The sequence below is a fragment of the Acanthaster planci genome, linkage group LG12, assembly GCF_054643075.1.
Source record: "Acanthaster planci isolate LZ-2023a linkage group LG12, COTS_SCS, whole genome shotgun sequence".
NCBI classification, from domain to species: Eukaryota; Metazoa; Echinodermata; class Asteroidea; order Valvatida; family Acanthasteridae; genus Acanthaster; species Acanthaster planci.
Window position 1 is genome coordinate 272,125 of NC_141788.1, and position 286,916 is coordinate 559,040.

A 286,916-nucleotide genomic window follows, 5' to 3' on the forward strand; every position below is an offset into this window, starting at 1 on the left:
GTATCTTGGAACAGCGATCAATAACAAACGCTCGCTTGACTACTTTTTGTGATTTATTTTCTATCAGAAGGAAACAGACGGTAATGCACGGAGGTTCTATGGACTTGTCAAAGAAAATTTTGCCGTAAATCAGGGTTGTTTTCGAGCTTCAAACAGTGACGCAGGAGCACAGGGCAAGTCCCTCCCCATGGCCCCGTATTTGAAATTGCGAAATAGGACGCAAATATGGACTAGCTATATTTTATTTGATTGTAATTCCTCCTTGAAAAATTTTTGCTCTTCACAAATTCAGGCTCCCTGGTTACGCTACTGGCTATCTTCTGCGAATACGATTATACTAGGCCTATAAAACATCATGATTATGCTCATGTGAAGCTAGCACTCAGATTTCACGTGGCGTTAATGACTGCTAATGGCATATCAGGAATCGCGTGCATTTTCGAATCTGGCCATTTACAATTTCATGTACACCAGAATACTGAGAGACTTAGAACGCTGGCCGTCAAAATTACGTGACTAAAAATCCCCTATGTAATGTTCAACAAGGATTTTACGGTTTGCAGTAGCATCATTTATGTGAAATCTCCGACAGAAAAACGTATGGGGTTCTGAAAAGAACCATACATAGGCCTGGTCATTTCTAAAATAAATTTCACGAGCAGGCTTCGTCACCCAAATGCAAAATACTGGTCTGCCTAGCATGAATAAATACATTTCAAAATACAAAATAGGCACGTGGAATTTTTGTTGGTTTAGAAACAAACAAAACACAACCAGTACTTTTACAGTGATTCCTTTATTTACCGATCAAGGAAAAAAGACATATCACAGAGGGCGCTCCGACATTACAGCATCGAACGCACAGATGCATGTACATGTGTGTGTAATTGCAAGCGCAAACATGAAATGCAACCGTCCAGATTGGAGTTCATCCAAATGATCATAATTATCATCCATTAGGAAGGGACAAAAATGCGTCTCGTCTGCCAAAATTTGCAAACAGTGCGTATTCCCGGCCCGAAATGCGCGATTTTGGGGGGTGCCCATATGCTATTAATTGCAAAGAAATATTTGAAAAATAAAACCTAAAAAAAGAAAAAAGTGAACAGTGAGAACACTTATTCATATGGAGAAGCACGTTCCTAACTAAAGCAGTAGCAACAATATTTAAATAAACAAAATAAAATGAAAGGTTTTATTAATGACGTATTTATTTCAATTATAAAAATGACATCTTGATATTTCATTCTTTAGCTTTGCATGTTGCATTAATAGCAACATATAAACAGAAAACAAATTACAAAAAGTCAGAGCAATTTATGAACCGAAGTCCTGCACAATCACAGCTTGAGTCAGGTTATCTCAGGAAATGGAATTCTCAAAACTAGGAGCACACACAAGTTCTGTAGGATATCATACATCTACACGATCATAACATGGACATCATGCTGCTCTTGTTAAGAGAATATCACTTGAGACACAGAATCCCTCAAATTCCTGGAAAATCAGTGTTGTCCAGGGAAAAGGCGCATTTTGTTAGATGATGGCTAGACTGTGGCACTGGGGACAGCAAGAGTCTTAAAGGGAAACTCACAAAGGCTTTGTGACAGTTTGGATTTTAGATGTGACAAGGACTTCACAGACTTGTAATTACTTGACCTGTCTGCTAATAACCCAAGACAGTACAGAGTGAAATCTTCAGTTCTGGTATTAGATTTGACCAATCCAATAAGAAAATGTGTAACTTGTACACAAAGACTTGAGACTTGGCCACAGGGCTTCTCAAAAAATCTCAGACCTCAGAACACTTGCATGAAAACAGTTAAGCAAGATTTCTTGACCTAGTCTTTCCTTACACTGCTGAGATTTCCTTACTATGATAACAGAGCATGCTGGGTCATCAGTATAATGAATTGGTGGACTGTCTGATTTAACACAGTTCTATAAGATCTCAACATCTGAGTATGATATAGTCAAATACCTAATTAGCTGCAACATTATGGCAAGATTTATCTCCAAGCAATTGCTCTCAATAAGGTGATTTGTATGTAATTTCAGGATGTTGCTACTTATATGCTAAGACAAATAACGACTTTTTCCAGCAGTTGCAATGAAAGAATAAAACACACATCAAATTGATAACCAAATTAAACCCCAATTTTACAAACTCAGCTTCTCAAACCCAACATAAAGTTCACATTATTCAAATTTACAAAACAAAAATTACACATTAAAAATGTATGGTTAAGTGACTGAAACGAAAAAAAAGTCATCCCCTTTCCTGTATGACCCCCCTCGTTTTATTCCAATACCACGTGTTCCATGGTTGCTATACATTTGCATGATTTGTTCTTCAAGTTCACTCCCAACTTCTTACTACATAAAGCCCAAGAATAATTGACTAAAAAAAAAGATATTGAAACAACTTAGGACCTGTGCATTAAAAAAAGCTAAAGTAGCAAAACAGTCCATTTAAATTTTGACTTTTGCAATTTGGCACATTATAGACAAATAATTTGTGTACAAACAACTTTGCATATAATTTTATTCCTGTTTCCCTTACAATGTTTCTCAAATTGTACAAAATTTAAACTTTTGTATCAAAAGTCACCTGTACAAAAAGGGTAATAATAGAAAACAGCTGTAAGTCAAAACAAACTATGTATAGAATTTCATTCTGAAAGTGTTTACATGCAACAGTGAACGGTATCAATTGTAAAAATCTATGATTGGCTTAGGAAACTCTCCAATTGTAAAAGAGAAGTCTGAGCACCTGCTTCAGGTCAACGATGGGAAAGCATTTCACTTAAGGCTTGAGTTCACTTAAACTGAGTACAGAGAACTAGATATACAAAAATTAACCAACAGTAATAATCTCTTCAAACATTTAAAAACTCAACAGAAAGTGAAATGTAAAGTCAGCATTCCTTTCTTCCTCTTTCCATGACCTTTTGCAAGTGATCTACATCTTTCATAAGGTTAACATGATTAATGTCTTCTATAGTGACTTGTTCAAGTGCATGAAGGTTGTTCATTTGATAACAGATACTGTTACTGTATCACGTGATTCAAGGCAAGCTTATGTCTATTACACCAAAGACACACAGTACCAAGACATTACAGTTATTCAACCCGGCTGACAATGGCACATAGACACAAAATGATTCCAAGCCAAAACTTGTTTGCATAAAGAAAGTTACTAATTGTCAATGAAGCTCAAAATTAGGATATTCAAACCGCACGCAAGAAAACCCAGACATTATTCAAACTGTATGGCCTATTTGCTTAATTTTTCCATCACTTTATAGACGAGTCATTTACAAGTACAAAGTTATGTCCAGATCAACTGGCTATGGCTAGGAGTAAGACACACATCTGTGGAAAGCGGCTGTAGCCGCCACCAACTGGCTTTCATAGGCATACATGTTATTTCATATAATGCATTATCTCAGTCAGAATCCATCCAAGTCTAGTTCCCGAAGTACAAATATCCATTATGTCATAAAAAACATACATATAGCAAGAAATAAATACACCTACATGTATACACTATATATATCTGGTAATAAACGCACCTTTATATCATAAAATAATTACATTGACTTGAACAAAATTTGAAGTAAGTAGTTCCTGCTGACATCTACGTTCATGAGTCAATCTGATTAGCTGGCTGTCTATGAAAGAATGACTATGATTGGTAGGTTTAATCAAAGGCTTCATAGATCTCCTGTTGCTCCTCATTCTCTGAACCGCTCTCATCTGTACCAGGAAAGAAAAATCATGACGTCACGAACTACTCTTCTATAATTCTACTAGGCTTTGCAGAGGAGGGTTTCTATGAGCAGTTTGAAACCTGTGGATTCGGCTTAGACTTCAGTTTCACTGGTTCCAGTCAGAGCTTGAACATGTGGTTTCGAACGCTGCTTCAAAATGGCTGGAATCAACGAAACCAAAGGCTAAGCCAAATCCACTCATTTCGAAAATGCTCCAAGAGACAATAATAATGCACCAGCCACATATCTGGGGAAGGGAGGGGAGATATCTGGGAGGGGGATGCCGCCCTCTGGAGACATGTTGCATGCTGCAACATTTTTTCTAAACAAATTGAAAGCATTAACATTTTCATCATGGCACTAGCACTATGGGGGGGGGAGTAAGGGTTCTTTTATGGATGAAATTTCAAGAAGATTTTAAGAAAAAAATCCAACTGTAAACCTCACCAAAAACGTGGATACACCACTGTAATAAACTGTGCACATTCGAGCTTAGGATAGGAAACCAAACAGTAAGCACCCAAGAAAAACAGGGGCAGGAAAAAATCTATAGTGAAGCGTCTTCCTGGGTGGAAATTAGAAATTAATATTTGTCATTGTTGGCAGCTATACAAAGGGGCCAAGATGGAAAAATCGTCTTACCACAAGGAATGACATCATCATAGGTTTCTTGACAATCATTCTCGATAGCTACAAAATCTGCTTCAACAAAGCCATCTGGTCACGAAAAACCACAAGAAAATGTTAATAACGACTTTATATCATGTTACGCATTCACACTCTGTCTTCACAAAGATTTCTAAATCACAACAGATCATTTGTGGGACAGCTTATCAACAACATATATCTGCATTGCCAAGAACAGCAAAAATCCAACACTACAAGTTTTGCATTGACATTAACAAGTCAATCACTGTTGCTTCAATACATGGTTGCAACTTTGACAGGCAGTTATTTTCACATTACAATCTTCTTTTGTTTACGAACACTGACAACCATGTTTGTAGGCAGAAGTTTGTGGAAAGTTTATATTTGGCTGGAAACAAATGTTGCCTCAATGTGCACATTTTGTTTAATCATTGTTAAATTGGAGGCATTTTCATTGAATATTTTTGGGAGTATATAGCATTTAGTGATTTAATATTTGCATGGCAAAAACTGCACTTGTGACAAAGCACACGAGGCTGCAGCTTTCGTTTTGGCTGCAATAGGCAATGACATGAACATGTCTGGTAGTTTTCTCATAACGTGTGCTTTATTGCCAGCTCTAGCCAATACTTTTAGACGTAGCCTTAGTTCACAATCACAAGATAATTCATGACCAAACTACATGTAGAATGGCTCTTAACCAAGCTCCTAACTTGCTTGTTTCTAATGATGATCATGAAGCTCAGTCAGTACAAATTTGATCATCTATACTCAAACACTTACATTTTCCTTGTGTATCCCTTGCCAACCACTTCCCTGGTGGGTTCCCTTCTCTCCTCAGGATTTCTAGTTTGTCTCCTCGTTTACAAATGAGATCTGTCTTCTCATAGTCAGACCCACAGTCCTGAATGGCTGTTCCTGTGTCCAAAACATGGATGTCTCCTTTGATCTGAAGACAAGTAAAAAAGATACATTCAGTTAAGTCCAATAAGTCCAATATTAGCTGCTGTATTAATAATGTACCATGGGGGAAGCTTCAATTTGCAACAGTCAACCAAAGTCAGAGTACTTGGGTAAACATCATGCCATGTACACTGTTTTCATCAATGGGTTAGAAGTCAATACTGTAGGTGCATTGTATTAACAAGGCCAACTCTCAACATGATGAACTCATAAGATAGTGTCAAGTTGATTTCAGTGTTTTCACAGACTACATGTGGTCTGTGCTTGCTTGTTAAGTTCAGCCAATCAGAACACAGATGATGAAAGTGTATCAAGGCACATTGTGACCATTTAAATTGCAGCAATTTCCACTTCCACGGTCCGTGACTGACTATGTGTACATCGCCCATAAAGCACTACTGTGTACCACATTATGATATAGATATAGTTTGTAAAAACTTGCAATCATGTCAAATTAATACCAATAATGCAAGCTTTAGGTAGCATTACAGTCAGGTCCATCACAAGTCCTTTTACAAGCACAGTCAAAGTGCAGTCACCAGACCAGTCCCAGGTAGCAGGTGGCACAATGACAAAGGAATGCTTTTGTCATAGTTCATTTGAATAGCTTATGACTTGGCTTAAGACTGGATGACCTGTGATGACCTCGACTCCATCCCATCATTCCCCATGCTGAGCAGATATGAGTCTCTAAAGATAGAATAGGGTTTTCACAACAGCATACCCTTTCCAAATGATTTGAATGCACAACAATCTTAGAGACATGAATGCAAATGCGTAGCCAAATAAGTCTTCTACTAACATTGAATTTCTTCTTCATCTCCTTCTCTTCTTTCTCTTTTCTTTTTTTCTCTTCCTTTTCTCGTTTCTTTCTCATTTCTTCCTCTTTCTTCCGTTTCTGCTGTTCCAGTTTCTCCTGTTCTTTCCGTTGTTTCTCTTCCTGTTTACTCCTAGTGGTCATTGTCTTCTTTGGAGACAGCAGAGATGATGGAGCTGTTGTCTGCTTAGCGGCAGTATCAGCCGATTCAGTGGATTCGAGGGAATGTCTGAAATCAAAGGAAAAGGTAACAAAGATGACTGGAAAATGTCTGGATTCAGAATACCACAAGAGCCACTCAAATTGTTGACTTTGTTAATATTCCAATGATACACAGAACTCCATACAAAACTCACTGGGTAATCACAGAATGTCAGCAAGTACTTAATGTATACTCCTAGAGCTCAATGGGTGCCCACAGAACTCATGGATGACTCACAGAACTTAGTGGATAAAACCCAGATTTTTATGCTGGCAATGAGGATGACTATCAGATCTATATGGTTATCTGGTACCATTATCTACTCGTACTTTTTCTGACTGATTTTAAAAAATTTCTTCATTAGGGCATCACAGGCCTATACGACACACATGCTCAGATGGAGTGAAAACACCAAGTGAAACTATAAACAGTGAGGTGGAATTTGAAATTTAAAAGTGTCTGTATGGAAGAGGGTTTGGGGAAATACATGTATATGGACATGGTATACGCAAAACCTGACATGGCAACAGCTTACGGGTAAATACTGCCTCTGACATGGGCTTAGCTTTGTGCAGCATAATCTTTGCTAAGTGACTGGCACATTGGCAATGACTTGCAACTTAGCCAAAGAATGATGGCCCAGTTGAATTTGGGCTTGATAGAAATGCCATGAAGAAGTCACACACACGTAGCTTTGGAAGAGTCGACCAGAGCAGAGGGTACATTTCTTGACAAATACAATGTAGGCAGTGAACATAACATGGCATCATGTACTGTGAAGATGTTGATGATTTCTGCAGTAATAATTAGTGGTCAACATAATTGGCAGCTTTTCAAAGTTACAAATTAAGCCGGACCCAGCAGGAAGGATTGTCTTATGTGAACCAAATTTTCAATCTTGCTGACACAAATTTTTCAACCAACAGTTACATGTATGTATTACGAGTTACCTGTCGCTAAATAACGTTAAAAGCTCAGTGATTAAAATGATTCTACCAGTAAGCAGGTCATGGGTTCGAGTCCCACAGATACAAGTTGGTGAATATTTCTACACACAAGCTTTCAAAGAACACAGACTAAACAGAGCTCAACAACTTTGGCTCACGAAAAGTAAGTCAAAAAATTCAAAGTGAACCACATTACACAAATCTTGGGTATACTTGGCATCTCTGGATAGGAAAAACGCTCTTCTCAATTTTATTCTAAAAAATTTCTTTAACTTCAAGACTTTCTTATAGTTTAAATCAGACTTTAGACACAAGGCTTGGTTTTGAACACAATTCTCTGTTGAGAAATGAAGCGAGAAGCAATTCTGAAAGCCTGAACTGGATGATAAGATGATGTGAACAAGTTCCTTTGTATACTGTGTCTTAACTTCTTTCATCATCATCTTCAGGTGAAACAAACCACTTGCTTGTTGGTCTGTTCGCTTTACTCCCCACTGAACTGTCACGCCATTTTGAAGAGGCTTTAGGCTTGTCTGTATCATGCTTCCTGGAGAGTGATTGTCAAATAATGTACATGTAGCTATGATCAAGATATGTGTTCTTGAGCCATAATAAAAATCCAATGCGCTGAGTCCTGCTCACAATTAAGGACAATCCACTCGCATGAAGATTTACATTCTTCTGAAAACAGACCTACCGGTATGAAAATACTTTTAAACGGCCATATAAGCAATGTCCACAAAGGGCACTGCTGTCATTGAAACGTTGCAAAGATTATCGCTAGCCACAAACAGACACGAAATGTTAATTGGAGGGTTAGCTTCACAAAAGCTACGGTACAAGAACAATCAATAGTTGTCTAATGTTTTAACCTAACAGATCCCTCTAATTGTTATCAGGTTAACTCATACCTTTTCTGTGATTGTGTGTCTTCGGTACTCACATCCAATGCCTCATACAGCTCCTCACATTCCTGTTAAGATCAGACCAATCAATAAGCATGTATTAATAATAATCTTTTAATAGGGATATTAGCAAAGAGTAACCTATCAGGACATTTGTACAATTTCCTCAAGTGATATCAAAGTCAATGCAGCATATTACTAAGGTAGTTGCACTGTGCTGTATGTCTTATATTGCTCGCTCAAGAGACAATACATTCTGACACATCAGTTACCATAGCAACCACACATTCAATCAGTGAGTATAGTGCAATTAGATCAGCTGATGGTCTTCAAGGGTAGAACAATGACCAAATTTTCAAGGGGTTGCAAAATTGTTTTTAGGGAGCCCAAAATTTTAGAACTTTTATGTACATAGGTTACATGTAACCTTTCATGGCCTCTCTGAGGGTGGAGGCTACACGTGTAGTTTCAGGCTTTTCTCACACTTTTGGAAAAAAGGGGGAAAGAAACAGACACCCTTAAAACTTCTTTTCCCAAATTAAGAAATAAACCAGAACTTTTTTCAATATCTTGCTTCTTTTTTTTTTGGGGGGGGGGAGACTATCCCTCCTAACTGCCCTTGATGGTCCAGCAAAAGTGAGGCTGTTGATACTGCTAACACTGACTGACCAGTTGCCTCTTCTCCACATCTCACAGATTCTCCATGGATAACACAAGTTTCCTCTCTTCGACTTACCCCTTCTAAGGAAACATCATCATAGATCTCCTGGGGCCCATCATCAGACCCACTGGTTTGAGGAACGGCAGGGATGGATTGGACTGATGGTAATGGTGGTAATGATGGAAACGATGGTGCTAGCATTATAGAAAATAAACAAAAAATTTATTTTCATATTTTCTTTCCAGTAAACCTAAGAATTTCTCAAAAGTGCCAATGGCATCAGCTCACAAGCCTAAAGGATTGGAAGGTGGAGGTAAGAGTAAGTGTTTGCAAATAACAATGATTCCAGTACCAAACTGTTGAATCCTGGGAAATATAAACTTATACAATATCAGTCCTCCCCTCACCAGAAGAAAAAGGGATGTGCATGTACACTGAAATATAAAATAGAATACCATCATGACACATGAGACAAGACTTTGAATGACGACAGACTTCAACCAGAGATAATGACGAAATAACATAATATGCATACAATGTATGTATACATACACAAATCAACTTCCAGTATGAGTCAATAAAAGTATCAATTGGTATAATTCTTAGGCAACTCATGTCTGCTTTTTGTCTTTTCAAAGTTTGATATTTTTCTTTAAAAAAACTGCCATTTCCATGTCTGATTTTGCATACTCTTTTTTCAGTTTCATTAGAATTATATGAAGCCAGTAACTTCCAAGCCTTATTAGTTTTACAATTTGATTTCCCAGGCTTGTTCTTCTGTAAAAGTTAGTGTATGATACAGATAGGTTTTCATAAGAAACACACTCCTTTTTTTTTCAAGTCAGTGACAATCTTATTTTGTTTTAAATTGACCCCCCCTCCCGCCCGGAGAAAACTGACAACTGAAAAATTTAAAAAATTACAGTTCTTACGTTGTGATACACATTATTCCAGTTGAGACCTCTCCCTGATAAGCTGTAGTCAGAATGAAACCTATTGTTGACTTTTTTTGTCACTTTCTGAGATAGTATGGACATTAACATGAAATAAAACAAGGAAGCAAAGAAGGAAGAGAAAAATTGGACACATGCACAGTTCCAAGTCAGAAGTGACCTTTCTATTCACGAGAATTCCTGTCATTGTACATGTACCATTCTCATGTAGTTCTGTGTGTGTCCTTGATGAAATTGCGGAAGAGAAACTGACAGTTGATGTAAAAAGTATGCAGTAAGTCAAATGACAGGATTTTTTTACTATTGCCCAGATGTTTTATAACAAAATGTCAGATAATATATGTACATGTACCTTCTAAAAGTTGTTTAATCTCTTCCTGTCAGCAAGAGTCATGTGTATTCAATACATCCCATGCACATACATGAATTAGAAATCAAGTGAGATGAGAATTAATAAAGAATGTGTGATGACACTTCTATAAGAAAGCTAGGACTTTGTTTCCCTGTAAATGTAGCACTGTGTGAATGTTTACCCTTTTGTAAAAAAGAAATATATCATTTCTTCCTTTATTCTACAGAAACATTGCACACAAATTACAGGGATCACTAATGAATAGTTTAAGAAATAGCAAAGACATTTGTGTCCATGCAAAGCCAAATTTCATCAGAATGTGTACAAAAGCACACAGCAGTAATGTACTTGAGTATCTGTCACTGTTGCACAAGTATTTCTGAAATGAAGTCCATACATGTACATGTCATACAGAACAAGGTAGTGGTATGATCACATGATTTAGAATTTTCGCAACGAGGGGCCAATATTTAAATGTATTTGGGACATTTGCCAATAACTGATAATTAAAAACTAATTTCAAGGCTGAAAACTAATAGGCCACTTGGAGACCGTATTAGTAGGAAAATGTAATCTGGATCCCTACAGATAAAGGGAGACAGAGAGGAGAGAGAGGTGTTGCCCTTATACCGATATATATATTCATGTACATGTACAAATGTACATGAAGATCAAACTAAAGTGAAGGCAAACCTCCTCATTAATCAACCCACCCCTACCATCCACCTGCCTATCCCCATTCAACCACCCAGAAACTACACATTCAAATCAGATACTGTGTAGATCTACCTGTAATGTTGGTCTTGGATTATTTAAACTCAGACAAGTGATGTTTGAACAGATACTTATATCAGCCAGGACATGCCAGGGCCATGAATACAAATAAGGAAGGAAGTGCTGGACTAACAAGCCATGAGAGTTCCTTGTTAACGATTAACCAATATGTTTGATTTACAACACAGGGATTTCCAGATTCAACCTCACTCCCACTCAATTTCCTCGTCCATTTCCCCGGTGATTTCATGTGGGTTTCATGTTCTTCCAGGGGAGTGCGTAGTCCAGTATTTTTTTGGAAACACAAATGTTTTCCTGAATCTACTGATGTCGAACAAGCACAGCACAAACCTACAGACACAACATGTTCCCCACTCTCCAAACTTAGGGAAATGATCAACTCAAGGGTTTGAAGCAGTGGCGTAGCTAGGATTTTACAAATGGGGGCACAAAGGGGGCACCAGCTTTCAGTGGTGAGATTTTTCAGGGCAAGTTTTTGTTAGCTTTGTTCAATATCCACTCATCCGATTTTTTTTGGGGGGGGGTCACCTAGGGAACCAGGAATTTGTGTGGGGGCAAAGGGCCCCAGCCCACCCACCCCCACCACTGGTTTGAAGTAAAAATGCCCGAGGTTACAGTTCTGAAGCAAAAAAAATCACTAAAAACAAGCACTGGAATTTCACAAATTTCCATATGATAACTGTAAACTTCAACCAAATAAGTCTGTTATTTCTTTAAAACATCACACTTATTTTCAAAATGTTAAATAAAACAGTAATCAATGGTTCTGACCTAAATGTACGGGGGATGTTCAGACTTATGCATCTGTGGGAGCTATCTACCGTCGTGCATGTACTTAACCTCAGGACAAATTTAAGCACTTTCTAAGGAAATGGTTCAATTAATTAAAGTATCGGCTTACATGAAGAAGTCTGGTACATTTCAAGTTGTCAGGTGCCATTAAACGTGGCCCTTTCCCCTTCTAAGTACTACACATGACTATGTACACAACCCAGTTTCAGTTGTACTATACTGGCACACAGCTACTGTACTTCAACTTTGACCCACCTTACACAATGTGCATGAATACACACACCTCACTAAACTGTGGTCGGGCTGGAAACTACCAATAGAAACTTGTGTAAAAAGAGATAAAAGAGGATGAAAATGACAAATTTGCTTGAAAACCATGAAACGTTCCCCTTCCAGAGTTAATGGTCTATCAGTTCATTGTTCTGAAGCTTCTCCCTCCCCCCCGGAAACTTGTCTCCGATTTTCTGAGATACCATTAGCTCCTTCTCTTTAATCATAATATTTGTGTCATCTTTTTTTTTCCTTTTTAAGTTTTATACATGTACGTTCTTTCGTAATACACCTTTCATTTAATGGCCCCCAACAGATGTATGTTACAACAGAAATAAATGTTGAGATGAAATGAAAAAACAAAATTCCCCACAACACAGTGCCTGCCAGATCATTACACATTACAAACATGTATGCACAAAGGGGCCCTGGGTTAAAATAATAAAATGTAGAAAGGAAATGCATGTATGCCTGTTCTCTGTGTCCTATTGACAGAACCAACAGCTGTGTGGATTCAGTACTATTTGGTCAAGAGGACAATCTTCAAGAGCACTTACACTGTTACATGTTCTATTCTTCTTCAAAACAGTGTGGCCTAACTGTTGACTTTTCTCGGTTCCATTGTGCCCTCTATTGGTAACAACCACAAAATGCACAAACCCACTATCCTACATGTATAATACCTGAGGTTTCTTGTAAAGGTTTTATGTCATCTAGGACTGGGATTGATTGTGGTTTGGGATTCGGTGCCCCCAATCACTACACTACATTTGAGTATATTTGCATAGTGTGTTTGGTACCTACAGTGTAGTTATATACCCTATGCTCTACTGACCATACCTACACACAAGCACCATGATACAGGTGATACATAAATTTATTGTGAGGTTCCTGTATGCATTCCAGGCTGGTTTTTAAGGCATGCAAAAGCACAGATGATTCAGGAAATAGAAACTAGCCTGTAGATACACCATCCAGCAAGGTACATGTAACTGGTATACTACAAGAGGTGAATATCATACAATCCAGGGTCAATTGGGCTACAGATTGAGCAATAGATTGTCATGTCAAAGGAAGGACAATGATCAAAAAGGTCAAGCCACAACCTCTTTCCAAGCAAATTAAATAAAGTAAAGACAAGTCTTCGATATAATCACACACACTTTTAATTTAAGTGTGATGAGTTTAATATGTGCATAAGTGGTGCTATACAAATATGACCAAAACAATGCCAGTAAACTTTATTGTCATTCAGCATGAATGGGACACTCTATACCACAAGGAAATTGATGACCAATTAATCTATGGACTTATTTCTGGTCAGTGAAACATGCAGGCAGCCAATGAAAACAATAAGGACAAAATATTGCCACTTATACCAAGTGTGTAATATACACGTATCTACACCAAACCATGAGTGCTATGTTACAAGCAGGTACGTATACATGTACATATACAAAGATGATCTCCAATTTGAATTTTCCTTTCTACTAAAAACATTCTTCAAGGAAAGATTTGTGTAAGCGAATTCAGGAGAACAACATCCTTTCTATTGAATGTTCAGGCTTAGGGTTATTCCACTGAAAAAGACCTGAAGATGAAAATAAAGATGAGAGAAAACCAAGTCCATGCTGAACAAAGACCGCACATTTGCAGGTCATGCCAAGTACTAAAATATGGTTCAAAACCAATTTTTAACTGATAAATAATTCAAAATCACATGTGATCTACATGTGATGCACAAACCGACTCTCCTTTCTGGTGTCAGATTTTCCCACAACATCCTGCAACTCAAACCTTGTTTACTACAGATGACACATACCGGTAGGTTGGAAATGTACAATGTACACGGTATACATACCTTGTGTGTCATCATAGAGCAAATCCTCTGCAGACTCCTCATCCGAATCCATGGTAGGGCTGTAAGAGATCCAACGTATCTTACGTCATAATTTTCCTCCATACATTCACTGCATTAGGACTAAACTACAGATCTTCCATCACATTCTTCCTGTCTGCAATGCTTCAGTGATTCCAATACTGTACAAGCATGATATGGTGATGGCTTGATTCTAAATTCTTTGATAAGATTCCTTGCCAACTGAAAAGCATAAAAATGGAAACAGATGTCCATAATTTATACTTTTCCAGTGCTTGAAGCAAACTGCAGAGGATACATTCTCAAATAAACGCATAACTTTTTGAAAATATGCTCAAACAACTTTACATAAAGTGAAGCCTGTATATTTTGAACAGGAGTTTTCCTTCTTCATAATTTTGAGTTGTTTTACCAGTTTATTGGTCAGAAGCTACATGGTAACTTACAGTTCTTTGTTGATTTAGAGTTTGTTGTCATGGCAAAGGAAGATGACGTACTGCATGCATTACTTCAGACTAACATGTTGTTTCTTAAAGCAGTGGATTCAACCTGTTCCTAGAATTTTTCTCTGATTAACTAAAAAGTCACCATCCATCTTTTAAGTGTAAATTACCATTACAAAGTTGAGCTGATGCTATCCTACAGAAGACCGGACATATTTGATTTCAGAAAACTGTTCTGAAATCATTTTGCCAATGACAGAGATTATGCCAGGATGAAAAATTAAGCACTCTAGGTACCGGTACTATGACACACGACTTTAGTTACTATGACTTGACAAGAAAATATTGTGGCTAAGATTACCTCAGGACATACAGGTACGTTACTTGATGAATTGACCTCTACTGACCATTAATGCTTTTATACACACAACAGGTAATATCCTACATATCAAGGGTATGGCTCATGAGCTTGAGTCAGTGGACAGTATGGGTGTTGTTGAGGGGAGAGGGGGGTAGTGGTACTTCAGAAAATAAGAAAATGAAAAAGGGGAAAGGACAAAACAAAACAGGATAAATAATATTAATTTGCTTAGAAATACGGAACTGATCACCTTCCTTTGTTCACGGCGCGTTAGGTTGCCGCTAATGAGTACTTTAAACCCCCCCCCCGAAAGATGTCCATCTCATTTTTCTGGTTGCATCCATGTAAATATTAGATTCACTTTGAGACTAAAATTAGCAATCATTTTTATAACATATAAATCCTGGTAAGCTCTTTAAATCTCTACTTCCTGGCCTTTGGGATGTACATAAACTAGAAGTTTATCAACACACAATAAGTGTAAGTGCACACCTACACGTACATCTGGTACATACACACACACAAACCTACTCATGCCATATTGTTTACACACAGTAGTGTCCCACTTCAGTTGTACATGTGAGTTGCGAGTCCAGATTTTATTATACACATCCATGGCATAGGGTAGGTTTGTCTGTGCTGTGAATTGAAAAGTTGAGTAAACAATGTCAAAAGCTGGTATATGGGGCTGAGACTGGCCAAAGTAGGGGATTTCCCTTCAAATCATACAACACACAATGACCCATGGGCCATTTCCGCAGTGTAAGTGCTCTATGGTCTGAGAAATCCTTCATTCAACAGATCATGATGTCTCACAAACCAGTATTGTACATGTACATGTATGTATATCCGCAGATTTGCAGGGCAGGAATTTTATTCTTAAGCCAAAGCAATTTCTCCTTTCAAAAGGGAATTTGCATAAGAAAATCAACTAGTCTATAGGAACATTTCAATGGGCGTAAAGGAAGCGACAAGTTGTATATTTAAGGTAATTGCCTTAGATGCCTCCATTAAATTCCTATCCTGGATTCAACCTGCATAAAATGTGTTTCAAATAGAGAATAATCTGGACTTTTCTTTCAGTTTCAATAACTAGATGAAATTTCATCCATTTCTGGGATAAAATCCTAAATGGCCAAATTTACAATTCCTGTTTCCTATCACACAAGAAAATATGTTTTGATATTAGCAAATTCACTTTTGAGTTTGAATGATACCAGTTAGCTGGGCCTGGCATGTTAACCTACTCCTATGAAAAATCCTTCTCAAAAGAAAAAAGGAAACGTACTTAAATTTATTCTTATACAGTAACTTCCAACCTTACTTCGAAACAACACAATGCCTTAAACATTCCCCTCGGTACAAATTTACTGTTTTATTTTAACAGGGTAACCTCGTTAGCCATCAACCAACTGCTATCCCTAAGGGCCCTGTGTTGTTACAGGTATAAATAAGCTACAAACTATACAGCTATAAAATTAATAAAGGGATTATAACGGATTGGTAAAGAAATTAGCTTCTCCCATCCCGATAAAAGTTACACAATGTACTTACATGAGTGAGATTCTTTTATCAACATGCACATGTACCTCCACATCATCATAAAGTTCTCCTGAATCTGCTCCATCATTATCTTGCTCAGTATGGGTAGATTTGGTCAATGAAGGGCGCTGATTAATTGACGGCAGCGGCTCTGCAGTAACAGGAAAAATAAATTAACCAGGTTCATTAGATGGTGATTTTATAGACAAAAAATTATTGTCCCATCTAAATTCATTCCTACTGAACGTACATTTATGTACCTAATACACTGTTGCAGACAGTACATTTAGTAATGATTTCAAATAAAAAATCTCATGTTTCCCCCAACAGTCTTTCAAAACCAAAAATGTTTGTACATATTTCACCCCAAATTTCCCTTTCTTTTGTAACATGTCTTTGCAAGTTCAAGTACTTTTTGAAACTTTCTGTCCTAAACTGCTCCTGCAATGATATGTACACTTCTCTCCTTTTTTGAGAATACAAGCTTACTGTTTCCAAGGCAACCATTTCAACCATACTGAATTAATCAACTTAAAGCACCAGCTCTTGAATCTGAGATTGCAATAAATTATAAAGCTTCCAGGCACAGTCTTCTTGGCCCCAAATCCGCATTAAACCCATATTCCCCAAACTATATATCTCAATTAAATTCCTGAGAATGAACTCACCTGTTGGTTTGGGTAGCTTCACATTAGTTGGTTTTGCTGGTTTCTTAGGAGGTGGTCCTATAGTCTCCAATGGAGGCAGGATCTCCAAGACCGGTTTATCTCCAGTTGTCTTCTGACTTGTGGATGAGCCTCTTCTTGGGATGGAAGATTCACTGGTGAACGAAGACAATGAAGTCGAATCTTCCTCTGATTTAGAGGTGGATATATTCTCTTTGGTAACAGTGTCTGCCTCATCACGTCCTGAAATGGGTGGGGTTACTTTCTGGCTAAGGGATGGTGTTGTTCTAGTTGGAGGAGCTACTGGTGGCTTTTTGATTGACCTCTTCAGTTCCATTTTAAAGGGGTCAGATGGAGATGTGGTTGGTGCTGGCACTGGGACCGGTGCTTTCTTCAGATTTTCCCTCATGTTCTTGATTTCTGCCATGTTTGTTCCCAACATTAATGGTCCACCCATTGGAAGTTTTCCAGGTGTTGGCACATTTTTGGGTGCAACCTTATTGGGCGACTTGACCACACCATTGGATGGTTTCTCCAAATGGGGTGAGCGGATGTTAGGAGCAATGATTTTGATTTTGTCGTCAAGGTCCAATTTTCCAGGTTTAGCTGCAACACTAGGTTTAGCTGCAACACCTGGCTTGGCAGCAACCTGGGGTCGACCCATGCCTGGACCTTGACTAGGCTGGTTAAACATGGAAGCGATATTCTTCACAGAGTTCTCCTACAAACAAGAAATATCACAACATGATTTGAATCATGTGCTTCTTAGAGAAAGGCTTTTTCTTCCTCTATAGAAAATTTTGTACTTTCTGCCCAGCTAAACGTAATACCTACCATGCCTACAGTAAACAACAACTTCAGCTTTGATAAACAACAAAAGATATGAATTATGTACATGGGTTGCAAAGGTTCTTTGTAAATTATCCATATCACATTCGGCAAATAAAATGAATTGAATGAAAGAAAAGAAAAACACAACAATTGTTAGTCTGTTCTTCTGGTTCATCAATTGGCATTTCCTTACATGAAAGACTAATGGAAATAAATATTAGTACATTATATGTACATGTATGTAATTAAAAGTAAGGATTCAGTTACTGATTTTTTTTACATGTACTTGTCTACTGAATGAGATCTTTCCCAAGTACATGTACCGGTATATGTGTATTAACCATATCTATTGATTGTAAGAAACTTGACCAAATAAACTGAAATCCAAGAGTATGCAGTAACAAGATGGTACATTCCTACTTAAAAAAGAATTCACAACAGTCCATCAGAATACTGCACAACCTAAGAAAAGGAGATGGAATCAGGATGGCTAAGATGAACAACTGAAACATCTAACTTTGCATGGAATTCTTCATTTATATACATGTACATGTGCATGTAGTACATGCACGTACATGTAGGAACACGACCTGTTATCATCATCTTGATAGATTTTGACAGGGCATGGTCAAAATGAAATCAGTTTTCCAATCACCATTCCTTTATCTGACCGATTGATACTCTTTAACTGTGGAACACGTAGTTTGTCTTCTGCACATCCATGTGAACAGAAGATATTTCATTTTAATCTTCAAAGTGTCTAGCTTTTAAACAAAAGTTAGTGTCATGCTTACCATCCTCTTGCTTGCTAAGCGTTTCTGCTTACAGCATATTGAGCATCAGAATAATTTCCTGCTTAGTCACTGCAGATTTCTGTTATCTAAGCTACAAATATATCAAATAAAATAACAGAAAATGGCTTCGGATATGACCCACAGCATTGGCGAAGAAGCAAAAGACACTATTAATATTAGTCTTGAAACCAACAACAAACAAACAGACCAGCTACAAATGTATGCATACATGTATATGTGCATTGCAATATCTTCTGCCCTCTACAGCAACAAGCAAACCAAAAATCTTGATAAATCCAGACAATTCATATTTCAGGTGGGTGTCTGCATATATGCAACTTGTTTATCAAGACTTCAGTCCATCACTTTTCATTATGCATGCAGGGGTAAACGCGCTGGAAAAATTACTGTCATAGCTGCTACAAGGTCTAGTTCCCTGATACCAACCTTAATGCAGCAGATCTCCCGCATGTGTTGCATTAACTACAAGTATAGCCAGCAGAAAAAAGGATAAAAAATTCACAGAATGCACATTTGATCTACATGTATGCACAATAGTTATGTACACAACCTCAGATTTCACATCGAATTTTGTAGGTAAACTCTCCTCAATTTCAGACTATTCAGGCCAGCTGCCATTTCAACAGCTAATGAAAAAACAATTCTAACTTTTCATTTCACTTTGCCAACAACTGTCAGAAAAGATGAGATAATAGTAATGCTGATTATGAAGAATTTGGGGCCAAAACTCATTGAATGGATTTAGAACGCCTATCATAAATATTCACATTTCACATGAACTGCAGTAGTGGTAACAAAGGGTGCATTTGCGCAGTTACTCAGGAGTACATGTAAGATGTGTGTACATTACACTCGGGTGCAGGAGTGTACCCTCTCCCTTCAGCGAGATTACTCTCACTGACCCGCAGGTCGTACTCCAGCAGTTCGAGCGCTCAGAAGTATACTCATGTTAACATGAATACCTCACTCAAACGCACCCATGGAATCTTGTAAACTTGAACAAATGAACTGCATTTATCCCAACACAAAACGCTGACAGACATGTTGAGAAACACATAAAGCAAAGCTGAAGCTATGTACATTGGGCACAACTTACATGATGTATGTGTGGGACTTAGACTTTGATTTCTTTTGGGGCTGGTAGATACGAATACATACAGGTACTAGAACATGTACCTTGCAAAATGCACTAGATCGATATCAAAGCTAACAGTATCTACATGTCAGCTATGAAATGACAACACACACAATGAGAAGATGTACCCAATTTACAATGTCATGTTAAAGCAAGTATGAAATGTTTAAACGTGTATTCATAAATACCCTAGACAGTTTGCCTATTCAACAATGTGCAACATGACCCACTGCAATTTGATAAAATGCCTGCGGCATAAAAGCACATGAATGTAAGACAGTTTAATCCACTCCTTTCAGTCAAGAGTCTGCATGCGCCATTGCATGCTGAACTCACCACACACAAGCCAAGTCCATATAAGGAGACTTCTAGACTACTTGCACAAGGAATATACCATAAAATGGACAGGGATGTTCAGGAAAATGATAGTAAATTCTTGAAATTTATTGTAGTGAGTTCTTTTGCCTCTCTGACTAAAAGTAAAATGGTATTTATAAATGGGAATACATGTAAATGTGCTTGGTTGTCTTTATGTTTAAGATCAAGAGCATAAGAGAATGTTTAAGATCGGCTGAGGAGATTGAATGCTGATAATGTCCTCACCTGCGGCTCAGACATTGGTTGTGTCCAATCTCCTGAGCCAGTCTTATATTATTCCCCTAATAATACATACATGTGGTGATTCAGAGTTGTACTCAAGTCCTCACATTATAATTTGATGTGACAGCCATGTATACAACTCCAAAACAATGATCAGCCAACTCCAGCCAACTGTCTTCATCATCAGCAAGATGAGAGAAATCATCTGCTGATGAAAGACTGAAATTCTAGGGCTGAATAACCTCAGATATGAGACTGAAACTGTATTCAGGTCATAGCATGAGCCAAACTAATCCACATTACAAAACAAGATGAACAATCAGCTTGCACGACAGTTATGATGACTATAGTGTAATGTACTTCCAGAACTATCCGTATGTATGGCTTAACAGTAACACCGAGTTATGTACATGAACTTACCAAACACAAATTTTTGGCAACTCACAAACATGAATTAAGATTACAGCTCCTTAAAACAAAGAATGATTTTCCACGAAGAGATCAACACAGACATATACACGCAAATATCATGTAGAAAACTACGGAACAAGCCCACGGTGATATAAGACCAGGACAAACATCAGTGACTTTGACTGGGTTGACCAGCCTCAATAATGTGATAGTGCACACTGTGTTAAGTGCCCATTGGGTCGCGTCGACGCGGAAGTTAAAAGGAAAAAAAAGCATCCCTTACGAACAGGAAATCCGCAATAAATGGCTCGTAATCAACCTTTGCAATAACTGGGCCGTATAACGACAACTTAAAACATATCTTACTGACGAAAATATGGCGATTTTACCTCATTGGAACCGGAGGAATCTTTGGCCAATTCTTCCACCTGTTCGCACGACATGTTGATCAGTTGATGATCGAGTGGAGTCTAGTCGAGTATTGACTTCATACGACCGTTTTTTGTGGTAGCGACTTTGAATGCAGAATGCATACAACAGTCGTATGAAACTTCTGAATAAAAGAGGGCGGTAATGTAAGTTGCAAGCACCTCGATGTACGTCGGCTTCATTCAGGCTTCAACCGTGTTTTTTTTTACTACCTGACCCAAGTTGTGAGCGTAATAGTAAGTCTGATACTAGTGCCACAAAACATCAATAAAAATGCAAAAAGCCAAACATTACAGTATTTCAATTTAATTTAAATACTTCAGGCCCACAAACGGGGATTGGTTTCGTAGATGGAGCCTGATGAGACGGAGACGAATCTATCAAAACTAGAGCACTGACTTCTCATTCTCCGCGCGGAGAAACTTTGACGCAATCCTGAGCGCAGACATTCTGAATCTAATTGAGTGCTTGTTGAACATTTGAAATCAGATACAATCACAGAGCTCTATGGATTATCAATGTATGTATTCTAAATGCAATGTATAAGTATAACACACGCGACATTCTGACATTCTTCCAATTGAAAGAGAAAAGCCAAAAAAACAATAATACTGACGGAGGGTCAAAGTATCGATGCAAGTTTATATTGTAATGGAGATTGGGGTGCGCTTTATGATATCCAAAAGCAACAAACAAATAAAAAAATTCAGCGCATTTTAGACACTTTTAGCCATTTTGACATTGACACATGGGAACTAAGCAACAAATATCCAGGGACAACATGTAGGATTTGTCCCTCAAATTTTACTAAAACCTTTCCTCAGGCCATACATTATTGATTACCTGGGTGAACATTGTCGATGATTAGAAACTCACCAGCAACGCAAAATTCAAAACGTCCTTTACTGCGATAGTGGAGTTTCCGCGATAAAATAGGAACCGATCATTGCTGAGCCTCTGTTGATCACAGTATTGTAATTTATTTTTCAGTGATTATTATCGAAAAATCATTTTACGACAATTTATTTCAAATCAGTAGTTATTGTATTAAATTTTAGATAAATGAACAATTTATGGTGAAGTTATTTTCGGTAGCGAAGAAGAAAAGGCAGAATATGTTATCAGCTCCTGCTTGACGTATGCAATTTAAGTAATGAGATGAATGTCACAGTTGTTGCTGCATCATAAGATCGACAAACCGCTTCCAAGATCGCGCGATCGTGGACATCATGGTAGAGGATGACATAGGACGCCACCAACGATGAGACTAACTTAGTTTGCTTGAGAATTGATTTGCGTTGAGTTTGTTTATAAAAAAAAAAAAATACCGGAAGGCAAAAGGATCAAAAACAGCCAAAAGAATACAAGTCATTTTACATAAAATAAAGTAATATACGATGGAACCAAATTTGTTTAAGAACTTTTCTAATGATTTGCGTTTAGCTTCTTGCTAAAAAGTGAATTGAGCTGTTGGCAACCTTTGGTTTCGACAATTTGTGTTTTTTAAATCAGTTATTTCGTATTTTGATTCACTGTTGTCATTTAAGAACTTTTTGGGGCATATTGTTTTCAAATGTTGGGTATTTATTTTTACATAATTCCTGTTATGAATGTTTTGGTGTTTGTTTTGTGTTTTACTATTTACATTTTTATAATAAAATGTTGTTCGCCCGTAATTTCTTATTTTTGGTGCAATTAATTTTAGTAGTTTAAGTGTTATTTAATTTTTTAATAACTTGTTTCGTAAATGGTTTTTGGTGTTAGTTTCGTGTTTTATCATTTAAATTTTTGATAATAAAATGCTCTTTGCTCGTAATTGTTAACTTTTGTTAAAATCAATTTTGGGCCTTTTGGCCGTCCATAAGGTGGAAACACTCGTGTTGGAATTTTACCTTTGTCTTCCTCAAGTAATATTTTGGAAAAGTCACCTGGAGATGGGTAAAAACGAATTTTATTAATGACCTTTCACGTCCGGTGATATCGTACCTAGGTCTCCTTGTTCATGGACGTTTGTTTTCACTCGCCGTGCTTTCTTGAATTGTACAGCCTTGCAGAGATTTACCAACCTGCAGTCGATGGGTTACTACAGATTCCGTTGAGTTGCCATCACGCAGTTGTTGTCAACAAAGGTTAGATAAAATAGTAGAATCTTTCGTAAAAGTAGAATATTGCTTTATGTTTATTCCCTTATAAACCATTAAACGTTTACAATATTTTGATCTGTTTTCAATTTGGTTTTTACCCAGAGACTACGATAAAGTTTCAAACAGTAAATATTCATCTGCGTACGAGACTGCCATATTGCATCGCTCTTCCTCTATTTTGGATTTTCGGAAGTGATGGGTCAATTTTTGGCGGATATTTTTCTTTAAGGTCAGGTAATATTTCAGTTTCTATAAACTCATATACTGTCAAATATTTTTCAAAGCCCCTTTTCCAAGTTGGAGTTTTTAAGAAGACACTGAACGAAAAAATATTACAAATTCTAAACTCTTTGCACGTTATTTTTTCCTATTCACGGGTTCCGGAAGTGCGCCGTCAACTTTCATGCTCTATTATTACCGAAAAATATGGAAGGGCTGCCTAGCACCGTGATCAGAATATCGACAAAAATATAAGATTATGACTGCCTAGCACCGTGATCAGAATATCGACAAAAATCTACCCGTCAGCGGTTCGCTTTAGTGGGCGTGGTTTAACTGAATGACGTCATACTTACAAACCGGACTCGACGGGACCAGTTCAACTAACTGCCCACCGCGTCACGTCCGAAGGTCAGAGGGTCATGCATGCCCTACGAACTACTAGGCTTGCTTCTCAAGCCGAAAGGTGCGTACAAGGCGCCGACTTTGGCGAATCATGGTACAGTCCAAAAACCGTGACATAGCAAAAGATTTCTTGGAACTAAGACTAAGTAACAACGTAGCTGCGAAGCACAGCTGCAAAACACATGTAACCTGCATATATAGCGGTGTATGTAATGTGCACGATTTAACAATGGCAAACTATTCAATTGTGATCTGACACGCAATCCAGCGAAACACTCGTCAGTTTTAGTGATCAACTTTTTATTTGTAATCGTAGAACTGAGTCGAGCTCAATGTTCAACACTTACTTGTACTTTGGGGAAAACTTCATTAGTTTGGTTCAGTTTCGTCCGTCTTCCTTCCTCATGGCCGCGCCGGTCCGGTAACAATGGGTAAGGCCCTACCTTAGAACCGTGGGGTTCGACCCGTACGTCCACAAAAGTGGCGGACGTCGAACCCCACGGTTGAACTATGCGCAAACCGTCACATGAGCGTGACAACATAAAATGTACCCAGACATAAACCGGTGTGAAGTTAGTTACTTATTCCTCATTTGACGTTGACATTCAGTGTTGATCAAGTTCTGTTTGATATTCAGGATGTACATCCCTAAGAGAGATGGAGTGCAAAAGGCACCAAAAACAAACTGTGCCAAGTATCATGACTATATCCTCACAGTTTTCACGCAGAGACAATTTAATCATTGGATTGCAAAACATAAGTTTTGAGAAAATCGCTAAAATTTGTGTGGCTTTTTGTCTCTTCGTGCACACACAATACCTAATTACACGCTTTTGCCATAGCGTGTGCCAGGTGCAATATTGTTCCATTTGTTTACATTTCTGGAGTAAAATTGTCTCTTCGTGAAAACTACAAAACCAGTTTTGCCTGCGGTTTTGATTTTTTTGCCAACGTTATATCAGTGGAAGACAAAATTGTCTTTTCGTAAAAACCGAAAATGCAGTTTAGTTGGATATTACCCCACAGAGATCAGTGTGCGGTCCGTGATTTGGGGTATTTCAGTAATTTGGTAAAAAATGATTACATCAAGCATTACATAGCCTAGTTGATTTTACCAAAAAACAGAAACTTGAAAAAAAATCATGATTTGGGGTCAAACTGTCTCTTCATGAAAACTGTGACAATATTTAAGGGCCATCTGCCATTGAGTGTTGTTTGTCGTCCGTCGCCTCTTGCTTTTTGTTATGTCCTAATTCTGCCATTTTCCAGTTTTACGTATGACATTTTCCGTTGCCTGTCGTGCGTCGTCTGTCGTGTTGTTTTTCTGAGAATCCAACCAAGTGTTTTTTAGGAAAAAATATTTCCGCAAAAATTTAAGGCAAACTTATCCACAGTGCAATTCACTCTTGCCTACTGTAAAAATGTGCTAACTTGTTTTCATGAAATTCTAGAAAGAAATCTTCTAGCCGATGCAGATATCCCAGTTTTCCTCTCAATTTCACCTTGAAATCCACAAATACTAAACAGTAAATTGTTTTTGTCATTTGTGCTGTGGATAAGTAGCTGTTTATTGAATGTAAGGGGGCAATTATCACTTGGTTTAATTTTCAAAAAATACGACATGTTGGTTTTTGTGGGTGAGTATGCCATGGTGGATAGGCCATTGAGCACAGAGAGTCCAGCATATCAGCAATATTTATTGGGCTAACAAAGTGACATTACTGTTTAAAATACTTCTGTGTGCCTACATGTACATGCAACTCAAGTCATATGTAATTTGGAGTATGCAGCAGATTTCATCGTAGATATACCCGCTCTCAAAACAATGTTGAATGGGTTCGTCCTTGAGGATAAAATTAAAGGAATCAGACATTATAAGTACATGTCATTTATTAAATACATTCAGTTCAAAGTTACTCTTGTATTTCCGGGGGTATGACCTGTTGGGATATTGTGAAAGGACAGACAGGCAAAGGACAGGCAGGCATGGCAGTTCGATTGAACTAGTACCAGTATGTGAAAAGATCAAGGGTCAAAGTGAAATATAGCACTGCACAAGTGTGATAAATCTCCCTTCCCCCCCCCCAAAGAAAGTGACAGATGACGCACAATGGGTGACGCACGACGGATGATGGCAGATACATGTATGGAATTCCATACCATGCCCCGGGTTGCAAGGAGTCGTCGGGTTGCAAGGAGTGGTCGCTTATTGAGGAGAACAGTGACATCCGATTCAATGTAATCTCCAGGCATGACAACCGCCATGGGCATGGGGTTTGGGTGTGTTATTTGGATTTGAGAAAAGTGTGGTGTGATGCATTAACTTTCCCACTCTGATAAATTGCAAGTAATGAACTCCTCCGACAAGACTTTCATCAAAGCTGTTTTGACTGTGAAAAACTGCCTTTGCCCTGGTTGAAATGGAGGCAATGGGGTTGCTAGGGTGTACAGAAGCACTTTGAAAAAAGACGTTTAGAGCCAGAGCATGGGATAGATGTATATTATTTCAATTGACTGAAATACTTTTAATGAAACGGCAAGTGTACAAAAACTAACCTTTATTTTTTGTCCTCTGATAATTAAATTGCTGTAAAAAACGTAACCTACTTTTTAGGTCTTTGACCCTGACAAACCTCATGCCCAGGAAAAGGCATATACCATGTAAATAAGTAACATGTGAATGGATGTGCATTGTGGCACAGTTTTTTTTGTCCCCTTTGCACTCCATCATTTCTAGGAGTGTGCACCCCGAATGTCAAATGGTTACTTATAGTTGTACAACGTTGGAATATCAAACCGTTACTTTTTCGACATTGACTGTCGAACGAGGAACTACATGTAACTTCACATCAGTCAGACGTGGTCTTCTGATTCCTTCATGCTTGTGCACGTATGTTAAACCACTAGGCCCAGTTGCGTATCCATCTTTGAATTAGTTTTTCGCGGTACCTGCTGGTACATCTGATCTGAACCAGCCAGCTGACACCGGCAAGCTCAGTGGTTGACTTGGTTAAGACTTCTGTATTAGTAAGCAGGAGATCATGGGTTTGAGTCCCACCTGAGTGTGCTTGTGTTTTTTTTCACAAGCCTCCGGGGGCATATATTGAGTATACAGTGTTAAAATGGATGTTGGGCAGGGCAAAAATCAATCCAAAATTAATTTAACTCCCCTGCGCAAATCCATCATTGAAATGTAGTTGTTCATGATACCCGCTGCTATATCTGATTCAAAGCAGCCAGCTGACACTGGCAAACTTACTAGTACAGACGTCTGTACTAAATGTAGTAAGGAGGAAGTCATGGGTTTGCGTCCCACCTAAGTATGGTTGTGGTTTTTTCACAAACCTTCGGGGCATACACTGAACATACAGTGTTAAATTACACGTGGGGCAGAGCAAAAATCCAAAATTAATTCACTACATTATTCTGTGTTTGCTCGCAGTTGTGTGATAACTAATAATACCTAACTTTTCTCAATCTTTTTTTATATGTGCAGATATATTGTCTTGTTATTTATGCCTATTAGGTATCCACAGTGTGTGTTATAACCCTGTAAGAACTAACCAAAATGAAATTTACTGTGATTGTCATAAATTATGGACCCATCTTAAATGTACCAACCTTGATCTTATTGATTAAATAATAGTGATGGTGTTTGGTTCAGCCCATTGCGCCTTCATATGTTTCCTTTTAATTCCTTGGATTCTGAAGAATTTGCAACTGACAATTCAGACTTGGACCCACATATTCAACAATTTACTAACCTAAAAAACTGAATTAATCTAAACTCCCTCCAACTGCCCCTTGTCTGTGATCCTGATAATCCTTATCAAGGTGTAAATCATTTTACATGTTCTTTGCTATCCATATGATAAATTTGTGAATTTTTTAAATCATGTTCCCACAGAAAATTTTGCACTTCTTTCTTAAAACATACAAAGTTTATACACAAACATAGACCACTTAACAATTCTTTTACATTCACTCAATTATAATTTCTCAGACCTGGCTGAATGAAAATCCCCATATTTTATATAAATACACTGTAGTCTAAGCATACCTGGATATACTCTTCTGACTAAAAGCAGAGTACATGTAGGTGGACGGGTTGAATGCATTTTCATTGAAATTGCCACACCACAAAATTTCAAGAATCTTATAACTAGGACATCACACGTGTATAAAGCCCCTGATGGTGACTTAGATTATTTTATTACTTATTCCAAAAACCTTTTCCAATTAATCACAAATGAAAATACATGTAAGCCTTGCTTAATTTCAAGTGATTTTGATTCAAACCTGATTACTTCTGATAACAATCGCCAGTCTCAGGAATATTTAGATTTAACTTACTCGTCCTCTCAACCACTTCTTGCCAAACCAACTAGGGTAACTACCAGTGCCACATCTGCAACTTCAATTGATAATTATATTTTGTAATACATGTACAGTATCTTGACAAAAATGCCCATTCAACACTAATATGACTAAGAAATGCTTGGAAAATTCTCATTTTAATGCTTTTGTTACGATATGCTGACAACTTTTTTGTCAGCATTTTTTCCCCCAGGATTAAAATGTGCTTTTAGAAGTACATGTATACGTGTATGCACATGTGGTTGTTTACTGGATGGAGTTGGTGGTGCTATAAATAGTCTGTGTTCACTTAATATGGCTACCCTTGCCACTGTGAAGTTTTAGGAATGAGATTTGCCAGATTCTTTAAATTATTTCCCAGAGAAGTGAGCTTTAAAATATGATTTAATATTGTGGAAAGTTTTCTAACTCTTAACTGCAAATTAGCATTATTGATGTAGAAGGTTTTGCCACCAGTAATCCACACTTTATTGCAAATCGCCTTAACCAATATTTTACAAACTTTGGTAAGCATCTTTGTAACCAAATCCCTCCTGATGATCTCAATTATACTGAGTACAATGTATCTCTTGAACCCTCACCCTAATTCTGTTTTTCTAAGTCCTGTCGTTGAGACAGAAATAATTCATATTTTTCAGCAAAAAGAGCTCTGGCTTTGATTTAATTAGTGACTCACTAGATAAAGAAGTGATGTGAACAATCTTTAAACCATTAACCTTTACTGTGAATGTATCTACATGTATATCTACAGGTGTAGTACCAAATGACAGTGCCCAGTTCTCTATTTGTACATTTTCTCATGGAGTTCCGTAAGGATCCATTCTGGGACCACTTCTGTTTTCAATCTAGATCAATGATTTTGTTACATGTAAATCTTTGGACTTGTTTACTTTTATTTTATTTCCGGATGACAGTTACCTACATGTATTCTCTACTCGTCAAGATCTCAGTGCCCTTTGTGAAAATGTTAATCTTGAGCTTATCAAAGTTCCAAATTAGATTAAAGCAAACAGGTTGTTTCTTAATATAAAAAAGGCTAACTATGCTGCTTAGTATTAAGAAGCAATATCATGAAGTACCTGAAATCATTACGGATGACTTGCAAATTGTTAGAACTGATTGTGTTAAATTCTTAGGTCTGTATATTGAATAGAATCTCTCATGGAAAAAACAAATCAATAATATCTGCACGATTACTGGTATTTCTAAAAAGATAGAAGTTATATGTAAATTAAAGCCTTTTTTCCCCTCACGATATACTTTAAAATACTTTAATTGTACCGTATTTAACATATGGGATATTAGCCTTGGGTAATTGCGGGGTTGGTTTAATTATCATAATACTAAAACTACAAAAAAAGTTTTAAGAATATTCCACTTTGCTACTTATCTCGAATATAGTGTCCATGTACATGTATAAAACTCTCAAAGCAATACTTGTATTCTCTTCAGCTTGGGATCCTGATGCAACAATTTAACAATAAAAAATTGCCTAAATCCATTTGTTCTATCTTTATCAAGAATGAAGAAATGCACTGGTCACAAGTTCACCCCACAGCACAAGAAACTTCATCATTCTTTTCGCACACCACTCTTAACCAAAACCAGTCAAGCATGAGGGTCCCAAGCTATGGCATTTTCTAGACATCTCTATAAAGAATGTACGGAATATACAAACATTCATTTGAATGTACCCTTAATTATAAGGCAAATTTTTAACTGGGTATTTAAAGTCTGTTTAATTTTATTTAGTTTCTATGTCTTACAGGCTTACAAGACTTACTGTTTCTTGTCCAGTTTAATGTTATAGTAAATGTGCTATTCGCAATAATGTGTATTATTCCTAATTGAGGTCCCTACTCAAGAAGCACTGCTTCTAAGGGACCCTATCCACACTTATTTTTCACGTTATGTCTTTACTACGTACATACAGTCATGTGAAAACTAAAGAATGAATGAACTGGAACTTGAAGAAAGTATTTAATAAAGTACAGTACAGTGAAAGAGTTCCACATATGGACATCACTTGACACCCTGTGCACAAACCCTATGAACCTAAGGTAGATGATTCAATATTACTGCTAAATTTGACTTTCTGGGCATGTTATCACTTTCTGCTGGCTTTTTAAACATCTGCAAGGGAAAGTATACCGGTATGTACATGTAAATGATGCCTGTACTGGTGCATGTGTATGGAACTCTTACTGACACAGCTCATAGTTGGGCTCCAGCTGGTTACACATTTCTCCTATTTTTCTGTAGTCAGCAATGGCAGTTAAACTTGAGGATGATATCAAACTAAATTTTGAAGTACATGTACAAGCACATATACATGTACAAGTAGATGGGGGTGTCATGTACCCCTAGAACTGTGGGTTTGTTATCCACCATGGCACCATGCTCCCCACGGCTCTTGTGAGCACGGCAGATGACCAACCCCACTGTTCTGGGGCAGGGTGTCATGTTATGACAAGCATACATACATGTACATGGGCAATGCCTATGACCTTGGGCAATTGGGCAATGACCTTGGAGAAATTTCTAGAATATTTATGCAAACTGTTATTTCCAGAAAATCCTCACTGTACTTCAATAACCAATTTTGATCCAAATGTTTGTTTTGCTTGCAGATACATGTACATGTAGATCTGTTCTGAGCAACTAAGTTGATGAAGTCAGCCATGTCGTCAAGGATAGCCACAATACCCTCTCCTCTCAGATCTGATGTTAGTGCCTTACAGCGGCAAGATTCTTCAGCTAATCATATTCACCACACATCACACCCAGCCACCCTTCTAGAACAGATGAATGCACTACGCAAGGACAAAATGTTAACAGATATTTGCCTGGAGAGTGATGATGGCCAGCAGTTTCATTGTCATCGCATTATCTTGGCAGCTACATGCCCTTACTTCAGTGCCATGTTCAGTAGTCACATGGGAGAAACCAGCTCTGATAAGGTCACCCTCCATGACATAGCAGGATCAATCCTTGGCCAGTTGATTGACTATTGCTACACGGGTTCGTTGCTCCTTACTGATGATATTGTGAATGATGTTGCAGAGGCTGCCAACTTTCTCCAATTCTCAGCTGTCGAGGAGGAATGCGTACGAGTTCTGCAGAATCGTTTGAATGCCATGAATAGCCTGGAGACAGAACAGGTTGCTAACCGACTCTTCAACAGGCAACTCAGTGCTCAAGCTCATGGGTACTCGGTCAAAAATTTCTCTGATGTAGCCTTCACACAGGATTTTCTGGACTTTACTCAAGAGCAAATAGAAGATTTCATCTCTAAGGATGTGGGCGTGGATTCAGAGGAGGAGGTGTACGAAGCTGTCATGCGATGGGTATATCACGACAAAGACAAGAGGAAGACTGCCATCCCTTCTCTCTTTGAAAAGTTATTGTTTGAAATGATGCCAGAAGCGTATGTGTTGAAAATTGCAGGTTGGTTTAATCTTGTTGACAGACCTAAAAGATCATTGCACAGTGTACATGTACATGATAATGAGATGGTAATGATGAAACAATGTGAATTGAGTGAATACACTGAGGTGTAGTGTCTGAGTTTTAATAGGGCAACTTTCAGAATTTGTTATTTCTGTCATGCGATTAAAAATGAAGGTCATTATGGCAGCTTGAAATGATGAGTTTTCTTTTATCTTGCAGCTTCGGAACCCTTGTTACAGGAATTTGATGACTGCATGAAAATTGTCAAGAAGGCACACTCCTTTCATGGAGCTAAGAGCAGGTCCAGTGAAAGAAGCATCAGTAGTTCCACTGAGCTCCTATCAAGAGCTAACTCCATGCGCGCTTACTCTGAAGTCATGATCTTGATTGGGGATCTGGAATTTTGCTATCGCATGGAAGGCTGTGATAAAAAAGCTATCAACATGTTGATGTATGACCCCAAACATCAGAAGTGGGAGTGTCTTCCAGAGTCTCCTTTTGGATTGGGCAGCTCAGAATTTGCCACTTGTGCCACTGTCATCAACAATGACATCATCACTGTGACCAACTGGCACCGAGCATGGTTATATAGCACCAGTCAAAGCAAATGGTCACTGTTGACCAATCGCATGCAAGGTCGTAATGGTGGATGCTTGGTGACCCTCAACAATGATGTCTTCATCTTGGGTGGTCTGAAGCCTGTGATTACAAGTCGCATGACCAGTGTTCAGTGTTTCAACCAAGCCACCAAGCAGTGGGTAGACGTGGCTCCTATGACTGAAGCACTTCTTCATACAACATCTGCAGCATGTCTTGGTAAAATCTATGTGGTTGGAGGTTCATCTGGTTCTCGTTATGTGTCAGAGATGTTATGCTACAGTCCTGACTATAACAAGTGGATCAGCTGTGAACCTCTACCATCACGGCTTATGCGTCCCCAGATGGTCGTTCTGACTGGTAGCCTGTATGTCCTCGGTCTCGAGAATGATTTTGCAATGGCCATGTATCGGTTTGATGTCAGAAATCAGCAGTGGACTGTGATGGATGCACCCATGATTTCACGGCATGGGGCAACCCTGTCTGTCTGTAACAATAAGCTGTTTCTTGTGGGTGGCAAAATCTGCAGCAGTGATTACAGGGAAACAAATGAGTTTACTGTGGAGTATTTTGACCCAGACAGTGAGATCTGGAGCATCCACGGAGAGTCACAGTGGGTGCTGAATGGCCATCAGGCTGTTACAGTCTTACACCCTGCATTTTCTCCATCACGATACCTTGGCCCAAAACAGCACTGAAGACCATGACAGAAACATCCCTTTCATAAGGCGAGCATTTTTTACTCATAAGTTGTTGCTCAGATTTCTGTAGACAAATTTTAGAGGAGGACAGACAGAAAAGACAACCAAACAAAAAAAAAGAAAAGATTTTCTGTGGTCTCAAGAATACAAATAAGGGTCTTGAAGTCGGAGGGCAGAGTACTCAAAAAAAAAGAAAAAGAGAGGTATCCCCCCCACCACTAGCACAAGCCGCCAAGGACCAAAGCTTACAAACTTAAAATCGGGGACTTTGCTGTCGGTCGGACAGTGGAGAAAATTTTTTTTTTTTTTACATTTACATATATCGGTAAATTCTTGGTTGGCGAATCCAACACTTCTCAAAACAAACAATTTTATTGTGTTTTCCAGTTCTGAATCCAGAAGGTTGGCGGATCTGAGCACCAACTTAAAAAAACACTCACCTTATAAAAGTTCAAAGGCAAAAGAAACATGACAAGCTTACATGTACATGGACATGTAGCTACCCGGTACCACTTACAGCTAAAGATATGTATGAGTGGCTTCTACTAAGTCAGTGTCTTCAGCTTGAAACACATACCACATGCACACTCGAGGAGACTGGATGCCATAGACCACATTACATATGTTCTATACATGTACATGTATGGAACAGAAGTTGTATGTCACTTTTTACTCTTTGTCTAGTAAAAATACATGTAAGCAGAACTCTGAAAAGCTTGGCTTAAAAGTTAAGAGTTAATAACCTGATTTAAATTGATTTTTTCAAGTTGGTACGAGGAGCTGAACAATCGTAGGCATTCATCTACACATGTGCATACCAATATTCAATGCAGATAGTTCTGCTTGAACAAATACTACATTTAATGTACAATTAATGTACATGTGTCTACATAAGAGAATCTTTTTGGGTAATAATGGCACCATGCTTATTATCTCAGTTGTTCAGAAAGAATCATCCACATTGTAAATATGGATTTTAGTATTGCAAGTACGGTACATGTGTACAATGTATGTACATGTAGCTGTGTGCCACGAGCTTAAGTGTATCACTGAAAAGATACAGTGTACTTCTACTGTATGTAGAATTGATGCATGTGTAAGTACCCTTGGGCTTATTTTCTTGCAATGTGTTGGGCATTATATTGGAAGAACTATTTTAGGTGATGAAAGATGGTACAACATGTACAGTAAGCGGATTGTTTTCTAAAGATAGTTCACATTGTGAACTACCATGACCAAGCTCATCATGCACACCAAGCAATACATATGTACATGTCTATGGCTGAAAACTAGGGCCATTTCTCAAACATGGAGCTCAGACATCAGTGCATTATCAGGCTCCTTTCCTTGGATACTCTGTGGCTAAATACGTCAGGAAAATCCAATCCATTTGAGTGAAGTTAGAGGTCGAAAACGCCCATTTGGTTTGAAAATTACAATGTTCACAAAATGGGCCAAGTTTGGACGGATACATGTACATGTAGTTTTGAACAACCGCTTGTTAGTTGTGCTGGTACTTGGAATATTTGTGCCTAGGTTACCAGACAAAATTGGCTAGTGGTTGACAAATACAGTACATTGCAATTGAAAGTTAACCTCAAAAGGTGGAAAACTTTCCACACTTTGGCACATCCAGGAAAATGAAAAATAACTATTCATTTCACAAATTGTGGAAAATTTTCCCCTCAGTCAGTGGGAAAATTTTTCTCACTTTCTTCCACTTTGTGAAAAACAAATTCACAGGTGGAAATTTTTTCACCCCTTTTTTTTCACCATTGGGAGAAATGTTCACACCTTTTTACACAAGTGGGGAAAATTTTCACCAGGTGGAAATTTTTTTACAAGTGGGAACATTTTTCACAGCTTTTTTCATGAATAAGAAATTTGCCTTTAATGTGAATTCTTTTCACAGTTTTTCCTGGTCATTTTCACGGGTTAAGTTTCACTTGCAGTGTACTCTAGTTGCTCTTTGGACTTGGCTAAAGTGTAAGAGCTGAAGCCAAGACTCAGAAACGGGCAGGAAAGTGCAGTGAACCATCATAACTTCACACTGAGATATTTGGAAGCAAACAGGGAGGTGTTTGACAACACACGTCTTGTTACAATGTACCTGATTACCATACTTAGTGAGGGAGATACAGAATGTATAAAGTAGGGTTTCAATGTGGTAAGGTCATAATTTTAATTTTTAGTGTTTCAAAACACATTTTATGAAATCCTTTTAAATTTGTAAACATGCTTAACGCACAATAAATTTGATCAGTAACGTTTCCTTTTTTGGTTTAGAACATGCCAGCGAGCTGTATTGCAAATTAGCACAGCTGTGGCCCGTCAAGAGGAATACAGGTGTAAAAGTTGTCAGGATTTTTCGTCATTTTAGGATTTTCCTTATGATTTTCCTGATTTCAGATTGTTCAATGTCTTTTGACAATTTGGAAATCCTGACTTTACCATAAAGGTGTTTTTACATATACAGGATATAGAAGACAAGAAATGGGTATTTTAAGGGGTATTTTATCAAATAAAATGGGTATTTTATCACGCAAACACAGATACATATCTACCATATATAGACCCTATGCTACGGCCAGGCCTTCAAAACCTCTGAGGATCCATATTATTCTCCAATCTTGCCACTAGGAATCGGATATTAAATTGATTTCATTAGAAATACAGCTGTATAAATTTTTTGTTTGTAACTCTCAGTATGTTTCTCCCTCTTTCGTGTACATGTATTACACTTTACATTTTGTTGATTCATCTTTGTATTATTGAGTTACTGCTACGTATGTTTCATCCATTTTACTAATTTAACGCAATATCGCACCTACCACTCAGGGCTTCAGGGCTGGGTAAAGGAGGGAGGTGATCATAGGTTCATTGGCATGTGGAACCTCCAAGAGCATTCCAACCACAATCCCAACAACTACTCCAAAAAGGTCAAAGGTAATTACATGGAGATTATAGACTGCTCTCATCTTGTCTACAACTTGTATGTGTGGCCTAAGTTACAGAAATATCACCTTTTGGTTTGTTTTTTGTTTTACCTCAAATTTGTTCAATATGGACATTTTGTCACATTCTTTAGTATTTAGTAGTGCGTATATTATTTTCTGGTGTTCAGATACCTGCATTGGATTTTTTACACTTTTTACTTTTATATCAACTGCCAACTATTCATGTACTTTTAGCAGCCACTTGTAGGAAAAACCAACCACAGACTGTGAGGTCAAAAGAGCAGACTCTCTGCAGGTACCGTGCACGGATCAGCACTTGGCACTGAACATGTTTACACTGGGATGACATCTGGTGTTTTTTTCTGAAATATGTTGACCATTTGAAATAACTAACTGGGTTGTTGAAAAAGTGTTTAAGTTGAGAAATGTACATCAACATGACTTGCCAATTCATATATGAAAACTAACACTGCCATGAAGCTGAAAAATAAGTATTTGGCATGGTGAAAGAGGAATTCAAATGGAATATACCGGTACATTCTTTTAAGTATAAAGTCGTCAGAAATGTGAAAATCCAGAAGACAATCAGAATGAAGGACAGCAGTCACTAAACGACAGATTAGCTCATAAAATATTGGCAGCCCTGCAAAAGAAATCATTGGCCCACCAGACTGTCAACCTATTGACTAATTTCTCAGAAAAAGGACAAGCAGGATACATGTACTTTGATGATGATGTTTTTACCTTCTGATGGAATGTCATTGTCAACGGTTGGTTTCCTTTCAGTCAGTCTAAGTTCGATAACCTGCTTAATAAATTGTTAGAAGGGCAAACCAAACACTGTACATGTACAGGGAGTGGGCGTGTGTGTGGGGGGGGGGAACGTGCCCAACTGGATCCGCCTCTGGCCCTAAAATGCGGAATATCTTATGGTTCTGTTTAAAAAAAAACTCTTCTAAAGGCTCCTTTAGGGCTTAAAGATGATTTTCCAACCAAGAACTCTCTCCGATTGGGGACCTGTTGCCCTCTACAATTTAATGTCCACGACTTCTTACAGAAATAAACTCGCCCATGATAATTACGTGTACATGAATATGTAGGCATGATTGCTAATAGTCGGAAAGCAAACAGGCATTTATGCATGTTACAGTCCCCACAGAAAGTGCTTAATGTCTTGTATTTTGAAAAACTTGGGTATGCCCCAAGCCTTACAGGCAATATCTATCCTAAGACTGGGAGCACTAAAGCTGCGTATATTTCATCAGTTAAAGTGACTTTCTCTTGAAAGCGAAATTATAAGTTTCACATCATTTATTTTGATAATGAAATTCATTGTGTATAATATGACACAGATACTTAAATTGAAATACATCAATACATTATTGTATTGAAATTAAAATTGCATATGTTGATCCCTCCTGATTGTAATAAACTGTACACAAGGTTTTGACTGTTGTACATATACCAATTTCATGTTTTAGTGCATTTGATGTCTGTATTATGTAATACTCATAAATACCTCAGACAGTCTTCCTAATCAACAACATGCAAATTGACTGTGTACTTAACATTTGATAATGTCCGCAGAGAAGTGACAATGCCTGCTGTGTAAGTCACGGGAGGGCACCTGGGTACAAGACAGTTTAGTCGATTCAGATTGGTCAAAAGTCTGCATGCATGTGGCTCGCCACGTGCATGTCAATTGGACAATTTGCAGACGGAATATTCCATAAAATGGACAGGGGTGTTGGGAAAATAAAAGTAAAATTCTAGAACAAAATCGCTTGAAATACATCAGATATCGACTTCTTTTTGACTGTCTGATTAAAATGGTATTTATGAATTGGAATAAATATGTGCTTGGCGGTCTTAAACACAAGACCAGCTCTGATCTGAATGCCGATAACGCCCTTGCCTGTGGCTCGAACATTAGTGGCATCCATTCTCCTGAGCCGGCCTTAAACGCATGTTTAACACTGGCCAAGCACATATTTATTTCCTTATCTAACAATTGCTGCTTGCAGTCTAGGGGTCCATGGTGTTTTGTACACCCGAGGGGGCAAATGGCAATCCAGGTGAAGCCGAGGCTGCCATTTGCCCCAAAGGTATACCCTTGTCACTGCAAGCAACAATTATTTTGTTATACCATAGTCACAGATTTCATTGTTACACCACGGTTCTTAGATTGTTGTACCACGCTCATAGATAGTGAAATTTTATTGGCGACATAATATACTACAAGCGCTTATGTATCATTCACGCATCGTTGCACTAGCGATGTTGCTGGGCCACAAAAAATGATGGATAACGTTGATCTTTCCACAGTTGATGGGTCATGTCTACTGCCTTGTAACTGTGGAATCTTGGGTACGAGGGTGGATAGCCGCAGTGGTTCAACCGGTATGTACCAATTATTGACACGACACATCAACTGTGGGAAAGATCACAGTTATCCATCATTTTTGTGCCCCTGCAACATCACCAGTGTGCTCAACGCGGAAATGATGCATGCGCACATAGCATAAATATACATGTATCACGTGATCGGTTTGAAACCAATAAAACTTCACTACACCGTATTTGTGACCGTGGTATAACAAAAAATATTATTCTTGAATATTTTAATAATCATGATGTTGAAATAAATGGTGTGTGTCAAGGGACATGTCATCTAGTAGCTTATCTCTGTACATGCTAGAGAGACAAATCCCTTTTCTTTTTCCTACTCGGGCCTGTCTTTTTCTTTCTGTCCATGATCATGAGTTTTTCATTTCTAATTTCATAGCACTTAAGAGTTATCCTGCCTGATGTTTCAATTAGAGTCCTGCATACATTCTTTTTCAAGTGCAAGGGCCGTAGGTCACTGGATTTGCGAATGTCTTATAGTTTTGTTAAAAATCCTTTTTCTATTTCTAGGCAGCAAACTGAAGACAGAACTCATAATCTTGAAGCAATCTCTCATGAACAAGAAGCCAATTTCATAATGTCAAAAGGAGCATAAATTGTTTTGCTGAAGTAGCCATTGTTAATTTCACAGGTAGCTGGTGCGAACACTTGAAACTTCAAAAATGGGATTTGCTTGAAACATTATGTAACAATAGAAATATTTGTTATAATTCTGTGAAGGTTATGAAATATGCCAAACGGTAGCACGTTTCCCCTGCTACTGATGTCTATCCTAGACTGTGCCCTTTTGGGCTATAAAATGCATTCACTGCAAAATGATAATACATGTGTTTGTAAAGACCACTTAAAAGTAAAACATACAGTTCACAAAACCATTCCCTTGAAATGTTGGAGGGAATTTTGAGAGTAAAAATAAATCGACTCAAAATCAAGTGGGGGGTGGCTTGTGCATTGTGATTGCAGTCAGGTCTCCTTCAAATACATTTGCACAAATGGGCATGGTAGTCACTTTGATGTTTTCACTGAACGAATGGGCTGGAAACCCATCCATTTTTTTTATTAAATAATAAGTGTTTAGGCAGTCCTCCATGGCGTTTACAAGCGGGCAATTGGTAACTTGCCAACCAAGCTGTAACTTATGCCTCCAGTCTTGAAGTGCACTGCACAGTGCCTTTGGGTGACAGGGTCAATTCAATTAGCTTGCTAACTGACCTCGGATCCAGAACTATCACAAGGTTCTCTACTGATCTAGTGTACAGTATCCATGCATTCATGGTGCAAATGAGAAGTGCTTCTGGAAGATGTGCATCACGTAAGCCAAAGCAACTACTACTACTCAAAAACAAAGACAAAAAAATGTATCAATCATCACCAATCATAAGTTAAAAAGAAATCACTGGCTGAAAAAATTAGGGGGAGGGAAAATGCGAAGAGGATGGCCAAACCAAATGTAACTCTGTCCAAGACATTGGCAAGCCTGGACAACCATGCTGACATAGTGTGATAGCTTGAATTCACACCTGGAAACATACATTCCTCCATGATAAACCTAAGCTCTACAGATGGCTGCTGTGTCAGATGTAAAATAACAATACATATTTTTCCTATTTTAATTAACAAATTTGAGTCGGAGCTCTCCAACTCCAAAGGAAAACATTCATTCTGAAATGACAGCTTTCCTTAACGGACGCATTTTTATTACCCCATTGTGGTGATCAACTAGTGGTCGCACGCTTTTGACCTCTACAACAGACCTAAGAGTGTATGACTGATTTTGTCAAGGTCATCAGTGGGCCAGTACCAAGCCAATAGATTGACCACCTGTAGGAGGGATGTCTGGATTGTTACGTTTTAGAAGGTGTTTAGTGATTGGACTGATACTTCAATCCCCACAGGAGACATGCTCCCTTAATCTTTTCTTCAAAACGGACGTGGGTTGAGGGAGATTTGGGGAGAAATTTGTAATTGCCCGTTTTTTATCCTTTCCCAGTAGCCATAAGACATTTGGTATTTTCCTCTCAGATCTTTAAAATATGCAAAGAGAAGGTCTAAAACATTGAAGTTTTGTAAATTCAAGGCCTATGTGCATTTTCGCTCCCTGAAGGTTTCAATCTTTGTTGCTATCTCATAACTGAAGTCTTTATCATTCCAAGAGTTAAAGGTTGATAATCTTGTGTCATCTTTTCTTTCCAGACTTGGCTGCCAACTCCAATCCTTGGATATATCGTCTTGGAATGCTATAGTGATCTGAAATATGAATCCGAAAGAATCCAAAAGCTTTAAGGCCTAGTTCATCCCATATATTTGCCTTGAGCTATACATTACACAGTCAATGCTTACCACATTGTACACATATTCTGTACGCAAAAGTATGCCTTTCAAATTTCGCCCTACCACCATCACAATACAGCCTCTACCTAACTAAACTGTATGACTTCATGTCATCACAGTTCTGCTGTAAGGCTTTTACCGGTACAGCTCGTATCAATATGAAAACCCTCAAAGATTGAAACCCCCCAGGACATGCCTGCTCAAGTCTTAATGAAAAGCTGTTCCTAACTGAATCACCTGAAATGCATTACTCAAAAAAAAAAAAAATCAGACATTTGTATTTGAAAGTTTCAGCTAGGTGTGTACCTCATTGATTTTACTTACAGTACATTAAACAGCATCATGCCTGAACATAACCACAATAAACGACACTCATACATGTTGTTTTGTAAAAAAGATTTTTAAAGATTAATCACCAAGTATGATCCTTTAATTTTTAAGAAGTGTATAATATGTGTCACTTTGCCCACCTCACTCACCTGTCAACAGTGTCTCAACAAATCGTACTTGCTTGCCCTGTATGATGACCTGTGACCCTGACCCTTGACCTGGCATTTGATTGATAGTGCTACTGGCTGCAACACCCACCTGTAAACGGTGAGCAAAATCTTTGGGTTCTATGCCATAAGGTTCTATGTTCTGGATGACTGTCACCTGTACACACAAAGGAACAAACATGCTCGAGAAATACTTGTTCAACAATCTTAAAACTTCATGAAATCTACGTGTCAAAAAAGCCTGTTCCATGTTTTCATGTATTTGGAAATGCCAGTATGTCAAAAGTGGACTTAAACTTACATTCTTGTTGCCAGACTTTTTCTCCAGTTTGATTTGAATTGGTTGAAGTTTCCCTTTCCTGATCTGACCCACTGACCTTTGACCTGGAAGAATGATTTCATGTCCTGCAGTCATTCTTCCATTACACCTGTCAAAAAGAATTCCATCAAAAATTACCAAAAGTCTTAAGTCCATCTTTGACTGAAAGAACCTTCAAGAAAATTCTTTTAGATAAACTAGACCTAAAGAAACAACCTGGCAAGAAAACAAACTGAATTGTCCTTAAAATGTTGGTACGTAGGGAGCACTGAAATTGACTTGAGAAGCTAAACCTACATGTACCTGGTACCACTGATGCGACATCAGCCGAGGCTTTAAAATGACATGAGTCACCAGATATAGCAGGTGAAACCACTCTGCTTATTATCTAAGATTACTTTTGCTCTCTTTGCCCATTTTGGAGTGCCTGTCGCCTCATCAGCAAAACTTTACCAAATATTTTAGATCTATGATACCAAGTGGGTACAATCACAAGCACTAATGAATAAAACAAAGAGTCATACTGACCTACTGAAGACCTGATCCCAACGAAGTTTCTCCACATAACCCTCTGACCTGTTAATGAGGGCTTCATGTAATGGACCATCTAGGTTCACCATTCTGAAAAAAAAAAAAGTAGAAATGGGAAGAGTTGTGAGGACTGAAACCTACGGCACATGAAGTGACAGAAATCATGTTGCTTAATGTGTCTTTGACAGGAAGCTTAGCAGTGTACCTGATAGTAGGTGATTATAGTAATCAGTACCAGTGCTGATTGAACTTTGAACAAGAAAGCTTTTAAGGATGACTTCACCTTGGATTTTCCTCATCAGTCAGGTCATTGCCTTTGATGTACTTTGTCACGGCTTCTCTCAAAGCTTCATGAGTCAACCAGTCACCTTTGCTAAAATGAATTAAGGATTGATATATTCCTTTTGAAATAAAGAACAAAGGCATGCTGCAAAGAAATTTTCTTGAAGACATTATATAAATTTTAGGAAGAAATGGGAGATTTCATCAAGTGCAAATTCCCTGGCTTTGAACAATAAGTCATCATGTTCACATGGTCTCAAACTGTAATGAAACTATATTATTTCTGCAATGAAAGTGCATCAATGGGGCTTTTTACTGTTTTTCATCACAAGTTTGAAGAAACATTAAGATGAGAATATAATGGGGAGAAAGATGAAGCTCTTACCCATAACCAGAAACTTTCAAAATAGGCAACATATCGGCAGACACTCCATTCATTAGTCTCACTTCAAGCTGACTATGAGTGGCTGATGCTTCATTACTAACTCCAGATGCAGAAAATCCACCAGTTGGTGCTGGTACAATAAAGGAACGAAGACTGGCAATGGAAAAAGGAAAGAAATACATCAGACAGATACATGCCAATAGATGAATGCAAAGAACTACTGGCAGTAGAGAAATTGGCAATCCACTCCATGCGGAACAAGAGATATCATGATTTACACAGAAATGACGTTTTGTTTGGAAATGTACAATGTGCTTAATTCCTCCATCCTCATCAGCCTGTCTCTTCTTTGCCAGTAAGAGTGGATGCAGGAGAAACAAAGACTCAGAATCTATAGACATTAACTTACTCTGGATGATCTTTATGAACAGCTGTGATGAAGTCCACTCCCTTCTTTTCTTCCCTGACCTCCAGGAATCCCTCCGAGTGCAACTTTTGAAGGAACTTAGACAGCTTCTTGTAACTAGTTTTCTTTATGTCTAAGGTTTGGCCCTCTGGGCTACAGAAATCAAACAGGTAGTGCTTTGAGAAACCTGAGGAAAATCTAACTTTAACTACGCAAAGATAATATACATATTGTTGCAACCAAACCCTGCACAGTTGAATAATACTAGGCAGTTGTCTATGTAAGCCAGATTTTTTGCATAGTTCTTTATATATGTATAAAGCTTTGAGTTATAATGGTTCAAAAAGGAACTTCCCCAATGACTACTTTAAGTTACTGACAAACACAGCATTTGAAGCTGTTTCATTTAAAACTTCTGGATACAGTTGGCAGCTAAGCGTGTAACTCACCAACAAGATACAACATAGGATCTGTAGAAATTACTTGTTAGCAGTGGTAGGTCTGATGGCTTGACCATGGACTTTAGACTGTGCAAGGTGCATTGGTACAACAGGGCATCCATCTCATCTGAGAAAATTAATTTCAAGTGAAGTTGATTACTGAATATGTTCTTGAAGTGAAGTTGTTACCGGTAGTTGGTGTCTGCTTTATCTATAAAATACAATCATATGCCTCACCTGTTGGAGAAAGAGATTCATTTTTAGTAACTTCATCTGCTCTCTCACCACCTCCATCGCACGGATAATCTTCAAGACATATCTCATCAATGTGAGGTTCTGTTTCATCTTGATGTACAGTTGGTGACAGGCCACCTACATCAGTGAGAGTGATATTCTGTTCTGTGGATAATGTGACTTCTTCAGAGTTTTCTTCACAAAGATTTCCACCTGGCTCTGGAAGAGGGATTTCAGGCAAGAGGCTTTTGTCTCCTTGTGCCCTGAGAAATAAATAGCAGTTTCTTGCATAAAACTGTCTCCAATTCAAGCTTCCAAAGTAATCTATATTTCCTGTACAGAACACTTGTGATCTAGTTACTTCTGTAACCCACCTCTTGTTGGTTCTTTATACTGGTTAGCTAAAATAGGGTCACAAAGGGTAACAAATATATTAATGTATGAAATTTGCATCAGCATGACTCAGGTTTGCACCAAGATATCATACGTGCCTAAATGAACCTTTCATGAGTTAAATTTGAATAACATCTGGTAACACTGAGTTCTTTAAATTCATGTACACATACCAATTTAAATTCTGGGATACTAAAGGCACTGTTGCCATACCTCATCATTCAGGGCAAGCTTTGCTTAGTTACATAAGAGATGCCTCACACCAATACAGTGTTTTTATTGGATAAGAAGGGCACAAAGGAGCCAGTCCATACCAGAGAGAGTGGTCGCTATATAAAAAGCTTGCCCTGAATCAGGAGGTATGTATGAATCACAAGTGAACAGCAACTAAATCGAGGGAAAAAATAAATCTAGGGAACCTACAAGCATTTCTTTAATTGTTGAAATGCTTATGACTTTTAATGGTTGTTTATTATAGCGGTTAAGTTAGAAAACCCTACAAAGATTTTCTTATTTTGCATTTTGGACCAAAAGTGTGTTATAAAACACATCTGGGTAGGCATAATCCTGTCACCCCCATGTGTGGCCAGGAGGGTTTGATAGACCCTATAGGACCCTCTTCTGGTCACTCACAGTCCCTCGGGGTGCACTTCGTTGCCAATCCACATGTGTATATTTGATCAAAAGTTGTCAACACACATTTCCTATATAGAATGACAATTCTACATGCTTTTACGTCCCAAAGAAATGGCTACTTTATGATTGTCATTTCAAGAGCTTACCACAGCGAGTCCTTGTAACAGTGCATGACTTGGATTCCTCGACCTTTCATGCCACTGGATTTCATATCATCACTTGACATTATTGCATGGCCTACAGCAACAGGTGCATGGTTGCCTAAGAGACAGATTGCACAAAGCTGATCTTTGTTGAGCTGTGGTAGACCAGATGGTGGAATAACAACTCCTGGTAACATGAGATCTATAAAGCAGTCAAAATGTGCCTTGTTATATCATCAAAGTAAATGAGTTTGACCACATTAATCCTTCAATTTCAAAATGGGCTGGATTGCAAGTATTTTGACTGGGGTGGGGTGCAGATGAGATGGTTTTCTATGAACTCTTAACTTAGGGCAGCACCCATAGCTTTGCTTAAACTACAAAGTACGGATGAATACAACACAGGCAGTGTGCAACAAATAGCAAGCAAGTGCCCCACAGTTAGATAACGAGACAACCAGAAATGGGTAAAATGCCAAATTTGTCAAATATTTGATTGCTAGGACTATATGTATTTACATGTAGTTTTTAGAAAAAAGGGTAATGCTTGACCTTAACAATGTGAAAGTGAAGACAGGCAGACCAACAAACAGAAAACAAACACTATGATCTTTACCTGCTCCTCCTGATAACTTGTCCAAGACTGGCGGCCATGTAGTAAGGCATGGTAGTAGATTAGGGTGCTTCCAAAGCATATATACTAAAGTTAAGAGAAAAAATGGGCTGATTGATATGTAATATTTCTTAAGGGTAATGAACTTAAACCGTTTGTTGTAAATTCAAACTCACAATACATCATTAGTATCCTAAATTTGAGAAAGTCTCACGTAAATGTAGATTAGACTCAGAAACTTGGAAACCAGCTTACATATGGTTGTAATGTAAGCTAATATCAAGATATTATGTGTATTAAGAGCCCTTCCATTTTCTGTTAATTTGAACTGGAATCACAGAGGACTTTGTGACCGCACATGTAAATTACAAATATATTTTACATGTATTCATACAATAACAGCATGTAGTCCTGAGCTGGTGTAAATAAGGGGTGGGGCCTATGTAGAGAAGACGGGACACTTACCAGTAGGGTACAATTGCTTCTCAATTTGGAAGAAAATCGGAGTACCAGTTAGACAGTAGACATGCATAGTGCAATCACTGTGTGTGGTGATCTTCATGACAGTCATGTCATCTTTGTTCGGAGTTAACTCAGCCACTTGGTCAGTGTCTAGACTGGGAAACTGTGCACTGATGCTACTACGCAGTTTACGCCTGCAAATTGAAAGGGATAGGTCAAATTTAACACAGGAATGATTTTCTTTTTTTATTAATGATTTTTCCCTCATTTTTGAGGCGAATAATGGCCAGGCTCCATTTCATTTTGATTAAAACATTTTTAATCACAAAAAGTAATTGTCCCTCCTGTAACCGGCACACTTTGTATTTCAATTTTTTTCCCATTTTTCCTTGGCTTCCCTGGTTGATTCTCTGTACATCTGTAGTTTCAATGGTTTTATTTGTTAAATTATAAAGGTTTTGTGATATGCATGGTCTGCCATAAGAAACCGTTGTATTTAAATTCTTAAGCTTCGAGTTTATAGATTAAGCATACAGTACAAGATCATTTGCTTAATGATTCATCAGGCAATCAGGAAATTGACAGTGTTACCTAGTGTACAAACTAACTTTCTAGTACTGATGTTGGTTCCAAACAGCTGATTGGCATTATTGCTCTAGGTAAATGGATGATCCTCCATGTTCTGTATGAAATCTCAAACTTTACTTTCTTTTTTGAACCATTCATCCAACCTCTGATTTGAAAAAAAATGGCCACTGGCTGGTGATGGAATTATCAATGAACTGTGAATAAAATCATCAAGCAATTAGGGGGGGTGCAGGAGGGTCCTGACCATGTTGATGGTAATCATACACCTAAATTGGAGCCTATTAGTTTCAAACGGATCCAGATTTGATCATTTCACCAGTTGTTGGTTCAAGGACACTACAACCTGCCTTTGGGATGGAGGGAACCAGCCTAGTCATGAGTCTGTTTATTCCCAACAAATTGGGAAAGTAAATCAGTGAGGTACACATGTGTATGGCCGGACACAACTTTCTGGGACATCCGGGTACCCAGAGCAATGGGTTTTGTCATCCGATGCATTCTGGAAATGACCAACCACACAGTTCAGGGAGTAACATCTGGAAGCTTTGTGACCAGTGTAGGCCCTATCTGTTTCTTCACTTCGTTGTGACCTTGGGTTGTGAAACTAAAGTAAAAGACAAACTGTCCATGTCCATAATTAACATCCATCATGTTGGAATATGTTCAAGAAATTAGCCGGTGGTATGGCAGTGGGGTAGGCTAAAATTAGTGTGACACAGCCAGTCAATTAAACATTACTCTTCATAAAGATTTACAGTGAATAAACAAGTACATGTTGCCTATCACCCCCCCCCTTGCAATCCTAGACCCGTAAACAGGTCCGATTGATGTGTTTACGGGTCTCATGCAATCGATCGATGCCTCGCGGGCAGCAGTAGGGCGCCCTCACAAAACTAGCCGGGATTTGATCACCATATCATGGTTTACAACGAAAAGGTACGAACGCTTTCCAAAATTAAGGACAAGGAAAATGATGAGAAAACTTGTACCTGTCAGAACCTCGAATGGCTATGTTAGACTTCGTGTGAAACGCCTTTCGAAACATTGTGGGTGAAGTACAAAGTAGGATAAACAACCCAGATCGCCACACAGCATCCGCTAGCGCAGCCTGCAAACTAGAGCTAAACATAAACTTGATCTAATCTTGTAACCTTAAAGCTACCAACGATCGTTGCTTCAGAATTCAATCAGCTCTACAAAATGACATCTGTTATAAACTGAGAACCCAAAAATGTTTTATAAAATAAACCAACAGAGATAACTCAGAAAACTATTTGAAACAAGCAGACTATAAAGGAACGATAGAAATATAGGGCATTTTTATTGACTGAGTAAAGTTTAAATTTAGCCAAAAGAGGGGGCGGAGCGTCGTGATTTGTAGTTTTTTTGGCTTAAGAAACAAAAATGAAAAATCTTCAAAAGAACCGAACATATCAAATACTAGCTATACTAGCGAATAAAGCTTGTTTGTTAGATGAGCTGAGGTGAATGATAGACTGGTATATTTAATTAAGGGTCATGCGTGGAGTCATTGATGAATTCCCCAGCCTACCTGTGTAAAATTCTGGACAAATTGTTGATGAATCGCTCTTCGTAATATTTTTTTTCTTCTTTTGGTTCACTCCCCAATCTCCTTTGATTTGGTTTTATTCATTCACAGAGCAAGGACACACTGCTCTATGTGTCATTGAAAAATGACACGCTTTTTGAGGGGGGGGCTCTCGCGAGGTCTCGCCTCTGTATCCATATTCAACTCTCATCTACAGCGCTGGGTATACACGTACGCGTACGTACATGTACATGTACTCGATACGACTCGTACATGTACAGTACATGTACACTGCACATGTGCATGTATATGTTCATGTACATGTACGGTACATGTAGATGTTCACGTACTGTACATGCACTGTACAACATGTACGTTCGCTGCCCGTAGCGCGAGCGCACCGTACCAGTGTCAAGAGAAAATTAATGGGGGACGCCATGTTGTATTCATACGCGACGACAAACAGTTTCCTTTGTGAATTTATCTTCTATTTATAAGCCTGTTTTGACATTAAAATACCCTTAATAATTTCAAAATAAGGCTTTTATATCGAGATTAAGTACTAATTATTTCTTTTTTATGTGGAGACGAGTTGTGGTTTCTGATTTACTTTTCTGCGTAGAATTAATGAAAAGGCCAAATTGCATGTTATTTGAGTTGTGATAAAAATTTCTCTTGTTTTGGCGCGACAATGTAGTCACTTTTCAGTGGCCTCAGATTTATTTCTCGGGATATCCTGTTTGGATTTGATGCCTCTCTGGCGTAAGTTTTCATATGGTAATACTTCTGGCCAAAGTGGCTGCTTTATTATCACCATAGAAGGGTAAGGATCTGTGTCATATTTGGTTATTTTGTTCCTTTTGGCATGTTTGGTGATGTGAGGGCAGCGCGCGCTGACCGCTGGGAGGGACCATTTGCAAATTGGCTTGAAGAAAAATTAGCCCATGAATGATTATTTTTGAGTTGCTTGGTGTTATTACTTTGCATGATTTTTCCATGTTAGTCTCGTAGACGAGGCAAAGAGGTAGGATTAAGAATAAGCCTAACTTTAGGCCCTACACTAGGCTACATATATACCTGGCCGGGGGGGGGGCACATGGAAGGACGAACGTGATGAATCATTGATTGTCAACAAAAAATTTAGCCTCCGTCTAACTTGGCTAATGTTAGGCCATGATTATGAGAGTCGTAGGCCTAAGATAGAATTGCTGATTTTCATTTAGGTCTAGGCCTAAGCTTATTATTTTTACTTTGGCCATTTTCTACCATGTTCCTCCATGGTTCCGTGCATGGCCATCACATCAGGTCCAAAAAATAGTGAACTTCCTTTAAGGCCTACATGCTTTAGTGCAGTAGGCCTACTAGGAAAATTTGCTGGGTCTATTCCTGGTTGGTTCGTTCCAAGCCCATGCAAATGGATGGGCCAACTGGCTAGTCATGTCATTCAACATTTCAATACAAAAAGTTTGTCCTACTTTAGAGGACTTGGCCATGTTGGCGTTTGATCTATTACAAAAGTATTAGCAGGTTAGGCAAATGATCTATGATTTATAAATTGTGTCAAGTCACTAAGTGCCCTTGGCATATAGGTCCTACATAATGAAGAAAATGTAAATAATTAAATTTTTCGGCTGCAGCTTTCAGGGCACACTTTCATTCTCAGACATAACCCCACAAGCATGACAAGTAGGTCCAGGAATATGCTTTTTTGGCACACTAGCAGAGTCAAATGTCAGCTGTGTCAACGATGGAGATACTGTCAGCATACAAACCCTGGACTTATTTGTTTGCAAATCATTCATTGGTCACATCAGTCTCTGTCAGACATGCTTGTTCCTGTTTTTACAGTGTTTTAGCAGCATCATCGATCATATTGCCACTTTTTTGCCAGTGTTGTTGGTCGGCACAATCTTGGCTCTTATGCAAATTGACCTCACTCCCTCCTGAGTTGATTATTCAGAAAGAATTCCATACACTGATGCCACTGATTTTTTTCCTAAAGTGTCCTATTAGCCATCTCAAAGTAATAATATGTCCTAAAAAGTCAAATTCAACAAGGAAAATATTGAGGTGTTCACTTCAAAATCCTTGGAATTTTTCAGGTCATATGCTCTCTTCCTCTAGGAATTTTGTTAAGGACATATGTTGCAGCTACAGTAGAGTATTCTTGGTTCTTGCTGCCCAAGTTAATGTTAATTGGTTGAAAAGAGTCATGTTGGTGGGGAGTGTTCATTATGTTGGTAGTGATGTGACTGCAGTGCATGCATTGTATAGTCGTTTGTGAACCAGCGATGTGCAGTTACCACCAAAGCAGCCTCCGTTGCTAGGAAAATTGCACCATCTCTTCATCCAGCCTGGGTCTCATACTATTTTTTATACGAATTCTTTCATGAACCAGAGGAGCACTGAAAAATGACATCATGCATCCTGAAATAGCTCCCTTCCTGTTGCCCTCTAAACACTGTGAGGTAGAGTGAAAGTCATTCACAAGCAAGATGGCACAAAGTGTATAAATTTGAAGTAAGCTAGCTTATTAAGACCCAGCCCCAAATTTTTGCTCAACTAAATGAAGTTCTCTTTCAGTTTTCAAAGCTGATTTTGGAACAAAGATTTCCTAAGAATGTGATAATTCTATATTCCTACTATTTTGTTCTTGTTAGGAGGTTGTTTTGGATTTAAGTCGTCATGAATGGAGAGGTACCAAGTGTCCCCATAACAACTTTGTCTGGAATATCAAGTCTGACTGACTGTAAGTAGCATTTGGGGAGCTCACATGTAAATACTCAAAACCCATCTCTGAAAAAACTACCTTATATGTGAAAACTTCAGTCTAATTGGAAAAGAATGTTCAGAACTCACATGGAGGTTGGATATCGTTTTATGAAGAAATTTAAATGATCTCTCTTCTGAAAATATCTGTTTACACTTCGTAGGCCATTCCAAAATTGAATTACTGCTCGGCCTTTGAGGTCAAAAGTTTTAACACCAAACGTCCAGATTTTGTTTTCTTCAACCTTTTACTTTTGTCACCTCTTTCCCAGTGTTAACGGAGCTTCCGCTTCCCACACCGCTACCATGCACAGTCAACAACAAAGGTTTGTTATATAGCCCTCGTGTGGCCGAAGAAGCAAAGAGGCTTCTTGGAGTGCAAGATGAAAACCTGGTGCCACAGCTTCTACATGCACTCAGCCAGACGAACACAGACAACATGTAGGTTATCAGACCAAATTACTGTTTTTGTCATTTGTATTTTGACTTTGTTTTTTGGATATTTTTCATTAGTTGGTCATATACTAAATGATTTTATTTGGACTATTTAGAGTTATCCACAGGCAGCAAACTGCCTTCTCATAAATTGTCCTGCTGAAAACTGGAAAGCTTGTGCGTAAACATTTTTAAACGGCAGAACAATGGTAGAATTAAATGAAATGTCCGTTGCTGAATAATAAGCATCTGTATTGGTGTAAATACATCATTGGCATGGGTTGGTGAAACTTCGTCTTTCAAGGAACAGAAGTAAACTTTGTGTACAAAGAGTGTTGTACATGTACATGGATGTCATCAGATACTGTGCAAAGAGGTGTTCCTTCGTCTGTAAAGAGATCTTTCTTTCAATGCATGTTGTGTTTACGTTGCTCGATCTCTGACATTTGTTCCTTTCTACCCAGTGAACTGAAAGACAAGTCCAGCAGTAATGAAATTGAAGGTGATATACCCGGCCTTCTGCAAGCAATACTTGCTCGCAATCCCAATGTCTTCAAACATAAGCGAATGGAACAGATGGGAGGTAAGATTCTGATTGTTAATAGGTCTGGTAAGGAAAGGCATGTGATCCCCTCTCCTGTGCAACACCCATTTAGAATTGGTCCTCATTTGGGGCAGGCAGAGGTTCATGTTGTGATATGTTACTGACTTCCCCAAACAGTGACTCCTTGTTCAGATCTTGTTAATGCATTTGGGAATTAGGTTGGTCAGCCTCTGTGGGATTTTGTTGGTTATGCCTCCCACATCACACACTGATGTTTCCTTCTTCCAAACTTTGGATATTATTGTTTTGCATTTGAATTGTTTCTGAAACCACTTAGGCTCACTGCTGAAGGGATTTGAAAGTCTTTCTCTACGCACGAAAATAAATTTAGAAAAGGAAGTTAAAAATGATATGAAATGTCTTTACTGTCATCTTGTCCTCTATCAGGCGTCTCACCCAGAGATATGAAATGTCTTTACTGTCATCTTGTCCTCTATCAGGCGTCTCACCCAGAGATATGAAATGTCTTTACTGTCATCTTGTCCTCTATCAGGCGTCTCACCCAGAGATATGAAATGTCTTTACTGTCATCTTGTCCTCTATCAGGCATCTCACCCAGAGATATGAAATGTCTTTACTGTCATCTTGTCCTCTATCAGGTGTCTCACCCAGAGATATGAAATGTCTTTACTGTCATCTTGTCCTCTATCAGGCGTCTCACCCAGAGATATGAAATGTCTTTACTGTCATCTTGTCCTCTATCAGGCATCTCACCCAGAGATATGAAATGTCTTTACTGTCATCTTGTCCTCTATCAGGCGTCTCACCCAGACAGCCAATGGCACCATCCCCCTACTATCAGCAGTCTCCAGAAGGTGCTATTCAACACAGTCCATACAGCAGGACTCACAACATGGGTATGCAAGGCAATTCCTCGCCGCTCTTTACTCCAAACAGCCCTGCAGCCTACCCACAAGGAAGCTCAGTCAAAGTGCCCCTTGGAAGTCCAACTAGATACCAACATGCGGGACTAACTGGACAAGGTAGTTTGTCCTGAAAACCTAGTTTTTCTAGACTTTGAAACAGTGTTCAGATGTATTAGAAATTCTGAAAGAGCCTTCTCAATTTTTCTTTAGTAAATAATACAGGGTGCGAAATTCCAGGTGATAAATGTGAAGTAAGCTTCCTGGTTCAGTTTTGGAAAAATGCGAGAGCTCTTGACATTCAGTGCTGTAGAAAGAAGAAAACTACCACTCAGAATTCACTTATGAGTCTTCCTGGACAAACAGAAATTTGAAATAATTCAAGCCTCCTGCATGCAACAGGCAAATAGAATTTGTTGACCATTTCCCACAGTGTTCTGCAAAACTGGCCTTTCTCTTACTGATCTAATATTATAAATCGCCGGTATTGAGACACAGGAACTTGCATTTTTCAACCAGGATCACCTGTTCCAACGTCAGTCAATGGTTACACAGGGCATCAATTGTCACCTGCCACAGCTACAAGTCCCAGTCAACCTGTGCCAACTCCACCACCGGTACAGGCAAAATCGAGATCACAGCTAGCACAACCACCAAACGGTGAGGAAAGCAGGGCTTATTAATTAAATACTATCAAGTACTTTGAGGCAAGAGAAACTTGCTGCAGAAGTGGAATGTTTGTCTTTTTGTTGTTGAGTGAGATCCTTATATTGGACAACAATCATGATACTATCTAATTCAGCTTACCTTTGAAGTATTTTTCATGCATGGTCTCTCATATGCTTAGACTTCAGATAGCCTTGAATGAGCACTATTACCAGAATGCCCAGCAATATAATTTTTGATTTACCTGACATTAAACTTGTAATAATGACAGGAGCTGGACCTTCAGGTGATTATGTGCAACAACCAACACCAAGGGGCAGAGGACGACCACGCAAGCGGCCACCAAATCTAGAAGTCAGTCAAAGAGCTGTCTCTGTGAGGGTAATTTCTTCTGTCTAGACAATGTCAAAGTTCACAGTTGTGCCAAATCTAGACATATCGGTGTTGCTGTCACTTGATCCAATATCATGACAAAGTGGAAATAACTTCAGGATGCAAACCACTTGCTCTAGTATTTCAACTAATACTTTCTGTAACATACTCCAGTACAACATGTTATTTTGATTTTGTATCAGGCAAAAATGCTGAAACATAAAGGTTTTCTACAATTCTTCAATACTGGTGATTCACAATAGTGCGCCTCCAGGAGTTTGCAATGTGTTGGCCAATCACGTGAAATCTGTTGACCCTTTCCAAATGTGCATTGCGTCAACAGATTGCAGGCATTGTGATTGGCCTATGTGTTGCAAACTTTTGGAGGTGCACTCTTATGAATCACCCATATTAGAAATAATTAGTTGATATAAACTGACAAAAATTGACTGAAATACTTGCATTTTGGTGAGTTTTTCAGTTCAGTGGAAAAAATGTAAATTCATCTCGCCATTACCAACTCTGTTATTGTAATTCATACTCAATTTTCAGAATATGAAAGTGAAAATAGTTGGTAGTACCATGACCATATATTCTCAGTTTCATTAAGAAAAGACAGTTCATTATATTGAGGTCGTTAACAGTGCGATCAGTTTCTCCTGTAATGTGGAATGGCCTAGTTTAAAAGGGAAGGACTTGGCATTTCACTTCTAGCAGAATAGAACGTCTCAGGAGATATTTGATATACCAAGCTTTACTGACTAAAGCAATATTTCTTTGAAAACAAACAAGTCTGAAACGTAATACCCATCCATCATTGAATTTTTTGTCATCTTTTCAGGAAACTGATGCAGCAGCTTCTGCTGGTGCGTATCAGTCGCCTGCCAGTTATCAAGCAGAGCCACAGACTAGTCAAGAAAGTTCCTCCCTTGATGTCACAGAATCTGATTCATCAGTGAAGGACTCAAGTAGACGTAAAAAACGCAAGTCCCATAAAGAAGATCGAGAGAGAGACAAAGAATTACCACAGTACAATATTGTGAGTTCTCCTGATACCAGTGGCTCAACCAAGATCAAACTGAAGCTAACAAGGTTTCCAGTCAAGTTCAGCGAATCAAAAGAAAAGGAAAAGTTGCCAGAAGCAAAACGGGAAACTGTTGTAAGGCAACCAGAAACAGTGTTGACAGCTCAACCAGAAACAGTGTTGAAAGAGCCAGAACAAGTTGTAAAAGAAGAAGTGAAAAGGGACACAAGAAATGTCGCCCAGGAATCTTTGTACACTTTTCAGGAGGATGCTAAACACAGTGAACGGACAGGTGTATCTGATGTCCAAGATGAACCTCAAACAGAAGTACATCCTCTGAACAAGGAGGTAACTCTACCTAACAAGGAGGTAACTCTACCTAACAAGGATATTGCTGAGCCTGATGAAGTTACAAAGCCTCCAGAGGAACCCAAACCTCAAGATACACCCAAGTCTCTAGGAGTACGCCAGCCTGAAGACATACCACAACAAGAGGATGCCTCAGCCAGTGAAGCTAGGACATCAACACAAGAAAAAGATGGCGATGGAGACAGTATCATAGCAAATAAATCAGAGGATGGTGGTAAGCGGTGCAGTATTAATTTCTGATTTCAGGAAAATTGTGTTGGGCAATTGATGGCTGTTGAAAAAGAGTAAACAACTGGTTTTGGAAGGTGTCATTGATTAATTTAAATCCTTGATGCTGTGCGAGTAACCACCCTAAATGCCACAAGTCACTGGTTTTTCTGTGACCCCTTTGCTTAGTTTTTGCTCAAGTAACCTTGGCCAACGGCTTGGTTCTGCAATTTATAATCTCAGTTTAAGCATCAAGCCCATTTATGCTGGTACTACTCTAAGAAATTTGCTGAGGATAGAAAGTATTGCTTTGAAGAGGCCGGTTGTCTGCCAAAAATTCATATTCATTCTGTCAACTTGTTTCGCAGATACAGTCTCGAAAAGTGCAATCAGTCAACCAAGGATACTACTGACCAAGATCTCCATATCAGAGGATCAAGTGGCCCTGCTGGCTAAACCCATGGGAAGGGGAAAGAAACGACAACGGAAGAATACAGACACTGATGAAGAGTGGGAACCAGCACCACCACCTGCTTCCAGACAAGAAGCTCTCCCATCTCCCGTGTCTCAAGGCCCACCTGCCCAAATTTTCATCGAAAGAGACGAGGAAGATGATGAAGAAGAAGGTATGTGTTGGCTTGAAGCTCTGAAAAGACAAGCAGTATTACCCTTTTCTTCTGGAATTCATAGCCATTGTAATACTTGAGATGCTTTTGTTCACAAACCTTGTGCTGAAGTAGCACCTGACATTTCATCAAATTTTCTGAGATTAACACAAATCACTTAACTGCTGGTGTTACCCCTTTGCCAAAGAAATACTCCTTACATTTTCTTGTCATGACGTCTTCTTTTCCCTTGATTTCTGACCTGTCTATTGCAGCACCTAAGAAGAGGCTAAAGAGGGACAAAACACCAAACAAGAAGGCCACATACCTAGATGATGACGGTAAGTAGGTTGGTTTCTCAATGATATGACAGTCTTCAATCGTTTTGATCTAAGCATACTGTAAACCATTTGACCGTTGTTGTTGTCTACAGAACTTACTGAGTCTGCCACATTTAAGAGGTTCCATGCTGCCATGGAAGCAGTATTTGAAGGATCAGAAGATATGGACATAAGCGTTGAGCAAGGTAGGTATAGCATTGTTTTTGGAAGGAAATCTAATTGTTGTAGACAAACAAAAGCGGGAGATGTGAAACCCCATGGAGGGGAATTTTGGCACAGCTCATATGGTATTTGTCTTTCAAAATGTTGTAAACCAAGGATTAACTTGAGGAGGTCAACGCTAATGTCAATCAAACTTATTTCATTTATTTGAGAAATGTGACCGTTGTACTGAAGCCGGCGTCTTTTTATGTGTCGATATTTGTTTTGATTTTGGAGTAGCTGATGATGATGAAGAGACTGATGAATGTAATCCTGAGCTACTCATCAGTAAACCTGTTCTGAATGATCTGGTCTCGGAATCGGCCAAACTCAAATCCATGGGTGTTATGAACCAGGTAAGGAAAGAACAAAGCTTGAGGAGTCAGTCTCGTTTTGGAAAGTACTTTCAACTGTGTCTACATTTTGAGAAGAGCTTCAACTGCCACTCTTGTTTGATGAGAATAAGGAAACCATTTCTATTGAACAAGGGTGCCATCCTTCTTGACATCTTCATGGCAGGAGACCCCAAAACTCTAGAAAGAAGAGGCAATGTACAAGTTTGACAACAATTTACATATCAGCAAAAATTCATGATCAGAAAACTTGTAAATGGAAACCTTTTAATTACAGATTCCTCATGAGAAACTAGTTCGGTTGTTGAACATCTTGGAGAGAAACATCCGGGATGGCACAAAGGTTAAACCCAACATTAATCATGTAAGTTGACAAATATGAAATATAGTCTTATGACGAAATTTAGATCCAGTTAGCTTAAAATTACCATATTTTGAAAAGATTATATTACCCGAGTGTCACTGTGTTGGTGTACTTCCTTTTCCTATCTGTTTCCTTTTGCCACAAAAGGAGTTGGTCTAATTTTCCAAAGTTTGAAAATTTCTTGTACTTAAAGAGCCTAATGCATACAAAAAATGAGCTTATTTAGTCAATTTTTCATTGTGAAATACAGTACTACAGCAAACAGTTAATTAGTGTGAGTTGGTTACAGCCTTCCACAGGCTTGTAGTACCATAGTTTACATCCGTCTATCATTTTTGGCCATTGCTTAATATGACTTTCTTGATAAATACCATGACCTGACCTATCTTGTGCACAGTGCCTACGCACAATGAGTCACGTTTTGATCCGTGCTTACCAAAAGAGTCCACTCAGTGGTACAACCAAGGAATTGCTAATTATGACCGGCATTTTACCCAACCCATCAGGATGAGGGAGGTCGTGGGGAACGCCTGTGGCGTGAGTTAGCCATGGAGAGGATTACACATTCTGTAGATTCAGCATTGACTGCACTCTATGTCATGACAGCAGACGCTATGCCAAAGGAAGTCTTCATTGAAGATGTCATTGATCGTACTGCCAATTTGGCCAAGTTCCAGTTGCAGAATTCCATCTACCCTGAGTTTGATCCTGTTTATCGAGTTGGCACAGATAAGAGTAAGTATAGTTGTCATCGTGGCCGCCAGGAATGAACAAATAGTTGTGAAGGTTTAGATATAACAGGATTAATCTCGCTGAGCCAGCAGGCTGATTTCTGTGGGCAATTTTTAAAAATTGTGCTTTGTAGCAGATAGACATGCAAGACACATTTCAATGTAATATCAGCCTTAACTTGTGAACACTTTAGAATTTTGGTGTGTGTGTTTTAAGAGGTTGCATTCAAGCATACAGAGGTTAAAACACTAGTCACCTCATATTTCACAGTGAAAAAAATCACCACACAGGCATTGCGTTAACATTTTGAATTTCTGAAAAGTACAAGATATTTGGTCAATGTATTCAAGTTTTGTATTTTATTAATTGTATAATTGAGGAATGTTTAAATTGAAGTCTGATATGAATGTTCTGTAATGTTATGGCTCTTATTTTTCAGATGCAGTGTATACGAATATGAAGATGAAGCGGGCCCGTGCTCATGGATCCTCTGAGAAATCCATCATTGCCTTGTACAACAAACTCTGTGTATTGGTCGCCAACTTAGGCGAGCTCTTGGACATACAGATTTTGACTGATTCCACAGTATTACTGGTACATACAAATTGTTAGCTTATTATCTCATGTGGGATTGTTTTGGTGCCAATGCCTTGGACATGGGCTCAGTCGATTGCAATGAGAATCACTTTTTTTTCTCTCCTCAAAATTAAAGCCTTCAATGCTAATACTGTGAATTGGATGCTTTTGCTTTTGATTTTCTAAAATAAGATCTTGTAGAATGGACGTGACGATAAATGTTGTCTTGGTGTTTATTCTCATTTCAAGGTCTCATCTATTGGTACCGCTCCATTCTTTGTGGAGAATATCAGTGAACTACAGCTGAGTGCAATGAAACTCATCTCAACGGTAAATCTGCTGGCGTTGTATTTAGACACATGAACTTTCACTCTATTAGCTGTTTTAGGCAAGGATATTCTGGGTTCCCTTTGCTGATTTGCAACTTGATCAGAACTAAGTTAATTCATTAGAAATCACATTGTAAAATATTGACTTTCGTCATAACCAGATAACCAGAGCAAAGCAGTTTTTATTCAGTTCCTGTTAATTCATAACCTCTTATAACCAGTAACTTTCTTTTGATGACAGGTGTTTTCTAAATACGAGAAACACCGGCAGTTGATATTGGAAGACATTTTTGCATCACTAGCAAGGTTACCCTCTAGTAAGAAGAATCTCAGAAACTTCAGGTGGGTTGAAACATTTAGTTGAGACTAAAGTTGAGTCCTAGTTCATTGTCATTAGATGAGTGTGAGTCGCCTAACTTGGACTTGAGTCAAGTCACAAATCACTCATTTGTTTTAAATTTTCTGCAGGTTAAACCAAGACACCAATGTTCAGATGGTAACAGCACTAGTCTTGCAGTTGATACAGTGTGTTGTGGTTCTACCTCAACCAAAAGATGATTCTGAAGGGAATCAGGAAGAGTCTGATGATGAGTACAGTTATGATGATGACGACTTGAAAAAGTCAAGAGAGGTATGAATTATGTAATGGCATGTTGTAAGGTCGTGTGTACATGTGCCTTCCACTGGTGTAAAATTTTACGTCAGAAATCCAGCGCTGAGTTAAACATAGTATGGTTAACTTGTATCTTTGACAAGTTGGTAGTGATTGAGTAGTTAGTGACTAGTTGAATGGCTAGTTATTATGGATTGTTGTGTGTGTGACAGTGTGCAGTGAGACGCCAGTCAGTCATTCCAAGACACACCGCCTTAGCTGAGATACTAAACATTTGTTTCCAGTTCGTGTTTGAGTGACTTGTTTTCATTGTATTACAGGTGGACAAGGATGTGTTGATCATCAATACATACGAAACTGCTGTAAGAACCGGCCAAAACTTCTTGTCTGTCTTCTTGAAGAAGTAAGTTAACATTCCTCTTCTTATGATGTATGAATTATTCATGACATGAAGATTTACCATAAAAGGCTTTTTACTCTTCAATTCATTTTGGATGTTCTTTACAAAGTACTTGTAAAATTTCAACTTCAGTTTTTATTTACTAACCATGGTCAGTGCAGTGAACTTACTGGAATAGAATTTGTGGTAGGTAAAATGGTACTGGTTAATGAGCTGTGTTACTTTGATCAGGTGTGTCAGTCGAGATGAAGAAGATTATCGACCTCTGTTTGAGAACTTTGTACAAGATCTCCTGTCTGCTGTCAATAAACCAGAGTGGCCTGCTGCTGAGCTGTTACTGAGTCTGTTGGGGAGATTACTGGTAAGCAGATAAAAGTGAAAAAATAGAGAACATAGTGTGAGAGTGTGAAAAGGGGGTCATTGAGGACTGAACATTTCGTGGGATTCTTGGTCGGCCTTGACTGTAAAAATGCAGGTAGAATTGTGTATGACTTTTTGCACTCAAAACTACCAAATTCAAATTGAGGATGAATCATGACTTAATCACTCAAAGCAATTTACAAAAAAAGGACGCTAACAAGTTCTATCTTATCAAGCAGTCTTACCTTTATTGGTGGTGTAACTCAAGAAGTGGAACTCTGGTCATGTTGGTTATGTCTGCATTTTCTTGAATGTGTAGATGCACCAGTTCAGCAATCGCTCCAATGACATGACGATGCGTGTTTCATCATTAGACTATTTGGGTCAGATAGCGAGTAGGTTGAGAAAGCATGCAGTGTCAAGCTACATGGATCAAGGCACATTGGATACTATTGTTACTCAGGTAAGATCAGTTTATTTGGAAGGAAGAGTTGTTGATGAGAAAGATGTCAGATGTTTTGAAGGTGTAGTGCAAGTATCGTCTGTCTAGGCATTAACCCGAACCCTCCTCAATTCTTCACCTGTTGGAGGACTGAGGACTCAGCCTCCAACAGGTGAATTAAGCATCAGGCTTTGTGTACCAACACGTATGCTTGTGGACACTTGACAAAAAGTAGTGTTTTGAAATTTCTGCAGTCCACAGTCAAGGAACCCCTATCTGCAAGCCACCCTTAGCCAGTTTCTAACAAGGTGAAAGGAAAAACTTCTTCCATTGGGACAGGGTCCAATTCAATGAGGCTGCTTAGTGGTCTGCTGTAGGTGATATTAAATTTGTGCTGACCTCAAGACGTAGGCCCTGTCCAAATCACTTGGCTACGGCTGAAAATTACACACAACTCTATGGGAACTGGCCACGGCCACTACCATAGACTCTAGTGTAATTTCAAGCTGCAGCCAAGTGATTCAGACACGGACTAATTTGTGTTTGCTGATATATTTATTGAGCATTCTACCATCGCTTCTCTCTTAACAGACAAGGTCAGCAGTTGCAGAACAGTCTGGTGATGAAAATGATTCGAAAGATTCAGATCAAACAGACTACATTCAGAATTTACAGCAAGCCATGCTGGACTACTTGTCTTACAACAGTCAGAATGATCCAGCAATATTGGTAAGTAGAGCTGGATATTGGTATCAGGTTGGACTTGATACTTGGGGCTTTATTTCTTTCTAGCTGCTCTAATTCTGCTAAACTTACACCGTAGTTTCTTTTACGAGTCGGAGAAAATATTCATTTAAAACTAGGTTCTGCTGCATTCATATGCCTTATTTGTACGTTGACATAAATTGTAGTGTTGCAAATGTTGCCTTAGACTACAATTGTAACTTAAGAAGGACATCCTGTTTCACCTATTGTCTTGTTTCCAACAGTCAGATATACTTTCTTCAAATGAAGTTTAATATGAAATAAATTTTGGGTCTAAGTTCATGAAGTGATTGTATTTATGCAGTTTGCCAGACACTTCCTGGTGGCTCAGTGGTATCGAGACACCACGGCTGAAGTGGAACAGACAATCAAGGCGCCTCCACCACAGCGAGATGACAGTGACGATGACGAGGACAGTGACCGTGAAAACCGTGCCGTTGATATGACAACAGAGATCCTACAAGAAGCCGAGCGGAGAAAATTGTTCTTGAAATCATTCATCAAGGTTTCGGCTCGCTCCAATCTTTCATTCAAGTAGGTCAAATTTACTATAGAATATAACTTTCACTTGTGAAACAGACCAGAAAATCTTTGTTAGGGGTCAAGTAGCTATGACATCTGAACCTTCTTACTGAAAGTGATGGCTTGGCATTCCGGCATGTTTTTTCTTCTAATTTTTAGGAGATCACGGCACATCTTAACTTACGAAAGTGCTTCGTTGGTAGCAAGATACCTAGCCTCCAAGAGACCATTTTCACAGAGTTTTGACATCTACCTAAGCCAAGTAAGTGTCACTTGGTAATAATAATAAAGAATACTTTGAAAAGTTATAATGCGCCGTTTCCATAAAAATGATCAAAGGTGTGTGCAGTGGTGCAACTTGAATAGATGAAATTAAACAGGATTAGAATTTAAGTCATGTATTGTCACCGCGCTAGTACCCAAACTGCAGTGTGGGGATTCGTCTGTCCTACCAACCGGAAGAATGAATTTTATCTAGACCTAGCCCCGCTGGCAGACACCTCTAACCATACCTATGCTGTATTAAAGTTAACTACCAGACGCGACACTAAAAATTGTAAAAACACAACTGACCTACATTAAAACTTAAATAAGGAACACTGGATAAAACTGGAAAAAAACAGGTAATGAAGTTTACATCAGTACAGACAATTATGGTTAAGTATGTTTGCTTCCATGATCTGTTTGAACATAAAATAAGTTCTGAAAGTTCTGTAGAATCTTGAATGACGAGCAGTTCCTGATGGTCAAGATGTGAACAAGCTGTTACAGTTAAGATTTTAGTCGAGACTAAAAGATTTTGGTTCACGTGAGTTTCAATGTGCTGGCTGTGACAAAGTTTAATGGACTTAAAATGGCAGGATGACTGTCTTGGTGTTGTCCTGGGTAATAAATTGTTCAGTATGCTGCCTTAAATGATTGATTATCCTATTGAATTAGATCCTACGAGTTCTGAGTGAGACAGCAGTGGCAGTCAGAACCAAGGCCATGAAGTGTCTGTCTTCAGTTGTAGCGGCTGACCCTTCAGTATTGGCAAGGGTAAGCAAGCAACTCAGACCTGTTCCTTCTAGACAGTATGTGGATTAAAATTGTTTTTGAGTAAAATGCAATCTAAAAATGATAAATTTGAATAAAATCTCTGTCAAATTTGACATTGTAAAATAATCAGGAAAATGCTTAAAAGGATTATACCATAATTGACCTTTGGGTACTAATGTGAACTGCATATTGTGCCCTCAAGAGTCTAATCGATATGAAGAAGTCTGTGAATAATTTGCTGTAACTGCCTGTCATGTTAAGTTGTTTACCACATGATGCAAACTTTATGAGTTGCATTCAGTGAGCAGTGTTATCGAATGACTTTGATTTGGATTGGATGTAGGCTGATGTCCAACGTTCTGTGCATTGTCGGTTCATGGATCAGTCTACCAGCGTCAGGGAAGCAGCGGTGGAATTAGTGGGCAAGTTTGTCTTGATGAAACCTGAGCTCATCAATCGCTACTTCTCCATGTTGATTGAGAGAATACTGGTAAGGAGGACAATGGTTAGGAATTGCATTAGCAACTGTAAAACGAACAGCCTTAATCTGTGATTAACCATGCGTTAGGCTTAGAAGATTCCCATGTGAATTATTGTAAGGACATCCTACTGACATCTCCTAACCTTAACCCATGGGTTAAAGTCAAAAGATTCTCAAATGAATCATTGTAAGTAGGACGTCCTCCTGACACCTAACCTCAACCGATGGGTTAAAGTCAAAAGATTCTCAAATGAATCATTGTAAGAAGGACGTCCTCCTGACACCTCCTAACCTCAACCCATGGGTTAAAGCAAGAAGATTCTCAAATGAACCATTGTAAGGACGTCCTCCTGACACCTAACCCCAACCTATGGGTTAAAGCAAGAAGATTCTTAAATTAACCATTGTAAGGAGGACATCCTACTGACACCTCCTAACCTCAACCCATGGGTTAAAGTCAGAAGATTCTCAGATGAATTATTGTAAGGAGGACACCTCCTGTCAACTCCTAACCCAGGCTCATAGGTGAAGATGAAGATTTCCACATGAATCATTGTCACCTCTCTATGTCACAATTTACAATCCAGAACTGTTTTGGTTTGCAAAAGCAAGGAACTGTTTTGTATCTAGGTTTGACTTTCATATTTTTCCATAACAACACTTGAGTTCCTTTATTGTCTTGGCATCCATTGAACACTCTTTGAGTCATTTCAGAAATTCCATGTTAAACACGTGCAGCATAAACCTTTAGAAACTTTAACAGTGCAATTTCCAATTTAGGGTGAATTTAACACAGTTTTCAACTACTATTAAGAGCATTTGTGTGTAATAGCGACTTTCAATCAAACATTCCTTATGCATATGCATTTACTTGATATTGTTGCCTGCAGGACACTGGTATCAGTGTTCGTAAACGGGTCATCAAAACCCTACGTGACATCTGTATTGAGCAACCAGACTTTCCCAAGGTGCCTGAGATATGTAACAAGATCATCCGAAGAGTCAATGATGAAGAAGGCATTAAGGTAGGAACCTGAAGGCTTGCTAGGAAATGTTGAGTTCATTAGGAGAAGGTCTGTCTTGAATGCCCTACTTCAAAGTGTCATTGCCCAGCCTGCTGTGAGACGAACCCGAAGGATTACTAGGAAATGTTGAGTTCACTAGGAGAAGGTCTGTCTTGAATGCCCTACTTCAAAGTGTCATTGCCCAGCCTGCTGTGAGACGGACCCGAAGGATTGCAAGGAAATGTTGAGTTCATTAGGAGAAGGTCTGTCTTGAATGCCCTACTTCACAGTGTCATTGCCCAGCCCACTGTGAGACGGACCCGAAGGATTACTAGGAAATGTTGAGTTCATTAGGAGAAGGTCTGTCTTGAATGCCCTACTTCGCAGTGTCATTGCCCAGCCTGCTGTGAGACGAACCCAAAGGATTGCTAGGAAATGTTGAGTTCATTAGGAGAGGGTCTGTCTTGAATGCCCTACTTCACAGTGTCATTGCCCAGCCTGCTGTGAGACGGACCCGAAGGATTGCAAGGAAATGTTGAGTTCATTAGGAGAAGGTCTGTCTTGAATGCCCTACTTCGCAGTGTCATTGCCCAGCCTGCTGTGAGACGGACCCGAAGGATTGCTAGGAAATGTTGAGTTCATTAGGAGAAAGTCTGTCTTGAATGCCCTACTTCACAGTGTCATTGCCCAGCTTGCTGTGAGACGAACCCGAAGGGTTGCTAGGAAATGTTGAGTTCCCTAGGAGAAGGTCTGTCTTGAATGCCCTACTTCAAAGTGTCTTTGCCCAGCCCACTGTGAGGCGGACCCGAAGGATTGCTAGGAAATGTTGAGTTCATTAGGAGAAGGTCTGTCTTGAATGCCCTACTTCACAGTGTCATTGCCCAGCCTGCTGTGAGACGAACCCGAAGGGTTGCTAGGAAATGTTGAGTTCATTAGGAGAAGGTCTGTCTTGAATGCCCTACTTCGCAATGTCATTGCCCAGCCTGCTGTGAGACGAACCCAAAGGATTGCTAGGAAATGTTGAGTTCATTAGGAGAAGGTCTGTCTTGAATGCCCTACTTCACAGTGTCATTGCCCAGCCCGCTGTGAGACGGACCCGAAGGATTGCTAGGAAATGTTGAGTTCATTAGGAGAAGGTCTGTCTTGAATGCCCTACATCAAAGTGTCATTGCCCGGCCTGCTGTGAGACGAACCCGAAGGATTGCTTGGAAATGTTGAGTTCACTAGGAGAAGGTCTGTCTTGAATGCCCTACATCAAAGTGTCATTGCCAAGCCTGCTGTGAGACGAACCCGAAGTATTGCTAGGAAATGTTGAGTTCATTAGGAGAAGGTCTGTCTTGAATGCCCTACTTCACAGTGTCATTGTCCAGCCCGCTGTGAGACGAACCCGAAGGATTACTAGGAAATGTTGAGTTCATTAGGAGAAGGTCTGTCTTGAATGCCCTACTTCACAGTGTCATTGCCCAGCCTGCTGTGAGACGGACCCGAAGGATTGCTAGGAAATGTTGAGTTCATTAGGAGAAGGTCTGTCTTGAATGCCCTACTTCACAGTGTCATTGCCCAGCCTGCTGTGAGACAAACCTGAGGTCTGTCTTGGATCCTTAATTTCCCAGTTTTTATGGCCCAGCCTGCTCTTGTAGGACTTTAAGTTGCCAGTGCAAGGATGTTAATATGTCTTTATTGTTAATCATTACACAGTAGCTATTTACACGTTATTTTAGAATAATACCATTCATTTAAATATGTTGAAGTGGATCCCTTCACTTTGTTATCTTCTTAGAACATTGGCTTGTTTAGGGGTTTGATGTTTTGGCCTACCATACATTGAGGTAGCCTCTGAAAATCTTAGATATAAATTGAACAGGAGCACAGATGTATTTCTATGATATTTGTAATCTTAGAATGGAGTCATAGTTCCTTGCTTTGTTGCTTGGTCATTTCACTACAGAATCCTTCTAGATAACCAAAATCTTTGAATTTGTGTTTCTGTCAGAAACTTGTGAATGAGACATTCCAGCAGATGTGGTTTTCCCCACTCCCAACAACAAACACAGACAAGCTGCTGAAGAGAGCACTCAATGTTATTGAAGTTGTTGCAGCCAGCAAAGAGCATGGGTATGACTGGTTGGAACAGCTACTGACAAATGTAAGTGACAAGTTGTTAGTAACCCAACCCTTCAAGGTCTTGTCAAACACCAGATTGTGGAGGATCATGCAGGCTTGAAGGAGTGAAGGTGGAGACTGGCTCAGTTACTTGTCATGAGACTAGTTCAAAGCCTACATTGAAAAGCTTACGTTACAAAGATTATGCCATAGGTTTACTGCCAAGTGGATTATTATGCAGGCTTCAGGAAAGTTTCTGGGAAGAATGCCCCTTTTTTGTTTGAATGTTTTGTATCTTACTTACCCTTGTTGGAGATTAAAAAAATATTTACTTGACTGGGGGGATGTAATAAGTCCTATTACTGTTCTGTGTAACAACAGTTGTCAATGCGATGTTTGCTCATTGCAGCAGTTTTCCTACAAAATGTTTGATTGAAGAATTAACACTGAGTGTTGGTCATTTGTCTTGTCTTTTAGTTGCTGAAAGCAGAGGAAGATGCCAGACATAAACCCGTCCAGAAAGCTTGCCTACAAATCACTGATTGCTTGGTGGAACATGTACTCCGATTAGAACTCCAGTCAACAGGTGGGTGCAACACCACCGATCTGTGTATAATGATTGGTTGAAATACTAAACTGTTGGACTTCCCAGGAAACTATTTTTGAAAATAATTGGAAGTAATTTGTTAGACGTTAGGATTTGCCTGGTGGTAAGTAAGACTGAAAGTCTGCTATTCAAAGTGCATCTGGCACTGGAGAAACAGTGAACTCAAACAAGTCTGCAGTGTTCTCGTCTCCTGAAGCAGGAACAGAGCACTCTTCAAAATCTTGAGTTACCTGGCTCTTTCAAGAGCGTAACATCATTCACAAAGCGGTGTACAGGTTGGCTTCATAGACTTTATTTCATACTTTGGTAGTTTGTGCCATTTTCAGGCTTTGATAATCTTTTGTAATCCACTTGGTTTTTCTCTCAGAGTCATCTGCAGAAGGCAGAGTTAGCAGTCAACGTTTGGTTAGTTGTCTACAGACTTTATATCTCTTCAGTAAAGTCAAACCAGAGTTGATGGTCACCCATGCCACCACTTTCCAACCCTACCTCAGCACACGATGCAGTGTAAGCAACCAAGTTTTGTCTCTAAATCATTATACAGGCTGTCCATATAAAAAATGGACTGAGATAAAAATTAGTGTAATGGCAAAACTACGTTATATATGGGAAAAAGAAATATATCTCTAGAAAAGGCAGAATGTTCTCTTTGTAATGCTAGACAGCTTGCGATGTAATTGACACAGATGAGTGAACAAATTAAACTGATGTTAAGGGTACTGAAATTGGCATTGTGAAAGGTTTTCATATTTGATTAACAAGGCTCAACCATGCAAATGTGCAGAATACCAATTGTCTTTGCTTTAAGAACACATTCTTGAAAACAAGGAATGTACCTAAATCAATCTCATTTGGTTTGGTTTCGCTTCTTACTTCATAAGTTTAATGTGCTGTGCCCTCCACATGGCCACCATTCCTGTCAATGCACATCTGACAATTTTATGTAATTTTCATCTTGGTATACTTTTTTATGTGGACACCCTGTATTTTGAGCTGTGTAGACATCCTGAATCGTACATTTTGAGTTTTTGTTGATAACGAAAGCTTTAATATTGATATTAATGACTTCAAGAAGAAGCCAACAAAAAATGGCAGGGAGCTCCTGCTGACAACTTCTAGGGAATAGATGGGTTAGAGTTGACAATCAGTTGATATGAAGACACTAGGGACAGAGAACATCCAGTAGATTTTTCTGTCAAGGTTTCTCTTTGTTATGCTGCACTATGACTAAATTACTGTGCTTAGCTACTCAGGAAACTCAAAATATCAAGGCTTTGTGGTAAATACTTTAATTGTTCCTAATTTTACTCTGTTTTCAGACACAAGGTGATTTCCTGGTTGTTCACAACGTTGCCCGTATCTTAGAGTTAGTGGTTCCTCTGATGGATCATCCTAGTGAGATATTCTTAGCTAGTCTTGAAGAGGACATGATGAAACTCATCATCAGACATGGTCAAACGGTGAGTTGATTTACCTGTAGCAGTACTTAAGTTGCATTTAAATCTGCGCTGTGTACCATTTGTCGACGTTGAGCGTGGCAGTAATATGCAGCTTTATGTTGAGGCCTACCTCACTGAGAGTGTGATTTGTGGGTATTATTGAAAGTACCCACCCACGTAAAGACGTCAGTATAACCTGTCAGAAAAACAGTTTAATCAGTGCCCAAATTAGATGAATGCTGAAAGTTAGTTTCTTCGTGGTTGAAATTAGATTTGCATATTTTCTAGATTACTAAATGTGCAACTACATTTTTTTGTTATCCAACATAAATCCAACAGGTACTACAGAGCTGTGTTAGCTGTCTAGGTGCTGTTGTTAACAAAGTCACTCATAACTACAAACTAGTCAGGGATTGCTTCCAGAAGTACTTTGGTAAGTTGCTGTCTCAGTGTTAACGAGCCGCAATTGCTGTCATTGATCTACAGGATCTTAAGCCGTGTCTCATAGACGAGTGTTTAACAAGAAGGTTGTTACACGACAGCATGCCAATTTTGTAAATAAGATATTTGTCAAGTTAATTCATAAAAATCTTTGTCACGTGTGTATTCATATTTTGAAATTTGTCCGTTTAATGTTGGAAAATTTAGTTAAGATATTTCCGAATCTATTACTCTGTGATCCAATTACTTTTAGTGCTAATACTATTAACGTTCACACCTCTAAGCATGGTAAGTAGTGGTGTGCAATTTTTGACAGTTAAATTTTGTTTTAATTCTCTTCAGCGGTGCTGTCCAAGTTGAAGACAGAACATGAAGCCAACCCAGAAAGTGCTACCATGGCAAAGAACAAGAACACACTCTTGAGGGCGCTCTTCACTGTTGGTCTGTTCTGTAAGCACTTTGACTTTGATGCAGGCATCAAGCACTCAAAGGTGAGTTGAAAATTACTGTTCTGACTGGAGGTGATATTTAGAAGATCAGAATGGATCTAAAGATGGCATTTTGTTGTCAACAAGAAGGAGTGAAGAGAGCTATCTGTGATGTCGCTTTGTTTTTTCCACAGCAGTCTGGAGACAGTCCACGGACACCTAAGAATCCTCATGTGGTAAGTCCAGTGTCTAGACATGAGCAGAAAGCTTTGTTAGTTTCACTGAACTCTCGATTCAGCAAATTATCTCATTCAACTTTCCCCCATAGGGACATCATCCCCCAAATTGTGGTCTCACATTCTGCCATGGAAGTTGTTGATCTGAGCAAGTTGACAAAAAACTTGCTGATCTTCCAACTTTGCTTCATGTCCACAGCTTGATAAGGACAAGTAAAAAAAATACATGTTTTCAGGTCAGGTCAGATGTCTCTGTTATGGGCTCTGTGCACAGACAAAAGAGCGTGCTTTGTAGCCAGAGGCTTTCCAAAAATTATGACTGTGGCTTAAATAAGCCTATGGAAGGAAGCCCTTTGGGTGTAGACAGTACCCATTGGTGCGTGTTGCTCCTGTCTACAGCCACTTGGTAGGGATAACAATCTACCTGTCTACAAGTGACAGCTTAATATCTCACTGGTTGGTATGCACCTGTCTAGCTGGAAACCTTAACTCTCCAAGGGCCTTCAAAATTACTTGGAAGTTTCGGAGATTTTCACAAGATATAGTAGGGCAGGGTCCAGGCAGTGTTTTTTTAACATGGGGCTTGCTGTCCCTTTGAAGATAATATATAAAGAAATTTGTGTTGGATTCCTGCACAGTTATGGATTTTCCGTGATTTCAAAAAAGTTAGCAAAACTTTTAAGCCACTTTAAGTTGAGCAATCGTGGCATACCGAAGCCCTGCATTGAAATCGGTCCCCCCTGTCTCTGGCAGTGAAGATGGAAGAAATAGTGCTTGTGTACAGAGCTCATAATCTTTCTCAAATATCTCAAGCCAGTTTTGGATTGTGATGGATTTTGAATATAAAACCTGCTTAAGGACATTAACTATTGAAAGCTGTGCAGGAAACCTGTGTTTATTTTACTTGGCCTTGTGCTGTTCTTGTTGGGTCTCCCGTGTCATTTCAATGTATATTGATCCAATGTGATTTTTGTCCTCAGCCCACAAGTGAAAGCCCACAAACTGTCCCCAATAACGTGGTATGTATTTTCAGATTTGTGCAAAAATCATTTTCCTCGAGACATTCATTAACACTTCTTTTTTTTCTGATCTTTGCGTGAACAAAGATTCGCTCCTGTGACTGTATGGATGTGTTTTGACTGTCAAGATACTTTGTAAAATCATACAAGTTTCTGTACTCTTTCACATTTTCCCATTCATAAATGGAGCCATTAATTGTCAGTTGAACAAAGTGTGTGTTATTGTGACTTCAAACATTCTTCCAGGATGGACATTTTTTGGACAATATTTTAATGGTTTGCCAAAGAGTTTTTTAATTTCAATGGAATCAAACATCTAAATGTTGATCTGTGTAGAAATGTAGAATCTTTGAAACTACACGATTTTGTATATCTATAAAATCTTATAAGAGGTACTGAAACACATCATAATCTAGCTAAATCATGGATTTTGTCTGAGAAAGATCTTTATATTCCTATAGCAAAGAAATCAGTCCTAAAAACCTTTTGTGCAAATAACAAAGAAGGAAGTATATATTGCTCTGTAAGATTGAGAAAAGAGCAAAATATAAACTCAAATAGGAATAAAACTTGTATTGCTTTGACCATAAAAGCTAAATCATGGTTTACATGAATTGTTTTTGGTTTTTTACAACCAGCAGTACACCAGTAAACTGCTACAAATGATCCCAAATTCTGCTCCAAATACGGTTGCTTCACAAAGTGTGACAAATCAGGTGTGATCCATCATACTTGTCTTTCCATGTGTCAAAATCACTTTCCCAGTCTTAGAATTCCTTCACCTTTCCATACATAGCACACAAATCCTCCAAGAAAAGTAATTTTTGTTTAATTTCTTAAACAGTTTCAATAACCTTACGTTCTTTAATACTGCGAAAATTGTTACTTGAGAATCCCATGGTGAACTGATAACCTTGGTGTTGTCTAGTACCCAGCACTCACCTCACATCATTCGAAGTAATTCTGTTTCACATTCATTGTCAAACACTTGATCACATTCCCATGGTTATCTGTTCATTAACATTACCTGAAGTTCGACATGTAAGATGTTGCCTGAGAGAAAAAAAAGAGTGAGAGGTTAAATACAGTCAGTTTCTGACAAAGTGGGGGTACATATCAAAGCCTAACCCTGAGGGGGTGGGTGGATGGGTGGGGTGGGGTGGGGAGGCGAACATATCAAAGCCTAACCCTGAAGAGGTTTGGGGAGGGGTACATATCAAAGCCTAACCCTGAGGGGGTGGGGAGGGGAGGGGTACATATCAAAGCCTAACCCTGAAGAGGGTGTTGTGGTGGTGTTTGTAGTTTAGCCAAGAAAAAGAAACTGTTTAATTTCACAATTAAGTGATCCTGAAAGTGTTGTGGTAATACTTGTGTTCCTTTTGATTGGCTGCCCGTAAGGTTACTAACTTGAGCAACTTGTCTTGACCTGTACACTAAATCTATTGCTGTAATAAGCCACTTGCGAGTTAAATTTGAATAAAATCTGGTACACTGTGCTACCTAATTGCATAGAAACGTAACAATTTGAATTCCCCAGACTAAAGTCACTGTTGCTATACCTCGTGATTTGGGGCAAGCTTTTGCATAGCGACCACCATCTCTGGAATGGACTGGTTCCTTTGTGCCATTCTTATCCATTGAGAGCAGTGTATTGTTGCAAGGCATCTCTTACGTATCTAAGCAAAAGCTTACCCGGAATTACGAGGTATAGCAACAGTGGGTTTAGTATGGAGAATTCAAGTTGTTATGTTCACGTGAATTTAAAGAACTCAGTGTACCAGATTTTATTCAAACTTAACTCGCAAATGGCTCATTAGTTACTGAGGTGATACCACGGTTTTAGTCGTTGTCTTTGTCACTGTGAAGTTTCAGTGACAGATATTTCTATGATACCTTTGTAATGTGCATTCGTATCAGGTACCACAGGTGGAAATTCTCTCATGAAATATTATGGAAACTGCTGTAGTTGTCTCATCTTTACTCCGTTGAAGTGTTCCTTAAGATGCACATTTCTATTGCAGTTACTCTTCACTTAACACAGAAAAAAAAATGTATCCTTTTAAGTATGGACAGGTTGTATTGGCCAATATACGAAAAATATGAGGTCATGCTTTGTTGATCTTGTCCCATCTCACTGCCTTTATAGGAGGGCGTACATGTAAACAAAGCATGACTTCATTTTGCAGTGGGTCTTTTGCATAGTAACAGATGAGGTAAAAATTTCTACCACTTAAAAAGAAGGACAATATTTTGTTAACGATGCAGTGTTTGCTGAAGCCAACCTGTGATGTGAATGGAGGCATACTTCAGGCAGGATACTTGCAAAGATTTCCTTTTTAATGAGAAGTTTTTTGCATTCACCAGGTGCCAATCAGGGAACGTGTCTTTGATGTCCTTTTCTACTTCTGCTATCATGAAGATGAAGAAGTCCGAATGAAAGCCATCACTGGTGCCGGCTTCTTGTGCAATCGTCATGCCGACTTCCTTCTGGGTACAAAAATGAAGACACTCTATTGGGATATCTTGATGGATACCTCAACCTCCACCAAACTTGTCTGTCAGGTGTGTAGCTGTGAAATTTCAAGTTAGCGTTGTTGTCCAGTACTTCCAAATACAGTACCATGTATTCTACAAGTACATGTTTATGAATAATTGAGACAACCCTTAGGATGTGTCCAAGAAAATTTTGATGATCAGAGAAAAGGAGACTTAAATATCAGTACAGGTTTGAATGTTGCTGCTTTGGTTAGGTTTATGAACTGGTCACTGTATATGAGTTAGTACCTTGCCAATCATTAAGAAAAAGTTGTGAGGCACTAATGCAACAGTTGAAGGTGTTTTAAAGCTTGATCAACTTACCCCTGTTTCAAACAGGCATTCTAGAGTTGTGCCGAACCAAATTAGAAGCAAATTTTGAATTAAGCACGACAAAAGTTCAACATCTGAAACAATTAGGAGCGATGAGGCCAGCTAGCAGGCAAAGGATCAACACTTGAAGGTGCTCGGAACGACAGAGGAGCAACTTGGTTTCAGATGTCACTCTTTTCATGGGCCGAACCCAATGGAAATGTGTGAAGTTCATCTGTCTGAAACCAAAAGTTAATGGGGTCAACCCAAGTCGCTCTTAATTCCATTTGGTTCGGCGTGACCCTAGAACGCCTGTCTGAAACAGTTGTTAATCTCCCGGCCTCTTGTTTGTTATTCCATAAATGCCCTGTTGCCTGTGCTTTAGCTTTAGCTCCACAGCAAGGGATCTATCCTTTTCAAAATTTTGTGCCCCATATCTGAGCAAGCTGATTGTGGAGCCTTGATTACACTCTGGAATATTTTTGTTGTAGGTATTGCGAAACCTTCAGTTGTACTTGACAGAGGAAGATGAGAGAATGAGAAGAGCTGATGCTGAATGTAAGTCTTGAGATGTGCAGATCTTGGCCTGAACAAGCTAAAAGAATTTATTTGGTTAAACTCAACTAACAAGTCTTGTCTATACCTTTCAGTTACATGTTCTTTAAGTGTGTACCTCTTAGTTCCAACTTGTGTTCCTGTAATCTACCACACTACCCTTTGGAATGCCTTCGAAAGGAGAGCGTCTTATTATCAGGCCAGCTAGTCATTTGTGTGACTCGATTTTGTTTGGATTATGCAGGGAACAAGATGGGAAACAAGGAGGATTTGAAGGAGATGGGCGATGTTCAATCAGGGTAGGTAGAGGCGCAAAGTTACTTGTTACCATGGATAGGATAGAGATGACCTGAGTGATTGTGATGAATAGGCCTGATGGGTGGAACTGGATGTCCCACCTAGATTATTATGTACCCTCTTCTATTCTCATGCTCAAGGAACTTATTTTACTTATAAACAACTTGGAAAACATATCTTGAAAAAGTGAAATTGATTGGCCTGCTTTGTGTAAATATTTACAAATAATTCAACTTGGTAGCTTTGGAATTTTTTTAGTTTTTTGAATGAACAAGAACTTCACAAGAACTGTATCGACCTTCTATAGTTGACATTTTTGAATTTTTCTTTTTACAAATAGTTTGTTGTTACTCTCAAAGCATTATCCCTAGGACTAAGTCCCCACAGAATAACCCCAAGTGCAGGAACTTATTGGCACAGTCCACAGAATACGTCCAAACTTTTTGATGGCATTCAGAGTAAGGGTTAGACTTATTTCTTGAATCGCCTATACTTTCATTTCCTATCCCAACAGGATGAGCAGTTCGGTGATGCAGCTGTATCTGAAGCAAGTTATGGAAGCCATGATCCATACACTGTCAGTAATACGTCTGTCAGCATTACAGGTTGTCATAGCAACACTAAAACAGGGTCTGGTACACCCTGTTCAGGTAAGAATATTCGTCATCCATGTTTGACCTCTCACTATTTCTAGATTTAAGTTTAACTTGCCCTTTGGAATACTGAATGTAATTTTGTCTATTCAAGTTGAACATTTTTATCATTTCCTAAAGCCTAAACTATTGAGGTTTAGGCTGAAAAAAGCCCAAATAGATTTTTTTTTTCAAAAAATTTCTATAATACTCGCAAACTTCAATGACGAGATAGTTGGTTTCATTTTTCTGATCTACTTTCTTAACCGAGCCGTTGAACAACACATGTTGTAGTAACAGCTCTTTGACTAACGTCTTTTTGTTCTGTTGATAGTGTGTTCCGTATCTCATTGCCATGGGCAGTGATCCAGAGGCCACCATCAGGATAAAAGCTGATCAGCAACTGTCAGACATTGACAGCAGATATCCTGGATTCATTCAGGTTTGTCTCACTTCAAAATTTACATAAATAAGTGATTGCTTCCACGATGTGTGCTTCTAGTGTGCTTACTTTAGGCAGTAATATCAAGAATCCTGCAGGTTGACATCCAAATTGTGTAATCATTTATCTTTTTGTTGAGCCAACCATGTTCTAAAAGGTCTGTCTATACCAGTCAGCAGGATTTCATGGATTTAAATCACAAAAGAGCTCTGTCTTTTTTTCTCAACACTTCACAAGACCAAAACAATGCAGAAAACTGTATTTGACATTCCAACATTTCTCAATTTCAGATGAAGGCTCTTGCTGGTATCAAGATGGCTTTCCGTCTTCAGAAGCTGTTACAAGAGGGTCAGGTAGGACCCTTGAGAGGAATGAGAGAGAAGGATAGTCTGTATAGTTTGACTAACCACACTTACAGCATCATCAGGGGTCATCGCCAACACCGCAGGGCACTTTTACTCTGTCTTCTCAACCTCTTCGATGAACAAGCAGTGAGTACAAATTTACCCACACTTCCGTGCTCCGCCCACAGTTCTGAGCTCCACGCACACTTCTGTTCTATGCCCTTTGCAGAAGTTATGCACTGGACCACAATGGTATTGCATTCCCAGTGGATGTTTAGTGTAGCTCTTGTTAAGGAGGACTGGTTTCATGTCAGAACCTTACCATTTCCTTCAACATTCACATTGTCAAAGCCGACCCTTTACCATATTGATTCTCCATTTGGCGGCATTACAAATCCTGAATATCACCATAAATTTATGAATTTCATTGTTGATATTGCAGAAGACGGAGTTGGACCTTCTCGTGTTTGTAGCCGACAACCTTGCCTACTTTCCTTATGTCACTCAAGATGAACCACTCTTTGTAATGCATCATATTGAGATAACGGTATCTGTCTCAGGAGCCAACCTCCTGCAGTCATTCAAAGACGTAAGTCTGTCCTCAGATTTTTGTCCTGTAATGTTGGGACAGTTTTTCAATATACAAGTGGTAGACTAGAAAGGGATAGGGGTCAAAACTTCTCTTTGACTTTGCCACATCTGAAGTATGGTATTGCAGTTTCTTGTTCCACAGTACAACTGAAAGTGGAATTTACAATAGAATTTCCCGTGAAATAACTTTGTTGGCCATGTAAAGATAGTAAAACCACATGATATGCTTTTGTTTGTCATCTATTTTTCTCCAGAACCTTGTAGGAGAACCATTTCCTCCATGGTGTCAGTCGGTCAGTTTCTATCCTTGTTGACTTACATTTATTCATATATTGCTATCGCTAGTCTTTCCAGAAGAAGCAACCATCCAGGCCAGGATCGAGGTCATCCAGAGAGAGTGTAGACGGCAAGAAAGGTGACGACTTCAGCGATGATGATGATGAAGATGAGGAAGTCCTCATGGGTGAGTGACCTGCTTCCTACACTTCTCTCTTTTTTCGTATGCAGTGCTCATAGTTGGCTCATACTTGCACAACTGAAGATTCACTGTGATGTGCATCATTACCCTATTGAATTTCACTTAACTGGTGTGAAATCTGAAGCTGACTTTGAGGAATATTCTTCAAAACTGGTACAGTCCACAAGCTTTTCCAGTTGGAATGCATTGTTACAAGGTTCCTTTCGTGGGCACCAACATTTGCTGGAAAGCTACACCTGCTGTCAATTTACATCAGTAACTGTTTCTCATTTTGCAGGATTGATACCAGAGGATCCTTGTCAACTACTTGAGTGTTGTGTTGCCTCACAAGCCTGCATCATGCTCTTGGTTCTCAAGCAACATCTTAAAGACATGTATGGCTTTAGAGATTGGTGAGGAAAATTTTGAAAACTGAATTCAGTGTTAGAGAACAGAATACACATGTTTTTGACATGCACTTGACCGTTAAAGTTAATGTCAGATTGAAAGTGAAATCCAGTGACCCTGGATTGGGTTGAAAATGCTGATTTTTTGCCCAATAAAATCTATGAAAATCTGAATTTTCATAGAATTTTCATTTCAGTCATTGTGTGTAAAAAAAACTGATAATAAACAAATTTTTGTCTCATGTCAAGATTGTCAGTTTTGCCTTCTGTTTATTTATGGTGAACTAATCTTTTCTCTTTTTCCACAGCACAATTCATCGCTATTCACCTACAGAGCCTTCCAAAGCATACGACAAGTCATTAAACCGTAAATGTGGTATAACCTTCAATCCAGCCAGAGCTCTAGAACTGCTAACTGTGGGGCAGCCCAAGACACCACTCACTGAAAAAGAGAAGAAAGACATTGTTGCTGAATATCTGGATGTTAGTGACCACACCATTTTTGTCTCTTAGTCATTACATTATCAAAACTGGCTAAGAATTCAGAATGCATAAATTAAAGACTAAAGCCACTCTGTGCTGAAGGAACTAATAACTTCTTGTGAAATAGATATTGACAAAGTGACTATTTCAGCTGCTACATGTAGGCATAATATCTGCAGTGATTCCTATTCCAAATAGGACAGTGAACCCTTAAGCTTCCAATACTAAGAGTAGATGAACTCTTACAAATTGCTCATAGTTTGTGTGGCTCTTTAACCGTATCCTTTAAGGTACTGTTGCAGTGACATGAAACCTTGTTCCAGTCGGCATGATCTGGGATAATACTTGATAAGTTATGGGGGATCATGCAGAGCCAAATGTGGAGATGCTTACTGTAATTACTAAGGAAGAATCAGCTGGGTACCAATTGTAGGCAGTTGATATGGCACACAATTTGAACTGTAACTGGTATTCTTTTACTCCCCTCTCCCAGTTCAAGCAGCTAATGGAGCTGATGGATCCATCAGACGATGAAGATGAGGATGGAGATCGACCTGATTCCAGTAGGTCTAAGACTCCTACTGCAGCTGTCGCCTCCAGCTCCGCCCACAACACCTCAGGGAATACAAACGATGACAGTAGGCCACAATCAGCAGCAGGAGCAGCTAGTCCTAACGCTGTCGTCGTGGTGAAAGATGACGATGATTCAGATGCTGCCCCATCAACACCACCATCAGTAGAGGTTGGAATTAATCTTAAGTCATCAGTTGGATCAAAGTAGAAATGGACCTGAAAATGGGCTATATTCTTGAAATTGAGTTTATCTTAAAATTGTTGAAGTGACTTGAGTTTGATTGATTTCATTGGATTTTGTTTTGTCATTCTTCTTACAGGTACACAAAGTCAAACGACCGAAGCCAAAAGGAAGACGGCCATCCCAGAAAGCTGTTAAGAAAACATCCAAGCCACGAAAGAAACGTCGAAGAATATCCTTTTAAATTTTTGCCATGCAATTATTAAATTATTTTGTGTTATGAATGTATTGAAATGTAATTTAATTTTTTTGTTTTCCAATTTAATTTGTTTCCTTAACACTTTCATCACTTTGTTGATGACAGCGATGAAGAAGAAGATAGTGAAGACAGTGATCCAGACTTCATGGTGTAAATATAGCTCCTTGACCACTTACCCCAGCCAAACCAACTACATGGTGCATGGAACCTACAAATACAATTGTCACCGAGGCCAGTAACTTCTCATCAGGTGCTTTTAAAACATAATAGAAATGCTTTTGTTGTCTAAACAAAACCCAAACAAAAGTGTTCTGTTTTGAACTGTTGTGCAGTTATCAGGAAAACAATAAGAAAGTTTGACATACTTGATTTGCAGAATCTGTTCTTTACGTGATTTTTTTGTTCTACCATGACATGTTTTAGGTAGCTGTCCCTCTTTTTGCCATACTATACACATTGGTCTGTAGTTGGTACCAAAAATCAAAGACAAACTGGAATAAGCATGATGAATTAACAAGAACTAGGGGAGCAGTAGTGTTACTGCAGAGTGCCAGGATCCAAATTATATTGGATCTGCCAGAAACCAAGGGGTTTTGGACTTGCCAAACTTTAAAAAGAACCTAGCTCCACGAATAGGTCATTAAATCCATCCTAAACTTGGGTTTCTAATGTACAGTTTACTCCATTTCTTTCTCCAAATTCTTCTGGAAAGATTCTTATTTGTATTATCTTGTTCACTTGTGTTTTTCTCACGGGGTATCTTGTCACAATTGAATGTGAATAACGGCATACAGGAACTCCTGACAAAGTTGAAATATCAAAGTCAATATTCATATCAGGTTACCCCCCATGTAAGTTTTACAGGCCAAATACTACTTTCATTTTGCGGTTTTGTGGCTTTGAAAAAAGGGTGTGGAAAAGCATTGTTTTGGTTGGTTTATAAGCTGTTCGGAGAGTATTAGCTGTACATCTGCACATCTTTTTTTCTTGGCAAAGCGTTGAGTCGGGGGTTGGAAATGGAGCCCTGTTTGGGACAAATTAATCTTGCCGTTTTGAGCTGCTCCACTGTATGCTTAATCTTCCCATTAGATCAAAATTCATTTGTGGTTTCATTATCCCTTACTGCTTCATAGGACTTAATGCTCCCATTTTGTTTTGGTTCAAAGACGATATCATTGTCTTTAACACTGTAAAGGATTCAACTTTGGAAAGTTCTTTGAGTCTTCAAAGTATTTTAAGCCATTGGCATGCAGTGAAGGATGGATTCGTTGGTGTTCATGTGGATAAAAAGTACTTTTGTGAAGCTAAACAGAAAAAGAAGTTTGAGAAGAATTCCATTGTGTTTCATTCACTGGCAGGAATTTCTTTTCAGAAGCTTGCCTTTATGTTTTTTCAGTTATATTTTATTCAAAATATTTTGAGAAGCATTTAGGGTCAAAATGTATCTAGTTTAGAAACAAACTGAAGGTCTGAAACTATCCCAAAAGTTCCAGTTTCATACAAAAACTGTTAAATGCTGTCTTCCCTTTTGTGTTTTTCCTGATGAGTAGCTTTTGGGTTTCTTTTTGGAAGGGAAGTAGTTATGGACAAAACGGACAGTTTGACCTTTCTGGACTCGATTATTATTTTCAATTTTGATTCAAATGTTAAAATGATGAGATTTCAAAAATATCCCTCTGACAAGTTTGTATTAGTCTCTTTTTAAAACTAATATCATTTGTAAAATATTTTATTGATATTTTAGCTGACTTCAATCATTCTTTATTTGGAATTATCGCTGCAAATTTGTGGTGGCGTATTTGTCATTGGTGTTTATATTCAAGTGACACTTTAAACTGTTGATATTTATTTGCGATATGCCTCTGAAACGCAGACCAAATTCATTCTCAGTGTTCAGAAACAAAATTTCCGAATTTCTCTTTGATTGCAACGAAGAAATCAACCAACAATGAAGAAAACAACCAACTATAAACAGTCATTCTTATCAATTTGTTGAAAAGGTCCATGCACTTGTAGGATGTGACAAAGTGAAGCAGACGTTTTTGTTTACCACATGAAGCCACATGTTAAAGGTTGGGGCCGTCAAGGTTAGACACTTGATACCTGTCATTAGAAAGAAAGTACCTGGTCACAGGGAACATATTCCTTGCTGAGTGGCTTTGTTAGAATTAAGTTTGTGTTGTATGAGTAGCATTGTATTGTAAAAACAAAAACAAAGTTACATCTGAATTTTTTAATTTTCAAGTTCTAGCCGTGTTTATTATTACTAAGGGGTTGTATAAATATTAAGACACCCTGAACTTTTCTTATTCATATTTATTGGATGACATAATAACAGATGTTGTTTTTAATGACCTTGTTATTGAGCGTCTGTCACTCCTGTAAATATAGCTGAATGAAGGGGCCGGACATAACCATATTTTTTGATTCGACTATTAAAAGTTGCGAACCTAAGAAGAAATGGACAGATTTGGGCATTGAAAAGTATATGTCTGATGTGCTTGTATTCTGTTTGTGTTTGTTTTGGATTAATTCTGAAAGATGGGTCTGTCCAAATTCACTCCCAGGATTGTATTGAAGTTATTTTTTAATAACAGACAAAACTGACCTGAGGATTTCTCCCAACAATCAAGGGCCAACGTAACCATTTTTCTCAAAAACTTACTTTGTGACTGTTTCTCCCAACATGTCTTTTGCCAAGAGTTTGTTTGTTTTATCAAAGAGTGATTTTTTCACATTTTCACCAAGTCTCTTCCTAGGAGGAGGATTCTTATTTCCATCAGAAACTGACTTCTTGACCATTTCCCCCGAACACTGTTCAACCTTGCTGATGTCGTCAAAAGTAGACATGTTTGTGTTCAACTTTGCTGATGTCTCAAAAGTGGACAATTTTGACAATTTCCTGATTAAGTATAATGAGGGGTTGACTTGACTGTTTTTTCCAAAACTGAGATTTTCAAGAAAATGGTTTTGCAAGGGGTTAATTGTGCCACATTTGGTAGACGTTGACGTTTGTTACAATTTCCATGAAAATCTGTTGTACCAGCTGTAAGCCTTAGTTTCATAAAAGAATTTTTTTGAAATATTTCTGATTATTTCTTAACTTTCTGAACTGAAAGTACATGTACATATATATTTTTCCGCAATACTTGAAAATTAATTGATAAAAACAATTGGTGTTTATCCCTTCATATTTGTAAAAAAAAACCCAGGAACTACATGTAGATAAAATGGATTATGCATTTCCTAAGTTGAAAAGAATGATTTATTAAGCCTAATGACAAAACAAAATGCAACTGCAGTGAGTAAGCCAGTGATTGTATTTACAGGTTGTTAATCTTCCAGGATTAAACTACCTTTTCTACAGTTCCAAATTAACCAAACTACAAGTTGGATAATGGTTTACACATTGCTGCTAATGTCCATGGGATGCATTCAAGCAGTTGCTACATGAGTACTTATTCAGTGTTAATACCATTTCTTTAATGACCAATTCTTGCATAGCATTTCGTATTAAAATATCAAAACACTTTGAGCAAAACTTCCTGAGCTTTCAGAGAGCCATTCCCTCAGTTAAATTTTTAAATTTCTAAACCTCGACATTTTACAACTTTACAATGGCGGTTGGCCTTAACAGCCGAACAATAGACATTTCTCCCATTTCATCAATGTTAGAAATAAATCCAAACCTCAACTTTAAAAATCCACAATGAGCATGCAAAAGACTACTTAAGCAACTAGAATTAGAGACTATTACAGTGGGGCAATCTCGGACCGTTTCTCTCAGGTGTTGTGACTTCTCAAAATGCAGTCATGTATGTGCTCAAGATAAAACGTGTGTGTAATGACCTCGCAGAAATGGGGTCTCCTCAGATATGCCTGTACTACAAAACAGGCATTTGTTTGACTATCATTTCAACTAAAGTTGCCATTTTGAATTGAGTTTTGCCAGGACAACAAGTTGAACATTTCCACATTTATGGAAGACAAAACTTTGACAGTGTTGACATATCCATTCATGCATTGTTTAAAATATTAAAAAACGTATAACTATGCCATCTACACAACCTCTGCAAAGAAGTTAGATCTTTAAGTCATCCATCATCAGCACGTTCTGTGCCTGATTTGAAATGCTGTTTTTTTCACAGTCCTGTATCACTTGCCAATTCTTCAGATTCATCCATGATAGAATGGAAAGCTGGATTCCTTTTGAATAAATCAAATGAAACAAAAAGTTCAAGGAAAGACAAGCAAGAGACTCACAGATTTCTTCAGTTTATAGAAAGCTGAAACTATTTTATGCCAAAGTCCACACCCCAAGAAAATGCCATACTGCCGCTTAAATTGTAGGCTGGGTCACAGTGGAGTTCCACTTAAATTGTGTGCTGGCTCCGTGAACGGAGGTTAAATGCAATTACATGTATCTTAAACATGCTTATGCCTTATACAGTATTTTGAATACTTGTGCTCTTTCTTATGGAGCCAGTGGGGGACCCATGGTCCACTGAAAACCATAGGAAAGCACACATCAATATTATGCACGGTATCATCAGTACAGACAGAGAAGTGTCAAAACCTCTTTGAAGTTTTTTTTTTCCCTGTGTGATGTAGATCAAGCATTTCTTACCAAGTACCATCTGATCCAAATGATGTTGGTCTGAAACTTCCGTTTTCATCCCCGAGTTGAATCTGGACTTCTGTGAAATTTAAAGAAACAAATTCAGATGCTTAGTACTTTTGATTTCCTACTCTGATTAAATATTAATTGATAACAGTTATATACAAAAGATTCCACAAACCCTTACTTACCTTTTTTCAGACTGCTATGGTCACCACCAATTTTGGAACTGAAAAGAAAAGTAGGGGAAATACAAATATTTGGACTCTGTGTTGGTTCTTCATAATTACTCACGATTTACAAAAAGATACGATTTTGGCAAGTGGAGAGTGACAACCCTGCATAAACAAACTAAAGAAAAGATGAGACACTCTTTGATAAACGTGCAAACTAAAAAGAAAATTCCTTCTGCTGTTAGGGATTGGAGATTCCTTCCAATGACCAAAAATCTGGTTGGATTCTTACCTAAGACACAAGAAAATGGAAAGTAAAGCAGAAAACAAAATCAACCCAGCAGATCAAGGTACGACGAAGAAATGTTACTGGAAACTTACCATCCAAAAATGAAGAGGCCTAACACAATAAGTATCGAGAGTGACCCCACAGCAATGACGGCGATAGCCCAGTCTGGTAGACTTGTAGTTGGTACTGTAGGGACAGGAGTCGTGGGTAATCTCATCTCATACTCAAAGGACTCGCCCATACTGGATTGGAAATACTCTTTCTCAGCAGTCACGGCTTGAATTACCATCTCCGGGTTTAGAGGAACCTTCGGATCGATGGAACTAGCATCATGTACCCAGGTCACAATGTGGAGGTCACTATCAACGTCATAGAAACGAACAAAGACCACATCAGAGGCACTGTAATAAAGGTGAAAGAAAAAAATGTGAGGGTCAGTGACAAATGGCATAGGAACCAAGTACTGCAGTTTTATACAACCACAACGTCTTCTGGCATTTTGTACACAAAACCTTGACATGACACATCACTCTGAAAATTTCCTTGCATCAGTTTAGGAGCATAAAAAGTATATATTGGAGGACCAATTGCAAGGTGTATGCAATAAGACATGATCTTTGAAGCATTAAATGGGGCAAGACCACAAGGGTGCAGCACAGTATCACAGTTGAGTCCACCAAAAGTCTGTGCAAGTCCATCTCTAGTCCAAGTTCTTGAAACATTCTTAGCGGTTGTTCCTAGTGTACGTAACAGCAAAAATATCGGGAGCGCTGTGTGCTTGTTACATAATTATTGACAAAAGAGGGTGTTCTCATCGATGAACAAAGAGGGCGCTGTCACAGTGAATTGCAAAAATGGATCATATGAATGTCACACATTGCACAGATCGCAGCACCACGAAAGGAGTCTAATTGGACCCAAAACTAGTCCATCACAAGTCATTAAGCCAAGTCATAAGCTATTAAAATAAACTGTGACAAAAGTAATCTGTTGTTACTGAGTCTTGAGAAAGAATTCGTGATAGACTCCACTACAACACTGTTGAAGCACGACATAAGTCATTCCCTGCTAGACTTACTCAAAATTTCCCTGAATCTTTTGTTTGATTTCTTGCTGTGTTGGTATTTCATATCGATTCAACACCTCAGCAATGGTGGATGCAAGCTGAACTTGATTCAGAGCATCAAACTGAAAACAAACATCACAAAATTGCTCATCGTTATTGGTGAAACACCAAATATTGATCCTAATAACAGACGCAGCTACAAAACCAGAGGGAACCAAGAAATTATTCATTATCAGAGGTCTCAAACTAACAGAACATTTCAACTAAAGATGAAACTCAAAACAAATCCTAAACAGTTCCGCTCATCAAAATGTGAGGATACGTCACCCCCACAGGATTGATAGTGCACAAGACATACAACATGTATTTGCCATCTTCAAGTTGGATATATAGGCCATGTTTGTTACACATGGATCTGGATCACAATCAGTGATCTGTCGTTGATTTACCGATACCAAAACTCACCTAATGGATGGTGCGAACCAGTGTAAGGATCACTGATCGTGATCCAGAACCGTTTATGCAGCCAATATGTGCTTGGTTGGCAGTATAACCTCACAGATTAAAAATGCAAGACCCACTGTCACTCACCCATGCTACATTTTCATTCTTGACAATAAACAGAAGAGTATCAGCTGTCTCATAGACTGGAGTTGTTGGTGGGCTACCTACAAAGTTACAGAAAACAATCAAATGAATACACATTCATCTCAATCACAAGTCAGTCACTCGTCACTCAGTATCAAATCACAAGCTGTGTGATGTTAACATCATATTTGGGTAATTATTCATCAATCATTCCTGCAGTACTTGTGACCTGATGCCCGATGTGACCAGACCTTTGACCTGACCTTTGACCAAACATGTAACCAGACCTATGACCAGACCTTTGACCTAACATGAGATCAAACTTTTCACTTGACTTGTGACTTGACTTTTGACCTTTTTAGTGATTTACCAATAATTTGAAACATGTTTGACTGTTCCAACATGGCACACTCTACTCGTGTTGACAATCAATCAATCCTTGTACCCCTCCCCCCTCACGATGAAATTTCTTACCCTCCTGGGAAGTACTCTGCCATGAATCACCTGGTACCTTAATTCTCCCCTCCCCCATGATGAATTCTTACCCTCCTGGGAGGTAAACTCTGCCCTGAATCCCCTGCTACCTTGACTCTCATCTGATAAGAAACGTAACCACATCTCATTGGTTGGACTGACGATGCTTGAGATTGGTGGGTCAAGCTTTCCTGTCATCCACTTCAGAATGTTCTCGTTCACAGTCAAGCCCGAACCAATTATCAAGAAATCATGACTGGAAAGAAACAAAAGTCAAAAAGACGTACCATAAGGAATAAAATATATAACGTGGGAAAGATCTTGACCATGCTGAGTTGATGAGACACAGTGCTTCCTCTAGCAATCATCACTATACTGTTTTATTCTGGGAAAAAATTGTTACGATTATTAAAATCTGTCTTACTCTCTTTCCACATCAAAGTTGATAAAGTCCAGTTTCACCAACGCTGTCTGATCTTGTAGTTTTATCTTCCAAACACAGTCAAGATTGTTGGGGTAAGGCGTGCCTTCCAGGTAATTAGGTGAGTTGATGAATCCACTTGCAATATCTGTAAACGATCTGCCACAGTCATCCACTGACAGACAGACCAACAAAAAACAAACACAAAGTTAAGAATGCATGGCTTATCATAAGAATCATAATTACCCAGCATTATTCTTCCATTCTCAAGGCTAAAGAATACTGTTTTCAGCTCCAACCACGCACCCAATGGTTCTCAGCTGTAAAGTGACAATTCGAAACCTTACTAGTTCATGAATAAAAAATCAATGTAGGTTTCTCCATCACTTACACCAGTGGAGCAGCTAATTAGTTAAATGCCGAGAAGGACTGAGGACATATACAGTCAGACGTTACAGAAAAAGTAACTTTGAGAAACTGTTCAAAGGCATTTTTAGGATTGTTTTCCATACCTGTGCCATCATCCACTTTCGCAAATTCAACGGAGAATCCTTGAGCTGTCTTGGTGGAGTCTGTGATGAATCGTAGCCACATCTGATTAAACTGGCTCTCTAGATATCCTACATTCTCCTGGTAGCCAGTGTAACGTCCCAGCTCATTCAGTCCAGACGTCCCTCCAGAGCCAACTGTGAGGTAGTCTCCGTTAGAATCCAGACGGATAGAGAGGATGGTGAGGCGGACACGGCCAGGCTTGGAGACAGTAATGGTCCAAGTGATGTCCTGATGGATGATCGTATGAACAAATAGCTCAGTCTGTGACCAAATTGGCTATGGCGTGGCTTTTGCTAGAGGCTTGCAACAGCTAACTGAAGCCTTAGACAATTGAACAGCATTTGTATATACAAGATATATATAAGACATATATATAGCCTTATCACAGCCCATTTATCACAGACCCTGTGGACAAGTACTTCCATAAGGTGGTCATGGTCAAAATGAGAAATGTCAATCAGTGATACAGGCACTGTACTCCTCTGTGCTCTGTTTCAATCAAACACTTAACACTACATCTTATTATCAGTTTTCCTCTCTTAAACGCTTGACATCCAACCTCTTTTGATTAACCTAAGAACCACATACATGTCACAAACAGCCTGACAAATGCACACTCTCATGTTACAGACAATCTCAATATTCAAAAACAGCATCTTACTCTCTGTGCATACCTTATTGTTTTCATAACTTGTGGGCCAGCCAGGGGATTGTATGTCTCCACTATCACCTGTCACAGAGATATACTCCCGATTATCTGATTCTAGACAGCAGAAAGGAAAAGCACACAAAGAGGTCATGAACAGCACCATCACGATGTCTTTAATACACACTTCAATCTTCCAAGCCAGCCACTGCAAAGGTGATCTATACCACATTTTGATGAGAAGCCTACCAGCACAGGCAGCAGTAATTGAAATTTCAACAATTTTCCAACTTTGCGGCCTCATATCCTTGAATCTATTGACAGTGAACTGTGTTGGACATGGTTTAAGCAAATGCAATGTTTCCACAATTGATGTCCTCGCTTGGAAACACTGGAAGGCGCTTTTTTTTGCCTATGAATGAAATAAACAAATCCACCAATTCTTCATTAAAACTGGTTTAATGAGGCAAAAGAAAGAAAAGGATGTACATATAATTAATCAAGTTTTACATCATCAGACAAGCGTTTTACTAAAAATGTGAAAATGTCATGAAATGACCAGGTTTGAACAAGAAACAAATTCTTACCAGGAGTCAAGGTAACTCGGGCAGGACCAATACGATCCAACACACTCAACCAGTTCAAACCAGCCACATAGACAAGGTAAACTGTGTCCTGCGTTACCGCGGTAACATCAATCTTGGCAGTCCTGATGTCACCACCATACACAGTTGTAAACTCTGAAAGGTAATTGTCAATGTCCGTTGAAACCATCGGCTGTTCAGTATCCTCATCACACACCACAAACTGAACACTCTTGTAGGCTCTGTTAGGACACTCTCCAGTTTACTCATGGGAATCAAATAGGGGAATTTCTTTGATGACACGTATGGAAACTATTTTGTGGATTTTAATTCCAGCATTTGACTGGCAACTGAATGAGCTCCAATCTGATAACACCAGTGCTCCCCTCTTCCTGGAAAAAATCCACCCAAGAAAATTCACCTAGCTATTACCTCACAGAATGGTAGAAATTTGTATAGTACTTTCAGTATGGTTTTTGAACACTGAAATCAGGGATGATGACTGGTGGTTTACTTTTTGTTAGAAAATTTTTGAAGGAGGACTTCAAATGCTACTTCCACGGGGTAATGAACTTACTGTTTACAGGCACAGGTGTTGTTTCTTTTGTGGATTCCAAAGAACAGCTGTTATTGGTTAATTCTTGGTATGCAAAAAACTGAACTATTTGACCTTTCCTCTCACGACTCACCTTCTGATGATGAAGTATTCTCTTTGCTGTAATAGATACTATAGCCAATTACATCACAGCTGGTAGGAGACCCATCCCACTTGACCTCAAAGCTTGCTGGGGTCAAAGGAGAAACTCGTACATTCCTAGCATTTCCATCTTCTGGAATGAAACCTAGTATGACACAAATGGAGGGAATTTTCAATTTTTGAGGGGTAACAATTTCATGCAATATCAATCAGAGAGCAAATTCTCTTGCCACAAAAATGTAATCTGACTGGCCATTTAGCCAGCCAATCATCTGATAAACTAAATCTAGACAGCCCTCAAGCTGACTAAATGAATCTAGTTGAGCCTAGCTCAACCTACTCAAACATAAAGCAGCCTTGTGAACCAAGCCTGTCTACAAATGCTTGCAATTAAATATCTAACCAGCGGCCTGTGACCAAACTTGCTTATGCTTTCTGAATCCAGGAAGCCCAACTTCCTGCAAGCCTGTGAAGAAATGAGTTAGCCAACCCTTACAAAAACCAAAAACCAAGCCTAGGATCCTACCTTTGTCAGTAATCTCACACAGTATATACATCCTGTCATCACAAACCACTGAGCGTATTTCCATAGCACTGCCAACTTTCTGGATGTACCCACAATCATTTACGGAAAACCTAGGTTCATCTGATGGCCAGAGAGATTGTTGCCAATCAGCGGTGGGCTGACAATCAACCCATCTCCAGTCTCCTTCCACGGATATGTCACTATAGCCTAGGTAAAAGTGGATAGCACACAGAAGAAAAACAAATCCAGCTTTGATAAAAACAAACTAAAACTTTCAAGCAGTGACATGGCTAATTTCGAAAACTGCTCCTTACCAAGCCACCACATCTGACCTGGGTTGACCTCCTCCATCCTCTTCTGAATAAATTCTAACTCCTGTGGACTATCAATAATAGCCAAGTCACCATTCTTGACATCTCCGCAGGTTCTTCGAGCAACGTCCCAACTACCATAGTCATTGTAGAAGGCAAAGCATGAACGTTCCCCTGGACCTTCCTCAAAATCCTCCGGGCAACCTAAAGCAAAATCAAGTTGATACTGGTAAGACTTGATCTTGTATCCAAGTCTATTTTTTGGATAGAGATAAGCCAAGTTTAGAAGCTGCAAAAACTGAAATAATCCTTTCAGAGAAAAAAGTCAGAAACAAGAGTTTGGGTATAGGAAGAAAACAGTCAATCACTAAAGAAAGGAGTCCATAGTAACCTAAGTTTTTCATCAAACAAATGGCCAAGTAACATATTGTTCAGCAGAGGAACTTCTGAAGATGCGTGCTGCGACATACCCCATGGTGTGGTGACAATCACCGGTCCAACTTGCTCCAATTCTTCTCGTGTGTTCAAGGCAGCAACACCAATAGAATATTCTGTATCAATCTCTAAGTCTGTCAGCAATGTCATGTTAGCATCCCCTCCATAGATTGTCACTGAATCTGTCAAAAGTCAGGATTCAAGTTATGTCAGTTGTATTCAGACATGAGAGCACCTTCTTACAATGTACCCAAGTTCAAATGCTGAGGAAAAATTGATGTTCTATGGGAGCTACTATATCTAATTAGAGCTCCTTCTGTGGTATAACCAACTTGCTGAACCTAATTGCTTTTAAAAGTTCCACCCCTAACTTACTACAGAGAAATTCAAAAATGAAGCAGATTGCTAAAAAGAGGCAAAACCTAACGTGACCAAATGAACAAGAGTCCACTCTCCTTAATCCATACATTCCTCACCTTTCAGGTCTTTATTTGACGTTTGGAAGTAATGCACTCTGTAACCAATGATATCACAGGAATACACTGACACGACCCAAGTCACTTGAACACTTGTAGGTGTCATGGCAACAGCAACAACTTTGGTTGGTTTGGTCTCCTCTTCAGTGAAATCTTCATGCAATCAAATAGGCCTTTTGCGAGTTAACTTTGACCCAGATCTGGTACACTGAGTTTTTAAATTCACGTCAACATAACAACTTGAATTCTCCTTACTAAAACCACTGTTGCTATACCTCGTGATTTGGGGCAAGCATTTGCTTAGTTACATAAGAGACACCTTGCAACAATACATTGTTCTCAATGGATAAGAAGGGCACAAAGGAACCAGTCCATTCCAGACTGGTCGCTATGCAAAAGCTTGCTCCGAATCACACGATATAGCAACAGTGCCTTTAGTCTGGGGAATTTAAATCGTTTTGTTAATGTGCAATCATATAACTGAGATAACTGCGCCCGAGATTTTATTCAAATTTAACTCGCAAATGGGTCAATGAAGGAGACAACAATAGCAGTCAAATATAAAGTTAATGTGTTGGTTTCTTTGTAGTACGCTTCTGTCTTGCTGCATCCTGAAATGGGATTGTCACAGAATAACAAAGAAATCCAGACACGATTTGGTTCACACTAGTATGGAATAAAAGGAATATTAGTCCATGCCAAATTGCATTAAAGAATAAATAAGTATTTCTAAAAACAAAAACATGCACAAAACTTGAATTTGAACCAATCACAGCATCCCAATTAACGATATATGAATCTAGACTTGCTACAATGGATAAAGAAGCAGAAAAATGAAAAAGGTACTTTGTGTATTCATTTGTAGGAGATAAAAAGTATAAACTAAGTAACTGCTCCATGATTGAGGACTGTTAAGGTCCTCAATCTGACTGAGTTCATTGATATTTGGTCAACAAGAAATCCTCTTACCCTTTCCTTCTATTTGAAGTACCTTGTGATTTCCAATCTCACATTCTTCAAATTTATAACAATACAGCCGTTTCACAAAGTGCGCCGCCATAAGTTTGCAATGCGTTGGCCAATCACAATGTGCGAAATTAATCGACCCAATGCAAGTTTGGAAATGGTTGACAAATTTTGCGCGTTATGATAGGCCAACGCATTGCAAACTCTTGGTGGCACACTATTGTGAATCGCCCGTATTGATGGGGTCAATGGGAGCCTACTTGATTGACACTTTTACAAATTTGCATCTTTTCTGCCTACCTTTTGGCGACACTTCACAAATAAAGTTGAATTTCTCATCGCATACTTCACTACTCAGTTGTCCTGTACCACCTAACAGAATGCCACAATCTTTCCTCTGAGCTGGTTCCCCTGGTACCCATAGAGTTGACTGCCAGTCACTGGTATCGCTGCAATCTACCCAGCGCCAAGTACCCTCCACAGATACATCATAGTAACCTAAAGGCAAGCATTTTCATGCGAAATTGATGTCATGTAATACACACAATAGGTTCAGCCTTTATCAGATATATGCAAATGTATGTTGCTAACCATGAGTGGCTACAAGTGTCGAGACATGAAAGTCCAATTAAGACTGAGTCCCAGACCCACAGTTCCAATGACTGAGACCACTGAATAGAGAGACCAACACCAAGACCAGTGAGTACCTGTCTCAAGATGGGTACTGAAATCAAGACCTTTCAAATTGCTGTCTACAGGACCTTTATGTGAGCTGATCAAACAGGTTACTCATATTATGCTCGTCCACTGCTACCATTTATTCTTTGGAATCACTGCACACTGAGAACACAGACATCTCAAGATTTGGAACTAACTTTGATGGACTTCCAGATCACAAGCAACATCATACATTTGTATAAACCCTCCCATTCATAACAATCCTATTTCCAGAGTCAAATTCCTCAAGCAATTCATCTGCTTGCCCAGAATGGTAATTACATTCAGCATACTCTTAAGTTTTTGACAATATGTCAATCAGGGATGCTTGCTCAAATTGTTGATAATGGTTATTGAAATGCTTACCAATCCACCATGTTTGACCAGGTGCTAGTGTTTCTGTCTGGTTCAAAATGTAATCCAATTCCTCCTGATTGTCAATGATGAGCAAATCGCTGCCTTGGTTACGACAACTGTTCCTTCTGCTATACCACCAGCCTGTGTTGTTAACATTATGATAGAACCAGTAGCAAGACCCATTGGGCCCAGGTAAATGCCATCCTGGGCAGGGACCTATTGGAGGAATATCGTGACAATTAGCATTATGCATGACCAATAGAGGGCAGTATGACCACCTGCCTGTATTGTAGTAATGGTTGCGTCCAGGAAAATGACATCCCAGACAGCAAACTACTGGAGGAATATTGTGACAATAGGCATATATGCATGACCAATAGAGGGTGGTGTATCAGCCTGTGATTGCCACAGAACCAGTCAAAAGACCCACTGGTTGATAAAGATGCCCATCTGGGTTAGACATCTTGCAGGGTCTCATTACCAATCAAAGGCAGGGTAATTACAATCACTCTGTTTTGTTATGAAACACATTGTAGTGATAAGAGGCTGTGGACCATGATAACGGCATTATTGTCAGAAACTGCTTTTAGGTATTTGAATATGTTTAGATGGCCAAATATGCCCAAAATGAAATAATAAATCCAGGAATAAGTGGTAAAATCAACATATTTCAAAAGACTTATATGCACTTCCTGATCTCAATTTTCAAAAGAGGTATCCTTAAAGTCTTGCAATTACCTAGCCATATTTCAGCGGGGCCAACTTTATCCAACTCCTGCTCTATGTTCATTCCAGCAACATAGATTTGCCACCAAACATTTGTTGTTAGAGAGGAAAAAAAAACTTCAGTGGCGTTGCCATCATACACTTGAACAGAACCTGAAAGCCAGAAAAACACAGCTCATAGGTCATTTAGGACTGGTTTTCATTTTGCATTTTTCATTCAGGGCATGAAACAAAACAGAAATACAGTGGAGTTTTGGAGGATCATTAAGAACTCTGATTGGTTGAGGATTGCTTCCTCTTTCTTGGACCTCCAATTGCATAAAAAGAACAAGTTGTTCTCAGTGTGTTTCCAGTTAGCAATATGCTAATGATGTGTATCTATAGTAAAGTTAACTTTTAACCACCATTTCAAACCATCCTGCCGTACATGTAGGTTGTTTGGATATTTTACAATACCTCTCCTTTTTAGATTACGTTGTAAGTTATCCAAGTTTTAAAAACCTTTTCCAACAAAATTATCAGAGGCAATAAAAGTTGTGGCATTTGAATTGTTTGTGTGTACATTGTTTCCATTTTGACAGAAATGGAAAATTAATAATTCTTCAGCCTGATTTTGGAAGGCTAAGTCATAAATTATGATATTTTCGAAAATTAACCATTATTATTAGTGTCTCTGAAAATCTGTATATATATCAACTTTCACTGACATATATTTGCACAAATCAATCTTTATAGCTTTATATTCGCTGAATAATTCTTTCTATAGTTTTTTTACGATCTTTGTTTTGTTACCTGCATTACTTGGTTCCTGATATTGTTGATAGTAGACTCTATACCCAATAATGTCACAATTGTACGGTGACACTTCCCATGTCACCTTTATAGTTGTGTCATTTATTGCGATGGCATCAACATTTCGTGCATTGGTGTCTGCCAGGGTAAACTCTGGAGGCAAATGAAGCACAAAGACTCAGCAGTTGGTTGCAGAACTATGATGAGGGTGGGAAAATCACTGTGCACAGGAGTGAACTTGTTAATTGGCAAGTTACTAGTGTTTGTTCTCATGCAAGACACTTTTGTCATTGATTCTACACTGGTGTATGAGCAATGAAGACAACAGAGATAGATGCAAATGTGTTTAACATACAGTAAAGTCAACATCTCCAAACAGAAAGCATAAAGCTCATTCAAGAAACAGTTTCATGAAGCAATGTTCAGACGGTCTAACTTTCTCTTGCTGTGGAAGTATGCTTGAATCCTGTCAAGTTCCTTTCTGCCTACCTTTTGGTGACACTTCACAAATAAAGTTGAATTTCTCATCGCATACTTCACTACTCAGTTGTCCTGTACCACCTAACAGAATGCCACAATCTTTCCTCTGAGCTGGTTCCCCTGGTACCCATAGAGTTGACTGCCAGTCACTGGTATCGCTGCAATCTACCCAGCGCCAAGTACCCTCCACAGATACATCATAGTAACCTACAGGAAAGCAATTTTGTGTCACAGGATTTTTTTGAAAATCAAATTTCATTAAGGACCAATGTTAATCGTGTGGTCTTTTTGCTTTAGCCTAATTCCTATTGTGTGTTATTTTTGGTTTGACCCAACTCAATTAATGCTTGGCAGGAAAGATTTGTGAATAATTTTAAACTTTTTAGTATTGGATTTTGTCGGTCAAACCAAGCAAGTGGAAAAATACCAAGTCAAATTACAATCATATTCCACAACAAAAAGCAAATCCTTTCAACCTACCAATCCACCATGTTTGACCAGGTGCTAGTGTTTCTGTCTGGTTCAAGATGTAATTCAATTCCTCCTGATTGTTAATGATCAACAAATCGCTGCCTCTATCTTGACAAGCTCCTCGACGGTAAATCCACCAAGATGTATCGTTGACATCATGATAGAACCAGTAACATGAGCCATTGGGTCCTGGTAGATGCCACTCTGGGCATGAACCTGGTAAATGTCAAATAAAGATAACAAAACCATTTAGGAAGTATCCAAACAAATACATGCAAGTCTGTTGAAAGAAAACTTCATGCTAAGATATGGAGCAAAAAAAATTCTGAAATATTAAAAGGAAATAAACAAGAACTTTGGCTTCATTATTTGCCTCAATTTCTATTTTAAAATCAATATCTTTCATTTTCTGACGACTAAGACTAAGTTTGCATTAACTTATTTACACCTGCTTAAATACCCTGCAGAAAACAAACCATTTCAAGATGAATTTGCACTGGTGAACAATAGCAACCTTGTAAAAGGACAAATGTAAGTTTTGCGATTACCTAGCCATATTTCAGCGGGGCCAACTTTATCCAACTCCTGCTCTATGTTCATTCCAGCAACATAGATTTGCCACCAAACATTTGTTGTTAGAGACGAAAAAATAACTTCAGTGGCGTTGCCATCATAGACTTGAACAGAACCTGAAAGCCAGAAAAACACAGTTCATAGGTCATTTAGGACTGGTCTTCAATTTGCATTTTTCATTCAGGGCATGAAACAAAACAGAAATACAGTGGAGTTTTGGAGGATCATTAAGAACTCTGATTGGTTGAGGATTGCTTCCTCTTTCTTGGACCTCCAATTGCATAAAAAGAACAAGTTGTTCTCAGTGTGTTTCCAGTTAGCAACATGCTAATGATGTGTATCTATAGTAAAGTTAACTTTTAACCACTGTTTCAAACCATCCTGCCGTACATGTAGGTTGTTTGGATATTTTACAATACCTCTCCTTTTTAGATTACGTTGTAAGTTATCCAAGTTTTAAAAACCTTTTTCAACAAAATTATCAGAGGCAATAAAAGTTGTGGCATTTGAATTGTTTGTGTGTACATTGTTTCCATTTTGACAGAAATGGAAAACTAATAATTCTTCAGCCTGATTTTGGAAGGCTAAGTCATAAATTATGATATTTTCGAAAATTAACCATTATTATTAGTGTCTCTGAAAATCTGTATATATATCAACTTTCACTGACATATATTTGCACAAATCAATCTTTATAGCTTTATATTCGCTGAATAATTCTTTCTATAGTTTTTTTACGATCTTTGTTTTGTTACCTGCATTACTTGGTTCCTGATATTGTTGATAGTAGACTCTATACCCAATAATGTCACAATTGTACGGTGACACTTCCCATGTCACCTTTATAGTTGTGTCATTTATTGCGATGGCATCAACATTTCGTGCATTGGTGTCTGCCAGGGTAAACTCTGGAGGCAAATGAAGCACAAAGACTCAGCAGTTGGTTGCAGAATGAGGGTGGGAAAATCACTGTGCACAGGAGTGAACTTGTTAATTGGCAAGTTACTAGTGTTTGTTCTCATGCAAGACACTTTTGTCACTGATTCTACACTGGTGTATGAGCAATGAAGAAAACAGAGATAGATGTAAATGTGTTTAACATACAGTAAAGTCAACATCTCCAAACATAAAGCTTAAAGCTCATTCAGGAAAAAATGTTCACAAAACAATGTTCAGACGGTGCAACTTTCTTCTGCTGTGGAATAATGCTTGAATCCTGTCAGTTTCCTTTCTGCCTACCTTTTGGTGACACTTCACAAATAAAGTTGAATTTCTCATCGCATACTTCACTACTCAGTTGTCCTGTACCACCTGACAGAATGCCACAATCTTTCCTCTGAGCTGGTTGCCCTGGTACCCATAGAGTTGACTGCCAGTCACTGGTATCGCTGCAATCTACCCAGCGCCATGTACCTTCCACAGATACATCATAGTAACCTACAGGAAAGCAATTTTGTGTCACAGGATATTTTTAAAATCAAATTTCATTAAGGACTAATGTTAATCGTGTGGTCTTTTTGCTTTAACCTAATTTCTAGTGTGTGTTATTTTTGGTTTGACCCCACTCAATTAATGCTTGGCAGGAAAGATTTGTGAATAATTTTAAACTTTTTAGTATTGGATTTTGTCGGTCAAACCAAGCAAGTGGAAAAATGCCAAGTCAAATTACAATCATATTCCACAACAAAAAGCAAATCCTTTCAACCTACCAATCCACCATGTTTGACCAGGTGCTAGTGTTTCTGTCTGGTTCAAGATGTAATTCAATTCCTCCTGATTGTTAATGATCAACAAATCGCTGCCTCTGTCTTGACAGGCTCCTCGACGGTAAATCCACCAAGATGTATCGTTGACATCATGATAGAACCAGTAACATGAGCCATTGGGTCCTGGTAGATGCCACTCTGGGCATGAACCTGGTAAATGTCAAATAAAAATAACAACACCATTTAGGAAGTATCCAAACAAATACATGCAAGTCTGTTGAAAGAAAACTTCATGCTAAGATATGGAGCAAAAAAAAATCTGAAATATAAAAAGGAAATAAACAAGAACTTTGGCTTCATTATTTGCCTCAATTTCTATTTTAAAATCAATATCTTTCATTCTCTGACGACTAAGACTAAGTTTGCATTAACTTATTTACACCTGCTTAAATACCCTGCAGAAAACAAACCATTTCAAGATGAATTTACACTGGTGAACAATAGCAACCTTGTAAAAGGACAAATGTAAGTTTTGCGATTACCTAGCCATATTTCAGCGGGGCCAACTTTATCCAACTCCTGCTCTATGTTCATTCCAGCAACATAGATTTGCCACCAAACATTTGTTGTTAGAGAGGAAAGAATAACTTCAGTGGCGTTGCCATCATAGACTTGAACAGAACCTGAAAGCCAGAAAAACACAGTTCATTGGTCATTTAGGACTACATCTGAATATTGAGGAATCTCTGTACTCGTCTGAGAAAGTAAAAATAGCAAATGGATTTAGGAACAAGCTTAGAGAAAGAGTTGCTTAGGTAGGAATGTATATGGACACAAAATATTCCCTCAAAGGTTTTTTGAAGGGGAACAAGAAACGGTCTAGACTTTATTTACAATTAGTTGTCAAGAGTTGTCACAAGAGTTACAAGCTAAGCATATTCCAGGTAGACATATTTTGCTTAGTTTTCTTAAAACAGTGTGTGTAGCTAATCTGGACCATTCAAACTACAGTTGTTTCACATTGATAAAATAGATTCATTTGATAGTCATTAAAGCATGCATAAAATTCCATCCTGAATGATCTGTCAAATAATTCCTTCAATGCTCACAGTTATTGTTTGTTACCTGCATTACTTGGTTCCTGATATTGTTGATAGTAGACTCTATACCCAATAATGTCACAATTGTACGGTGACACTTCCCATGTCACCTTTATAGTTGTGTCATTTATTGCGATGGCATCAACATTTCGTGCATTGGTGTCTGCCAGGGTAAACTCTGGAGGCAAATGAAGCACAAAGACTCAGCAGTTGGTTGCAGAATGAGGGTGGGAAAATCACTGTGCACAGGAGTGAACTTGTTAATTGGCAAGTTACTAGTGTTTGTTCTCATGCAAGACACTTTTGTCACTGATTCTACACTGGTATATGAGCAATGACGAAAACAGAGATAGATGTAAATGTGTTTAACATACAGTAAAGTCAACATCTCCAAACAGAAAGCTTAAAGCTCATTCAAGAAAAAATGTTCACAAAACAATGTTCAGACGGTGCAACTTTCTTCTGCTGTGGAATTATGCTTGAATCCTGTCAGTTTCCTTTCTGCCTACCTTTTGGTGACACTTCACAAATAAAGTTGAATTTCTCATCGCATACTTCACTACTCAGTTGTCCTGTACCACCTAACAGAATGCCACAATCTTTCCTCTGAGCTGGTTCCCCTGGTACCCATAGAGTTGACTGCCAGTCACTGGTATCGCTGCAATCTACCCAGCGCCATGTACCTTCCACAGATACATCATAGTAACCTACAGGAAAGCAATTTTGTGTCACAGGATATTTTTAAAATCAAATTTCATTAAGGACCAATGTTAATCGTGTGGTCTTTTTGCTTTAACCTAATTCCTAGTGTGTGTTATTTTTGGTTTGACCCAACTCAATTAATGCTTGGCAGGAAAGATTTGTGAATAATTTTAAACTTTTTAGTATTGGATTTTGTCGGTCAAACCAAGCAAGTGGAAAAATGCCAAGTCAAATTACAATCATATTCCACAACAAAAAGCAAATCCTTTCAACCTACCAATCCACCATGTTTGACCAGGTGCTAGTGTTTCTGTCTGGTTCAAGATGTAATTCAATTCCTCCTGATTGTTAATGATCAACAAATCGCTGCCTCTATCTTGACAGGCTCCTCGACGGTAAATCCACCAAGATGTATCGTTGACATCATGATAGAACCAGTAACATGAGCCATTGGGTCCTGGTAGATGCCACTCTGGGCATGAACCTGGTAAATGTCAAATAAAAATAACAACACCATTTAGGAAGTATCCAAACAAATACATGCAAGTCTGTTGAAAGAAAACTTCATGCTAAGATATGGAGCAAAAAAAATTCTGAAATATAAAAAGGAAATAAACAAGAACTTTGGCTTCATTATTTGCCTCAATTTCTATTTTAAAATCAATATCTTTCATTCTCTGACGACTAAGACTAAGTTTGCATTAACTTATTTACACCTGCTTAAATACCCTGCAGAAAACAAACCATTTCAAGATGAATTTACACTGGTGAACAATAGCAACCTTGTAAAAGGACAAATGTAAGTTTTGAGATTACCTAGCCATATTTCAGCGGGGCCAACTTTATCCAACTCCTGCTCTATGTTCATTCCAGCAACATAGATTTGCCACCAAACATTTGTTGTTAGAGAGGAAAGAATAACTTCAGTGGCGTTGCCATCATAGACTTGAACAGAACCTGAAAGCCAGAAAAACACAGTTCATTGGTCATTTAGGACTACATCTGAATATTGAGGAATCTCTGTACTCGTCTGAGAAAGTAAAAATAGCAAATGGATTTAGGAACAAGCTTAGAGAAAGAGTTGCTTAGGTAGGAATGTATATGGACACAAAATATTCCCTCAAAGGTTTTTTGAAGGGGAACAAGAAACGGTCTAGACTTTATTTACAATTAGTTGTCAAGAGTTGTCACAAGAGTTACAAGCTAAGCATATTCCAGGTAAACATGTTTTGCTTAGTTTTCTTAAAACAGTGTGTGTAGCTAATCTGGACCATTCAAACTACAGTTGTTTCACATTGATAAAATATATTCATTTGATAGTCATTAAAGCATGCATAAAATTCCATCCTGAATGATCTGCCAAATAATTCCTTCAATGCCGGCTCACAGTTATTGTTTGTTACCTGCATTACTTGGTTCCTGATATTGTTGATAGTAGACTCTATACCCAATAATGTCACAATTGTACGGTGACACTTCCCATGTCACCTTTATAGTTGTGTCATTTATTGCGATGGCATCAACATTTCGTGCATTGGTGTCTGCCAGGGTAAACTCTGGAGGCAAATGAAGCACAAAGACTCAGCAGTTGGTTGCAGAATAAGGGTGGGAAAATCACTGTGCCCAGGAGTGAACTTGTTAATTGGCAAGTTACTAGTGTTTGTTCTCATGCAAGACACTTTTGTCATTGATTCTACACTGGTGTATGAGCAATGAAGAAAACAGAGATAGATGCAAATGTGTTTAACATACAGTAAAGTCAACATCTCCAAACAGAAAGCTTAAAGCTCATTCAAGAAACAGTTTCATGAAACAATGTTCAGACGGTGCAACTTTCTTTTGCTGTGGAAGTATGCTTGAATCCTGTCAAGTTCCTTTCTGCCTACCTTTTGGTGACACTTCACAAATAAAGTTGAATTTCTCATCGCATACTTCACTACTCAGTTGTCCTGTACCACCTAACAGAATGCCACAATCTTTCCTCTGAGCTGGTTCCCCTGGTACCCGTAGAGTTGACTGCCAGTCACTGGTATCGCTGCAATCTACCCAGCGCCAAGTACCCTCCACAGATACATCATAGTAACCTAAAGGCAAGCAATTTCGTGTCACAGGATTTTTTTAAAATCAAATTTCATTAAAGATCAATGTTAATCGTGTGGTCTTTTTGCTTTAACCTAATTCCTAGTGTATGTTATTTTTGGTTTGACCCAACTCAATTAATGCTTGGCAGGAAAGATTTGTGAATAATTTTAAACTTTTTAGTATTGGATTTTGTCGGTCAAACCAAGCAAGTGGAAAAATGCCAAGTCATATTACAATCATATTCCACAACAAAAAGCAAATCCTTCCAACCTACCAATCCACCATGTTTGACCAGGTGCTAGTGTTTCTGTCTGGTTCAAGATGTAATTCAATTCCTCCTGATTGTTAATGATCAACAAATCGCTGCCTCTATCTTGACAAGCTCCTCGACGGTAAATCCACCAAGATGTATCGTTGACATCATGATAGAACCAGTAACATGAGCCATTGGGTCCTGGTAGATGCCACTCCGGGCATGAACCTGGTAAATGTCAAATAAAAATAACAACACCATTTAGGAAGTATCCAAACAAATACATGCAAGTCTGTTGAAAGAAAACTTCATGCTAAGATGGAGCAAAACAAATATAAAAATAAAATAAACAAGAACTTTGGCTTCATTATTTGCCTCAATTTCTATTTTAAAATCAATATCTTTCATTTTCTGACGACTAAGACTAAGTTTGCATTAACTTATTTACACCTGCTTAAATACCCTGCAGAAAACAAACCATTTCAAGATGAATTTGCACTGGTGAACAATAGCAACCTTGTAAAAGGACAAATGTAAGTTTTGCAATTACCTAGCCATATTTCAGCAGGGCCAACTTTATCCAACTCCTGCTCTATGTTCATTCCAGCAACATAGATTTGCCACCAAACATTTGTTGTTAGAGAGGAAAGAATAACTTCAGTGGCGTTGCCATCATAGACTTGAACAGAACCTGAAAGCCAGAAAAACACAGTTCATTGGTCATTTAGGACTGGTCTTCATTTTGCATTTTTCATTCAGGGCATGAAACAAAACAGAAATACAGTGGAGTGTTGGAGGATCATTAAGAACTCTGATTGGTTGAGGATTGCTTCCTCTTTCTTGGACCTCCAATTGCATAGAAAGAACAAGTTGTTCTCAGTGTGTTTCCAGTTAGCAATATGCTAATGATGTGTATCTATAGTAAAGTTAACTTTTAACCACCATTTCAAACCATCCTGCGGTACATGTAGGTTGTTTGGATATTTTACAATACCTCTCCTTTTTAGATTATGTTGTAAGTTATCCAAGTTTTTAAAAACCTTTTTCAACAAAATTATCAGAGGCAATAAAAATTGTGGCATTTGAATTGTTTGTGTGTACATTGTTTCCATTTTGACAGAAATGGAAAATTAATAATTCTTCAGCCTGATTTTGGAAGGCTAAGTCATAAATTATAATATTTTCGAAAATTAACCATTATTATTAATGTCTCTGAATATCTGTACAGATATCAACTTTCACTGACATATATTTGCACAAATCAATCTTTATAGCTTTATATTTGCTGAATAATTCTTTCTATAGTTTTTTACAATCTTTGTTTTGTTACCTGCATTACTTGGTTCCTGATACTGTTGATAGTAGACTCTATACCCAATAATGTCACAATTGTACGGTGACACTTCCCATGTCACCTTTATAGTTGTGTCATTTATTGCGATGGCATCAACATTTCGTGCATTGGTGTCTGCCAGGGTAAACTCTGGAGGCAAATGAAGCACAAAGACTCAGCAGTTGGTTGCAGAATGAGGGTGGGAAAATCACTGTGCACAGGAGTGAACTTGTTAATTGGCAAGTTACTAGTGTTTGTTCTCATGCAAGACACTTTTGTCACTGATTCTACACAGGTGTATGAGCAATGAAGACAACAGAGATAGATGCAAATGTGTTTAACATACAGTAAAGTCAACATCTCCAAACAGAAAGCTTAAAGCTCATTCAAGAAACAGTTTCATGAAACAATGTTCAGACGGTGCAACTTTCTTTTGCTGTGGAAGTATGCTTGAATCCTGTCAAGTTCCTTTCTGCCTACCTTTCGGTGACACTTCACAAATAAAGTTGAATTTCTCATCGCATACTTCACTACTCAGTTGTCCTGTACCACCTAACAGAATGCCACAATCTTTCCTCTGAGCTGGTTCCCCTGGTATCCATAGAGTTGACTGCCAGTCACTGGTATCGCTGCAATCTACCCAGCGCCAAGTACCCTCCACAGATACATCATAGTAACCTAAAGGCAAGCAATTTCGTGTCACAGGATTTTTTTAAAATCAAATTTCATTAAAGATCAATGTTAATCGTGTCCTCTTGCCTGTTATATGTGGTTTGATCCAAGTCCATTTACACATGGCAGGAAAGATTAAAGTAATATTTTCAATCTTATAACTGATTTTGATGATTAAACCAAGCAAGTGGTAAATAAGAAATTGAAATCACAGTCATTTTCCACAACAGAAAGCAAATCCTTTCAACCTACCAATCCACCATGTTTGACCAGGTGCTAGTGTTTCTGTCTGGTTCAAGATGTAATTCAATTCCTCCTGACTGTTAATGATCAACAAATCGCTGCCTCTATCTTGACAGGCTCCTCGACGGTAAATCCACCAAGATGTATCGTTGACATCATGATAGAACCAGTAACATGAGCCATTGGGTCCTGGTAGATGCCACTCTGGGCATGAACCTGGTAAATGTCAAATTAGAAACAAGAAAAAAGAGAATGAGACCTTGAGTAAGGGTAATAAGCACCCCCCTTTTAACCCTCCTCCATGTCCAGAGGATCACCTCTTCCTTAACCACTCGCAGATTGATTTGCTAAACTCTTGTCCACGTTTCACTAACTTAGCCACGTTTTTTTGAGGTCTTACTTTCTGACTTCCTTGTTCAACTCTTACTAACCTAACCAAACATTCACAGGTCCAACTCTATCCAGCTCTTGTACAATCTGTAATGCAGCAACATAAATCTCCCATCGGCTGTTGGTTGTTAGCGAGTACAGTGTCACGTTACTGGCACCACCGTTGTAAACTTGAACCCATCCTGCAGAGATAAACACAAAGTCAAGTGGCTAACCGAACAATTTTAAATATTACCATGATCAGAGCACATATGACTGAAATGAGCAATTCATCAAGCATTTAAAACTCCACACAGTGGTGGTCCTGTAGTCACACACCTGTCTGTTATAGGTGTGTCTTTCTACATGGGTCCACACAGTGATGGTCCTGTAACTAGTCACACACCTGTCTGTTATAGTTGTGTCTTTCTACATGGGTCCACACAGTGATGGTCCTGTATCTAGTCACACACCTGTCTGTTATAGGTGTGTCTTTCTACATGGGTCCACACGTACAGTGGTGGTCCTGTATCTAGTCACACACCTGTCTGTTATAGGTGTGTCTTTCTACATGGGTCCACACAGTGATGGTCCTGTATCTAGTCACACACCTGTCTGTTATAGGTGTGTCTTTCTACATGGGTCCACACGTACAGTGGTGGTCCTGTAGTCACACACCCATCTGTGCATGTCTTTCTACATGGGTCCGCACAGTGATGGTCCTGTAGCTAGGTACACACCTATCTGATATTGGCATGTCTTTCTGCTTTAGTGAGGCAAGCATTTTTATGCTGCTCAGATTTTTTATAGACAAATTTTAGAGAATGGAAAAAAAAAACAAAATAAAAGTTTTTCTTTTTTCCCAAGAAAAACAAGTAAGGGTCTTCAAGTCAGAGGGAAGAATACAAGAAAATTATTTTTCCAAAAAACCAGAAGAAGAATAAAAAAAGGGGTATCCCTTGACATTATTGCTAGCAGCTGGGGACCAGGGACTTCACAGTTGGTTGGACACTGAAGTAAAAAACACTATTTTTTAACACTTATATCAGTAAATTGTCGGTTGGGGGACTTGGTTTGAGACTTCTCAAAATAAAAACCAAATTTTTCCAGTTCTGAATCCGGAAGGTCGGCCGATCTGAGCACCAACTTAAAAAACTCTCGCCTAAGGTACAGGATAGATTTCTGATGCAACCATGTATCTCTCTTTTAAAGAGGATCTGGTTTCAATAATTCTCACAACCAGTTCTTTTCAGAACTTCACTTCTCCAAAACAGAGAGAAATAGCTGTACCCAAAAGATATCATCTACCTGAGCAGTTCATCAATTGAATATACAACTTCTTATACAACTACTCTTTGCAAACAGAATGTTATTACCTGCATCATTTGGTTCTTGATAGTGTTGATAGTAGACTCTATATCCAATGATATCACAGTTGTATGGTGACACCTCCCATGTCACTTGAATAGTTGTTTCATTGGTCGCAACAGCTTTAACATTCCGAGCATTGGTGTCAACCACTGTAAAATCTGCAAAACAGACAAACCCAGGTCAAAAACGTAGTAAATTTTCACAAACAATGCACTTGCCATCTTTGACCTGATCCTACTTTGCTGTTGGAATCATTAAGCAGCATGCACTTATGGGTGCAGCTCCTAAAGAGCAGAAAAGAACACAGAAACATTGAGTTAAAGCCCATCAAATCTTCTTAGAATATCTCCTTTCCGCAAATCTTTTTCTCCACCATTCAATATTTCGCATCTCAATTTCTTTATACAAATGTTTTATTGAGTCCAATAAATGAGCTTTACCCTTTGGTGTGACCTCACAAATGAAGAAGAACTTTTCGTCGCAACGGTGACCATTAATGTGGCCCGAATCCCCCTTCAATGTGGCACAATCTTCGACTTCGGCTGGTTCCCCTGGAGCCCACAGAGTTGACTGCCAGTCATCGGTACTACTGCAATCCATCCAACGCCATGTTCCCTCCACAGTCACATCACTGTAACCTAAATGGGAAAACGGAGCAGGCAACAATATTAAGTCGGTCATATAACAAGATAATAGCAAGTAAGATGTAGGGCTTTTTTGCAGGCATAGATATGAGACAGTAATATAGCCAGTACTGATCTGACTAGGGGCAAAATCAGAATAGGAAACCACAAACTGCTGCGTCTGCATTAACTGGCTATGGCTAGGAAGCACATGTTTGACAATGAAAGCCACTGGCTAGTCAGCAAAAACCATTTCCCAGTGACTTTGTATCATAGCTGGTCATAACCACATCAAGACTCTCTATCTGCCATTCCTCGTAAGGGTCACGTCTTTCAAATGTGAGAGAATTAACAATAGACCATGACTTGTAGGAGAGTAGGGAGTTTCCTGTTTTTTTCCAAATGGATGAAGTTCCTTTGAATACTTCCATTTGCCATGACCTAACTAAACGAATAGTTGATATCCCTGTGTTGACCTTATCAAAAAGTATGAGCTTGTAACAAAGCTGTTAAGAACTGTTACCTATCCACCATTCTTGGCCTGGTGCCAAGGATTCCGTTTGATTCAAGATGTAGTCCAGTTCTTCCTGACTGCTGATGATAAGCAATTCACTTCCTCGGTCTAAACATGAAGACCTTTCATAGGAAAACCAGTTTTCTCCATTAGGAGTGTAATAGAACCAGTAACATGTGCCGTTAAAGCCTGGTAGGTGCCACTCCGGACAGGAACCTAATTAAGACAGATGAACAAACCGATGGTATTTATGGTATATTGATTCAGACTTCTAATATGCAGCTAAATGCTACAAATACTAAAATATGACATAGTATTTAGCTAATTTTTTTAATGGAATCTCATTTTCAACACTTCTCGGCAATGAGCAATAATTCGATCCATAACAAGCCATGCACAGTGGCCAAGTTTGACATACACTCCACCTCCACAGAATTCGTGGATTTTGTGTATGTACAAAACAAATGGAGAATCAGAGCATTCAAACATTACCTGGAAGTACAAGTCAAGGCATGGGTAGTGGTTCCCATCAACTATGCCCGTGTGTTAATTTTGGCTAACTCATATTTACATATCCCTATCCCACTTCACAAGAGGGATTAATTCAGACTTTGTGCACAGCTTTCCAAGTCCAACGAAAACCAGTTAGCAGCCCCAATGGTTCAGTTAAACTGATGTTTGAAAACTTTAAAATGGATGTGTACAGAATTGTTATAAATGCTCATTCACCTAGCCAGACTTGTGCAGGTCCAATGAAGTCTAACTCTCCACCTAAGCTATGTATAGCTGCCACAAACACTTTCCACATGACATCTGTGGCAAGGTTAGTCAAGACCACTTTGCTTGCATTGCCCCCAGAGACATGAATTGATCCTGTCAAGAGAATACAAACATTTTCATGTAGCGCTTTGGACTGCACTCCCAATTTCAGAAGTTTAAAAAAAATACACTAACAAGAAATGCACAATACCATGTCTGAAGCAATAATGGCCCTGTACAAAAGGTTGAAATACACATTCTTCACTCTAAAGGATTATAAAAACCACTAATCCATTGTTGAGAGAACTTTTAACTTTTATGATAACAAATGGTGACAAAAGTGCTCTTAAATTAGGTTGTTTCCACCAATACTGTTCTCCCTTTTTCCACATATCAAAAGGGCATTTTTATACCATTAATATTTGTGTCAGAGTATTGCTGGTAGAGGACTGTATATCCAGTGATGTCACAGTTGTAAGGAGAGACCTCCCAATGAACGTGGATTGCTGTTCTGTTGACTGCCACAGCATCAACCTTCTGCACGTTGGTATCATCCACTGTAAATCCTAACGACAAAACACACAAAGAGAAAGTACTTTCCTTCTTGGATGACATCATTACAGAAACTACTCACGACATCATGTTTTGGATATCACTACAGTTTTGAATGTGATAAAAACCAACAGGTCTCATTAAGTTCTTCACATCTATACATGTATGTTTACATGCCTGAGAAATAGATTTATTCTTCACGACACATTTCCAAACAAGTTCTGTGAAAAAGAAGAAAAAAACCCTTATCCAACAATAAAAAGGGTTTTGTCAAGATCTGGGATGATTCTAGCTTCCATGTACCTTTTGGGGATATTTCACAGATATACGCTTGCACAGAGTTGCAATTGTAATCTGCTATTTTTGATGTTGTTCGCTGGTATCCAGCACAATCTTCACTGCCTTGGGTTACCCAAAGTGACTCTTGCCAAGTAGTAGACTTGTTACAGTCCAACCATTTCCAGTTTCCTTCATCAGAAAGATCTGAATAACCTACACAGGTATACAAGCCAGTTAAACAAAGAAAAATCTTACTTTAAATATGGGTAATTCTAGAAATAATGAGTCCCAAAGTGTGACATTTTTGTGTCTCTGTTACATCTATTATTTGTTAGTTGACATGGAAATATCACAAGAATTGATTTCAAACTATTACAATTATCTGGCAAGTAATTTGCATTAATTCATCACTCTTGGAAATTAAAAAATGTGTTCTGAACTTACAAATCATACATCAGATGTGACAGGGACACGAAATAAATGGACCCCTAATTTGCGGAATAATACCGTATACAAAATCCATTAAAATCCACTCTCAGGGACAAGGTGGTGAACTGCCTGTAGGATATAATCTTTACACCAGTAAAGAATCATAACATCATTTATTCAGGACACTCTATATACGTAATGACAATAAAAATAAAGCATATGTTGATATAGAATGTGGATGTTTCCATAGATGGTTTACAACCTGGGTACATAAATTTTACATACATAAAATGTGACGGATGAGCCATCATGCTATCATGTCTGCCTTTACTTCACACTTTGAGAGGAATTTATATGGTGTCAGTCACTATCCAGCTTTACTGTTTGATGTCTCCACTGAAAGACCACAGGTTTGCTGGGAAAGAAGCACTTCTGGATAAAATATTAAGCAAAAAATAGCACAAACACCAACCGCCAGATGAGCACGTACCTATCCACCAAACATCAGATGTTAAGGATGCAATTCTTCCTTTGATGTACTGAAGTTCATCATTATTGTTAATCATCAAAAGATCGGAATTGACATCACCTTGGCGACAAATCTCCCTAGTTACTTGCCAGGATGTATAATTCTCACTTCCTCCTTCTAATATGAAGTAGCATTGTTCATTGTATCCAGTTTCATATCCCACTGGACAAGGCTCTGTCACATGAAAAAAAATCATAGCTTTATTTTTTCCAAGATGTGAAAACAAGCTTCCAACAAAGAGAAAAATTGCTATTTATTTTCATCTTAAACATTTGTATAAAGACAGCATATCAAATTTTAACAAAGGGTACTCAATGGGTTCAATCAGTGGACAATTTGGGCATATTTAGGCCACCTTGTACAGAATTTCAGTTTCTAGACAGCAGTTACTCATTTCAAGGTATCCACACCATTACTCAATTGAAGGTCTGGACACAGTTACTCATTTCAAGGTCTGCACACCATTACTCAATTGAAGGTCTGGACACCGTTACTCATTTCAAGGTCTGCACACGGTTACTCCTTTCAAAGTCTGGACACCGTTACTCATTTCAAGGTCTGGACACCGTTACTAATTTCAAGGTCTGGACACCGTTACTAATTTCAAGGTCTGGACATCATTACTCATTTCAACGTCTGGACACCATTACTCGTTTCAAGGTCTGCACACCGTTACTCATTTCAAGGTCTGCACACCGTTACTCATTTCAAGGTCTGGACACCGTTACTCGTTTCAAGGTCTGCACACTGTTACTCATTTCAAGGTCTGCACACCGTTACTAATTTCAAGGTCTGGACATCGTTACTCATTTCAACGTCTGGACACCATTACTCGTTTCAAGGTCTGCACACCGTTACTCATTTCAAGGTCTGCACACCGTTACTCATTTCAAGGTCTGGACACCGTTACTCGTTTCAAGGTCTGCACACCGTTACTCATTTCAAGGTCTGCACACCGTTACTCATTTCAAGGTCTGGACACCATTACTCGTTTCAAGGTCTGCACACCGTTACTCATTTCAAGGTCTGCACACCGTTACTCATTTCAAGGTCTGCACACCGTTACTCATTTCAAGGTCTGCACACCGTTACTCATTTCAAGGTCTGCACACCGTTACTCATTTCAAGGTCTGGACATCGTTACTCATTTCAACGTCTGGACACCATTACTAATTTCAAGGTCTGGACATCGTTACTCATTTCAACGTCTGGACACCATTACTCGTTTCAAGGTCTGCACACCGTTACTCATTTCAAGGTCTGCACACCGTTACTCATTTCAAGGTCTGGACACCGTTACTCGTTTCAAGGTCTGGACACCGTTACTCATTTCAAGGTCTGGACACCATTACTTGTTTCAAGTCTGGACACTCAGTTTCCAATGGCTGAAGAGATATACCACCTACATGTATCTCCTTCAATACATGATCTGTTGGCCAGACACTAGGCAGAGTCACGCTGCTTTTATGCTTAGACTGTCTAATGCATCCTCCAATGAGAGGTTATGTATTGAAGGTATAAAAAGTAAAATGCATATGGGCAATTCCAGAAATTTGGGCTTCATTTTTTCAGGTGTCCCTGTCAGATCTGACAAATGATTTTGTAAGTTCGGAACACATTTTCTAAATTCTAAGAGTGACAAATTAATGCAAATTACCTGCCAAACATATATTAATAGTCTGAAATCAATTCCTGTGATATTTCCATGTTAACAGGGACACAAAAAGTCACACTTTTGGACCCCTTATTTCTAGAATTACCCATATTGCCTTCAGCAAAAGAAAAAACTCAAATCTCTGGATGTAATGTTCCTTTCAAATATTTTTAAAGATTAGGCCCATGTAAAGACACATTGTACATACCAGGAGTTGTCTGTGCAGCAGCATAAAAGTTGCTTAACACCAAACATGACGAAAGAATCGTCCACCATGCCATTGTTACTGCTTTTGTTACTCCACGCATTGTTAATAATCAGCATCAAACCACACACACACACAATTTCATCATCCCAATTGAAGAGAGAGGTGATTTCTGCTCAAATCTGAGACATCATAGCACAGGTGTTCAATGCAGTACCCTAGTGAAGATATTGAACTTTGAAACTCCAACCAGTAAAATCAATACCGCCCTAAATACTTATCGTAGTGGGCAAATTTGTTCAGCCTAGATTTAAGCAGATAGCACATAAACGTTTTTAAATAGCTTTCCTTTAATATCTGCGTTGTGGTGTGGATCAATTTACCACTTGACCTTTGATCTTTTCTTCCTATCCCGTCGTATATCTCATTGGTCAGCATGGACCAAATATGTTTTGGTCACACTTGTTAACTTCAGAGTCAACTGGATCATTTGTAAGTACAGTAGCAAGACACTAAAATCATATTTGAACTTTGAGATATAGAACCGGTCTCAAAGACCCAGTGGAACGTTGTGTACCCCGGCGGCTGCTGTCACTTCAAACACATCAGGTCAACTCATACTCCCCCCCAATGGTTCAACATAAAATCCAAATTAAGAGTCAAACAAGTCACAAGGCAAAAGCTAACACAATTTGTGACACGATGCAAAGTATTAACACGATGAAATTAATATCTTGCAAAAACATCCTTTTCCCAACCATACTTTCATGACCATCAGTGACAAAGTATGAAAACCCTAACACCGAAGGGGCCTTGGGCAATACTTGGGAAAGAATTCCATATACGAAGTTCACTTTTTAGGAGAAATTTTTGCTCCAGGACAGATTTAAAAAGGGGCGACATTTATTTTTGGGGGATAGAGATGTGAAAGGGGGTTCAGTAACTTAGGGGGACAGGTTTAAAAAGAAGGGGCCCCACGCAATAAAACGGCAAAAAAGTGAGTCCTTTTGCCGTTCTTTTTTTCCCTACTATATCCTCTACCGTTTCCTCTTTCCTTCACTATCCCGTCCTTTTATTTCTCCACAGTTTTCCTGTCATTAGTACAAGGATTATTACAGTTAGTATACACATTTAAGACATTTAATCCAAATTGTGTCGTAAAGGGGAAGCGAACCTGCAATGAAGAGAACTGTTAGGTATAGAAATACAGCAGTCTAACTGACCACGCCACACGAGCGCTTGTTGCCGGAGAAAGTCGATATGTTCCATATAAAGTTACGGTTGAATTAAGGAGAGGTCAAGATGAGGTCAAGATGAATATTTAAAAAAATTAAATATTTATGAAACTGAATATGTAATTATTCACGAATATTTGTATAAATTAGAATATTTAAATATTAATAAATGTGGCTATCCCTTGTTAATATAAGTAGGTTGTGCCAAAGGAAATCAACTAGGTAAGGTACATGTCTGAGCACAATTGACTGTATGACGTGAGTTATCTCCGTACGTCGTATTATGTAAACCAAGAGAGAAAGAACAAGTAGAAATGCAGTCGGCCGTACGAAAGAAGGAATTTCAGTCCAATGCTGTATAAGAACTCAGGCTAGGTGGAGTGTTGCTTCATCCATTAGCAATACATGCACTATGAGCGAGAATTGGAGTCTTACGCGCAATTGGTGACAGAGGTGACTATCCACACCATACAGTGGAAGCGACCAGTTTGGGTTCTACCTGGCCGAATACATGTGGCGCTGCCGACATGCCGGAGTAGACCACTTCAATCAAATCCTTAAGGATGTTCTTCTCCTGTACAAGCCTACCCTCACATTTTAGAGCGCAGATAGCCACACAATAATCTAAAGACAGGTTTCAGCTCCCTTTTCCCCTTCCCTCTCTATAAATATAGAAAAAAACTCCTCCAACTGACAAGCACTCTCTAAAAGACTGAAATTTGGCCCTTTTTTCCTTCTAAACAAATTGTCCAACTTACAAACTGTCTGTAAAAGAAATTGGGCCCATTTTTCCTTCTAACCAAATCCTCCAACTTAAAAATTGTCGCAAAACACGCACTATTTTCCCCCAAGTAAAAATTGTATATGTACATGTACAGTAGGGCACATTGCGCGGCACCTCGTGAACTGTGTAGATCCATCCAGACAGATGACGGCCCTCTGCACTCCTCGTGTTGCGGATTCATGCATAAAATTACCTCAATGCTTGTGGCAGCCCAACCCCTTCCGGATATGATTCGGTTCATGCGCACACGTCGTGCGCATTCGCCATGTTCTTCAGAAGCAAAGATGGCCGCCTGTCGATGTAAACCTGGTCCATGTGTAGCTCCAAAAGTGTGCCCAAAACTCCACATTTCTGTCCTATGATGTTCAGCTCTTCAATGCCTATTGGAATCGTCTTCATTCAGCGATCAAAGTAAGGATACTTTTGTAGTAATTACGCGATATTACAGTGGACTTCGTATATGGAATTCTTCCCTTCCGCATATGGAAGTCACTTGACTTGGCACCAATCCCGGAACAAACTGAACTGAAAATTGTATATGTTTCTAAATAAATATTCAATATTTTCTCTGCTAAATTTGGCACGTATGTCATGCTATCACTTTCTGATGGCTGATGTCACTGCAGAGAAAAAAATCATTACTAGGCTTCTTCCCGGCCCCTGTGCGTACTACGATGATCACCTGGTCATGTGCCATAAAACATAATGGCTCGATATGACCATAAAACATTTTGTTCATTGTTCATTAATTTCCACTGTTTTACATTCATACAATCCCAATTGTCAAAACACTACTGTATGCATTTGTATTTAGGGCCTACGGGGGAAACCCACTAAAATTTTTAAGCAAAGCTTTTAAAAGTTGAGTTATGGTTGTGGGCTCTTGGAGCAATTTATAGTTACCATTAATTAATTACCACTCACAAAATGACTCGACCTCCTCATAACCCTAAAACGTAAGGATTGTCACTAGTTGTGTACATTTGAATAACTCTTCAAATTTCCGTCACCCATGCGTCACTATACCGTCCGACTGGTGGGCACACCGGAATGATAAATAAATAACCAACCAGGAGCAAAACCTCTTGAAAAATTAAAGATTACACACGATAGCTCTCCGTCAAAGAGCTTCTAAGTTTGGTTATTTGCTCATAGTTCTGAATGTCATGAAAGACTGCGTCGGGCAGATGTCACCACCACATTATAGGTCTGCCTTACACACTGTGTGAACTGTGTATATGCGTTGAATTTTTCATCTTATTAAATGTAGGCCTACTGCTTCTAGCTGTCATGGCAACTAGTTTTGGATCAACCAACGTCTTTGGTAGTTACCTGTAATATGCGGTGTAGGCAATAATAGGTCTTTTGTCTGGAATGTTATTCCCCTTTGTTAGTACAAAGCTGTCAAGGAAACTTGTTCAGAGCCAACTAACGTCTTTGTTACCTATGAAATGCATCAGAGTCAGTGCTAGAAAGGTCTATGAGTCTGGAAAATTATTCATTTTGCAAGTGCTAAGGAAAGTGCCAGCAGCTGTAAGATTTGAAATGTCTGAAGCAGGAAAGGCCTTTTTCTCAAACCGCCATTTAATCCCATTTCTGGTGGTCCTGATGTCATGCTATCAGTGCTGTTGGTGTAGGCCTGCCCTTGTGGGTGAGTTTTGTTGGAGGACCAATTTTTATATTGAAATAGATTTGCTTTGGCATGATTAAGATTCGGCCGTGTGTCTTTTAAACTTTTTGTCCTCATCACGTTTAAACTGAAAAATATGAAATTGAATTTTGTGTTTCAAACTACTTGCCAAAAGACTAATTAAACTTACGTTTGAGGGACATTTGTAACCGAAGGTTTGGAAAAATAATGTTTGAATTGGAGCCTTCCTCGTGGGCATATTGTCTCTTCACTCATCTACCACTTTTCAAAGTAAAAATCTTTCTGGGGGTTAATCTAAAGCTCTTTCAGTTATCGGGAAGCCAACATCACAAAGCACAAGAGAAACTTCAGGTTCAGCTGTTGACGGCAGTCTGTCGACTTTCCAACATTCCGGTAAGATAAACAATAACACGACGCCCATCAGATATATAAGAATTAATTATTACTTGCGAAATCAGCGGACAAAGCATATATATCAGAGAAATATGGGAGGGCTGCGTAGCACAGTGATCAGAATATTGTCAAGAATATGATATAAAATCAGTGCTCTGGAATATGTGATTGTCGAGCTTTTGGTAACTGAGTTCCTGAGTGAACAGAATCTGCTTGCCTTGAAGAAGATACTCAGTTACTGAAAGCTCAGCAATCACATATTCCAGAGCACTGATTTTATATTATATTCTCGCCAATAAAGCATACATATCAGCCGTGGAAGCGGTAACCATAATAAGAATATTTTGTTTCTTGCAACAGACCCTTCTAGGGATCCTCATCCATGGTGGAAATTGGACTTGGAGGATGCGCACTGTATAGGAAACATCATTGTGTCGAATCGAATTGGTTGCTGTGGTAATGTATTGGATCTCTAAACAAAATTAATTAAGTTTTATCAGACCCTATTACGCTATGGGAATGCGCCCAATGGTAAAGACCCATCGTACGTGGTGCACCTGCTGAGGAAAAAATGTGCCAGTCCTGAGTGATATAAAATCATTATTACTAAATTGCCACGTTCTGTTGAAAGTGGAATCCTTTTCCTGATCAACTATTCTGTCTTTTGTTCACTTTTGCACATTATACTTTTCCCTTTACGCCCTTGTTTGTTAAAATCGCACAATTTGAATAGTAACCTTCGTAATGTTCTATTTGCCATTGTGGTTGATCTCTTTTAAAACTTGTCATTATAAGACGGTGATCGTTTCATCGGTGCAGTGGTTCGAGCAGGCCTAAGCTCAAACTACGCCGACAATCGACCGTGTGGATTACCGGCCACAACTGCCCAAGCCGTGCCTGGGTCTGTAAATAACTTCCTCTGTGACTCACCCCGGTTTGCTAGATACATCACTGTTGACATCAATTGCTCTCGTCCTGGAGTTACAAATCCAATTCTGCAGATGGCTGAGGTAGAAGTGGAGGAGTACCCCACTGCAGAATGTGGTAAGACGGTGCTCCATACATGCAATAATAAAAGAAAAATAAACCCTATAAGGGTGTCAGTCATTTTTAAATGTGGGTGTCTGCGCGTAGGGGGGGTGTATACACCCAGAACAAAACCAGTGTGAGTGTGAGGCATTAAATAAGTAACAGTTTGGAGTTTGCGACGTCAGGGTCTTGTAAAAATTTGGATTCTAGATGCTCTGTAATGTGATCCGAGGCGGTTTCACAGTGACGGCTTTACCCAATATTTCGAGCATATTGGATATCGTTTCGAAATTTGGAGGCATTTAATAAGCTACCATGAACATCCCCAAAAAAGTGGGTGGGTGGGAGGGGGCAAACGATATGATACCCCCTTTAAAAACAGGAGGGGTTGGCATTTCTCCTGCTCTTATTCTATACCTTTCGGCTCTCATGCTATCATCAATTCAAGCATGGAAAAACATTGGTTTGCGTAACATTTAATCGCAACCTCAAACTCTCTCCTAAGCCTTTGTTATTTGTTGTATTTCATGTATTTAGAATTCGCCCACACTTCAGCGTACTTCAGGGGACTGTACGAGCACAGTTTGATTCTAAGTCCCGCTCCAATATCGAGAGAAACGACCGTAATCCTTACACAGTGTTCTCTGTATTGCATCAACCACGCCCAGTGTCTGTCCTTCGCTTTCTCGCCGAGAAGTAGTCAGTGTCACATGTACAACCTGAACTCATCATCAATAATGCCCACTGCCAACGGTGACTTTATCATATATGTCACTGAGTAGTCAACGTCACCGCCAATTGTCACTAAGTGATTCATACTTATCGGCAAATGAAGAATTTTTTGTCGTCAATATTTTTAAGCATAAATGGCTTTATTATGAGCACATTGGGAAATTTACTTGTCAATTCGCGAAGGAAGACTTTATAGGTATGTTAGCTAGCTAGACATACAATGGATGTACATATGAAAAGCCAAAGTTACAATGGATTGGCAGACATTGATTAGGAAGTGATATGTGTTTAATGAATTGAAAATGATTGCAAGTTCCAAGAAGGAAATACTCAATTTGGAATAGGCTTCGGAAACGTAATGTATGTGGAGCAATTAAATATTGATATTAGATATATAGATATTAAATCTTTGCTATGTTTTTCTCTTGTCCTTAGCTAAGCATGCTCGAAGAAGAAACACCCGTAGAAATAAATTTGTAAATAAAACTTCGATCAGTCACGTGTAGTTTGGAATGACAAAAATTAGGTGGGCGTGTGGTAATTTGGTACACTGATGCTGTGATAACGTGAGTGCTTGGATATTCATAGTGTCAAACAACTGCCTGTGCGAAAAATGCAATCGTCCATCGTGTTCGTCTTTTTCAGCATTTGTAGTTTACTGTTTGTCTGTTGGTCAATATATCTGGCTAGCTGCCTCATTCTGTCTCAATCAAAATTAGTTTTTATGTTGGAATATACACCTTTTTGTGTGTCATGTACACATTTTTTTTAGTTGAATTGTGAATTTTAAGATGCAAATAAATTCCACTGTACTTAACATAATCCGACTGTTTAACATGAACTGTCCTTTTTTGCGTTTGTAGCCGGTGTTTGCCTTCATTTCCACAGTTCTAGGTGTAATATCTGTACAAAGCTTCAGCGTGGCAGGTACCCCCCCCTCAGTAAACTATAACAAAAAACAACGGAGCAAAAAGTAAACGAACGAATAATCGGATCGGCTCGGAAAATATAGAGCTTTTGGAGATTCAAATTATATTCTGTTTCCTTTGGTAATTCTTCACATTACTGATGGTTTATAGACATCCCTGCAAACACTGCATTATGTCATAAAACAGGATGTTGATTCAAAGTCTTTTCATTTCCTTCCGTTTAAGGTTCTTATTTAACAGCTTTCTTTATGGCTGCATGATGCTATAGTTAATTTAGGCCTACTATTAGAACTAAAAGCAGTCACAAGAGGACGCAGTTCTTAGTTATGGGCCTGTACAACGAGCTATAGTAACTCCATGGTCTGTATGAAAATCGATGTAAAAGAATGAACCACGTCGGTTGATTTCTTAGATTTATATGTAAATATCGATCACAAAATGTCCGTTAAATTGCATATACCCTTTGGCTGGTATTCGGACGACAACACCAGCGCCTGTGCAAGCCCAGGCGGTGCAGGATTTGATTCGCCGACTGATACCAGCGAGAGCTAATGCCTATCATGTCGTTGTTGATGCTGGCAAGGGACCACCCAATTTGGATACACTTCAGGTATTTAGCTCGACCACGCCTTCATTAAAGGGACGAAAAGTATAACTTTCAAGGTGAGCAGATTCTTTTACATTGATAGAAATGTATTTTAAAAATTAAGATCGACGGCTGATAACATCACTGGTGTGAATTTTGAATATTAGATTGAGTCTGATGGAATTTCCGTGAACATCACTGGTACGACGGTCGTAGCTGCGGCATGGGGTTTCTATCATTACTTGAATAAATTTTGCTGCAGTCACATTTCATGGGCCGGGAACCAGCGTTATGTTCCTGAACAATTACTCAAGGTACAATCAGCTTTGAAAATCACTGACTGACCATTTGAACATTAACAAGATTCCCTCACAATAGCATAAATAAGACAAGAACTGCAGAGAAAGTTGTACGTGAAAATTGTAGTCTTGTATTGGATCGAAAGACTAGAGCATTTGTTTGTACCATGTGCGTGAGGAAAATGAAGAATGAACGAAATTACCACCGTGACGGTTCCTCATTCACCATTACATTTACATGCTTACACCCATATAATGTTGTTTCAAACCAATTTAAGAAGGTAAGAGATGACAATTACATCAGACTTTTAGGACTTCATCTTAACCTATCTCTTCAGACCTGGAACATATATTATTTTGGTGAATTGGTTTGAACTTCTACACTGGAGGGTGTACACGTTTTTGTCTTTTTTTTCCAGTGATTTTTTGCTAGATCCGGTGGATCCATTGTTCAAAACCATCGGGAAAGCAGTCATAGAGGCCGTAAGATACATGAAATCAATTTTTGTTTTATACTATCTTTATTTAGTAATTGCTTTAAAATGTCTTTTTCTGTTCGCTGTTTGTTTGTTATCCCTTTCTGTTTATAACCTTTTATGCATGTTTAATCGGCATTACATTGACTTCCTTTTGCTCGTTTGAGTCTTAAATATAAAAGAAAAACATTCAATATGAAAACATTTCTATTATATAATCTGTTCATTGTTCAGATGGTGGAAGAATTCAATGGGACAGATCATATCTACAATGGCGATACCTTTAACGAAATGTCTCCAAAGACAGGGTTAGTGTCAATTAAGACCTGAAATCAACTGGCACTTACTCTTTGGAAAAATGTGTATATCAAGTACGTCCTTCGCTGATTTGCACAAGCACTTAATGCAGGAATGAAAACAGGAATGAAGAATATTACATTTATTCATATCACCCCAATTGACCAAGGGTCCTTTCAGTTATCCTCACGAAAATTCCCTTTATACTAAATATATTTAGGAACACCATGAAATCAATGTCTAAACTGCTTTTGGAAGTCCTAGCTACGGCCAACAGGCCACGTTTATATAGGAACAGGTTGTAGCCACAGTCTAAAGGTCCCAGTGGTGCACGTTAATGCCAGCTTCGGGAAGATCTTCGGCTTTAAGCTAAATACGCCAAAATACGTCTCTTGGGGGTTTCTTTTCAAATATTGGTTCTCATGAATATAATTCACATTTTGATGGATATGCACAGACATACAACGTACCTTGCCCGTGCCAGCAAGGCAGTGTATGAAGCTATAGTTACAGCAGATTCCAAGGAACTCTGGCTGATGCAAGGTTGGTTGTTCCTAAGTGGATTTTGGACTCCAGACCGTGCGAAGGCCTACCTTCAAGGTGTTCCTAAGGTTGGGAAATACGTAACAAAATGCTTCCTTCTAATTGGTCTATCTCTTCTTACTAAAAACCCAGATGTATTTTGTGAAAATGGCTTCTCTCTCCAAATACGTGTATAAAGAAAATCATTTTACCACGATTTCATACTTTTCTCATAAATTGTTGAATTGATCCTCCAGGGGAAAATGATTGCTCTTGACTTAGCGAGTGCAGAGAATCCTCAATACAGTCGCTTGCACTCTTTCTACGGGCAGCCTTTTATCTGATGCATGCTGGGAAACTTTGGAGGGAACCACGGTCTGTATGGAAAACTTCACACTGTGAATGAGGTTAGTTTAAAATTCTCGAGTTTGCTTTCTTGTGGATCTGCCTTGAAAATCTCTACAAAGCCATTAATTTTTAATGGAAGTGAAGAAAATTATCTGCAGTGGTGCTTTTCAGAATATTTTCTTGCTTTATTTAGGGATTATTTGCCGTGAGGAAATATCCAGGTACAACCATCGTAGGCATGGGGTTGACGATGGAAGGAATTAATCAGAATGACGTCATATTAAACGTTCATGAACGACTTGGCATGGAGGTCTCAGAAAGTTGGATCTATCCCACAGTGGTGAGTCTAGGGAAATCAAGAAATTAATTCAATTCTATTGAAAAAATGAGTGAAACGGATGCAGGATTGGCTGTAAACAGTCACTGAGGCAGAGAATTAGACAAGCGGAGGCAGGTTGCAAGACCTGGCCGTTTGAGTGGCAGCTTTACACGAATGGACACTCATGGTGCTCGGAGACATTTAAAAAATGATGGACCAGTTTGGTGTATTCTATAAAAGTGTTGCAATAAAATTAATTGTGTGGGGGGGTAGGGGTAGGGAAGGCCCTGCCAATAAAAAATGTCAACCAATAGCTAATGTGGATTAACACTTCCAAGATGTGCTATACAAACATAAATCGTCAACAGAAACAATTTGATGGTGTTAGAATAAAAGTACAATTCGGACCAAACTATCTACTATAAGAACTTAATTAAATATTACTAAATTATGAGACAGACTTCAATTAGAATTTAAAGGTAACAAATCCAATCCCTTTTTTCAAGCAGATACGACCTTGTTGATGTTACTCGTCAAGTTCTACAGGATATATCGTATCACATCTATCTGAATTTCTCAGCCGCTTACACCAAGAAGAACCTGTCAGCAGTCTCGTAAGTTTAATCGATATGTTTTTTATGACAGAATCAGATGGGAGATATTCATACAATTAGACAGACCGACAACAAAGAAGACAAGGCGTGGAAATTTGCATCTATGCTGATCGAATACAAGCAGCGAGTATCACATACATGGCCACCAACGAACCAGCACGTAAAGACTCCCTATAGTGTAATTTGACAACTAAAATTAGAAGCCATTACTGCGGTGGCCCAGCGCTCGTGGACAGGTGGTACGCGCTCGTTACATGCCTCATCGACCGATAGGGTCTCGTGATTTGCCAAATGCACGCGCGCGTCATACTGAATAATGTGCGTGTTAGATCGGCGCCACACAGCTTCTAATCTGACTAGTCTACCACCTTGAGATGATTTAAAACTTCCACACACGCATTTTATAATCACTTAAACACTTGGCCATTTAGACTCGCATGGGGCATCTCCTTCAAATGCCAAGAAGACACGATGCCTTTTTAGGTTGTATCCTAAATATTCGGCTAAGGCCGATTTCTAAAAACATGCATATTATTAGAAACAGATCGAGACAACCTACACAGAGGAAAGTACTTCAGTATCCATTTTTTTCGTAATTGATATCAATACAACTTTGTAAAGCTGATGGATCTGATGTTCAAACTCGACTGTCTGTTGTCTACCGATTCTCGATGCTTGCTAGGCAACTGGTTAGAGGCAGCAAAGGCTTTGGGCACAACCCCTGGAGTAAGACCATATATTATTTCCGAATAAGTGCGAAAGGGGTGGTTTTTTGTGATAGATGAAAACATTGGTGGCAGAACGAGTGGGGGGGGGGCAGCTGTGAAACCATTTGACATCACTAATTAACAGCTAGCCAATCACCTAGTTTCGCCCCATTACAGGGCCTGCAAAAAGTGGGGACCATGGCCCCCAACGAAAAAGTGGAGGGGGAATTGCCCGCTTCTGCCGCCAGGAAATGAAAGACGTTGTTAAACCGTCATCAAAATCTAATCGCCATGTAATCGTAGAGGTTGACAGTTAAGGTCTTTTACATTTTGAATTTCATTTCATCGTTGTCATCATCACCACCGCCATCACACCATCAGGCAAAAATTATGCACCACATATCTAGCTCCAAAATATTTGAATTTGAACACTTGGTGATTTTGCGTTTCACCTTTCCTGGGAAAAGAAGTGGCTTGAGTATAATGCAAGGAATCAGATTACATTATGGGGACCAAAAGGCGAGGTAAGTGTCATGCCTTGAGCAGATGTACCCTTTCATCGGTTGAAAAGAGACATGTTGGTAGGAACTTTTCATTTTGTTTGTGGCGACGCGACCGTGACGCATGCATTTCATAGTTGTATGTGAAGCAGCGAAGCGCAGTCCCCACCGAAGGAATTTCCTTTGCAGGTAAAATTGCGCCCTCTCTTGGTTCAGCTCAGGATTCACCAGTAATCCTTAATCCTTGTTAAAGAAAGTAGCCACAAATAAGATATAATTTTTAACAAATCAAGAATCAAATCTGTGCCAAGTTTTAACATCAACGGTAACGGTATGTTTGAGGCGCCTTATATAATGATTTAAAAATGAAATGAAAGAATTTGATCTTTTCAAATGCTAGATTCGCGATTATGCCAACAAACACTGGTCTGAGTTTTAGTCAGAACGTAAGTATAAAACTAACATACTTTGTGTGATACTATCTTCCCCATTGAACAAGACATATTCAACTGTCATATTAAAATTAAGCCTAAAAGAGCCGTTTTTTTCTTTTTTGGCCCATCTCAAAGCTGGGGGGTCCTACCCCATAAGAACGCAGCTATGCCTCCCTCGATTTTTTTTTAAAACTTGGCATGTGTAGGCCTACTCCTTATTGTTACAAATGCAAATTTGAACTCGATCACACGTTTCAAGGCTGCATGCGAGCACTGCAGTGGAAAAGTCTACATTTTGGCTAACCCGTCATTCATTCTGTTGTTAGAAGTAAGCAGTGCAGTGAAACAAACCTACGGCCCACTGCTCGATATGGTCAGGGTAAAGTTATGTCTTATTGCGCACTTTAACTTTGAATTTACTTTTTTGCGAACATCCAATGTTTAAGTGATCTCACTGTAGCGGAGTCTTTGCCTAATTGTAAATACAGATGTAAAAGTTATATGCAACAGAAATAAACGACCTGTGATAGCAACAGAATCTTGCTATTTTGGGACAGGTTCTACCTGAAGCACTGGCGTCTGTTCTCAGACCTAGTTTTGCAAGCACTCAGGAACCACAAACCATTTGACTAGAATAAATTTAATGAAACCTTCTTAAGCACAGTGGAGTCGCCTTGGACTCATTCCAATGAAAACTTTCCTACCGAACCCCGAGATAGGTTATGACAATTGCCATCATTAAAATCACGATCTCAGGCAACATCCACAACATGTCAATCACCCTGGAATCTTCATTGCTTTCAGTGTATTATTACTTAGAACGAGTCTTAAAGATGTTTAATTGCAGAGAGTTCTTAGTTTATGTTCCTCTTTGCAGAAGATTCCGCCAAGAGATGAACGTGAAGTAAATGTCAGTAACGAAGGGGAACTGAATCCTTCCCACAAAATGTACCAATACAGATCCTGAGGGATCAAGTTTGGAATGTAAATGTTTACATGGATTGTGTTTACATGATATAAATGACAACATAGCAATTATTACGTTAATTCCAGAAAAACTATTTATAGCAACAGTAGTTTCTCAGTCTTCCCTTTCTTTATATACTGACGTCACAGCCCACGTGACTTTATCAACAAACACAAGTCGATATTTACACATTATAAAATGGGCACTATTTAATAGGAATATATTCTCTAAAGACAAGACGCCTTCTTCAAATATCACAATAAAATACTTATATTCCATTAATCATATTTTTTTCAGCTTGACTTTTACAGTTCAATTTAAATCCAGAAATTTCCTCTGTCGTTATCCGGGAAGTACTCAAGTACAAAATACATATTCTTATATGTTCACATAGTGTTTAAATTAAAATATGCTCAATGCGATTATGATTATATCATTAAGAGCAAATCATTTTTACTATCCTATCCATATAATCATTGTTTGATTGATGATTGAATATGTACCTTGTAGCCAGTGTCTTGTGAGCCCATTGATACCTCCTAACATCCATCTACGTGACACTTGTTTCTTGTGTTTAACAGCCAGTATCAGATGCAATTCCAAAATTGAGTGCGGAATGTTAAGACTACATTTTTATCCTTGTGATGCAAAATATTAAAAAAAAATTGAGAGCCTGTGGTATCAAAGACCAAATGGTTTCTATCAGTGTGTACTTGAGGGAGATAGAATGTGTTAGAAGGAATTGGCTACGGCAGGCAGTTACACAAACGTATGTGGGGAGTCGCTGCAGGTGCTAGTCATTGGCTAGCATAAGCATATGTTTATAGTTGTCAGCCGTAGCCACAGTCTTTGGACGCAGCCTTCATTACATCAATCCAAGATGTCTTCACAGTTTGGTATTGAACTCTGTCAATGTTGGTTGATACCCCGTGGCAGGATTGGTTGGGAATGCCATGTTATCATTACCGTGAAGTCGATCTATGGTAGCGAGTCGCTCACGAGACCGGTGATGAACGATACCTGCACCGAGGGAATGGCTAGCTACGTTCACAGTTGTACGGATCCGCTCACTACATTTAAAAACAAAATTTTCTGGTGAAATTATGAACTGAAATTAAGTTTTACAACGTATATTGTTTGCACCATGAAACTGAAAGATGCTAAGTGCTTTATGCTTCAAGCAAACGCCACTTAAAATCCGTGTCTGACTAAATATGGGGACTTTTTCTCGTGGACGTTAAAGGTTTTCATGTATTACAAACTAGGCAAACACACGCACATTCAATTCCTATTTCACATTCTGAAACTGTTTTGTCCACCTTTGCCCACCCGGTGTGACATTTTCTCCATGGTTTCCCTGCAACATCAACTGGCCAACAGTGACAAGATACTCAAATGAGCACTTACAGGAACCAATCAATGATGATGATGAGTGTGACGTCTTCGGCTGGGAGACCAACTGCGTTGAGTACAATAACCAGTGTGACGAGGCCTGCCTGCGGTACACCCGCAGCACCAATACTAGCCAAGGTGGCTGTTACACTGTAACCAGAATAACAATATTATGCAGACTTAGAAACCTTTCGTGATCTTCAAACACCAAAACATGTAATTTGGAATCGAAATACGTATCGAGTATTCTCCACAAGAACGCCACAACTCGCCGTTATGCTGTGAGCCAACATGGACTACCGTACAAGTAATAAAGAGACCTTTTATGTACGCTTGATAAGTGTTCCTTTGGAAATGATAATGGAGAACGTATTTTGTCTGGCTTCCCGCTCACAGCCTATACTCTGCTCCATTTTTAGATTCCCAACGGTTTGGGGAACATTCAAATAAACGGAATTCTACGTTTTGATGTGCCGTTACGCTTCTTGTCCTGAAGTAAATATACTTATCACGTTTTCAATATGGCGACTATTCCAGTCCACAATTTTTAACGATAGATATAGAAATATATCACACCGTAAAAAAGTAGTTATTTTCTGATAGTGTACAAAGTAGTTCATGTTTTGTATCTACTTACACCATTTATCCCAATTTACCTGACGGTTAAAACAGTTGCCACGTCCATTTCTAAATTATTGACTTGAGCAATAAAGATGGCGGCCACTGCTTCGTAGAGGGCGGTACCATCCCTGATTAGTGTCGTACCGACTGGTAGCATAAAACGTGTGACGCGCTTGTCAATGCCATTGCTCTGCTCAAGACAGTCGATGGTCAACGGTAGGGTAGCAGAGCTGGAAAAACATCTTGCCATTAATTAATTGAACCGGAACAGAGGAATCCGACCATATCTATATCAGACATAATACCTTTATAGACCTGATGACACCAAATTTAGACTAAACAAGACTAAACTCAGTCATTCTTGGAGAACTTTTACGTCAGACGCTACAAGTCTTGCAACAAGTTCCCTCAACCATTTTGCATATCAGCAGAAGCAAAACGTAACGTATATTTCTTACTCGCGGAAAAGATGTTCGTGAATGCATACGAAGATAATTTTTCCCACCTTGAAGCAGTGGCGAAGGCAGTCATCAGCGCTGGCGTCACACCCTTGATGAAGACGAAGGGATTCTTACGAGTGAAGATGACAAAGATGAGAGGTAAAATAATGAGTCCGTGGATGAGAAGACTAGAGATGACGGTTGCCGAGTACAGGCCAATCTGACTGAAGACGGTCATCCAATCCTTCATGTCTAGAATCTTGCCAATGATGAGGAAGAAGATTCCAATAGGAGAAATCCTGTCAGAATGATCAATCAGGGAAACATGCATTTTGTCAATATACATATAATTTTGAGGAATGTGATTGACACGGAGAATTCCCCTTTCCCTCTAGGTGAAATGAAAGGTCGGGTTTTAAAGTCCCTATTATGATGCCATAGTTGCACACAGCATATGGGAAGTTTTAACAAGTTGAAAACTCCTCCAGGAATCTCTTCACTGCTTACCATTCTTGCAAGCAAGTTTAGAAGGTTTTAAAGCTCCTGTGCCCAGTGGTCTATAACCTGAAAATACCCTCTTTCTTATAGTGACTATAACATATGGCCCTTCTAATTCATCGAAAGATGTAACTTCAATATCCATACACATTTGATAATAGATGATACTGTCTAAGTTTCAATAGAAATTAGGAGTCTGTTCAATAGACGAGGAATGACTAAAGGATCATGTCAGAATTGACTGGCTGGGACTTGGAAGGACACTTGTCCATGGAAAGTGGTAGTTGGATAGGCAGCTGTATCCACAATCACACATTTCCTAATCAGCCGGATATCGCCATGTAATTAAGAAAGATCTAACTCTCTTGTTAACGGTTGTAATAAGGCAGGCTTGTGTACTTACCAAATAATGTAGCGAACCAGCCACATAATGACCTCCATCATCGAGTTGGCAAAGGCTCTGAGCGGTTCTCCTTCCGGCCCCATACGACCCAGCGTAATACCCAAGGCAAAGGAGAACACTACCAGGCCAAGCAGGTTGCTTCGGTACTGGTACCCGCCTGTGGACACCAGCATGATCTCAGGCTCGGGTGTGGTACCCATAGTAACGCCCTCTTCGGTCGTCATGGTCACACCTATCATCTCCGATTGATTCTGTACCATTATCACTGGCGTCTGCACGGTCTTGTACTGAACACAAACAAAGAACAGTTATCTGTTACTTCATTATTCATTTTGGAATGATTTTTAGCTTGATACTGCTTGTTTCGGAAACTGTTGACACACTTATCCCACTGACGCGAAACTCAAAAATTTAAAGTCAACGAAATGTTACTCGAATGCAGGAAAAAGGATGATACTAATGGGAAAATGTGAATGTTTTTATAACCCTGGAAGGACAAATAAGGGACTAGGAGGGCGATGCTCATGGTGCTTGATTGTCGTCTTAGTCTCTACATTTTATCACAAGTGAGGAGGTAGTGTGCACGAAGCTGACGGGCCCCCAATTCTCAGATAACCTTTGGTATTACTCACTGAACGGAAGCAGGCCTCCACAACATTTGGCGGGAACATGTTTCTGAAAACAAAAGGTGAAAGGAGATAACGTTTAGTCCGTAAAAATCTCTGGCCTTACCTCCTCCCGGTTAAATATTATCACTCTTTGGCTTTTGTAATGATGGCCAGCCGTAGCTTGCCCACTGCTCGTTAGCAGAACCTGAGCATTTTTCTCGCGGTCTGCATGACGTCACTGCGGACTTTAACACGCTGCAAAGGGGCAAATTTACCCTTCGTGCTATTCAATAATGAAATTTCCTAGATGCTCGATCGCGATGATAGACTTAGGAAAAGAAAGTCGTACTAAAGGTATACAATATATTTTGATATTGAATCTCGTTAACAGTGTTGAATGATTTTATGTTCCTGCTCAATGGGGCTTTAGTTTACCTTAGCAGATCCAGTATAGAGTCCACTGTGTTGACATACTCCGTGTTACCAGATCGATCGATGTTCGTCGATTCTTGTCGATTGCCTGGTTGTATCAACATCACCATGACAATGCCAAGGGTTACAGCTATGACTGTTGTACAGACGTAGTACACCAAAGCCTGCAGAATGAAGAATAGTATTCAGTATGTCAAAGATCTTTTCAGAAAAGGTCTGCAATGTTTTGTTCAGTCTGTCTGTCTGTCTGCTGTACCAGTTATTAATAAAAAGAAACTTGTAAATTTATATCTAATAAAGATTTCCATTTGTAATAAACCTAGATTTATTGCCGTATTTGCAGATATTTTATAAAAAAATATAACTTCGTAATCCAAACAATTTTGTCAAAATATTACCTACGAACTGAGTTAAGTAAGTGAAATAACGCATGCGTACATGACTGAATCCCCAGTTCATGTAAATTATTTTGATCACAGCATAACATTTGTCCCTTAGGTCTGGAAAGTCGAGGTTCTTGAACTGCAAACTTTAGGGTTTTAAATTTACCACCACTTAGTGCCATAAAGTGGAGTGAATACGTCAGTTTGGTCGGTGTAAAATTCACTCGGTGTTAATGAAACATTGTTTTATGGAGCAGTCAGGAAACTTACCTTAAGGCCGAGAATTCCAGACAAGCGTTTGTCAAGAGACGCCATGCCTGACACCAGACTTGAAACCACCAAAGGGATGATGACCATCTCCAGCATGTTGAGGAACAGCGTACCAGGGAAGGAAATGTAGGAAATATCCTTGGACGTAAAAGTTAGATCCGTACCCAGCTTGATGAAGAAACCCACTCCAAGGCCGAGAAGAAGAGAAAGCAGAAGAAGAACGACTAGGAGATTACGGCGGAGAAAACCAACACAGCAGGTACGCCAGGAGGTACGACGCCTTTCAGAGGAGGTGTCAGACATTGCTTGGGTGTCTGCCAGGTCTACTATAGTAGCATCGGTATCCTTCATCTCGGACACGTGGTTTTCCATCTGTCGCTGAACTGTTGTCTAATTTCCAAATCAATTAAAAAGTTTATGTATGTCTGTTTAGATCTTCCTTGTTTAACTTAGGTCTATGACCTTGCATCAGCAAAATTATATCTCCTCCATATTATTTGTGTGTCTATTTAATTCTTCAACCGTTGTATGCGTCAACAACTTGGGGAAATTTGGTCCGTGTATAGACCAAAGAAAGTGTAAACTTTTCATTTCAGCAAAGAAACAAGTGAATACATGTTGGTCTTTCACAAACAGTTGATTTTTAAAATCGATTAAATCCTTACGATATGTACATGATTATCAGGCCAGATAAATTAAATCGAAATTTGACGGCATCCGTAAAGACCAGTTTACAATTGGAAAGACCAGTGACTACATTGATTGTACCATCTTTGTATTAAAGTCTTCTTGGGACCAATATTTTTCAGATAACCGTATATGAATTTTGAACGAAAAAAGTTTCGCTAACTTTCTTAGCAGTGAACAGGGTGGGTTGGTACGGGTTAACAGGGACAAGACCTTTGCGCTTAAACACAAAATAAAATAGCAGCATTGTGAGCGATGGCACGACGCAGCGCATGAAGCAACTCCAGAATAATAGAGAACATACGTAAGAGGAAAAAACTGTAGGACGACGCGACAGCCCGTCACCCTCTACAGTTACGTCTCGTATATGAAATAAGAAAATCCAGTGTGTCATTTATAGTGCACCGTAGAAAGTAATCCGTGAACGACTCTGCTTACATCTTGTTTTACTCGAGTAATTCCCAGTATCTCATTCATTTTAGATAAACCATACTATATTATTGTCGGCGATTCGGATTGACAGGACGGGCCAATAATACTGTAAACGTATCCCATGTCGTTGAGCAATTAAAGTGCCAAAAAGGAAAGCTATTGAATTGTATACCTCAATTCTTAGTGCCAACAAAGGCCATGTAAGTAATCCTCCCAACATGGGCTCAGTGAATGGCTACAAGCTTGTGGTAGCTTTTTATCTTAATTGCTTGTTTATTGGTGTCGGGTGGGATTTACACAGAAAACCCACTGTTAATCAAACCATTTTCTTGCGGGGAATAACACCAATGCATAATTTTATTTTTTAGATCGAATCATTGCAGACAGATTTCTATACATGCACATTTTTCGGGAGAAGAAAAACTAATGAACATATCCCCAAAGAAGAGTTAATTCAGTACATCGAATTTTTAATTCCATCAATACGTCTTGTATGGCCTATACTCTTTTCTTATCGAAAGACCACTCGACGAAAGAAAGTGCCACAGGAAAAAAACCAAAATGGCTGGACCCAAATGATTTTTCTGCGCAATCTCACCTAACACTAATACTACAAGCAAATAAAAATACAATTTCAATCTTTCCCTGAACAAAAAATCTGGAAAATGTACTTTTCTTTAAAAAAACATGAAAGCCTTCCTAAAGCAAATTTAGGAAATTGTGTCCTTTTTTCCAAAACAGAAACCCTCCTACAATAGATATCGTACAAAATAAAAAATTCGTAAATGTATACTTCGCATGTAAATGAACTTAGAAAAACTCTTAAAAACGAATTCGAAAAGAATTCAATTATTGAAAATGTATACTTTATTGGAGCGGTGGGATTTCGTAAGTATTCACCTCAACGGATCGAAATAATGCCTGGTACCGCCTCTTCTTAAGATGGATTGATGCAGAGTGCAGACAGATCGACCGTAGAGAGAAATGATTACGTAACGATGTATCGTTGGTCTGATCAATTCATTTCAATACAATCAAAGAGATACTTAGGTCGATACATTGCAATTATAATTTGGATGTTCAGCACGGTGACGAGAATAATTAAGGGCAAAGAACATGCAAGAGTTTGGAGACCAACTTCTTATAAAGCAACTGTTTGTTGGGAGGGCCTTCGATAAAACGGAGTAACTTCATTTTGAAAAAAAATCCGTAGTTTGTATCAAAAGTGAAGTGACTACTTTACGGCTTGCTTAGCCTTCTGACAGAAATACACCACGAAAGTATAGGTGTGCTAATTCCTGACAGTAATTCGTTGTTGAATTCTCTTAAACGAGTGTTAGCTCGAACTGGTAAAGAATTGAGCTGCTTTTACTGCTCAACACTTCAGCATGTACAGTGTGTGAAGATAGATGCATACTGGCCTGAAACTTGGTACAAGTTACCAAGGGAATGGTAACAATTCAAACTACTGTAGTTGGCCTACAAGACAAAGATTTTGAAAATAAACCATCCAAAGAAAGGCCGGATTTCTGTAAAACCTTCATACGAGAGTGGCCAACGTGTGCAGAGTGTGTAAGGTCGTTAATACCGATAGCTAGGTTTTTAAGAGTAAAATTACATTCACCATAACAACTCAATTTTGTCAACGAATACGGCTCAAGATCGTCAACTGTGGCAGCACGTTGAATAATGACATCAATACTCAAACTACTTAAAGTAAGGTGTGCGGGTATAGGGATTGCACGGCTGTAATCTTTAAGGTCAATGGTTTTGCTCTGGGAGTTTTGCTGAAAAGATTTACTCGTGAGCATCCCTTTGTAACAAAAGCAATGACCGGAAAGTAAGCTGCCCTGTAATTAAATGAATAAGTCCAAAATTCAGCAACGAATGACGAACTTGTTTAGACATTAGTGGTAACGCTTGTTCAAACGTGAGGGTCACCAATATGATGGGTGCTGATACGTTGAATTATATTATTACAATTTGAATTTTTTTGCAGCAAACCTCCAAAAAGGATAAGATCTCTGTAGCCAAATTTACCAAAAGGGAATGGGATTTCTGACGTACACATTTCCAATAAATACAAACTAAACAGTGACAGGCGTTCATCTAGAAATAGTAAGATAAACTGGGCAGTATTTTTGTGAAGCGATATATAAATGAGGAATTATTTACAGGGAACAAAGAAAGCAAAGGAACCACCTGGGTTCTTGACAAATGTGAAAATAATGAATAAATGGAACATCACCATAGCTCACCTATTTATGTGTACTACTGCTAAACGTTGTTTACCACAGTGATGACGTAATATAGTCCAAGATATTAATGGCGGAAAATCGTAAGGCAAGGAAATGTCTGCCGATCTTGCTGCCAGTGAAGCCAACACAGATCTGAGGGTTGGTGCATCGAATCAGTGGTCTTTTTTTAAAGAAACGACACGCGTGGCCTTCGATTCGGGCCATTAATCAACGTCTATTCTCCTGAGTCAACTCAAATTCAGCCTCATTCACAGATACCCTTTGCGTCATAAGGTCATAACAAGTGAAAGAAAATACACGTATGAATTTCCAACAATTTTCTCAAACAATACTTAAAAAAAATTCGGTCAAACAGCCCTCCAGCCATGCATGCTACCTTTCAAAAGTAGTTGTGAACAATCTCCTTATACGGGTTTTTGCGCAAGAGTGGAGCGTACTGCTTGAGGTGGCGCAGAACTCAATGAACCAGCCTAGTGTGGATTTTGGATTCTCAAAATGAAGACTCACTGGAAGTACTGCGCAAATGAAGCTTTTAAACTTTCAATAAATATAAGGGAAAGGGGCCAACATTTCATAGGAGTCTACATTTAATAGGTGACCTTTTCTGTGAAAGTAATTCACAAGTCGCCAGACCCTCTTTCGAATTTCGGGCCTTGTAAAGAGTTTTGTAGCTATGAAAATCAGTATCGCTCAATATGTGCACCTACACCAATGTCTATTTTTATTTGAGTACCAAATAAGTGATGCATCAAAAAGCTAATTAGCTTGTTCTTTCTAAAGCAAACATAAACAAAATTTCTGGGGAAAAAATGGTTTTTGACGCAATTTTCACGGAACGGGTCACATATTTCCCCAGTCAGATATAACCATTGTTACACCGTCTCACGTACACGTACGTACGTCATGGGCTCTCGACCGTGTCTAAAACGAGCTTCAAGAGCTGTGGCTACGTCTAACAGTTACTAACGCATTCCTACATATTTCCGATAAGCAAAAACCGAGAACTACCGGTAATTATGAATAACTATGGGGAAGTGTTTGAGATAGTAACAAAACATTGGTGATCGTGCAATACGGATTTCCGGTTTGATGACGTCATATAATTTTGTTGCCTGTCATCAGAAACTCTATTCGATTTCATCTTTTTTCAACATGTGCATTAACGAAGTCAAATGTAATATACGCCAACAAACTGTTGAAAGAACCATTCTGATGATATAGTGCTAGAAAAAGGTTGACTCAAAATAGTATGGGCAAATTTCCTAACGTAAAATAGTGCCGAGCTGGTTAAAAGACCATCAAGCTGGTCCGTTCGTTTAAAAAAACTAAGGCGTCCGGTATGCACCACTCGCAAGAATTAATGCTGCAGGAGGCCTTTGGTAGTCTGCAACATTTGACATGATCACCATTACATCTAACAGCCAATGCTCGTTCAATTTGCGTCCAATCTTGAACAAATCTGAGAACTTAGGAACAACATTCCACCAAACCGCTGGAAAGTAACGATCAAAGATTTGGAATTTAGCGCCTGAATTCCACATGGTAGCAACAATGACGTAAGTTGTATTGGGATAGCAGTATATGCATTATAAACATCGGGAACGCTTAACCGTTAATGTCCAAATAACCTCATTCACAGGTCGGCCACACTGAACTGAAAGTGAGGTTAGCTTTTTATATTAAGAATTTAGGAATAAAATTGAGAATAAAGAAATAACAGTTAATTATACTGAATAATTTATATCTAACAGTATAAATTAAACAACATTTAAAAACGAGATGATGCATAGAACCCCCCGTAGTCTGGCACCATCCCATTTAACAAAATTGCATTGCATAGATTAAATTCAGGGAAGATGATCAAAAACGGCTTTTCGTGAATAAGACAAGGTCAATCCACAATTATTTTTTTAGCTCAGTGGTTTGTGAGCAGTCAATGTTGATGGTGCTCTTCAGATATCGCTGCAACTGCCTGGTGTTTTATTTAAGCCCTCATCGATCCAACTACCTTCTGAACTTGTTTATAGCCCGTAATCAGCTTTGATTAAGACTATCAGCTGAAGCATAAGGGTTAAACATTAATCAGTGACCGCTTACGGGAGAGCCTTGCACAAATGCACTTGTCTTTCAGGATCTCCGAAGAATAAGCAACTGTTATTGACAGCCTTTCCATTTGTAATGTTGATATTGCAGACCAATAACAACACAATTGATGAAGCTCAAACGTTATATTGATTTCTCGAAAGAACGAAACTGCTTGCAGAGCTAATGTAATTTACGATTGTGACTAACTTCCATCGTAATTTGGTTATTTTGCACCGCGGTTGAAAAGCTATTCAAGTAGGCTATGCAGAAATCTAATATAGATCACACAGGGTGTTGTTCAGTAAGTATCTATCGGAATGAATATTTATCACAAAATATGGAGGGCCTGACGTTTCGTTCCTAGCAGAATCTTTCTCAAAGGCAAAATGACATGTGGCAAAGAAGCAAACAAGAAATCAACCACGCATGGACGAATGCAGGAGGACAAAAAGGAAAGGTCAACAAAGCTGCAGGCTGGATAAAGGGGCAAAGGGTAAAGGGGACTGCATGGAGGCATGGTTGAGCAACAAAGGAATGTAAGATGGGAAGAGATTGAAGAAAAAATACAATGGAACTAACTGGAGGGGGTATAATCTGCAGACAAAAAGAGGGAAAGAAAGGAGTGTTAATTAACTGGTAGTTTAATTCAGGCCATGGCATTGTATGGTGCAGAGGGCATTTGATCCAAAGGTCTTCTCTGTTGAAGCGAACAGTATCTTTACGGTGCCAAGTTATTCTATATGCCCTGTAAGATCATGTCAAACATAGAATGGTTAGGACGGTTAAGTAGTGGCCCAAATGGGTATCTAGTCGTTTGGTGATCTGTGGCCATATTTATTTATCTATTTAGAAAAGATGAAAATGCCAATGATGAAGTGTTTTCACTCGGCTATGGTAAGAATGGTCACATTCAATTCCACCGTCTTGCAATGTGAATGAAAAAAAAACACGGTTTTTCACTCTAGTTGGGACAATTACAAGTAGGAGTGGTTGGATAGTCACGTCAATATAAGCATTTTGATCCCTTAATAAATTATGAATGTATCAACTTTCCCTGAATTTACCATTAATCAATATTTTCAGGGCATTTTCAACTCAATGAGTGGGATTTGTTATCCCTGAGATGGCATGTGAAAGCTTTCATTGTTTGGCCATCCTTGAAATCTAGGTACTTCACCAGCTGTTGCCAGTACGGTTTGGAAAGTCCATAAAAGAGTCTGTTAAATCCTTTTATGCCAGTGGTGTACAGTTCGGTATCAGTAAAAAATAAACAAAAATCCGTTGAAGGATTAGAGTAATCCAATAAGCTGGAAATCCTTGAAATTACAGCGCTGAGGGATCAGTAATTCAGAGCAAAGGGGTTTTCAAAGAGAGGAGTATGTAGGCCTACCCCCCCACTGGCTATGCCAGTCACTGCGTGGATAGAACTGACTAGGTTTGCGTGTCAAAAAGTATTCACCACACCACTTTTGTGTATTTTTTGACCTTCATGGCATTGCAATGCTTGCTGATATTACGAAGAGTAGATCCATCGGCTTTTGCCTCATCAGGAGTAGCCTTGTCCAAGGCGGTCTTGGTGCATTTCCGACCGTTGAAAGGGATCGTCGGGTCTCACGCACGGCAACAGGGGCCCACGGCAAACAGCCACTGGGTAGTACTATCACCGACCCCGTATGCGACGTTTCAAGTACTCACGACAACCCCAGAGAGCAATCTAGGGCCTGTTTAGTTCTCACCATCCATTAGGCAAGTTTTGGTTTGGTGTCCGTAACCCAAAGACGAATCATTGATCGTGATCCAGATCCATGTGATCTAGATCAGTGATCGTAATGCTGGTTTGAACCATAAACGCAAAAACGTGTACTGTGGCGCCTTTTGATAGTAAATATATCTGAAGAATTTACACTACACGAGAAGAAAGAAGTGGTTTGCAAGGCTGCTGAGTATAAGAAAGTATTACAAGACGTAATTCAGATCTAGTGCCATGTTCTAGGCATTCTCAAGATCCACATATCATGAAAATAACAGTGAAGCATCTTGCAATTCATCTCGATGTTTGGTGGCAAACATTAACGGAAAGTGTTGGGAATGTTTTTGGACAAGGAAAAAATTTCACGCCAGCGTGAACACCCAGGATTCGATCCCTCAACCATTGCTCGATTCACGCTCTCAATCACTTCTAACGAGGGAATTACATGTCATCGTTTTTGCGTGACAGTAAGATTCACATGTTGAAAAAGAAAATCACTGTCCAGTACGTACTCTCATACAACTTCTTTTATGAGTACCAGTGCCATTGAATTACCATATCAATCATACATACGTCACTGTAAGATCATGGCCAGGCATGCCAAGGTCGACGATTATAAAGACAAATTGTAACCAACAATGACACCAGTAGAATGTAGGTCACTTATAACAGACCTTTCTTTAGCAACGTCACAAGGGTGCACAAGTACCATATCTGATTATCATGGTTGGCAGATGACAGAACTATGACTAGCCTTGAGTGCAAAACCTGAAGAATTATAATAACAAAATTTGATGACAATCTCAAGAACTTATAAAACATGACGAATGCTTGAAATTCTGCAATGATAACGACTTCCATGAAAACAATGTGGGAAAAAAGATTGAAAATACAATTCCATAGGCCTACTACACCTGTACAATAAAATCCTCCACCACAAGTAAGGCGTTGTTTAAAAACGAAACACCCCATGCCCCAGGATTGGGTAATTAATGGCAAAGTGGGTAAGTTTGTGGGGGACCCTATACCCCAAAGTGAGTTCGACCTGGGCATTGGGTAGCATCATTGAATACAAAGGATGTTTCAATATTAAAGCGTTTGAATACTCTAATTCGCCTCAAATTTTGTGCACTCAAATCTCCACTCACAAGTAGGGGATTGTTTAGACATCATTCTCTGGGTTGGGGGTAAGGTTGAAAGGCAGAGGGGACTCTAGGGACGGTACAAAGGTGAACGTAGTACAGGATGTGGGCTTTATGGAGAAAACACTCCACTAGAGAGAGAGAGAGAGAGAGAGAGAGAGAGAGAGAGACAGAGAGAGAGAGAGAGAGAGAGAGAGAGAGAGAGAGAGAGAGAGAGAGAGAGAGAGAGAGAGAGAGAGAGAAATTTTCTTAGCAATGGAGGCTCCTTTAGTATGAAACGCTTGTTCACAAACAATGAAATGCACCCTTTACGTTGCATCGCTACCAACAAAATGAACAGCCCCCACCAATATGATTCGTTTCAATTGATGATGGGGTGCCTCTTTTAATTTTTTTTTATTTCTCTTCGCTAAACGATTGCCTAGAGTCCGTAATGATCAAACACCTCGCTACCTATAGCCTTGCCCAAGGCTACCCAAGTATTGATTATAGCTTTAATTTCGCTTGTACACTGAATGCCCGTAACGTTATAACTCCGACGCACTTCCTAAATGCAAGCACAGAGTTTTTACATGTACTATGACACGACAGAGGGCGCTAGGTGGCGCGGTGTTTATCATTCCAGTACGGGTAATACATGCATATATCACATGATTTCTATGGATAGATGGTGCTCCCACTGCCCCACCTTACGCGTAATTATTGGACAGTGCTAGCCACTGTCCATTGCACAGCGCGCGCAGGTGCGCGCAAACTTGGCAAAGGCGGGCTTGTGATGTGCGTGGGGGTAACACGTAACGATTTAGTAGAACCTTTTCGCCCCTGTTCGCAAACCAGACCTATTTGACCAGACCTAGAGTGGATGTTTACAATGTGTAAGGTCAAAACCTAAATTATGTTGAAGTTAGTCATGGAGAATATTGTTTGAAGTTTTTGAAGGAAACCAAATGGACTTAATTTGCGTCCCAAACCAAACTCTGGAGCTGCTCACAAATTTTGCTTTGTTTGTTTGTTAGCACCAAGCCAAGTTTGTCTTTCGGAACAAGGAGGATTAAATGTACCGATCAGGGCTAAAGTACATTAAGTGAAAGTATAAGGAAGCTTATGATTTATGAATTATTTCTTTTGGGGTGCTTGAAATTATAGGTCAACATCCTCGATGGAACACAGGGAAAAGAACCGTTTCCGATCTTGAATAAAGGTCATAATTTCATCTCTATACACCTGTCTAGCCATGTTATATGGTATATACTCCCTTTTACAAGCAGTCGTATACTAAATTTGGGGAAATAGGCAACCCAGGTGATTATTTGATACCATAAAAAGACAAAAGTAGAAAGAGATTCTCTTTAGACAAGATGGCCTCTTAAAATATGAACATATAATATTCCATCAATCATAGCTTATACTAATTATAAAGGTTCATAATTTACATTTTGATTAAATACAGAAATTTCCCTTTATCCGTTAATTGTTTTATGGTTCAAAACTTAAATACAAGATACACCGTCATCCCTCTTCACCTTGCGTATAAAAAGGAAAAGATAAATCTTATTTCATGCATGGTAAGTGAAAAGAGGTCAACTCTCTTGTAGTTTATGTCTTAACGCGCGAAAGCATAAATGATGATAACAATGTATGTACGAACACAAAGTAATGCCCAGAGAACATTTCGTTTTTATGGAGGGTGTCGCCAACACTTACAACGGAGAATCTTTTAAAGTCAAGAGACAGCAAAATTGGTTTTCGCCTCAACTTCGAAGTTAATTACGTTTTCAGTAATCTAAAAAATACAAAATTTTATAAAGTAAATAATACTTGAGACATATGTAAAAAGCAACAGTGAAATCTACACATAGTCGCCATAAAATCGAGTATACAAGATTAGGATATACCAAAATAATAGTTTATCTAAACAATTAGTGTTGTCAAAACATGCACCATATATTTTTCCCATATACATTATGAGCCTCAAGTTGTCGCCACAAACTAAATTCCTGAAATCACAAATAGCAAGCGATTGCCAACATTCTAATTACTGTTATATCATTGATGATCAAATTTACTTTTTACGTAGCGTCAAAGATCCGAATCAGTGACCCAACTCATAGCTAGCAACATCTACGTATTATCTGTGTATTTAACATCTAATATTAAACGCAGTCCCACAAAATGAGAATTCTGTGTAAAGACTCCATTTTTATCCTTGTGATTCAAAGTGTTATAACAAACCTGAGAGCCCGTGGTTTCAAAGACCACAAGTTATGAATACATTTGTACGGAACTAACATGAACAACACATTTAGGTGTTCTACTGGAGTACAGTCTTGAGAGATTGAGAGGATGCATTAGAAAGTCTTGGCTACGGCTGGAAGCTACACAAACGTATGTGGGAATGTCGCTGCAGCCGTTAGGCAATGGCTAGCATAAGCACATGCGTTAAGGTAACCGTAGCCAAAATGGTTGGAGGCAACCTTTAATACATCAGTTCAAGTCCTCACAGTTTGGTATTGAACTCTTTCAGCGTTGGGTGATACTCCGTGCCAGCATCGGTTAGGAAGTCCTTGTTATCATTACCGTGGAGTCGATCCATGGCAGCGAGTCGTTCACGAGACCGGTAATGAACGATGCCCGCTCCAATGGAATCACCAGCTACATTGACAGTGGTACGGATCCGATCTCTGCAATAAAAAAATACTGGTGAAGATATAGGTTGAAATCCAGTTTTATTGTATGCCATTGCACAATAAAAAACACGCGTGGGCTGCAATCGTCGGCCTCCGTAGTTTTCCCCAAAGCTTTGGCTGGCCAATTCGGATATGATATTCAAATGACTACTTACAGGAACCAATCAATGACGATGATGAGTGTGACGTCTTCAGCCGGGAGACCAACTGCGTTGAGTACAATAACCAGTGTGACGAGGCCTGCTTGCGGTACACCCGCAGCACCAATACTAGCCAAGGTGGCTGTTATACTGTAACGAGATTAACAATTCGCTCTGAGCTTCAAACCGTAACTGATCGGTGCACCAAAACATACGTCTGATACCCCAAAGAAAGCTATAATGTGCCGTTACGCTTTGTGCAGCACAACCATACAGGAAGGATAGACTTCCTCCATTCACCGGCTAATAAGGCCTTTATTTACACATTACAAGGGAAACAATGACTATCTGAAAGAAGAGGACTGACGCCCTTTTACGTATAATGAATTTTACTTAAAGGTTTTTTTGGGTAAAATAATCGTTAAAAAGGTCACAACGACTACAGAACGCATGACAAAGAGTTTTCAGCCTCCAGTCTCATTTCCAGGGGGCGGCGAAGAGGGAGGCTCCCTAACTTAAAAGCTCTACCTATTTGGCTTGTCCGTTTGTTTACACTGTGTGATCAATAAGCTTAAGATGCTATCTGCTTAATCTCTTGTTGATCGAAACTCTTATCTCCATAGGAGTTAGTTTTAACCTAGAAGACTTTGAAAGAGGTCCTTGTTTTTATTAAAAAAAATATCTGAATTCAGATATCCTCTTTAACTATTTTACAACCTTAATCGTGAATAATGACTGCAGCGTCGTGCAGTAACATTATTATTTGTTGAATAGCGCCCCTCGCTTGTTTACCTTTGGATAAGGGAGAGCACCTTGCACGGACACGTCGAGCGTCATGAAAAAAGAGAACTCCGAAGGAGTAGTCGTGGACATTCTGTATCGTGAAATTTCATATCCCTGACTCCACAAGTGTCGGTAATTATATTATGAACAGTTATTCTACATTTGGGTCTTGTGGGGGGGGGGTTAGGGACATACGTAAGCATTATTTCAGGGGGGTTTAAAAAACGTAGGTTTGGATTGCATGCACATGTGTTTACTTGCGTTATGTGCGTTGTACATGTACTTCATGTAAGCCATCATTGTGCATTGTGCTTAAGGCGATTTATTTTATTTTTTTCCTTTCATATAGTGAACCTCAGTTACTCGCTCATTCACAATGATGGTATAAGGCGCGAGATGGCAAGATGTCATCATTTGAAGTTTTTTGAATAAACAAATGGTGGATGAACAACTGCAGAAGTCTGTATGGTGTATAAATTGAGTGTTCAGACGTGGAGAAATTTATATGTGACAGTTACAATGACCACTGAAAAGCTTCAAACAATAATCACTGGGTACAATGGTACAATATATGCTGTGCACATCCTGCATTTGTACGTGTAATGTGATCTACACAGATGGTTAGGTCACAAATATTTTCTACTCAATAGAGAGTTGAAACTGTGCTTCACTTTTCATGAAGATTTTGTGCGCATTCATTGTCAAATTCTTAGGTGTGTGTGCAACCACAAAATTCTGGGTAACATCCACAAAAATCTTCTCGCCATTTTACTGCGCTGGTGCCATCACATTTGTCACTCAATAAATACACTTGTAACAGGGTGAACATCCCGGCAATTCAAACCCACAGAAACACCTCACACTGTACATATGTGGCTATTTTCATATCCTGGACAAACTTGATCAGGCTTTGTACCTACTTGTACCACTTATCTCACTTTACCTAACGGTTATGACAGTAGCCACGTCCATTTCCAAATTGTTGACTTGGGCGATAAAGATGGCGGCCACTGCTTCGTAGAGAGCGGTTCCATCCATGTTTATTGTAGCACCAATTGGTAGCATGAAGCGTGTGACACGCTTGTCTATGCCATTGTTCTGCTCAAGACAGTTAATGGTCAGTGGTAACGTGGCCGAGCTGAAATAAAATGAGATTGTACAGACAGTTCATTCGAGGGATATTTCGTGAAGTTATTTTCGAGCTTTCCTCGTTGCTTTGCTTAATATTAAAACTCTGCTTCTGAATGGCAGCCTTGTCCTGTTATACTTTTGTCATCAGGTCGATGACGGTATTATGACCGATCTAAATATTGTCAGATGTTGTTCTAGTTCCATTAAACTGCTCGTTATTAAACACTCAGACAAGACATTGTTAAATGCACAAAACAAGACGCTAGTATTTCCTACCTTGAAGCAGTGGCAAAGGCAGTCATCAGCGCTGGCGACACACCTTTCATGAAGACAAAGGGATTCTTACGAGTGAAGATGACAAAGATAAGAGGTAAAATAATGAGTCCGTGGATGAGAAGACCAGAGATGACGGTTGCCGAGTACAGGCCAATCTGACTGAAGACGGTCACCCAGTCATCCATGTCTAGAATCTTACCAAGGATGAGGAAGAAGATTCCAATGGGGGAAATCCTGTAAAGGTGATCAATCAGCAAAAAGGCATATATCAATCACATAGATTCTCGGAATAAGACTGATGCACAGTTTGATTCCGCACTAAGCAACTGAAGCGTTGTGTCTGAAGTCCCTGTCATAGGTTCAACATAGCACACACTCAGTTTTACAAAATCGCAAATTAAATCTCCACCCACTATTCAACCCATTCTTGCAAGGCATTGTCGAATATTTTTAAATTACCCGTTTTTTAAAACCTGAAACAGTACTCTCATTCTTATGGTGACTATAATCGCAGTGCCTTTTTACGCCATGAATGATATTACAACTTGAAGAACTGTACAAATCTGATAATTGTTATTGTCCATTTAGCAAAGTAGTATGGCGTCTGTTCAATCGACCAGGAACCCCAAGGGTGTCTCAATTGTCTAGCTGCCTCTTTGAAGGACACCTAAGTATGGAATGGCTGCAGCCAGACAGCCAGCGGCTTCTACAGGCACTTATTATTGTCAGCAGCATATCGCCCTTGAGTCTGTCGCCACCCAGTGTAATTAAGCAGGCTAGTATTCTTACCAAATGATGCAGCAAACCAGCCTCATAATAGTCTCCATCATAGAGTTGGAGAAGGCTTTGAGTGGTTCTCCCTCCGGCCCCATACGACCCAGCACAATACCCAAGGCACAGGAGAACACTACCAGGCCGAGTACGTTGCTTCGATCCTGGTACCCGCCCACGGACACCAGTGTGATCTCAGGCTCGAGTGTGGTACCCATAGTAACGCCGTCTTCGGTCGTCATGGTCCCAGATTGGTCATCTACCATCATCTCTGGTGTCTGAACAGTCTTGTACTGTATAAAATACAGAATAGTTGCCTGTTAGTTCAATATTCAATTTTGGAGTTGAGCGTGGAGATACTCCTTATTTCAGCCACTGTTGACACTGGTCCCGATGGACAAACCTTAAAACTTTAAAATCAACAAGAATAATTGAAGGTAGGCAAAAAAGATAAACATTAATAATGATGAGACGGAGGAAAGGGAATGCATTCTTAGCCCTAAAAGCGCAAAGAGGGGACTAAGAGAGTAATACGCATGGCGCTCGACTGTAGTTTCAGTTTCTCCATTTTATCACCAGCTAAGAGGCAGTGTGGACAAAGTGGACAGGCCCCAATACTCCGATGACCTTTGACTTTACTCACTGAACGGAAGCAGGCCTCCACAATATTTGGCGGGAACATGTTTCTGAAATCAAAAGGTGAAATAAGGAACAGTTGTCACTTCATCAACAACGTCGCACACACACTTTTAACTGCGCCAAGCGGGCAAAATAATCCTCTATTAAAGGTCAGACTTCAATCTATGCTGCCTCTTGTTCAAACCCTGAATCATCAGCTGGGACCGATGGGGATGTCACCCATCAGTAACCAGGTGGATTCTGTTTTCTTAGGGATCGGTGTATTTGCGTACAGTAACTACCACATTTTAAAGTTTTTGTTTCTTTTTCATTTTTGCCCTGCTCTAAAGCAAACCCCATGTGGACCTACTATGTTTATATCATAAAAAGCTGTCACTGAGCTACTGTAGAGAAAAAACGTTAATCGTCTTTTTTGGGAGGTGATGAATCTTCGAGGTTTTATTTTAGAACGCATTTGCCAACACCGGTATCGTAAACAAAACATGCTTGAAAACGAAACATGCTTGAAAAGAGTGCCCCGATGGTAATCGTGATTCCCACTTCATTCAAAAGCGGGTAAACACGAAGTCGTTTACAGAACCAAAGTCCTTACGTCAACAGGTCATTTGACTGGAGTTAAGGAAAAAGTGTTTGTGGCTGTTTCTTTGCAGATGACAGTTAATACTTTTGCACTGCAATGACCCTGTGGGCCACGTCATCAAAAAGTAATAATTCCATGTTTCACTTTTCCCCTTGAAAGCAACTTTTACTACTATATTAATTTAGAGTCGATTATATTTATCAATCCAAGCCAGACTTCTTGTCATCAAAAAATGGAAATCAGCTCCCTCTATTAACGAAATTAGGGGCAAACTTGGAAGGACACCGATATTGCTTTCTCTTCATCGCGGTAGAGAAGATGACAAGTGTATCAATAAGTACCAAAGCCAATAACTCTTAGAAGCCCACGACCTTAAGGTCCAAATCAGGGTTCTTTGTCTACAGACATTTGCTGAGCAGGGCCAAGAAGAGACCTTCAAAGTAAAAAAAGCCAATCTCTCTGGCACTTTAAACAAAGACTCTCCTTAACAATACAGCTTTAAGTAGGCCTATTTTTATCAGCAACATCAGTGAATGGTTTTAATTCCAATTTTATTCCAGTTTCCTTGAAGCTACGGTCAACAACCGCGTCCTCTGAGTGATATTTGAAGCGTTTCACTTAACTGGCACCTCTTTCAAAATATGCACAATTAAGTGGCTTAGTTGCACGAGGTATAAACCCTTTTCTTGTTTGCAAACATTGCGTTTTGAACAGGCAGCCGAAGTTGCAGGAAAAAATGTCTTTGGAAATACTTTCTTCCGAAAACGTACATCTTGCTATTAGTGTGAAAGAGCAAGGTATTAAAATGTTCTTGATTTTTTATTTCAAAAGCTGAAAAGGATTTTTTAAACACTCGGGAATTATTATGCTTCTGCTTTTGAAGTGACGACAAGCTGTAGTTTGCGTTCCACTGACTGGCAAAAGCTAAGACGGAGGCCCAGCAATAGAAATTCTATAAACAGAAGTGGGACCAAAATCTGATTACGAATTTCGTATGCGGCCCGTTGGGGCTTTAGTTTACCTTAGCAGATCCAGTATGGCGTCCGCTGTGTTGACATACTCCGTGTTGCCAGATCGATCAATATCCGTGGATTCTTGTCGATTGCCTGGTTGTATTGACATCACCATGACAATGCCAAGGACTACAGCTATGAATGTTGTACTGAAGTAGTACACCAAAGCCTGCAGAGTGGAAGTTGATATTTCAGATACAAATGACTAAAACTTAATATGGAAATATATTTAAGCAAAGGTATTTCTTAATGAATAGAAGTATATCTATTGCCATATTTGCAGTAATTTTTTATTTAAAGATATGGTCCTCATTTTCGAAAGAATATTTAAGAAGCTAGTGTATATGCATGACTGGATCTGCCAGAGGTAATACATGTATTACTGATATTTTGTGTCAGTTAATTTCAGTTTAAACACAATACAAAATTTTCACCTCAGTTCTGGAAAGTCGACGTTCTTGTACTAATTTACCATCATGTGGTAAATGGCTGGTATAAAAACTGCAGTGAGGGAGCAGTCAGGAAACTTACCTTAAGGCCGAGGATTCCAGACATACGTTTGTCAAGAGACGCCATGCCTGACACCAGACTTGAAACCACCAAAGGTATGATGACCATCTTCAGCATGTTTAGGAACAGGGTACCAGGGAAGGCGATGTAGGATATCTCCTTGGACGTAAAAGTCAGATCTGTCCCCAGCTTGATAAAGAAACCCACTCCAAGGCCGAGAAGAAGAGAAAGCAGAAGAAGAACGACTAGGAGATTACGGCGAAGAAAACCAACGCAGCAGGTACGCCAGGAGGTACGACGCCTTTCTGAGGAGGTGTCAGACATTGCTTGGGTGTCTGCCAGGTCTACCATGGCAGCATCAGTATCCTTCATCTCAGACAAGTGGGTTTCCATCTGTCGCTGAACCAGTGTCTCAATTTAAATTAATCTGAAAAAGTCAATATTTTCAAAAAATGATTACGCCTGACAAAAATCATTCCCACACTCCCCGTCCGTTCTCTAGCCTGTCGTATCCGCCTGTCTATTCCTAAACACTGACGACAGTTTTTGATGGGAATGAAAATTCACGACGTATATACTTTTGGAGAAAAATTCCCAGAAAAGATTCGAATCCAACTTTTGCTGAACCAGAGGACGAATTTTTTTGCCATCGACGTTACCAAATACAGCCTTATCATTCATGGGTGTGAAACGGCGGGAGCTTGTGCAAGTGATGATTGCGTAAACCCACAGAGAAATAAAACAGGTCTCAACAAATATTTGCTTGAGGGACGTAGTTTTCACGAAGACAAACAATATTATTGAGTGACCCTTTTTCGATGTTTACCCAGTGGTGCATCAAGATCTTAGGGGTTGCGAGAATTTGTTCTACAAATTATATAGTCAAGTAATTTCATCTGTAAAAGGCTCCTCACGCACCCCAACAAAAGTTGGTGGTACTATTTCTAAAGTGAAGGTTTTGAAGGTCACACACAACGTGAAGTTATTCAGAGCTGCTCATGCCATTAATAGAGAAAAATAGGCCCTTGAAAACCTTGTACAGAATAGATAGATGTGAAACTATAACGTTCTCGGTCCCAGCATCCTCACCAACAAACATATGCTTGGAGGATGTAGTTTTCACGGAAACAAACAAATGACTTCATCCCTTTGTCAATGTTGACCTTGTGGCATTTCCACGTCTCGGTTCGGGGGAGGGGGTCATGAAAAGAACTCTCAATCCCCCGCTAAGCAAAACGGTAGTACTCTTTCTAAAATTCTGCCGCTTTCAATTCCCAAAAATAGCAAGCAAGGCACACGATTGCCCCACTACACTTATAAACACACATATAAAAGAAAAAATTGTTCCAAGCTGGACACGCTACTTTGTTGACGCTGTCCTTCAAGTTTTTTAGTGTTTGAAGTTGTTTCACAAAGATTTCACAAAGCTTCCAGCAAGCAAAATTGAAATTACTGACCCGTAAAAAGCAACGATATTTTTAGAGTATGCAAAAGCACTTTTAACCCTAACAAACCGGGTTATTTTGGCCCATGCTACACGGGGGACCGGAGGAGTGGATTGTACCCCCAAAGAAATCCGCTGTGCCTCTCCTGATTTTTAAAAAACTTAGCATACATGTACAAACGCTCCATTTTAAATGTGAAGTTTGAACTCAATCAAACGTACGGTTTTGTTGATACGGTCATTTAAAGATCAAGGCTACATGTCCACTTGCGTTGAGCACCACAGTAGATCAGTTCATTGGCCTAACCGTCTCGGCAATATGTGCGCTGTGCAAGAACAGTATGTCCGATTCTTACAAAATTAGTGTCAAAATGACTGCAAAGAGTTACTCTAAAAGCTCCTAAAGGTTCAGCTCCTGAAAACAATGCACTGTGGTGATACCAGGAATTTGTTGGGGCGGCTCCTTTAGGGTTAATATAACCGATGGTGAAAAATGAAATCCTAGAGTTGAGTCGTTCAGGTGTGAATAGAAGTTCCCTCGAATTCCTTCAAGCAGTCATCTTTATGCTAAATGATACCGATGAATCCGATTATAAATCATAGCCTCTTATTATCAAGAACCCAGATATTAGACACCGACACTTATAACACAAACTTCAACTACACACACCTTGCTTCAACAAGAGTTTTTGATTCACACACAACTGCCTCTTTCACTGCTTCTTTAAGCACCACTTGCTAAATTCAACTTTTATTTTTCTTCGAGTTATTCATTTTTAGACATAAATTTCATTCAGCTTACCTTGAACCTTCGATACGTAACTGGTTCAGACGGGCACTGTTATAATCAGAGCTTTGCCGGCTGAGGTTTCCTATTAAACTGTCTCGTGTTGCGTTCACATTGGCTCCATCACAGCAATTTGATATCCATCCGCACTACTACGTCAACAAAATTTCAAAGGAATTGTTGAACCAAGTAAATGCTGCCCTGTCTTTTATTTGACAACTGTGCTTGACTTTGTTTCCTTTAGACAATCCTTGATTGATCCAAATTATTGATGCCCTTGGAAGCTGTCGCTGCCTATGTAAGTTGAGCCGTGTGGTGTATATTTTTGGAAAAAGAATTGTGATGCAAAGTGTCGTCTGGACAATTGATCAGGTCGAATCTCATCGTAGGAGGGTAATCAGGACTTCGTATTGCTGTTATTGGCAAATGACAAAAGAAGCAGCGCCAGTGTTTATGAAAAGCAACTGCTGACTCATCGTTTAGCAATTTTCTGCATGTCATTAAGAACACATGTTTCAAACTGGCTTCAGCTTGTTTAAATTTAAGAAATCAATTTGTCTTCTGCAAAAGACTTCCTTCTGTTACATGAATTTTGTGCAAGTAATCATTTTTTCTTCCAAGCGCCCTCTAGCGAAAGATTAGGATTGGCGAACAGTTAGATACTCCTGTGTATTGATTGTGGTTTACATGAAAGCAAACTCAATCTTCGACTCTCACTTGTAGTTCGTTTTCTTTTTCCGAAATGAGAAAACTAATACCATTGATAATCACAAATGTCACTTCATACTCATGCTTGCATCTAGTCCATCTTAACGTACAGAGCCTGTCAACAGGTGTCAATAGGTGAATTTCGAATTAACAATGTGATTATATAACGGGTTTTGCCCTCACCTAACGTATATATTAATAACAACTCAGTGCTTGTCCGAGAGCTTGCGAAAAAAGTCACAAGCTAACTTGGGTGGAACTCAGCTTACCAGTGCTGACGTCTTAACCACTCGACCACCGAGTTTGCCGGGGTCTGCTGGCCGGTCCGAGTCAGGTGAAGCAGCGTGTACCGCGAACTATTTTCAAGATGTAGGAGGTCGTAGGAGGTCCTACTCGAGTAAGCTTGTGACTTTTATTGCAAGCTCTCGGACAAGCACTGAGTATACAGTGTTTATTAATATATACGTTGGGTAAGGGCAAAACCCGTTATATAAATTATAAACACCCCAAACGCAAAAATACATCTTGATAACAGTGTGATCTCAAACTGTATTTTTTTCTCTTTGTCAGAACTCTTTGCTCGTACTAAAAATCCTGGTGACGGCACATTATTTGCGCTCGTTAAAAGTTAAAGAAAAACCAAACAGACAAATAATCAATTGACTATTTTGGATCATATTTTTATGCGTCTGTATGCCATCCACGACAATGGTGTACTCTTATTTCCAACTTTGTTATTCCTGACAAAGCAATAAACACGGAAAGCTTTTGGCCTTTGAGATTCTGGGCGATTTCTGCACGGGGTCGCGGAGGCGCCATCTGATTGTGAGGGGATTTATTCCTAATGTTGACGTCATCACTGAGGGACAAGGATCACCAGGGTGCGGCCTTCTGTTCTACCCACCATGGGCTCAAAGCTTAGTCACACCTTACTCTAGCGCCCCGAAGAAATTATCTAGGACCTTTTGGACTGGAAAACCTGACAGGTGTGGCATGGAATGAGACTGCATTGCTCATTTGACGTGCTTCTGCCAACATGAATTGGAGGATCAAGGAACAAGCTTTCTGAAAAAGTACGAATATTTCTTTTATTCTTTACTAACTGGATGGGCTGTATTCAATAAGCCTCGTGGTATATTGAACGCATTTAAGTTCCTTTTAATAATATTGTAGTGAATCTGTACATTTGAATTTTGTGTCACTTTGAGTTTTATGAGGATTAACAAAACGTACATTCAGTTCTACGTCACGTGCAATTATGTTGTATTGTTTCATTTTGTTCCATCTCAGAATCAAGATGCTGATTCTTCTAACGGATGATTACTGCAACTTACACGTTAGACAGTACTGTAGGCAATTGACCCACCCGTCTGGGATTTCAGTATGGCTTCAATCTTTTATTACTCAGAGGGTACAGTCGGCAGCTGGTCCTTCAAAACATCAAGGGAGATGTTACCCTGAAATCGTGGACTCAAGGCTCGCTGAGTAAATTCAAATCTGGTTTAACTGGCGGGAATTTTCTTTCGCACACGCAATGGGCCCGGAGCTTGACCAAAGAGAGGACGCAATTTTTCCCAGAAACTACGCGTCGCTGGTTCACGAACAACTATGAAACGCAAACGTTGCAGTCTCGCTACCAACAAATTGAGCACTCCCAACCAATGGCTCTTTTCAACCGATGAGGGCGTACTTGTGGGACTCAAGGATATCACTTCCTCAGTCGATCAAACACTTTTGCTCTCATCCAAAAATGTTTGATATGCTGCAATTCCTTCCCCCAAAGAATGGGACATTGTGAAATTTTCCCCTGTGTCATTTTCAATCAGTATTGCTGTTGAATGCTCAGAGCTTAAAGAGAACAAAATCCCCTAACGTTGCTAACATTGCAGCAATGACTGGGAAATTACGGGGTAAGAATTTAAAAAATCTTCCTGCAGAACACTCTCTATTTTAATGTACTTATTGCGTAATATTAAGGACGTTACGTAAACCTGGTAATAACCCTCATTACTGGTGCTGTGATCGAAAAGCCGCAAATGCAACGACTAACGGGAATTGCACAGAGTACAAAATGAACGATTTATCCTTCAGATGAATTATTTTCGACGAATTCTAATTCCCAGTTAACGTACTATAGTACTCGGTTGTATTTGTGGTTTTACGCTCTTTTGCTGCAAATATCCACCTTTTTTCGTAGAATATCTTATCTACAATGAATGACGTTATTTGCGAATGAGTGCAAACACAGACAGATATTTAATAATGAAACTATGGTAACACCCATGCGACTGGCAATGACGATCGTGACGAATTTCCGATCTTCAGAGAATCACAAGTCCAACTAATGGGCTCTACTTTCACTTTCCTCACTGTTTCTTCAACCTCTCTAAAACGTATTATAAAATAGGTACATAATTACAGATGTCCAATCATCAGTGCGACTGCTACTGGACACCGTTAGATACCGGATGGCGCAGTTCTTCTGTAGACGGTATACGAGAAAGACAAAGGGCGAGTCTTCGTACTGGTGTGCGCGGCGGGGGGGGCTGTACCCCGGCAGCTTGTTATGTTTGAGCCTCAATCTTCTAAGTAAGTGTTTCTACAGGCTACGTAACACGGATCTGTCCCCCCCCCCAAAAAAAAAGAGAAAAGGAGAGGGAAAAAAAGTGTACAGTTAATGCTGAATTTGTGAATTGTCAGCAACAGGAAATGGTTCCTAAACATAGATGTCGGAAGCTTTCGCTTGCCCAGCCTCACCATACGAAGTTGTACCCCTATAACGCACCCCATCCCTGAAAGTGTTGGTACCCTTATAACGCACCCCATCCCTGAGAGTGTTGGAAGCTGCGTGTACATTATATTGGAGCTACATTGATGATTTGCTTCTGTCTTTCATCTGTTTGAATGTCAATTTCTATAACAAAAACAATGAAAAATACAGGCGATTCACAGTAGTTCGCCTCCAAGAGTTTGCAACACGTTGGCCAATAACAGTGCGCGAAATCAGTTGACCCAGTGCGCGTTTGGAAAAGGTCGACAGATTTCGCGCGTTGTGATTGGCCCACAAGTTGATGATTCTTTGAGGCGCACTACTGTGAATCACCAGTATTGAAAGTCTTTACAAAATCGTTTATATTAACTATTGTGTCGGATGGGGCAGTTAATGGTTTCTTAAACCTTATAAGGGAAATGATTTGCAGTCTAAATTTGAAGCTTTTTAGAATGATTCTTTCTTGAGACTGTTTATCTGTACCGTGCCCCAGACGTTGTCTAATTAAAATAAGAATAGACAAGTTTTTATGATGATACACTGAAAGTCTGTCTTATCAGCACGGCCATATGCCAACTCATGCGCACACGTTGTCCATTTGAAATATCGAACTGGCTCATTAGAAAATAATAATTTTTATAGGTTGTCTCAGCTATTTTGAAACACTCTTCCTTCCCATTCAATAATTCGAATGTTCTAATTCGTTCAATTCGAATTTCACCTGCTGTAGGAAAATGCGGTTTTAGCAATTAAGCATTCAATTTAAGAGTTTGCTCACTACATTTGAACAACCGTTATGGAGGACGAAAAGCGGCCATCTGCTTTTCTGCTATCAGAATAGTAGAAAAGCAGATTTTACGTCTTCGTAACATGCAATTTTGACTTTTCTACTTTTCTGCTACCTCAAAGGCAGAATGACCATTTTATTGTAATGCATTTTTCCACTTTTTTGCTTCAACAAATGTAGTTTTACTTTCCTCTTTTTGATGGCGGCTGAAAAGTTTGGCGACAACCGTGAATTCAACTTATCTGCTTTTGTGATACCGGAGAAGCAGATTTTACATAGGTGGCCAAAAAGTGGCCATCTGCTTTTCTGTCCTCAATGGGCCGTGAATGGGGTCGTGAACCTCTAGGTTACCACCATTTCCGTTGTGGGGGGAGTGAAGAAGTAAAGAAACCAATGCTTAACCATGTATTCTGCGGACCAATCCCATACGGCAGTATCAGTGTCCCCGTGAGGCAGAGAAAACAGCATCCCAAAGGAAATACAGTTTTACAGCTACATGTATAGACACAAAAGCTTGCTTGGTCCAAGGAAAACATGTGAATCTTTCATAATAAAAGATAGGGTGGACTGTAATTATTGGTTTATACGTCTTCAATCCCCATGAAAGGAAATGGTCATAACCTGAGGTTCACGACCCCGTTCACGACCCTTGGAAGGCAGAAAAGAAAAAAAGTAGACTTCACGGTTGTTGTCAAACGTTCGATCCTCATTTCTGCCTATTAGAAAGAAGAAAAGCAGATGACCGCTTTTCGGCCGTCAGCGAACAAAGAAAAAGTAAAATCTGCCTTTTTTGAAGCAGAAAAGTAGAAAAATGCATAACCAAACAATGTTCGTTTTGCTTTTCGAGGTGGCAGAAAAGTCGAAATTGCATGTTACCAGAATATAAAATCTGCTAAAATCTGTACTACTCTGATAGCAGAAAAGCAGATGGCCACTTTTCGTCCTCCATACACCATGTCTGGAAAATTCGTCAATATAAATTAAATTCGTCGTCGCTTTGTTGCAGAATGGCGACGTCCACAGATTAAATTTGTCTTGCATCAGTCGCTGTAGTTTTGCAAGATAAAGAGGTCTTGCTTAAATTAATGAAAAGAGCGAAAATAGAGGAAAACAGTGTATACAATTTCTCTAATGATTCTTACGTTCCTCTTGTTCATTTTGCATCCAGCTAGACTTAGTCTTACACGTTTCCAAGAAAATGAAAAAGAAGATACTTCAGAATTCAAAAGAAAAAAGAATGAAAGCAGGAAAGCTATTTTATTTGAAACCATAAAATCACCACACTCGTGACTTGAATTTGATTCATCAACAATGAAATTGCCCAACAAAGTGACGAAATTCAATATTTGTAAGTGGACAAAATTGATTCTATAGGACTATTTCAAAATGTAAATCCGTTAATTTGAATGAAATTCTTTAAATAATCAGGGAAACCTAGATATTGTCCAATAAAACCCAACACATTTAATTGTAAGAACATTCCATCGATAGCCTTTGACATCTTTTAAAAATCCCTCAGTTGCGAAAGATTTGTAGTGACAATATAGAAAGTGATATTTTTTTATCTGTAAAACAGGGTTCGAGTAAGATCAGTTGACAACAGACGATGTTTGAGCTCATCTGCCGCCTTTACTTCCTTATGTATAATGTTTCCAATCTCATTTACGTCAAATGACTTGTTGACGCAAACATTTTCGAGGAGCAAAAGATGGAGAGAAATTAACTTTCGAGTGTCATAATAAGGACAATTAAAAGATAATTTGCTCTGGTTTTACAGAAGGCTATTAAAGGCAAGTCTGTTAAGCATGATATGTAGGCCTATTATGGGTTTTATGGCGGGTCTTTACCCCTTGTTCTTGTGATGAAGATTACCCGGAGTTACACCCGGGACTGCTGAAGTTATTACCAAGCAAATTATCAGTGCATAGCTATGTATTCTGCGGGACAATGCAGGATTTCCCCAGTCACATGTTACACTCTGATTTCTCGGCATGAATACGACACATACTCCTCCAGGCCAGTATTGTCGGATAACATGTATGTCGTAGGACAGCATCGTTTCTATGTCATTGTTTATCACTTTCACGGATATCCAAAATGCATACACACAATGCAAAACTATCAAATAAAACAACATTTGCCATTTGACTTTATTCGTAATGGAATGACGGCTAGAGCCTTGGGTATAACGTCATCCATTTTCTCAAAGAAGCGGAAATGTTGAAAATGACTTTTTTCAAAGTTTTTGCGAGAGAGAAAAACAAAAATCCCCTAAATGTGTTTTTTACTGCTATTTTGCTTTCTTACTGCCAGACAATAACTCGCGGTCATTTCACTGAAGGATATCTCAGCCCATCATTTCCTCTCTAGGGAGTAAGGGCTTTCCCCACATTGATATCCGAATCCTGCATGAGCCGCAACACAGTACATTTAACACCGGAAGCAACTTGTCTGCATGCACTGATTTGAAAGACTTCTGAGCTGAGTGAATATGATTACAGTAATGTATCAATTAAGTATCAGTATATCTTTCCTTGATTTTATGGAAATCGAAAGCCGGATTTAAGAGAGGTATTTTTCGCAGTACCAAATGGCAGAGTAATTAAGAAAGTTAAAAGCATTTAAATAAAAAACTAACCCCTACAACACAGATCAAAACAAAACGAAACACCCAAACAACTACAGAAGTTTTTAAAAATAAAAACTAACAATTTAGTCAGAAAAAGGCAACAGTTTCTCGTCAGAAACTGTAACACCTTGAAATATTTCTTATTCAGCATTCATTTACAGAATACGAAAGTTTGTTGAAAGGAAGATATCGTCATTCTCAGTATTTCTAAATGAAAGTAATGTTCAATCGGATAAAAAGTACTGGAACCCTTAAACATTCTTTAAAAAAATCAACAATAATGTTTAAAAAATCTTTTGTACATTAATAAAAAATAAGTGTCCTGTAAAGTATTTCTCATGAAAAGTGCAAGAAAATATAACAAACGACAATTATTTATTAATGGTATGAATCGAGCAGCAAAAATATCGATATTAAAAACAGAAAACCAACTGATAATTGAATGTACATCTAACAACCCTAGATTCAGGCAACAGCAGCCCTTGTATTTTGTGTAGTGTTGTAATGATAGCGGATTTGCTACCGACGATAGCATCTGATTCCGGAGTAGACCTCACAGCTCTGGTGTTTCCCCGTCCTGTTTCTAACCAATGGGAGGTGACTCGTAGCGGTCTAAAAATAACACTTCTTTTAGAAGATACCTGAACGAACTTATTTTCGCCCTGAGTTTTTCCCTAATTATTAAATCATTGAGTTTACCGATTTCTTTCTCGGTTATTTTTAGGGAGAGGGTAGACATCCCTGTTTTTCCGGATATTCAACCTGCTGAAAAATTATATAACTGTTCTCTTGCATCCCAGGGACAACATTCAGCCATCCAAAAGCGTCGAGAATCAAACCTGCAACTCAGACCAACTCCAACTGCATCGACAGCTAAGGACAATCAACATCAACTATCAACACTTATACTGATCTGATTTGAGAAGATCTCGTGCAAACTCAAACTCCATAATGGTAAGTTCTAGTAACTTGTTTGAGCATTATGTTTAAGAGGCTGGAAAGACAGGGACGGGGAGCCTACTTGTTCGTCAGCCTACATCCAACAACAGTCAACACTCCGTAACGGTTCGCTGCAGTTTTCCAGAGATGTTCTGGAAAGATTCACGACATATAAATTAACAGTAAAAACTCTACTGCATGTGAACAGTTTCTGAAAGAAAATGGGCTTGGTTTGTTCTCACTGCAGAAGAAATGTCCAGGCCGCATCACCACTGCAGTTGTATTTTCTCAATCGCCTTCAAAGTCTGCTGGCATTTCAGCTGTAAAAAATATCAAACGCACAAACCAGAATGGACACTTCCATTTTAAAGTAATAATTTATCATAATGGCAAACCTATAGGAGTCACATTTTTGAAGACTTGGTTTTATATACACAATCGGCAGCTATTACAAAACAGAGAATTAAATATACAAATTCAGTGAGTGTTGAAACCACACCTTTATTGCCTTTACAAGTGTACCTGGTTAGATTACTGTAGTTTGCAGGAATGTATATTTATTGTAATAATGTTTTTCAAAATATCATTCAATTTTCGTGCAGGAATTTCTAGCTTCGTGTGTTATGACCATCATCCTTGGTGCCTCATTGACGGGAGGTAATGTCATCCCTCAGCTGAGAGAGAACGGCGCTGAGAACACGCAAATCCTAGACACCGTGGGCATCTCCAGTCTCTTGGATGCCTTATCTAGTGATTCAGAAACCGTTATACAGCTGGAGGTTGGTCAAGACGTGGTCGGTCAACAGAGTGGTAAACGCTCCATCTCTTCTGACACCAATCTCAGCGGATCACCTGCTGCCTTTGCTATCGCAGAAGACTTGAGCGGAGCTGATCTGGCCCAAATTCTGCAGGGGCTTATGAGCGAATCGGATGGTGTGACTGTACCATCAAGTATCGGCTGTACAGGGGAACCTCAGGTTTCCAGTTCAACCGTCGGAGTCTCCTCGTATACACCACAAGAGTGTGCGCCAGAACAAGTACCTGCAATAGACTACTCACATGCTAACACTAGGGGGCTCTGTCCATGGACATACGTGGAGAACACCGATATTGACAGGTAAGAACCAAAGCCTTCATCCAACGCCCAATAAATTGTTCAGTAATGCCTTTGGCAGCTTTTTGACTAGTAAAGAACATCTTTCAAAGTGTAAAAAATAGACGATTCAACCATCGATCAGTGTGGTCTGGTCGTCTCTGGTGTATCACCTGCTTAATTAATTTAAGACGTAAATAGAGAACTCTTTCTCTCCATCTTCAGCTTCTCATTTAACTGGACACAACATCCAGGGAATTGCAACACATGCCAGTAACCAACTTATATATCTGATTCAGACAAAAAAAATCAGAGTTTTTTCTGCAACCGTGACATTCGCTGCGCTGAGACTTTGAAATTCTGTTCGTTTTAACCCCGTCGGATTTTTAGCTGTCTATTTACGAAGTCTGAACAGTGTTGCTCTATCTCATCTGCTATGTTCTGAAACTCCACAGGTATCCCAGCACTTTGCTGTACGCTCAGTGCTCGTGCAGCAACTGTGTGAGACAGAATGTTTCTGATGACTTTGGCTGTCATCCAATCTACCATGACACCAAAGTGCTTCGTAAGCACTCTTGTCAAGGCGGGATTCAAATGTAAGTACGACAATGCTGCAAGGATATCCAGTGGCGCTTCTACTAAAGGCAGAGCCAGGGAAAGATTAACGAATCATTTTAAGTGAAAATGAAAACTTCAGTTGGCTTTTGAAAAGGAAAATCTTTAATTTACAGTTGGAAAAGTTTAACTACTGAAGAACTACGTTATGTGTATAGAGTCAATTTTGAATTTCCATCTTCTAAAACTGGTACTTCTAGGAGAATGATGCTGGTCTCATATCCCTTATGAATGTGAACATACGGCGGAAAAACCTGTGCTGGAAAGTCGAACCATTGTGGATCATTACTCAATGATTCTAGTTCTGCTTTGTTCCTAAAGACGTTATATATAAAGACGTTTCGTTGAAACTTTTAACGAGAAGACTGTCACTGATTGCAGGAAGTTCTCCCACGAGAATTGCAGCGTTTATAAAAGTCGTTTTGATTTTTTTTTTTTTATTTTTCAATATTTTCTTTTAAGATATGAAGCATACTACGAAAGAGTGCCGGTAGCATGCGCTTGTCTGCACACCAAGGAAATCGAGGCTTAGAATGGTAGGAAAACGTTCAAGACAGGAGAAGGCAACTAACAGCGATCGAGGTACCCGGAAGGCCCTGTGTCGGTAATTATTAGGACTTAGCAGGCAAAGATGTGTAAAAGTCTGATTTGCATTTGAACTGGAAAACCAAAAAATGTTTGAACGTGTATGAGAGAGATTTTTGTCTTTGCTACATATCACAGGAATATGTGGCCAAGACAAAAATTTCTCTCATATATTAGTTTTGAATACAATGCAAACCCTAATTGCAGTTTTACAACACAAGTTTGAAATTCTGAAATTTCAGGAAACAAAGGCAAAATATCTAGCTTAATAAAAACATTCGTTTTTGGACATCCGAAAGGGCGTTTCGGCTGTATTTGGAGGGGATATATTAATGCTTAACGTTTGTTGATAATTAAATTTGAATTATATAAGCCTATTTATCCTCCTATTTATTAAAGTACAAAATATGACCGTATTTATTTATATTTTGTCATTTGCAATACCCATCGCTGTGCAATGCATTTTGTAGTAAATGAAATTTATTTATCTAATTTATAAATGATGTCTATTAAGATTTAATGCAATCCAGTGTTCATCCACTGACGTGCCACAGAAAATATGAATGTCTTTTCTATTTATATAAATTGTATGCAATACAAAATGATTTTTATTGATAATCTGTTGTTGATTCAATTGTCGAATCAACATGGTTGAATATTTCATAACAAGAACCGCTGCATTAAGCAGTGATCGAAGTAGCACATATTGTGCTGAGAACTCATTGAATTATGTTGGCCATTTTGTGGCTTTGACTTTGTAACTTGCGTTTAAAGAATTCTATTGCAAAGTTTTTCTATATTTATACTTCTGTAATGTATTTTTTACGGAAGCTGGCAAGTGCCAAGGGAGAAGAAGATCTTAAATATGTTGTAAGATGCACGTGAATTTTTGAACCATTATCTGGCCACTGCCGGGGAGCGCTTCAAAAATTTCACGCGAATATAAAAAGGTAATTCTTCTCATACTCTGATTTTGAGAGGGGTTCGCAGTTGTAGTGTGTAGGCTTATGTAGTCGTCAGGAAGATAAGTCAACTCTGAGTTTCAGCTGTAAACTTAGTTCAAGACGTAATTGTAATTTGGAGGGAGTGCTGCTTGTAGTCCTCCCCAAACCCCAGCAGGCACGTAACCGAGTAGGTAATAGATGGCTGACTTTGAGCCGTCATGTGAGGGCGCACCACAAAGGGATCGGGATCACCTCATCGACGATCGATCATTCACTAAAATCTATTTTAAAAACGTCAATGAAATTAATTTTTCAAACCACATAGAAACGTTTCAATGAAAAAGAGCCGCCGGGTAGGTTAAAGAAAAATTCAATAAAATCCGATAATGAAAATTTTTGTTGCAATAAGCCAAAGTCAGGTTTGCTGATTATCTTTGTACCAGAGATAAAAAAATTAGAACTATAGATTACTAAAATAGATTTGCAGTCTGCAGTTTTTTTGGCAATGCGTATTGACAGAGCTCATTTGTATATAAATGCATAATATTTGCTGATTGTATGGAGTTTAGTTTTATGATTGTTCACGTACTATTAAGTCTGCTATTCCATTGAATAAAAATTAAAATCTTGTTAATTCACAGTCCATCTTCAATAACTAGCTTCTTGCACCAAGACTGGTATTACAATGAATCGCTTCGATGACTCGAATCGAGTCTGACTTATGACTTGACTGGAATCCACTCAAGTCACAGTACTTGGCAAGTCGACTAAACTTCCAAGTGACTAACTTGACTCGCTCAAGTCATTCCTCGACTAGTAGACCGCTTCGACTCTTTCATCAGAAGATTTGACTCAGGTCGAAGGCTAATGACACCTGAACCCCAAATTTAAGTTAAAACTGCGGTGATTTTGAATGTTCAAATGTTTGCATTCTTCGTGTTAACGTCTGGTTTTAGCCGCTTATCCATATCGGGTAAAAACACTCGCCATATCACAGATCAATTCCCATGTCTTGTTTTTTAAATGCATTGCTTACCTAACTACCCCACTGAGAACACTGCTTTGCCCAGTTTTTGGTGCAAGTTTGAGAGCAGACCATTGGTGAACCACTGTTCGGTTGACCAAGTTCGGCCTCCCGAACTTCCATGTTTATTTTCACGCTCTACGAAATGAGACGATTTTTTACATTGACTTGTGGTGTTAACTAATTAGATAGCATTTGTGACCTGAAGTGACTCGCAATCGAACAAAAACTAGACGCAACTAGACTCGATCACACAGTGTGAATCCATCGATTGTTTCTTGATTCTATTTATTATACTTGTCATGAGCCACTTTCGTGAAATGACTCGACTCGGCTCGAGTCACGAACCCAGTGACACCTTCTTACACCGTATGTGCAAGCAAGAACATGTTAAAAGTAGCATAATCGGCCAAGGGGAGAGCAGTAATCGAGCATTAACGTTTCCGTGCGTCACTAGATATTTTAGTGGTTATCAACACTAGTTTCATGGGTACCTTCTAAAGATGGTTTTCTCACGACTATAACGCATTGTAGTGCGTTAGTATAAACACGGCTGTCGCCAAGACTTTTTCCACGAGAGGGATAACAAAGAACTCAGCAGGAAACCTGATAAACAACGACAGATGGAAGGGGGGTCAACTCGGAAGGCCTTATAAGGGTAGCTGCAATCAATGTTTTTGATTGTAAACCTGTAAAATGTACTTTTGTGCCCCAGTAAACCTTATTTTCAATTTTTTCAAAGGGTATTTTAATGCCTTTTTGGTTGTTATGCTAATGAGATTTCCATGTTCATGAGCAAAACTGTGATGTCATCCCAGGAAAAAGCCTCAATGTTACATTGGTTTGTACACAAAAAAGTCCAGCGTTTTGGTAAAGTTTCCTGGACTAAGTTTTCTCTTCTTTGCTGATTCATTGTTGTTTATGTGCATAGCAATAAGAAACCATCAACCTCTCTCTGAAATGTTATCAGTTGGTAAATTCTGGGTTCACAATTTGAACAGAAATACCTATGCACTGCACCATGTCTTCCCAGCAACAGCGCCCCCAGTTGTCCGGGAAAACATGGTTGATTTTGATTGCTTAATAAAAAGTGTGCACTTTTCAATTCATTTAACCAAACAGGAGCGTGGAAGAGTGTTAATACTATGAAGAAAAATATAAAGATGTAAAAAATTGTGTCGCAGAAAAAAAATTCATCGTAGCTACACTTTAAAACAAGTTTTTGATCATCGTCCCTTTAATCTCTCTGGTTTTGCTTCTACGTGTACTTTTTCATTTCTTTTTTCCCTTGTTAATTATTTTTTCTATTTTTTCCCTAATTTTTGGGGGGCATTTTTTTGTGGCACCCATGAGCAAAATCATGGTTTCATACTGATTTTCCCTGCCCAAGAAATTGTTCAGCTCTTAACCCATTCAAATGTACGGTCTCATCTTTCAAAATCTCAAACAAACATTGACGAGAATATGCCTACAGGTCTCCTTTAACACATTTGCCAATTTCGATTTCCCCAGGATGTTTTGACATTCTTCTCTCATTATAAAAACACGTAGTTTACGTGCTTATAGTGTAGGTCACTGTACAATACCAGGAAAAGCAACCTTTAACAAATACATGTACACGTAAACTTGGTTGTCCTTGGCCGGTTCAATTAGTAAGGGACAATACGAGTTAGCCGCGTTGGACCAACTCACTCGCCAAGGTTCACCAGTAGGGCAGAATTATACCTCACTATTACGGCTGATATAATAATCTACCATGAGTGGCTAGCTTTGCACGCCTCTCACTGACATCACCATTCAATCCTCTCCCAAGGAGACGTAAGCAAGGGGAGCAACACTGCTGGTGAAACACACAGGTACGTTGATGTTTTTACTGGTAAGCCCCACTCTTTATGTCTCCTGCATGGAATGGTCAGACAGCATTGCCCCTTTTGTCCGATCACAACTTCACATCAGGTGAACTATGGCGAAACCAGCGCGTTATTATGCAGACTTTGTAAACATCGATTTACAGCAGGCCAAGTTGCCATGTCTTGTATGTGGTAGGTGATCAGGAGGATGGGTTTTCACTCGGGAAATTGGGATCGTATGTACTATGCATGCACCAACCGTCCACCCATGTATCTCAACGGTTACTTTATGATTCTCGCTGCAAGTATCTCGCTGGCCTTTCTGCATGTTAACCAGTGACAGAATAGACTTGAGTCAAGTCTAGTGACAGAAGGGCGCAGGCCTGAGGGAAAATAAATTCAATTGGCTTCTATGTTTGGGGGGGGGGGTAGTCTATGATGATAAGTCTACAGACCTTTTCACCACTTGAATAAATGTAAACAATACCACCACGAGTGGACCGCCTCGGCCACGGTGATCGCGTATATTCCTAGGGGCAGCTTCAACCACGTGCAAGCGCACCTGCTAACGCTGCATGGTTGACTAGTGTATCTCGAATAGCTAGAGCAACATCACTCATTACCATCACAACACATCATAGGTCCAGCACGATCGTGACATCACATAGCTATGAGCTATATAAATTGATACAGCAATGACTGTGAACAGCCAGAATTAGAACCCATTACTGCGGGACGATCCGGTTGCACCCTGGTGTTACAACGACAAGGTGTTCCGACTTTGCAAAGTTTTGTAGGTGCACGCACTCCGAGGTGAGTTAAGGACCTGTAAGCAAAGGCGTATTCAGCTTTAGGTGTGTGTGTTGGGGGAAATCAAAAGCGAATGCTGCTTCGGGATCTTTCAACATGACGTTGGGGAAAATAAAATCCTTACTCAGGGTCCCGACATCCTGGCTTTTATTTGCTTCAGATTTTTTTTTGGGTTTCATTGCTGATGTTTGAGAAATGAATACCGATTGATTTCTTTTCTACTCACCTATGAAGTATTCTAAACAAATTCCGCGGGGGGGGGGTTCAAGTCCCCCCCCCCCGCTGGATACGCCACTGCTTGTATGTCCACAGTGTGTGTTATGGCCCACCCCGCAGTGTTGGATAATCGGAGTCTCCCAGGGTTAGTCTACGGTGCCAAAAGTGTCGTACCTAACAAGACAAATGATGTCAGAGTTTGTAGATTTCAAGAGGTCTCAATGTTCGCCCCCCTGGCCAAGAAAATAAATAACCCACGGTATCCATGTCAACAGACAGTTGTTCCATAAGTTGGGTCTATATCAAACACACGAGATTTGATATGTTAAACGCATGAACGCTAGCCAAGATCGTCCTTTTTGAACCATGTAAGTTATAAACACCGCTACTTGACATTTTATGCATAAAATTTGCTTCCACCATTTTTGGAGACACACCTTTAAGTAAGTAGGTTGGCATTAAAGGATGTTGAAATAATTATACACATCACCATAGGCCTATGTGTAAAGAAGGACTATCCAGGGAAGTTAAGTACACAACGAAGGCTGGAACAGTCACTTTGCCTGCCGTCGTCAGGCTGTAGCTTGGAAGCCCCCAAAGAAAGCATTCATCATAGAGGTCTTCTTTTGGGAAAAAAACAGTAAGAGGCTTCACCAACAGCGACAACTACATGCACTAACCCTTCCTTTGTACGAACAAATTTCGCACTCCTCCGACAAATTATCCGGGATCATACGCATCCAGGTAGTAAATATGAGACTCATGTATAAAAAGTATCTTATTATGTTTCGTCTCATGGAAAGACCTCTCTCAGTGAAAATGTCAACCTACCATCCAGTCATGCAAGACCAGTTTGCATTCAACTTACCACAAAACAAGGGCACTAAAGGTACACCGATATGCATGAGCAACTTGTCGTGAACAACCTCGCTCAACAGGAAATTCGTGAATCTGAAAAGTGCACTTTTTATCAAAACAGAAAGAAAGGTTGATACAAATGGCTGACAAGACAGAGCAGGATTACAAGACGGAAATGGTGGCATGTTTACCGGCTGTGCTACCACCAGACGGTGAAGCAGCATTAGCGATGGTTCATCCAGATATTATTGATAAGTGAGTGTTGTAACCTGGAGAGTTTCACGCAAAACACAGTGTGGTGTACTCAAAAGCAGTGTTTCCTGCTGAACGTTTTTGCCGGCATCCTTGCCACATGGGGCTTTCAGTTTGTAATACTATTCCAGACGCAGATCCATAGGGGTGGGCCTTGGGTACCCCTCCCCCGCTCTGACACACAAAACAATAATTAAGTAACAATAAGATCGTAATAAAAATGACATGCTGTAACGGTTATTATATTTACATCAGTAACAGTGTAATGCATTATCTATGTGTCCGCTTGTATGCAACAGTCTGACATAAAAAATCTGAGGGGTCTAAACATCCCTCGAAAAATTTTCTGGATTCATTCTGTGGTCATTTGCATTGATGTAGTTAAGACAGTTTTAAGACCCCACCTCATACTAATTGACCCAAACTGTTAAAGTACAAGCAGGCACATATAACCATCTTTTGTATGAAAGCATAACCCCATTTTATGATTTCCCTAAAGTTGGATTTTCCATGATCATTAAAGTGTTATAATTTTGCGTTTATATTAATAATTATAATTACATCAAATTTGCAATATTTAGAAGTTACTGCTGTGGTCTAAGATATCCCGACCTGCTGAACGGAATACGCGTACTGAGTCTTGGGTGTGGCTTTGTCAGGGACTGCTACGTTTTAAGCAAGCTGATTGGTCAGGAAGGTTTGGTTGTGGGTGTGGACCCAAACGATCACGTGGTTTGTACAAAGTATTATTGGTTATTCGGAGTTCATTGTTTTATTTTTATTGCATTGGTTAGACATTTGAAGTTTAAAATACTACTGAGGACGAAAGATTACAAAATGAAGATAATTAGATGCAATTAACATTCTGCGATGGATTTGTGTTTGGAGGATGAGTGTGACTCTGATTTTTGAGTGATCGCTTGTAAAAGTTAAACTCTGTCACTGGACGAAACAATATTATGTTAATACATGGTTATTGGTTGCATGATTGTGAACTGGGCGTTATATTTCAATAACTCCCTGTTCTCGATTGTAGGTGTCCGCCAATCGCCTTGCGTTTTTTCCTTTTACAGATATCTTTCTGTGGATCTTTTTTGAAATATCACCGCAAAACGTGTGGTTTCAGTGAAGATAACATCAGACTCGTTAAATGTGAGCCGGATGGACTCATAGAGGCTGGGTTACAGAAGGACTACTTTGATCTCATTTGGTAAGTTGGTTGCCACGAAGATAGGGTCGTGATTGGTGTAGGCCAACGTTTAGGTGTGTGATAAAAGATTGGTCGGGATAGTGAAGCAAGACACAAAGATTAAACGTAGAAAGATGAGCAGAGTAGGAATGGAATTAAAATGCAGACATTCGGAATGAAAGTGACAATTTGCTGGTCACAAGGAGAGATGGAGATAACAAGGAATTCTATCTCAATGAGGATTGAGTATGCAAAGACCGTGTACATTAATATAATGTTGGCTTTTTACAGCTTCAACACAGTTCTTGGTCTTACGCAAAAGAAGCGAGAGATTATGAACCAACTTGGACTCGTTTTGAAGACTGGGGGTGAAGTCTTTTTCACAGAGATGGTTGCAAGCTCCAGGATCAAGGAAGAAGTCAAGAAGGAACAATCATTGTGGGGCAAGTAGTCATGTTATTCACCATAATCATGTTGGTGATGATGGCGAAGGTGAAAGGACTAAGGTGACAAGTGCAACTGTGGCCGAATGAGTATGTTGGAGATTGCTGTGAATTGCAAGTACATTTATACTTTTTTGAAGATGGAATACCGTAACCTTTCTTCAACATAAATGACAGGTATCTCACTCAAAGTTGATAGATTTTTTCCGCAAGGAACTTCTCTACGTATAACTGAGTTTGTATTGACGAATTTCCATCTTATTTTAGAAGATTTTGGTGTCTTTCCAAATCAGGCGAAGGTCTCGCTGGAGCGTTTTACTTCGAGGATCTTGTGACTATGGCCCAAGAGTTTGGGTTCTCTACCCCTAGACTTGTCCAGTCTACCGATATGAGGATCAAAGAGCCGGAACTGGAAAATTTCATCGGTACAGTCTAATATCATGAAATCAAGAGAAATGAAACAGCTGCAGAAACATGCATAATTATTCTACAATCCAGAAAATACAAGAACAGACATGAACATCAAACATAGTGATTTTACTTGCAATCACAGATCGATCAGGTGTGCAGTCAAAACCCACTGTAGGCCTAACCCCGAATTCGACACAACACTCCACATGCCCAGCTGTTTAAGTTGGAAAATCACGATTGGTTAGTCTTGCTTATTCTTCTTTTCGACAAAGGGGGAGTTAAGTTTTCCATGGCAACCTATCGAATGTTTAAGCTGCCGCACGACAGAGTCGACCAGACAGCAGTCCTCGTGTACAACAACCCACAGATGGACACAGATTATGTGAACGTTATAAAGCTCGATAGTCGTAACACATTCCAGGTAAACCATTCATCGCATTACTTGTGGACTGAATTCTATTTGCTTTCAGGGGAGGGATTTTTTTTTATAATACCGACACTTTTGTGAAGCGAAACGAAAGGTTTATAATTTTCTAAATGTTTTAAAACATTCAACTCAACGACACACAAAACGAATCTAAAAAGTACAATTTATTTGCAAGACATTTCCGAACATTTCTGACAGATACCGATATTTGCCAGTAACAATAAATCGAACTCAACCGTTGTGCTCAACCAACTCAGGCCAAACTAGGATTCAACCAATATGACCAATACACAATGTAGAAATGCTATCCATTCAGGATCTATGCACAAGCTGTATTTTCATTCCATCTGTCACAGAAGGGAGCACCAGTTCAGGTAGATGCAGAGACGGCGGCCATTCTGCGCATTTCAAGATTCGCAAGTGTCTTCAAAACTACTCGTGAAAAAGAGGGTCAAGTTTCAGAGGTAACGCCTCCTATCTGTTCTGTCTTCTTTTCATAGGTCATTGCTATCCCTGTTTTGTTATGATTAAAGCGGTTAGCAGTGCATTCTTTGCACAATAGCGATCGCTCAACACGAGTATACATATTAAACTCGGTCACATTCCGGGTCTTTTATTTCTATACCAAGCTCAATGATGTCGGAGTCTGGCACGTCCTTAAAAAGGATTAGGCTACAGAATTGCTAGAAAAAAATATAAAATAAAAAAGTGAGAATACACCTTTTGGAATATTACGATTCGGTTGTCGGAATTCTGATGGCTTACTTATAACGGGAAGAATTCATCAGTTTTATTTGTGATGATGACATACTTAAAACTTCTCAAAAACAAACACAACAAAATGTAGAAATTTTTTCAAAATGACAAAATAGTTACAGTGCAATTCAAATAATACAAGCTTCTCCAAATTCTTGATTGAAAAAAATAGCTGTGCAAATATACACTTGTTGAAAGCTTTTGACATATATTTATAGTGTTAAGGAACTCAAGAAAGCAATTTACTTGTCATCGGTACTAATCAACATCAATTTACATTTTGTATATCTCCTTACAGCCATGTCCAACAAATCCATTTGTAGCAGAGTAGACAAGCGTGTAACAGAAAAAAGAAACGTGCGTCATCTGCATGTAAGAGACACTATTCAAGGAGAAGGGGTGAGACTTAGACTGCCTGGTGGGCAGATCTGCAGCATTACATTTCTACATATCTCTACATACTTTCATCTCTAGGTATGAAACTATGAAAGAAAATGAAACCTAACTTCAAGTGCATGTGGGCAGGCATTATGGGTTTAAAAAAAGATACAAGCTGTACAAATAGGATTAATGGTGTGAATCCCAATGGTCAAGAAATTATAGCATGCTAATAAACTCTTTTATAAACTAGAATAACCTATCATATAGAAATAAGAATAGCTTCAATTATTCCGAACAGTTAAAAATTGAGGAGTGGCAAATTGGAAACTTTATTTAAATAATATCCTTTATGACTGAGTATACTGAGTGGTGATATTCCAGACTAGTACAAGCTACTGGAGGAACTCATTGAGTAGTTCCTCTCCCCTCCTTCCATTAGAAACTTCCTCCAATTCGTTAGGAGCTATTCTCATCGACCATTTAGCTTCCTTAAGCAGCAACCTTTGACAGTTTCACATCCTGAAGTTGAGGGGAAGTAAAGAGTTTCTTAGTCATCTCTGAAGATGTTGTAGTCACACTGTGTCTGCTGTGGTCTTTGAAGTGGGTGAGCTAGCAACATAGCCATCTTCTCCTGCAGCATGGCACTGTCTCGTCCTACCTCGTGGATGTAAGATGTGTTGTGTACATCCAGGTTCAAAAACACATCGTAAATTTCCTGTATATAAAAGCCAGGATTTTAACCCAAAGATAACAAATCTGAAAGTGGGCTAGAGGGATTTGAAGTGCAATTACCCAGGAGGCTTTAGGAAGCCAACAAGGGGTGCAATTGCTACTCAAGTTGAAACCAGACATCATTTTCTGTATGCCAACTGGATTATATAAACAGATATTCACTGACAGTAAATTTGCTTGCCACCCACCTTGCAGTAATTATCTTCTGTTGGTGGTTCGTGGACGTAGAAAACATCAAAGAAGAAGTAAGGAGAGGAAGACAAATTCCTCAGTGACTGGAAGGAAATATCAACCAAAAAATAAAGTTGTATTATTTAGACTTATAGTCTTTTCTTGTATGTTATATGAATCTGACAAAAACATGAAATTTATTGATTAAAGCTGCTGGCTGCCATTCAAATGAAATAACCATCTACATTTACTAAACTTATCATTTATGTACACTTAGGGGCAGTAATCTTTCTCTTAAATGATTTCTACAAATTTATTTTTCATTTTGTAGATACTTTCTATTTGGATTTAGAAGTTAATATAAGACCATTGAATGACTGATGCACTGAGCAACACACCAATAAGATGACTGACAGCCTGACCAACTAATCAACTGATAGATGAAAACATTTTATCCCTATCTTTGAATCCACCTTAGCCTGGGAATGTATGACAATAAGACCTTTGCCATTTGTTATCAACAAACCTGACTATTTCCTCCATTGTCATTCAGTTGAGGAATACACCTTGACCGTCCGTACACAAACAGTGTTCTGATGATGTAGGGTGGTGGTAAACACTCAATATCTTCAATGTCAGGTGACTGAACTTTCTCATGTCTGTATCAAAAAGACAATGGGATAGGAGTCTTTGTTAAAAATGTAGAACTCAGTAGCTGGTCTAAAATGTATCAAACGTTTAGCATGAAGAACATAATTTTACAAGCATTGTCCGTATAAAAATACGGACTTCATTTTTCCAGCAGCAGAGTTGTACTTGATATTTTGAATCAGTTGGTGGATAGAATTATCCTGGGTGTCAACTACATTACCCATGGGTGAAAAATAATAGTAAATGGCTGTTGCAGTTCATTAAAATAAAAAGCAAGCAAGTGGTGACTAAAGACTTGATTACTTGTGGTAACTTGAATAAAACGTGTCACATAATCTAAACAATATCTGTTCTGGATATCTCCTCTTTTGCTACATTATTTTCCATTTTCTGAACTGATCAGTGACAAAGAACATGAAGGGAAAACACAGTCTTCAATATTATTTCCCCCTTCCAGCAGTTTTCTTACTCCTCCCATTTAGAGGTTATTCCATACTCACATGACATCGAAGAGAGATGCCAAGTCACAGTGTTCGCATTCAGCAGTGTCATTGGTCATGTCCAGTAAGACACTGACAAAGTCGTTGACATCAGATGTAAAGTTCTGAATCTGTACACCAAGGATTCAATGCAAGAGCTTACATTATAAAAAAAACCAAAACAGCTATTTTTCTAAGGGCAATTACATTGTAAGATGGGTCACATATATTCCCTTGCTTTGATTCAGGTAAGGGGGGTGTATTAACCAAGGAATCGCATCTTGAATGCTTGTCAATAAATGATTTAATTGCTGCAGGGATAGCCAAGAACAATAACATTCTACACGATATCATACATGGACAAAGAAAATGTTCTAGGTTATTATTTCTATTTTCTTCTTTCTTCCTCCAAATTAAATGTGAATTCTCCCAGCCTTTCGGGGCTGCTACATGACCTCAACCACAGTGTCTCTTAAAATGGATCCATCACTTCTGCACAATGTATGTACCAAGATAACACACATGAATACCCTACAGGAAAGGTGTTGCTGGACCATTTTAAATGGGGGGGGCTGCCACATGAAATTTGCCAATGAACCGTCACACAAATTGCGTGTACTGTATCCCTCGTCCTTTCATCTTCATTCTTCAGACCATAATTTTGCCAATACAACTAACCAATGGGGAGGTGGTTGTGACACTCCCAACACCTCCCCTCCCTTGTGATGCTTTGCCTACAGGAACAAATGTCGTGGCCTGCCAAGCACTGTATCTGAGATTGACTATCTCAGCTTGAACTTACCCATAATGCACTTTCCTGCAGAAGGACTAGGGCAAATTCATGTTTAGGGTTGATTGCACTCTTTGTCATCACAAACATGTTCAAAGCTTTCTTGATCATCTCCAGAGGTTGATGTGCTGAGCTGTCCATTTATCATAAAAAAAGAAAAAATATTACACCTTCAAGCTGCTAATGCTTCAGACACAAAGCAAAGTTTGCTAATTCTGCTGTATTTAGTGACTGAAATAAAGCATGCAAGAGTGTATAAACTATTTTAATTTTTGACTAATGAACATTTCCTCACCCATTATTGGCAATGAAAGGTAGTTTGTTGACCTCTGTGGCGATGTCGATACAGATCACCTGTAGGTTTAAGAATACGATTAAAACATGTTAACACTTACATGCATTGGCTTTGCAGGCAAAAGATGATTGCCAGTTATGGAATTTTCCGCTCTTAACATTTAAATCCAAACAATTACATGTAGAACAAGTGTGTATAGGCCACTTTATAGCCCACTTCAAATCAAAATTAAAAGTTGATAGAAAAATCTCATTTTTATTTAAGTATGAATGAAGCTGAAACAGCCCCAGTATCAGCAGTGCGATTTAACATCATGCACTATCACTAAGTTGTGCAAGTTACAAAACAGATTTATAGATGAACATTTAAGACATCAGAAACACAATTTTTCTGTAGCATTTAAATAATTAAAAAAAAAAACTTGAACTCTGACATCCGTATTAGTTGAACAGTTATCAGATAAACCACTAATAAATTCCTTTACATGTGTGACTCTGAATTTTCATTAGTCAACAAAACATGTCAAAATGTTTGTTAAAAATAAAATTAAAACTCTTTACAGATCGTACAATCTTTTCTGGACAGTTCACATGGGGTAAATTTAGAACAGGAACATCCGTCTCTGGTTCTTGCATCATTGACCCAAACTCCATCTCATTTCTATGGGAACGGTGCTCATCATAATGCATCCCCCTGTCACTTTCTCCAGGTATGCCCAGATGTCTTGCTTGTCCTGCACCAAAATCTGACAAGTCTCTTTCACTTGGTCTGTTGCTTTGAGATTGTTCCATAGTGTCTTCCAATTCTCCCTCATGCGCTTCCTTCCTGAAAATCTTCTCAGCGCTAGCGTGAAGTGACTGACCCACTTGATATGCTTGACCGAGAACTCTGCGGCCGAGCCGGGTGTTAGCCCCACAAGTCCCGGAAGTCGTACCGTGAGCGGTCGTCACAACCGCTTCGTCGTCGATTATATCATACTCTCTGGTCGGCTCAACTTGAGGAACTGCTTGAGCAACTGAGGGAACTGGAGACCTACGGTCAGACATTTTGGATGGCTTCTTTGGGGAGATCTCCGTCGGAATAAAATCTGCATACGTCTTCCCAAAGGTGATTTCTTCAAGCAAGTTCATTATCGTATGGCTTTTTTATATTGACAAATTTTTGTCTGATATCCAAGTTCGCGTGGTAATTAGGGGAGGTGGATCTCCAGCCACATGAAAGAACCAGACTAAATCAACAACAGACTGGTCTGCTAACGAGCCATAATACATGAATTACGTGAATACGTCAAGGGAATAGGACAACCCGGCTGTACGGCTTGTCCTGAACGCTTCCTTCTCAAACTTCTATGTCAGTTTTATGTAACGCATTCAATTGTACTTTTTGTGTAACATTTATAGGTTCAATATATCTAGCTCTATGATGAACCTCCAACACATTTTAGCCGGTACAATTCTTGTACGACATGGACATACATTCAAGACATGCGATATGCAAGAAGCATCTCATTCTGAGGGGTACCGTAACGGCACTTTGCATTCTTTATACCTTTAAAAGATGTTAAAAAGTGAAGTAATGTTTAATTTTATTGACATAATCATGAAATAATTACCAAATGTTGTTTTTTTATATAAATAGAATGATTTCTTAGCTTAGTGGATTACTAAAAATTCGAGAAATCTTTCGTCTTACACGTTACGACCCCTCTTGAAAAGTGGGTTATGTCGCAGTCGTGATTCACATTCGCTGGTTCCCATCATGATGATTACATACTACTAACCCTACTGGCGCATGACTGAGTGAGTGGGTACCTATGATAATGATATATCATATGCACACTGCAAAAATGGACGGTCGGTGCGATTTCCAACTTTGAACCACAGATTTATGGTACGAAATTGCCGTTTTCTGTTGAAAATGCGTGGTGTAAAATCTGACAGATTACATGTGTACTAATAGGGTTGCTGCCTTGCAGTCCAAGATAATATTGACCGGCGCATAAGGTTAATGTGACAAATTTGCAATCGGAACAACAAAATTGATCAGTCAGCCAAGTGCGTATGAATAAACGGATTCTTTTAATTTACTGAGTGAGTGTTAATGCTCAAGCCAGGCTGCAGGTTTTATTTTGTCTTTGAATGTGTGGGGTTATAGTTTCTCCAACCTTTATATATGTGTGTGCATATAATATATGGCGTGTATCTCTTTATAACACCTTCCAGTTCAGTTAGCTGACCGTGTGAGTCAGTCATATGTCTTTAATTTAAGATTTAATTCCTCCATGGGTAGACCGCCGACCTTTACCTACAGGTTTCCATCATGATGAATTGGTCTAACCATTCCTTCCTCCATGGTCTAACCATGGAGAAAGGACATAAACGGGGGAAAGAGTTCCTTATACGGATGCTAGTTCTTGCTTCCTACAGTGACCTATCAGCCATCAAAAGCAAAAACATGTCCAGGAAAGTTCAATTTAGGAGGAAAAATACAAAGTCATTTATTTAGACATTTTTCAGACCAGTCTCATACTTGGGGTTTGTGCATGGGTGTCAAGTGCCACCTGTATATGGAACTCTTTCCTGTGTTTTCATTGTTTCAGCCAGAGAGATGTCTGTGTCTTTTTGATGCTGGGTTTGTGGGCCATTTGGACACTTCGTTTTGTAACACAAATGCATGTACATGTACGTTAGGGTCGAGTGTTCAGCTTAAATTGTAGCAACTTGGACACTTTGTCTGTTGGCTGAGTAAAACTCTGGCATTGGTTCTTATACATTTGACTTAGTCAGAAATCTACTTTTTAGGAATCGTTTGTGTTTTGTATGTTGCCAAATTTGTAAGACTTATAGACCCACAAGATGGAAAAACCTCTGCATATTTTTTTGAAGGAAATGCATTCTTTTGAATTCTTTCAAAATTTCACCTAGTCATTAGATGATATTAATTGCTCCACATGTATGTAAATATTGAAGCGACCCCATAATTAATTATTTTCCCCCATGCCTTGAATTCAATTCTCAGACTAGTGAGTAGTGTTCATTGCATTATGGACCAATTCATCAAGTAAAGTGTTTTCAGATTTTCTCTTGATGCAGATGAAAGCATTGTAACGTCAAGTCTTTCCCTATTTTACTGCAGATTTTGAACTTGCTCACAGCAATCCACTTCTAAGTCAACGTTTCCAGACACTGACCCCTACGACACAAACTCGTCAGAATTTGTCTTGTATAAGTCTTTAGGCATTGTAGACATTGGCTCAACAATGCCTCCTGTCAACCCCCAACAACAGCAGCAGCAACAACAGCAACAACAACAACCTGTCAATGCTGATGCCGCACGCAACAACAATAATAACCCTAACCCCTTACTCAATGTCAGGGACAGGCTATTTCATGCCCTGTTCTTCAAGATAGCGATCACATACGCACGGGCCTTCCCACCATCAGTACGGCGCTTTTTTGAATTTGCAATATTGATTAAGGTGAGTGTTGGAGATATGCAGTACCTGTACATGTAGCCATAACTTTAAGCAATTTTGGCTTTCCTTGTCATGATTTCTGATGTATCTTACCCATTGATAAGCCTCAGAATGGCGGACAGTATTGTGGGGGGGATTTGTACTGAGCGACTGTCATGGAACAATGGCTTCACACAGTAGTTATCGAAGTACTTACCACCATTGATGGGGGGGTCGCTGCAAATGACCAGCGATAGCATTACCTTGGTCACTGGATTTTTCTGGAGGGTAAACTGTTCCTTGTATACGGTTTATTAACCCTTGCTCCTGCAAACCCCCCCCAGTATCTGGGACTCACTGAATTCTTAACTTTCTTGTCAGGTTCTCCTATGAAGGCAGTATTCATTGACATGTATCCTTTAATTTGGTTTAGAAGACAAAAAACACGAATCCGTTCAAAATGAGTTTTGTGAATTAAAACGAAGCCTTTGCCAATAACGTCTGTTCATCTCCATTTGTTTCTGTAAATAGGAATGAATTTATAGCTTTGAATCACTTTTGTTAGCTATTTTGAGATAATTGCTTTTTCTGTTTGGCCTTATCAGTCTGAGGCACAAAGGCTGATGACAAAGTTTCTGGTATATATGTAGCCACCAGCAACTGACCCTTGTACAAGAGTCATGAGGTATTCAGTTTTAATATTGTGTCTGATCTATGTGCTATTAAAGGGATGAATTTCAGGACCCACAGTGCATGATGTTTAGGGACTGTTTTCCTCATTCACAAAATATTCATGAAAACAGTTCTCTTGGATTTGGAAGTTCATGTAGGATGTTGTGGTTAGATTTTCTGCCAGCAGAGTTCAGTTCTGGAAAATTCCAATTTAGTATTGGATTTCAGAAGACCATTTATCATCTCTTAGCTACATAAAAAACGTTAATGGTGGCAAATACATTGGCATGCAGCATACATGTACATGTTTTTCTCCTTTGCACCTGAATCTAATTGTAAAGATGTACACGCTACTTTTAAAATGTTTCCTGACAGGTTTTTAGCTCCATGATACATTGTACTGTCCTAGTTTAAATAGGTCCTAGGTTAAATGGCGTGGATGTACACAGGAATGAATGCATCACATGATTTCACTTTTGGTCTTCCAATGGTTGTCCAGTTGGACCCGTGATTTCTCCATTCTTGCTGTTGGTTCAGTTTGATCTATAGTGAAAGGATCATATCTATTAAGGCTGTGCCGAATATCTGAAAAACCGAATATTCGATCGATTGTCGAATATTCGAATTTTATTTTTCAAATTTGGATAGTCGAGTGCAAAATTCATGAAAAGGGAAAATTTCGTTTGTTTTAAATGAAAAACATTTCAGAATAGAGGCTTGTTTCAAGTAGATTCAAATGGAAAGCTTCAGAAATCTTACAACGATTTAAAAAAGTTTTAAACGTCAGTTATTCATTAAACAATTTAAAAGAAATAGAAATTTCTGACAGGGCTATAAGTCTTGTTCATCTCTTAAATCTTGCTAAAGCATGGTTGGAAATACTCCTAGATGTGAAAAGCTAGTATATGGATCACAATGTACAAATGTGTGTGATATTGCAACTGATTTTGTATATGGTTTGTTCATCAACAATCTGCCGGTTGGTACGACCGAATATTCAGATATTTGATCAAATTAAAGGTTGAATATTTGAATAGTGAATTATTCGAATTGACTCAGCCCTAAATATCTATGGCAAACAGACATGTACCATGTTGTAAGACGGGGTTGTGACATTGAGTTATGTACATACATTGCCCCATTAATGGAGATGCACACAGGACGTACACGTTAAGTGTATGGTTAACATCATAAATGTACACGTACACATACATTTACAATGTACAAAATATCAACTCATTGGTAAGTTTGTAAATTATCATTTGCTCTGAGATAAAGGTGTACCATTGAAAAACCAGTATGCATGTACATTTTTGCTATCCATTTGTTGTACAGAGTCAGATTAGGCAAGGCAAGATACAGTAGAGTTTAATCTACTTGCCAAGTATGACATGGACAGAGTGCTCATTCTGAATGACAGCACAGGCCTCCATGTATATCTCATCTTTGTACAAGTACAAATATGTACAGGTATTATACTTCGCAAATAAGGGAATAAATGTGTATTTGGCCGGTCTTACATGTAAATGTGCATGCTCAGCAAAATGGACGTGACTAATGTCCTGGCCGCAGGCGGAGGGCATCATCGGTGAATTTCCCTGTTGTTTGGTTATCAGTTCACTTGAAGTATTTACAAGTTTAGAGGGATAGATAGAACAAGTGTAATTTTCCATTTGCTGAACCTTTACTGAATGTTTTCCTCTTGAACGGGAAACTGCGGTGGTAAACTATAATAATGGAAACACTGTCACTAGGACTGGCCAATGCATTTAGTAACCTTTAGTTTTGGAATAGTCTGCATATACATGTAGCACTGGCTACCACTCTACTGTATATACATGTACATGTAGCACTGGCTACCACTCTACTGTATATAGCACCTGGTATACCTGCGTTCATATAAAAACCACATGGCTCACATACATGTATGGAGGTTCAACTTGTGGAACAAAACTCATGCTTTGCCGGTGACCTTACTACTATGCAGTACATGTGGTTAAAATAAAATTCTAGGCTCTTTTGAAGTATTATTCAGTTGAGGTTACTGTCAATTAATCCTTTCCATTTGTTTGATTGATTTCAGGCATTGACAGCCTTGTTTGTGTTGGCGTATATACATAGTACCTTTTCTCGTACACCCATCAACTGTCTGGTAGATTACCAGGAGGTTTGGCCTCGTGATGGTATCTTGCGGGTGGAGATTGTTCACAACAGAACCAGTCCGCAAGCGTTCTCCATTTATAACAAGAAGGGACGGACCGACAGCCAGACCAGTACCAGTACAGGTGTGATGAGAATTGATGGGGTTAACGGAATGTGGGTTCAAACCTAAACCGTGGATCTTTGTGATTTTGTGATTCGCTCAGCATCCCAGCTGCAACATCTTGGAATCCAAAAGTCCACATCTACAGACCTAAATGATGAACAAAGTCTTGCTTACCCAGTGACCTGACCTGTTCCCATATTTTGCATATATGTATTTCATGGTACAGTAAGGATTACAGAAAGGTTTTGTTTTGATGGAAAGAATGGAACCTAGCAATGTTGCCACCTTGATGATTGATCTGTCCATTTGTTCATAGAAACGTATGAGGATGACCTTAATGGATTCAGTCGGGTTCCCATGTTTTGGGAGTATCCTGGCAAGGAAAGCACCAAGGAACCAGACAGTCTCCAACCCTCAGCAGACGAAGCCAATGTGACTGTAGACATCATGGTGACAGAAAAGCCAGTCAAGAACATGCAACCATTCCGAGAGACAGTGTCTGAATTTGAAATGTTCACCAGAGCAGGTAAATCTGCTAGGATGGCAGGTAGTTGTGAAGTCAAATTAAGCCTCAGCCCTCTAATTCACTTGAATTTCCACCTTTAAAGTCATAAGTTTTTCTGCATAAAAAGCACTACATTCGTGGGTAGCCACAACACTGCTTGTCCAGTCACATGCTTACGAAATGTGACAAAGGCACGCCTTTACCCAGAGTATTCCTCTGGGGTTTTCCTCCCACCTCTAAAACTGTAACTGCTTCTCATTGTCTCCTCTCCCCAGGTTTCTTCACGCTTACTAGCTTCAGTGCTTGGGGCACTCAGTTGAGGAATCTTTGACGTCATTACCAGAAATTAAAAAATAACAACATTGGTGTAGTAATCTGATCATCATGTTTATTTTGTCACTATCTTTCATTTAGTATGGCCTGCAGATGAATACATCATGGAGTATTCCTTAGAGTATGGATTCCTTCGATTATCCTCCAGTACCAGAGAGAAACTTGGTATTCCAGTCATGGTTGTGCAGTTAGGTGAGTACAAGATGAAACTTGTATTTAAATAGCTGGTTCATTTCTTCTGTGAATGTTAGAAGTAAAGTTAGCTGGAGTTGAAGCGGGATCAACTTTTCACATTTGAAGTGTCTTCATTTTGACATCGTAGTTTTTGACATACGCTGTCTTATCAGACATAATCTTCAAGTGCCTAAGACTCTTGTGATGGTCATCCTCTGTTACACTGTTCATTGCTAATTGTCATTGATGAACAAGTGCCTTTCTATGCTTTAAAATCTCCAATTTTCCAATCCGAAGTTGTAGTCTGATTGACCAAGTTATACCTATATTACTTGTCAGTGGCTCTTTTGAATTTTCAGCTTAGACGTCAATTTGTAAAAGTGCATAGTAAAATTGAATTTTGAGATGAAATAGTCCAGTGTGAATTGATATATTTGTGTCTTTCTAATCCTTCTAGATCCTACCCAGGATGCGTGCTTTGGAGATTCTCTGAGTCGATTCTTCCTGGAGGAATTTCTTGGCTATGACGATATCTTGATGTCTAGCGTCAAGAGTTTGGCTGAGCATGAAGACAATAAAGGTGAAGTATTATAATTTAGAAACCAAAATTAGAAACCAGTTACTGCGGTGGCACAATGATTGTGGACAGGTGGGGCGCAATGATTGTGGACAGGTGGGACGCAATGATTGTGGACAGGTGGGGCGCAATGATTGTGGACAGGTGGGGCGCAATGATTGTGGACAGGTGGGGCGCAATGATTGTGGACAGGTGGGGCGCAATGATTGTGGACAGGTGGGGCGCAATGATTGTGGACAGGTGGGGCGCAATGATTGTGGACAGGTGGGGCGCAATGATTGTGGACAGGTGGGGCGCAATGATTGTGGACAGGTGGGGCGCAATGATTGTGGACAGGTGGGGCACAATGATTGTGGACAGGTGGGGCGCAATGATTGTGGACAGGTGGGGCGCAATGATTGTGGACAGGTGGGGCGCAATGATTGTGGACAGGTGGGGCGCAATGATTGTGGACAGGTGGGGCGCAATGATTGTGGACAGGTTGTACATGCATGATACGTACCTCTTTGACCAGTAGGATATCCCAATTTGCCAAATGCATGTGTGTGTCGAGTCCCAGAAGGCACATTCAAGTGCTGCACCACCGCAGTTGTGCTGTCTCCTCAGAGTTGTCTATACATGCAGGAAATTTGAATATTTAACCTTATATTTGTGTGTGGGGGAGGTGGCACACTGACGGCAGTGTTTAGCGTTTGGCATTTCCAGTCCTGAGGGTGACCAAAGCCAAGAACGTTTCTCCATATTAGTCACAAATCCTGACATGTTTTAGGCTTTGTTTCTTTATCACCTTTGCAGGTTATTTGCGTAATGTTGTAACCGGTGAACATTATCGATTTGTCAGTATGTGGATGGCTCGGACATCTTACATTGCTGCTGGGTTTATCATGCTCATCTTTACCATCTCCATATCAATGCTGCTTAGATACTCTCACCATCAGATCTTCGTTTTCATTGGTGAGTGAAATCAGACGTGTCTCTTGATTTGTCCAACGTTGAGATTTTCAGAACTGGTCATTAGAGGGCAGCGTTCTTTTTCTTTGTGTTTAAGTGTTGTTATCCTGTACACCATTCTTTCCTTTATAAATCTTTGATGCTGCTAAAACATTTTGAAGAAATGTATCAGCATTTATTTGATAACTTTGTTACTGAAATTTCCTTTTCGGCTCATATTTTCTCAGCAAAATTGGGCTCAGCTGGCATGTGAATCCCAGGTCGAGTTTGGGCGGCCTGATCTTAACACAGGTTTCGTGTTCTCGCGCTGGAGCGGTGGGAAGACAACCCAAGAACATTCTTAGAACAGGATTACATACCACGTCCTCTTCGGCGTTTTACAGGAACAAGCGGAAAAATGATTTCGATTTTTGAAGATCCACAGAAATTAGTGAGAGATAGCTTTAAAATTCGATGACAATGTGAAGTTTTGCAAAATTAACATTAATCTTTTTTCCTAACACAGAAACGAATGTTCCTTTTTGAATAGAAAAGAACTCAACCGAATCAAGCTGTTCGCGAAAAATAAAACAAGCCGCCCAAACTCAGCCCCAGAGTCAAAGAATTAAAATAAAGACATTTATATTGAAGATGGGTTTCCTCACTTTTGATGATCCACAAGTTAGCAGAAATCGTTGAAATGTAAGGAGTGATATTAAACCATGCCATTTTTGCCTCTTTTTTAGTGGATTTACTGCAGATGTTAGAGATGAACACTGCCATAGCATTCCCTGCAGCCCCTCTGCTTACAGTCATTTTAGCTCTTGTTGGTAAGACTGATCATAATATTCCTCATCCTTCTAAATCCAGCAGTAATTTTTGAAGGATTTTGTAAGATTCATGAAGTAAGAGCCCAGCCATGTTACTTTATACAGAGCTTGATGCCCCTTAAAAGTATTAAGAACAAGCAGAAGAGCCAATGAAGGTCATGTAGAGTCAGTGAAACTGGACTGACCAGTGCTTTTCTCTCAAAACAGAGACAAATAACTGCTTAACCACTACCAGCCGGGGACTCCGAAATCGGAGCCGTATGGTTTATATGTGTGGCCGGGGTCTCCGAACTCGGACAAAGGAAACAGGGCCCTGTAACAAAAGACCATACTCCGAACAAAAGACCAGGCTGCTGGGAATTACCGGCATTTTTCACTCTCAAAAGTGGTGATAATCCAGCGTTATTTTGAAACTGTATACCAGGGTTTGGGGTATTTAGAGCAAGCGGATTACCACCGGGGACAAAAGCTCTCCACCACCGCAGCGATGAGCCACACAGCACCGCTGCATGCTAATCTGGCCCCTATTGAAAAGAGGTCAGCAGTGCACTGAGCCAGGTTCATGAACAAAAGACAGTTGTATAACACCGCACAATCTGGGCTCTGTTTACAAGGCTGCAGGCCTGGCTGAAATATTCGGGCGTCAATGAAGGTCACCTGTCAACTTAGAGTAGTACCTAAAGATTATTCCGTGCGGCTATAAACGGCTGTTAAATGGAATGATGAATTGTTGAAGGATTTTGAAAACGGAAAAAATGATAGTCATGCAGGCCCAGCATCCTCAACGTTGAAAAATGCCCCGGCACGAAGTGGTTAAGTGTAGGATTGAATTCAGTTCAAATGATTGAATATCCGAATATTTAACCTTGCGTTGGATCAAATATTGGAAGATTCAGAAAGTTGGCACAGCCCTACATTGCTACCTGTTTTTGTGCCCTGGCTATGTACAAACTGGTTTTTCCGTCATTGCCTGAATCTTTGAATTTCCCTCAAATATTGTTTTTGGCGTTTTTGTCACCTTTAACACCTTCGCAACGGGAAGCGGCAAGAGCCGCCGTAAAAATTGAGATTCCTCAGCCCGCTTTTCAGCCATTGTTCTCGGCCCACTCTCGAGCGAATACGGTGAAAGAAGGCATACCCTGGCTCCTGTATATATGGTGATTGGCCTTTGTGTGTTGCCAAGAAATGAAAAGGCCGAATTTGCATCATAATCACCAGCTTCACAATAGTCCCCACTTTGAAAAAAGGCAACGGGAATGTGGAAGCGTGAATAGAGCCGCATGCCACTGAACAATGAGCCTTTTCACAGTGTAAATCAAAGCCTGCAGAGCACGCAGGGCCACAAACTGAGAATTTGCGGTTTGGCAGGTGGCCTTGTGGCCAAGCAAGGCTGGAATTCTCGGAGTCGGCTTTCAGAAAAAAGTCATGGCGTCAAGGATATAAAGATCAGCATTCTTTATTGTCTTTTCTTACCGGCTTATCCTGATGTTTTGAATCTGTTTCATTTTGGAAGTAAAATATTGAAATATTATCTTCAGGCAAACTTGAATTCTCAATTCTGGTTGGTTGATCCATGGCAACAACCAATGTGATATATAACTGTATTGCATGGTTCATATCAAACCCTGCGTAATGCGCTGTTCTATCTCAACGTATTCGGTTTGTTTTTACGCTGAAAGCAAAACACACAACAGCAGAAATTACCTAAACTCAAAGGTGCCACATTTGCACACTTAGGTCCCTACAACATCTTTACAGCACGTCAAGTTTGCTTGAAGATAAATTCATCACGCTTGGGCTTGTCAAACACAGTAATGTAGTGCGTCTGTGTCCACTCACTCTTATGTGATAACTAATGTTATTATGATAAATATTAAAACATCTGTTAAATCTATTTATTCATTTTAAGCATCATAATTCTTTTCTTTTGTGATAGATCAGGTTCACTTTCATATTTTTTTGTATTTACTTCTCTGCAGGAATGGAGGCGATAATGTCAGAATTTTTCAACGATACAACAACAGCATTCTATATCATTTTGATTGTATGGGTTGCTGACCAATACGATGCAATTTGCTGTCACACCAACATCAGCAAGAGACATTGGCTTAAGTAAGTCTGCCGAAATATTTCAAAGTGGCTTCAATCTTTTGCATCTAGGAACCAGAATTTCTTGTCATATTTATGGTCGATTTTGTTTCTTGTATATTACTGCAGGTTTTTCTATCTCTACCATTTTGCATTCTATGCCTACCATTATCGATTCAATGGTCAGTACAGCGGTTTGGCGTTAATCACTTCTTGGTTATTTATTCAGGTAAGTTAGAAAGTTTGTTTACACAAGTTTAAACAATGTGTTTGGCCAGTATAGGCTAAGATGTCACTAGATGTGAAATGATAAAGATGATTACATTGGTCTTAAAAATGAAAGTCCCCCCTTCCAAAGAATAACAATTTGATGGCACTTCAGATTATTATTGTAGGGGTTAAAACTTGTATATTACAGATAATATGTTGCATAACATGAAAACTGATTTTTACCCAAGATTTACATATCTGTAGAACCAATACTTTGTAATTTTGTTTCCGTATTGGGAATTATGAGTGTGAATTGCTTGTATTTTGAATTTCAGCATTCCATGATCTACTTTTTCCACCACTATGAGTTGCCAACTATTCTACATCAGGCTAGGATCCAGTTACTCCTTCAACGCAATCAACATGGAGGGATGCATGGAGCAGGTCTCAATGCTAACCTGAACCTCAACCTTCAGGATAACATACCCCCTGACATACCCGCTGATGATGCCCAGGCGACACCACAAGTTGGTCCCCAGGTCGGTCCCCAGGTCAACACCAACAGCAATGTGAATAGTGTTGGTACTAACACCCAAGACCAAGCAGCAACTGTCCCCAGTAGGCATCAAGCGCAGCCACCAGCCGCAGCAGTACCTCGAGTGGTCAACCCTACCATTTGGCAGTTCCACATAGGATCCATGCTTAGACAACGAGTGGTCGTCCCTGCCCAAGCAACTCACCGGTACCCGCCAAACACCGGTTCCAATCCCCCTACCACTTCACCACATGTAATAGTCGTCAACTCAAATAATTCTACAGGACCGCCACAGAGTGCATCAATTTCAGTAACAGAACAGCCAATCAATGAGCAAAATAGTACAGCCAGTACCTCCACTGAAGGACAAAGTAACAACGTACAACCATCCACAAATAAACCTAGTGAATCTTTGACTGAGAGTCCTACACCATCACAAAGTGATTCCAGTTCTACCTTGCCAGTTGATAAGGAGAGCCCAGCTGAGAACTCAACTACGACCAATGTAGGACCTACATTGAGTAACTCATTGAATGGTGGAACGAGTGTTTGACTCAAGAAATGAGCCAGTGCGTAAGTGTAAGTGTAAGTCATGTGTGTAACTCCTTAAGCAACTGCAGCTAGCCAGCATTGGAATGAAGTGGACTAGCCTGTTACTCATTTCGGATTAGTTGAAGAACACAGAAAGACCGTTTCAGAGTCCAACTTCCTGGTCTTCATCGTTTTACATGCAGGCTGAGTTCTTACATGTGGACTTTGGAAATGTCCGAAAGAGAATTTCTCCAGAAAAGTTTAACTTTATAGTCTGGAGGCAGTGCTCCATCCCACTGCATTATTTTGCATATTTGTCCAATTTATATCCCCTGAACTGCTGCGTCTCAAACAAATATGCTTTCTCTGTGATGTAACGAATCAGTGATATCTTTTGCATATTTACCACTCATTCCCATGAATTAAGTAATTTGACGTACAACGTGAAGCACTACAAACATTATGCATGTAAGATAAAACACTATTTTTGTGCAATCAAATGTAAATTTCATTTCGTTGAATGAAAGCAACATGCTGTTTGGAGGAACATTTTGTGGCGTTAATTTCTAGATTTATATCTCTGATTTCTTTGCTTGAACTCTGTGGGTGCTGTAGAGTCTCATTCATTAAAGTCATGTTTCTGTCAAGGTGTTCTTTCCTATAAAAATCATTGTTTATCACAGAAGGAAAGATGAATCCAAGGGTTTTTCTCAAAGTCAGCTTCATCTTTCTCAGATTTCAGTTTCATGAATTTAGTTTTTTAAAGTTGAGAACCTTGAGCTCTGTGCTTCCTGCATTATCTGCCACAAAAAGAGTGAATCATCTTCATACCGGGTATAAGGCCACCAAATGGGCACAAACTGAAAGTATTGTCACATGGGCATTTAGTGGCTGGTTTCAGTCAAGTTTGGGTGTCTGTTGTATCTCTTTTTGTCATACTTGAGGAGTACCTGTCACCTGCCCATACAATTCCCACCCCTAATTTCATTATTAAAAGATGGAAACTATCAAGACTTTGGAGTTGTTTACCTCACTGATCTATGTGTGCTATTGCTACCTACATGTATTAACATTTAAGAATACCCAATGACATACACGTATCAGGCAAGTGCTCTTCAGATATATATAAAGACAAAACTTTGCTTGGATGGCTGTTCACTGTGCACAGAAACTCCACAGAAGTTAGATTTTTAGTTTTCCTTGCTTGGTTATATATAATACAAGGTGTAGTGGAGAAAATTCTGGAAGTAAAATTAAGAATTCCATAATCAGAGTTGTGAAATACCCAAGTCTGTTTTATTCTTTTTTTTCTTCCTTTATGTGACCAGAGTGCATTCTTGGAAGAATGTCACATGTAGCATACATACAGAAGGTGCACTAGATTGATATTGTGCAAAGACTGCCTTTGTAAAGAACCACATCTGTCCGTCATGTCTGTAGATATCTCTATCATTCAGATATTTCCAAAGGTATGTGTCATACCGACCTTGTGGAAATAATCTGCTTAAAAATAAGTCTTGGTGTTTGTGGAAGCATATATCTGCTGCTTGTAGTTACTCTCTTGTACTCTCTGGGATATCTGTTCATTATTTGCAAATGTGTAGGAAGTTTGTATGACAAAGCCCTGACTATATAGCCCAATTCACGCAGCTGGTGTTGTTTTAGCTGTGAGCTAGAAATGTTTGCATTTCTTACCTATTACATACAATGTTCTAATAGTAGGCGAAACTGAAAAAAAAAGTATTTACAGTCCAAAAACAAACTGTTTTTGAAAATCCTCTTACAATAGATAATGTTTAGTCCTGAGGCGTATCCTGGAGACCAAGAAAAAGTCCCCATTCTCTTGTCTAGAAGCAGTCAGGTTTGGAAAAAGCTTATGAGAAATTAGTCTTAGTTATTTCCTTATTATAGAATTGCATAAATGACAGAAACATGGGTTGAATCGAATGATTTGAATAATAATGTTCATGATAACATGGTTATTCATTGGTGCTTTTTGTTTTATTCTATTAAGTGTGTCTTAATTTTGTAAATAGAACATCTGACTTTTTAAATGTGAGATGCATCTTTTGAGCGTGATCTGTGACGATGTTAAAACACATTGAAATGTGAACTGAAAATCTTCGTTTCGTAAAAGTTGGGTTGTGTCTGATTCATGGTTTCTTTTTAATCGAACACACATCTGGATGCCATGTTTGAATATGGATGAATAACTTGTTCATAATGTATGTGTACTGTACTGAATCAGATGGTCACTGAAGTACAGTGTGATTCTGAATCACATGAACACATTCCCTTATGGACAGTTTCAGCATGACAACAGTAAATTGCATGGAATTAGAGGTGGATCCGTAAATGGTGAAGGTCATAAACACCCTCTGAAATTCTGTTCAAACAAATTTGCTCTAAATCTTCCCATTTCTTCGCTGAAAATTTCCCCATTGATATTATAATATATTTCCTTTTTAAAAAAAATTTCTGTCATTACATTTGACCATGAATAAATATGGGCCAAGTTTCACTACTTTGGGTCCGTAAATCCCAAGCATGCCAGCACATTAACCCTAACCCTCCTCACTCCTTCACCTGTTGGAGGACTGAGGAGTGTTAGGGTTCAACTTTAATGTGGGTGGTGATTTATTAGTTATCCATGGACTTCTGCTCAAGTTAATTTTGTGCCTTCTGGACAAGAATAAGAGAAGAATCTTGTAATTCTGTTATCTGTTGGAGACTTTGAAATTATCTACATAAATTTATGTTTTTAATTTGAAATCTTTGTTTAATTATCCATTCAAAGGCATGCTACATAGATGTTTGTGGATCATTCGCTTTTTTGTTTAGTGAATAAAAAAATGACTATTCATTTCTTTCTTGATAGCATTTTTTCTTATTTCGCATCCTGTTCCCCATCAACACATCTCTTTGAAGAATCATTACTCTTTAAGTAATTTTTAAAGTCATTTAGAGTGTCTTTTAGATATCACTTTTGTCAGTTGGCCATCACAGTTTCAGTCCTAGTGGTCCATTTTGACCATGTTTGCTCTCGCTCTCCTTAAAGAATTTAAAATCAGGGTTAATGGAAAACAGGAAAGTATTAATGAGAGCTGCATTAAAAAAATCATAATGGAACCTTTCAAATTCAGTTCTAAAAAAGCTTGCATTTTGCCAGGACTAAAGTTTAGGGTGAAATCGCTGGGGACGAGCTTAACAGTGAAGCACATCGAGCCCATACGTACTCCGGTAACGTACATTGTACGATTCCTGTGTGGGGGCGTTCATCACAAAATGGGCAACGACGGAACTGTGAGGCCTCTTGAAACAAAGGCAATTTTAGCTCGGATACGATGCCTCCAAGAATGCATCGAAAGTATCAGGAACTCCACGCCACTTCCAAAGTCCCTGTGCTACGTTCCAGGCGAAGTTCAGTTCAAGATCCACCCAAGTTTTGTCGCCAGAGCGGCGCGAGCAAGTAGCGGGGCCCGTGGCGGGCGATCACCGCCCAAGTCACCGCGGGTGAAGTTGACTGTGTACGCCAAGCCTAGCAAAGACTGTCCAGCCGACCAACAACGACATGTCTACTGCAGTAAATCAGCCAAAATTGTTGGAAGTGGGGAAGAAATGTGCAACAATTTTGGCAGCTGGATAAGACTGAGTTTACAAGTAGGTTTTTGTTGAAATGCACACTCCTCAGCCACCGTCCACACGACATGCTCAATCTAGGCGTAGGCCTAGGCCTTATACTATGGAGGTAGAAACAGCCATGATCTCAGTCACGTCAGTCAACATGGTCAAACCATGGAGGCACATGTAGGAAATGGTCAAACCAAATTAAAAAAATAATAACGGCAGGCTATGGAGTTGTGAGAGAGGAGCGGATGTCGGACCCCACAGTTCTGGGGGTAGGCCCTATGCATCCATCATGTAGGCCTATATGGCATTCGGGGTACTGGCTGAAGACTGAGAGATTATAAAGTCAGCAGTTAAGGAAATGTTAAATGAAGGAATCATTAACAAAATGATACATGTACATGTAGGCCTGAAGCATTGGATAATGTTGGATAATGGGCATGATGGGTCAATCTGTGTGATCACTTGATCTTTGTTTGATCTGTCAGTCCTGTTGCATGATTTGCTGATAGTGATAAATGTAGTTCTGTCATCAGCCAATCGCAATGTCTTTCTATACCCGGAGTTTGAAAGATGGTTTCAAAACGGATGTAAAGTCAAAGATTTCATACCGAATCAACTGATGGCACCCACCAATAATATGCTACAAGATAGTCCCTAAGGAGCCTAATTAATGCACCCAACTGTTACATGTATTTGCATAATTTGCAGTGAGGATATGTGAAGTCAACCCCCTCCAAGATACATTGTTTCATGCTCACAAGTAGACTTACCTACAAGCACTTTGTTTTTCAGTTTATCATTCTTGTGGTGGTGTAGGCATGTGTGATTAATCCCATTTCTATTTTTGTCTACTTCTTTCTGCAGAGCTGCTCAGATAAATTTAATGTATTTGATGGCAAGGCAGGTTGGCTTTTACGTTATGACAGTAAATCCAGTCAAGATGATCCCCCTCTTCTGATTCCAATCACTGAAGAAGAAGCAAGTGAACAGAGACAAATGGTCTTTGGGAAACAACAGAAGGTCATCACAAAGTATGTCAATTTTAATTTCAATCATTTTCCCACCAAGTTTAATTTCTGTACCCGTCCAAGGATATCCTACATGTTGTTACCTCAGACGCTGCACCCAGATCTCACATCACTTTTAGATCCTGCACGAAGGATATCCTGTATTTTAAGGATATCCTTGATCATACCCTGCACCTTCCATCCTATACCCAGAAAAACCCAGATTTTACCACAGCTTTCACATCTTGTACCCAGAATAACCCAGAGTTTTGTTAACCACAAACCTCAACATCCTGTACCCAGGATATCCCAGATTTCATCACACAGCTTCAGATTTTGCATTTGATACATTTAGAGTTTGTTTTTCAAGATCTACTATCCTAACCCCAAAAAGAATTCAATTAAAGTTTCAGGAATGAATGTTTTGGCGGGAATGAAGGATGAAATGAGAATCATGAGTTTTTCTGCTGAAACTGAGTTCCCTGTGTTTTGTAGCTGGTCTTACAAGACTTGTTTTCTGCCAAACCTTTGCCAGTTGGCTTGATGTTGTAGAGGAGACGCTCATGCTGAAGATTGGAGCAATGCGCAAAATTTCCCCACCAGACGAGGTCGCTGTTGGAGCTCTACAGTCTGTGCCCCCAAACTGGAGTCTGGAGTGTGACGAGGAGCTAGCCAAGTTCTTGTTTGAGCAGACTGTGCATGTTGACGAAATGTTGGGAAATGCAAAGCAGTATGTTGATTCTGTGGAGGTGTCTTCTGCAGCGGTAATGCACACTTTCAATTAATTCTAAATCTTCCAAATTAACCCGAATTTAACACCTTGGGTCAGTTTTATGGAGCTTGTAAGCTCTGTAGTTTGCTAAGCCAACAAGTTTACATGTATTTGGCTAGCATATATAGGTTACCAGCCAGATAAACGTTATGATATATAGGGCTTGTCAATGGTGCCCTGTCATTTTTGTCTTTCCTTCACAATGATTTCTTAGGAAAAGTTATCAAATTGTTTTTTCTTCATTTCTTCTTTCTAGGATGAGGATGAAGATGCAAGATGCTTGACAGATGGAGATGAAGAAACTTACTGGACTAGCGATGGTACAACAGGACAACATTGGATCCGACTCTACATGAAGAGAGGAACAATCATCTCGTATGCTGACTCCTGACTTGTGGATCTTTCCCAGGGCTAACTTTATGGAGCTGTTGGATTGACAGATTTCCTTTGATGAGAAATGGTCTTTGTTGTACAGCAAAAAATGTTTCCTTCAGACTGGCTAATTTCGGCTAGAGACACAGTTGATTTTATGCCAAGTAAAACAAATTAGACTCTGACTGGACATCCTTCTAAAAAATGGAAATTAAAAGAGCCCAAACTACTCAAATAATTACTAATTAATTCTTGTGATAGATTTTGGAAACAGTAGTGGAATTGAAACTTAGCTATATCCAAGTATCCCAAAGTTTACTTTGAAACTGTTCTAAAATGTTAGAAAAGTCAGTGGTTTATCACCAGCATGAATGTGATGATCTTTGACAATGTGCCTTTTGACCCTTGGCCTTTGTTTTGACCTCAACAGGAAGTTTTATATCACTGTGGATAAAGAAGATGATAACTACATGCCTGGCCATATCATTGTAATGGGAGGACCTCTAGAAAATCTCAAGAAATTGAATGATGTCAACATTGACTTGTAAGTCACTTGAAAATATCACTCCTGGTTTCAGGTCAGATTTGATCCTGTACTCTGATGTGCGAGTTTCTTTTCCATACTCTCACTTTGTTTAACCACTTCGTGCGGGGGCATTTTTCAACGTTGAGGATGCTGGGCCGGCATGACTATAATTTTTTCCGTTTTCAAAATCCTTCAACAATTCATCATTCCATTTAACAGTCATTTATAGCCATACGGAGTAATCTTCAGGCACTACTCTAAGTTGACAGGTGACCTTCATTGACGCCCGAATATTTCAGCCAGGCCTGCAGCCTTGTAAACAGAGCCCAGATTGTGCGGTGTTATACAACTGACTTTTGTTCATGAACCTGGCTCAGTGCACTGCTGACCTCTTTTCAATAGGGGCCAGTTTAGCATGCAGCGGTGCTGTGTGGCTCATCGCTGCGGTGGTGGAGAGCTTTTGTCCCCGGTGGTAATCCGCTTGCTCTAAATACCCCAAACCCTTGTATACGGTTTCAAAATAACGCTGGATTATCACCACATTTGAGAGTGAAAAGTTCCGGTAATGCCCAGCAGCCTGGTCTTTTGTTCGGAGTACGGTCTTTTGTTAAAGGGCCCTGTTTCCTTTGTCCGAGTTCGGAGACCCTGGCCACACATATAAACCATACGGCTCCGATTTCAGAGTCCGCGGCTGGTAGTGGTTAAGTTAAGATTGTTTGATAAAGGCTGTTAGAAACTGGAATTAAAAATCATAAATGCAAGGTTTGCTCTGTTTTCTTTGTAGTGATTATAGCGGGGACGTTTGCATCTTGGAGCAAATGAGTCAACATTATCCTCTCATTGAAATTCGGATTAAGTCTTGTCAAGGTGAGATTTGTAGTGTTTAACTACTAGAAAATATGGATGAGTCAAGCCGCTTGTACAGCATACGTATTGGAAATATGTTATTGCAGCAAAATGTCTAGCTCAGGGACACAAAGACTGTGTTGCTCTGAATGGAAGTAAACTCACATGAATGACTCTTCCTTGGCAATTGCTCACACACCATTGCCATCATCACTTCTTGAACTGATGCATCACAATAGAGTTTGAAGAAACCAGCAAAGATATGGCTCAGCGTAAATTCCCAACTCCACCAAGTTAATTTTGACTTCTATTCTTGACTTTTATCAAACAGATGAAGGAATTGATTGTAGGATTCATGGCATTAAGATCAAATCCACCATGGAGTGTCACCTAGGATTGAACAAAGATGTCTTCACAGATAATGAGCTTGTCAGGTGGGTATTGGCATCTTAAGATGTGTGGGCTTTTTAAGAAGTCATAAGCTGCTATGAAGTACTCACTGACTGATGTGGCCTGAAACAAGGAAATGTGTATGATCTTAGTTCTTGCTGGTAGTTTGTGAGAAGTCTGGTAGCAGCTCCCCTTCCTTAACCCCTTAACAACAGGAATTTCTTTCCGAAAGCCAACTCCAAGAATTCCAGCCTCGCTTGGCCACGAAGGCCACCTGCCAAACCGCATATTCTCGTTTTGTGGCCCTGCGTGCTCTGCACGCTTTGAATTACACGGTGAAAAGGCTGATTGTTTGGTGGCATGCGGCTCTACTCACGCTTCCACATTCCTGTTGCCTCTTTTCAAAGTGGGTACTATTATGAAGCTGGTGATTATGATGCAAAATCTGTCTTTTTATTTCTGGGCTACGCACAAAGACCAATTACCATATAATACAAGAGCCAGGGTCTGCCTTCTTTCACCGTGTTCGCTCGAGCGTGAGCCAAGAATCGTGGGCCGAGAAAAGCGGGCTGAGGATTTCAGTTTTTACGGCGGCTATAGCCGCTTCCTGTAGCAAAGGGGTTAAATGTAGTGTTTTTTGAGGGGAGGGGAGTTTTGTTGTTAGCTCTTGGCTCTGGAATTCCCTTTTGGCAAGAAAGAACTAAAGGGAAAAGAGAAGGATCACTTTTTCTAACATGTCTAAAGAGCAGAGTGGAGGTTTCTGTAGAAGGGAATCAATTTCTAAGATGAAGAAAAGCATTTTTTATCACAAGATTGCCAGAATACATGGCTGCATGGTTGTAATAGAACTGAACGAGGACTTACATGTAAGAGCTGTAATTCTGTACTACTAAGATATTTGACACTCACAATGCATGCATTTTTGCTGTTATTGGTTTTGTGTGGTAGGTACCCTCGACTTGAAAATGTTGACAAGGACTGTCTGTATCGTCGGGCATTGGCTCTTCAACGTTTCATGACTCTCTTAGATGGAGTAATACATTTCATTGTCCCAGCCTGGGAGCATACAGTGGGTTCGTTTTCATCTTTGGAGGTAGTTCGTCAACTCTTGCCTCTTTCCAAGAAGAGGAACGCTCTCATCATGCATTTCTTGAAGTCATCTGAGAGTAGGTTAGTCTACAGTAGCATTCACTTGAATTTGCTATCATTGTAGTCAACAAAGCCTGGCTTATAGCAATGTATACCATATTGTATATCATTTCAATGCATAGGTTCATCCTCAGCAAAGATATTGAAGAAAAGACAGGTTTCAACGTGAATGTCTCTTCCCCCATATTACAGTGCACCAAACTCAATAATTTCAGAAGATGTTGATACTATTAAAATTAGTTGGCTTAATATGGATATTTTAGTCCAAATGTAACGACCCTGTGCTTTGGCCTACTGATATATTGGCTCCAAATGGTAGCCCATAGAGACAGCCACTACATCAGCTCAGTGTGTGTTAAACTCGGTCGTCCTACCTCCTGATAATAGTCACATAACGATGGCAGCAAACAAAAACACTGATTTCCAGTGATGAAGTTTAAATTTAATTCTTATTATTCAAAACAGTCCTCCTCAGTCAATTCCAAAGCTGTGTATCAATCGTAGGAGTGCATCTGATCATAGAAGTGACCCTTCTAAAGATCCAACCTGCAAGAATGCCATCTTCACACAGGTTAGTCGTCAGTAATCTATCTTTGTTGGGAGGGTCAGTTAATTTCAGAAATCTGGGGGTGGGGGTTGTCATGGACTGTCAGGACTTCAATGCCATAGAGTGGCTGAATCTATGAACCAGATTATAAATGGTTGATATGTTTGTAGTCAGCTTTGCAATTGACCTGGTCGGGGCTGAATCTTTGCTCAGCAGGTCATAGTCCTGGCTTCGCAAAATTCAGACACCAAAATTATATGGTGTGAATATTATGAGTGATTTTTTATCTTGCTTTGCTCATGCGATAGGGAAATATAATAAGGAGTACATGTACAAGGGAGTGCTAAAGCTTATAGGCTAGTTAAGGGAATTGGACACTTTGGTAGAGGATTAATGGGTGAAATTGACAGATCTTTCCTTTGTAACTTGGACTTGGTACCTGATGGTTTATTTGCTACATGTGTAATTAGATATACGAAGGCTTGAAACCTAAGGATCGTGGTGAGAAAGTGCTGGACTACAGATGGTCTGACAACTACAGTCAGTGGTGGGAGTGCAAGTTTCTGTCAGAAGGAATTATTGATCAAGGTAAGATGCTAACATTTCTCGTTGTCTTTCCCTCCTTCAACTCTGCCTTATAGCCTGAACCCCTTCACATCAGGAGACGTGGACAGCCGCGGCTTTGTGTGAGGATTGATACAAACCACACATACATTCTATTCATCATGCAGCTGCGGTTTCAATGTGGGCCTGCTGCTGGACAGGGCTTTGCATACTGGTCATACCGCAGTCCAGCAGTCGCGGTCAAAAGAATCCCAGCGATAAGGGGTTAACCAGGATGGGTTAATACCATTCAAGGTATAACTGAAGGTTGCATAGGAAAGATTTCTAAGCAAAAATATGCAAGAAGAAGCAAGGAAAACAGGAATAGTCTCTTAACTTCGAAAGGCAAAAATCGTCCGTTATTACCAAATCCAATGATTGTCAGTGACCATTGTTTTCTAGTTTTTCCTTGTTTTCTTTCAGGTGGTGGATTTCGGGATAGTTTGGCAGATATCGCCGAGGAGCTCTGCCCAGTCGGTGGTGAACAACCCGTTCCATTGCCATTCTTCATTAGAACTCTCAACCAGGTAACTAAAAATCCTGATCATTGTCATTGTGCTGGTGTTCAGCTCGTCCGTCCAAGTTAAGTTTAAATAGTGTGCAATACACTGACTGTATTTATGCTCATTAATACGGAATAGGCTACACTCAAAAGACATTCATACTATATCACATACTTTTGGACTGTCTCTTGTGCAGTTTAAGGAATCTTTAGACCAGTGATCTAGTCGAGTACTTTTTGAGAACCAAGTTCTCTACCAAATATGTAACTAGTTAGGAGGGCACAAAGCTGAAGTACATCAGCATTTGATGCTACATGCATAAAGGTAAGATTACAAAGCAACATAATGACTTCAGACCATCACTGTTTGATTAAAATTAACTTTTTAGGACAAAAGTACTCGGACAGTACTCGGTCGAGTACTTTCCGAGTACTTTTCTCCTTAAAACTTAAATTTTACACAACTGGGGGTGTGTGAAGTCTAACATTTATTTTGTAATCTTACCTTTGCACATTTACCATCAAATGCCTGTGCACTCTGGCTTTATTCCCTCTTACCCAGTTCAGTATTTTGTGGAGAATGCTGGTACTCGGAAAGTACTCGACTACAACACTGCTTTATACTTGTGCATTGTTCAAGGCTGTTAATGATATACATGTACTTTCATATCATAATTCTTGTTTAAGTGTTCCTATCAAATCTGACAATTTCATTCCAGTTTTGCTTGGTTCTTTTCAGCGTCTTGACAACTCTAACGTTTACCGTGACATGTATGTACCCAACCCTTCATGTAAGCTGTTTGCCAAATATGAGTGGATTGGAATGCTGATGGGGGCGTGTCTACGTAGCAAGGAACATCTTGTGAGTACTGATAGCCTGTCTAGTCCTGTTTAGATTTGACGTTCATATTCATGACACGGCTTCAAATCATGGTCTGCTCATTCTTCTTTTTTGATGCCGCACTTTACCAGAAGTGAGGAGTTATGTCTCTGATTTCATTTCAGGTTTTAGCTTTGCCATCGTTCATTTGGAAGCTTCTTGCTGGTGAGAGGGTGACTTGGAACAAAGATTTCAAAACAGTTGATGAAGCTGCTGTGAGTACATAAAAAATACTCTAACTTGAGATGAGATTCTGAAATCTGTGTTGCCAAAAATATAAGATTCACAACATGCTTGGAAATATAAAATTGAATGCTAGTCTATGGCTTCTTCTTTTAGAAAATGTCCTAAAATGATCTGAAGTAGCCTTAGTCATGCTATTTTTAACATTTAGTTTTAAAATTAAAATTATTATCTATAAAAAGGTAACAGGTTTATCAAGAATTTGGAGTTTGATAGTATGAACAGCTGCTTTGATTTAGCAATAACACTCCTCTGTACTTTTAACCTTGAGAAAGAGAAAACAAAAAAAGAAACAGTTTGAATCTTTAAATGAGAACAGTTGCCTTGTAACCATCTCCACACTTACAGGTCAAGCTTTTGGAGTCCTTCCAGAGGATGGACAAGGAGACCTACGAAATCAACTTTGCCAGTGAGCTGACTTTCACCACTGTACTGAGTGACCAATCAGAGGTAGAGCTGGTTAGCAAGGGGTCAGAGGTCAAGGTGACCTACAAGGACAGGTTGGAGTACTGCCAATTGGTGCAAGCTGCTAGGATGGACGAATGCAAAGAACAGGTCAGACAGGATTTTGTCTTGGACAAGTATTGGAGGTGTGCACCAGTAAGCAGGACATGCTCACGGATTTCAAGCTCTGACATATTCCTTAATTCCTCTTTAATCAAACTAGGGTTATCTAATTCTAACAAAGTCCTCTTACGTAAGCTTAACTTCATGTATACAGAATCTTGTATTCAAGGACACAAAGAGGATGAATGTGCCAAACTGACCCCATGTTTGTTTGAATGACTGTGCTCTTTTCATGACCTGAAAGCTGGTGCTTAATAGTTGACATCCAGCACAATGGAATATTCGGACCTCACATTGTCACATTGGACCACTATCGTCAGCCTCCACCAGGATCTGGGCAGAGTTGCTGACTCGAGTCATGTGACTTGGACTCGAGTCAGACTCCAGTCACTATTATTGTGACCTGACTTGTAAATACCAGCTGTGACTGGTGACTTGACTTGGACTTGCAAAAAATGACTTATGACTTGGACTTGCAAAAAATGACTTGTTACTAACCCAAGTCAGACGCTACTCGACCAGCTCCATATATTTTAATTAAGCTGTTCAGTTTACGCCTATTGCACATACAAAAGGACTTTGGCTTGAGTGGCTTCTACTTCACCCAGCTGCAGCTGTAGATCAGGGCAGCATGCATATGCTGCTACATTTTGCATTGACGTGTGACTAGGATAAACAGCGCCCTCAATATGTCATCATTTCATCTCAACGCTTATTTCCACCCTGCAAAGTACATTTATTAAATTAAACAGTGATCCAATATACGACAGATACATGTATGTGATAAACTGCAAGAATAGTTATTACAACACAAGTGGAAAAGGGGAATTACGGATGCATTGTCAAAATAATTGGAGAAAAGGTGCTAAGCTGTCTGAAACTCATAACTTCGTAAGTTGACACCTGGTTCTTTTTTGCTTATTACAGCTAGACAAAAAAAATGTACAGCTTGACATGTACTTGGACAAAGAGACTTGTGACTTGACATGTGTTTAGACCAAATGACTTGTGACTGGACCTAATGACTTGTGACTTGACTTGTCCTGTGACCAAATGACTTGTGACTTGACTTGTGACTGGACCTTGTGACTTGACTTGGACTTGCGCATAATGACTTGTGACTTGACTTGGACTTGCAAAACATGACTTGCTGCCACCTCTGGATCTGGGATTCTTGAATTTCCATGAAAGAAAAGAAATTTTAAATGGTTCAGTAGGTCACCAGGTCATAATGTTTTGACCGTTCTGATTATGTCACAGGTTGAGGCCATGCGTCAAGGTTTGCTGCGTGTAGTTCCACAGGCTGTCCTAGACCTCTTGACCTGGCAGGAATTGGAGAAAAAGATCTGTGGTGACCCTGAGATCAGTGTAGCAGCTCTACGAAAGACGACGTTCTTTGAGGATCTTGGACAGTCTGACTCCAGGGTCAAGTATTTATGGGACGCACTGACTAACTTCACCAATGGTAAGTTTGATTTGCCAGTCTCCAATTAGATAAGCACTGTGTACTCAGAGTTTGTGATGAAAAATTCTCAAGCTTGGTTTGGAGACACTCAAGCCCATAACCACCTGCTAATTTAGTTGTTTGGAGACACTCAAGCCCATAACCACCTGCTAATTTAGTTGTTTGGAGACACTCAAGCCCATAACCACCTGCTCAATTAGTTGTTTGGAGACACTCAAGCCCATAACCACCTGCTCAATTAGTGGTTTGGAGAGACTTGAGCCAGGAGTCACCTGCTCAGTTATTCATGTTCTAACCACTTAATGACCCAGTTTGTCAGGGCCAACTGGCTGATTCAAATCCATTCGATTGGCATGATCAATGATAGTTGTTGTCAGGTTTTATGTGATAGACTCTTGCTTTTATGACAAGTTACCTGGGCTAAGATCTCGCCAAGGTTGGTGTGTTGTATACTCTGCCTCAAAAGGAATTGTGAGATGCCAATATGGGCAGTTCACAATACAGTGTGTCACCAAAGGTTCCTTGCAAAGGCCATTTTTTGCAGTGCACTGTGGAAAATGGTCAACAAATTTTATTCTTCGGCTGTAGGCAGGGAACTTGAATTATATTTATTCCCAACAGTTTGAACATTTGCTGAGATAACTGATAAAAACAGAATATTTTCAGGATTAGATGTATACATAGCCATTTGTGCCTTGCATGGAAATTGAAATTTGTATCTTGACAGTTGAATATTGATAAGATTTATTTAGAAGTAGCATCAAATTAAATTGGCCTATTTTTTGTTTGGCTTTATCTCCTGTGTAGAAGACAGAAGTCGATTCTTGCGGTTTGTGACAGGAAGACGTCGCCTTCCTACACCACTCTACATTTGTCCCGGCAGAGGGTAAGTAGCAGATAAAATACAGAGTACTTCTGGGTTTAGAACAATTTCAAACTGATCTTCCTTAGAAAACGTCTCCCTTCATCATGGTGGCTCTGTCTGTTAAGAACTCCTGCATACACCACCCCCCTCCAGTGATAAAGAATGGCAAATATCGACCTAGGATCTACCTGTAGTACATTGATATTCCTGACAATTCCTGGTAGCACAAATAACAATTATTCAACAATACACTTGAACCAGCAAAATAAATGAGGGTCAATTAATTTGTCAGGTTTTGCAGTTTGTCCTGTAGCCACCCACAGAATGGTCACATTTTAATCCACAATCCTTTTTGTGGTTGCTTTTATTTCAGTGAGAACACAGATTCCTTGCCAGAATCGTCCACCTGTTCCAACACGCTCTTCCTGCCCAATTACTCAAGGTATGTTGGTTGGTTTCTAACCTGTTTATATCCCAGAGAGTTAATACAATGACAGATCTGTTTATATAAGGTACATATGAAAAGAAAACCAATTAATTGTCACATTTTAAAATAAAAACTGTAACATTTGTATAACAGGTGCATCCGTTTGTATCCTTTGTGAAGCTGTGAACTATCAATGTTACATTTCAAACAGTTTGTCCTGTTAATCTTCAGGAGAGACAGAGTATAACTTCCACTAATCCTATCACTGACTGGTTTTGTACAGTGTTCCCAAAGACATATTTGTAGAGCTGAATGCATATGAACTGTAATACTTCAAATAACATTGTTTTTCTGTAGTGCCAAGGTGGCAGAGGAGAAACTGAGATACGCTGCCTACAACTGTGTGGCCATCGACACGGACATGAGCCCCTGGGATGAATAAACCTCCTCATTCTTGACACATTGTTGGCGTTTCTGTGTCTCACAGATGTCCAGGGTTCTGCCCAGGATGGTTTTAGTGCCAGCAGGACTATCTAAGCGGAGCGGTTGGCGCGGAGCGTACCAGAAAATTTTTGGAATCTAAAAGCCCCCAGATGGCCGGAAACAGTACTTTCTGGGTGTTTTCAGCTGTGAATACACAGCCTAGAATTAAGGATCTCATGTCTGAAATTTAATAAAAAAATTGAAAATTTGTAATTTTGGTCAACTAGGATGAGGTGATAATTTTAGATGGGCAATTGAATTAGAAAAAAAAGAGTAGAAATAAATATTGATTTTATTCTGTAAATCCCTTAAATATTGAATTAATTTCTATCTCTATGATGCCCATAATTTTTCATTGCTATTCAAATCATTTTTCATTTTTTGTGTGTTGAAAATAGGGCGAAACATACAAAATCTTGGCGGAATATTTTCCAGTTATTTTCTTTGTACAAAAGTTCGTACAGTATGCATATGGGATAACGACTTTCATAAATGTGTGCAGGGATTTTCTGAACAGTCATTTTAAAGTTTACATGAACATAATGTAGATTGGCCATTTGCTTTTCTGACACATCTGGCCATGTGTCATGTGCATACTGAGCGCGTGTATCTTGCCATATGGAACTCGTTTACAGAAAAGGCAAAATCATGCTGTTACTTTTGAATAAAAGAAATTTTACGGTTTCTTCACGATCTTCATATCTTCATGATCGATCCCTCGACCAAGATGCTATTTTATTTGGGTTCTTATCGGGAATACGTGCCGGTCGGAAAAGATGATTTGGCAGATTGTGGCGGTCGGCAATTCTGCGTGCCGGTCGGGCCCGACCGGCGCCGACCAGCAGCGGCAGATCCCTGGATGTCAGTTTAATATTTGGGTTTGCTCTTTGTATTTCACATTGACAGAACAAGATTGTTTGGTTATAGTTGTTATATTGCAGTGATAAGGTGTAATGGGGGAAATTTCACATATTTGACATTTGAGCACTGTATAACATTAGACATTAAACATAAAAAATACAAGACTAGGCTAAATGATTTCTCTATCTGCTCCCAGCGGGAACAAGGGGGCATGTTTCTACATGGAAAAGACAGTCCTTTAGTGGGAACTCGTTTGTGTTTAGGTTTATGAACGTTTGATACAGAATGCGTTGAGTACGCACAACTGATGATGTTTGAATGTGTAGCCTTTGATTGTGCGCTGGCCACATGCATGAGCTCAGGTGGAAAACTTCCCACCATCCTGTCTCTCCTTTGTCTGTGAGGGCACACTTCAACTCGGGGTGGATATGATCGTCTCAGCCAAGCTGGCAGTAAATAAGGCAAAGATGTTGTATATTCTTCCACTTGGCCAGCGTGGTACAGCATATGGTCCAGTCTGAAGGTGCAGTTTTTCTCAATAACTTGGTGTATAAGTTTCAAGGTAATTACAACTGATTTTAAAAGTCTTCAGAAACTGATTAAGAAGCAGATCTGTTGAAGCGCACAAACACTGCAAATGATATTTGACAGCTACTTGCAGGACAATGTGCATATTTAGTATTACATGAACAGTGGTAAAGACAGATGTTACCACCTGCTATGTTGCAATGCACCTGTTGCAAAACCTGGGCCAAGTGCCCAGAGATGGTATGTGCATTAACATTTGTTAAGGAAATAAAATGCATGCGAAGTCAAATGGTAATCAGGCAAAGTACCATAAGAAGTACATGACTTGAGAATCTATCTCTTCTCCTTCTTGCTTAACTCAAGAATTTACCCCAGCAGTGTTTTTTTCTTAGCAGCTCCATGAGTGTGGGCCTATTAGATTCAAGCAAAGAAAAATGACTCTGAAGGAATTCACACTCGCTCTTAATTGCATGATGATTTTATACGAAGCAATATTTAGAGGCAGAAAACATTTTCATGTTAAAAAATCAAACTAAACGTTGCTGATTAAGGAAAGCAGTTGTGCATGTACGTGTGTATCGCTACTGTATTTCAAAGGAATATTAGAAATAAATTGTACAAAACAGTAACAAAAAGTGAATTTGTAGCTCAACAGTGTCCACTTCAGTACAATAATATTCACAGGTTTATGCAGAAGAAGACTACAGCATAAACCCAACATAGATAATGTGAATTTATGTCATGGATTAATTAGTTCAAATCCTAAACGCCTATGTCATAGTGACAAGGTACATTGCCATCCACAAATTAGTTGAGAAGGTTGTACCTGGCAAGATATGGGATGGAGGAGCACCCCCCTATATGTCTAAATCTTGTCGACACTCCAGACTTTTGTCACCTAACACATCCCCCCAGAACATCCCCTGGTCAAAAAATGACCAACACAAAAGAGGAGAGGGGGTCTCTCCGTCCCATGTCTAGCTTCAAATGAACAAAAGGCTATCAGGAGTAAGAACAGTCACAGAGATTCACCTCTGAAGTAAAGTCCACTCGCGGTGGACAATTCTCAAAGGGTCTCTAATAAAGCTCTTATAATTTATTTCAAAAAAATGTCATCGATGTTTGTCATGCATGGACCATCTCACAATCCCACAATGCACCAGTAGTAACATCATCCCTCCGCTCACAATGCAAGTGTTCATTGTTTGATACAACAGCTTGGGTGAGAAAACGCTCCAAACGAATAGATGATAACGTTGTAAGGTGACTAGGACTGTGTAGATAGCAAGGGGTAGAGCTCGGCTAAGGGCTAGAGTATAAGAGACCTCTATGGCAGATAGGAAGCTGAAGAAAAGAACAATCATGAAAAGTTAAAACGTTAAACTTGCTGAAATAATGGTTTATTCAGTGATTGGTTGCTTCAATGAATTTAAACAAATTATTGGGAATATGATTTCAAATGCCTGTTACACCTGTGATCAATATCCAATTTGCACAATCTCGAAAACACTCTGGTTAACCAAAACATTTGTATGGCCCTACATACAAGTCCTTTTAACATTATTTAACTTACCTATTGTGGTGATGTTCAGTTATGTAGATAAGTAAGCGTACTAACCACAGTATAGGACCAGCGTAGGTCGAGATGGCTGTCAACAGGCCTGCTATAGCGTGTATGTAGGAACTCATACCAATATACCCAGCAGATATGTCCACGGTGGCTATACTATTGGAATTACCCTGATCAAGAGAAACAGTCACATTAACATGGGATGCTACGCATGGGATGTTGGGCATTACTGAAGTGAATACGTCACATGCACAATTGTGGGTAAAAGACATTAGCAGAACCAGCATGTGAACCAATACATGCATGCAGTCCATTTGTGTGCACCCAACTTCCAACTCAAACTAACGTTATGCTACTCTACGGTACTCTATGATTGACTATTTCAAACCAGACTGACAGAATATAGTGCAATCTTTTTCATCTTTATGATTTGAATACTATAGACAACTTTTGTAAAACGTGGATCAACAAAGTTTTAATCAAAGTGGCTTTATTCAATCTTGCATGAATTTATAAAAGTTTAACTGAAATCTGTTTAATTGGTTTGCTTGGTTTTCTATTAAATAGAATGTAATTTTTAAGAAGCACTAGAAATTTAGCAGGTTACCATTGTAACACATACCTGTGCAAAAAACGCAGCTTGTCCCATCCATATATGCACCAGAGTTACTGCCCACAATCTCATCTGTAACCATGGTAACACCATACCCACAATGCAATGCTGCAGCAGGACTGACATGGCAATAATGCAGCTGTTGTGAGGCCTTAACAACAATGCCATCAGCATGATGTGAATGTCACAAAGTTCTTCCAAAATGTGACCGAGGGTTGGTGGCACTTGGTTCTTTGGTTTGGTGGTTAGCAAATCACTTTCAGGTCCATTTCTGCATTCTCCTTTCGACATGCTTCGTAGGCTGTACAGACATCTGGTGTACCTCATGACAAAATGTGTAAGTGAGATGAAAACCAGAGAGTAGACAACCCATGCTTCATGGATTCCTCTGGGAAGAAAATGGACATATGCAGTATTGTGAAAACAAATAGAACAAGACAAGCAACGTTTGCATATTTTCTTACAGTAATTAACTTTGTAACTTAAAAATGTCAGCTAGTACAAACAGTTCATTGGTTTGTTAAATAGCCCACATGATATCACTTTGTTGAGTCACCCCCCCCGCCATTCATAAACAATATGGAATTACTGCATGGTCCTTAATTTTACTATTTGAACATTTCTTAGTGCTTGGTTCTCAAATGAAATTTAGCACATTTTCCCTTAACCCTCCCCTAAGAATTAATGCTTACTTTTGTGATGACGGGAAAGGTATAGGTAAATTAAGAGATCCTGTTGCATAGCGATAGAGATAAGCACCGAACAGTGCAGCTAGTAACTTGTAGTTGGGTCTCATGAAACAGCGAGTGATGTAGATGATAACAAACGACAGAGCAGTCACAAAGGATAGGCTGACTTTATTTTCTGGTCTGCAATGATAAAACACAACAGATACAGTTCTGAATTAATTATGTATTTATCATGCAACTCTGCCTAATCCTACTTGCAGAATAAACTCATGTAGCCCTAGATGTCTCACTGTTAGGACTGAAACTGTGAATATCATTGCTATGTCCATCTGTGGTTGAACTCAATTGTTTTCCATCAACTTTGAAGAAAGGGGAACCCTCCCAAAAGTTGTAATGACAGCTGTATGCCTCTGAAGTATTTTACAACACAACTTGGAATCTACATCCCACCTGACAAACCAGTCTCCTATATCTGGTTGGTCCGCCCACTTTATTCCTGTCTGATTCCACGCCCTTAGCAACCTACTAATGACGAGTGCTGTAGCAGTTGCAATGGCAACCTTAGTGGCCATCTTGTCACTGGAATGACCAATCACAGAAGCTGTTGCATGGATGAAGGTTGCCAGGGTTACAGTGAGAGTCAGGAAGTACCAGGTTTGGTGTTCCTCCTCCACAAAGCTACTTGAAGCAAGGCTCAGGGTGTGGGATATTGTTCCTACCAGGACAAATGTCTCAAACCTAGAAATATGGCTGAACTGGGGGATGAGATGGATACAAGAAAACGAACATCACTTATGACAAATACTAAGAACCAGACAGTGCTGACTAGGTTTTGAGAAGGAAACTTCACGACCAACTGACCAACCGACGTGGCAGTAAGAGTAACGAATGTCAACTACAATTTGATGCTGTGACAAAGTAACTTACGCTCAAGAAAAACTGCTGAAGCCTGCCAACTTGTGTCAATGCTGACAGTAAAATAGCTGCTAGGGATCCACTCAAGAGTACCAACATGACTGACCACACCCTAGCCTCATCCGAAGGTGCACACAGCATCTCACTGGTTGCCCCGCCTGATGCTGTACACAAAGTAACATGGGTAATGCCTGTTGCTAAGCAACAGCCACTCAAAAGTAGGATTGATAGCTTGAGGTCAGAGGTCACATCAGTAGGGCTAGTGAGCGATGAAATGCCATAGCCAAGTAGGCACAGAACCTATTGAGGGCAAGTTACAAAAAATTAAAGTTAATTGACAGTACATGATAGACTTCAGTACCAGCTTGTCAACCCATCAGATCTCTTTAGTTTATCAAGATTGAAAGTTGTCACATAAAACTCATCCAATGGTAGCACTTTAAAATCAGCGATTTCCAGGCTTTGTCGGCTAATGGGTACTAGGTATGAGGTAATTGACTTACCAGCCACATCAACACCAATCCAATTCCCATAGCATGGAGATCATATCTAGCCAGTGATGAAGCTACCTTATCTGTCATCAATCTCATTGACTTCATATACTGCATCATAGCTTTCCTTGATATGACCTGTGAATCAATGCTGGAGCTAGTAGCAGTATTAGACAGCCATGTTGAATGGAAACGCACAGCACGCTGATAGGCCACGTAACCCTCATCTGATGAGGAAAATACGATACTTGTACAACATCCTTTAACACCCTCCATCAAATATCCATGCTGCAACTCTTGTTACATCTTATTCAACCACCTATTGTACGATTCATGGTCGAGACCACTGCATTAATAATCAGGATGTCTTGGGTTCACATCCCACTCCTAACTTGCAAAGTGTTTTCCTTATAATCTTTCTGCAGTCACTAAGCAATATACAGAGGGTGCAACTTTTATTAGTACAAGTGCAAACTTGTTCATTTGCAAAATTGCTGTCGAGTGTCTTGCTCAAGAACACAGGCACTGTACAAGCCTAGCGGGGTTTAAAAGGAAATCAGAAAATGTACTTCACCTGTGAGATTCACACTCAAATAATGGCACTAAATAATCTGGAAAAGTTTCAAACATTTAAATGTCACTTCAAGGACTGACTGGTGTCAAAGAAAGTTACTTCCACCAGACCAAAACAAAGGGAGGTACAATTTCATTTAACCTGTTTCAAATGAATCCACATTCTGCTTCAACACCTGGCTCAGTTGGTGGCTGTTCAGCTGAAGCGCCCTCAGGTGTTGACGAGCAGAGAGGTTATCTTCAAGCATCATAGGGATGGCCACACCCAAGCTATTCTGGGGAACGGGCAATCCCATCAGAAGGGACAGGGTAGGAGCAACATCAATCTGATATACCTCATCTGGATGTGGTCTAACCGCACCTAGACATAGAAAACGTTATTGGGATGCAATTAATCTTATTAAGATTTCTAACAAATTTATTTAGATTTCTAACAAATTTATTTAGATTTCTAACAAATTTATTTAGCATCTCAAGCATTGAGCAGCATCCATTGATTTTATAATGATGTCCATCATAACCTGCATTTAATACAGCAGTGTTTATAAGCGCTTACTTTCCTTGACTGACCTTCGACCTGTTTGAAGGCGGAGCTTATAAACACAATGGGTGTGATGGTTTCGCTGTTGGATGCTCCACCGTGGCTTCCTGCATCACTCATGCCATGGTCACCGCAAAGCATGATCAGAGTAGGGAGCACCAATGATTTATCCTGGAGAAAACAAAAATATTTCAGCTTGTTAACGTAACTTTAAACCATTAGCAACTCAAATACTGAGTACAGAGGCAATACAGACTATGTCTCGCTTGTACTTGGAAAACGTACGTAGTACATATACCGCAGGCTAGTGCACCTTTCATTGAAGTTTTGGCAAAATGGAAAATAGCTGAATTTCAAACACAACTTCAAGTACACATGTGATTTAGACAATCATAATGAAATCATATGGAGCAAGGTAAGCACAGAATATCTTTACTATTCTCACAATCTTCATAGCATGAACAATTCAAACTTTGTTGCCTTGCTCTGTTTTCAAACAATACTTCAATTATTCTTTGGAGCCTTCTAGGAGAGTTCCTTTATATCCTTATTTCAGACATACATGTAGATACCTGCTCAGTGACTGCTTCATGAATGGTCTGAATTATTGCATCCATTTCTTGAAGTTTTGGGTGGACTAATGGGCTGGTTGGTCCTCCTAGATGCCCAATGTGGTCCAGGCCTAGATAATGTAGGATCAGAGCATCCCAGTGGGGATTGGACAAGGCTGGTCTGACATGTCTTGTCACATTGTTGTCAACCTATGACATAAAAACAAAGAGAAAATTTGACTATTGTTGGCTGAATTTAAAGGCTATCCAAAGAATTGGCCAATATCTAGATAACAGCGACTAGATATTGACTCTGAAATGGCTGTGATTTGTGCCGACTAGAGCTCCTCTCACCTCGGTATAGTCAGTGACAAAGAATGATGTAGTTCCGTCAGCATCAGCAAAATGGCCTGGGAAGAGTTTCATCCAGGTATCATCACCATAGAAGAAGAGCTGTCTCCCTTGACGATGCATCTGTGAGATGAGATTATCCTCAGCCAAGGCTACCGAGTCAAAGTTTAAGACGATGTCGATGAAACCTGGAATTGTCCCCGATGTCAGAGCCTACGTGTACCAAAAATAAATCTGGATACTTCAAAAGGCTCTATTTGAGGATTTTCTTACCAGCAACCCAACTGTGATTTCTTCAAACATGCTTTACACATGCTTCGAGTACACTTCTCCCTTTCTTTGTATTTTTCTTGGGCAAGGAGACCATCTAAAATTACAATTAAGGGACTGTACTTTCAAATTCTTCCACTACGGCCTGGTGGATTTAAAGGATCTGGGAGGATTATGAACAACCAAATTCTTACCAATAACCCTGATGGTTTTGTTAATCAGGAATTAAAAACGACTATAGCAAAGGGATGAAATCATAGTTCTGATTTGTTTTATTAAATGACCTTTCACCTTGATTCTAGGCATGGTGACTGTTGGAGGATGTGCTCTAGCTAGGAAGCTTCTTGTAGCACCTCTACTGATTAGCGCCCTTGTGTAAGGCATGTCATCATGATTACGCTCTCCGAAGACAAAGTCTGCTCTCAGTGCATCAATCAGCACAACCACGAGGCGACCAAATACTGGTCTGACAGGTGCAATGCCTGAGTCAAAGATTGAAATTTGAAATGTATCAACTATTCCTGGTAAAAATCTGGTGCATTCTTACTTACCATCACAAGTAAATATGAAGTTACATCAAGGTTTCTTTCGTCAATGTAAAGTGTTAAGTTCATTTGTCTTTCAGCAAGCTTTTGTTTAGGACTGGTACACTACCAATGTCAGGTTCATTGTCACTTGCAAATCCTTCATCAGTTGTTGCACTTCCATAAGGCTCGTTAGGCAAGTAGTGGAATGTTGCGTAGCCCTCAACTGCCTTCTTTACAGGAAAGAATCCCTTCAGAAAGATGTTAACTCCTAAGAATTCACTAACAACGCAGATCAGCAGGAGATGCAGATTTGATAAACGCATCATAACTGGCTGGCTGGGCCTAAGAACTGATACAGAAAAGTGAAATATTGTTCAATCAGTTACATGCCCTGATAAAATGGAAAGTTATTTGAATGCATATTCCAATTTATCTTGAAAGAATTCCAGTAAATTAAAGATGGCATTAACTTGAAATGAACGAAAGTTGAAACATTAATCTGAACACCGTGTTCCTTCCTCCATGCTTCAAATGACAAAATGACTAACGTTATCATCGGTCCGAGCTACCATGGGCATGTATACATGATATACTACATTATAAGCGTAGTCTTGGAACATGTGAACCATGTCGCCATTTTAGAATTAAGTACACAGAGTACATATGATGTTCTCCATGATGACAGTATGACTTACGAAATGTTTGCCACACTACTACACAGTAGGCCTACACTTCTACAGTCGAGTTTTTACAGATGAACTGATGTTTGAAACCAAATCCGTGAAATCAAATTCTCTCCATGGGCGCGGCCATCTTTCCTGGTACTCGATCGTTAAATAGAGCAAAATTATATTCTTTCTTGGTTTACCAACGCAATGGAGAATCAGTCGGGTATTTGTCTCTAGCGACACATAGAGCTACATTTCACGTATATTTTTGTTTTCCAGACTATAATAAAACTCCAGCATGTCGGAAAGCGACGATGACTTAGAGTTTCGTATCAACACAAAATTTGCCGAAAGCTACAATAAATGGAGGAGAAAAGAGGAACTACAGAAGTGTATGTTGAAGATTACGTCTGTTTTTATTTTGAAGTAGCACTTTATGTGGAAACTCGTGTCATGCGTTACATGTGCCTTTCGGCACTAGGCCTACCACTGTGCTGACATGACTGATTAGGCTACTCGTCACGTGTTACTTGTCATGTTTGTTTACATGTAACGTTAGGCCTACTGCCACAAGTTCCAGAACTGTAACTTTGTAACTAGGCGTAGGTTGGGATTATACAAACCTATATACTGTAGCAACGTAAATAGTCATATCTGACATGGTGCTACTTCGGTTTGCATGAAATTTTTATGTCGTTACACCGATTTTTCCCCTGTGCCGGGCAGGCAAGCAGGCAGGATACAATTTTGTATGGGATGGGGGAGGGGTCATTTACATTATACCATTGGTTTCAAATGGTGAAATTTATGAGAATTTTTCTTACCCACACTCGTGTCTACGACTGCCTGCCTAGCTCACCCGGTCATGTCAGTTGAAAGGTCATCATTGTCAGCGGTGTAGCAGCTTCACCAATTACAACGTGGCTCCCATCTCTTTCTATTCAGTTTCCTTTCACTCTCGAATGAAAGAAAAATTTCTATTCGTTGAATGGTATGCTGATGACGTTTACCAACTACTGCTCATCTTTTATTTCATATGTCACATGGATGGGACGTTTCATTTGACGACACACTAAACGTACTGGAAACAGTTGTGGGAGTAGTGGAAATGCATTTGCTTGAAAAGGATGTGCGGTGGCTTCAACATGACCAAAAATATGTTTGTCAGAAAAAAAAAAGCATTTTACCGAGGGCAAAGATGGGACTTCAGTCAGCGGAGATTATGAGTTTTTGGTGGGGAGAGGACTGAAATTTACCCCCAAAATAGCTCTGGATGATCGAGGTCACACCCCCTTGTGTCACTGTACAAGGGACTGGGAGTTATAATGCACTGATCAGAGCTTGTGGCTAAGATGGATGTGCACATGCATTTTAGTCAGTTGTTTTTTTTATTTGAATGTTAGGCTTAATTGTAATTTTTCTTGCCCATCATGCCCATTCACCATGACCATGTTCATCTGACGTCAGACCCACTGCTTTAGTTGGTTATGATTTTGTCAGGTTTGTTTCCAGAGTCTGAGATTTTGTCATGTTTGTTTACATATTTTACAGTACAGGTTTTATTTGTGTTAGAGCCCTATGGATAAAGTGCCACATTGGCTGCATGTTTTGATCAAGTCCTGTAGGATATGAGCTGCACAAATTGGGAGAAGGTTGTGAAATATTCAATCTTTCTACAGGTTGAGAAATTTGCAGACTGTAGGTTGGGAGTGATGCCGTAGTGTGACTCAGGAGGTAGTTTGAGGCATAACAATATCTTATTTCATTTTGTAACAAAATGACAACTTGTGGTTTTTACCATTGTTTGATCTATTAAAATGATTTTGGGTGCACTTAATTAAACATTTACATTTTTTCTTCAATATTCTTTTTCAGTGAAGGACAGATATGGGGAGGATATAACTGACGAACTGTCCAGCTCCTCCGAGGAAGAAGATGAAGAAGCAGAGGTAATGAGACTGGTACACAGTACTTCTAAATTTGAAACCCCAGCAGCACCTGAAGGTTAGGATTTAGCCATATAAGCCTTCTGTGGAGTGACAGACGCTCAGGGTAGTAGTCTAAATCAGCCTTCTGTGGAGTGACAGACTCTCACAGTAGCAGTCTAAATCAGCCTTCTGTGGAGTGACAGACGCTCAGGGTAGCAGTCTAAATCAGCCTTCTGTGGAGTGACAGACTCTCACAGTAGCAGTCTAAATCAGCCTTCTGTGGAGTGACAGACGCTCAGGGTAGTAGTCTAAATCAGCCTTCTGTGGAGTGACAGACTCTCACAGTAGCAGTCTAAATCAGCCTTCTGTGGAGTGACAGACGCTCAGGGTAGCAGTCTAAATCAGCCTTCTGTGGAGTGACAGACGCTCAGGGTAGTAGTCTAAATCAGCCTTCTGTGGAGTGACAGACTCTCACAGTAGCAGTCTAAATCAGCCTTCTGTGGAGTGACAGATGCTCAGAGTAGCAGTCTAAATCAGCCTTCTGTGGAGTGACAGACTCTCGCAGTAGCAGTCTAAATCAGCCTTCTGTGGAGTGACAGATGCTCAGAGTAGCAGTCTAAATCAGCCTTCTGTGGAGTGACAGACTCTCACAGTAGCAGTCTAAATCAGCCTTCTGTGGAGTGACAGACTATCAGAGTAGCAGTCTAAATCAGCCTTCTGTGGAGTGACAGACTCTCACAGTAGCAGTCTAAATCAGCCTTCTGTGGAGTGACAGACGCTCAGGGTAGTAGTCTAAATCAGCCTTCTGTGGAGTGACAGACTCTCACAGTAGCAGTCTAAATCAGCCTTCTGTGGAGTGACAGACGCTCAGGGTAGTAGTCTAAATCAGCCTTCCGTGGAGTGACAGACGCTCAGAGTAGCAGTCTAAATCAGCCTTCTGTGGAGTGACAGACTCTCACAGTAGCAGTCTAAATCAGCCTTCTGTGGAGTGACAGACTCTCACAGTAGCAGTCTAAATCAGCCTTCTGTGGAGTGACAGACGCTCAGAGTAGCAGTCTAAATCAGCCTTCTGTGGAGTGACAGACGCTCAGAGTAGCAGTCTAAATCAGCCTTCTGTGGAGTGACAGACCCTCAGAGTAGCAGTCTAAATCAGCCTTCTGTGGAGTGACAGACCCTCAGAGTAGCAGACTAAATCAGCCTTCTGTGGAGTGACAGACGCTCAGAGTAGCAGTCTAAATCAGCCTTCTGTGGAGTGACAGACGCTCAGAGTAGCAGTCTAAATCAGCCTTCTGTGGAGTGACAGACGCTCAGAGTAGCAGTCTAAATCAGCCTTCTGTGGAGTGACAGACGCTCAGAGTAGCAGTCTAAATCAGCCTTCTGTGGAGTGACAGACTTTTACAGTAGCAGTCTAAATCAGCCTTCTGTGGAGTGACAGACGCTCAGAGTAGCAGTCTAAATCAGCCTTCTGTGGAGTGACAGACTCTCACAGTAGTGGCCTAAATCATTGCCAATTTTTTATTAGATAAAAGCCAGATATGATGGAGGGCAACCTATGTAAGTTTTTGAGATCAGATCATACATGTAAACCATTTTTTGAGAAATATTGTTCAGTTAAGAATCTTCACTTACATCAGTGTCTCTTTATTTTGTTTTCAGGGTCTTACAGCCCAAATTGAGAAGGATTTCCTGAAGACGCTGTCCTATGTGAAGAGCAGGGATCCAAGGATCTATGACAAGGATGCAAAGTTCTATCATGATAAAGGTTTATAGACTTCAGAACTGCTTTGAAAAATGTTTGTCATGGCAGAGTTCATAGAATAGAGAGTTTGATATGTAATAAAAATTTGTGCAGATTATGAGACTGTTCATGCAGGTGTACCTTCAAAAGCACATTTACACTTCGGTAAAAGAATCTGAATTCAGTTAGAATGGAAACCTGAATTTTGATTTCTACTCAGTCCGTTATCATAGCAATTCTTTGCCTCTTTGGTGATAGGAACCAAATGTCAAAGAAAAGTCTAAGAAGTAAGTTTTGTGTTTCTTGCAGAATCGTCGTATGAGGAAAGCTCCAATGAAGATGCCCCACCTAAAAAGAAGAAAAAACAGGGCAAGAAAGCCAAGGAAGAAAAACCTGTCTTCCTCAAGGACTATGAGCGGAAGATCATCACAGAGAAAGGAGGTCGCTATAGCGATGAGGAAGAAGATGATGAGGAGAATGAAGAGCAGTTTGGAAGGGCAGCATCACCTACTTATGTCCAGGAGCAAGAGATGATCAAAGACAGGTAACTTGCCTGGGTTCATTCTCGGTTGAGATGGGTATGCTTTGCTGTTTAAATCAGCATATGAATTGGGTTCAACTGGGCTGAGATGGGTATGCTTTGCTGCTAATCAGTAAAATGAATTGGGTGTAGCTGGGTTGACCGTGGGTTACTGGGAATTTGAATAGTACCAGTGTACTAGAGAGAAAAATTAGATGAGTATGGGTTCCATTAAAATTTAATTGCTCTTTAGCAATGAATCCATTGATCCACATTGAGCCTAGCAGTGAATAGTTGGCTTAGGAGAAACTTGTGTTCATGAACCAATTATTAGTGATAGGCATTCTGGGTAATAAGGTTAAACAAGGTTGAGATGGAAATTTGAAATTCGTGAGTGAACTTGTGTTTTTTGTTCGAAGTTCACAGCACCGTAAAAATTATGGAGATGAAGTGCTAAGCATTGTATTATGTATCAGCATTGACATCTCTCCTCTGCACAGTCACACAAAAAGTCTAAGGCTGAGACTGGTTCTTGATGCAAGGCATTGAAACACCTATGTGTATAGTGTATTCCTTAAAATGTGTCTGTTCTTGCAGTTTTCAAAAAGCCCTGCAGAGCAGTGACGAAAGTGATGACGATACTCTCTTGAAAAAGAGACAGAAAACGGCCAAAGAAAAGGTAAGGAAAGGCTTGTGTGTCCCTGAGCAATGCATTTTGTCACAACTAGGCTGTATCTGAATTACCTCACTATGACCAGCAATAGCTCATTCATATTATAAAAACTGCTTAATTGTTGCTAAATCCATTGCCAATGGCCTTATTACTTCCAGTACATGAAATGCCTTCTCACTTGAAACATTAGGGTTGTTTTCATATAATGTAGAAGTTAAATGGCTATCATACCAAGGATTTGATTTTGTATCTGCAAATGATGAGTTTATTTCCAACATGGGATCAGTGCCATTTTGATACCTTTCAGAATCCAACGCTCTGTCAGCTCCTTGCAGTCAGTTTCTACAGCTTTAAGATAGCTAAACACAAATGAGTCCACATTGTGAAACAGAAGTTTAAGGACAAATGGTGCAATGCTAAAGCTCTTCAATCTTTTATCTTAGACTGTGCCGAATATCCGGATATTCAATTGAGTATCGAATATTATTTTCCGAAATAATTTTCTGTTGTTTTAAATGAGAAACATTACACTGTTGAGGCTTGTTTCAAGCAGACTCAAATGAAAAGTGAGAGAAATCTTAAAACGATTCAAAATTAATTTATTCATTACAAAGTTTTAAAGGACAAGAAGTATTGTTCATCTCTAAATCTTGCTAAATCATGGCTGGAGATACTCCCAGACGTGAGAAGCTATTACAGTGATTAAAATGTACAGTTTTGTGCATTATTGCAACTGATTTTGTATAGGGATTGTTCATCAACAATCTGCTGGTCGGTAGGACAGAATACTCGGACATTCGATCGAATTGAAGGTCAAATATTTGAATAGTGAATTATTGGAACTGACTCAGCCCTACTTTCATAACTGTGGAAAAATTGCATGTTTTTCAAATAGATATATCTTATGTTGGAAATAAACCCTTGACATCTTCAAAGCCCATAACAAGCGAAAATTATCAACTGGTTTGTCAGAAATCTGAGGAGGAGGAGTACATCCAATGGATGAAGGGACAGAAGGAGACAGTGGATGATGAGAAGACAGCTCAAGATACTGCTGAGATGGTATTGACCTAGACACATCTTGGTTTCTCAGCAAGTCTTACTTCCCAATTCATGTTTTTTGCATCTTTGTTTTGACTGGAAATCTGTCTGCTACGCCTAGACTGGAAGTCTTGACGAGTGTGCAGAGACACTCGTGCTTATCAGAGAATCAGTTCCTTGTCTTTTGCATTTTGTGGAGGTTTGTCCCCTTGTTATGAACAAAGTTTGGGATGTTCTTGTAAAAGTTGAAGTCCATTTTTGGCAAGTTTGTGTAAAGGATGTATATGACTCAAAAGTAAGTAAAATTTACAAATGGATAAATTAGTAAGGAACAGAACACATAACTCAACGTGCTTTACTAAAATTATCTTGCCAAATAATCATTCATAAACTATAATTCATACCATTTCAGGAAGCTTTGAAAAGATATTGGACTGATCCAAATCTGGAGGAGGGGGAGAAATTCTTGCGAGATTTCATTCTGAACAAAGGCTACAAAGCTAAAGATGAGGAAAGGTAAGTCAATGGTAGATACCTGTCTGGATTGAGCAATCTTTACAGGATACTAATGCTATGGATCATAATGCACAAGGGAGTGTGGAACTTGCCTTTCAATATTACCAAACCAAAGGGGGACTATTAGTTGGCTTTACAAGGAAATAAAGAGCAGCTTGTTCAAAAGGGGGAATAAAGTAACAAAACATTGGAGGAATAAGATGTAATGCACAAGAAGAGACCCTGGTGTGAAAATGGAATAAACTGACTTGGCATTTGCTGCTCATTTATTCATTCAAAAGAATCACAGTGTAGAGAATGTAAAGATACAAAAAAGGGAAATAAAACAAAAAGTAGGTTTCTGTTTAGAAGCTACTAGTTGAGAACTTTCTCATTCTTCCCAGAGATGACCCAGCCACTGAGCTAGAAGAGGCAGATTTCTCCGAGGAGGAACGACTTCTAGATGCCCAGGATGAATTTGAGAGGAAATACAACTTCCGCTTTGAGGAACCTGATTCAGAATTTGTAAGTGATGCCTGATAAAATCTCAACAGTATGGCTTTGTACTTCCATAACTTTGACACCCTCGTTAAAGTAACCAAAACTTTTAACTGAATTGATTTCTCTGAATAATTCATGACCAAAGTTATTCACAGCCAGTTAATAAACCTCTTTGGTAGCTATATTATCACTTTCACTTGTTTTTAGATCAAACGTTACCCACGGACAATGGCTAGTTCAGTGCGTGCCAAGGACAACAAGAGAGCCCTCAAGAGGCAAGACCGGAAAGAGAGAAAGCAACAGGTAAGGTAGAATTCTTAAAGACACAATCATGCTTGTGCTTATTCTTCCTATGCACAGGTGCTATGGTCTTGTACTATATGTAAGCAAAGGGGTTTTCTTAACCTTAACTTGTTCCTTTTTTTTCTTTCAGCTTGATTCTCGTGAATTTAGCCACCCAAGCTGATGTCTTCTGCCTTTAATCATGGTGCTTTAGCTTAGACATCACACGACATGACAGAATTACTATGCCAACTTTACTCACTTTGTCAACTAATGATCCCGCTCTTACAGGAGAAGAAACGAAAGCAGGAAGATCTCAAACAGCTGAAGAACCTCAAGAAACAGGAAATCCTGGACAAATTGGAGAAGCTACGCCAAGTGACTGGCAATGCCACTGTTGGCTTTGAGGATATTGACCTTGAAGGAGACTTTGACCCAGAAGAGCATGATAACGCCATGAAAGTGAGTGATCATCCCAAATTATTTGTGTCCAGCCAACCTTCATCTTGATATAAATGCCTTTGCCAAATGAAAGTCAGCAAATTTAATTGCTTTTTTGCCTTGCAGAAAGTTTTCAATGAGCAGTATGACTTGTTGCCTGAGGAAGACACAAAGCCAGAGTTTGAGCATGAAGACTGGGAAGAAGGTATGTCCAAAATTGCTTTCAACCTGAAAAACAATATCGGTTTTGTATTCAAGAAGTAACATGCGTCCTTGTTTAGGTTTTTTTACAAGTAGGCTAAAAGGGTACCCTCTGCTGTCAATGATGATATCCTTTACTAGTTTGTATTGTGCCTAAAAGTGGTGCATTAAATGCAGGGAGGTGTTAAACAGGATCGTAGTCTACTCCTAAGGTTGGCAGAAACAAATGTCAGTGTTGTCAAATAGGTGATCCTCCAACAATGCAATATTCTGTGACTGTGGTTGGGAGCAGACAATGCAACTTATTACATCCCAAAATATCTCATAATCTCTAATAGATGGAGGTGACAGATCTGCTGTAAGCTGTGCAGAACCCTGAAGACAGAAATCTGTGTACAGGATACAAACGAAAAAAGCAAGAAATTGTAGATAAATGAGTTCCTAGTTGTTAGAGTGGCGTCCTGCTTTACTGTAAAGCATTTTCTTGATTCTGATTCACTCCATTGTTTTGTTTTCCAATGTGAACAATTTCACCTGCTGTTTGCAGAGAATTGGGATGCATGGGATGGACGAGACTACGAAAAAGAGGAATATTACCAAGATGATTACAAAGAGCCACACTGTGATGATCCAGATTTTATTGTGAGTAAACTATAGTATGCTAGACTGCCATGCATACCGCCTGCCTCTGGTGGTCACAATTGGAATGTTATGTTCAGAATGAGCTTGTCAATATTGTTTGGATAAATGTAGGTGTCGCACTTTACCATAGAGGACAGACATACAAATGGAACAGAAAATTTGTCTTGTCATTGGTCAATTCTGCCCACTGTGGTACATGCCTGTGCCTAGTGTATATGGAATGTTTTAAACCGATGAGAGTGTCGGTTGGGACTGTTCATTTTTTTGGAAGCGATGCGACTGCAACGTTTGCATTTTGTAGTCGTTTATGAACCAGCGATGCACAGTTACTACCAAAGTAGGGTCAGTTGCAAAGAAAATAGCGCCCTCTCTTGGTCCAGCTCGGAGTCCATAGCAATAGCATTAGGAAAAACAATACCTTGTGCTTTGTGGTACAGTAGAACACAACTTTTTGTGTATGAAAGTGTGCCCGCCGTTTTATTCATTCTTCCACTAAAGGATGTAGCTTGCAGCAGTGAAAATGCTCCAGGGAAAATCTCACAAATTCCTCAGTTGGGATTTGAACCCACTATGTCTTAAAATGTACTTCATACAGATGTCATATCCACTGTACACCTTGTTTTTATAGATGGATGCCGACTATGACCCATCCCTCTCAAAGCAAGCTAACAAGGAACGGAAGATTGCCTTGGAGCAAGAACTGATTGGATCATCCAAGAAGAAGAAGAAAAAGAGAATGTCTAAATTTGCTGAGGTTGTGAACGCCAAGAAACCTGTCTTTAATCCAAGTGAGTTGCACCTCATTTGATATGATATCTTTTGGTACCTACAGGTTTCTCAAAGGGGCCTTGATATTCAAATGAAAAAGAGGCTGATCCATACCACCTACCCAAAGATACCCCTATCTTACCCATGTTTCTTCCCTGAAGCATACGTGTTTCAAACTCTCGTATAAAACAAGATTTTTGTATTTAAGAATCAACAGACCACAGATATTGTTCTGCAAATGTATACTAAGTAAACAGGTTGCAGTGGTACATATGTTAGACAACACACAACCTTTGAACAGGAAGCACCCTCACAGGACGGATTGCATACAAAGAGTTTTGCACAAGGTCAAATAAAGGTCCCCTTGATTGGTCATGAACGTTGTCTTAAACAACATTGTCCAACAGATGAAAAAACATACGAGGACTATATCGAAGAATTCTACAAGCTAGACTATGAGGATATGATTGATGACCTGCCTTGTCGCTTCAAGTATCGCAAAGTCATCCCCAATGACTTCGGATTGACAACTGAAGAGATTCTCTCTGCTAAGGAGCGAGAGTTAAACCAGTGGGCTTCACTTAAGAAGACTTGCCAGTACAGGTGAGTGTCAGCCAAAAGAGAATGGTAGCAGATGGAATAGTACTCAAGAATTGTACAGTTCTGTTGTGGAAACTTTGGATAAGCGTCGGAGCAATAAATCAGAGATATAGTGATATACTGCTAACTGTAAATTATATTTTCATTTTCAATAGGACGGAGGAAGAAGAAGAGATGGACAGAAGGATCTTTGCCAAAAAAGCCAAAAATGTTGCCAAGAAGCAACGCATCTTCCTCAGTCTCTTGGAGAATCCGTAAGTAACTTTAACCTACAAGTGATGAAATTTCTTTAATGTAAATCTTAATGCTGCTTATTTTCATGAATGAAATTTCATAAGTACTCAGAGCTTGTGAGTAGAAGTTAACAAGACAGGTGGGACTTGAACCATCCCTTCTATTCAGGCATCAATTGTTGATCTTATTGCTATAATTATGATCAAGTGTTACCAATCTTGACTGGTAATTTGAGGTGAGGGTTCAAATCCCACTCAAGCAAACATTTTCAAACAGGAAAAAAATATTTAAGCTGATTCTACAGTTTTAAGTCTCTGTTCAGTCTAATTTCAAAATTCATGAAGAACATCAGTCCATTTAATCTGTCTCATTTGATAATTTAAAATTTTGAAGATGTGATTATTTTATGGCATTGTCCTATAAACTGACTGCAAGCATGCCTCTAAATAGCTCAGAAAGTCCATAGTTTCCGTAGTTTGTCAGGGCAAAATCTTCTCTTACTTGAAAAGTGAACTTTGTTTTGTCTTTTTTGTTTCGATTAAGGAGTGATAGTGAACACAGTGGAGATGAAGCAAAACCAAAGAAATCAAAGGCCTCCAACTCTTCCAATAAATTACCCTCTTCCAAAACAGAAAAATGGGGAGAGAAACCTCCCAAGGATTCAACTACTCCTGCCTTACTTGAGACAAGTCATTGCGGAAAGGTAAAAACAAACTCATCTGCAGTCAAAAACAGTGGCATATCCATTGGTAATAACCATGAAGGTACGCTCAAATCAGAAACGAATTCAAATGCAATTTATGATCCAATAAACCATGAAAAATCTTCACTGACGAAGAACAAACTGAAAAAGAAAAAACAGGCACCAAAGGAAGCTGAACCGGAGCCAATGGAATCCAAGTCCAGAGGTACCACTGAGAAAAGGAACAAAGCAAACAGGGGATTCAGCACTTCCATAAAACACCAGCAAGTGGTTGTGAAAACAGGGGAAGGTAAACAAGAAGTTAAAAGAGATGTGGAAGGAGAAGAGACAGATGCTAAACAACTTCCAAAGAAGAAACGGAAATGGAAGAGAAGCCACACTGAAGACAGTCCTAAAGGACCAGTCATTGATGTTTACACTCGTGAAATGTTGGGCCTATCAGATTCATCTACCATTAAGAAAAGTAATGCATTGCATGTGGATCCCACTTCTGCTACCAAAACTGATGATGACACGAATAGGACAGAGAAAAAGAAACGGAAGGGTAAAATAGGAAAAGTTCAAAATGATTCTGACCAGAGAAAAATAGAATTAGTCCCACATGAATCAGATGTGGATGTTAAAAACCAAGTAAGTGTTAGTACTGGCTCATCTTCCACAGCAGGCAGGACTACCTCCAAAAAGAAGAAAAAGAAATTGGAAAGTAGTGATCAGAAACTTGACTTGAATCCAAAGCTAAACCAGAGCAGTAAAGCAACTCAAGGCAGTGACCCTAAAGGTCTTCACCCTGACCCAATGAAGCTGTTGACAGGAACATCTCCAGTTAAAAAGTTGGACTTTGCACGTGTGAAGGTAAAATTCAAACAGCAACGCCTGTCAACAGAATCAGCTAGGATCAAACAGGCATCTAAGAAACTCCCCACGGCAGAATGCAAAGATTCCCCACAGAAAGTTCAGCCTGCATCAGTGGCATCCCCATTGCCCAAGAAGAAACGGCGGACAAAAAGGAAAGTAAACATTCACCGGCCTTCAGTAGTTAGCCCCACTAGCAGCAAATCCAAGAGTAACAGGACACGTAACAAAAACCGCAACAGGAAACTTGCAAGGAAAGTGCAAGGAGCACAAGGTGCAACAAGACCGACTGTCTCAGATGCCAGACTCAAGGCGTATGGAATCAATCCTAAAAAGCATGTATTCAGGATGAAATACCTGAGAGAATTGGAAGCAAAGAAACATCGCAAACAGAACCAAGATCCATAGAGCACTTAGCTCATCAATTTAGTTTGCATGGCATGTTAGTTACCAACCATGCTACAGTTAATGGGATTACCAACAGTAGTCTGTTTTTTGGCAAGAAAATGAATGGGCAATCATCAAAAGTTTAGAAGACATTTAAGAACTTCTTGTTAATTGGTGTTTTAATAGGTATGATTGTTTCATGGGGGGATACGAGTAAGTACAGGTATCATTAGCGTCCATATCCTTACACGATCACACACATATTGGGTGTATTTGGAATCCTATTCTTATGAGACTCATGAACAGTGTTCTTGGGTCATTGATTACCAACGCCGAAGTGCAAAAGAAGTGCAGCTGCGATGAAGATGGCAGTCGCCATTTTGACACCAAATAAAAAAAATGGCATGACATTTGCCATCTCACATAAACTAAAATCCCTAAATATTCATATTAAATGGTCAGGGTAAATTTGCTCCAATAGCCATGAGTATTTGCCCAGGGTTTTATTTTCCTTATTGTGAGTGTTTTCTATTTTATGCAACAAAGCCAACATTAGGTTACGGTATGTGCCTATATCCGCCATCTTTGTTCTTGATGTTTCCATCCACTCCCCACTTTCTGGGGAGTGGATGGTGTATTGATTCTCCTTGTTCATATCCCCGTTCTCGTATTCATCTAACACAAGAACAGGGTTCCAAGATAAATGGTGTTCACAAGATAAATATTGCATAACATTTAGCCTGTATGAATTACAGATTCCAATAAAATGCATACTTAATTGAGATTTGCCAAACATCAACCTGTAAATAGCAGTTTTATGCAAACTTTAGAACGACTGTTGCCCTGGCCACCATAGGAATAGACATATCGCTGTGTGACTAGACACAGGACCATCACTGTATGGCCCCATGTAGACAGACAGGCCAATAACAGACGGGTGTGTGACTAGATACAGGACCATCACTGTATGGCCCCATGTAGACAGACAGGCCAATAACAGACGGGACAAAAGGAAAGCCTTTCAACCCCCCCCTCCATTAACCACTTCCTTAGTCAAATCTGGATCCCCCCCAAAAAAATTTATCTGAAAAACCCTTGTCATTTTTAATCTGTCAATCGAAGCCATTTTGACAGTATAGCACATGTACCTATTGTGAAACATCCTGTTTGTACTTGTTATCAAGTGCTGCATTTCTCATTTCGAGTGCATGTTGCTGGTCCTATCTCAGGACCTTATCTGCTCCTTTGTGTCACTTGTTTACCTTTTGGCATTATGGAGGTGCGGTACATCCATGCCAGCATCGTGCAGCCCAAACTGCATATACGTACATGTGGTGTTACTGAAAAGTATTCGTCATTGACAAGAACATGGTGTCCAATGATTTTGTACGTATTAATCTACAATTTATTACCGTGAACAAATAAACCATCTACGAAACCACAACAAATTATGACAGTTATCAACAGCAGAGGGCGCAACTTTCCAGACTTGTTGAAAACTTTGTAACAACTTCCGGTGACCCCCCGCAAAGCTGAAGAAAGAAAAGGACGCAGACGACTCGACCGGAGACACGCTGGAGACGTTGACGGGTGAACTTGACGTCTGCAAGAAGTCTGCAGTTTCTGCTTGAAATCCAGAAAATTTTCGGCTTCTGCCGTCATTTCGTGGATCTCTGTTGCAAGGAGTTGTTGGCGTCTCTCTGAGGACCATGGCGGGAGCTGTTTTGGAAAATTTGAGCTCGAAAAAGCTGTCTGTTTTTTGTCTGTGTCTCTTGGTGGTGCAGATCGCTTGCTTTCTCGTCGGAGGACTTATCGGTAAGATTAGTCGAAGAATTTACTGCCATTTCTCACTTAAGTGTTTCATTTAGGGAAGACCATGGATGAAATGAGCTTACGAAAACAGAGATCAGTGTACTCTTTGTGCAGAGAGTTGAATACAGTGGAACGTCGCTATACCAAACACCGCTATGACGAACATTCGGCTGTAGATCCTTTATCCGAACATTGTCCTTGGCTCCCAATATTTTGTGCACAAACATGACAAAATCCAGTACGAACATTATGCGGTTGCAAATCAACCAAGATTCGCCTAAGCCTGCATCAGAGATCGATCCTGAGCGGTATCTTCACGACTTTTAGGATAAACTAAATTTACCAATTTTGTAACTCAAGATTTGATAAAAAACAAAACTGAGTAACAGATACAATTTCTTGAAACTTCAAACGTGAATTCAACGGCGAAACATCACAGAAACTGTGAATCATATCACAAGAGGGTGCACTTTGGTTAGACAAGAGAGGTACTATTGAACATGGCAATGAAACATTTGGCAGTTAATTTCGCTATACCAAATAACCGCAGTACCGAACAATTAGTGTGGACCCCGTTACAGCAACATTCCACTGTAGCCATGTCTTGTGACGTGACAGAAATCAAAATCTGTATGATAAAACAGGCTGACGCAGCTGAGCAATGCTAAGTAAGTTTGCCTAGGCCTAGATGAAATGGTCATAATTGCCCAGGTGTGATAATCAATACAGATAAGCATTCAAATTTAACAAGTTAATTCTGAATTCTACCCTTTTTTAATAGTCAGTGCCAAGACTGAGCCTGAAGCTAATGACCGTGACACTGTAGGGGGATTGATACTTGAGGACCTCCAGTTTTTTGTCATTGTAAAACTGGTCAGCTCTTCAAAAAACCAAAGGCAGTGCTTTCTTTATTACGCTGACTCTATTTTGGGGAAATTTTCAACTGTGAATTGTGAGAAAATCTGACTTTCTTTAACCATGTTAACTGAAAAATGAGCCATAAGCCTTATGGCAAATACTTGCACAATGGTAGAAAGGCATTGTGGGAAGGAAAAAGCAGCAATGTTTGCTCCCTTTTCCTTCCCACAATGCCTTTCTACCATTGTGCAAAATCACCCATGCAGTATTTGGCTTATAATGCAAATTTGAATCCACCATGTGTCGTGTTTAAACACTCAAAGTTTCCCCTCATAATTCCCTAAAAATGCCAAACCCTGCCCCCTTTTCACAAAACATCAACCCTACAGTCATGACAGTTATTGAGCATGATGTCATAGTCATCTACCAAGATGAATCCAAAAGCTAAAATGTAGGAATAAGGTCCCCAAATCTACATTGTACAATCCCGTGATATAGTGGAGCATTCCCGTGATATAGTGGAGCATTCCCGTGATATAGTGGAGCATTCCCGTGATATAGTGGAACATTCCCGTGATATAGTGGAGCATTCCTGTGATATAGTGGAGCATTCCCGTGATATAGTGGAGCATTCCCGTGATATAGTGGAGCATTCCCGTGATATAGTGGAACATTCCCGTGATATAGTGGAGCATTCCTGTGATATAGTGGAGCATTCCTGTGATATAGTGGAGCATTCATGTATGTTTCAGTTCCTCCCATGATTCCATTTTGAGGCTTAATGTAACTTTATGTAGAAATCCTGTGTTTTTTGACTGCTATTCAGTTTCTGTTAATTTTTCTTTTTTATCAACTTAATCTGTTTTAAATTGTTTTAAATTCATTTCTATTGATTTCTTTCGAAATTTTATCAGGGCCCTTTACTGACAAGGCTACCCTGTTGAAATAAAACAGAATTATTATTATCATTATGAGGCATCTTTAAAGGGGTTTTAGCTTGATGTTTAGAGGGTTTTTGGTTTTGTTTGTAATTTAAATGAGAAAATTTACAAAATTTTAGTACATTTTTCAAGTTTTCATGTATATATATTACTAAGTCTTCCATTGATTCTTCATGGTTTATAGGGATATATTGTGTTTATTTCATTAAATCTCAAAGAAATCATTATTTTTAAGGTGTTATGTTTCATGGTAGTACGTACTATTTCAAACCTATTGCTTTACTCTGTCCTCCCAAACCCTGAATATACATGAGCTAGGATGAAGCTTCCTTTTTGTCCCTGGAATTTCCTCTTCACAACCTACAATGCGAGCACAGTACCAGATCCCAGTATTTTCAGAAGCATGCCATACATGATCATGTACCTTAGTTGGTTGGTAAAGCAGGAAGTACATGCAGGTGCCCTTCTTGAATGAACAACCACTATTTTCATTCATAAGTTTTGTCCAGATTGTTAACAATTCCAAGAAATCTCTCTCAGAACAAAAGCCATGAGCACATGTATGTAATTTCCCACATACATAAACCCATCTGCAGTGTATTAGTACATCACCTCCATTACAAAACACTCAGGAATTTATTATTAGGCCAGTCTGCCAACTCCATGGGACCTCTAATCCTTCCAATCCATTGAGTGTGGTCTGGCTGTAAAGTGCCAAGTATTGTAGTACTGTGAATCACCCTGCACACCATGAGGTCACAAAGGTCAAGCTGTTGGTTTATTGTAGCAACTTGGGAGTGAAGCAAACAGGTTTATGGTGAACAGGCAAAAGGATTTCCCCTTAACTGAAAAGTACTTGTGGTTTCTTTGTTGTCAGCTGTGTCCGTAACAAGATTTACAGTGACATGGAGCAGCTCTGTTGAAGATTTTATCACATACAATATACCTGTACTTTACATGCAGGTCTACTGAAAAAAAGATCAGCTAATGAAGCATGTTGAGAAGTGCCTTCAAGCAAAAACTCCTTACTCTTTGCTGACAAAGTTGTAAACTATGTGTCTGTGGTACATGTACATTGCAGGTTGCAAGAATTTGGTTTTCCTAAAAGTAGTTTGCAGAGAAATTAATGCTTCAGTGTGGCAAACATTTTACCTGGAGGAATGTCTGCTGTCTGGGCATGTTCAACCTATAGGTTATTTTATGTACTGTATTTTGTCACGCAAATGAACAGCCTAATGGTTAGCAAAATAGACGCCCTGTTTTCAAAATTTTTTGAAATTCTGATGCCAAATGTTGAATTGTTTGCAGGATTGGGTTTGCTCAAAGCTCACCCATCTCCGTACAGTGTGCAACTGTACATGCATGGGCCTACCGGTACATGTACATGTATTACCAAGACCAAAATTGATTTTGTAAGAGCAATAAATTTAGTTAAGTTGAGTTGAAATTGTGAAATAGAGTTGAAATTGAAAAGTATGCCATGCATACCGGCATTCATTTTTGTGTTCCTGGTGAGCTTGAGAATGTTTAGTATTTCAAATTCATTACAGACGCAGTTTGATGTACATGTACATTATTCATAAGATGCCACATCTCTTCAGTCTAGGTGATGTTTGTAAGGCTTTTAAACTGTGTTTGCACAGACTGTGTGTCAACTTCCCTGAATGAGATGATACTCAGGAATAAGGGACACCCTTTAAAATTGTCTGGAAAATGCTAGGCATTTTCCCCTTCAAAGACACTCAGTAGATTGACAGAATCATCTCTTTTAGAAAGTGCATGTAGGTGCATATTTTGAGCTGTCAAATCATGACGTGAAGACACCATTCAAATACAGAAATTCACAGTACAATTAAAGAACCTGCACTGCAACATTTGTAAAAGAAGAAATTTGTTATAACAATTTCAATGGCAACTTTTAGGAGAAACATTAAAATGTGACTAGGGTTTATACCCATACAGTACTTGTAGTACATGTTGTTCAGTTAAAGTATTTTTAAGATGTCTTTGATCATTTTGTGAATAGTAAGAATGCATTCATTCCTTAGGCAGGTGCATCTACTCACCAATCGTGGGTTAACATTGTATGCATTCATACATGTACCAGAATGCATACTCTCTGCACATTGTGAGCACCTCTTGCCAAGTCAGATTGATCCCTGGAAGATGCAAGCAATCCCTTAGTTTGGAGTGCCTCCTCACATTCTTGGTGATATTAGCTGCTCTGCCTGGGAAGTGCTAACATGCCCTTCTGCGGCTGAGATAGCTTTCTAGATTACTGTCGTCAATCATGTACATCTTGTTTATAATGTTACCTCTGGAGTGGGCCATGAAATTCAAGATAATTGCGTGTTGCTGCTGGTATGAAATAAAAAATCTTGATTCATTCGCTAGACATGGGTATTTTTATGCCACTATAAACCAAGCAGTTTTATGTTATATATGTAGGGCCTGCATGTACATGTTCATGGCTTATGGTACAGGGGATGTCTGCTTGATGAATCTGTAAACTGTTTTGTTAAGACTTAGTGCTTACTCTCTGTTTTTTTTTTCACCATAACCAATCTTTTCTGAAATAAACTCAATGTGATAATATTTATGCCATGAAATTGAGGATCTTAATTCCAAACTATAAGAAACACTCTTCTAGTACTGATACAAGTATACATGTATTCCACGTACAATCTATGCACTTGTTCAAGTACATCACGTGAGATCTACATGGATGTACAGTACTGCTCAGAAATATAGGACCTTTTCATGACTGTTTTAGTGCGAAGAATTCTTTGTGGATTGAGATCTACACGAATGTACTGTATGCATTCAACTTTGAAATAATTGCAAACTTGTAGTGAAGTTTGACTTCAGAAAATAAATATTCTATTTTGTTTACAGTTTTCAAGTTGAAAGTTACAAAACAGTAAATTCTTTCCTACCGGTATGTGTATGTGGGCTTTATATGATTTGAAAGTCCTTTAAAACCTTTAACTTATATTTTTTTGTTATTCCTCAATCCAGTAGTTTCCCGGTTTTAAACTGATACCAGAAGCACTTTATAATCTTATAAACAGACAACATGAAACAAACAAAGACAAAAATACTGGTGTGTGTGCTCGCCTCTGCCAGAAGGAATTTATTCATCATATTGATGTGTCGGGCACCGAAATCTGGGCAGCCGACTTATCTTGCATGCGACACATTATCCATTCTTTGGGCATCCACAAAGGCCCAGAAACATAGTTCCAAGCACCATTTGACCTGGAATGCCATGTTCATCGTTATTCACTGTTTGGGCTTCCACCAAGGCCAAAGAGAACCAACAGCTCCAAGCACCATTTGACTTGGAGCACCACAGCTCAATTACAATGACATTATGATAGGCTGATGATTCATTAGGACAGTGACAGAACTAACTTCACCAAGCCGTAATAATTATTATGTACACTGTACATACATATGCAAAGTCAACAAATGAGTTTACCGACTCTATTCTTTCTTCATTTGCACTTATAGAAGAAAGAATGGTTTATCCTCCCCTGTTGCACTACTCAAGGGAAGACATACAGTAGTTACAGCCACCATTAGACACTAGTTACTCCATCGAGTTAATGACATAATGCATCACAAAGAACTTGATCTCATCTACGTATTATTTAAAATTTCATAATGTCAAGAGTAACAAATCATTCATTAGCCATGGGAAGGAGAAGATGATGGGAAAAACTTGTAGAAGAATCTGACTGAAGCTGTTGCTCCTTCATAAGCTGAGACAAAAGTGACAACACGACAATTTTTCCTTCACACCCAAAGTTCTAACCCCAAAGAGAAAAGAACCAACCCAACTTCTCATTGGCTTCTGGCAGGCCTTGCCAAGTATCTAAAATCAAAATCTCTGATTGGGTGGTTGCCGCTCTAAACCGTCTTTGCCATTGGTCAACATTTTGCAGCCCCTGATTGGCTGTTTTCTGGATGGGAGATTCCCAATTTTGTCTCAAAATTGTCAATGGGTTTCTGTGTATTAATGCTTCCTAACCAAAGTATACAGTATGTATCTGCACATGTAATGCAAATGCAATGTAACAGGAAGCTACTATACAAGTTGCTATCCCCTCTGCCAAACACTTCAATAAACACATTTACTGCTTATAAATAATTTGATCTTGAAGTGATAAAAATTTTTGTTCCACATTTTGTCTCTGCATATTTAGTGACAATGTATTGAGCTGTCACACCACATTTATTCTGTTCTTTTGAAGATTTCTTGAGTATGTTGACCTATGGTCGACCTGAAATGACCCCATGTGGTCAGCTCTTTTCTGTAACCAATTACCCAGGGGTATGTGAGGCAGTCACTGTGCTAGGAACACCCATTAAATAAATACACCAAGAGAAAGAACACAGGCAAGGGACTGATCTTGCCAGCAATCTGATTAGATTAAATCAAGGCAAGAGGTACCCTGCTGTGAGTCTTGGTACAGCTACATGTAGTCAGGACATGGAGGAAAGAGGGTCCATGGTCAGGACAACCATTGAGCTTGGATGTTAATGTACATGTATGTACATGATGTACTGTACACAGTAATTAGCTCTGAGGTGCACCCAAGCCCAGCCTTGGTTCATGTTTACAAACTCAGGGCTTGGACTTCTACAGGCAGTGTTTTTACAAGTGGAATGGTTTGGTATACAAATTAAATGTAGGTATGTACTCGTATGTTATGACATGGGTGTGGACCATAGATCAAGATTTAAAAACTACAATGGTGACTCGTGTACAAAGTGATGCCTGCTGGGCCCATTCATGTTTGTGCACAAACCTATTGAAAACTTGAAATTTTGTACAGCTTTTGTGTGGCTATTGGCATGCATCTGGATTCTAAAACAATACTACGACAAAGCTTATACGCAAACAACCTGAACACACAATCAATAAATAAGCGTTTCATTTTGCTCTAAGCCAAAAAACATATGCGCTGCACATGAATTTTGCCATGACTTTTTTTATCAGATTTTATCAGTACCCATGCACACGACAGCCGCTGCTCCAGAGCTCTCAACTCACTTAACATTGAGTGAATCAAGCCAAGACTTGTTTTAATTTAGCTGAACATGTTCATCGAAACACAGCCATCAAAAGACATGCATACAAAATTGGACCACCTTGCTCGAATGTTAGGGAAACATTTGTTTTGAAATAATCAGCTACGGATGTAAATAAACATGTGCCATTGCTCTGTACATGTGCGCCTTATTCAAAAGACGGGCTGATATTCATGTATGTTGCACTTTAGCGTTGCATTAAGAATACATTATTTGGTATTCTGTCTATCAGTATCTGACTTTGAATGTTCCACAAGCATGCACAAGGATTCAAAATGTCTGCACCCAGGATGGTGTCAAAGTTTCTCCACATAACACAGAGAATGAGAAGCTAGCACACTAGTTTTGGCATACACATGTACTGGTACATGTATGTGTGTGGTGTTGACTGAAATTGGGTACATCCAGGTATCTGTACATGTACTGTATGTTATTACTCAAAGTTCTGTTATCAATACCAAGAGCTGGTTCCACATGTAAATTTATATCATGGACTCATTAGACTGGTATTCATAATCAACTTTAAAATTGCTTTAATTTTTCGGACAATAAGAAACAATGAAATAGAAAGATTTAAAAAAAGTTTTTGTCGGGAAATTAATTATAGAAACCAAGTTACAGGGATTTCAGTTTGTGCGTAAATGTAATTGATAACCAGTTTTAGATAAGACAGAACTGACAGTTTGAATGCAAACGTTTCTTGTACGCTGCTTTCTTGTCCAAGACTTCCTTAATTCTTTACGTGATCACCTCTTTCACCGAGACCCTACATGTACCTCCCATGCCATTTAGACAACTTATTGCCATCATGAATTATATTCCCACTGAAAGTTGCCCAGCTTAAGTTTTAGCCCAGGCTTGCAACTCCCATCTGGGCTAAAACTGGTGTTTTGTTTTGTTTTTATTTTGGTTTAGGTTTTTGTTTTATCTTTGTTTTTGATGGGGGTTAGTTTGTTATTTTGTTTTTCATAATAATGTTAATACAAGTACAGCTCTACAAAATAAGTGGGATACATTTTTTCCCACATCATTTCTTTATTTAAGTATAAGTTATGTTAAGTTATAGTTTATGATACTGCCATAAAAGTCATATCAATTTATGTATCGATCTATATTTATTATTGTTCTTATTGTTTCCTCTTTAACCAGTTGGAGAGCCCCTCGACAGAAACCATGTTTCTTTTGGGTAATCCAGCGGGAACTGGTTAAATACTGTTTATTTGTCTTCTGTATGTCTTGTGTATTCTCTCTCCCTCTTGTAAACTTTGTTATTGTATTCCATGAAATGTTGGTCCCGAAAAGTAAAATAGAAATGAAAGCTTAGTGGGTAGGCTTCCATATCTACTGTACATACATGTATCGGTACATGTACTTGTTTGCTTCCTCTGCTACTCATGGATCTCACACAACACATGTCATGTACCGGTATCATGTATGTACAGGGATGCCTCTTCAAACCTGTGTCCATGCGTACCGATACATGTACATGCATGCAAGTAACAATCAAAGTGTGACTACGCAGGGATTAAGTTCTCCAGATGTATGTATGTACATTTACCGGTAGGATTTGAAATGTTTAAAAATTGCACTTGTGCTGTTCAAATTAATGTCCAGTACTTACAAGTATAATTTATATTCCATCAAATTTTCTGCTGCCGGTACGTGTAACTTGTCACATCTTGGAATGATTGCTACTTTTCTCCCTTACTGTTACATGTACTTACATTTAAAACCCCAAATGTTTTGGCAGCACCAGCACCTTCGAGCGCTCACAACATCTTGACAACAAAGTGCATTGACCCTTCCTTCAACCTGAAGAAGTGGTTTCAGCCTCGTGGCCCTCATGCCTGTGACAAGGTGCGAGATTTTGATGAAGCCACCAAGAGAGGCATCTATGCGGATTGGATTGTCTTCTCGGCCAAAGTTCCCCATGACCCTAACACCATGCACCGATCTTTCCAGTACATGCTTGGTGTCCTGGTAATGGACATAGCATTCTCAGAAGAGGAGGGCAAACGCTTGGGTGAGTCTGTGACCTAGACCATGGACAGCTGAAAGTCATCAGACAATGGTTTACAGAATGGATTAATGAACACAGACTTTGGATTGCATGATTGTTTCAAGATTTTGCGCACTTTGTGGTCCTTTTTATCGTACCTTTTTCTGCATATTTCTTTCCAATCAGACAAGTTTTCACAGATACCCGGTAATTTCCATCTTTCACTCAACTTTCCTGTTGCCTTTCAGTTAAGTGTGATGTACTTGTACATGTATGAATGTATTCATACTGCAGTACTTTTATAGAGTAGGTTAAACACAGATTTTTTAAAGTTGTACCTTTGTGTTCCAAGTGAAAATACTAGTGGAGTCAGGGTGAGAGATATCACAGGATTAGTAATGTGCAAGTTGTTAAGGTGCATTCATTGAACAGTTCTCCTTTAGTGATCCTTAAGGGCCACAGAAGTGGATTTTTTCTCAGTCACAATTTTCATTATGCCCAGAAAAGACAGCACCAAATTTTGCTCTGTGTATTTGCTTTTAATACACCGAGTCTAGTTGGCTTGTAGGAGTCCCTTTCTTTCTGGTAAAATTTGAATAAAGCTCTTCAGTTTTCTTTTGCTATTGTATTTTAATTTTTCAGTTCCTAATGCAAATGTGACGTTGGTCATTAGACTGGGATACAAGGACAAAGATGACGATGACTTTCAGGAGCTGATCAGTGCCAATGAGACCAGAAAACTTGACTGTGTTTTTACATACGTGAGTTCCCCTTCCCCGTAACTTCTGACCTCTAACCCTTAACCTTTGACTCAAACATGCATTATAGATTTTCCAAGAAGCTTGCAACAAGTTCAGAGGTACTGTACACGTACTGGTACATGTACAAACCTGTGTAAACAATGAAACTCATCAAGACACTACTGGGGAATTTTTGCCACATGAGCATCAAGTCAGCCTGTAGTTTAGTCATTAGGATAATGCGAAGAATGGTTTACAAATCTTGGAGACAAGATGGAAACTGGGCTAATATAGTATAGTCATTGGCATAATGCGGAGAACAGTTTACAAATCTTGGAGACAAGATGGAAACTGGGCTGACATAGTACAGTCAGTGGGATAATGCGAAGAATAGTTTACAAATCTTGGAGACAAGATGGAAACTGGGCTGACATAGTACAGTCAGTGGGATAATGCGAAGAATAGTTTACAAATCTTGGAGACAAGATGGAGACTGGGCTGACATAGTACAGTCATTGGGATAATGCGAGGAATGGTTTACAATTCCTGGAGACAAGATGGAGACTGGGCTGATGTAGTACATGTACAGTCATTGGGATAATGCAAAGAATGGTTTACAATTCCTGGAGACAAGATGGAGACTGGGCTGATGTAGTACAGTCATTGGGATAATGCGAAGAATGGTTTACAATTCCTGGAGACAAGATGGAGACAAGGCTGATGTAGTACAGTCATTGGGATAATGCGAAGAATAGTTTACAAATCTTGGAGACAAGATGGAGACTGGGCTGATATAGTGTAGTCATTGGGATAATGCGAAGAATGGTTTACAAATCTTGGAGACAAGATGGAGACTGGGCTGACATAGTACACTCATTGGGATAATGCGAAGAATGGTTTACAAATCTTGGAGACAAGATGGAGACTGGGCTGATGTTTGCAAATCTTATTCATTCATTTACGTGTACATGTCACCTTGCAGACTATACACGGCATTTGCACTCATCTCATTGGGCCTGTTTGTTTGACCTGGATCCAGATCATGATCAGTGATCAGTCATTGGTTCACTGACACCAGAACCTACCCAATGGATAGCGCAAACCAGCCCTGGGATTGCAATGGAATCCATGTGCAACAAACAGACCCTTAACCCTTACCCTCCTCAATCCTTCACCTGTTGGAGGACTGAGAAGTATTAGGGTTAATCTACATAATCTTAACAAGGATGGTGTCGTCTTTCCTTCTTTTATCTCTTGTACAGACAGACACACATATTGGTTACCCCTACAGCTGTGAGCCCATGCCTCTTTTTGAGTTGGGATCAGTCCACCACAAACATTACCTGATCAACATCAGGTTGCCGGTTACCAAGGACAAGGAAACTGGTGCCCTGACTAATATCAACATTGGCTCACCCCAGGATGTGCATGTAGTGGTGTGTATCTAGAATGTTGCATTGAAGTGGAAGTTACTGAGATCACACGTGTGTATTTCTTATCACGTACATGCGAGACAAACACTGGTTCCATGATCTATACCATGGCATGTATGATTCTGATCCGTACATTCATTCTGATTGGCTAAGCTTGCTGGAAACCTCCGATTTAGGTTCTCAGTCCGTTTTGAGCAGGAACGAGAGAGGACGTGTTTTGCATAGCTGTAACAGTGCTTTGTTAAGAACTCACTGTTTGCATGCATGAGTTAATGCACCGTTGGTGTGGAACACACTGACCAAATGCGATCAATTTCTGTTGGAACCATTGATCTCCACCAATAATAACACAAATCAATGGTTTGAATGTACACGTACAGTCTTCTCATGTTTTACTGGCATGTGAACAAGCCCAGTTAGGAAACCTCTCATCAGCCAGTCACGTCTTTGCCAGTAAGAGTGCACTTCAACTTGAGGCTTATTATGAATTCAATTTTTATTCTGAAGATCATCTCATCAGAAAATTATTACACTTCCTAATAACTGACCATTTTTAATTACTTCCGTCTGACTAGATTATTCATCAGAACGGAGGATTCACCATTGTCTGGATGTCCCTCAAGACATTTATGTTTCCCTTTGTATTGCTTGTCACCGTGTGGTTTTGGCGTCGCGTTAAGACCCAGGGCAAACCATCTGTCCTCCTAGAGAGGTAAGCACCTGGTCAGTTGAAGTTACCATCTTTTTAACAGAGCTGATTAATCATTTTCCTCAAAAGTTTGCCTCCAAAACGAGCCCAGTTAAAAGCGTATACGTAAATGCTTAATAAGCACAGAAATGAAGTTTTTTGATTGCGTCGTCCTTTTATGCAAGTTCTAGTCCAGTTGCATTGTTTCAGTGATTTTAAATTGCATCACTTGAATGACTCAAAACCTTCACAACTTTACATTTAAAACAAAGCCCGTCTTTGAAGACAGTGTACTCCATATACTTGCATTGCTCACTGCTAACCTTGGTAGTTTCCAGACCAGTCTCAATCTCTTTTTCAAATCCCAAGGTCTTGGTTTCAGTTTTGACCTTGACGCTTCAGATCATGGCAATTGGTTGCAAGTCTCAAGGCCTAGGATGAGGTAACAATCTAATATACCTTCAGTGTGACAATCACTTCTTTCTTTTCATGCCCAGGACCATATTTGCCTTGGCTATTATCATGAGCATCCTGAATTGTGAGTAGGAAGTTTTTTCTGTACACTTACAGTGACATTAGTAATGCTTCGCATGCAGTACAGAACAGAGCTGGCTTTTTGCTATTCTTAACCTTAACAGTCCTCAATCCTTCACCTGTTGGAGGAATGAGGACTGTTAGGGTTAATGAACTCATTGTCTCTTTATTACGCTTGTACATTGTCTTCATAGTGCATAGGGTTTAACTTTGTTGGAAATAGCATTACGGGTTATTCACAAGACAGTGTGCTACCAACAGATTGACTTGGAGATGTTATTTTTTGCAGTGCATTTGGAGAATGGTTTTGAGTATCCATTTCAACTATGTTTTGGTGGTAGAATGCATAATGTCTGTACTTCAAAACTCAAAATCTCCAACAAATTCAGTGTTTTTACCAACTCTTACATGTAATTTTGAAAATGGCCTCTCTGTTGCAACCTCTTGGTGGCGCCTTTTTTGTAAGTTACCGGTATTTTGGTTGTGGCAGTAGTACCAATGTATTGATGACATTCAAGGAAATGTATCTTGGGTTCCTGTATGAGGAGATCTAAAGTACATGTAATGAAATCACTCATGTCATACAATCAGAGCAAGATCTGTAATATTCTTATGCTTTGTCTTATGAACTAATTTTTGGACACCATGATGAAGGTGCCATCTTTGTTGAACCAGTTTGCCTCCGTACTATACAGAGACATCAGCAAATTGGACCCTTTTTCTCAGTACAATGCAGATTTAATCTCTTGATTTTTGCATCCTTACTGAAAGCCTCACCTTGATGCCTTCTTGCTTACCTCTGCCAGTTCCCTTGGAGTGGTTAACCTTCTGGGTCGACATTCCTTTCATGACCCTCCTCAGTGACATCAAGCAAGGAGCCTTCTATGCTATGCTTTTCTCCTTCTGGATCATCTTTATTGGAGAGCATTTGATGGTAAGATTCAACAAACATCAAGCTCACTAGCTATCTTTCTGAATCTAATAAAAATCTCCCCCTTCGACTTGAAACAGTGGCACATTCTTCAAGACTTCCACAAGGCATCAATTTTCCAAAGGTTACAGTGGTTTCGTTGTACCTTCCTCACTCCTGTAGAATTCTTCGAAATCTTCAGGTGACTTGTAAGCTTCTGGGGTACTGAAGTTTATTTCACTGACTTTTGAAATAAATGGCCGGTTTCTATGTTGGAAATATCTCTGAAGATCACTGTAATCAGCTGCATGCAGTTTAAGTTGTGGTCATGTTCTTTCAAGAACTACTGACTTTTTTAGGTTTTCAACAAAATACCGGTATACGTGCTGTATTCATTGTCTAGTCAGAAAGGTACATGGCCGGCGGTTCTCGGTGAACTTTCTGTGTACCATGATCACAGCCTGGATGCTGTGCGCTCTTAAAAATTTGGCAATATAACAATTGATTGTACTTCTTGAGCATACAGTAATCGCTCGCCTGGTAAACACCTGAAATGTACAAATGCATGACAAAGGCTTTGATAGGTGTAACAGATTTTATTGGTGACACCTACACGGTTCCCCATAACTTTTAACAACTGGCCCACCTGCTTGTGGTCCTTTACCGTAAATCCCAGAAAGATGGGGGTATGTACATGTCTCAACCCCCCCCCCCCAATTTGAGGTGGGGATGGGCAATTGAATCATCTCCAACTTTTTGGTGACAAGCAAAAAAATTAAAGCAAATTTGTCAAGAATTTTTCAGACTTTCGATTTATAAAATGTATTCAGGAACTCTCAAAAATGAAAAACAATTAAAAAGCCATAAAAATGCCATGCTGAATGCATAGCACAGATGTGCTTCAAAATCATGAACATTGACCAGATACATGTAGAGTCACATGTATGGTGTAACCCCCCCTTTAAAATTTTCATGGCCGGGGAAGTCATCCTCCCCCCATCTTTTTTTTGCCACCCCCATCCCCCCCAATTTCTGGCACAGGCTTATGCCTCTTTCTACTATGTTGTGTTTGTTGCGCAGCCCTTATGGAAGTCTTCAGAATTCAAGAATTCACAAAGAATATACGGCGTGGGATCAGGGTCTTGTTTAAGGGCTCTGGGAAAATTTTTAATTTTGCTGTTACATGTAGATACCTTGTGGTGCATTTTACAGCCTCCCGGTGCAACCATTGGTCAGTTTTTCTTTCAGTTTATGCATATTTTCCATGAAACCTTTTTCTTCATATTTGTATGAAACTTCAAGTTCCTGAAGGTTAAAATGAACTAGTATACTAAAATTGTAAATACCAGTATCAAGGTTTGTAGAGTGAGTTGGCTCTCCCTGTCCTTCTCCCCCCTCCCCGATTTGACCACGTTTTCTATCCACTCCGAGCGGAACATAAGAGAGCATTTTTTTTTGGTACTCGCAGCATAGGCGCACCATGAGGCATGCAAATATATGCGCGTTTGACGCGGAGCACACTGAGTATACGTAACTAATTTATTCCGGCATGTATGGTCTTTCCGTACATGCAGAACGCGTGCTGGAACCTGCTTGTAACTACCTGTCTTTCTTTGGCCGATTGGGGGTGCACTTCAGCTTGGGGTGGATACCATGCACTAGGGGTGCTTAGCACTTGTGATTTACATGTACATAAAATGTATTTAATGGTTCAACCATTTTGTATGGTAATAGAAAGTGCTATTTCCTGTACCTATATCATGGAGGAATAGACAGACTTTTCCTTCCTCCATGCATTCACAGACCCTGTTACCGCTTAAAACCTTTGCTCACCTCTGCTAGCGTCTGTAAAATTTGCTAAGCACAGACCACATTTGAGCTTTTTAAATAATAACCTACTGCTGAAAATGATATTTGCTTAGCAACATGTAACTTTTTGGTATAGGAGCTCCCCTATGTTTGATTACTTTAATGTGTCATGATAACTGGCATATATTTTCTTGCTTACAGGATCAGACCCAGAGGAATCGTCTTAAGGTTTACAGACAGCAGGTGTGCTCCATCATCTTCACTTTCTTCTGTCTCTTTGTCTTTGACATGTGCGAGAGGTAAGGGAAGTGACCCTTTGTTGTGTTACCACTAAGCACTTTCTTTTTTACTTACAGCATTTCATCTCTAAGAGATAGCGGTAGGAGACAAACATATAAGCACAGTAGAGAGCATGTTGAGTACAAAGGAACAGTTATAATGCAAAAATAAAAGTTTCTAGTCATTTGTGAGTTTTGGAATTTTCTATGCAAGTTTTCTGCTGCAGCTAGTGTACCATCTCTGCCAAATGTACTTCGTGGCTTAGCCAATTCCCATGGACAGGTGTACTCCTCCCAGCCACAGCCACTTGATTTAGACCCGGCCTTCACAGAATAGGTCCTCGGTTTAATAAATGATACCATAACAGTACTTGAACTAGCCAGCAACAATCTTTTAATACAAAATTGACTTGAGATTCCTACATGGATCATAAGCTGAAAGCATGCATTAGTCAGTTAGTCGTGGATAGCTTCGTAGCCTTGACACTTTTGCTGTCAGATGGAGATTTCTTTTCAATGAATGATGTTTAGTTGCAACATTGACGTGTTGTGATGATTCTCATCTCGATTTTTAAAAGTCTTTTCTGCGGGGAGTAAGTAGCCTGTCTAAAGTAACAGTAGCCGGGCTCCATCTTTTTTAATTCTCTCATTTTCAACCAGAACTTCAGTGTACCAGTATTTTGAAAGATATGGGAGGTAAAGGGTAAATCAAATCTAACAGAACTGATCTGTGTTATCGTCGTTTTTTGTTTACAGGGGTGTTCAGCTCGTCAATCCTTTCTTCTCCATGTGGAATACAGACAAGGGAGTCAAACTTGCAGTATCCTTAACCACTCTATCCAATAAGGAGATAATCTGTAGGTCTTGTCAATTCAGTTGAGGCAGTTTTCCCCATACTAACTAGTCGATGTTAAACAGGGCACTTGCATCATGTATGCAGTGGCAAACTCCTTATGAACTGTTGTGTTGTCATTTCTTTTTGATGTTGGAGTAGTTTCCGTTAACGCCTTTCCTGAATTTGAAAAGTCTGTTGAAATCACAGATATATTGGAAAATGAGTGTCAAGGAAATAGTGAATGTATTCAGAGTTGTAAGGCTGTTGATGTTAAGTAGGAAGCTTATTAGGAAGGAAGCTAGGAATGGTTGCAACTTTTGCAAATATGTAAGTACTTCAAATTTAAACCAGTCAACACGAGCATGCCGCCTTAGCTTGATTTTCTAAACAGTTCCATTAAAATTTTGAACACTGAAAAAAAGTATTGGATGCCAAGAGAGGTACTTTCTGTCATTCCCGTTGCCTGACCTTTCCTTGACCCTGCCTGGATATAGATGGCTTTCATCATTCTAGCAGGTATCTGTCTTAGCTGCTATTGTCTCTTCCTCATCTTCATGGTGTATCAAGTCTTCAAGAACATCAGCATGAGACGGGCTACGCTACCGCACATGGCTAAGGCTCGCAGGCTGCATTATGAGGTACTGAGAGCAGCTAGAGAGAGAACAAAACACCTTTTGAGGGCCAAATTTAGAAATGAAATGTTCAGCATTGGTTTTCAACCATTTCCCATGAAGATTCCTGTGTAGACTGTTATGAATCTCATCTTTTGTTGTATTTTGCATTCAACGTACAAATCATAATCGGTTTATTTTAAAATAGTTTTCTTAAATTACAGATTCTCTAATTTACCAACATTAATTCATGACCCTGTAGGTAAATCTTTGCCAATTTTTAGACAAGTTTGTAGTAAATGTAAATGTACCCCCTTTTGCATGCATTGTGCCTGTTCATTGTGTTTTTCTTCAGAAAAGTTTTTAATTGTAATTCACTGTAGTTCTTATGTTTTGTCTATAATTTATGACATTTTTATATTGTAATATTTTGTCATTTGATCAGATTTTGTACTTGAATTTTATAGTTCATTGTTTTTGTCCCGTTGATCTTCTTGTTTTACACTGTCACTAATAATTTTTTCCAGCTTGGTGTGTGTTGATATGAATTGTTTGTCAACAGGTTTGGAAGTTTGAGCTTCTTCTAGTTAGTTCTGTAGTTATGTTAGGTTATGTTAGTTTTGCTCAGAAGTATTTCTGTTGTAGGTGGTTCCATTAAATGACACCTGAGACACAGCCATGCTAAAACCTACTAAAGTAAGTCTGCTTCTCACTAGGAGACTTTGAGATGCTTGGTGGCGACAAACATACTGGTCCTTTTTACTAGTTCTGAGCTTGAGCGCTTGGTTTTTTTAGCGTGGGCACATTATTCTGAGCATGCGTGCATCATTCTGAGCATGGGTAATACCTTGAAAAAAGGACCAGTATCTCTGCTGCCACCAGCGTCTAAAAGTCTCCCATTGTTTTTTTTTTAATCTTGTCTTCTCTTTCTAGGGTCTCATCTATCGCTTCCGATTCTTCATGATCTTCACTGTCATCACCGCCATCTTGACCGTCATCTTCTTCATCATGTCACAAGTCTTGGAAGGTCACCAGAAGGCTGGAGAACGCAAACCTAGCGTGCAGTATACCAGTGGCTTTTACACCGGTGTCTATGGCATGTGGAACATCTATGTAGTGGCTGTTCTGGTATTGTATGCCCCGTCACACAAGAAGACAGCAGCAACTAGTAATGGTAAGTGCACTCTAGGCTTTGCAGAATGCTGGGTTCACCAGAATGGCGCATTCAGAGATAAAAGGCTCACTAATCAAAGAATTTGTTTTTCATTGGCTGTACTTTAGTCAAATCTATCACACCACCATGTAACTCATCCGGTCTTAGTCGGTTCATGGGGGTTGAGAAAAGGAACTCCTTTGGCATTGTTTGTCTTCTATAGAGGGTTTGCATTACAAGCCCATTGACAAGTCTAGACAAAATTGTAGTTCCAAGCAATTGAGGAAGGAAACTTTTGGGCATCCCCTGTAGCACAAAAGCACTGGCCTTCAAGATGGCAGCCATGCAAACCCTTTGTAGTAATAGTCAAATGATTGCTTTCTTGTGAGTTTATTACAGTTGTGGTCAACAAAGATACAAGCTTGTTCGTCATTCACTCATGGCAGTCGTTTGCATTGACCCACAGGTGAAGGCAGCGAGGGCAGCCACGTTGAGTTTGAGATTGATGTTCCTTCTGGAGAACGTTCTACCAATCCTACTGCAGCTGGAGCCCTGACTGAAGCATATCAGCTTCTCAGCAAGACGGCCACTGAATAAAAAAGAAGTTGTCACGGTTAATATCTACAACATTTTGTTTATTAGGCTATATCCAAAATGGGCATTCAGAGCTATGTCTGTTGTTAGCGTGTGCCCATGTATTTGAAACTGCCAAAGACCAAGACCTTATTCAAAATTCAAGACTCAGTCACTGCCCAAGATTTTATTAAGACATTTTAAGTCTTTGTTGAAATACTTTTCCTAAACCAGCACGCTTCAAACTTTACTCTGTCAGTAATCTGTCTCCTGATTTTTTCTTCATCTTTCAGTCTCTTAATTTCCTTTGTTTTGGCAGTTCTTCAATTCAAATCAAGCCTTCCAGCTGCAAACCTCAGTCACATAACATGACACCTTTGTGATTGTGTTCTTGCAGGTTACATAGACTGGTTACAAAACCTTCACCAAAATGACTATGAGTATGACATCGAATCTGAAGGAGAATACCATATGCATTGATTGGACAGATGGCATACCTGGACATGTTTTATCTGCAAGGTATAAAAGCGGCCGTACCATGCATGGTGTTGAAGATAGCAACAAATTTATTCAGTTCGTCGTATTGCAGTACATCAATATTGATGAGATTTTATGTATCAATTATCAGAAGTCACTCTAAAAAGTAAATGAAATCTCTCAAAAATACATTAAAAAATCTTAACATAGTATTTGAATTAAAGGAATGTTGCCAGTAAGTATTTTCTCTCTGTTTAGCGTAGTGTCTTGTTAATTTGTGATATTTGTGAATATTTGTACATTTATAGCTAGTTGAGCCATCGGAAAAAATGAATTTGTATTCATTAAATAATAGATATAAAGCAGCTTCGTTTGTTTAGGCTAGATTTTGAGTCCCTGTAAAGCTATTTTTGTAGTCTAACATTCATGAAGTCGTGTTGGTGTTTTGCAAACGTTTATGTAGTGTTGAGTTCCAAGATGTTTTATAACTTGTTCTGTATAGAGGGCGGTGTATCAACCTCCAACGGAGGAACAAAAAGACCTGTAACCACAGGAACTTAACGCTTCCTTGAACTTTTGCACAACTGTCCCAGATGTATATTTTTCTAACTGTATTTAGTTTGTTTTTGTGCCTTAATCAATTTTTAAACCCAATTATTTAAACCAGACTTTGGTCAAGTATTCATTAATACAATAACTATAGTATTATTTTAACACACTGCATCTTTTTCTGTATTTTCCTGTGCATGCACGTGTACTTAACTCAGTTACCAATTATGAATAATGTTCCTGTCAGTCGTTTTTTTGCTGACATTTTGCTGTGTAAAAAATCATGGCTTCATTAAGTTATAAACTTGCAGAGGTTAAATGCGGCACGAGAATGAGTCAGGTCGGTATTTAAAAAACATCATTTGGGTACAAAGCACACGCGCTAGTCACCGTAGGGACGCGCAGATTGGGCAGACTTTGCACGCATGTCTGAATGACCTCTTTACTGGGCTTCATTGTGGTCATGCGCTGTTGGAATAGCGATCCGGTTCATTTCCTCAGAGCCAGCGTTTTAAATGGATCCAAGATCTTGAAGACATTCTGATTCCTCCTAGCCCATATTTCATTCAAGAACTCGTTCACTTATTGGATGTTTATCTGTACAGTGACTCCTGCTAACTGGAAGTTGTCAGCAAAATGCAATTTTGAATAAAGAACTCCCTGAGAGTACGCTTGCGTAGAACCGTTGCATTTGGTGTTTCCTGCAAGGTTTTGTCCACAGTTGGTTGTCATGAACTTCGTCTACTGAAATACAGGTGTCGTCAGAGTTCAGTAGTGGATGCTATGTATGCGCCTTTTACTCGATGCTGCCTGTTTCTGCTTCCTTGTTCAGCATTGTGCAGTTTTTCAGCTTTTTATCATCGTATGGCTTCATTCATATATTGTCCATGCCATCTTTTTTCCTGTAGCAATTTAAAGGTGTGGTTCGCAAGTTGATGTACACTTGCGTATTGTAATTTTCTTAACGTGTAGGCCTACACGTATACACCCTTTGCATCGTAATTCGATAAATATGCATCATTCGGGATTAAGCTAAAGTTCGTCACGACGCTTTCTGGTTTTGTGTTAAAGGTCTGACTGCTTACATTTATTTCAGCAATGATGTCTTTGAATTTTGCCCTTTGCAAGTTTAGGAAGTTTTTAGACATGTTATGTATTTTATTTTTTGCGCAAAGTCCGCTAGTTCAACCGCTCGTTAGTGTCAAAAACCACGCGAACAGTAACTACGTTTGGGTACATGTCCATCTGTAGATGACGGCTGGGTTAATAACAAGCTCGTATGTCGTGGTAACGGCACTCTCATTGCGTTGGAGTACCGTTGTGAGAACAAATCTATCACCACCCAAGTACCTCGTGTTAGGACAGTTGATTTCAAGATTGGGAGTCGAATTTCCACCGGAAAAACGATCACTTGAATTGTGTGTATGAAATATTAAATTGCTTCTCATACATGTAGATGCCTTAAATGGTGACTTGTTTATGAGTATGGACATGATTGTGCAGGCCGGATGTCGATTCATCGATTGAGTTTAGAGGAGGTCTTTAGGATAGATAAAAGTCATCCAGATAAAAATCCTGGCGCCCTCTCTTAACTCGAGGAAGTGGTTTATGCCGTGCAAATATTTTTTGCCGGAGGGAAAACGTCATTGGCTGCACGCTACAGGTCACCATTCCTTTTTGTTGCCAGATATTTGACGAACATTTTGCATAGGTGCAAAAGCTTTCTTAGCACATGTGTACATGTGCGCATTGATAGAGTAATCGAACTTCGACAGTTACTCTTATTATGCAAGTCACCTGAGACTTTTATGCGTTGCCCCATTGGAATTAATAACCTATTATAAACCTCAGTATTTGGTAACATCAATAAGCCGCTATAAGTTGCGGGTGTCAGTTCCGTGTGGTTGTATGGGGGCGTTACCCCCACACTCCTATTTGACACATTCAGGGTTACTAAATTTATTTTTGCTCTAACGTGCTGGCTTTACCCAGCTCTTTAATTAACGAGGCCGGCGAATAGCTCGTGAAAAAAGTGTATGAACAGTTTTATATCCGAAAGGAAATTAATGTTGCTGGCTGGCTAGTACGCAGTTAGTACGCAGGTGTCGCTAATAATGGCGCCTGGTATGATTTCCACCTGTCGTCCAATGCGCTCAACTAAACTCTACAGTGCGAGAATAAAGAAATGTCAACAACGGGTGAAAATGAATAGCAAGATAAACAAATACTTGGATCTTCTCAGTGAAGTTTGAAATGCCGACACCGACGCTCGTTCGTTCCGTACTCTCAAAAACTTCAGTCAAACATGGTTTGGGTTGCTCGATAGTGTAAAAACAACTGACTAAATATGCATACCGTTTAACTTAAATTAAATTCTGTCGTATTTCAGTGCATTCCCTTTCTTCTCTAACGATAAAATTCCCGTCGATAAACCAGCGGCAAGAAGCCTATGCTTGAAGTAAGAACAATGAGCACCAGGCCAGGTGCGTGGAATAGTGAATTATCACACACATCTCTTAAGGGTTGTTTGGCGGGGTTCTCCAGCCAATTTATCTCCGCCACGCGGCACTAACACACTGAGGGTCCTTTGAGGAAATTAATGACCTGAAGAAAAAGACGCCCGCTGTTTTGAGGTAGTTTCCCTTGTGCCTTTGCACGCCATACTTTGCCTGTGCCAAAAGCTAAATTAATGCCACTAGGCGAAAAGGAGGAATGTGGCATCACATGGAATTCAACGACTGCTCTACACTCAGAATCTACCATCAATTTCGTTTAAGAAGAAATGAATGGTCAGTAAAATGGGTTTATGCATGTAAGTTTCACTTTAAGTAGAATCAGAGGGCAAAAGTTTACAATCAGCTCGTTTTTCTTTCAACGAGGTGGTAAAGGAATCTGCAATGACGTTGTCAAGTATTGTGCTTAGCATGGAGATATGTTGAACAAAGACAGTGACAAGTCGCAGGGTCGGCGGTTCCAATCCCGCTGCAATCAATTCCTAAATGTACAGTTCTGTCCACTCATCAATTTCCATTTTGGATTTACAGTATACTTGTTTTTTCGTATCAAAGCTGTAGCTGTGTATATTAAAAGCCTTATAATGCTCTCCTCTCACGATTTTATTTTTTTACAAATAATGGTCAAATTATAATCACATAATATTCTGCTTTGAGAGCTTGTTTTGTTTCGCTTTTAACAATGAGTCTCATATTCATCTGTGTTTTTCATTTCGGACCAGAAATGATTTTCCTGGAAGCTTTTTATCATCTTCCAAGGCTACAGAAGCTTTGCAAAAGCCTTGCAGTGAATTATTAATATACAGTTCATTATCAAATTACGCTGTAATAGCCCCACTCCTTGCACCTCGTTTAGCTCTTTGTAAATTAATGATGGATCGTTATAACGAGCAAAACAAGGTAACCAATTTTGAAGGAAATCGTTGAAGGGAACCGAATTACTATTGATAATGTTAACTGACCGTAACGGACGCTGTTTTGTAAGCAATTGCGAGTCAAAATTTCCTAATTGGTAGATTTTGAAGGTATACTGTATTTCCAAAAATTACATCCCGTCATTCGACGGTGGTGCTTTCTCTGTCAAAGTGATCAAATAAATCGCTACTACGCATCCTTTGTTCGAAATGGTGGCTATAACGATTTTGAAATATGTGGCTTAATTTTCACAGTAAATGCACGAAAATGGCAACGAGAAACAAAAGAAGACATCCCACTCCATAACAATGATGTCGGGACCATATATAAATCATTTTTGCAGTTGCTTCGTCGCCGATCGTAAAATATCATAAAGGGTCGTAAATAAACTGTGCATGGCATTGCAATATCTCTCAAAACCGTTGTCGGGGGAGGGGGCGCGAATCATTGCACCGTTTCTTTTTTTGGGGGGGAGGCTACATCTAAACTGTGGAAAATCCCCTAAACAGCATAAACCGTCCGGGGGCGTCTAATTTTGAGTATACGGTTTGAGAAAATATAAAGAGATTAAATGGTCTCACCAAAGGTGTAGTAAAAGGCCCCCTCCCCCAGCAAAAATTTCTAGAAACGCGATCCCCTCTGCAGAAAACCTGGATCCGCTCCTGCTTTAATATAGTGTGAACTTGAGTTTATTTTTCATACACGAAATACCATTTCGGTGTTTTTCAAGGAAAAGAATGCTGCCAATGCACTGCTGACCTCACCTCCACATCCTCTATATCCCACAACAGGCTCACCCGGCGTAGACGACTTGAAAACAGCCTGATTCTCGACCATGCGCTAACTTAACGACTTACCATGAAATATTCACGAGATCTACACAGGTCCTCTTTCTGATGTTAAGGAACACCCAAGAGTGTTGCTGGTTACACACTGGAGGTTTTGGATGATCTCCTGTCAGTGAGTGTGACGGTCTCTCCAGTTGGACAGTTCAGCAGTTTGTAGTATTCATTTGTTCTTAAAGACTGCCGGCAGTTGACTGAGCAGTAATATTTTAATGCGTTGATTTGCAAAAAGGCCATTTACACAGCGTGTTTGTGATTGCAAGAAAAGTTAAGAAACCGGGATACTGTTTCAACTGATATATTTTCTCTTTGGACATCGTGTTGCCATTCCAAGCAGGCCTCTACCTTTACGTATTTAAGTATCTTATAATGTAGAAATTAGAACTGAAAGGAGGCTACCAAGTGCTGCAGAATTCCCCTTCTGTATTTACATGCCTACACAATCCTCAAGTACTCTTTACACATTTAGAATAATCCCCGATAAAAGAAACCTGCTCTAAATCCATTTGGTGTTCAATGTCGATATTAAAATTATAAGAGATTTTCGTCGACAAAACGTCTGTGCTGCTGGATTAATCTCTATTTTCTTGACCACTGCATTTTATTTGGTGTTAGCCCCTTTCCCTTGTAGAAATATATTCTCAAATAGACCTAATAACCATGGCAACCTGTAAGAAGTAGACTTTCCTCAGCTTTTGCAGTTGCGAAAAACGTCAACGGCACTAGTTAACCGCCTTGATTTTGGTAGGTGACCTCAGCTGGACACATGATGAGTAATTAAATTCATCACAACCTCCAAGGACACGACCTCATTGATGAAATCAGTCATCGGAATCCTTCGTTCTCCAGCATTCACTGAGTTCCATGGGTAATTACGAGCCTTTCTTATTCATTGGTTGCTAGCCTTGAGTCAAGGCTGAGGTGAGTTTTATTTATTTAGTGCGGCCTGCGTACCCCAATGAGTATTCAACGAGTTCATTAGAACCATAGGTGTGTTTAAACCCAAAGACACCTTTTCATATAGACGTGTTTTGAGTGCATGTCGTGGTCAGTATGTCTAAGTTAAGGGGACTAAAAACTGATGTGGAAGTGAAACGCGGTAAAAAGATAAGAAACAGAACAAAAACGTGGCCTTGGCCCGTTAACGAAATTCATTATAGAAACAGCGGTCTCGTTCCTTTGTCATGGTCATACGGTGTTGACGAAGTCACAGCCTTGAATCTAAAATCTACACTCCCTTTCTTTAAAGCTAAATTCCTTATTATCTCTATTGTACAAAACTTTGACTTTAAATGAGAGAAATAAACGAGGGATTTCCGGTAAATGGCTTCAAGTTGGCTCAGCTTGAAATACGTAGGTGTTTGATGCAGTTGGACTGTATCTTTTGTATTATTCGGTTCGTAAGTGACTTCGTCATACACGCGGCGGGCGTGATCCCATTGAACAAACACTGAAATTGCCCGTTAACTTCCGGTTCCATTGGACAAAAACGTAAACGATGATCAATGCATGTAACTCTATGTGCAGTGCATGTGCAATGGGTGTGGTTTAAACCGAAGTGACGTCACACTTACGGGTACGGACAGAGCATTGGCGAACAGGAATAAGTAATGACGTTATTCCCTCTCAATATTGAAGTCAATAGATAACAATGTAACATATCCAAAGTCAGAGCTGCACCAAGCTGACTCATGCAAAGCTCACCCTTGAGTAATCTTAAAAATATACAGGAACATCCCTTAAAAAGAACACCCCCTTTACAATCAAAACGAAAGCAACACAAAACAAAACAAAAGAAATAATGCACACCAATTAAAAAGGAATAAATAAAACACAGTTTCTAAAACATAAATAAAAGCGAAAATTAAAATAAATCAACCAGGCAGGTCGTTCAAAGGAATACCATTTACGACCTTCATCGCAGAAAAATAAAATCTGTCACCGTCATTCTTCATCCCATGTAGCCACAACGTCAAACCTGAGGAAATCTGACCTTATTTCTCGCTCATAAAACAATGCAACTGCGCGTGTTCCAGCCTCATTTCTTGACGTGCCACTCGAGAATGAATTAGTTTGGGCGAGATAACAAGGTTGGTGGTAGTTTGATGGTCGCAAGTGGTTGTTTAGACAACCTTCGCCAGGCGATATATTAAAATGTAACGACTCACGGCACTCTCGATTTGATCGAGGTTCACGTATCCGCTCCTAGCGGAACTAAAGAGGGCGTGTTTTTTCGTACTCACCGCAGAGGCGCGCGTTTATAATGGAGATCAATGGCGCGTTTGATGCGGAGCACGCCGCGTATGCGTAACGAATTTATTTCCTAATGAAAGCATGTAAAAACCACGGACGTGTATAATAAAATCTGGACTCGCAATGCCCTTAATCAGCTTATAGAGTCATTGAATCCACTCGCAGCCATTTTACCGAACCGAATACAAAGCTTTCCTGGTAATGCCCGCCTTTGTTCTTCCTGACGTCAATAGTAGGGAGCCAACCCACGCCTTTGTATTCGGCTCGGTAAAATGGCCGCTGGTTGGCTTCTTTTTCATACAAAGGCGTTGCAAGTCCAGGTTTTTTTTATATACGTCCGTGGTAAAAACCTGCTTGGAAAACTTATTACTATACACCTCATAAATATTCATGAAAATCGGAGCGCGTCATTGGCCGATTCCACCTCGCGCCTGGGAAGTAGAAGTGATACGCAACCATGTGACGTCATAGCGGTGAGTATCCACCTCGCTGCCGAGTGGTAGTTTTTTCTGGTAGCATCAAAAATCCCTCTGGAACCTGCCGCGTAAATATGTAATCGGTGTCATGTAATCTTTACTGAACCAGTCTGGAGTTGTATCCTAATAACTATTACAGTAAAGACCCCAAAACGTATGTCAGCACCAGACTACTGAAGCCCTGTTTCTATGCACATCTGCACCCCACTGTCATTACATGGAAATTTAGCAGCTGAGAAACAACAATGGCATCTGTGAGTACAAGTAACGTTTGAATATTTATGAAGTGTAGTAAAACAAATACAGCATGGTTTATTTCGGGAAAGTAGTGGGAATTACTGGTCCCTCGGTGTAGTTCAGTTTGACTACCTCCGCTAAGCTGACCTACACCTCGGGACCAGTAATTCCCTACTTCCCCCCAAACCATGCTGTATTTGTATATTACCGCTTGTCTTTCCTTTTGCCACTTGGGGGTGCACTTTAACTCGGGCGGATTGTGCCTTTGGGCATGCGACTAACTGTCGTTTGGACAACTTCCACGCCACCAAATTTTTGGTGCCTTTTGACGGAAGCACAATAATGAGAAATAGAATGAAATAAAAATTAAATAGTAATCAATAAAGTGCCCTTAGAGAATCAAACAAATACTGTAGAGCCTCAAGAATTCAAATGTTGACGAACAGAATTTTCCCAAGCAAAATGAGAAAGAAGCAACTATTTCTGAGCGAAAGGATGGACCTTTGGTTATTCGGCATGATAAATCATGCATTTTCTACATGTAATTGTCCAAAGACTCCAAACCCATTTTGATTGATTCCGGTAAACTAAAATTTACATGCAGTTATTATTTCATAACTGCTGTAGTCTTTCCACTCCGTATTTGATTTGGTCATCCTGTCGTCACGATGTTTGGATTGTTTTAGTTTGTAGACTTTTGAAGGACGAACCGAACGAGATTAGACCAGACCAAACCAAAGACCAAAACTTCGTGTGCCTTTGTAGTTGATTAGTAATCAGCCATGTAATCGTTCTGTGAAAGGAAAGGGGGTGGGTCCGTCGAATGTGCTCCCCCTTTAAATCTGACCATCATGGCAGGCGTCAAGTAAATGTGGCATTCTGTGCTTGATCATCCGGAAGGTTTTGCAGAAAACCGACAGGCTCAAAGATATTCAGGCCAGGTGATCGGCCACAACTTAGACGACGTGTACTTCAACATCAAACACCGTGTAGTAGGGGTGGTCAACCTTTTTCATCGCTGTAGGTCAGGCGTATCACGCGAGTAGCGGATCCATCAAGGCTGATAGTAATAAAGGCGACATAGGACAAGACAAGACGACGTCTGCGGGAAAGTCAATTCATGCGGTAGACATAGCTTGGAGGTTTAATATTATGTCGTTTTCAAGAGGAGACCAAGAGACGGCAGGGATGTTTGGTGCTGTGGTGATACATCATGCACATGAGGATGCGTGTGGGTTAGTGTTGGATGGCTATATAGTGTTGTTCGACAACTAGAATGAACCTCTCCCAAGAAATATGCAAATTAGACAGGTGCATGCATGTCGGAAGTGTAGGAAACCTGCTCTAACCAAAACCTGGCGCATTGAAGGTCAAACCAAATCGTATTACAGCCTTTTTCTGATGTTTCATGCACGTTTTTGTCGAAACCATAAAGTGAAGTTTTCAGTATCCTGTGGTGAAAAGTAACAATTCCTTGTCTTGAAGTTTGGCACTCATGTCAAACTGTACCAGTATGGAAACAGTGTGTATGTGCTCACAGTTGCGCAAAAATAGAGGTTTATATTGTTGCGTCATAGATTTTAGCAACTTTGTCAACCAGTGGCAGTAATGCGCCTGCCTAATTTAATGCATATTTAATGGAAAAGGTCCATTGGAAGCCATTACTGCAGTGACACTCGTGCACAGGTGGTACGCGCACGTTACAGACCTCTCTGACCAATCGGGTGTCGTGATTTGCCAAATGCATGCGTGTCAAGTGCAGTGCCACCACAGTTATGATCGACGTCTCGTCGAATTAGCCTATAGAGAAATTACTGAGGAAACATTCACGTTGTGCGCATGTTGTACGCACGTTTATGAGCGTTTGAGCGCATACAGTCGTGGAAAGAATCATCGTCTTATTAGCAATCACAATAAATAAGACAGTTTGGTTAGTATAGTGCCGGAATTAGTGCCATTTCGAAAGTGTTGGCCCTTTCGATTCCCCTGCCCCCATGGATACGCCAATACGTTGTTGGCGGCACATCCAGCAAATCTTGGCATACGCCCACATTCCCGCTCAATTGGTCCTCGTTTTGTGAACTTTTGAACAAACCACCTTGTTGAGTTTATTTCGTTTTAGGTTCCGTAAGGAGAGAGGTATGCGCACGTGAAATTCCTCAAGCGAAGCTTGAGATACTATCAGATACTATCGCAACACAGGACTCAGCAGTGCGATACTAATAAAGGACAGTAGTTTGCGGAAATTTTCTTGCAAAAGAGAGGAAACATCAACCTGTAGCATCTTTGCTTCCGATTGCAACACATCAGGTAGAAATCAATGAAGGACGTAATTTTCTCTGCGAATGAGTAGAAGACTGCTGAGTCCGCGGGTTACGTTCCCCGAAGTTATCAAATCATATATGGATAGATGTCAAGGAAGATTATTCCGCCTCGATGAAGTCTCAATGTGATTGCCAGATAACTTTGAACTGCACTTTGGGGGAAGTTCATGAATGACATCAAGGGAGGTTGATCACCATGACACCTGCTTGTCACAACACTATGTGTCAGGAAGACACCAAACATTTCGGGAAGTTCGAGTTCGGTTGACGCTGGTTCCCTGTCACGCTGGTGACGATGCTATAGAATAGTCGCATAAAAGTAGCAAAGAATTTAGTTTTCCTGTTAAGTTCAACAAATCTTGTCATTTTCTACCACACGTTTTGTCACAAAAGCACTAACAAGTCTTGTTAAACAATTGTCTGGTTACATATTCAATTCCAAAAACTGTTTTGGAAGGGTAATTCCTCTGTACACAAGGGGGAGTTAGACGTTTGGCGCACCAAAACTGTTTTACGGGAAATGGTTAGTTTTAATCAGACCGGTAAATACATTTTGGAATATTACCCACAAAATGTAAATTGTGATCAACACAACATGAAATGTTCCAGGTTGGATGCTTCACTGACTACAATGGAGTGAAATAATATTATGTCCAAATTTGTTTCGACTTCATTTAACACTCTATTTCATGTTGCAACGTCTAGTTAATATTAAGGAATTTTCAACAACCCTTCACGCAAGTGCTAAAAGTAAATATAGCGCGCATCAAATGAAAGTAGGAAATTATGAATTCAATAAAGCATATGAAATTAATCGACATTTGGCTTCACCCAGATCTTTTGGTACTTAAAATTTAATGCAGTATTTTGAAATTACATGCAGCACAGTTGACCATGTTTTATTTGAATAATATTTGTCAGAAATTGAAGCGGCAGGCACGGTAAAGAACTTTTATTTCAGCCCCACATCAGTTTTTTTATGCTTTTTGGGACCAAGTCAGTTTTTTAAAAACACATTTATCAGAATATTTGGACTAAGTTTGATTGTTCTCCGGTAAAATTGGGCAATATTTTCGTCCTTCCAGTAAAATAGTTAAGTGTGAAGATTTTCCGTTCGTTCGTTTGAAAATGTCTGAAAATTTTCTGAACTGCACTTTGTGGAACCACGCTGCATGTGTGACCGTGGGTAAAATCTAATATACATTATTGAAAATTTATTTAATTAATTGGATGATAATTCTTTGAATTATTCTAGCAGATTTGTTGCATTGAGTAACAAAGACGTAAGGGCAAATCACTACAGGGACGAAAACACAATTCGGGAGTATTTAATACATGCTGTTTATATTAATATGCTGTTATTTACACGCAATAATTCAATCTGCATTTTCACAAGCGTCATGATGCACAAGCCGTAAGATTTAAATATCTCACACTATAGAATATATTTTATTTCTTATATATCTTAATATCTGGTTATCATTTTGCCAGCTGATCATTATGACGAACGTAGGCAGAAAGACACTTAAAGAGGTTACCTATTTACAACCACGAAAGACAAGTTGTTAAACAAGTAGTTAAATCAATCATATTACTATAATCCTTCCAAAACTTTAGGGTTACTAAGTGTCATCTCATTTTGAGCCTTGGTCCATAGTTTTTATTTTTCAAATGACACCAGTTACGTATATCCAATGGTGCCAACAAACACATTACAAGTTTTATCTTGCCAGTGAAATAGTTACGCCATCAAGGACCTTACTTGGTGGTTCATGATTTTAAAAATCACATGAATTGCCTGTACTTCAAAATCCTTAACGTAGTTGCTGTTTGATATTAACTGGAAAGCATGGTATACATGACCAAACTCCAAAGTACAAACCAAAGGTGCCAATAATTGAAATGTATATATCCGTTAGAACACAACACAAGAGAATCGTAGTTTGAGAGATTCTTCACAGGCAATCCTCTGGTATCGGTATATCTAATACCTGCCACCTCGCATACGGCTCCGGCCACTGGAACGGTACATGTTAGCTCTCTTCTCCTCGTTTGCCTCCAGAGCATCTTGTGCCCCTTCCGCCTCCGGATCAGACTTAGTAACTCGCATCATCCTATTTCTAGGACGGCCTCCCACAGTACGGAACCTGTTGCCCCTTTTCTCTTCGTCATTTGCCTCAAGATCCTCTTCAACTTCTTCCCCCGGATCTGACTTGGTAACTCGCATCATCCTATTTCTAGGACGGCCTCCCACAGTACGGAATCTGTTGCCCCTCTTTTCCTCATCATTTGCCTCAAGATCCTCTTCAACTTCTTCTCCCGGATCTGACTTGGTAACTCGCATCATCCTATTTCTAGGACGGCCTCCCAGAGTACGGAATCTGTTTCCTCTTTTCTCTTCGTCATTTGCCTCAAGATCTTCTTCAACTTCTTCCCCCGGATCTGACTTGGTAACTCGCATCATCCTATTTCTAGGACGACCTCCCACAGTACGGAACCTGTTGCCCCTCTTTTCCTCATCATTTGCCTCAAGATTCTCTTCAACTTCTTCTCCCGGATCTGACTTGGTAACTCGCATCATCCTGTTTCTAGGACGACCTCCCACAGTACGGAACCTGTTGCCCCTCTTTTCCTCATCATTTGCCTCAAGATTCTCTTCAACTTCTTCTCCCGGATCGGACTTGGTAACTCGCATCATCCTATTCCTAGGACGACCTCCCAATGTACGGAACCTGTTTGCCCTCTTCTCTTCGTCATTTGCCTCAAGATTCTCTCCAGACTCTACTTCCGGATCGGACTTGGTAACTCGCATCATCCTATTCCTTGGTCGGCCGCCCACGGTGCGGAACCTGTTTCCACGCTTTTCCTCTGCGTTTGCCTCCTCTCCTTCTTCTTCTTGCATTGCTGGGTCAGACTTAATAACCCTCCTATTGCCCGGCCTCCTGTTGAGGGTTCTGTAGCGATTGGCTCGTTTATCCTCGTCAGGTTCATCGTAGATCTCTTGGAGAACCTGTTTGACTTGATCCTCGTCTGCGGTGTTTTCTTCGTCAGCACGACACTGCAGCACCGTGACGGCGACCAGGACCGACATCAATAGCAGCATAACCTCAAAACGCGCCATCGGAATTGAACCCTGGCAATGAACAAAAAAAGACAACTTATCACATAAATAACCTTTCTCTTGATATTTCAGTCGAACTTCCAGTAACAATGGTATACGTGAAGTTCAGGCATTTTTTTCTTCCTGTATGTGGTTTTTCAGAGGAATGTATAGGCTGAGGTTGCACAGTCTTCAAGGGTAAAAATCCAAGCATTGTGGGAAGCATCGTGTTCCTAAGCAAGATACCTTTCTTTAGGCATGTATTTGAAAGCCAAGGTTCCAACTCAGATTCTACTGTCTCAACCCAGGTCAGAATTTCAAAGCTTTCAAGATGAAAACTTTTGTTCTCAGATCCTTCTAAAATTTTTCCTCAAGCCGAGTCAGCATAGTTCATGGTTGTGGATTCGAAATAGATCTGCAGACAGAGATGCCTGGATTCCCCCGGCAAACAAGACATACGAACGCGTATTAAGATGTAGTGATGTTTAACATTGCTTTTCAGGATGAAGATATTAAAATATATTCCAAATTGTGGCTAAATTCCAACATGGTGCACCCCCCAAAGAGTAACCATTGCTCATCGTGATAATTTCCACCAGAAAACCTCACGATTTGACCTACGATGAATTCATCCAACTTTTGATGTTAACAGATTAAGACGGTTTCAAATTGCGGTAAATGGGATGGCTTTTAAGGTCATCGAAAGATTATAATGCCGTTATTAGGCCTGACACCGGAAATTTCAATCAAAGCATGCATAGAAGATTACGGAACTTCTAAGCTTGTGGCAATACTTCCATCATAATTGGTTCTGCTTAATTAGTAAGTGGCAGTTGTCAATAAATACGTGTAGTAGCCGTTATGTGGTAGAAATGTGTGGGGGCCGCTGGAAAACAATACCAAAATATTCGATGCAGTATAAAAATATTCCCATCCCACCGCCTGGCATTATTCGGCTTCCGTACCTAATTAATGCACCGTATTCTAAGAATCCTTTCTGCCAATACAGACGTCATCAAATTTGATGAGGCATAATTTACATTGTGCTACATCAGTTAGCATTTCCTGGTAATCTTTGTTTTTTTAAAAAAGGGATCATAGATTCTGGATGCGATGTACATGTACAAAGTGCAGTTCAACCGAACCCTGTGTCGAATTTGTCCAGGTTTTCGTAATTGTCCAGTTTTTTTTTGCTCGTACATTTATAAAGAGTTCTCTTCCTGGAGATCTGATGGTTTGAAAATTCATGTCACATTCCTTCACACTTCTCGGAGGGCTGATATAAACACTCTACAAAGTGCATTTTTCATCTCAGAATGGCCTTGTACTGTATGTTCTGCCGTCAAGTATTTCGCTCCCATAGGCCTACAGTGCCCGTCAGTTACAAAACGACAGTTATTTACAGGCTCCATTTAAAACTGCATCTGTGGTGCTGTTTCTTTAGCACCTAGATCCTGCCGCACACGTTAATTTCAGCAGACAAAATAACCCACATGATTTGTATTTCTGTATAGATTCCGCGAGTTATAGCCATACTGAGTTGTCTAGAAGTCCTACATTCCTAGAGTGTTCACAATCTTTGGACCTTGAATATATTACTGAAAGAGTGCTCTTTATCAATCGACGATAAAATCTTACGTCCTTTTTCAACAGATGGAATAGACTGACTGTGCCAGCTAAGTTACTTGATCTTTAGTGGATATCAGCAAACTTTGGGTCCCTCCACGAAAGTGCTTCAAGTTCATTAAGAGTCATTTACCAACACAAAGCTTATACAGTGGGTACAGTATTCAGGCTGCTGATGGGCTGAGTACTGTACCAAAAACCAGCTTGGTTAGCGCATGAAATACACTTTGCTATAGGAGCCATACCCACCATTGGTCTGTTGTTATGAAGACAACTGAATTTACCCGTTGCAATGTTGTACTTATACTTGCATGCATGACAAGCGTGAGTCTCCCCTCCAAGATTTACTGATTTAACTCCTGTCATATATTTTGAAATATATAGCTAATGCTAGAGTTCTACACGAATAATGAACTTTTTCGCACCAGAAATTTACAGCTTTATTTTAATGTAGCAAAGGCCAAGTACCTACTGCCCGGTCACACTAGACAAAGTGACCTCACTCCCTCCATCTGTCTTCGTTAATTTGGTCAGAAAGGTCCAAATCGCTAGCGTTAGAGCGCAGGAAATTATCTGGCAATCAAATATATAAATCACTGGAGCCTGAGATGTAGCGCTCTGAGAATGGAACGAGAGGGGAATAAGCACAGGAGCCAACTTTTATTTAATTATGTTTTCACTTCCTTACAGTAAGTAAATAAGAATATTTGCAGGAGAAGTGGAATTTCAATCCTCTGTAATAGCGTATAAATTATGTCAAGCTTGGGCAAGCTAGGAATGCATAGGTAATTCAACCTTTAAATTTGCTTCATTTGAAATGAAGTTGACAATTGTAAAGACTCTCCCCTAGATTGAATTGTTTCGATTTCGCAAAAACTTTAACCAGGCCTGACATTGAACAGGAGGCACGATTGCTCATAAACACGAATTTTGCCCATAGTCTACTCGGCAAAGTACCGTCATGCACAGTGATGAAGTTGGTCCATGACGTCAAGTTTGCATTCCTTGTATAGTCCACAAAGGAGCGAGTTCCGCTGCCTCAGGGTAGACCTTTAAAACTCACAGCTTTATAGTATTTCGTGTTAATTCCATTATTTTGTGCTTGTGTGAAACGGCGAAATCCTTGCTGGTGTAAAGGTGCGTGATAAAACGTTAAAACCGAAAGGTAATGCAAGCAACACTTATTTATATAGACCACAGACGATTACCCAGCGTACAGCAAACTATGAGATAGATCTATGCCCCGCCTCCCGAGGCTGGATGTGTTTAAGTCTCACATGTCTTTGTGATTTCTGAATCTTAAGTGTTTGATTGGTGTATTTACAGGAAAGCAAACACCGCCATCTGGCCAATCACAAGACGCTGCCAGCATCCCTGAGATGTGAGAAGCTTCTTAGCTCCTAGACGAGACTGTCTTGAGGTTATTCCAGTACACTTCTCAATCCGGAACACGGGGGGGGGGAGCCTTTTCAATCAATTTCATATCTTCCACTAACATACTCCCTCCCAGGGGGAAGAAAGTGAAGCGTGATTTCAGACACAAACGTGTGCTTCCATTGACACGTCGTGAGATGGCGCTTTCATTAAAGTGTTGTTGTGACATCTGTTATTAATATGTCACAGGAAACATCTGTATCCGTTGCCATGGTATCTTCACTTCTCTCACAAAGAATCCACTTCCATCCCAAAATACAAACGTTTTCTGTTAAGAGTATAGAGAAAAGTTTAATCGGATGGAAATATCAGATCCTGTTTGAATTTATGTATTTTTTAATGAAATTATTTTGTGCAGGTGATTTGCATTGAGGTCTAATCGATTTATCTTTGTAGTAAACATTTCTATTGATGAATATGGATTTTGTCGTTAAAAGCAGAAACTATAGGGAAGTCAGTTTGGATATTGCAACACAAGCCACAAATTAGCCCTCACGCCCCTCCATTGTCGTTAACCGATTCTTGGCGACAACCTCGTTCCCAGTAGGAACTGTATTTCCAGCGTGGCTTCCAATAGTAACCTCTGGAAAGTAAACTTTCTTTCTGCATTCCGATTCTATGCAGCACCAGCCAGGAAACAGTAATCTGTTTATTTGGTGTTTATAATTTCAACTTGTGTTACGTGTTTTCACGTTTGTTGTAAATTATTACCATTCACTTTCCCTTTTCAACAATCCCCACTTTTCCGTTTGATTATAAATGTCAAACCAGTGATACTGAATATTGATTGGATGAGATTAATGTTTTTTATCGTGGAAAAAAAATCCGTTCCCAGACACCGCATGCTAAAACAAAAACTACTTGAAAGCACGGTCAGGCACTAGACTTCCCCATTAACATGTTGTATCCAATATTTTTGATATGCAAATAATAATCTGATTCCCGGTTTCGAGCATGAGGTAACCGTGGGGGCGCACACCTTGACACCCATGAGGACAAGATTGAGTTAACGAGTTTCCGTGGGCCTCTCGACCCAAAATGAACTAGTGTGCCCCATCTCATAATTCATAGTGCAAATATATATATCACTACTGGGCGTGTAATTAGACCCAATCTAAGGGACAACTTGCATCAAAAAGACGGATCGGATTCCGGCTCCAGTCCACGCTGTATGAGACCTTGCCAAGGCGATGAACGATCGATGACTTTTCTGAGTGAAGCGACGCAAGGCCTACCTCCAAGTGCCGTGAAGAGGTGTCCTCTCGGCGTCACTGAGTCGGTAAATCATTGGTCAGCGATTGGTTCGCGCGGTGCACATTGCTAAACTAAGGATCGTAGTGGCTTGTGAGGTCTGTAAGTAACAATGCAAGACTGGTTTTGTATAACCAGTTCGGTAGTTCCACATTGTCAAAGGTAAGCATGAATATTAAGGTAGGATGCGCTGTTGAATTTTGCAGTTAAACCCAAAACTTACATGTAGTTAATCGTTCCATCTGCGTGCAGACTCCCAGTTCAGTGGAAACAGACTGGCACCTTTGACACCCTAGTACGTCTCCCCCAACCCCCCAGAAAAAAAACCAAATATTAATTTTTTTTCTCGTTTTATTTGATACTTCTTTAAATATTGTAAATCGTATCGAGTTTAAGCATTAAGAAATAACTCAGATTCGAAAGGAGCATCATCTTCAGTGGTAGTGTATTCGTATCACAGACCTTTTACCCATCAAACTTTAATCTGAACTTTCCTATTCTATTAGTGTAGAACGTTTTTAAGCGAATTATCATCAATCATAGTTGGTGACTCCCTCATCACTTTAAATGACAGTTTAACATCACTTCATTCCAATTTAGTGTATACCCCGAGGCTTTTGAAATTCTGACGGCACTTACTGGTTTCTAGGAGCGTGCTACAGATCATAGCCTGCCACTGCTTGGCTCATCAACTAAGCTTTTATCTCATAATGATGTAATTTGCGATCAGTATTCTGTCAAATATTTTCATGTTTAGGTTTATGAGCCAGTGCGCTATCAGGCATTTTGAGTCAGAGATTTTAAATTAAGGTTTTAAGTGTAATTTCGTAGGATTCTGCATGCATGTTGAAGGTAAGGTTACAAGTGAAACACAGGTAGGATTTTTCCTGTATCCTAAAGGAAATATTTATTTTCAGACTTTGCAATTTTGTTGAAGTACAATTTAATACCATCTGGAATCGACGCGCATGCAACGTGTGCATGTCATAGTCGTTCGTGAACCAGCGAAATAAAGTTCCTACCAAAGGATCCTCTGTTGCTAGTAAAATCGTGCCCTCTTTGGACCAGCTTGGGACTCATTGACACTAAAAGTTTTACGTCTTAGACAGTTTTATGGTAATTCATATTTTCATTTTTTAAAATTTGTTTTGTCGTCAACCATGTTCGAAATAATCATAATGGTAAGAAGCTTTGAAGGTAAGAAGTAAGACAGTACCAATCCCACACTTCAGTTAGCAATGATCAACCATTTATCGAAACCTCAGGAAGGTTGATGGTTTTGTCAAGTATCTGGATCGACAATCTGAGGACAATCCTCAACACCTACAGTCTAACCCCTTTAACAATCCCGGTTTTAAAATAGCAGAGCAGGAACATCGAGCTACAAGAGGTAGTTCATCTATACCATAATGAGTACAACTCTATACAAGATCACGCTTTGATTAGGCGTGCACACGCGCAGCCTCGACGCCATCTCTTGCAGCCCTTGCAAATAATGACACAAGTATCCCCAAGTGCTGTATCAATATACTGAAGACGCCAGAAAAAAAGGTAGAACTTCTAACTTGGCCCAGGCAATCGGTTTCAACAGCCATACTTACCGACAGGTCATTTTACCTTGCACACAATTTGCTTGAATTGCAGAGCGCGTGGAATGTTTTTGGATTCTTGGTTCACAGGCAGAGCTGTACCCGATAATAAATGAGTACTTTTAGTAATCGGACACATTAAGTGATCGGTGTCTGTACTCTGGACAGCGTTTCGACAACAGTACTAAAAATTTTAAACAAGATTGATGTGTTAAGTGAGACTTGCAAAACATTCTGAAAAGAATAAATTGAACCAGAAACAGGCATAATTATCTCTGACGCCTCACAATTGGTTCCACTTTTTTTCCAAGTTGGCTACTGTAAAAAAATAAAAAAAATGTCAAAAAAGAGTTAATCATTGCTAAAACTGCAAATATCAAAAGACATGCTCAAGCTCCTTTATTCCTTGACGACTGTGTCGGCATTCTCAGTGTCCGAGGCTCGCTCAAGTCTTCAAGGCGGAGCGAATCCTGACCACTCACCACAATTTTCCATCTTTTGTTCGGTCCTCTTCGTTTTCACTAACGGTATAGAATCAATGTATGGAGGAAATGAGGCAAGAGTTTTCATTTTTGCTGGGCTTGTTTGAAATCAATAACACCATGCACGCCCAAGTTACTTGGAATGGCATCGACCTCACCACTTCACGTTTCTTTTTGACGGTTCAGTGATTTGCACTCGCCCATAGTACGTTTCCTTGAGTACTCTACACTCAACCAGCTGGGTAGAAAAACATAGCCACGTTGCTTCATCGAGCAGAGTAATGTTCCTTTTGCCAATGCAAAGGCTGTTCACATAATGTCAAGGTTTGAGTACAGTTCTCTTACGTCTACACACAAGAAGCGTGCGGCATCTTGTAGGATATGAACAAAAATCTGTGTCCCAACATTTTGTATCCTGATTATTAATACTTTTTTATTTCAATACCCCCACATGTTTGCCTAATTTTTCTTTATTTGTTATTTTGAAATCCGTAATCTACATCCAATCCTGTCAGAAAACCTTTTTTAACACTAGAAGTGACTGGATTCGTCTTTAAGGCTAAGCCTTACACTTTTTTAAACCTAAAATATTCATAGCGTAGAATAACAGGCCTTACGTCTACACTGAGAAAATCGTGGCACATTACTTAGCCACTGAACATCAACAATCAATTCAGTTGCTGGACTTCGAGGTGTTTCGGCACTATTCATGAAAGCACCTGTCCCAACACCCCCAAAATGCCAGTCAAGCATATATCAGCACATCCGTGACGCCTTCTTGCGTCTGAACGTTTCTGTCAGAACCGCCTCAAATTCCCCCGCAAGTTCACTGCCAATCCAAAGACTCCTTGTTCCATCTGACAGCTGTTCTGATATCCGCATTTCACAAGCTTACTGCCCCACAAAGCGACAGGTGTCAGCAGTGCCAGACGCCTTTCCTTCAGCCTTTCGTTCGGAATTTCCGACTTTGGATAAAATTCCCCGCGACTGAATCAATATTTACCTTTAGAATTGGTAAAAGGGTGCGTGCTATGCAATGCCCACAATGATCTTAGTTAAACAAATATCATATATATTTGATAGGTTAAAGTAGTTTTTATCAAAGCTAGCGAAGGGGCAGAAGTTTACACAGAATTTGGTACCTGGATACAGAACTGTATCAATACACGCTAATGACAGCGCCCCATCCCGTAGGTAGGCGTAATCAACTTTACATTCATTCGAATACATTCTCGCATGATAGTGTGATCATTCCGGATACGGAGCTCAACAATTTTGTGGCCAGAACATGCCGATACTGTTTTGTCTATATGATAAAAAATCAGGGCAGTTGTAGTTTTCTTATCTTACACCAATCACAAAAAAATCCGATAGGAACATTTTGTCGATTTTCTAAGACCGCAGGGTCAAAGGTCATAGAGGGCAATCTCTAGCAGTCGACCATTGATCGATTTTTCTCCGGTAAACTGTGCACCAAATACCATGCCTCAGGCAAAATCGACGAGTGGTCGACTGAACGGTTGTCGTTCAAACTTGCCCGAGCTGCTTGACAGCAAATCTTGCTTAGCAAAATCAGGCACTGAAAGAATAGGCAAAGTACCAGTCACAGGAAATATGTATGCAATGAACGTTTTACCGGTATTAACCTGTTCTTACCGAGTGTCTTCTGTGCTTAGTAAAGTTCTGATAACTATGAAAATCTATAAAATTGGACTGTGGCTTTAACCATGTGCCCACGGGGAGGGGCGCCCTCCCTTCTAACCCCTTGTCCCATAGAATTGTTCAATCTTCTTATGCATATTTATCGAGATCCCCTGGGTCAATTCAAGGGGGTGGGTAAAAGGGGACAACTTGAAAAAAATCAATGAAGAGTCGTTGTGGCTGGTTGGCCCCACGGCGAATTCAGGTCAAGATAGATGAAGAGTCTGTGCACTTCGACTAAGGGCAATATTTTCATTGGCATTCTGACTGACGCCATTCGGGCTCTGTCATTAAGATTCCATCGGTGGGAGAATTGGGGGGGGTAAAACGGGCATTTATGCCGCTGCTCAAGGCGTTGTCAGGAGCACGTTGAGTTGGACAAGGACTTTCCATTGGCCATGCAGAAGCAGGGGCCTAGCGGCTATTTGAAACGTTGGACGGGGAAAGTTTCACGTAGCAGTAATGTGACTCATGTCTTTCGTGTGGTCTCGCTTTGACAGCAATGAATGAAACAACTGAGGAAAAAGAAAAGGCACTGTGGGCTTCATTAGCTCGTTGGACACCCCATGCAAATCGACCAGCCTTTCTAAGGTCACACATCAACTGGTGTGGGTATGTAGAACTCGCTTATCTCAAACTCATTTAGCTGCGGCTTGACAGAAAGGGAACCAGCCACGGCCATTACCATAGACTCCTGTGTAATTTCTAGCCGCAGCCAAATGATTCGGACTCGGCCTAACATTCTGTCGTATAAACTTTCCGGTATTCATCTATCCCTTGACATCTCCCAAATGAAATTATCTCTCGATCGTCAGTTTCAGACCAGTTTGTGACTGAATTCAGCGATTTTATCCTAGAAACGGCAGTGGTGGTATCCGACTTTCCACCTTTCCCTGAAATCACCGCATTGCATTTTTGGTTATCGTCATGAAGAGCTTGTTGAGTCATCCCGCCTATGTCTTTTGGTAACTTCGACATCGACTCTAGGATCTGTTCTCACGTAGTAGATTGTAGACGCCCAGAGTTTTATTGTAATATATTAACAATTTGAAACCGCAGAACTGGTCATAATGCAATGAGTCACGCTGTGTGTGATAAGACTACAACTTTTAAGTGAGAATGCATCTAAGGACGCTGGTCAATTTTTTTTTATTAAGCAACCTAAGCCATTCCAACCAATAATCTCTAAAGAAAGGTACCGGCTAAATAGATTACCAATTAATATTTTATAACGCTCATCTTTTTCTTTTGGAGTACGCAAAATCTCCTGAATATGGTCTTTTAACAAACGTCTATGAGCAACACGTAGCTGCAACAACTGGACCTCGCAGGCTACCAGAACAGAAGGAACATTATAATAAACACACATGAGGACTCATCATTTTATCACTGAGGTGAAATTCAGTCCAGTTTAAATATAATTCCCGGATGATTAATGAGGGTATGGTTTTAGCACTTCATTGCTTGAAGCTGTAAAACAAAATAACGCTTTATATAAGTCAATTCCTGCATATAGACTAGTTATTACATTGCAGATTTCGTTCGTAAAAACAAAGAAGGTTTGGTGGAGCATCACAGTCGCGGTACCATTGTCTAAATTTGTTTTTTGTTTTTAGTCAATTTTCGAAAAACAGAGGAAAGATCCCCAAAGTCTCTCTCGAATGATTCAGAGACAATGAAGTCTTTGCGTTGCTGTTCACATTACAATGGTTTGACTTTGAACAAATTTGCCTTGAACTGGCCAAATGCCTGACTATGAACTGGTACACAGGAAAATGTTAACGTGTTGATGACTATTTGGTATCCTTCTCTTTTCACCCTCGCCAATGCATCACCATCGAAGAAGAATATGGCCTCATACCCTCTGGAAGGAGCGACTTCTGATGAATGTAAGCCAATTTGTGTTTTGAATTTAGGGTGAATATTTAAAGAGGTAAAACTGGAAGAGTGATCACTTCGGCTTTGTGCATATCATGCTTGTGTGAAACTGCGGTATGGGTAATAGATGGACGACCATTAGTAGATCCGCGTAAATGAAGCAGACAATAAGGTCTGCCTTTTTGATACCATCGACTAATTACAAAGTGCGACCTTATCAATCTAACATCTACGCTGCTACCGCGTTGACGTGGCCAACATCAGACGGAACGATCAGCGTGTGAGATGAGACGATATGCCCCGAAGCCGCACCTGCAAACCAAGGTGTTGGTGAATGAATAATGCCCGGATGGCTAATTGCCAAGGAATCATTTCATGATTTACCAAGGGACCTCAACTGCTTCGGGTTGGCAGCCTGGGGAAAACATGGAGGATCGCCTCGCTTGCTACCGTCTACAGGTTTCTGAAGGAAACCTAACGTGTAACATGAGCACATCGGACTTAGCTCTTGCTACTTTCTGGTCCTTTGATCTTAGATGACGCCCCTGTCTCTGAATGGGAATAAATTTGGTGTCATATAACTTTCCTGCAAACGCTATTTTGATGATACAGACAACTGATAATTCATAATTACATAAATGTACTTGCCACATGAAGCTATCCCTACAAACCACTCACACTTCCATCACCAGTAAGTTAATGTGTATTCCATTCTTTCACCAAACTTTGGTAGGTGATAAAGCATTACGTTCATCACATCCAAGGAATTAGTTTTCGTCTCAGGTTACAATGAGATGACACCAATTAAGGAAATGTTACCGAGGCTGACACTAATGTCGTCGAGGGGAATCATTAGTCCGGATAGAGTTCAAGCACTAATTATACCCTGTAGAAAACAGGAGGCTGGAGACATGATTAGCTGAAGAACGATTTGAGGCTTCCAAACCTCGATTATACTCTGTTGGCCAATTATATTGCCTCATCTGAACTTGTGCGTTGGCGTGTACCCTTCAGGAAATGAGGCACCCAATTTGCTTGATGAATCTTGTTATACAGCATTTTGTTCTTAAACATCATTAAATCTGATTTGACCAATTTATGGGCATTCAGGTTGTCTTTTTCCTTCCACCGCGAATACCAAGGTGCCAAATTTGCGTCAGATGTTTATTATGGAACATGACATTGTCTAGCTAAAATCGATATTATGTATAAATATATTATTTCAGTAATCTTTATAATATTCAAGGTTTTAATGCTGTATTTTCTACATTTCTTCAATAGGTTTAATTCCCGATCGTAGTTTATCAACAGACAACTGGAGATACGTGTACCTATTTCTAATAACTCTAGAATATTCGTTCATTCATTGTGCTGTGTTTCGTCGTGAATCTTTCACTGATCTCAAGAGCGTTCGGTCTATCGGCGCTTAAGTGGAACATACTTGCACTGATGTAATTTCCACTTGGGTTTTTCACCGTTCAAGGCTAGACTCTAATGGTGACTAAAAGCTTCTGACTATCCTCGTGTAATGCCTGAAAGCATGAACTTAATTCTGACTGCTCCTGGACTCGCTCTGAAATCTGAAATTGGTGTCAGCTTTCGATTGATTACGAATTTGATTCGGCCACCTGTCTCCCTGGGTGACACACTCATTCCAATGATCTCATATCAGGTGCCTCTGACGGTCAATTTATCCTCAGGATAATTCACACTATATATACATGAAAAGGGAAAGAAATTGGCTTCAATTCTAATTTCAGTGGGAGTACATCTTTTTTATACGTACGGCCGGGTCACAGCTGTGCTAGCTAAGACAGAACCTAACTGGTTTTTAGTCAAAAATGTCTTTTCTGCAGCTACTAACTTTTCTTTCTGTAGTGTTGAGTGCGTTGTAGTGTTGTAATTCTAGTGCGTTGTCAGTGTTGTTAGTCTAACACTTTTTCAGGTGTAGATAATTTCCATTTACATTTTCTTTTACTTTGCAGTGTTTACCGCAAGGCTCCTGTGAACGATAATAACCAGACGTTGTGGGCGTTGTCATGGTAAATCAAACCGACAGTCGATAAGTTCTACTCACTAATTTGACCAGATCGATGATATGAATCAGTTTGTACGGTTCAATCCACCTGTATAATCAACTTCAAGTCCTGATTACTGCAAAGGTATGTTTCGTCTGAATTTCAAAAGAAACGGAGAATTGTCCAGCAAAATTACAAACGCAAGGGCCTCGTTTGAAAAGGGTCACTTTCAATGCATTGGTAATTTTGATCAGTTATTCTTGCTCGAACTCCTCGTTTGGAAAGTAAACGGCGGAAGTTGGGATCCAATCTTCATCCACGTGCATGCAATTGATTGGATTTTTTCTTTACTTTTTTCATTCTGTGACGATTCAACTCATCAGTTTACTGAATTAATGTAAAGTTTTAATTAACAAACGCAGACTTTATATTTTGTTATTAATAGGCACTATCCCCTTATGAGAGATTTTGCTTGTCACAAACAATCTATTTTCAAGATGTATTTTGAGTTGGGGAGATGTTAATTTATATAACGGGTTTTGCCCTTACCCAACGTAAAAATAGTTCTTGGTACCTACTGCTTCACCTGACTCGGACCGGCCAGCCGACCCCGAAAAGCTCGGTGGTCGAGTGGTTAAGACGTCAGTACTGGTAAGCAGGACGTCGTGGGTTTGAGTCCCACCCAAGTAAGCTTGTGACTTTTTTTCGCAAGCTCTCGGACAAGCACTGAGCATACAGTGTTTATCAATATATACGGTGGGTAAGGGCAAAACCCGTTATATGAATTAACATCTCCCCAACGCAAAAATACATCTTAAAAACAGTTCGCGGTACCCGCTGCTTCACCTGACTCGGACCGGCCAGTCGACCCCGCAAGCTCAGTGGTCGAGTGGTTAAGACGTCTGCACTAGTAAGCAGGAGGTCGTGGGTTCGAGTCCCACCCGAGTAAGCTTTTGACTTTTTTTCGCAAGCTTCTAATATTTTCAATCATGTTTGTTACATTATAAAGTATTTTCATCAATTTTTTCTCATTTGTGGTACAGTTTGAAAGCGTTTCTAGAGGCGTTAATTGTATTTCAGTGCAAATCAGATATGTCCTCTTTTGTCGGATGCTTTTTATGGCGTTCCATGTAGCATTTAAAAACACGTTTTTGAAAAAGTGTGTTTTCAAACCGCCATTAAAAGCCAATCCTGTAAAATGCTTGGTTTTTTAATACTTCAAAAATAAAGCACCTGCCATTTTTTTCTAAACGTTAAACTCACCAGGGATTCGAATATCTTCGCTTTGCAAACAAACGAGTCATCATAGGGGTTATTGAAACACCTCCAATGTAGTAATGGGAAACCATCTTTTCCAAAATGATTGACATAAAGCTTGACACCGATGTTCAAAAAGTGGGAAAAGGACAATATAGGACTTGTTTGATGTGTTAAATTTATTTTGTCTATATGTAAGTCCAATGTGTAATCTCTTCCAACTGTACAGTAATGCTGCACTGTCTGCCGTCATGTAATGTATTGTAACTGTAGGACTCATATGAAGAAAAAACGTTAGATGTATTTCACAGTCAAATGTTCGTTTCATTGCACAAATTTTACGTAGTCGTTCTTTTCAGCGGCACCCAACCAAAAAATGGCAATTTGTAACGAATTTCCTTCACAAGTACTGCATGTAGGTAGGTAGGTAGGTAGGTAGGAGTTAGGTATTATCTAGAAATACACGCTATTGCCCCTAACTGAGGGCCAAATAACTGCCTTGACTCGATCCAACCTTTGATCAAATAAGAACGCAATTCCTCCATACTTTAAACGCCCCCTTCCATGAAGGAATCATTTCGTCTTTTATCATGAAAAACGAGTGTACCTCAACTGATACCGGCAGTTGTGTGTTAGGATGTCATCGTGATTAGATGAAAAATAGTGTGAAGTTAGTTTAAGATATTGAGCCAAGCTATCAAAGGGATGTAATTATACCAAATTTCAGTTAAGATAAGTTGGCTTGTTCCTGGTCGTTGGAAGAAGGATATTGATGAACATCACTTAAGAGATATTTTGATTTGCCTTGGATATACAAAATTCTGAAATCGATACTTGAAACTAAATTTTTAAGTCATCGAGACTCACCTAGGCCTTTGCTGAGGGGTTAATCACTCCTTCCTTAGGATCGTCCTCGTCTTTGGAGTTCTGCAGTTGCTCTTGTCTCAACCGCTAGCACAAAGTTTCAGCTTAGCTCGTCGACAAAGCAAGCGAACTACAGAGAGGGAGCAGCGCGTTCCTTCCCGGGCTTCGAGTTCAGGCAAGTGTCGCAAATCCTCCGACGCGTGTCTCTATGAACAACCCCCCTTCGTTGAACAGCTCATCAAAATACTGACTTGAATCTGTGCTGCCGCGGGGTAAAACCCTCTGCGCATGACTAGTCCAAGTCACTGCATGACGTATAGGCTGCGTGTTTATGATTGGCTGCTGAAGTTTGGGGCAGTGAGTAATGTAATTCTGAATTCGCTTGTGGGCGAAAAAAAAAAGAAAATTAGAAAATTGAAGGAGTGTTGGCGGTCGCTGATTTTCTTCCAAAGCTTGAATAGTCAGTCTCTTTGAAGGGTCGATGTTATCACTAAAAAGGAATCACTGAAGCGGGATTAAGAGCTTGTTTCACAGAAAAGAGTAATGTAGGCTTGGTTAGTTAAAAAAAAAAAGGAATTGTAGAATAAACCTACGTCGCATGTATCACGCACAAATAAACGGAATGCAGATTCTGAAGAGTTGGTTTCGTTGATCGAAAGGGCCGAGAGGGTTCTGAGCGTTAAGTACATTTGACGGCGTGTATGCCAGTTCTTTTCTCTAAAAAAGAATATACAAAATCGTAATAATAGAAAAATCTCATTTGAAATTAAAATCTTCACATTTTCCAATTATATACAAGATTATTAAAGCTTTTGTTCTTGTCAAACGTGCACGCAAGCACACTGTCTTCAGACGAATTTAGAAAAAAATGAAATGTTCGCTTCATAATCTTGCAACAAATCCAGCATTCGACTTCCGAATGCACTCACTGAATAGTTTAAACTCTTCAATAGCACCCTTAAATCCATGCACAAAACGATCAGTTTGGTGAAAACGATGTAGGCCAATTAAAATTTCATTTGGATTCCTGAAATGTATCGTCAAAGACTAATCCTTAGTCTGTATTCGTTTAAATGGAGCCCCTCACCTCAGCATCGCCGTTTTTAATTTCACTAGCATGATGAAAGACAAATGGTTCTGTACGTGCTACTATAGTCGGGTGCCTTGCCGCCTGTAACAATGCTCATTATTACAAAAATGTTACTGGTGACAGCGCGACATGGACGGCTGGCCCTGCATGTACAGTATATTGGTGCGTAAAGGAACCTTTCCACTTGTACGTTTTTCGGGTGCGTTGCATACACGATGCGTTTCACTTTCACGGACACATAAATTGACTCCATTAACATAACACACGCGTGCGCTGCGTTCGGTCGTCAAAATCGCCCCAAGAGCGATTTTGACGGATACGCAACACTTGGCGCAAGTGTTGACGCCCGTAATGGAAAGGTGCCTTTAACACATATTGCTACTACTACTGGTACATCACCAAACACACCCCTTCATGCGATTGCCCTACTAATAGTCGAATCAAATTCATGAATGATTAAACATCACAGCCCAGTAAGGCAGATGCATGTAGATTTTTGGAGCAATGTTATTCCCTGCAACCTTTATTAACAATTGTAGCAGCAAGAATTCGAGGTGACAGAGGATCTAAAATTTCGAGGCAAAGTTAACGCATTTGTTGCACGGGACTGACAACTATCATATCTCATCTGTGAATCATTGTACCCTCAAGTATACCAAAGCGTGTTTCTAATACTCACTGCTACCTTTACGAGCTTTTCACATCAACAGACGTTCCTGGCTCTGAGCCCCCCCCCCGGTAATTTGGAACCGATTCAGAAGCAAGTCATGCAGTGTGAAGTAATAAAATGTATAAAGCGCTAGGGCCAGCCGTACCGTCAAAGCAATTGGACCATTAAAAATATCCATATGCCGTCATTCATATTTTATTTACTGGATCTCCAGTGAAACTGTACTGTGTGATATCTTATTTCGCTGGAAGGTAATATATTTCAACAGACTTTTTAGGCTATAAAGAAGGAGCCGTTTTAAACCGTAGTTCTATCGTCAGCTATACGCTGTTATCATTGTGATTATAAAAAGTATAATAATGAAACCAACTTTCCTTAAAATGATACATCAGACGTGTTTTACCTTTCGAGTTATGTAATAAGTATTTAAGATTTTATGATGACAAATAGATACAAGAATATCACTTATCAAAGCATATCATATTTTCTAGGTTTACAAAGGAAGAAAAAGCTGCAAAAGAGAAGACTATTCAAGAACATAGACAATTCTTGTTTAACTGTATGTATAATGTGTAGAACCTTTTAAAAATAATTAGTAGGCTCCAAAACTAAAATCAGTCCATGAAACTAACTTCTTTGACATTTGAAGCAAAGATCCAACTTGAGAGTTCTTTTTAAAACTCACTGCCAAGTTTACAATTAGGTTCTAACTGTTCGTTAGCACCGTGCTCGAAAAAAGACTAGTTATTGCTATAAAAAGTCTAACTTAATTGTCGTATGCAATAGCCTGCACAAGGTTACACCGAAAATGAACAATTTCGGCACTATAAAATCTGCCAAATGATACCGGTATGTTCAAAAACTGGTTACTAAAAAAAGGTACTATTACAGCGATTCCTTACCGTGTTTAAGGCTTCCAATTATATTTTTTTCTCACACTAATAAAATTCTCTTGTATTAGACTTGGTTTGTGCATGGGTGAATTCAAAATGCAGTGTGGTACTGGACGGAAGCAGTCGCAGGAAAGGCCTTGGGTAAGATCACGATTTTTCAGCACACACAGTCTGATGCATATTCTGACACTGACTGAAGTTTAGCGTAGGTCTCTTCTGAATTTGCTTTGTTTGTTTTGAGTTTTGATTAAAAAAAAGGTGGATACTGAAGACGAAGATTGAATCTCTGCTTGCCCGACCACGACTATTTGATCTTTGGTAAGAAATCTACTGTTGGAAACATTTGAAATACTCTTGAAGTGTCAGAAACGTCATAAAATTCCCGAGCAAAGCTATACACCTGTTTCATAATTCTGGAACTCTATATAAAACCATATGTTTTGTACTGACCAATACAGGGCAAGCAGTGTTTTATGCATATGGGACTATTTCTTTAATTGAGACGGCAAAACTTGACAATTCAAGCTTTTTAAGATTACTGTAGTTAACTTCTAAAGTACTCCTTATCAACCCATATCTAAAACATTGGGACAAACCTATGTGATGTCAAAATGCACACCAATACGTGTGGTATTGATTTCAAATTACCCGCCCATAATAGTTGTCACGCGATGTTAACATGGGTTATCCTATGCTATGGCTGCATCTACAAGCTGACATCACGCGATCTTACACTGAAGCACCTGTCATCCAAGCAGAATGATTCTTCCCATCTAGTCACTTTGCGTTGTCTGTGTCCCGGTCCCAGTTTGGTGGGGACATGAACACCTTAACGTTCCCAGTGACCTTCTTGACTCACCGTAGCCCTACTCCCCAGTCTCAAATCGAACGCCTGCTATATCTACCACCCGTCACCCGTCCCAACACCTCGACTGGGGCCGTTCACACATCCACGTCGGCGAGCTTGATTGGCTTAAATGAGTTGTCGGCGCGGAAGCCCACCCGGTATCAGAATGACTCTCTATTCTGTCGTTCATTCCGTGCGCAGGGATCAAGAATTGCGGATCTGAATGTGTCCCGCCACAGGGGCCACCCGATCCTCCGCAGTGAATTTCTACCAGCATCCCAACGGGGCGATATGATTTCGCCTTGTACAGCTAGCTTTGACAGATCATAACTGGGAAAGGCCGACAAATATCCCGTGCTATTTATAGATTTGGGTCAGTAAACTAATGTCTTCGGCTTTTTATGCAAATATCCTCAAGGCATCTTATAAAGTAGGCCATCGAAACGTGATCTTTGGTCGATCATTTTACAAACTCAACAGTAACATCACCAAAAATGCGTTTGACTTTCTTTTCACCGAAACTTAGCTGACATTACTGCAATGTGCAAAAGTAAGGCATCCGCATCTCCCCAAACATCATGAACTATATAAACTCATAAAGTAGCTTCCTCGAACTTTAAAAACAACATATTTTTTCAATTCTATTACAACAGTGCCCAATACTAAGCTTTCAACAGGACAGCTATTGTATATTCTCTTCTCCGGGATTAGAGGAAGTTCAATTTGAATAAAATACGGCTACTCTCCGTAGAACAAGGAGCAGCTATCGACACCACCAGACGCATACCCCTTACCACGGATCCCATGGTATGAGACAACGACAGCTATGAGACAATTGAATACAAAATCATGACACAAACATCATGGTCGGAAGCCATGGCACAATTTTGTAGTTACGGACCTCCATTAATAAACGACGAGCTTAAAAGAAAAACCGTACTCGCGTTTTCATTTGACCAGTTACCCAAATGTAGATGGTAGCATATTTGCAATAATAAAATTAGGGTGATCTTGAATTTGTTCATTATTAAAGCACACTGCCCCTGGTCATCTGCTTGATTCCATCCCAACTCGTGACTGTTCAGTGCTGGACATCATTAACTATGTTTGTCCAAGAAATAGCCTTCAATTTGCTACCACGCCGTCAAGAGGTTAGGCCTATTAAGACATAGTTTAGGTTCTGTTTGGTTGGCGAGTTTATTTCAATAACCATTTTACACACGGAACTTTTTTGTAGAATCTTGTAATGCTGTGCTCATATTGATTGCACATACAAGAAATGAAAGGGAAGAAAGTTTGCCAACTTATTTAACGGCGGCTCAGTTGCCATCAATACAAATTAATTTAGATTAATTTAAGTGATTAAGATGTGGCAAAAGAAAGATACGTGATTTCAATATGAATGATACAGACTGTCCGTTAAGGATAGAGGATACGGTGTACCGATGAACGATGCATTTTAAAAATGCAAAGCCTGGACCCCTGAATATTACCAGAGCTGATAAGATTATAAGAATTGAGTTAAAGTCTTGATGAACCTGGGTAAAATTCATAGCATACCTTCGGTAGACTACCGTCAGATATTGCCTTGTCAACCGTTACACGGCACTTTCTCGTTTGACGCGGTCGGTTCGATGCACTTCAGCTATAAATTCATAATTACATTACTGAAGAGTCAACAAAGTCCTTAAAGACAATCATTTGTTTAAGACTTCATATCCAGATATTTCCTCAACGTAGATTTAATGAAGTTTCCCGTTCTTTTGCGTCATAATTTCTTATACTATTTTAGTTCAACAAAAAGTATACTTGCTTTAAAGGCACTATCAAAAAAGCTAAAGTTACTCGGGAAATTAAACATTCCATTTTACGAGATGTCACCTTTAAAATGCTTCTGTCGTTATTGATGTTTCTTTTAGATGTTCAGTTCCTTTTCCATATTGCTAACATGCGATCTGCAGAAATTGTGACTATGAACTTACCAACAGATCTCCTAATCTCCACACCATGAGCTCCAACTTCAGGTATAGACGATATCTTTAAAGTCCGTGATCAAGAGAACGCAGGTGTTCCCGGTCTTAAGACCACTCGGACTCGTGGTCTGTTGGGAACGACCGGCATATTATCCTGCTTACTTTCCTTGGCTAGTTTGATTACAATTCTGCATGTTGTCGCTCGAACCCCTTATTTCATTAGATAATGAACAAAGGCCTAGCCGGTTTAGTGTATTCAAGAAATAGATTCGCTCAGAAGAAAGTGAGGTGGGGTTTTACTTTGGCTCCTTTTTTATCTCTCTTTGTTTTAGAGTTTCCTTACACCTTTCTTGGGATGTTTTTCCAAGGTATGACAGAGATAGATGTCTTTAGAGGAGAGATACTGTTTTCTTGCCCCTACATTTGTGATTAATGTGAAGTGTAGCTTCATGAATATTTTCTTACAACATTGGTATGTAGGATGGAGCAACGGTAGAGTTTAATATTAGAGTGTTGATGACCTACAGACGGAAATTCAGCTTTGTAACCTATTTTTCCTCTTCAAAGTGCAAGCGTTTCACATAAAATCAATCCCACCTAATATGATGAAAGCAAATTTTGACCCGTGAGTCACATTTTGAAGTAAAGTCAGAGAAGGTAAATTTAACTCATTTATTCAAATGGGACTTGCGTGAGGGTATTTTCCCTACTGTCAAGTTGACTTTTGTTCCCCGAAGCTTCAAACCCGTGCGTCATTCCACGTGTTCCAGCAGGTGAATTTGCGCGGGAAATTTGGCCAGTACAAACACCGATTCAGATTCATAAAACTCGTCAGTCAGAAACCTTGTAAAAATTTAGCATGTACTAAAGTCTTCTAAACGTGGCATGCTTGGGAACAGTCTACGATGGGAGTAGACAGATTTCCTTATCAATTTTTAATTCCATGAAATTAAACATAGCGAATCCAATGGGAGATACCTAACAGCCTCTGTTATTAACCATGTCGTGCATATTGATGAGAACATTAACCAATCTTCGTACCTGTGGGAATGCGATTGGAAAGTTACCGGGGAACTTTCGACTCGATTTGAATCACGCTTGAAACTGAAAGGATTAAAAAAAACTGGATTCAAGCTTTAGTAACAGTGCGTACATTGTATTTAATATTTTGGCTGTTGCTGTTTCATGGTTTAAAGAGACGAAAGTGTCGTTGAATTTTTTTCCATAACCTTTTTCAAAATTTGCACTTGTGGAAGAAGGACCAAGTTGGATATTTCTGGCAGCCTGTGCAGGTTTTGAGAGTTTCCGAATATTTTTAATTATTTGCTATTCTCAAAGCAACAAAGAAACACCTGAAGCAAGAATGCAGATATGCGGATACGAGGGTAGATTCTTGTTTGTTTTCATTCATGACCAATCACAGCGCGCGAAATCTGTCGACCCTTTCCAAACGCGCACTGGGTCGACAGATTGCGCGCATTGTGATTGGTCAACGCGTTGCAAACTCTTGGAGATGCACTATTGTGAAATGCCCGTATTACTATTGATTACGAAAATCAGTTTGTATCTTTTGGGCCCAACTATATTGAAACTGTGTTTGAAATACGGTTCTGAAGATTTTTAATTTATGCCAAAGTAAAAACATTTGCTTGATTTTTCAGGTTATTAAGTGGGAAATATAAAGGATTCATTTAAACGCGTCTCTATTCTTTGAGAAACATAAGCATATTCTATTCTGTCTCTTAAAACCCGCTCAGCTTAAGTGAAACCTTGATCTCTTCTATGAATAGAGCTCTCATTGATGCAGTAGGAGTAAGTAGTCGCCAGTTATCAAAAGAAGCTATCTACAAGAGAGGAAATTAAGAAAATTGAATCATTATTCTATTTTCGTCCATGTATTCCAAATTTGACTGAAGATATTAGCGGGGGAATGCATAGATAAGACTGTTTAAAATAAGTATTGTATTATATGTGTACAGTCTGGCCGTATGGAAGACGTGAAGATGCGAGATATGCAATTGGTAAATATGAACCGCAGGCTCACAAAGTGTAATCTAGATTGGAATTCAAAAATAACCACGACCGTCGACTTTTCCGTCAGTCATTACTTTCAAAGTACATACAGACCGTGCCCGTAATCTATAAATTGGTTTTCAAAGCATGATGCATGTAGAATGAGGCTAATAATATTTTCTAACTTGCCGTTCCATGTTGTTTTTACCTCAGGACGGGACCGGTCAACTCTCTCTTTATGCTTCGAAGAGATAAGTACGGTTATAAACATCAACTAATATATTTGAAACTGCATATCATTTTTGAGGTACTCACTGAATATAAGTAATTCTGTTAACATTGGAATATACAAAGAAAGGAAAGTTTTCAAAATGGCTATAGGTAATATTGATGAGCATAAGTAATATTGATGGGCATTTGTGATAAGCAATCATTACGTGTACTTTAAAATTCGCGAAGAGATTGAGTTGACTGCACTAACACTACAAAATATTAATGGATTCTGATGATTCATCTAAAATACAGTTGTTAACCCACCGGAGGATGAATTGGACGTTCTTGAAGCCCACAGGTGGACACTCTGGTTAGGGGTAGCAGGTAATAAACATTCTCCTGTTGATAAGAGTTGTTCATGCTGGCGGACATTGAGATTGAAGACGATGGGTTAAACTCACCTGCTTGACCGTACTTTCTCCCGTACAGCCACCCTGGCCGATTGGTTTAGCTTAATGTTATCATCGTTATAAGATGAATATAACTCTAGTTGATGAGAGAGACATATACCTTATAATCTCCCAATCTCCCGTGATTTTCGCAAGAAAAAATAGTCTAATCGTGGACTTCTTTGTCCTGAACTGAATACAGAAACATTTTCATGATCGATACATCATAAGTTTCGATCAGATGTGTTGCTCTTTTGTCATCAGCGTGCAACAATTTTCAAATACGTCGTTTGTAATGTTTCATTTCCTTTTATCAAATCGTGTTATGTGATAAAAACTTGACAGTCCAGTTTCTATCACTTTGTAAATGTATTTAGAAGCAAACCATTACGCGACCGATTCCTACACATCAATGTTCAGTTTGCAAAACACTTTCAATCAACATTCAGGTTTAATGCATATGCATGTTTATGGTAAGAAAAAGAAAAGTGTTCAGTTGCTCAATTCAATGAAAATGAAAGTTCAAAAGTGGTTCTACAAAAGACGCAGCGTATTCTTCACATAAGGCGTAAGGGCCCACTGAGACAAGCTCGCATGTTCCTGATTCTTGAAAAAAAACTTACTGGTTGAAGGGCGGGACTTGCCAGTTGAAAGGATATTTTGTACTGATAGTTTGAGGTAGCAACCATACCTCAAGAGCCACTCACAAACCCACGTTCTTAAGGAAGATTACACCGGGAACAGTCATGGATAGAGACCCTCAACTATCGGGCGGGTAGAATCGATAATTGTGATTGGCCTGAGCTACCACTCGTTGAAAAGTAGACGCGCACCAAGCTTCTCAAGGAAGTAATTCGTGAAGAGGCTCTCTGTCGCACTTACCTAGCTAGAAATCTTGGCCCTGTCTATATATGTGACGTGACGATAGAAGTCTTGATCCCCTCCTGGCCAGTAGAAGTCATTACTAAACACAAAGTCATGACTACAGTTTGGATGACTGTAGTTTTTAACGTAGGTCTCGTATTACATTCTTTCTGCGTCGAAATGGAAGGGGAATAAGATTGAGCTGAATATTCAAAAAAATGGTTTAAAGCAGCATTTCTGACAAAAACACACTATTGAAAGCATCCTCATCAGCACTTCACTGTATCGTCTTCACTTGAGCAGTCCACTTAATTGCCCGAGTTTCTCTTTTTATGGACTCAAGGAGTGATGGTTATTAAGCATTCTGAGTCAAGAGTGAGATTTACTGGAGTGTTTGGTAAACTAGGAGCTAGGCAACTTTGATTTGTGGGGGGCAATGATAGATATTAACATCTCCTTATCCAGGTTATGTCAATAACCTGTGCCATGAACAAAAGTCATGTACTCTCGGGTCAGTATTGCTGTACTATAGTATGTGTGCTCCATCTCGTAGTGTCAAGCACGCTTGTATACATAAGCAGACGACCCATCATGCAGAATAATGACAAGTGTTTCGACAAGTAAATGTGACGGAGGAGATACACGCGAACCAACTCCATGATACTCTGCCCTTTTCGGCATGATCAGCTCAATTTCTGAATAAGTGTGCGGTTTCTTGGGATGTGTTCATATGGATATGCTGTGCAAGTCTTTTCAGCGAATTTAGTGCAAGCAGTTTAGGAGTAGATGTTAAAATGGTTTCACAAATTCCCATAAATTTAAGACTTCTTACTTGAGACTGCATCTGCAATCAAACAGAGATTGATTTTTGAAGAGGTTTGTGAATACATATTGAATGTGTCAATGAATCAGCCAATTTATTGCGAATCAAGGAAGGTATAGCCACGCATATGACCTTGTGTTTGCTGAGAATCATCAGATATTGACTAGTGTCTGCATGTAGAAAGAAAAGGGAATCACTTAAGAGGAATAAGGATGTAAGAAAAGGGTGGGCATAGTACATGACAGGTAGGAGAAAGGCATACATAGAGAGTGTTTATCAGAAGTGGTTAGGTTGGTTGGTCGTCCTTTTGGATGGTGATGGATGGGTATATAAATGAGCCGGTAGGTTGGTCGCACAGCATAGGCTGCACTGTGCCCTTGACATTAACTTTTGCCGTTATTTTCAATTTCCAGGCAAGGGTTAGCGACGTTGTGATCATTACTTCCGCTCAGTGACAAATGGTCGGCATTAATATGGCGGGAAAAAACGGCGCGAAATGTTTCACATCACTGAGCTGAGAATAGCTCACTAAAACCGACTTGTCATCATGGAGCTATTCATCAATGCTATAGTTTCCAGCCTATTGATAAATGGTACACTCAAGACTTCGTTCCACCAACCTGCTCAAGCGATGTTCACTTTATTTGACACAATGCGGGGTATTTCGAAATCTTTACAACAGAGGCGTAACGGGGTACAACTTTATGATGGATGAACATAAGTCAATACTACGGGAGGAAATATGAGGTTGAGATTAACTTGAGATTTGATCGTTAATCTGGCAAATAGCAAAAACTGTAACTTTTTTTTTCGTGCAAAAATAATGATCCATCGGTCATCTGTGTTGCATATTTCCTAGTCTTCCTTTCTCGAATCTTTTACAAACCAGCAACACGTCTTTCTTTCTTTCAGCATTTGATTAAGAAGTCTTCCTATAGACAACTGCCTCATTTGTAATGGAGGGGTGTCTTCAATTACTTTGATAATAAAAGCCATTAGCCAGTAAAATCACTCACCAAAGAAAATTCAAGGAGCCCCAGCCAGTGTCCGTTTCATTTTGCGGCTAAAATACACAAAAATTTGTAAGAAGATAAAACTATGCTTGCATCGAATTAAAACTGGGTTCTCAAACGATTCGACCCGAGCACTGACGTAATCGTAGTCGGGATGTTAACATCGAGTTCCTCTTTTGACGAATTCACACGGTAAAAATCCAAGTTATAACATTTTGGTCCAAGGAACTGGTATAAGAAATAGGTGAATATGTCCTGCGTCTGTTACATGTTACCAGATATGCATGGCATATCGACCTTGTACAGTAATTGCCTAATATATCATTCCATTCCTTTTGGATGCTATTCCTTGGTAATTTTTACACCCTTGAAATCAACCCAAAGCGACACGATGGGATCGAGTCGAACCTAGTCTCAGCAGCTTGTTTACACAGTCTTCCCCGCCTCGTCTAAGCGTTTCATTGCTTGCTATTTTGTGATTAATTAGGTCCTTCATCCGAAGAGTCTCATAGCGTATCGACGGGGACATTGGGTTTACTGGGGTGTAACGATGCGTAACCAGGGTAACCAGCCTTTACTCGCATTCTAATGACATGATGAGAGTCCTGAGGCCCCACAAGCAACAATGCGAAGCCAGAACCATTTATAACACCCTTCGATTATGAGTCTAATCACTCCACGCAAACATTCACAGTTATTGGTGAACTTTCTCCCGGAACAGCGTAAAATCTCCCCAGTGTAGAATTACCTGACAATTCTTGGAGTTTGTTCTCTCAGCTCTTCAATAGACCTTAAATCAAAAGTTACAGAATAAAAAAAATATTTGAACTACCATAATCGTCCTGTAAGAAAAAGTATGGCCCAAAGTCTGCACATTAGAAAATATATGGAGAGAAAACATTTTCCCTTACAGCCTAATATCACTGTCTTTTGAACCTCTGTAATATTTTTGTGATAAAGTTTTCAAAGAGTACTCCACAGTAAGGTTTGTAGTAGATGCTCTTTGCGGTCTCACCGTTTCGAGCATTGAAAAACTTGTCTGAGTATGGAAGAAAATGGTGTTTCTCGTTTCAATGCTGAATTCTATTCATCAGGAAATAAACTTCCTACCGTTCATTTTGGCAGCACAATATGAATCCTCTCTGCATGGTTATGAATCTAACCCTGAGCAGCCTGATCTGATCGTCTTCGAGAAATTAATCAACGATGGGGGAAATGGAAATATCAAGGAATGGACTCCTCCTACCCTTAATACTTTGCCCCCCCCCACACACACACTGATACAATCCTAGCGGCGCCTATGGCGCCTATACTATTTGGGTGCAGTAGTTTCATATACAAACCTAGCGTTTGGTGCAGTCACCTTCTCTTCTGTCTACGTGTGTCTCCCTATTTTATACCATACTTTCGTCTGTGGTTGTTTTGGTAAAAGGTAGCGAGGAAATTGGATAAGCTTGAATGATAATGAGACATGAACTAAAATGGAACTGTAGCCAACATCATGAATTAGTTCCAATACCATAACTTCTTTATTTTAGCGGTTGCGGTCCTTTGTTTGTTAAGGTTTTACTATATTGATAAGTTTGAATCATAATTTATGTCATACAAATTTGAATACATTGAAAGTGTGTTTTTTATTTGCTTGGTAATGTATTTACTGCACCAGACTTACTCATAAACAAAAAGGAATGATCATTGTCGTTCCTTGCTGTATTGCTGGTCCCTGCACGACGTTAATTTAATTTTTTTTTGAGTTGGGTGGCTGATGGCAATATGCTCGCCATTTGGCTGTGACTCGGGTTGCTAATAGATGTAGAATCTATGGATCTTCCCAATATAGTGCATACAAGGTATAATAAAACCCCCAAAAAGAGCCGGGATCGGAATCCGCTCAACCTCCCCTCCCTCTGACATTTTACCAATATCGCCGCAGTACATTTGTTTTTCAGGAGTTGAACCTTAAGAGTTTTTAGAATAACTCTTTGCAGTCATTTTGATACCAATTTTGTGAAAATCGGACATACTTTTCTTGCACAGCGCGCACTTTTCTGAGACAGGTCAGCCAAAAATGTATACTTTTTCTACTGCGGTGCTCAATGCACACAGGCTAGCACGCATGTAGCCTTGAACTTCAATTGAGCGTAGCAACAAAACCGTACGTTTGATTAAGTTTAAACTTCACGTGTGTAATAAAAAGGAGTTTTTCTATATGCATGGCAAGCCTTAAAACAAAATAAAGGAAGCACAGCCGAGTTCTTTGAGGGACAGGATCATCTCCGGCTGTGAGATGGGCCAAAATAACCCAGCGTTTTTAGAGTTAGGAGGCAAGTACCTTGTTAATGATAAACAGACTTCTTGTGTTCTGTTTAAACACCTGTTTTTCTATGTAATTTTTTTCTGAATTAAATGTTGTCCAGTTCAATATTTTGAGTTGTCATGCACGTATATTTGTCACAATTAAGCTGGAGAAGTGTTGGACTAAACATAGTGATGAGTAATCGAACGATGAATCACTTCATGTCTTACACAGAACAAAGACCGTCAACGAGAGGCTTGTCCCTTTTTCTGCACTTGGTAACAACCTGCATCATGAATTTTGTTGCCTTGCATCAAATTAATGATAATTATTGTCGATTCACTTTAATTTTAAGGAATATATTTGCGGAACTCCCTAAAAAAGTTGTTAAATGTTTTTCTTTCAAGACAGGTTTGGTCAGACAAACAGGGTTTAGGTAAACTTTTAAAAGGCGAAAAATACACCGCAGTTCACTTTTATATCTTGACCTGGCTAGGCGTATAATAAGACTGTACAATGGAACATGGGAGCACATAAATGTGAAGCTTCAAATATCAGATGAGATATAATTTGGAAATTTGAACCATACGCTGACAATCTTCCAGCAGACTTCACAGGTACTTCACTGCACTTCCTTCCCACATGCATGCTTTCTGTTCACGACGCTACATCAACAAAAACTCCTCTCAGCGCTATTCAGATTCATTTCTGCCGCCAGAACTCCACGGATTCCATTTTCCTATGTGTTCGGTTGGTAAGTCCCTACCTTCTTGGTGAGTTGACATATGCCTCAACGAGTGTTATGGTAGCTAACCATTTGGGGTTGGCACTGTTGGGATATACAAACTCTTCGCAGCACCGAGGGTCATCAAGTGTCTTAACAAAACCCTCTAACTGCCGGAGGTTAGCCCAGCGGGCACGGACCCTGCCGTCATGTCTTCGGAGAATTTTGTCGTGGGTTGATTTTTAGCGCATGAAACGGCCGTAATGGGGCCTGGATTTACTCTGCAGCAGTTGGCCATATTTCTATGACTGATTCCCAGGTTTCGTCACAAAATAAGCCTATTTGTCTTCGGGAAGCTAAAAATACGGAGAATAACAATCCCGTCATCACCAAAGTGGATTTATCTGATATTTTCCCCAGGATTCCAGGATATTTCCATGGTGCCAAGGATGTTGAAATGCTTCTACATAATAAATACTTAGTATCAGACATGTGTCTGTAGTTTCTTTTTGTTTTTTGGAATTCTGAATTGTACCTTTGAAACAAATCTTTTTTCACACATTTAAAAGTAAGGGGCAAATTGTAAAAAAACCCACCGTCTTCATTGGAAGACTTGGCTTTCCATGCCTCTTCTTCCTATGGCAAAATCATTCACACGAGGGGAGAAAAGATTGCGACATAAGTATTTTAATGAATACCACGACTGTAGACACGAGTGTAGACGCATGAAGACTTCAGATAAGAAGGTTGCATTCTGCTGTAGGTGGTATCTATTTGGAAATAATTCATTCACCTGTCTTAGCAAAAAGTCTGTGTAATTGATAAATTCTAATTTATTTTTTTTCAGCTTGGCCAGTCCTCGCCGAAGGACCTTTAACCTAATTTGATTTTTTCCCTCTAAGTCATCCCCATCAGCCATTTCTGACTTTTGAGGCAACACAAGTAACGGTATTGGACGGCCGGCTTTGGCGACATGGTAAGCCGACGAAGAAGTAATAATCACTCGTGCAACTTACGTCAAGGAAACGCGCAATCTGTACCTTGGAGCTAGAAGCAACGAGATGAGTTTACGGCGAGAGTGTGCCAAGGCGGAAGAGCCAAGTGTTGCTAGCACCGCAACAGTTTCTTCGCTTTATTTCTGCCCGAGGGGGCCCCTCTATAGCCCCCCCAACTCTCTCTTCCTTGTGACAACAGTTCGTGGATTAGTCCGACTCTGCCAGTATGGCACAAGTAATGAAAGTGGTCGGGAAATACGGCGCCTTGCTAGGTATGAAATGAAAATCTTGCAGCTGCAATGCGTGTGGTATGAGCATCATGAACTGGGTGAGAAGGAGGATGGCGTTTCAACTGTCAAGAAGCTGTCATCTCGTCATTCTTTGATATCCATTCTCTGTCTCGATGATTGTCTTGTATAGCTTCAAATTTTCTCCTATATTTCAGGACTCTAAATAATAAAAACAGGGCTACTGGCAGGCTTATCTATAAACGCACAAAGACGCCTTCAGTTTACCCAAGTGTAGCAGAGCTGATTATCCTTTTCGCGCATTAAACAAGTCCAAAGGAACCAGGTTTGTGTTTATTGCTCAAGAAACTTTAACGTCATATTAAGCGGTCCATGATATAGAAATTTATTCCTAAAATTCTCCAATGGTTAGGAGATTAGAAGAAAATGTTACCTTCTCTCTTTCCTGTAACATTCAACATCCTGTTTCAACTTCTATTGTTTCTCTTGGTCGACTATATATAATATTTTAAAGGTGTCTGCCCAAACTATAGGTGACGGTTTTTTTCTTAGGCTAAAATAAATTTGAGCAAAGAAAACATAAACTGAAACATTAATAAGAAGAAGAGATAATTACCTGGAGCGGGATTTGGACCTGTGATCTCAAAAACATCGTGCCTCTGCTCCAACTGGGCAATCATGCCCTATGTTGGTGGGCCCATTCGTCAGTACCCTTGTTCAGGGAACTGATCAGACTCCTAAACAAACAAAACTGAGCAACCATCATCTCTCTTCGTAACCTACTCATTCCCATTTCTCATCCTCCTCCCTTCTTCCATCCATCCATCAATCTATCACCGACTTGCATTACTAGCTGCATCAACACTCTCCAACTTTCAAAATCGTTCAGTCATCTGACATCCATCACCTTCCGCATCACCTGCCAATATCCATCGTCCTTCAGCTGCAAGAACACCAACAACACCATCAGCGACATCAACAACATCATTAGCAACACGTCTGCAAAATATCACAAACAACATCATCAGCAACTCGTCAGCAGCATCAACAACATCATTAGCAGCACATCAGCAACATCAACAATATGTCAGCAGCACGTCAGCAACATATCACAAACAACATCATCAGCAACACGTCAGCAACATCAACATCAATATACATCAGCAACATCAACAACACTATCAGCAACATACTATCAGCGAAATCAATAACATCGTCCACAACATATCCGCAACATCATCATAATCAACGCCATTCAACTCAGCAATCACTTTAGGCTCAAGGAATAATTGTATACTTGAAGTAATTCTACCACCTTTTTATCAAGTAAACAAACAGTCTTTACAGTGGATAACTTTAGAGCAACGTCCTCTTTCCTCCTAAATTGACTTAGTAGGCGTTTCATGCATTAATTTTCGAATAGGATTGAGAAGACATCCCTATAAAATGGTGATATATATCATAATGCACACACATTTGAATGAATGTTACAACTGTTATACACTTAATTATTAATATTAAATTTATCTGCAATCATTGTTATGTTCTATTGACTTTCCAACGGGGGAACCAAGTTTTTTTTCGATATTTCAACCACATGCATAAATAATGATCACCTATAAGGACAGTTATCAAGATGTATTTTTGCGTTGGGGAGATGTTAATTATATATAACGGGTTTGCCCTTACCCAACGTATATTTATAAGCACTGTATGCTCAGTGCTTGTCCGAGAGCTTGCGAAAAAAACCTCACAAGCTTACATCTCCCCAACGCAAAAATACATCTTGATAATAGTTCGCGGTACCCGCTGCTTCATTTGACTCGGACCGGCCAGCCGACCCCGGCAAGCTCGGTGGTCGAGTGGTTAAGACATCTGCACTAGTAAGCAGGAGGTCGTGGGTTCGAGTCCCACCCGAGTAAGCTTGTGAGGTTTTTTTCGCAAGCTCTCGGACAAGCACTGGGCATACAGTGCTTATAAATATACGTTGGGTAAGGGCAAACCCGTTATATATAAGGACAGTCTTTTGAATTTTTGTATAGTGAAGAGTACCATGAACACAATGCGGATTCCTGCTTGATTCTGAGCGTCAGTGACCGGCACAAACACGCACAGAGGCTCAGCTGGGGCTAATGACTGACCAGCTGGATCAGATGAATACCAATTATCATATTGATAACCATCCATCTTCATTCTCGCAAACAATTTTCGCAAACACAGTGCATATATGATTGCGTGAAGTAATTAGTAGGCTCATATAATTACAAGTACACAAACTAGCAGAACAGAATTCTTGTCATTTACTACCGTTTACGTTTAAACTTGGGAGGGGAAAGGATCTAAAGTTTTTAGATTTGAGAAGAAGCTACAAGAGTTATAAATTTGAAAGGAATTTTGTCTTGACTAGAGAGCCTTTCACATAAGTGATAAAGTCAACATAAGCATTATTCGCTGAAGAAGGTAATGTTCAAATAAGCAACAATTGTAAGCATGACTTTCAGCCATTTTATTGTTTGCATTTCGGTTAATACTAGTTGACGACTTTCCGGTTTTAATTTTTTTACTCAATACACAGCACCAAGATTCATTTCCTGATTTTGGTTGAGGCTAAAATTAATTTCTGAGAGGTTAGGCAACGAACAACCAATTTCCGTGATCTATCATTGCAATGGCTTTTTCTGCGCTCTTCCTTGGAATCAAAGTCCACCTTCAGCTTTCCGCTGGGAACCTATGTCTTTCATTGCATCAGTTAAAGACTGCCCTCTTAATTTAATTGCGCCTATTTATTTTAATTCCTGGTCTGAGTAGGGATTTTAGCCTATTGAGGTTTAGTCAGGTCGTTATGTCAGCGGGATTTTTGTCCACTAACGTGTTGCCATTACTGACAATTATTGCAAAGACTTTGAAATTTTATATGCAAAGTAAAAACCAAGAAAGAAAAATCTGGAACTACACTTATCCCACAAACATCTTAAAATATATCAAAAATGACACTGGTCTTGAAACGACCCCCCCCATTACAAAATAAAGCATCGTCAGTAAGAACGACACTAAAACATGTAAATTTATTGGAAAAAATC

At 39.4% G+C, this 286,916-nt stretch overlaps 16 protein-coding genes and 3 long non-coding RNA genes across 42 annotated transcripts; 11 read left to right on the forward strand and 8 right to left on the reverse strand.

Moving 5' to 3' along the window:
* Positions 1-1,193: 1,193 nt before the first annotated feature.
* LOC110985799 (uncharacterized) lies at positions 1,194-21,280 on the reverse strand. Of its 3 annotated transcripts, XM_022247146.2 has the most exons (12): positions 21,150-21,276; positions 19,041-19,076; positions 16,972-17,689; positions 16,316-16,454; positions 13,940-13,998; positions 8,992-9,110; positions 8,262-8,323; positions 7,778-7,897; positions 6,187-6,430; positions 5,205-5,370; positions 4,416-4,490; positions 1,194-3,759 (listed from the first exon to the last, which is right to left on the reverse strand). In XM_022247146.2, exons 1-12 carry the CDS (start codon positions 21,201-21,203, stop codon positions 3,704-3,706), a joined length of 1,848 nt encoding a protein of 615 aa, XP_022102838.2. In that variant the 5' UTR covers positions 21,204-21,276; the 3' UTR covers positions 1,194-3,703. The 3 variants fall into 3 exon arrangements, with proteins under 3 accessions (XP_022102838.2, XP_022102844.2, XP_087000284.1); XM_022247152.2 differs by lacking the exon at positions 7,778-7,897 and having other exon boundaries at positions 21,150-21,266; XM_087144158.1 differs by lacking the exons at positions 1,194-3,759; positions 4,416-4,490; positions 5,205-5,370 and having other exon boundaries at positions 6,195-6,430; positions 7,779-7,897; positions 21,150-21,280.
* Positions 21,281-23,757: 2,477 nt separating this feature from the next.
* On the forward strand, positions 23,758-39,377 carry LOC110985795 (kelch-like protein 25). Of its 2 annotated transcripts, none has more exons than XM_022247126.2 (3): positions 23,758-24,018; positions 30,965-31,781; positions 32,004-39,377. In XM_022247126.2, the coding sequence occupies exons 2-3, from the start codon at positions 31,004-31,006 to the stop codon at positions 33,077-33,079; spliced, it is 1,854 nt and encodes a 617-aa protein (XP_022102818.1). In that variant the 5' UTR covers positions 23,758-24,018; positions 30,965-31,003; the 3' UTR covers positions 33,080-39,377. The 2 variants fall into 2 exon arrangements, with proteins under 2 accessions (XP_022102818.1, XP_022102816.1); XM_022247124.2 differs by lacking the exon at positions 23,758-24,018 and adding an exon at positions 24,069-24,388.
* A 77-nt stretch (positions 39,378-39,454) lies between these two features.
* Positions 39,455-47,853, reverse strand: eif2d (eukaryotic translation initiation factor 2D). 3 transcript variants are annotated; one of them, XM_022247129.2, is made up of 13 exons: positions 47,695-47,853; positions 46,121-46,311; positions 45,659-45,742; positions 45,046-45,244; positions 43,874-44,133; positions 43,646-43,763; positions 43,200-43,349; positions 42,791-42,943; positions 42,407-42,496; positions 42,121-42,213; positions 41,575-41,701; positions 41,256-41,430; positions 39,455-40,692 (listed from the first exon to the last, which is right to left on the reverse strand). In XM_022247129.2, the coding sequence occupies exons 1-13, from the start codon at positions 47,832-47,834 to the stop codon at positions 40,622-40,624; spliced, it is 1,851 nt and encodes a 616-aa protein (XP_022102821.2). In that variant the 5' UTR covers positions 47,835-47,853; the 3' UTR covers positions 39,455-40,621. The 3 variants fall into 3 exon arrangements, with proteins under 3 accessions (XP_022102821.2, XP_022102822.2, XP_022102819.2); XM_022247130.2 differs by lacking the exon at positions 47,695-47,853 and adding an exon at positions 47,478-47,582; XM_022247127.2 differs by lacking the exon at positions 47,695-47,853 and adding an exon at positions 47,461-47,558.
* Positions 47,854-48,889: 1,036 nt separating this feature from the next.
* LOC110985792 (nipped-B-like protein A) lies at positions 48,890-81,514 on the forward strand. 9 transcript variants are annotated; one of them, XM_022247111.2, is made up of 49 exons: positions 48,890-49,016; positions 50,915-51,003; positions 51,296-51,464; positions 51,923-52,041; positions 52,821-53,045; positions 53,445-53,585; positions 53,863-53,972; positions 54,805-55,570; positions 55,932-56,189; positions 56,444-56,509; positions 56,602-56,694; positions 56,951-57,066; positions 57,341-57,427; positions 57,934-58,162; positions 58,599-58,753; positions 58,985-59,065; positions 59,306-59,406; positions 59,533-59,695; positions 59,998-60,080; positions 60,309-60,438; positions 60,757-60,900; positions 61,471-61,608; positions 61,949-62,178; positions 62,326-62,428; positions 63,106-63,204; positions 63,548-63,694; positions 64,576-64,710; positions 66,683-66,835; positions 67,270-67,378; positions 67,767-67,906; positions 68,719-68,859; positions 69,178-69,271; positions 69,622-69,770; positions 69,902-69,943; positions 70,924-70,962; positions 71,601-71,678; positions 73,327-73,524; positions 74,301-74,367; positions 74,609-74,663; positions 75,176-75,311; positions 75,628-75,735; positions 76,026-76,226; positions 76,522-76,668; positions 77,016-77,133; positions 77,426-77,540; positions 77,843-78,017; positions 78,511-78,759; positions 78,911-79,003; positions 79,122-81,514. In XM_022247111.2, exons 2-49 carry the CDS (start codon positions 50,940-50,942, stop codon positions 79,182-79,184), a joined length of 6,822 nt encoding a protein of 2,273 aa, XP_022102803.2. In that variant the 5' UTR covers positions 48,890-49,016; positions 50,915-50,939; the 3' UTR covers positions 79,185-81,514. The 9 variants fall into 9 exon arrangements, with proteins under 9 accessions (XP_022102803.2, XP_022102802.2, XP_022102805.2 ...); XM_022247110.2 differs by having other exon boundaries at positions 48,897-49,077; XM_022247113.2 differs by having other exon boundaries at positions 48,897-49,077; positions 69,905-69,943.
* Positions 81,515-82,272: 758 nt separating this feature from the next.
* LOC110985794 (uncharacterized) lies at positions 82,273-111,552 on the reverse strand. 2 transcript variants are annotated; one of them, XM_087143921.1, is made up of 47 exons: positions 111,347-111,552; positions 109,446-109,658; positions 108,551-108,739; positions 108,109-108,261; positions 107,666-107,809; positions 106,946-107,152; positions 106,240-106,437; positions 105,805-105,957; positions 104,491-104,631; positions 104,069-104,275; positions 103,625-103,822; positions 103,142-103,294; positions 102,362-102,502; positions 101,833-102,039; positions 101,363-101,560; positions 100,880-101,032; positions 100,293-100,433; positions 99,754-99,960; positions 99,284-99,481; positions 98,800-98,952; positions 98,217-98,357; positions 97,678-97,884; positions 97,208-97,405; positions 96,724-96,876; positions 95,944-96,084; positions 95,405-95,611; positions 94,934-95,131; positions 94,445-94,597; positions 93,665-93,805; positions 92,936-93,142; positions 92,153-92,350; positions 90,887-91,039; positions 90,446-90,592; positions 89,979-90,179; positions 89,665-89,871; positions 89,131-89,283; positions 88,445-88,597; positions 87,886-87,974; positions 87,172-87,439; positions 86,663-86,834; positions 86,310-86,494; positions 85,768-85,844; positions 85,189-85,298; positions 84,203-84,511; positions 83,840-83,877; positions 83,658-83,727; positions 82,273-83,236 (listed from the first exon to the last, which is right to left on the reverse strand). In XM_087143921.1, exons 1-47 carry the CDS (start codon positions 111,444-111,446, stop codon positions 83,173-83,175), a joined length of 7,794 nt encoding a protein of 2,597 aa, XP_087000047.1. In that variant the 5' UTR covers positions 111,447-111,552; the 3' UTR covers positions 82,273-83,172. The 2 variants fall into 2 exon arrangements, with proteins under 2 accessions (XP_087000047.1, XP_087000048.1); XM_087143922.1 differs by lacking the exons at positions 92,153-92,350; positions 92,936-93,142; positions 93,665-93,805; positions 94,445-94,597.
* Positions 111,553-114,802: 3,250 nt separating this feature from the next.
* Positions 114,803-115,870, forward strand: LOC110985832 (uncharacterized). The gene is made up of 3 exons (XR_015427317.1): positions 114,803-115,013; positions 115,314-115,406; positions 115,767-115,870. It is a non-coding gene; the product is annotated as an uncharacterized LOC110985832 (long non-coding RNA).
* Positions 115,871-116,208: 338 nt separating this feature from the next.
* On the forward strand, positions 116,209-117,979 carry LOC147797045 (uncharacterized). The gene is made up of 2 exons (XR_015427402.1): positions 116,209-116,450; positions 116,973-117,979. It is a non-coding gene; the product is annotated as an uncharacterized LOC147797045 (long non-coding RNA).
* A 4,670-nt stretch (positions 117,980-122,649) lies between these two features.
* LOC110985822 (excitatory amino acid transporter 3-like) lies at positions 122,650-132,721 on the reverse strand. The gene is made up of 9 exons (XM_022247201.2): positions 132,590-132,721; positions 129,213-129,602; positions 128,563-128,723; positions 128,152-128,194; positions 127,520-127,806; positions 126,684-126,917; positions 126,214-126,408; positions 125,573-125,707; positions 122,650-125,235 (listed from the first exon to the last, which is right to left on the reverse strand). Exons 2-9 carry the CDS (start codon positions 129,582-129,584, stop codon positions 125,052-125,054), a joined length of 1,611 nt encoding a protein of 536 aa, XP_022102893.2. The 5' UTR covers positions 129,585-129,602; positions 132,590-132,721; the 3' UTR covers positions 122,650-125,051.
* Positions 132,722-138,909: 6,188 nt separating this feature from the next.
* LOC110985838 (excitatory amino acid transporter 3-like) lies at positions 138,910-148,649 on the reverse strand. Of its 2 annotated transcripts, none has more exons than XM_022247220.2 (9): positions 148,343-148,649; positions 146,118-146,523; positions 145,595-145,755; positions 143,998-144,040; positions 143,373-143,647; positions 142,584-142,817; positions 142,120-142,314; positions 140,409-140,543; positions 138,910-140,247 (listed from the first exon to the last, which is right to left on the reverse strand). In XM_022247220.2, exons 2-9 carry the CDS (start codon positions 146,487-146,489, stop codon positions 140,064-140,066), a joined length of 1,599 nt encoding a protein of 532 aa, XP_022102912.2. In that variant the 5' UTR covers positions 146,490-146,523; positions 148,343-148,649; the 3' UTR covers positions 138,910-140,063. The 2 variants fall into 2 exon arrangements, with proteins under 2 accessions (XP_022102912.2, XP_087000585.1); XM_087144459.1 differs by lacking the exon at positions 148,343-148,649 and adding an exon at positions 147,763-147,783.
* A 7,378-nt stretch (positions 148,650-156,027) lies between these two features.
* LOC147797046 (uncharacterized) lies at positions 156,028-159,990 on the forward strand. The gene is made up of 4 exons (XM_087144313.1): positions 156,028-156,175; positions 156,763-157,277; positions 157,709-157,849; positions 158,331-159,990. Exons 1-4 carry the CDS (start codon positions 156,173-156,175, stop codon positions 158,398-158,400), a joined length of 729 nt encoding a protein of 242 aa, XP_087000439.1. The 5' UTR covers positions 156,028-156,172; the 3' UTR covers positions 158,401-159,990.
* Positions 159,991-162,027: 2,037 nt separating this feature from the next.
* as3mt (arsenite methyltransferase) lies at positions 162,028-168,073 on the forward strand. Of its 3 annotated transcripts, none has more exons than XM_022247199.2 (9): positions 162,028-162,277; positions 164,277-164,410; positions 164,989-165,139; positions 165,481-165,617; positions 165,888-166,039; positions 166,333-166,464; positions 166,723-166,871; positions 167,234-167,341; positions 167,932-168,073. In XM_022247199.2, the coding sequence occupies exons 2-9, from the start codon at positions 164,295-164,297 to the stop codon at positions 167,962-167,964; spliced, it is 978 nt and encodes a 325-aa protein (XP_022102891.1). In that variant the 5' UTR covers positions 162,028-162,277; positions 164,277-164,294; the 3' UTR covers positions 167,965-168,073. The 3 variants fall into 3 exon arrangements, with proteins under 3 accessions (XP_022102891.1, XP_022102892.1, XP_087000244.1); XM_022247200.2 differs by lacking the exon at positions 162,028-162,277 and adding an exon at positions 162,332-163,084; XM_087144118.1 differs by lacking the exon at positions 162,028-162,277 and adding an exon at positions 163,372-163,665.
* Positions 167,459-172,414, reverse strand: LOC110985820 (BRISC and BRCA1-A complex member 1-like). The gene is made up of 7 exons (XM_022247198.2): positions 171,702-172,414; positions 171,133-171,191; positions 170,850-170,970; positions 170,069-170,178; positions 169,444-169,576; positions 168,935-169,021; positions 167,459-168,729 (listed from the first exon to the last, which is right to left on the reverse strand). Exons 1-7 carry the CDS (start codon positions 172,260-172,262, stop codon positions 168,562-168,564), a joined length of 1,239 nt encoding a protein of 412 aa, XP_022102890.1. The 5' UTR covers positions 172,263-172,414; the 3' UTR covers positions 167,459-168,561.
* A 99-nt stretch (positions 172,415-172,513) lies between these two features.
* On the forward strand, positions 172,514-187,100 carry LOC110985819 (membralin-like). 4 transcript variants are annotated; one of them, XM_022247196.2, is made up of 11 exons: positions 172,514-172,649; positions 174,268-174,610; positions 177,342-177,543; positions 177,841-178,050; positions 178,444-178,554; positions 178,994-179,116; positions 179,909-180,067; positions 180,790-180,873; positions 182,853-182,985; positions 183,091-183,190; positions 183,507-187,100. In XM_022247196.2, the coding sequence occupies exons 2-11, from the start codon at positions 174,392-174,394 to the stop codon at positions 184,257-184,259; spliced, it is 2,094 nt and encodes a 697-aa protein (XP_022102888.2). In that variant the 5' UTR covers positions 172,514-172,649; positions 174,268-174,391; the 3' UTR covers positions 184,260-187,100. The 4 variants fall into 4 exon arrangements, with proteins under 4 accessions (XP_022102888.2, XP_022102886.2, XP_022102889.2 ...); XM_022247194.2 differs by lacking the exon at positions 172,514-172,649 and adding an exon at positions 172,913-173,022; XM_022247197.2 differs by lacking the exon at positions 172,514-172,649 and adding an exon at positions 173,037-173,186.
* Positions 187,101-187,508: 408 nt separating this feature from the next.
* Positions 187,509-201,540, forward strand: LOC110985818 (E3 ubiquitin-protein ligase HECTD3-like). Of its 2 annotated transcripts, XM_087143849.1 has the most exons (19): positions 187,509-187,897; positions 188,732-188,898; positions 189,410-189,638; positions 189,903-190,021; positions 190,449-190,562; positions 191,329-191,411; positions 191,722-191,824; positions 192,729-192,950; positions 193,395-193,500; positions 193,947-194,064; positions 194,503-194,606; positions 195,321-195,443; positions 195,587-195,676; positions 196,053-196,259; positions 197,532-197,736; positions 198,544-198,622; positions 198,975-199,043; positions 199,386-199,514; positions 200,370-201,540. In XM_087143849.1, exons 1-18 carry the CDS (start codon positions 187,523-187,525, stop codon positions 199,468-199,470), a joined length of 2,598 nt encoding a protein of 865 aa, XP_086999975.1. In that variant the 5' UTR covers positions 187,509-187,522; the 3' UTR covers positions 199,471-199,514; positions 200,370-201,540. The 2 variants fall into 2 exon arrangements, with proteins under 2 accessions (XP_086999975.1, XP_022102885.1); XM_022247193.2 differs by having other exon boundaries at positions 199,386-201,540.
* On the reverse strand, positions 199,910-208,832 carry LOC110985816 (GPI ethanolamine phosphate transferase 2, catalytic subunit-like). 3 transcript variants are annotated; one of them, XM_022247189.2, is made up of 14 exons: positions 208,687-208,832; positions 208,119-208,340; positions 207,756-207,946; positions 207,198-207,407; positions 206,865-207,053; positions 206,322-206,463; positions 205,894-206,112; positions 205,191-205,405; positions 204,700-204,987; positions 204,223-204,527; positions 203,776-203,952; positions 203,093-203,471; positions 202,474-202,640; positions 199,910-202,244 (listed from the first exon to the last, which is right to left on the reverse strand). In XM_022247189.2, exons 2-14 carry the CDS (start codon positions 208,315-208,317, stop codon positions 202,013-202,015), a joined length of 2,913 nt encoding a protein of 970 aa, XP_022102881.2. In that variant the 5' UTR covers positions 208,318-208,340; positions 208,687-208,832; the 3' UTR covers positions 199,910-202,012. The 3 variants fall into 3 exon arrangements, with proteins under 3 accessions (XP_022102881.2, XP_022102883.2, XP_022102884.2); XM_022247191.2 differs by having other exon boundaries at positions 208,119-208,333; positions 208,687-208,810; XM_022247192.2 differs by lacking the exon at positions 208,687-208,832 and adding an exon at positions 208,540-208,656.
* A 21-nt stretch (positions 208,833-208,853) lies between these two features.
* Positions 208,854-221,447, forward strand: kri1 (KRI1 homolog). The gene is made up of 16 exons (XM_022247187.2): positions 208,854-209,051; positions 210,535-210,608; positions 212,244-212,349; positions 212,635-212,869; positions 213,443-213,524; positions 214,491-214,580; positions 214,972-215,075; positions 215,459-215,579; positions 215,763-215,858; positions 216,129-216,299; positions 216,405-216,483; positions 217,027-217,121; positions 217,750-217,909; positions 218,297-218,492; positions 218,645-218,743; positions 219,267-221,447. Exons 1-16 carry the CDS (start codon positions 208,958-208,960, stop codon positions 220,684-220,686), a joined length of 3,222 nt encoding a protein of 1,073 aa, XP_022102879.2. The 5' UTR covers positions 208,854-208,957; the 3' UTR covers positions 220,687-221,447.
* A 747-nt stretch (positions 221,448-222,194) lies between these two features.
* On the forward strand, positions 222,195-242,649 carry wls (Wnt ligand secretion mediator). Its single transcript, XM_087143850.1, has 13 exons — positions 222,195-222,480; positions 231,124-231,396; positions 232,015-232,133; positions 233,375-233,548; positions 234,121-234,257; positions 234,731-234,771; positions 235,574-235,701; positions 237,688-237,785; positions 238,521-238,584; positions 239,094-239,237; positions 240,144-240,384; positions 240,830-240,976; positions 241,334-242,649. The coding sequence occupies exons 1-12, from the start codon at positions 222,375-222,377 to the stop codon at positions 240,958-240,960; spliced, it is 1,656 nt and encodes a 551-aa protein (XP_086999976.1). The 5' UTR covers positions 222,195-222,374; the 3' UTR covers positions 240,961-240,976; positions 241,334-242,649.
* Positions 242,650-249,036: 6,387 nt separating this feature from the next.
* LOC147797047 (uncharacterized) lies at positions 249,037-263,746 on the forward strand. The gene is made up of 3 exons (XR_015427364.1): positions 249,037-249,218; positions 257,578-257,671; positions 263,209-263,746. It is a non-coding gene; the product is annotated as an uncharacterized LOC147797047 (long non-coding RNA).
* LOC110985833 (uncharacterized) lies at positions 252,033-268,962 on the reverse strand. Its single transcript, XM_087144230.1, has 2 exons — positions 268,729-268,962; positions 252,033-254,658 (listed from the first exon to the last, which is right to left on the reverse strand). The coding sequence occupies exon 2, from the start codon at positions 254,644-254,646 to the stop codon at positions 253,510-253,512; it is 1,137 nt and encodes a 378-aa protein (XP_087000356.1). The 5' UTR covers positions 254,647-254,658; positions 268,729-268,962; the 3' UTR covers positions 252,033-253,509.
* Between the last annotated feature and the right edge of the window lie 17,954 nt (positions 268,963-286,916).

Excerpts from the sequence above, each read along its gene's own strand:
- kri1 (XM_022247187.2), top strand. The coding sequence starts at position 208,958 with ATGTCGGAAAGCGACGATGACTTAGAGTTTCGTATCAACACAAAATTT. Across the intron at positions 216,300-216,404 it reads AGCATGATAACGCCATGAAA|AAAGTTTTCAATGAGCAGTA; the intron begins GTGAGTGATCAT and ends TTTGCCTTGCAG. Across the intron at positions 217,910-218,296 it reads GAAACCTGTCTTTAATCCAA|ATGAAAAAACATACGAGGAC; the intron begins GTGAGTTGCACC and ends ATTGTCCAACAG.
- LOC110985819 (XM_022247196.2), top strand. The coding sequence starts at position 174,392 with ATGCCTCCTGTCAACCCCCAACAACAGCAGCAGCAACAACAGCAACAA. Across the intron at positions 179,117-179,908 it reads TGAGCATGAAGACAATAAAG|GTTATTTGCGTAATGTTGTA; the intron begins GTGAAGTATTAT and ends TCACCTTTGCAG. Across the intron at positions 180,874-182,852 it reads AGTCATTTTAGCTCTTGTTG|GAATGGAGGCGATAATGTCA; the intron begins GTAAGACTGATC and ends ACTTCTCTGCAG.
- LOC147797046 (XM_087144313.1), top strand. Across the intron at positions 157,278-157,708 it reads GAGAACACCGATATTGACAG|GTATCCCAGCACTTTGCTGT; the intron begins GTAAGAACCAAA and ends GAAACTCCACAG. Across the intron at positions 157,850-158,330 it reads TGTCAAGGCGGGATTCAAAT|ATATGAAGCATACTACGAAA; the intron begins GTAAGTACGACA and ends TTTTCTTTTAAG.
- LOC110985822 (XM_022247201.2), bottom strand. The coding sequence starts at position 129,584 with ATGGAAAACCACGTGTCCGAGATGAAGGATACCGATGCTACTATAGTA. Across the intron at positions 126,918-127,519 it reads CTGGTTCGCTACATTATTTG|GATTTCTCCTATTGGAATCT; the intron begins GTAAGTACACAA and ends TCATTCTGACAG. Across the intron at positions 126,409-126,683 it reads GCCTTCGCCACTGCTTCAAG|CTCTGCTACCCTACCGTTGA; the intron begins GTGGGAAAAATT and ends ATGTTTTTCCAG.
- LOC110985820 (XM_022247198.2), bottom strand. The coding sequence starts at position 172,262 with ATGAACTTGCTTGAAGAAATCACCTTTGGGAAGACGTATGCAGATTTT. Across the intron at positions 171,192-171,701 it reads TGAACTGTCCAGAAAAGATT|GTGATCTGTATCGACATCGC; the intron begins GTACGATCTGTA and ends TTAAACCTACAG. Across the intron at positions 168,730-168,934 it reads CAGAAGATAATTACTGCAAG|GAAATTTACGATGTGTTTTT; the intron begins GTGGGTGGCAAG and ends TTTTATATACAG.
- LOC110985838 (XM_022247220.2), bottom strand. The coding sequence starts at position 146,489 with ATGGAAACCCACTTGTCTGAGATGAAGGATACTGATGCTGCCATGGTA. Across the intron at positions 142,315-142,583 it reads GCCTTTGCCACTGCTTCAAG|CTCGGCCACGTTACCACTGA; the intron begins GTAGGAAATACT and ends ATTTTATTTCAG. Across the intron at positions 140,544-142,119 it reads GCTACTGTCATAACCGTTAG|TATAACAGCCACCTTGGCTA; the intron begins GTAAAGTGAGAT and ends ATCTCGTTACAG.
- LOC110985795 (XM_022247126.2), top strand. The coding sequence starts at position 31,004 with ATGAAGTCAGCCATGTCGTCAAGGATAGCCACAATACCCTCTCCTCTC. Across the intron at positions 31,782-32,003 it reads GTATGTGTTGAAAATTGCAG|CTTCGGAACCCTTGTTACAG; the intron begins GTTGGTTTAATC and ends TTTATCTTGCAG.
- LOC110985818 (XM_022247193.2), top strand. The coding sequence starts at position 187,523 with ATGGGCAACGACGGAACTGTGAGGCCTCTTGAAACAAAGGCAATTTTA. Across the intron at positions 188,899-189,409 it reads CAACAGAAGGTCATCACAAA|TTGGCTTGATGTTGTAGAGG; the intron begins GTATGTCAATTT and ends AACCTTTGCCAG. Across the intron at positions 192,951-193,394 it reads TTGAAGTCATCTGAGAGTAG|TCCTCCTCAGTCAATTCCAA; the intron begins GTTAGTCTACAG and ends TATTCAAAACAG.
- LOC110985792 (XM_022247111.2), top strand. The coding sequence starts at position 50,940 with ATGAATGGAGAGGTACCAAGTGTCCCCATAACAACTTTGTCTGGAATA. Across the intron at positions 55,571-55,931 it reads AAATAAATCAGAGGATGGTG|ATACAGTCTCGAAAAGTGCA; the intron begins GTAAGCGGTGCA and ends CTTGTTTCGCAG. Across the intron at positions 63,205-63,547 it reads ACCCTTCAGTATTGGCAAGG|GCTGATGTCCAACGTTCTGT; the intron begins GTAAGCAAGCAA and ends GATTGGATGTAG.
- LOC110985799 (XM_022247146.2), bottom strand. The coding sequence starts at position 21,203 with ATGTCGTGCGAACAGGTGGAAGAATTGGCCAAAGATTCCTCCGGTTCC. Across the intron at positions 17,690-19,040 it reads GGGAGATCTGCTGCATTAAG|GAGAACTCTGTGAAGAATAT; the intron begins GTTGGTATCAGG and ends TCTTGTTTGTAG. Across the intron at positions 4,491-5,204 it reads AAGGGATACACAAGGAAAAT|ATGGCTTTGTTGAAGCAGAT; the intron begins GTAAGTGTTTGA and ends TTTCGTGACCAG.
- wls (XM_087143850.1), top strand. The coding sequence starts at position 222,375 with ATGGCGGGAGCTGTTTTGGAAAATTTGAGCTCGAAAAAGCTGTCTGTT. Across the intron at positions 222,481-231,123 it reads TCTCGTCGGAGGACTTATCG|CACCAGCACCTTCGAGCGCT; the intron begins GTAAGATTAGTC and ends ATGTTTTGGCAG. Across the intron at positions 231,397-232,014 it reads AGAGGAGGGCAAACGCTTGG|TTCCTAATGCAAATGTGACG; the intron begins GTGAGTCTGTGA and ends TTAATTTTTCAG.
- LOC110985816 (XM_022247189.2), bottom strand. The coding sequence starts at position 208,317 with ATGATGCGTTTATCAAATCTGCATCTCCTGCTGATCTGCGTTGTTAGT. Across the intron at positions 205,406-205,893 it reads TGTGGATTCATTTGAAACAG|ATGAGGGTTACGTGGCCTAT; the intron begins GTTAAATGAAAT and ends TTTCCTCATCAG. Across the intron at positions 202,245-202,473 it reads ACTGAACATCACCACAATAG|CTTCCTATCTGCCATAGAGG; the intron begins GTAAGTTAAATA and ends TCTTTTCTTCAG.
- LOC110985794 (XM_087143921.1), bottom strand. The coding sequence starts at position 111,446 with ATGCGTGGAGTAACAAAAGCAGTAACAATGGCATGGTGGACGATTCTT. Across the intron at positions 99,961-100,292 it reads CCCCGCTGAAATATGGCTAG|GTTCATGCCCAGAGTGGCAT; the intron begins GTAATCTCAAAA and ends GACATTTACCAG. Across the intron at positions 97,885-98,216 it reads CCCCGCTGAAATATGGCTAG|GTTCATGCCCAGAGTGGCAT; the intron begins GTAATCGCAAAA and ends GACATTTACCAG.
- as3mt (XM_022247199.2), top strand. The coding sequence starts at position 164,295 with ATGGCTGACAAGACAGAGCAGGATTACAAGACGGAAATGGTGGCATGT. Across the intron at positions 165,140-165,480 it reads TGGACCCAAACGATCACGTG|ATATCTTTCTGTGGATCTTT; the intron begins GTTTGTACAAAG and ends TTCCTTTTACAG. Across the intron at positions 166,872-167,233 it reads ATAGTCGTAACACATTCCAG|AAGGGAGCACCAGTTCAGGT; the intron begins GTAAACCATTCA and ends CATCTGTCACAG.
- eif2d (XM_022247129.2), bottom strand. The coding sequence starts at position 47,834 with ATGTTTAGCTCTAGTTTGCAGGCTGCGCTAGCGGATGCTGTGTGGCGA. Across the intron at positions 42,497-42,790 it reads TTGAAAGTTTCTGGTTATGG|CAAAGGTGACTGGTTGACTC; the intron begins GTAAGAGCTTCA and ends AATTCATTTTAG. Across the intron at positions 41,431-41,574 it reads AAAAGTCTGGCAACAAGAAT|GTGACAGTCATCCAGAACAT; the intron begins GTAAGTTTAAGT and ends TTGTGTGTACAG.
- LOC110985833 (XM_087144230.1), bottom strand. The coding sequence starts at position 254,646 with ATGGCGCGTTTTGAGGTTATGCTGCTATTGATGTCGGTCCTGGTCGCC.